Source organism: Rousettus aegyptiacus, unplaced genomic scaffold, assembly GCF_014176215.1.
Source record: "Rousettus aegyptiacus isolate mRouAeg1 unplaced genomic scaffold, mRouAeg1.p scaffold_m13_p_1, whole genome shotgun sequence".
Classification (NCBI taxonomy): Eukaryota; Metazoa; Chordata; class Mammalia; order Chiroptera; family Pteropodidae; genus Rousettus; species Rousettus aegyptiacus.
In genome coordinates this window covers 93,071,568-93,355,109 of record NW_023416284.1, presented here as the reverse complement: position 1 = coordinate 93,355,109, position 283,542 = coordinate 93,071,568, and the positions used below count along the sequence as shown (strand labels likewise).

At 46.5% G+C, this 283,542-nt stretch overlaps 9 protein-coding genes, 1 long non-coding RNA gene, 1 other non-coding gene and 2 pseudogenes across 32 annotated transcripts; 5 read left to right on the top strand and 8 right to left on the bottom strand.

The window, feature by feature from the left end:
- Positions 1–21,797: 21,797 nt before the first annotated feature.
- LOC107497873 lies at positions 21,798–24,351 on the top strand (annotated as a pseudogene).
- Positions 24,352–38,360: 14,009 nt separating this feature from the next.
- Positions 38,361–50,445, top strand: TULP1 (TUB like protein 1). Of its 4 annotated transcripts, XM_016120223.2 has the most exons (15): positions 38,361–38,523; positions 38,632–38,683; positions 39,084–39,213; positions 39,494–39,652; positions 40,317–40,469; positions 41,500–41,601; positions 41,678–41,797; positions 42,090–42,208; positions 44,815–44,820; positions 44,924–45,094; positions 45,286–45,398; positions 46,282–46,396; positions 46,484–46,582; positions 48,576–48,747; positions 50,288–50,445. In XM_016120223.2, the coding sequence occupies exons 1-15, from the start codon at positions 38,456–38,458 to the stop codon at positions 50,419–50,421; spliced, it is 1,713 nt and encodes a 570-aa protein (XP_015975709.2). In that variant the 5' UTR covers positions 38,361–38,455; the 3' UTR covers positions 50,422–50,445. The 4 variants fall into 4 exon arrangements, with proteins under 4 accessions (XP_015975709.2, XP_015975707.2, XP_015975711.2 ...); XM_016120221.2 differs by having other exon boundaries at positions 38,361–38,683; XM_016120225.2 differs by lacking the exon at positions 39,494–39,652 and having other exon boundaries at positions 38,361–38,683.
- Positions 43,688–51,536, bottom strand: LOC118615048. The gene is made up of 2 exons (XR_004956316.1): positions 51,008–51,536; positions 43,688–43,803 (listed from the first exon to the last, which is right to left on the bottom strand). It is a non-coding gene; the product is annotated as an uncharacterized LOC118615048 (long non-coding RNA).
- A 553-nt stretch (positions 51,537–52,089) lies between these two features.
- Positions 52,090–72,715, top strand: TEAD3 (TEA domain transcription factor 3). Its single transcript, XM_036239206.1, has 14 exons — positions 52,090–53,503; positions 60,608–60,859; positions 62,858–62,922; positions 66,608–66,670; positions 66,870–66,932; positions 67,774–67,785; positions 68,385–68,522; positions 68,636–68,685; positions 69,265–69,326; positions 69,887–70,020; positions 70,187–70,360; positions 70,563–70,703; positions 70,800–70,952; positions 71,143–72,715. The coding sequence occupies exons 1-14, from the start codon at positions 53,365–53,367 to the stop codon at positions 71,254–71,256; spliced, it is 1,560 nt and encodes a 519-aa protein (XP_036095099.1). The 5' UTR covers positions 52,090–53,364; the 3' UTR covers positions 71,257–72,715.
- Positions 72,716–76,740: 4,025 nt separating this feature from the next.
- RPL10A (ribosomal protein L10a) lies at positions 76,741–79,188 on the bottom strand. The gene is made up of 6 exons (XM_036239202.1): positions 79,112–79,188; positions 78,715–78,789; positions 78,550–78,630; positions 78,046–78,194; positions 77,178–77,350; positions 76,741–76,944 (listed from the first exon to the last, which is right to left on the bottom strand). Exons 1-6 carry the CDS (start codon positions 79,114–79,116, stop codon positions 76,774–76,776), a joined length of 654 nt encoding a protein of 217 aa, XP_036095095.1. The 5' UTR covers positions 79,117–79,188; the 3' UTR covers positions 76,741–76,773.
- A 986-nt stretch (positions 79,189–80,174) lies between these two features.
- On the bottom strand, positions 80,175–90,234 carry FANCE (FA complementation group E). Of its 5 annotated transcripts, XM_036239181.1 has the most exons (10): positions 89,768–90,231; positions 87,127–87,748; positions 86,504–86,548; positions 86,127–86,195; positions 85,687–85,830; positions 85,167–85,290; positions 84,906–84,984; positions 83,515–83,581; positions 82,312–82,437; positions 80,175–80,783 (listed from the first exon to the last, which is right to left on the bottom strand). In XM_036239181.1, the coding sequence occupies exons 1-10, from the start codon at positions 90,013–90,015 to the stop codon at positions 80,682–80,684; spliced, it is 1,626 nt and encodes a 541-aa protein (XP_036095074.1). In that variant the 5' UTR covers positions 90,016–90,231; the 3' UTR covers positions 80,175–80,681. The 5 variants fall into 5 exon arrangements, 4 of the variants coding, with proteins under 4 accessions (XP_036095074.1, XP_036095076.1, XP_036095088.1 ...); XM_036239183.1 differs by lacking the exon at positions 86,504–86,548; XR_004956311.1 differs by lacking the exon at positions 80,175–80,783 and having other exon boundaries at positions 82,347–82,437; positions 82,861–83,581; positions 89,768–90,233.
- A 2,791-nt stretch (positions 90,235–93,025) lies between these two features.
- Positions 93,026–103,095, bottom strand: LOC107511930 (probable E3 ubiquitin-protein ligase makorin-1). Its single transcript, XM_016146894.2, has 8 exons — positions 103,025–103,095; positions 98,309–98,428; positions 97,886–98,130; positions 96,292–96,395; positions 95,967–96,139; positions 95,750–95,860; positions 93,394–93,538; positions 93,026–93,163 (listed from the first exon to the last, which is right to left on the bottom strand). The coding sequence occupies exons 1-8, from the start codon at positions 103,093–103,095 to the stop codon at positions 93,026–93,028; spliced, it is 1,107 nt and encodes a 368-aa protein (XP_016002380.2).
- Positions 103,096–106,442: 3,347 nt separating this feature from the next.
- Positions 106,443–179,035, bottom strand: PPARD (peroxisome proliferator activated receptor delta). 6 transcript variants are annotated; one of them, XM_036239138.1, is made up of 9 exons: positions 178,890–179,035; positions 175,059–175,142; positions 153,947–154,182; positions 121,119–121,349; positions 112,750–112,904; positions 111,916–112,054; positions 110,372–110,574; positions 109,743–110,193; positions 106,453–109,002 (listed from the first exon to the last, which is right to left on the bottom strand). In XM_036239138.1, the coding sequence occupies exons 4-9, from the start codon at positions 121,246–121,248 to the stop codon at positions 108,755–108,757; spliced, it is 1,326 nt and encodes a 441-aa protein (XP_036095031.1). In that variant the 5' UTR covers positions 121,249–121,349; positions 153,947–154,182; positions 175,059–175,142; positions 178,890–179,035; the 3' UTR covers positions 106,453–108,754. The 6 variants fall into 6 exon arrangements, with proteins under 6 accessions (XP_036095056.1, XP_036095031.1, XP_016002386.1 ...); XM_016146900.2 differs by lacking the exon at positions 153,947–154,182; XM_016146904.2 differs by lacking the exon at positions 153,947–154,182 and having other exon boundaries at positions 178,914–179,035.
- On the top strand, positions 122,279–125,548 carry LOC107511932 (annotated as a pseudogene).
- A 4,809-nt stretch (positions 179,036–183,844) lies between the features above and the next one.
- DEF6 (DEF6 guanine nucleotide exchange factor) lies at positions 183,845–202,958 on the bottom strand. Of its 2 annotated transcripts, XM_016146908.2 has the most exons (11): positions 202,718–202,958; positions 192,784–192,924; positions 191,909–192,094; positions 189,808–190,044; positions 189,577–189,723; positions 187,612–187,720; positions 187,110–187,408; positions 185,942–186,108; positions 185,632–185,830; positions 184,639–184,729; positions 183,845–184,431 (listed from the first exon to the last, which is right to left on the bottom strand). In XM_016146908.2, exons 1-11 carry the CDS (start codon positions 202,835–202,837, stop codon positions 184,208–184,210), a joined length of 1,920 nt encoding a protein of 639 aa, XP_016002394.1. In that variant the 5' UTR covers positions 202,838–202,958; the 3' UTR covers positions 183,845–184,207. The 2 variants fall into 2 exon arrangements, with proteins under 2 accessions (XP_016002394.1, XP_016002395.1); XM_016146909.2 differs by lacking the exon at positions 191,909–192,094.
- LOC118606597 lies at positions 190,433–190,551 on the top strand. The gene has a single exon (XR_004952545.1). It is a non-coding gene; the product is annotated as a 5S ribosomal RNA (ribosomal RNA).
- A 1,572-nt stretch (positions 202,959–204,530) lies between the features above and the next one.
- ZNF76 (zinc finger protein 76) lies at positions 204,531–236,530 on the bottom strand. 5 transcript variants are annotated; one of them, XM_016146913.2, is made up of 15 exons: positions 236,190–236,287; positions 232,018–232,084; positions 218,386–218,554; positions 214,398–214,478; positions 214,206–214,283; positions 212,797–212,993; positions 210,205–210,321; positions 209,790–209,865; positions 209,050–209,175; positions 208,758–208,937; positions 207,693–207,926; positions 207,437–207,600; positions 206,562–206,729; positions 205,933–206,046; positions 204,531–205,391 (listed from the first exon to the last, which is right to left on the bottom strand). In XM_016146913.2, exons 3-15 carry the CDS (start codon positions 218,456–218,458, stop codon positions 205,287–205,289), a joined length of 1,713 nt encoding a protein of 570 aa, XP_016002399.2. In that variant the 5' UTR covers positions 218,459–218,554; positions 232,018–232,084; positions 236,190–236,287; the 3' UTR covers positions 204,531–205,286. The 5 variants fall into 5 exon arrangements, with proteins under 5 accessions (XP_016002399.2, XP_016002397.2, XP_016002396.2 ...); XM_016146911.2 differs by lacking the exons at positions 232,018–232,084; positions 236,190–236,287 and adding an exon at positions 236,304–236,530; XM_016146910.2 differs by lacking the exon at positions 232,018–232,084 and having other exon boundaries at positions 236,190–236,311.
- Positions 236,531–241,199: 4,669 nt separating this feature from the next.
- On the bottom strand, positions 241,200–278,367 carry SCUBE3 (signal peptide, CUB domain and EGF like domain containing 3). 5 transcript variants are annotated; one of them, XM_016146917.2, is made up of 23 exons: positions 277,760–278,367; positions 264,876–264,998; positions 263,750–263,875; positions 260,925–261,059; positions 259,823–259,945; positions 259,509–259,625; positions 257,352–257,399; positions 254,982–255,098; positions 253,188–253,310; positions 252,590–252,706; positions 252,003–252,128; positions 251,577–251,693; positions 251,335–251,439; positions 250,928–251,044; positions 250,434–250,592; positions 249,987–250,202; positions 249,478–249,639; positions 249,109–249,276; positions 248,438–248,599; positions 247,817–248,014; positions 247,218–247,370; positions 247,013–247,092; positions 241,200–245,431 (listed from the first exon to the last, which is right to left on the bottom strand). In XM_016146917.2, exons 1-23 carry the CDS (start codon positions 277,842–277,844, stop codon positions 245,282–245,284), a joined length of 3,027 nt encoding a protein of 1,008 aa, XP_016002403.1. In that variant the 5' UTR covers positions 277,845–278,367; the 3' UTR covers positions 241,200–245,281. The 5 variants fall into 5 exon arrangements, with proteins under 5 accessions (XP_016002403.1, XP_016002402.1, XP_016002404.1 ...); XM_016146916.2 differs by having other exon boundaries at positions 259,823–259,948; positions 277,760–278,366; XM_016146918.2 differs by lacking the exon at positions 257,352–257,399 and having other exon boundaries at positions 259,823–259,948.
- Positions 278,368–283,542: the final 5,175 nt, after the last annotated feature.

Genomic DNA, 283,542 nt, shown 5'->3' with positions numbered 1-283,542 from the left:
CTGCTCTTACGGGCTTGGGAAAAGCAAAGGCTATAACAATCCCAGTCCATTGGGAAAATTCTTGCTGGCCTGGAAAAGGTTCCCAGCTCTTATTCCACCTGAAAAGCTCACCTCTGTCAAAGACGAGTAATCGAAAAGGAACGAATGGAGGACCTATGCAGAGATACTAGAAGGAAAAAGGAGGAAAGAAGCAGGATAAACATGAAAGCTGAGGAACACTTGCTAGAAAATCATTACCAGTGAGCAAGTGAAAAATTCAATCAGATATTTCACCTTTAAAAATAACAAACTTTTCTGGGAAACCAAGGACAAGACTAAAAAGATATATGGAATGGCAAGGCCATAAAAGGAGCTGGCAAAACCCAGGAAAAAAGTGAAAGAAAAAAAATTAAAGCAGCGTAGAAGAGAAGATGAAGTTGAAAGTATCCCAGGGAACACATGCTGGGAAACACAGAAGGGGGTTGGAGACTGGAATGTGAAGCGTGAGCAAAATGAAATGGCTTAAAAGGAAATGACGTAATGACAAATGGATGGGCAAGAGAGCCCATACATATGTGATTGGCATCCCTAAGAAGCAGATCTAAAAATGGACTTAAAGACACAATCCTGAAATTGCTTCTGGCAATAATACATGATTAGACATCTTGAATGGTCATGTCCCAGTAAAAGTGGTTATAAACGATTGAGGTTTCCAAATGCTAGTAAAGTTACTGAACTTCAAAATAAAGAACGAATCATTTGAACTGACAAACAGGTCAAATCACATATAAGAATGCGGCTGGGCTGAGATGTCCCTATGCCTGTATTCAATGTTGGGGAGCAGAGCCAGCAAGGCCTCAAAATCCTGTAAGAAGCAAATGTACAGCAAGATATTTATACCCATCCCAAACATTTCTGAACACGAAAAACTCAAGGAATATTTTTCTCATGAGACCCTCGTGAGAAAAATACTCAAAGGTGATACTTAGCCATCCAAGAGGAAAAGTCGAAACAGAAGGTCTAGTGTAGATCTCCTAGAATGACCAAACTGAGGACTCCTGCATTTGTTCTCAATGACTTACTTGTTCATCTGATGTCCCAGATCAGTCGTTTTAACATCTCCTTCTCTCTAGACATAATTATCATCAATAATAATCACGTTCTAATCAGTAATAAGCATTTTCGTGATTCATTCTCCAGTTTTAAAACAATTAACAATCGAGTAAAGTAGTTCACGTATGAATTAGAATTTTCACTATCCCTCCACCCCAAAAAATTGCATTGTGGTTTACATTTTATTTTGCTGTTTTAAATTTACAAAATAGAAGCTTTAAGTGATCGTATATACTGACAAAATTGAAATGATTCCAATTGTTTCATCGTTTTTACAACTACTTACCATCATTCTTTATTTCATATTCACTAACTAAATGCGGGAATATGTAATGTAGTAAAGCCGGGACTGGAGACACAAAATACACCCAAAGTGAGCTTGAAGGATTCCAAACCTTCAGGGAGCTACTTTCCAAATGAATCATGTTTCTGCGTTTGCGTGTGTGATGGGATGGGGGAGGTTTCCCACTGTTTAAATTGGGATTTTTCCAAATTAGCTTCCATGCAGACTATAAAAGCCAAACAATAAAAATTGCTAGTGTGGAGCACAGAGTAGTTTTTTTCATTGAAATTCATCAATGACCAAAGCAATTGTAATAAGATGCAGGTGCATTTTACCACTGCCATTGTTTAGGATTGTCGATGCAAGCTTTGATAATAGAAATCAGACAAGATAATTAATTTTATTATTATTTTTAAATTCTCTACATCTGTGTCAATTTTACATTTTGCAACCTTGCGATGATCTAGAAAGAATTCACAGATAGAAGAGGTCATTAAACAGGGACAACTATATATTATATATTCAAGCTAGACAGCCTAAATCAACATAAGGTAAAATTACAACAACAAATCTGCACAGACAGTGCACCCAGTTATTGCCAGCACCTAAGGCTGACGTGCCCAGTCCCAGTCTAGCACTGAAATCTCCCCAGTCCTCCAGACCCTGAAACTCACCTGCTCCAGATCCACAGCCCTGAGGCAGAGAGGTGAGGTGGGAGACTACTCAGCCTGGAGGCAGGTACAGACTTGCAAAATTCTTAATCTTTTTAGTAAACCTAGTTAAGTCTTTTCTTTCTTCCTTTCTTTGGAGAAAGACCCTTTCCCTTAAATTTAGATAATTACCTTGAAACTGGTGACTCAGGTCTTTTGGCTATTGATAAGGATCACTGAAACTCAACATTCTCCTTGGGCTATATTATAAGGCAGGAATGGCTTCAGGCCTAAACAGGGCCCTTGGAGTCCAAGAAAGGAGGGAACATTTTACTCAAGTTTTTTTTTCTTTCTTTTACAAAATATATATTAATCAAGTCTGATTTCCTTTATTTACTTGATAGGCAATTAATGATAGAAATGTAATTAGATATATGATTCAAGTAACAAGTTTGTATCTTTTTCTTTATCTAGGGACTGAGGTGGCACTTCGGCAGGAAACCACCCTAACTGAGGCAGAGAGGGAAAGAGCTCCATGAAACCCCAATGCCCGATAGGCAGGGACTACAACCCTCCTTAACTGGAAGCAGGTACAAAAGAGACCTCCCATCCCTTATCATCCAATAAGGGGGTTCATGGCTCTCAGAAAAGGAATCAGCAGGAAAGTTAAACAAGGGGTTTCGGGGCTGCCTGCAAAGACACTAAGGTCATCCTATTCTAGAAAGGGTCCGCCCACAATTCAGCAAGCCAGAAGGCATTTGGGGGCTAAAATTAACTCATACAAGGAAACAAGTGAGCAAAAAATTGGGTACTAGTTTCAGCCAGTCACTCACACCTGCACAATAAAGACTCCCAATGAATGACCTTCAACTCACCTAGCCTCATTATATCATCATTATACGTGACGTATATGCCCTGAAGTTCATTAATATCATTATAACAGACTGAATTCCAGGAACAGAACATGTGCAGAAAGCAAATGATGAGTGCCTGAGTCTTGTCAGTCTTAGTTGTCAATCAAGAAAGCCCACTCCTCTGTGAAAAGTAACCACCCACAGCAAATGGGAAGAAAAGCCCCCAAAGACTTTTGTTATTGTGCCCGTGAGACTTTTGAGCCACTCTTCTCTTACTCAGGCTGCTTCCACTTCTGGAAGTGCGCTGCTGCTTTACTTTCCCTCCTAATAAAGCTTTTCTTTTCTGCTGTACTTTGGTGTCTTGCTCAATTCTTTGTTCGAGACATCGAGAACCTGGACAACGTGTCGAGAAGGGAAACCCACCCTCCGGTAACACATACTTGCAGTGGAGAAAAGTGTTCCACTGGCCACCCCTGAGATCCATGTAGGGGTAATGTAGGGAGGAGGCAAGAGATCTAAAATGTTAAATCAAGCTACATTCAGAGACAGCAATATGCTGATCAGCCCCGCAGCCAGGCCAGGAGGACATCTTCAGAACAAAGGAAGATTTCTGCTGGGGTTGCTAACACATTCTCCACACCAGTGGAAGGGGAAACAGGAATAACAGTCTTTAAGATGAACCTACACTAATAAAATTGTTCATTCCCTATGGCTAAAACTGGGAAACCTATGGATTAAAGGTGGGGAGCTGCCAGCTGGACTTTCACTCTATATATTTTTATCTTTTCAGGGTGCATACTCTCCCCCTTCAGTACAGTATGTCCATATCAAAGGAAATGAGAACTAAAAAATGATACATAAACAGAATTCCCAGAACACTCAGGGTCCCTCTCTGCTTCTGAGTGTAAACCCCTTTTCTAATAAACTTTCCTTTTGACTAACTTTGGTGTGTCAAAATTCTTTCTACACTCTCTGCCAAAGGACCTTTCTCCGTTCAGGGCTTGGTCTCTCCCCCTACTCCGGGAAATTTGCCCTGTCCTGCATGAGCAAGCAACAAAACCCAGAAAACCCTGGAACTGAAGAGAACGGTGAATGAGGACGTGAGGGTCATGGACCAGCAGAGAGTAGAAAACACTGCTAGAGAAGGTAGAACAAGACCTTGAAAATGGATGAGACTGGTGAAGAGGCCTATAGTTTAATTACTCACAAGCTGAAAGAGAAGAATGCTGCAGAATTTGGCCAAGAAATATAGAAGATCTAGTCAGCCTGACACTCAGGACAGTGCAGTTGTTTGAGATGCAGAACCCCTGTTTTTCATGGAGCACCCTATGAGCATGTAATTAGGTCTCACTGGGTGCATCTGCCCTTTTCTTCCAGGAAACTTTCTTTCCATAAAGAGACAAAGATATCAAGTGACTGTACAACAGACTGCAGAGATATTTTATTTTTTTAAAGTTTATTGGGGTAACATTGGTTAATACAATTATATAATTTTCAGGTGTACATTATCATTTGACATCTGTATATTCTATTGTGTGATTACCATCCAGAGTCATTTCCTTTAGCTACCATATATTTGATCCCTTTACCCACTTCACTCTTCCCCTTACCCCCCTATATTTGACCCCCTTACCCCATCTACCTCCCCACTCCTCCTCCACCACTAGTAACCACTAGTGCATTGTCCATGTTCCTAAGGTTTATATCCCACATATAAGTGACATCATGTAATTTTCAACTTTCTGTCTGGCTTATTTCGCTTAGCACGATTATCTCAAAGTCCATCCAGGTCCGTAAATGGCAATATTTCATCTCTTCTTACAGCTGAGTAATATTCCATTATATTACTCAGCTTCTTTAGCCAATCATCTTTCATAGGATACTTCAGTTGCTTCCATGTCCTGGCCACTGTGAATAATACTGCTATGAACATCAGTCTGCGAATATCTTTTCGGATATGGGTTTTCAAGTCTTTGGGGTAAATACCCAGTAGAGAGATTGCTGGATCATATGGTAGATCAATTCTTAGTTTTTTGAGGAATCTGCATACTGTTTTCCATAGTGGCTGTAACAATTCGCAGTCCCACCAGCAGTGTATGAGGGCTCCTTTTTCTCTACATCCTCTCCAACATTTGTTATTACTTGTTCTGTTGATTATAGCTATTCTAACAGGTGTGAGATGGTATCTCATTCTGGTTTTAATTTGCATTTCCCTAATAGCTAGGTATGTTGAGCATCTTTTCATATATTTGTTGGCCATTTGTATGTCCTCTAGGACAAGTGTCTGTTCAGGTCCTCTGCCCATTTTTTAATTGGATCATTTGTTTTTTTGTTGTTATTGAGTCGTATGAGTTCTTTATATTTTACATATTAGGCTCTTATCAGAGGCGTTGCTTGCAAATATATTTTCCCATTCAGATGGTTGTCTCTTTACCTTGTTGACGATCAGAAATATTTATTTATTTTTTTAAATAATAAGTTATTTAAAAGATGTCAAAGTGTGAACAGAAGAGCGAAGCAGCTGTGATATATTTGGAGGAAACCAATGAACAGAAGAAGAACTTACCTGAAAAGGTACCTGGGCTTTCAAATGCAATCTACTTGAAGGCCCGAGGATCTGGATCAAATACAAAGGGAAAGTCTCTGTGTTTTCGGGAAACCAAGGGAGAAAAGAATGTAAAAAGGACTATGGAAGGCTTGTAACAAGGAATTTAGCAAAAAACTTTAGCAGGGAAAAGAAAAGCCCTTAATGAACCAAACCAAGTAGGGGGAAGATGAAATCTGAGTGTCATTAAATTGAAGAAGGAAAATACCAGACTTAAGAAAAGCATGAAGCTGTTACTACAGGAAGCAAATGATGAGCGAGCAACATTCCAAGCATTCCAACACCTCCAGAAAATTTTGTGAGAGCACCTAGGGAACTTTAAAACCACTGAGGCTGGGCCCCACTTCTAGAGAGCCACATTTAATTGGCCTCAGGTCTGGCCTGATTGTTGGGAATTTTAAAAGCTCCCCCAGGTGATTCTAATGGGCAGCCAGGATTGACAACCAGAAGCTCTCCAAAAAAGAAAGAAATCCAAGTTTGAATAATTGCATTATGCAGCTGACAATGACCAGATGACAACAATTTTTAAAGCTGGAAAAGGTCATGAACAATACTCTGGTTAAAAAATATTGTGCTTGAACTGGAAAACTCAAATGTCTGTCAATAGAATGGATAACCAAACTGTGGTGTATCCACACGCAGGATGATCTGATACAGGAACCAAGGATAAATCTCCAAAAGGTCAGACATAAAAGAGTACATTCTAATTATGTGAAATTCAAGAACAGGCAAATTTAGCGGTCACAGAAATCAGAACAGTGGTTGTCTCTGGGGAGTAGTGGTGGGCACTGACTAGAAAAAGCCAGAAATTGAATGTGCTCTACCTTGTTTCAAGAGGTGGTTACACAGGTGTATAAAATTGTCAAAATTCATCAAACTGAACTCTTACTACCAGAGTATTTTACTGTGTGTAAATTACACTCAATTTTTAAAAGGAATACTCTATTTAAAAAAACCCATTTCTAATCCAAACTGAGTGATGAGATGTAAGCTCATCAAGAGCTTACAAAACAAGAGCGGTCATGTTTTCTGCTATGGTGATGGTGGAAAACAAATGCAGAACCTGCTGCCGAAAGCAGACCCTTATCTCCTGCATCAGCAGAAAAGCAACCTGGAGCCTGCGGATGATGACTCCAGAGAGAGGGAATGAAAGGAGGGCAGAGATCTTTTAGCTTCGGGGAAGCAAAAAACTTCTGAGCAGAGAATTCAAGAACAAGAAGGCAATTATAGGGAGGAGAGAGAGAGAGATCGGTCTAACAAAACCTAAGTCACTCTTCATGATTAGAAAGTCAACGTGCTCTGCTGCTGCTGTCAAAAGAGGTTACTGGAGTAAGACACATGCTGCCAGCCCGTTGACAGAAATTAATATAAGTAAAATCAAAGAACGATTCTTCAAATGCCAGTGACTGTAAAACCAATTCTAGAAAGACAGGATCATAAAATCCTACTATAGAGAGGTTCTCCAAGCTAGGGGCTCAACAAACTTTTTCTATAATGGGCCACATAGTAAATATTTTAGGCTGTGCAGGCTATAGGATCTCTGATGCAAATACTCAACACTACCATTATAGCATGAAAAAAGCCATCGACAATACATAAATGAAAACTATATCCCAGTAACAAATGGCAGATCTTCACAAGACAGGCCAAGACAGCTGACTCCATTCTAGTCAAAAGGAGTGGGAAATGGAGAAGGGGTCAGCACACATCATTCATTCATATTCAGTGGTTCCAATTTAATCCTTTGGCCATGTTGAGCTGCAAGGGAGGCTGAAAGTGTGGCCTATACTATGAGCAACCATGTGATCATCAAAAGTCAGCCATCTACCAAAACAAACAAACAAACAAACAAACAACCTAGTAATAAGTTCGGCAAAGTTTCAAATATGAAAATCAGTTGTATTTTTCTACACTTAGCAATGAACAATCCAAAAATAAGAATAAAATTAATAAAATAATTTTATTCACAAAGGCATCAAAAAGGATAGAATACTTAGGAGTAAATTTAACAAAAGAAGTGTAAGACTTGTACACTGAAAACTACAAAACATCATTAGGCGTTTTGGGTTTTATGGAAATTACATTATATAGGCATGATTGATGAAATTATTGGTCATTGGTGATTGAACTCAATTTCCAGGCTCTCTCTCATCCCTGGAAGGCTGATGAGGCTGAAAGTTCCAACCCTCTAATCAAGGTTTGTTCCCGTGGCAACTGGTACCGCCCCCTATCCCCCATCTTTAGGAGCTTTCTAGAAGACACATTAACATAAAGTCAGGTGTGATCGAAAGGGTTTGATATGAATAGCAAGGCATGCCTTTTTCCTTCATGGCTCTGGAGTTTTTAGGATCCAAGGACAAAAGACCAAATATTATAACAAAAAAATGCTCCCGCATGCTCTTATCAAGCTTAGGAAATTCTAAGGGTTTTAGGAGCTCTGTGCCAGAAACGAGGATGACCAAATACATATTTCATAAAAGTCCCAATATTACAGTCTCTTTGGCTCTCCACTGAAACTGGCAGAGCATTCTACCCCCAATAAATGGCAAAACCTATTGCCCTAGAATGTTGTATTAATTATGACAGCTGCGACAAATAATAGCCCCCAAAATATGAAAGGTTCACACACAATAAAAATCTCTTTGTGTGCTATGTAACCATAGTGAGCAGATGAGCAGCCTTCTTCCGCGCAGCCATTCAGGCACCCAAGCTGCTGGAGAAATCTGAGGCTCAGTAGCAAGGCAAGCAGCAGGGTAGGGGCTAGACCACAGGCAGCCCGGTGTTTGGCCTAGAACCCAGTTTCTTAACCATGCTGAACCCAAATACCAAGTGCGTGTGGACAAAACAGGGGCCACAAACTAAACCTGACCTGCCAGCAATGGCAGGCCCTATAAACTTAGAGACTGAAAGTTACCATATAGGATGATGGTCTGAACACAAAATTCCTAACTAAAAGTGGGTCGTAGCAGGTAGTCACATCCTGGGCCAGTGACTTTCTTGACAAAGGTCAATTTTTACCTTAAACGAGCCTGTCTATAGTCTTTTTGAATCTAAGATAACATACCCTTGGAATGTCAGAATAATACCTTTTTCTCCAGACCCCTCAGGGCACAACCGCCATACCAGAGCAGGAAACTACAGAACCCTCCACTGTTATCTTGTTTCCTGCATACCATCTCCATGTGCTATAAATGTTCATTATTACTGTCCTGTACTCACCAATGTGAATGAAGCATGTGTCTCTCCATTTTATTTTTTGTCCAATCCCAGAGATTTCTGTGCTTTGCTTTGTCCTACCCCCTAATCTACCAATTTCGGGAGGAGACAAAAGAACTACATGTTAAATCAAGCTATATGCAGAGACTGCAATGTGCTGATCAGCCCTACGGCCAGACCACCAGGAAACATATAGAGCAAAGGAAAATTTCTGCTGAGATTGCGAACAAACCATTCCCCCATACACCGGACAGAAAACAGGAAAACCGAGTCTTTAAGTCGCCACTACACAAAAGAAACACAATCATTCATTCCCTATGTCTAAAACCGTGGGGAACCTGTGGATCAAAGTCTGGGAACTGCCGGCGGGCCTTTCCCGCCACACACTCTTACCTTGCACACTGTGTACTGACACTATCAAAGGAAAATGGGTAAACAAAGTCTTTAAACTGTAATTCATAGAAACCAAGAATGATATATAAACTGAATTCCTCGAACACTTGCGTACCTCTCATCGTCTTTTCTCTTGGCTCTCTCTCTCTGTCTCTGAGGGAAGATTACGTGCTGTCTACGGGAGCGTTACCCCTTCTCTAATAAACTGTCTTTTTGACTCATTCAAATTCTTTCCTGCATGAAGTCAAGATCTCTCTCTCCCCTCTGGCCGCAGGGCTCGAGCTCCCCCATTCGGGGGAATTCGCCCTGTCCTGCATCATTACCACCAACAAATTTCATGTAATCTGCCTTACATCTCCTCCTCTGATTTTAAAGTATAAAATAGGCTGCAAAACTGCCATTCTCCGGAGCAATTTTTAATCTGTTGAGATTTTGCTTTCCAGCAATTGTCATCAGTTTGGCTCAAATAAACTCATTAAAATTCTCTGCAGGTTTGGACTTTTCTTATGCTGACAGTGCTTAAGTCCATTCTAGTTTCATAATTTTTTTATGTCTTGACCCTATGTCACGAGGATCATCGTTATCGAATCAAACCCTGTGCTAGCTATGTTATTCTGGTGTGTAGAAGATTTAAAATGAGTGTAAGATTGAACAAATGAATGAGCGAATGAATGATGACTACTATAATGTGACTTCAATTCTTTCTTTCTCATTGGAGAGGAGGGGAAAATTTCCCCCTTCCCTCCTCTGGTTCTTTTGGCTGGTTAAATAATCAAACCGACACAAGACAGAACGGGAGAAAATCTAAGAGTGCACAGGAGCCCACATGCATGAGAGAGTCAGAGACAGGAAGGTAGAATTCGGTGTATATGACATCCTGAGCTAGGGACTGAGGTAGGGTGCCAAGGGCTTTAGAAGGGAAGAGGGTCATTCGCAGATCCATAAAAGCAGATGTTCAGTAACCAGATGTTTGCCCTGCCAGACAAATCGGTCAAAAAAAGCTTATCTCTTGTAATAGTTCTTTTTTATGGGCAAGGCCCCTAATTTAAATTCTAGGTAGTTAGGAGGGAAAACAGAAGTTTCTCTTGAACCTGCAATGTCTCCAGTACCTTTAGCTCAAAATAATCTGCATACCATACATGCACATCTTAGAGTGACTCGCTCTGAACCCCTCATTTTGCATTTGCTTGGAGCTATCTTTTACTGGAAACCACCTCAAATCCTTTTAAGTAGTAGTGGGTTATAATATGAAATATTATTCCGGAGGTTTGGAAATGAGGGGCCCCAGTGGAACCAAAACAGACAAGACACTACCCTGTCTGGTTAAGCCACTGGGATGTGACACCAGAGGAACTATTTTCCACACAAAAGTCACCTCCCATGCCATTGTGTGGTTCTGAGTTTTGCTCTCTTCCTTCTTGCTTTAAAATCTTTGGCTATGGCTTTTTGTACTCTGTGCTCCCAAGAACAATTTGATCCAATCCAATACTCATCAATTAGTTTCTTATGGTTGCTATAACAAATTACCATAACTTAATGGCTTGAAACAACAGAAACTTACCCTCTTACAGTTCTGGAGGCTTCAGAGGAGAATCTGTTCCATGCCTCTTCCAGCTTCCGGTGGCTGAGAGCAGTCCTTAGCTTATGGATGCATCACTTCCATCTTCCAGGCCAGCATCTTAAAATCTCCCTTTGTTCCATCTTCACATCACTTTTTCTTCTCTCTATCAAATCTTCCTTTGCATCCCTCTTTTAAGGAAGGATACATACATTTGCATTTAGAGCCCACCGGACAATCTTGGGTTATCTCCCAGGCTCAGAATCCTTAACTTAATCATATCTGCAAAGGCTTTTTTTTCTATACAAGAAAGCATTCAAAAGTTTCATGGATTAGGACATGGATATCTTTTTTGGGCACATTGATTCATTCAGTAGTCACTACTCAACCACTTACTGAATATTGGTGTGGGTCCTCATTCAGTCTTGTGGGTACGTGAAAATTTATAAAATGAAGTCCTTGGCTTCTGATTTTAATACAATAAAGTTGATATTCCACATACACGCACACCTTTGTCTAGAAATTATCTGTATCGGTCAGGATCTGGTCAAGAAAACTGATACCACACTAATTATTTTAAGAGAATATGAAATAAGACATTGGCTAACCAGGGACTAGAGGACGAAAAAAGCAAAAATGGAACTCCGGTCGCACAGAGACATGTGCTACTAAGGAAGCAACTGCCTCCGAAAGGGGCTGGGCAACAAAAGGAAGATCCTAAAAGCTACCTCTGAGGAAGGTTGGTATCCAGTTGCTGCTACTGTCCCAGCAGCTCAGGGGAGGGACCTCCCAAAACCGGGTCTCAGACCTCCATGCAGAGGAGATATTGTATTACTGGCGGGAGTATCTCAAGGTGCTCTGGGAACCTGGATCTGGGACTCCCAGAACAAACTGGAGGCTGAAGCCAGCTGTTGCTATCTGAGGCGAAGTGTCCCTTGCTGATGCAATGCTGATAAGGGCCCACAAATGCACAGGACGCATCCCGGCTCTGGTCTTCCAGTCTCCCTCTAGTGGCCCCTGCTGGCAGAAGCTCAGAGGAAGCCAACCGACACAGGAGAAATGCAGCGATGCTCCAGCTCCAACAAGTCAGAGCAGAATATAGAAGAACAGATTAAAAGCTGAAAGACAATGACAATCCACACAATCGACCTCTTTGGCTACTCAGCATCCATATCCACCCATCTACCCATTTGAACTTCTGTATAACAGCAAAACAACTTTATGCTTCTGCCTAACAGGGTAAAGGCAACTATCCTTCAAACAAATGAAGACACTCTCACCTTTCCTCCTAAAAGAGATACACAAAGTCCCTACAGCCATCTTTAAATGATGTTAATTATTTCTAGATTCAATCACGGTTCTAGCTGAATATTCTGTATCTAGAGACTAAATCGTAATATTAATCACCAATAACAATCCTTATATTAAAAAAAAAAAAAAAGCAGCCGAAGACAGAAAAATGCAGACGTCCCTCAGCATCCATGGGGGATCAGTTCCAGGAATCCCTCAGATATCAAAATCCATGGATACTTGAGTCCCTTATATATAAAATGGTATATTTGCATACAACCTACACACATCCTCTCATGTACTTTAAATCATCTTGACAGTACTTACAATACCCAGCACAATGTAAGTGCTATGTAAATAGTTGTTTACAGAATAGTGACAAGAAAAAAAAAATCTGTACATATTCAGTACATACACAACCACTGCTGACCTAAGTACACAGTACACATCAACAACATAATTTTTTTTTTCAAATATAGTCATGAGTGCCTTAGCCACAGGGATATCTCTGAGAAATGAGCTGATAGGTGATTTCATCATTGTGCAAATATGATAGAGCATTGTTGACAAAAGAACATCTAAACCTGTAGAAAATTCTTATAAAAACTTATTAAAGTTTATTTGAGCCAAACAGAAGACACAGCAAGATCTCAACAGACAGAGAAACAATGCTTCCCAGAATTATACTTCGCAGGTTTTTTTATACATTTGGAATTAAGGAAGGAACAGTAAATGTCGAAATAAGAAATGGCCAAAGCTGTAGAGAATTTTGATGAGTTTATTTGAACCCAGATTGATACTTACAAGGAAGCAAGATCTCAAATGCTCCAGAGATTTACAGTTTTTTGGGTTTTTTTTTTTAATGCATTTGAAATTAAGGAACATAAGGAAGATTACTTGAGGTATTGGATTACATACAGGATAAACAATATTATGTATTTTCTTGAGGGTGGTTATGCTTATTCCAAAAGTATGTTAATGTAGATACACAAAAACAGTGGACAGAACTTGCTAAAGGCAAAGATAAAATTTTTACTAAAGAAATTATACGCTCGAGGCATGACTACTCACCATGACCTGCCCAGTTAGGAATTTATGATCAGATCACCCTGTGAGGTTACTTTCAGGTAGATTTATTATAACACCTCTTTTCTGTCCACAGTGTACTTACACAAACCAAGATGGTATAACCTACTACACACCTAGGCTGTATGGTATAGGCTATTGCTTTATAGGATAGGAAAAATAAGTTTTCCTTTACCCTTCTAGGTTCTTGGCTGAGGCATCCCTGTAATAAAAGCCAGATTAATGGGAGAAAACCAAACAAAAGTTTAGTAACACATATACCTTCTATATACATGGGAGAGACCTAAGAAAGCTCCGTAACTCACCAAAATGACTAAAGGAACCACCTTAAATACCATCTTCAGTTGAAGACAAAAGACATTGGGGCTGAGGGGAATCAGTTCTGGAAGGTTACCAGAAAAAGCACAGTAAATGAGGATAAGGTTGTTATTTATGCAGCTTTAATTTTCTGTCTTCTACATCGATAAGAATTTCTAGAGATAAGGTCATCTCCCTCTTCCCAGTATAGGGAGACACCCTTACAAATGGAGATCTCCCTTACAAATGTAAATATCTTTTACAAAGGGTGCCTTCTACTTGGTTTTCAGAGCCAGGTCTGCTGTTCCTTAAAATTAACCAGCCTGAAATAATCCTATGGCATGTTAGATGGAGAAAATTGAGTTATTTCCTTAGAGGTAAATGTAACTTGTGACAAATTCTGTTACCCTACCATTCCTAGGCTAAGAACCTGTACAGCGTGTTATTATATTGACTACTATAGGTAAGTATTTGGGTAACACCTTGTTCTACGACTTTACTATGGCTACATCACTAGGTGATAAGAATTTTTCAGGTCCATTGTAATCCCCTGGGACCACCCTTGTATATGTGGGCCATCGTTAACCAAAACATTATGCAATACATGTTTATATTTTCATTTGGTGGTTGGTTGAATCGTGGGCCAACTGTATATATATATTTCTGTGTGTGTGTGTGTGTGTGTGTGTGTGTGTGTGTGTGTGTGTTATGGGTGGAGTCATGTCACCAAAAAGATAGGTTAAAATTCTAACTCCCGATACCTTAGAATGTGACCTCATTTAGAAATAGGGTCTTTGCAAATGTAATCAAATTTAAGATGACGTCATTGTGATGTGCCCTAGTCTAATATGACTGGTGTTCTTATAAGAAGAAAAAAATGTCATGTGAAGTCACAGACAGAGGGAGAGCACCATATTCTGGTGAAAATAGGGTTGGAGTAATGTGTCTACAAGCCAAGGACCACCAAGGGTGGCTGGGAATCACCAATTGCTGAAAGAGGCAAGAAAGGACTTTTCACTAGACCCACACATTGATTTCAGATTTCCACCTCCTGAACGTTGAGAGAACAAATTTCTCATGCTTTTTAAGCCACCCATCTTGTGGCTTAGTTACTAGGAAACTGATGATATGCATATAACAAGCAAGAAGGAAAATGTACCTAGCTAGTACGTGCTCGTGTTTGTAACTCACTACCAGACCATAGATGATGTTTTTACTTGTTTCTTCCATTCCCATCCTCTGTTCCCTTCACCTTCAGCTAGCACCTCAATCGAATTCTTTACTTGATGGAAGTAACCTTTTATTTAATTCCCAAAGGATATGAATTCTCAGTGGTCCTGTCTTTCGTTGGTTGCTATTTTTTTTATTAGCTTTTACTTTGAAACATGAAAGTACTAGGAGGTGCCCCAGAGAACATAGTCCTGACTTCATTGTGTAATAGCAACCCTATTTTTCCTTAGTTATTAAGTTCAATGATTTCAGCAAGTAGAGTAACCCCTTCCTTCGAGGAGCCCCACACGTTCAGGTGGCAGTCTCAGCTTCCAGGTCAATGAAATCGGTGTTGTGTCCCACGGTGGAAGCATTCTTCTGTTGGGAATCATGACCTTTAAACCAGCAGAGCTCAGATTTGCAGGAATAGGAAGCAAAAATTTTATAAATAGGTTATTAGATGTGATTGTGAGAGGAGCTACTTACACTTCCACCTTTTGACTTCTAGATCCGTATACTCAGGGTGCTTCTTCAAAGCAGTTTATCATCCTATAAGATGAGCCTCCATTTTTCAAGATGTTGTCTCACTTATGACTTGGTGGTTCAGATGGGCACCTCAGGTCACAGGGCCCCTTGATGTCCCATGGTCAAACATTCAGTCTCTGCCAGAGCCTAGTAGCAAGTAGTATTGGACCTGCTGGGTCGGAATGCCCAAGTGGTGGAGCCGTTTGCCCTGTAGCTGGAGCCTGAGCCTGCTGCATAACCAGGCCCTCCACGGCCTCCACTCAAAATCCAGTAAATGGATCAGAGTTGCATGCTCACGTGTGATGTTTATGCCTTCTGCATTCACTTCATAGGGCTGCTATAACAAATTACCACCTACAAAGCATTGGGCTTCATTTTCAGTCATAGGTACTAGAAAGTACAACATTCACTTTTTAGGAAATAACTCAGTTTGCTCCATTCAAACCACTGGACCCCATAAATTTTTTGAGATGGCAAGTTCTTACATTTTTATGGGCTGTCTCCCACCCCCTGTCTTGCTTGGACCTTACTAAGAAATCTGAAGTCCTTACTATGACCTCCTTATTAGGTCTAGTCAGAACAATTCCATCAGCAAAGTGATGGTCTATGAGACAGCAGAATGAGGTTATGAGAGAACGGGGGATTGGCCTTAAGGCAGCACAGCGAAGGTCTATACTGTCAGGCAGAAGACAAACAGGTGAGATAAATGGGGGTGTGACAGGTAGCCTGCAGGTTCCTCACACATGCAGCATCGCTTTTAGTTACCACCTGGGTAGGGAGGGCAAGTTCTGGGACCCTTCCTTGTGGTTCTTTACTCCATAACAGCCCTTATTCAGTGGTTCTAAAAGGCAATGTGAGGATTCAGCCACTAGCCAAGAATTCATTCAAGAGCTTGGGAAATAACCACAGGTTGGGTCTATGATCAAACTTGGCTCACTGTGATTTATAATCCATTTATCATTCAACCATAAGCCCCTACTGGCTTTTTTGATTCCCAAGAATCAACAATTCAAGGCAGAGTCTAGTAATCTCTAAAAAGTCTGAGAACGCTTCTTTCTTCAGGACATAGTTACCTCAGGAAATGAGTTCAGGGCCCTCTGAGAAAGACTTGGAGAGATTTATATTGCATGTTTATGGGATTTTGCAAGATCTTGTGTCAAGGGGACCCTGGCATCAATTTAGGCTTCCTATCTATTTTATTCCTAAGGACACCACAGTCAATTAAGCACCCTCAAAACCTGTGTGGGTCAAAACATTCCAATCCCCATTCACTGCTGCCCATTATACCTTTGGTGACTAAATGTGGACACTTGGTCTCCCCTATTCCAGGACTCCAGCTTTCCTATTGAAATATGAGAGCCCATCTCAGGGGTGTGTCTCCCCAACTACTCCTGGTCTGTGGGAAACAGCCAGCACAGAGTTTGTCAAGGACACTGGTACTTCCCTTGCAATTCTATTTCTTTTTTTTTTTTTTTATCTTTTTTTTCCCCCCGCAACTGTGTTTCTAATGCCCTCATGTTGGCTTTGTCTCCTGGGACTTCTCAGGGGATGCAGTGAGGAAGGGATACCTGCGCAGGTCACATGTGACAAATCCACTTCACATTTCTCCCTTCATATTCTTTTCGATTCCTTCTACATTATTCCAGCACCTCAACTTCACTAAATGAAGGCCATCATTAAGTCCAAGTTTCAGTCAGCCAAGCAAACTGCTGCCTCCTACTAATCAAACTGGTATCCTTTCTCCCAGCTCCACAAACTAAAATGCTGTGGCAGATTGCAAAACAAAATGGCCACAAATCCCTCCCCTCTACCCTTTCACACTGTGACTTTATTGCAACTTCCATCAAGAGGTGGGATCTATTTCTCCACTCCTTTATATCTGAGGACATGCTTGTGACATGCTGTGGCCAACAGAATATGGCAGACATGATTTTGTGGTCCCCAGAGGCCTTGTAGCTTTCACTGTCTCTTCCTGCCCAGACAGTCAGGCAAAGCAGCCTCGACTGACCTCCTGGACGAGAGGCCATGTGGAGAGACCATCCCAACTAATGGCCAGCACCAAAGGATAATTATCTTGGGTAATTCATCCAGTCCCAGCCAAGCCACCAGATGACTGCCACCACATGAACGACCCCAGATGAGACCAGCAAATAAATGCCCAACTGAACTGAGCTAAATCACTAACCCACAGAATCATAAGGAAATAAAGTGGTTGTTTTTTTATGCCACTGAGCTATATAGCAGTAGATATCCAGAGTTTCTGGTAAATGATCTCATATTGATGAATCCATTACTGTAACAGAAAGGCCCTCTCTGACGAAGCCTAGCATCAGCTAAAACTGCAACTACAAAATGGGCAAAGAGGATGCCCAAAGCAATGAAGATGAAGAAATGGCAAGGGAGTTAAGGGGAGAGGGTTCACCTGCAGCTCAGAGCTCAGGGGTACCCAGCAAAGAGAGGTCCCAAGGCGAGAGGCCTGTCATTGGGAAGAACAAAGCTTTGGGTGTAACCAAGGGGAGGATGCCAAGGCCAGGTGAAGGGCGAGTTCATAGGTGGAGAGAAGCCAGGGGACTGAAAGGCCAGAGTGGTATTAGAGAGACAGGCAGTGTGTCAGGTGCTACACTCTTCAAGGAATGAGGAGTGACCAGGGGTCAGTAGATGTCTGCAACAGTAGTATTGTTAAATAGCATGAGATTTAAAGCTGGGAGTTGTAGGGGAAGAGGGAAGGGTCATATTCTGGAAGTGGAGCAAGGAAGTCACCAAGCCTACCTCCTGGCCCAGCGGCAGGAGGAGTGAGGGAGAGAACATATCCACCCTTGGAGCTAGGAGTAGAGGAAGCAGTGTCTTCAGGGAGAGCCAGTTTTCCAGAAGAGCTGAGTTCAAGGAGGCTCGGTGGAGAGTTTCAGTAGTTGGCCTGGGGTGGGGGAGAGGGGTAGGGGATGAGATGAGCGAAGGGGAAGAAAGACCAGATGGGGATTAGATTCAGGCAGAAGGCTGACTGGGACATAAATGGATAAAGGTGTAATGAGATTATTCCTGCAGCAGGGCAGTGGTGAGGCTGAGTGGCGGGCAAGGCTGTCAGGGAGAAAAGCAGGGTGCAGAGAAGCGTATATAAACATACAATGGGGAAACAATCCCATATATGCGGGATGGGGGGTGGGCAGTCTTGCCAGCAGTAACCTAGGCCAAGGACGTGAGGATGATGGACTTTTCTAGAACTCTCTCCCATCAACACCTTTCCAAGAATGGTCAAGAAAATGATTTTTTAAAAGTCAGGGAAACAGAAGAGAACACAAGAAAAAATCCCAATATAGATTTGATGTAATATATATCCATGGTGGAATTTCTACTGGATGAGAAAAGAGTGGTAGTTTATTTAATAAGTGATGCTAATGCAACTGGCTATCTCACCAGGAAGAAAATGAGGTAGAGCCCCTACCTCTTACCATAGCCAAATAAAAATAAATTTCAGACGTTTTAAATAGATAAATGTAAATAATATTCAGAATACATAAAACATAGATTCTGAAAGACCTTTAAAACCAGACCAGAAAACCAAAAACTATAAGAGAAAAGATAGCACATTTAATTACATAAAGATTATAAATTATTTATGGTAAAAGATACCTGAGCCAAAGTCAAAAGGAGATTAATAAAATAAGAAATCATTTTAAAATCTATGTGAGATACAAGTTAATATCTATATTATACAGAAAAAATTCCTATGAACTGATGAGAAAGGCAAATAATTTGTTGGAAAAAAGGAAAAGGATAGAAAAAGTTCACAGAAGAGCAAATCCAAGTGTCTGATAAGCATATGAAAAGATGTTTAGCCTTACTAGTCGTCAGGGAAACGTAAATTAAAGTAACAGTGGGCTGCCCTTTAAGACCCACAGATCAACAAAAAATAAAAACACAAATGGCACCTATTGTCTGTGGGGACATGGGGAAATGGCTCTATTCTCATTCATTGCTGGTAAAAATGTGTTTCATTATAACCTTTTTGGAAAACAATCTGGGAATATCTATTAAAATTGAAATATACACCCAGCAATTCACACCTGAGACTCAACCCCCTTAAAAATAAAAGCAAGAGCACACAAGGATTGTATGTACAAGAATATGTATTGTAGCATTAGTCACAGTGGTGAAAACAAAACAAAACTGAGAAACAAAGAATGCTCTTTAACACGGCAACAAATAAATAACTAGTAGTGCATTCACATTGTGGAATATTATATAGCCATTAAAAAGGATAAGTTAGAGCTATGCCAACTGATATGAAGGGTTAAGTTAAATAAGCAAGAAGAAGAGATGTGTATATATGATACGTTACATTTTTATATAAAAACAGTGACAAAAATAATTCTACATATGTCCCAATGTAGCGAGATTCTTTCAACAAGCGGGAAGTCTGGAAGGCCACACACCAGAGTGTTATCATTGGTTTTCTGAGGGAAAAAAAAAAAAGTCAAAATGAATAAATAAGTAAAAATTTTAAAAGAAAAAAATAGCATCTATGATAATAACCATTTTTTACCAACTTTTTGTAAACCAGCGCATGTGGGTGTGTTTTAACGAATAGAGAGGCAAACGAAGGGACAAGCGCCAACATTATGATGGTAGATTTTCTCAGGGTAGGAGCATTTCGGGCGATTCTAATTTTCCTTCTCTTTCTTTTCAGTATGCTTAAATTCGTACAGTGATTAGCATTTTTTTCATCGTGGGGAAAAAAGTTATAACGGGGGTTATGGTCAACAGGTCTTGTGGAAGAGAAAGAAGATGGAGCCAAGGACACTGCTCTGGCAGCCTCTATCCCAGGTACCTCTCCCTGCCCGTTCCCTTCAATCACTCAACACAGTCAGAAAGTAGCTTGTTAGAGAGGCGGGGTGCCAGGAAAGTGTGATGTCATGGGCACCCAGGGAGACGGCCTGGAAAAGGAGGGACTGCCAAGAGCCTCAAATGCTACAGAGAAGACAAGTGGGACAAAGACTGGAACTGTCCCCACATTTTAGTGACACAGAAGTCTAAAGACCTTGAGTGGAGCAGCTGCATACAGCCATCAGAAGTCATCCTGCAGTGGGTAGAGGAGCATGAGGGGCCAAGAGGCGAGCCTGCCCGGTAGGCCAGAACAATACAGGGGTGGGAAGGGTGGTTTGAATTAGATACCAATTTAAAAATGAGTGAGGGGCTACATGGTCTTTCAAATGTATTTAAAGGAGTATGAAGCATAAAAAGTTGAAATCACAGCTGTAGACAACCCCTTCTGAAAAATGGCTGTGAATGAGAGAAAAAGGAGACGGCAGGGCCTAGACGGGATTAGGGAACTTACTCCAAGATAGAGAGTTGAGCACGTTCATAGGCTTATGTGGCTGGGCCAGTGGGAGGAGGAGGGGGTCCAATAGGCTTGACAAGAGATAATGAGTGGAGCCCCAGGGAGGCCCATGTTCCCAAGCCTGGCTGCACATCAGAATCACGCGGACGGCTTTCTCAAAATTCACATCTGGGCCCACCCCAGAACTACTCACTCAAACTTTCCAAAGGTTGAGCCAAAGAATCTGGACTTTAAATAAGTCCCTTGAATAGCATTAAAATATACAGCAATTATCTAGGACTAAAACTAACAAAAGATGTGCAGAAAGCATAGAGAAAAATGTTTAATTAACTGAATAAATGTGTGCGTATACACCTGAGTACACACACATACATACATTACACATACATATAGATCGTTTTCAAGGATGGAAGACAAACTTCCAGGGCACAAACTTCCAGTTATAAAATTAACAAGTTCTGGGGAACTAATGTACAACATGGTGATTATAGCTAATAATACTGTGTTATATACTTACATGTTGCTAAGACATAGATCTTAAATGTTCTGACCACACAAAAGAACTGGTAATTATGTGACAAGATGGAGATGTTAGCTAATGCTGTCATGGTAATTATTTTGCAATATATAAATGTATCAGATCAATGAGTTGTATACCTTAAACTTACACAAGGTTATATGTCAATTATACCTCAATAAAGCTGGAAAAAATAATTACTTTAGGTCCCCCTATCCTATACCTTCTCTTTTTAACATGTGCATCTTTTAAAAATAATAATAACAAAAGGATTAGAAGATTCCATGTTAAATAATTTATTGATTTATAGATTCAATGCAATCAAATTAAAATCCATTAAAAATGTTTTTTTTTTTCATGCTGGAGAGGGGGAAGAATGTGACAGCTTGATTCTAAAATACATATAGAAATGAAAGCACCAAAAATAGCTTCCTAAAAAAGAACAATATAGGAATATTGCTCTACTGGAGCAATAAGACTTTTAATAAAACTACAGTGATTTGGAGAGGGTAATATTTGTACAAGGAGAGACAGATTGAGGAAAAGGCTAAAAACTGACACTTGGGTTGTGATTCGTGTGTCACTAAAGAGCACAAGGAAAGATGAGCCTTTCAGTAAACAGATCAAGTGTTCATAAGGGGAAAAAGAGAAACCGGACCCTTACCTACACCATAAACAAATCCCAGGTGGGTTGTCATTATATGGAGGGCAGAACAATAAAGATTATTATAAAAGATAATAGAAAGTGAAAGAGAAGATTTAGGACAAAAACCTCAGAGTGGTAACAGATTTCTTTTCATGACACAAAAGCACCAATCTTAAGTGAAAAGACCGACAAATTTGGTTTCATTAAGATTAATAAATACTCTCCTCCCACTGGTTCAGCTATGGTGGCCATGAAGACCCCAAACGCCAAGGCCAAGGTGACCCGAGCCTATGCAGTGTTGGTGGTCATCATCAGTGAGGCCCAGGAGTTGCGGGACATGCTGAGAACCAAGTTGGGGCCTAAAGCCACCATGAAGATGCTTGTTTCTGGTGCCAGAGACATCGAACTTACCAAAGATGGCAACGTACTGCTTCAAGAGATGCAAATTCAACATCCGACATCTTCTTTAATAGCCAAAGTAGCAACGACCCAGAATGACATCCCTGGTGATGGTACCACTTCCAACGTCCTGACTATCAGAGAACTGCTGAAACAGGCAGCTCTCTGCACTTCCGAAGGTCCTCATCCTGGAATAATAACAGAAGGATTAGAAGCTGCAAAGGAAAAGGCACTTTAGCTTTTTGAATAAGTCAAAGTAAGCAAAGAGGTAGACAGGGCAACACTCATGGATGTGGCCGGAACATCTCTGTGCACTAAAGTTCATGCTGAACTTGCTGATGTCTTAACAGAGGCTGTAGCTGACTCCATTTTGCCATTAAAAAACAAGATGAACTTATTGACCTTTTCACAGTTAAGATTATGGAGATGAAACGTATATCTGAAACCAATATAAGCTTCGTCAGAAGTCTTATCTTGGACTGTGAGGCACCACATACTGATATAAAAAAACGAATGAAAGATGCATACATCCTTGTATGCAGTGTGTCATTAGCATATAAAAAAACAGAAGTGAATTCTGGTTATATGTAATATATACATATATGTATGTATGTATGTTTATATGTATATAAAACAGTGCAGAAGAGAGAGAAACTGGTAAAAATGAAAGGAAATTCACCGAAGATGAAATTTAAAAAATAATAGAACTGAAAAAGTCTGTGATGACTCAGATAAAGGATTTGTTGTTATTAATCAAAAGAGAATTGACACATTTTCCTTAGATTTTCTTGCAAAAGAAGGCATTGTAGTTCCGTGCAGAGCTAAAAGGAGAAATATGGAAAAGCCGACTATTGCTCGTGGTGTGATAGCTCTAAATACTTTTGATGGTCTAAATCCTGATTGTCGAGACATGCAGGACTTGTCTGTGAGTATACGTTGGGAGAAGAAAAGTTCACCTTTATTGAGAAATGTAACAATCCTCTGGTCAAAGGACGAGAAACATACACTCACTCAAATCAAAGACACAACAAGAGATGGCTTGAGGGCTGTTGAAAATGCTGTTGCTGATGGCTGTGTAGTTCCAGGTGCTGGTGCAGTGGACGTGGCCATGGCAGAAGCCCTGATAGAATATAAGCCCAGGGTAAAGGGCAGGGCCCAACTCGGAGCTGACTCATTGCTCATCATTCCCAAGGTTCTTGCTCAGAATTCTGGTTTTGACCTTCAGGAAACACTAGTTAAAGTTCAAGCAGAACATTCGAATTCAGGTCAACTTGTGGGTGTGGGCTTAAACACAGGCGAGCCAATGGTAGCAGCAGAAGTCGATATATGGGATAACTATATTATAAAGATTATTATAAAAGCTTCTTCGCTCCTGCCCTGTGATTGCCAACATTCTCTTGGTCGATGCAATCATACAAGCTGGAATGCCTCCTCTAAAAGGTGGATTGAAGCTTCCCTTATATCATCTAAATCATGAAGATTCTATAGAGTGATCCTAAGAATACAGCTATGGAATTTTTGTCCAAACTTCAAATAATTTTCAAAGGAATTTTCCTTTCCTTTATGAAAAAAAAAAGGAGATAACCCTGGCACCTATTCAAATCCCAAAGTCTGAAATTATAATTATGGTGTTTTTTTAATTGCAGTCAGTGTATACACATAAAGCAGGCCATTTTTACCCAATGAACAGGATGTTTTTGCTTTTGCTTCAGGGATAAAAATATATGTTAGAAAAGCATGTTATCTACCTTACTAAATATTATTCCTTAAAAAAGACAAAAAAAGGATTGATAAATAATTCCATGTATACAACATTCTAAAACAGGAAAACTACAGCAGTGTTTAGGGAAGTGTACTCAGGAGAAAAAGATCAAGGCACGTGATTGACACAGAAGTCAGGGAGGTGCTTCCCTGTGGAGGGGGTGGGGCTGACAACGTTCTATTTCTTGACCTTGGTGAGGTAACATGGGAGTTGGCTTTATAATAATCCATTAACTTGCACATTTATGTCGTATGCATTTTCCGTATCTATGTTGTCCTTCACATAAAGATTTTAAGAAAAAAATCTTCCAAGTCGTTCTGATCAGCATCGCACTCAGGAACCCCCTCACCTAGAGCCCGGCTGAAACGACACCTTTAATAGTCAGGTCCGTTTCAGGTCATAGACTCCAACCCTGACTCATGAATCTCGGATAGCAATTCACACATCTGAAAAACCCAGGGTACTTTCAGGAATGGCCAGATCCAGATACTCCAACAAGACTTTGCACAGCTTTTCTCACTATCCTATAGGCTTTCGACCCCAGAACAGCCCCCAGAAAGTCCAGGCTATGTCCTGCCAGCTGAACGACCTGAGCAAAAAGAAAATGTCCCCTTCTCTGGAGTCTCAGCAATAGTCCTGGGTTGGCTTTCCTTGGAATGACCATCTGACCATTGCTGTGGCCAGGGTTCTGTAATATGATTACCCAGATGTTCCTGCCCCTGGAGTGGGGGAGGGGAGGGTCAGCCTCAGCTGAACCATATGGGAGAAGAAAATGAATTTTCCTGCAAGGAAAAAGTGGGTGCCATTCATTACCAAGAGAAAAGGGGGAAAGATGCTTGGGCAGAAGAATTGGGATCCACAGGCTGGCAGTTCCCAATGGGGTCAAGGGAGAGGTGTGGCGGAGGAAAGTGGGTAAGTGGGAGAGGAGACTGTCATCAGAGTGGTACGTCTGAAATGTAATTTCAGAGGTGGAGCAGTTTCGGGTGATGACAGGGTCCAGGGTGTGGCTGTGGTGGTGGGTGGCAGGGCTGTCAAAGAGCCAAGACACCAGGGTGTTGGACGTTGGAGAGCCCATGCCCAAGTTCATTAATAAGGGTGAAACCCTAATAAAGCACAGTCGCATGTGATTTGGTCTCAGAATGGTAACTAATACAAGAAATACAATCCAACAGCGTAAAGTAATTAACATGCAATTTCATTCTTTAGCCACACTTCTCAAAGGACTTTGAAAGGAGTTGTATCCATAGTTCACACATAGTCGCACTAATTAAAATCCCCTTTTCCCTCCTCTCTCTTTCCTCATGTTCTGAAGCTGCTCCTCGCTGCTCATCTCAATCTCCATCTCCCACTAAATAAAATCAAAACAAACAAACAAACAAATGTCCCTCCTCCTCCTCCATACCCAGCTCAGTTTAGCCACTTTCCCACATGGAACCATCAGTCTTTCTTAGGAAGAGAAAAGAGATGGAAGAGAAATTGGACTGGCAATTACATGACTCTTTTTGGTGGACCGAGTGGGGAGGGAAAGTCTGGGTCCAGCCTCTCGTTGACCATTTTTGTCTTATTACCAAGAGAGTGACCTAGGAGTTACATAACGGCCCCTGGGAAGACCAGTGTGTGTGTTTGGGGGCGGGAGGTGGGGGCATAGCGAAATGAACAGTTTTTACATATGTGGTCCCCAACTCCATCCCTCTGCCTTGAGAGCCTCCAACTGAGGACCTAGAATTCATGCTGAATAAGCAGAAACAATCAAGGCAAAAACTCAAGCAGAAACCACTTTCTCCTCTCAAGAACAGACCTACTAGTTTTATTGATTTACTTTAACAATAAACATGGATTTGTTTTACTTAGTATAATAAATTGGCAGTTAACATTTTGGGGAAAATATTCCGAGGCTGTCAATGACATTGGTAAATTCTGGACCTTCCACTTCAGGACTAATAAATATTAATGTCAATTTAAATAATAGTGAAGTACCATCTCTCACCCATTAAATAGAAAAAAAGTGAAATAATAAAGCCCAAAGTTAGTGAAGTTATTGAAAAAAAAGTATATCCATACATTATTAGTACAATCCTTTTCAAACAGAGAAGTGGTTTGACAATACTCATTAAATTCCATATAACATTTATTCACAAAATCATTCAAAAAATAAGAATCATACATTCTCACTCCTCACCGCTATCATCCTCCAGGTTTGGCCACAGATTGTCTCATCTTCTCCCCCACCCTCATTTTTTTTTTTATTGTGGTAAAATACAAATAACATAAAATTAATCGTCTTAACCATTTTAAGTGCATAGTTAAGTGATGTTAAGTAATTCATATTATTGTACAATCATCACCACCATCCATCTCCAGAACACTTTTCATCTGAGAAAATTGAACCTCTGTACCAATTAAACAGTAACTCCTCATTCTCCCTTTCTCTCAGTCCCTGGCAACCACCATTTACTTTCTATCTCTATGAATTTGACCATTCTAGGGCCCTCATGTAAATGGAATCATACGGCATTTGTCTTTTTGTGATGAGCATATTTTACTTAGCAAAATGTCTTCGAGGTTCATCCATAGTGTAATATATGTCAAAATTCCCTTCCTTTTAAAGACAATAATATTCCATCGTGTGGTGTATGACACATTTTGTTCCATGCATCCTTTGATGGACACTTGGGCAGCTTCTACCTTTTGGCTATCGTAAATAATGCTGCTATGAACATGGGTGTTCAAATATCTCTTCAAGACCCTGCTTTCAATTATTTTGGATACATACCCAGAAGTGACATTGCTTGATCATATGGAATATTGTCTCATCTTTTTTGGGCGTGGTCTGGCTTCTGGATTAGAGGGTATTAGGAACTTGTAGGGTATTAGCTGTGTGACCTTAGGCGGGTCACTTTCCTTCTCTGAGAGCAGATCCTAGTTTTCAAACAGGCACTCCTGTTGACCACACAGGTTCCCAGGCCCCCTTTACTGGAAGATTCTAATTCAGTGCCTACAGACCAGGAATTTGGAATTTTTTTTAAAAAAAGGGCCTCAGGTGATTTTTGTCATCAAACAGGTTTAGGGATCACAGCATTTCCAAAGGCCTTTGCAGCTCTGACCTTCTGTGACCTCAGTGGTTAAGAGACTCATCTGTAGTCGATGGACTGGGTTCAATTTCTAGTTGCCAGTTACCAGTACCAGCTCAATTTCTTCACTCCCTAAAGGAGGGTGATGACACCAACCACAGGACTGTTGTACGAAGTAAAAGGAAATGAAAGAAAATAAGACTTTAGCATATACTACCTAGTACTCAAAAGAAAGAGAAAGGAAGGAAGGAAGGAAGGAAGGAAGGAAGGAAGGAAGGAAGGAAGGAAGGAAGGAGGGAGGGAGGGAGGGAGGAAGATAGGAAGGAGAAAGGAAGGAGGGAGGAAAGGAAGAAAAGAAGAAAAGAAGAAAGATGAAGTCCTCTAATACATTTGTGCTATTCCCTGCAGTCCAGCAGGGCTGGCTGGCTGGCTGTTGTCCTCCCCAAGTGATGGTTTCCTTTCGCCACCTGGTGGTAAGGCTGAGTTACTGCACTCACACGGTCATTTTCCTCTTCCTCCAACCCATCCTGCCCCAACTCCACACCACCACTTACCCACCCGGTCCCACCTCAAGTTCACCCCATTCAGAAGCCTCAAGCCCCTAGGTGAAGTGGTGGGAGGGCTGGGGGTCCAAGGGTCCCAGCAGCCTCATTCCAGTGATGGTGAGTTGTAGACAACACTCTGCCTCCCTGGATGGTCTGGCGAAGGCCTGACCCTACATGCCACCAGGGCCTGGTCTGTATTGCCCCCTCCTTAATAGTAATGATGGAATTGGATGCCAGCTCTATGCTTGGGACCTTACAGAGATTGTCTTATTCGGCCCTCACAAACCCTGTATAAGGTAGAGGGACTTATGCCTTCTCCGTAGATGAGGAAACTGAGGCTCAGAGAAGTTAAATGATGGGCACAGAGTCACACAGCTTGCAATGATGCGGCCACGTCTCAAACCTGGTGCATCTTAACCTTCGCCTGTTTCCAGCGGTTCCCAACCTTTTTGGCACCAGGAACCAGTGCTCCTATGAGAATCTAATGCCTGATGATCTGAGGTATGCTGAGGCTGCTATGCTAACGCCAAAGAGTAGCTGCAAATATAAAAGAAGCTTTGCTCCCTCGCCTGCCAGTCACCTCCTGCTGTGCAGCCGGTTTCCTAACAGGTCCTGGTGCTGGTCCATGGCCTGGGGGTTGGGGACCCCTGTCTAAGCCCCAAGGCCTCTAAGATAGTCGATGTGAAATTCACCCGGGGAGCCTTACAGTATGCCAATGTCTGGGTTAATTAGTCTGATGCCACTTGAACGCTGGGGCTTTGTAAAACTCAGGTAAGAATTTTAGTGGGCTGCTCTAAACTCACCCCTTCTGTTTTCTGTATCTTAGGGCTCTGCTTTCTTCTCTGGGGGTAAGAGCAAACTTGGGATAAGCACCCTTCACCCTTCATGGCCCCACCCGCAGGTCAGCCCCCAGCCTGCAGCAAGAGACCTGGTTCAACCACACCTAGGATGGTGGAGGGTGGGCTCTGGAGCACATCACCATCTGCCCTGGAGCGAAGCCTGGGAATGTGGAACCCCTAGTTCTGCTAAGTCCTGGCTGTGTGGCCTTGGGCACTTGACTGCGCCTCTCTTTGAAGTTTCCTCACGTGTAAAGCATATATGAAGGTAGCATCTGTTAAACGAGCTAGTACAAATAATAGTACAGTGCCTGGAACCTAGCAAGCTCTCAATAAATGTTATAACTACTGCTAGTATTATTATTCCTGACTCTGACAATAGCTCTCTACGTGGACGACTCTCCAATTAATCAGGGGCAGCAGAACCTTTCTTTTCATTTTATGAACTGCCATTCTCCCACAGGGTGGGGCTATCGATCACAGAGAGGCCCGCCTACAGGTGGGCACGTGATTCCAGCTGGACAATCTCTTGCACTAAACAGACTAATCTAGGTGTAAGCATGTGACTCAATGGAGGCAGTCAGGCCTTGCTTGGGGGTAACTGTCAAAGGTCACCTTTCCCTCCAGCTCCGAGCATGAGAGAGAGATTTGAGGACACCCTTTGAGCCCTGTGTACAGCCGTGCCTAAGGTGAGAATGCTTCTAGCTGGCCCAGCTATGGGGCCAATCAGTTCCTTTTTGAGCTTATGTTAGTTTACACTGGACTTCTGTCACCTGCCATCAGCAGAGTCCTGCCTGGCTTTGGGTAGGGTTCATAGTCTCTGCTCACCCCCAAGGGCCACTGAAATTCAACTGAGATGATGTCCAGTGATTGGCTTTTTATGTGGAGGTTGGGTCCTGAAAGCAATTCTCAAGTCACATTAATTACCCCTAAGTGAAAATTGCATATAGGAAAACTGCCTGGATGATCTCTCGTAGATTAAAAGAGACTAGAGAGATATAACAACCAATGCAAAGTATAGTCCTAGACCTAAAAAAGCCATTATTGGGGCAGGTAGCAAAATGTGAATAGGGTATTCCAGAGTTAGTTACACTATTATTGCAACCTATGTATAAATTTGAAATTGTTTCCAATGAAAAAACTCATAAATTGCCTGTCAGGTAGCGTCCCCACACTACATTCCTGCACCACATTGGACACATGTGGACTTTAAACAAATGGCCAGGGGTGGGGCTCCACCTGCGGTGGAGCGGTCTATATCGCTTCTCCTGAGCTGGCCATTTGGAGAGGCAGGCGTTTAAGGGCTCGTTTGTGCCAGAAATCTGTATCTGTAGACACTGCAAACACTAGGCTCACATTTGTTGGACTAAGAATAAAAGAAAGGCAGGGTCTCCACTCCCAGTTCATAGTACTTCTCTCTGTTTTTCTGTGTGTGTCTCTCTCTCCTCATTCAGTTTTTCAGCACGGGCTCTGGGCCAGGCCCTAGAGAGACAGTTGTGAATAGAATGGACGAAGTCCCTGGTCTCATGGAGCTCACCATCCACAGCCATCCACAGCTACTATGTCATGGCTCCGTTATTCAGAGAAATGTGGAGAATTACCAAAGGGTGAAATAGCATCAGTCTTTTCTTGAGGGCCTCCTCGAGACAGCATTGTACTGCAGTGGATCGCAAACTTGAGGGTGTGCTAAAATGCTGATTGCTGGGCCCGACCTCAAAACTACTGAGAATGTGCACTTCTAACACGGTCACAAGTGATGCTGCCCGTCCAGGGGCCCCACCATATTGCCTTACTAAGGGGAGTAACTTAAAAAGAGTTTTAGGCCCCACAGCAGGCTCTGATCACCCAAGGAGCCTTTAAAACTCCTACTGCTCAAACCCCACTCCATACTAATTAACTTAGAACTTCTGGGGAGTAAAACTAAGCATAGGCATTTTTTAAAGCCCCCTGAATGATTCTAATGCACAGCCACAGTTGGGCACCATGGCCCCAAACTAACCCAAATTCAGACTGAACTTTAGTTTTTGCCTTCATCTTGGCCCAGACTCTGAGGATATTCACTTCCCCCAGCTGCAGCCCCTTGGGCCAGTCCTATGCTGGGCCTTTAGCAAACTTCATTACCAGTCATCTCACAGTCCTGTAAGGTCTCTATCATTCTATTTTATAAATGGGGAAACCGAGAGCTTACATTTAACCCAGGGAAGAGAGCCACGGAACAGGAGTTCAGACCTAATCCTGCCCAGCTTCTCCCCCCACCCCCACCCCCCAGCTTTGCCTTAGTGTTTCCCAGGGGCGCATGGCATTTGGGGCAGGACTGCTGTGACTGTTTCCCATATTATAGGACATCTAGCACCTCTAGCTCCTCCCTCTAAATGTCACTGAGACAATTCCAAACACCCCACACATTCCCAAATGCCTTGCTTGAAAGCCACTGCATCAAACACTAATCCTTGCACCAGGCTCATCCCTTAAATGTCCCCTCCTAAGTCTGCCAGACACCTCTGTGACGCCTAACTCTGCCATTGCACTATTCCTATTTTTGACTGGAAATCCAACTCCAACATAAACTTCAGCCCCAAACCTCACCCTAACCTGACTCCGACCGTAATTAAGTTCTCGAATTGCTTGTCATCCTTATACCGACCTCACGATCTTCCTAAAACCTGACTTCCAGACCCAAACTTTCAGGTACCATCACTAATCCAAAGCATCAGCATTTACCCATTTACCCCCTAACTGCACATACTCACCTCAGCTCTCTCCTCCCTGTTTTTAATTTATTCTCCACAGCCTTTCTGACTGTACACTTCCCAGCAGATCACATCCTGTTCAACACCTTCCAAAGGCTTCTGAGCACGAAGAACTAACTACACCAATGCCCACTGGCATTAAATGTCCTCTTTGGCGTGACCCAAACATAACTTACCAATTGTAGCCATTAACATCAGGTTTGAATGCAAGTAACAGAAAATCTCCATGTCATGGCGACTTAAACAGAATGGGTTTTTTGTCTTTTTTTCCCCCTCTCTCTCAAATCGAGGCTCCTAGCTGGTTATTCCACAGTCACGGCTCACATTCCCAAGGCTACCTCATGGTCCAAGATGGTTGCTAGAACTCCAGCCATTAGATCCTCTTGCAAGGCAGTGGGAAGGAAAAAGTAATCAAGAAGGGAACACCCCACCTGTAACGGACACTTCCCAAAAGTGGCGCACACACTTCTATTTACATCCCAAAAGCTAGAATTTGGCCATCTGACCACATGGATGCAAGAAAGCTGGTAAGTATGTTTTTTGGGTGTCCATATGCTCAGCTACAATTCAGATGTTTTATTATTAAGGAAGAAGAAGACATATGGAAGGCCAAGCAGATGTTTCCAGACCATCATTCCTCCTTCCTGACTCCTAAGTAGGACCTCGTTTATAATCTCATATCATCGGACTATACCATTCTTTGAAGATTTTGGCTCCTGGCTCACTGATTCTCCAGCATGTCCCTGTCCTTGGTGATTTCCATATTCAAGTAAACCCTCCTACTGCCCAGCCTCTCTGTCCCTTGGCCTCCTTTCCTCTATGGTCTTGTCCTCCACCTTCCTTCTGCCACTAGATTTTATCATCTCTTCGTCACACTGACTCTCCCCAGAATTTTTATTTCATCCCTCCCACTCTCTAACACACATTCCCTCTTGCTCCCCAACCCCCACCACCTTTCGACCTCACCAGAAACTACATCTACGGAATGATCAGTCGCCTTTTCCCTGTCCCTTTAGCTTACAAATATGTTTTCTCCCACCTTAAAAACAAAAACAAAAACGTCCCTCTCGAATCTATTTCCCCCTCTGGTGACCTCCCCATCCCTCCTCTCCTCCTGATCCTCTGCATTTCCCCTCCTCCCGTTCTCTCCCATGCTCTGCAGGCTTTCGCTGCCACCACCCCACTCCTCCAAAACCACCCTCGTCTATGCCACCAGCAACAGCCATGGTACAAAGACTAGTGACCAGTTTCCTTGCTCACCTACCTTGGCCCATCCCATCAGGTGTCCATACACACTGGCTGATTGGGACAGCGCTGATTTTTGTCTGTTGCTCTGGTGTGATTATGAACATTGCCCCTTTCACTTTCACAGGTGTCTGAGCTCAGACAATCAATTACTCTGTCACCGTCTCTCTGAGCAGCGCCTAACACCGCTCATTGCTCACTCGCTCTCCCACCCTGGGGTTCTCCTCCATGGCTGCTCCCTCTCAAGCTCCTTTGCTGGTCCCTCCTCTACCCTATCTTCACTTGCTCCCTCGGCCATCTCAGCCAGGTGTTTACTTTAACTACTATATATGAACTGATGACTCCTAACTTTATATCTCTAGCCCAGATGTACATCCAGCTGCCCATGTGATGTCACACATGGATGCCCAGTTGGCACTTTAAATGTAAGTGTCCAACACTAGACTCCTGACCTCCCACACCTAACTCTCCTTGATCCTCCTTATCCCATTTAACAGAATCTCTGTCCCTCCAGTTCCTCAGGCCAATGCCGGGTGTCACCCTGACCCCTCATGCCCCAAACCCAATGTGGCAGGGTAGCCTGTCGTGTCCACCACCTTCTCCCTGGCACACTGCATAGAAGACTGCAACAGCCTCCTCGCTGGCTTCTTTGCCCTCCTAAATCTGCTCTCCACACGAAAGCCCAAGTGGTCTTTGTTAAAACTTACTCAAAACCCTTCAATGTCCCTCAGTTCTCACCAAGCAGAACCCAACATTACCTTAACCTCCTTGATCCCCAGCCCCCATCACGCTCTAGTACCTTTCTGACCTTGTCTAACACTCTCCCCCTCACTCATTCTGTTCTAGCCTTGCTATTCTGCAAATGTGGCCAAGCATGCTCGTAGCTCAGGGCTTGTGCACTTGCTGTTCCATCTGCCTGAATGCTCTTCCCCCAGGTATTGATGTGGCTCGCCCCTGACCGTTTCAGACCTTTACTCAAATGTCACTTTCTCTGTGAGACTTTCCCTGATCATTTTTAACTTACAACCCTATCTCCTCTTATACTTTTACTCTTTTCCCTCTTATCCTGCCTTTGTTTTCTGCGCAATATAACACAATGCATGAAGTTTAGAGTGTCAGCCTTACAAGGGTAGGGTCTTTAGTCCATTCTGTTCACCGCCATCCAGTGAGTGCCTAGAACAGTGCCTGGCACACAGCAGGTTTCAATGAATAGGTATTGAACGAGCCCTCATTCCAGGCCATAACAGCCCCGCCACTCATCCCTCTGGCTCCAGCCCTCATCCATCTCTCGTGTCAGTCATCCCCTTTTCTCTGAAGGGTCTCCTGCTCCTGGTGCATGTGGCTGACTGGGCAGAAACAGATCTGGTCTCCTGTTCCTGTGCAGCATGGTAGCTTAAGAAGGCAGCGAGCAGCCTGCACCTGAAGGAGTGTAAGCAGAGGCTGGGGGCTGTGTGTACGAGGGGATTCCTGACTCTGCTGGAGGCCACACGGCAGGACCTGTAGGGCCCTTCCAACTCACACTGATTCTGTGAAAAGCCATGAAGTCCCACAATATCATCGATTACCACATTCTACTTTTTAGAGGCTATGTCAGTCCCCTTGTCTCATTCTCTGTACCCTCTGCAGCCAACCCTTATCTCCCAGGCCCTGAGCTCCAGAAAGGCAAAAACTGGGTTCGAATATCATCTTCAGCTGCTTCAGCCAGCACCCAGCAGCCACCAGGGCTTCATTCAACGAGCAGTCGAGAAGTTCCTCCATGGGCCACTGTGGTGCTGCTCCAGGACTCTGGGCTCAGACAGCTGGCCTGAATCCTGCTCACTCACTGCCCACCAGTGAGACCCTGAACAGTGACTCAACCTTTCTGAGCTTCCTTTTCCTTTGCTTTGAAGCAAGGACAAGACCAGGACACCGGCACTGCAAGTCTAGGGTTCCCTGGGAAAAACTTCCTTTTAGGACAGTCTACTGGGTCTATCAAACACCGACAGAACTGTGATGGATGAAAGAAGCCCAAACAACCTCGACAAAATAAAGCCGACAGAAACCAGCCATTTCCAAGCTCAGGCCTATTTCTATTTTGCAAGAGCCTGAACATGCCTTCAGGCTGCAGAGTTCCCAGGTTTCTGATAAGCCCACCTGAATGGATCTTTTTGCAATGCAAATTTATTATTTTGCCAGATCAAGAAATTGAAGTTCAGAGCAAGGCACTCTGTGCAGCAAGGGGGAAACCTTGCCTAATGTCACCCAGCTGGGACAAGGTGAAGCAGGACACTTGGGTCTGTTTCTGGGCAAAATCTTTAGCTCTCAGCCACTGCTTCAGACTTTGGAGAAAGTCCCTTCTTTTCACCTTTGCACCACATAGGCTGAGCCAGGGAGAGCTGGTTTTGAATTGTTTAGGGACTTGGGCCTCAGTTGCCTTATCTGTGAAATGAAGGTAAAGGGACATGCGGCTAACATTGATAGGACACTTGTTTTGTGCCAGGTACCATGCTAAGCACTGCACATGTGTCCAACCATTTCATTCTCACAATAACTTCCATAAAGTCAGGTGCAATTATTGTCACCACTTTACCAGCTAGAAAATGGAGGCAGAGAGAGGTGAAGTAATGTGCCCACCTGCCTTTCGAAGTTGTGAGAGGGACTGGAGATAACACAGGGAAATACCAGGTACATATAGGTATTTGGTCAATAGCATGGCTCCACCAAGCACCAGCTGTGTGACCTTGGGCAAGTTACTTAATTTTGAGCTGCAGACATGCAAGTATGCGGTGAGGATGAATTGAATGCACTGCACACAGTGCCTGGTACATGGTAAGTACCATTATTTATCAGCAGCATCACCCTTGGTGGTAAGTAGCAAATCTTTGTCTTCTGAAGTGAATTTATTTTAGAAAAAAAGCTAAAATTCATATGGAATTGAGTCTGGTGACTAATGCCAGCAATAAGCTGAAAAATGTCATTTTTAGACCAAAATAAGGTATAATTATAGAGCCTCAAGACTGGTTTTCTTTGGAGGAAGGCCTGGTGCACTGGTGGCAGAGCAGAGGTGCTAGAGGTTATGTGTGTCCCTGCCTGACTCTTACCCTAAACTGACCCTCATTTTAACCAGAATCTTGATGCCCCATCTTAAATGCACCCCATCCGAACCTGATCATTTACACTGCCCCTAAGCTCCCCACACATGCTTACCACTCTAGCCCCACCAAAACTCAAAAGTTTCTTTTTATTCTTTTCTGAGTTCTGCTTAGCTACTTTCTGTTCCTGCCATGATCTGGATTCATTCTAATTCTCAAAAGATTTTTTTAAAATGTAATTGCATTCAAGGCATAAAAAAATTGAATACATTCTTGAAAGTAACAAGTAAATGTTAAGAGATTATTTTTAGTTAAAATTATTTTTCACATATTTTCAAAAGTGACTTTTTTCTAATACATTCCAAATTATACATTAACATTAAAAGTAAATATAGTTTATAACAAATGAACATCAAAAATTTAATCAAATTTAAACGATTTTGGAAATTCTAATTCCATCCTATTATATTTTTAGAACTATTCCCAAATTGGCATCCAACGTCCCACCAGTTGTCAATATGAAGAACTACTACCATGCTTCACATCTCCAGGCCTACATATATAGAAATTTAACAGTCACATGAATTGTTTAATATGATAAAATGTTCCTCAGCTGCCAAGTGCAACTGTTATGAATATCATGCTAATTTCATGAGGACCTTAGAATGTGAAAAGAAGCAAGAAAATAGAGATGGGGATTGAATGAAAGGGTCAGGCATTTGTTATGCAAGTATCTCTCACATCCATGCAACCTGGAAAAAAGATCTGAGAGATGAATTCATCTTGCCTTTCACTTAAGAGCTTCTGCAGTTCAAATCCTCCCCACACAACAAAGCCATGGCCACCTCTGACGTTGGCCACGCTCAGCCACACATCTCAGGCAGTCCAGGATAGACACACCTTTGGTTTGGAGGATAGTGGGCAAGAGATGTGGAGAAGTGCTCCCTGGGGCCTGAGAGAGTTTACAGTCTGTAGGATCAGAGCTGAGGCCCAAGTTCTTAGTTATGTACTCAGTTGAAGTTTCAGATCTCAGGACCCCTCTGAAGTGAGGGTCTTAGGCAGGAACACTCTTGTCCTGGTCAGGGGGTGGTACTGCTCTATTATGCCAAGTTCTTTGCTGCCTGGCACATTTCTCATAAGTGGCACCTTATACTTGGAACATTCTCTTTCCCTATCTTTGAAATCGTTCAGGCCTCACTTTAAAAATTCCCCTCTCAGACAGCCTTGTCTGTCTTCTAAATCCAGACTGGATCTCACCTACTATTTTCATGGAATCCAGTTCTTTTCCTTCTTGGCATTTATTACAATTAATAATAATGAGATCATTATAACTAATTGTGTATTTATGTCTTTAACATTTTTCTCACAAGAATGTAAGCTCCTTTCATCTATCACTGAATGATCAGTGCTTGGCACACAGTTGGTGCCCAGGAAGTATTCATTGACCACATTTCGGCCGTGATTTTCCTTACTTTTAATATCAGGGTGTTGATGTCTGTCTCATAAATATTATTGTGAGTGTAGAGAGAGAATGGGAGCAAGGTGTCTGACATACAGTAGGTGGTCCAGAAGTGCTATTATTATTATACATTCAGAAGCAAACGAGAACTAAGGAATCTTGGAGGCAGGGACTTGAGAGCTATTTAGAATTGGATAGGTTTTGTGGATAGTGAAGGCATTCCAAGAAGAACAGCTTGAGCAAAGGCATGGAGGAGAGAAAGTATAAAGGCAGTAAGGAAACCTATATGACTGAAGAGTAGGTTTCAGACATCCTTGTAGTTAGAATGGCAGACTGGGGCCAGATCAGGGAGAGCCTTGAATGCCAAACCAGCACATTTAAACTTAAACCTTGGGCATTATGGAACCAATGAATGTTTTTGAGCAAATGTGTCAACTGGAGAAGTAGCATTTTGGAAAAATTAATTATGGCAAATCTGAATCAGGCGGACAAGGCGGTGAAGTAAGAGAAAAAGCCTGACCATTTCATTCAATCCCCATCTTTATTCCTTGTGACTGTATAAAATATGCAAGGGTTAGGGGCAAAAGCTCTGACAGTAGAGAGATCTGGATTCAAGTCCTGGCTTGGCGACGTTGTGATCTTGCTGACACCTCCCCGAGCCTCAGTTTCTCTACCAATAAAATGGAAACAATCAGTACCCTGCCTATCTCACTGGACTCTTGTGAGAATCAAATGAAATGAAGAATGTACTCATTATTTCAGTCACTCAAAAAAATGAACTCCAATCATGTGTCAAGTTATGATGTAAATGTTGGGGAGACAGAGATTACGTAGAAGTGCTCTGAAAAGGGGCGCGTAATTACTAAGTACTGAGTGCTCACTGTACACAGTTTTCCTCCTATCATCTCACTTAATCTGCACAATACCCCTAACGATTGATACTATTATCAAACCCATTTTGTAAATGAGGAAACAGAAGCCTAGAGATGCTAAGTCACCTGGGAATTTTCGGCCCTTAAATGGCAGCATTCAGGGCTTGGGCTCTGGGATGACCATGCCTGAGATGATCTTTGAACACATCTGGCCGTTTCCAACCTCGAGGCCTTTATCTCTCTTTTCCCTTTCCAGGTAGCCCTTTTTTTTTCTTGCCTGTGGAATGCCTACTCATCTTCCAAGCTTTAGATCAGGCTTCAGGAAGCCTCTGGGCAGTTCTTTGGGCTTCCTCAGCACTTAAACCAATCCACACTGACACTATATCCCTGGTCTCTAAACTTTTAAAAAAGCATGTTTCCAATCAGTAAAAATTATTTAAGTCTACATCCACAATACAGGCATATTTCTTTAAAAAATATAAACACATCACTTCTGTCAATTTATATATATTAAATATTAGTAAATTCTAGTTTATTTTTTTTTAATGAAAAATAAAGATACAGGATCTGATCTTACATTTTCTTTCCACTTTCCACAGCCCTTTGACCACTGTCAAATTACAAATCGGTGCTAACTCAAAGCTGGGGAGGGGTGGGGAGACTGATACGTGATGCCATCCTTCAGGCTGCTGGGGGTCTAAGAAAAACTTGTGGGCTCAGCCTCTTCCCTCATAGACTGGACCTAGTGGGGGTGGGAGTCGCAGGCTGGAGCACCCTCAGCGCTGCCAGGCCCCCGCCTTCTTGAGCAAGCCGGAGGTGGGGGCGAGGTTGAGCCCGGATTAGCTGGGGTAGTGAGGCTCCTGGAGCTGCGGGGTGGCCACAGAAGCAGATGTGGGTAGGCGAATGCGACATGCCGCTGCAAGACGACACTCTTCTGGAAGTGTGGGCCTCGGACAGGTCCGGAAGGCCCCTGGCTTCCTATCTGAACCCTGGGGACCCAGATGGAGGGGTTGGGAGGAACAGGAACAGAGGAGGGAGACGGATTAATGCCTTTGCTTCCATTAGCGGGCATGAGGAAGAAGGTGGGAGTCCGGAGGTCCAGCGACGCCCCAAGCAGGTATGTCACCCCACACTTAGAAATGGGGCAGAAAGGTCTCCCTGCTGTAAGCCGACACAAGGTAGGGGATCTGGGAGGGAGTGGGCCCCCCTCAGCAGTGATGGGGGTGGGGGTAGGGAGGGGGTTCCCTGGAGGTTTTGTTTTTGTTTTTGTTTTTGAGGAAAGAGGTATTTGCAGGCATGGGATGTCCAGGGGAGGAATTTGGGCTTTGAGGCTTTGGGGCATTGGATGTGGACGTGATGCGTGGGAGGGGTCATCCTTCCTCACCCGGAGAAGGAGGCTGCAGTTCCCTTCCCGATAATCCGCGGTTATTTCTGGCAGCTCAAGGGATTAGAGGGTGACAGGTAGCGCTCCGAGCCCCCCTTTCCTTCCTCTCCTTCCTCTCGACTCCTCCCCTCAGCAGCGACCTGCTCGGGGACAGAAGTTGAAGAAGAAAAGCACTGAGGCCCCTGAGTCCCTCTGCCCTGCGGGATCCAAGCCCAAGAGACCCGGAGGCTCGCGGGGGACCGAGCCCGGGGGCGCCTCCCAGGGTGAGGGACGAGGGTGGGAGGGAGCCGAGCAGGGGCGAGGGTAGTGCTGAGTCCTGGAGCCCTATCGGGGGTGGGGGACGAGGGCGACGGGAGTGGGCGGCCGGCCAGGGACAGATGTGGGGTGCGGGGTGTGGAGGGATGAATGAAACCTGGGGGAGCGGTGTCGACGATAAAAACAGAGCCGGAAGGAGACCCCCAGGGTGGGGAGTCCGAGAGGGGAGCGTCCAAGGCCTGGAGCGCCGTCCGAGGAGGGATTCGTGACCCTCGCTTCTCCGCTCAGCCGGGCGGAGGGCGAGGCCGCGAGAGGAGCCCGTCCCGGAGCCGAGTGAGGCCCGGGCACCACAGACGGTCTACTCCAGGTTCCTCAGGGACCCCGAGGCCAGGAAGCGCGACCCCCGGGACACCTTTCTGGTAGCCCGTGCCCGGGGCGCCGGGGACGGTGAGAGAGCGCCGGAGGCGAGGGCGGGCACGGCGCGGGGCGGGGAGGAGGGAAGGGGCCGGACTGGAAAAGCAGACGCGGGGGAAGAAAACCAAGAAAAAACATCCTCCACTTCTCTGGCTTTGTCTTCGAACCAGAAAAACCTTATTCTCTTGTTATTTGCCCCATTTTCCAGATGGGAAAACTAAAGCACAGAGCGATTAAGAGTTTCACGTTAAACCACACAGCTAGGGCCCAGAGGTAGCCCAGATGAGTCTGGCTCAAAAACAGCCTGACGGGCAGCAGCAACAGCACAGGTGCGAGGAGAGCTGCAGACAAGGGGGAACTGGGAGACCAGCAGCAGAATGTGTGAGGAGGTGAGGGTACCAGAGAGAGAGAGCAGAGACCCGACGAGAAGGGCCTTTTCTCAGAACAGAACTGCCAACCCCGTAGCATCGCCCTAACTTCAGGTCACTCTCCGGACTTGTAGACCTCCCAAGACTTTGGGGTCACCTCCTTCTTTGAGGAAGGTGCTGGAACTCCTTTCCTCCACCTGTTCCTGTTCCAGAAGGGAAGCCTCCCACCCCCGGCGTTCACCCACCTCCACTCAGCAACCCGGAGGGGCTGGGCTCCCCAGATAATGGGGCCCTCCCCAGCCCCCGTTATGAGGAGTTTCTGCCTACAGAGGATGAGGACGAGGAAGAAGGGGACCATGAAGGTGAAGAGGAAGAGGAGGAGGAGGAGGAAAAGAAAGTGAAAATCTCCCCTAAGAAGCTCCCTAAAGAGAAGGCTTCTGCCGACGTCAAGGAGAGGAGGGCCAAGGCCCAGGGTCCAAAGGGTGGGTGTTGAGAGTACAGAGAGAGCACACAGACAGGTAAAACTAGCCCCGCCCTTGATGGGATTGGGGTCTCATCGATACTCAAGAGTCGAGACATCAAAGTGACCCAGTGCCTGGACCTGAGAATTTCTTCCTCTGGTGGTTGGTTTTCTCCAGTGGCCCTTAAAGACATAGATTAATATGTGGTCCCCCGACCATCCTCCTGGCCCCCTGCCTAGGGTGCCCTGTGAGGCAAGGAGGGCAGAAAATTTGAATTTTCTTGGTGATTTTTATTTGGTATTTTTTTAACTCAATATGAATTATTGTTATAATTTTAATAAAAATAACAGAGCGATTATAGTAAAAGTCAATGGCCAGATGGGAGGTGTTGGGGTAGTGAAAAAAGTGAAGGAATTAAGAAGAATGAATTGGTAGTTACGAAATAGTCATAGGGATGTAAAGTACAGCATAGGGAATATGGGCAATAATATTATAATAACTATATATAGTGCCGGGTGGAGTACTAGACTAATTGAGGGGATAACTTTGTAAATTATATAAATGTGTAACCACTGTGCCATACACCTGAAACTAATGTAAAAAAATATTGAATGTCAACTCTAATCGAAGAATTACGATTAAAAAAATCAGTTGATGAATAAATGCTATGGTGACTCCCTGACCTGAGCATGTCACCCTACAGGTACCACAGTCTGGTCTAATTGTGGACAGGCAGCTAGGACCTGGGGCCTCTGCAGGAGCAAGAGAGTACTGTCTATAGTACTGGCCAGAGGAGGCTTTCTGTGGGAGATGGGTGGGAGCTGGGGTTCACGGACTCAGTTAATTCATTTGGTAGCTGCTTATTAAGCTACTGGTGTTTGTCCAGCCCCTTTTATGCTCAGGGTTAGAAAAGAGCCAGGCAGAAGGGAGACTCTGGGCCGAGGTCGGGCCTTCTGCTTCACTGGGGCCTGAAGGAACAAAGAGTGGGTTGGAAAATGGTCTTCAGCCTCAATAGGCTTTTCTTTGGCTAACCCCCACCCTCCATTTCTAGGGGACCTGGGAAGCCCTGTTCCTCCACTGAAACCTCTTCGAGTTAAGAAGAAGGAGGCACCAGCAGGGGAAGGGACCAAGATGAAAAAGACAAAGAAGAAAGGTGAGATTGGTCTCTGGAGAAACAAAGGACTCTGGGTGTGGTGGGAGTTGTAATCTCTTCAAAACCACACACACAGGGTCTGGGGAGGCTGACAAGGACCCCTCAGTGAGCCCGGCCAGAGTCCGGAAGAAGATCCCAGCAGCCATGTTTCTGGTTGGGGAAGATGGCCCAGCTGAGAAAGCTCTGAAGAAGAAAGGTGAGTGGCCTTTGGTGCCATGACATTGAGAGGCAGTCCTGGGGGTAGAGCTCCGGGGCACAGTGTAAGGTTCTAGAGTCAGAAAACTTGGGGTATCTTGACTGCCATTTTAATAGTTCTGTGACCTTGGGTAACTTAGCCTTTCTGAGGCTCTGGTAATAGTAATATGGGGTTACTCTCTTGTGATTGTGGGAAAGGTCCAAGTGAGACATGGGTGTCAGAAGCACTTCAAAAACCATGAAGTACTTCGCGGGGAAAGGGGCTAACTGGCCTGTTCCTGCTCCAATCCCAGGTGTTCCCAAAGGCTCAGAAGAGGAAAGGAAGGAGGATGAGGATGAAGAGAAAGAGGAGGCAGCTGTGGTGACCAAGAACAGCAATCAGAAGGGCAAAGCAAAAGGAAAAGGCAAAAAGGTTGGGTCTCAGAAAGGAAGGGGGCTGAGGTCTTTTGGGGGAACAGTGGCAGGGGCCTGGGTTTGGGGAACTAGTGTGGGACCTCATGGGTTGGGACCATGAAGTCGCCTGGGATTGGAATCTCGGCTCCCCCTCTAGTGACAGAATATGAGGACAAAGGGAGACTTGTAAGAACAGAAGGGATCGTTGTGGGGTCACCAGGTTGAGACTGGCCACCCAGGGGCCTTATATCGTCTGATCTCTAAGCCCTCCCCAGTGCAACCTAACCATCAGACGTAGCCAGAGATGCACCCCATGAAGAAATGCACATTTTCTGTACCAGGGAGGTGACACACACAGGCCAACAGACACATATGTACAACACCCTTGAGCATACCAACTGACTGATAGCTAGCTGTATGAGTTGTTAAAATATTTCCACCCTGCTGCTCTGAGCTCCCCAAGTGTTTTCTGCTACCTTACCCAGGACCTCCCAACCTTCCAGCAACCAGAGGGTTAACACTGGCTGTCAGGGGCCTCCAGGACACTCCTCCAGGCCTACCAGTGTCCATTCTGACTGGGCATTCCATGGGCAGAGCAGGTTGATAAATGTTTTGACTATTGCTCTTACTCACAAACTTAGGCACCAACATGCACAAACTCAAGTAAGCAGGAGAGAGAGATCCAACTGGATAGAGAAAGTGATGAAAGTCTTTGAGGAACTGTTTTCCACAAGTGGAGAGATCGCCATGAGGGCAGGGCCAGAGTCTTAGCTATGTGGGTTTGTTAGTTCATTCAGGAGTTGTCAGGTCTTGGGAGACCAATTCGCATTAGCCAAGATCATCAGATACTGATATATAAGCTAAAAGTCCAGTTTATTATCTCCCAAGAGAAATAAATATGATTGCAGTACAGCCTTTAATACAGTAGGTTCTTGAAATTCAAGCTGTTGAAATGTTTGAATAAGTTCTGGCTTTCTCCAAATCACATTCCAAACATAGTCTGGTGTTGCACAAGTTTCTTCTGGAGAAGCCTAGAGTGGAGAAGAAATGCTCACTGCCCGCAGGCTAAGGACTCCCTCCCCAACACTAGCCTCACCTAATACACAACGCAAACCTGCCCTCAGCAAAAATGGCCAACCGCAGCACATCAGGGCTTCTCAGTGGCTCACAGATAGATAGCATTTTATCCTCAAATGCACACACCCAGACTGGTAGTCTCTTTTGTCCCTGTCGGGAAAGTTGGGGTTAGAATCTTAGCTCCTCCTCTTGTGAGGTATAGAACATGAAAGCAAAGTGCATGCAGTTTGTGAGACTAGAAGGAACACTGTGGATCACCAGGCCAGGCCACCCTAGGACATAATACAACCACATTGTTATTAGTTTCTCCATGAGCAAAATTAGCTTATTCATTCATTTTATATATATATATATATATATATATATATACACACACATATATATATATCTACGTATTATCATATAATAAACCAACATGTAGTATCTTAAAGCAACAAACATTTATTTTCTTAATTTCCATGAGTCAGAAATGTAGGAGAGGTTTAGCTGGGTAGCACAGGCTCAGGATCTCTCATGAGGTTTCAGTCAAGATGTCATCTAGAAAAAAAAAAAAAGGATGTCATCTGGGTCTGCAGTCATTCTGAAAACTTGACTAGAAAGGAAAGACCCACTTTTCAAATGGTTCACTGTCACGGTTGTTGATTGGCGGTCTCTCCATAGCACTGCTCGAGTGTTCTTATGACTTGGCAGCCAACTTCCCCCAGAGCCCAGGAATGGTCGCCCACGAGAAAGAGCAAAGAGAAGCCAAAGTAACTTTTGTGACTTAGCCTTAGAAGTGACAACCCCCATCACTTCTGCCATCTTCTGTTGGGCACAAAGGCCAGCCCTGATACAGTGTGTGGGGGGGACTATATATGGGTGTTAAGACCAGGAGGCAGGGACCATCGTGGGCCATCTTGGAGGTTGGCTACGACATTGAGTAGTTACTATATGTTTATAATAATAGTAATAGCTAACACTGTGCTATGTGCTTAGAACACGGCAGTTGATACCTTCAGCCTCACCTCAGTTCACCCCATGAGATTGTATCTACATGAACAAAGGTCTTTCTAAAGGCTCTGAATCTAACAGGAGACTGGACAGCATTAAATCCCAGCTCCACCTCTTACTAGCTATGTGAATTTGGGAAGTTTCTTAACCTCTCTGAGCCTCAGCTTCTTCATCTGTAAAATGGGACAGTTATTTCAGTGAATATTGATAAGAAAATTAAATGGGTTAATATTTAGAAAGTGCTTAGAACTACCTGCACGTTGGTAGACTTTATATGAGTGTTTGTTAAATGTATAAATTAGGTAAGTTCTGTCCCAGGGATTCATCTACTTCTCAGATGGAAAATGAGTCAGGTCACAAAATGACAGACAGTGGTGGAATCACGATCTGAACTCAGGCCGTCTGGCTCCAGAGCCCGGGCTCTTAACTGCAAGCTAAATGAAATAATAATTAAATTCAAGGCTTCTCAGAGCCTCCTAACATCGCCTGCTGAGCTGCTGGGGAAGTATTCAAGGCCAGCGACACTCTAATTGGCCTCTCTGTTCTCTCCCCACACAGAAAGTGGTGAGTTGACCTGCCTGCCCTGCCTATGTCCCAGCACTGGGGACCTGCTGAGGGCAGGGGAGCTAGGCCTCTGAGGTTGAGACACCCTCTGCCCCCCACCCAGAAGGAGGAGAGGGCTCCATCCCCACCTGTGGAAGTGGGTGAACCTCGGGAGTTCGTGCTTCGGCCTGCCCCCCAGGGCCGGACGGTGCGCTGTCGGCTGACCCGGGACAAGAAGGGTATGGATCGTGGCCTGTATCCCTCCTACTTCCTGCACTTGGACACCGAGAAAAAGGTGGGTAGGGGAGAGATGGAGGGAGAGGGAGGAGGAGAGAGAGTGGAAGTGCCACAACAGGGCTGAGGGAGGTCTAGGGCCAAGATGTGGGGAGGGGCTACAAGGCAAATAGGCTTTTTCAACTTCATCCACTTCCTTTTGCCACCTGGTCTTCTCTTCCCAGCCTCTCACTTGTTGCCACCTCTCCCCAGGTGTTCCTCTTGGCTGGCAGGAAACGGAAACGGAGCAAGACAGCCAACTACCTCATCTCCAGCGACCCTACCAACCTGTCCCGAGGAGGAGAGAATTTCATTGGGAAGCTGAGGTGGGGCTAGGAGGCTCAGAGCATCAAGAGGGCCATGGCCAGCCTTCTCTGTCTCCTTGTGCCTGCAGAGTGCTCACCACATTAAACACTCTGGCCCAGGGCTTCTCATACTTTGTATAGATCACTTGGGAGATCTTGTTAGAATGGTTCAGCGGATCTGGAGGGGATGGGAGGAGATTTTATATTTCTAACAATCACCCAGCTGGTGCCCGCACTGCTCATCCATGAACCTTACTTGGAGTAGGGCATAAGCTCCATGAGGGCAGGGCCTGTCTTGTTCATGGTTGAATTCCTAGCACCTGGCACATAGTAGCTGCTCAATAGATATTTATTAGGTGAATGAAAAAACAAATATTTGGCACCTATCCTGTGCTGTGTCTCCCCATGTATCTCATCTAATCCTCACCACAAATCTGAGAGGTATGGGGGAGGTAGACCACTGAGTCAAGCTTTATTTCTTTTATTTATGTATTTAACACTTATTTAAGGCCTACCTGCGTGTCAGGCATACTTCTAAGTAACTTCCAAATATTAACACATTTAATCTTCTTCTTAACTAAATGATGTAAATACTGCTCTTATGCCCATTTTGCAGATGGGGAAGACGGGGCTCAGACCAGTTAAGTAATTTACCTAAGGTCATAAAGCCAGTAAGAGATGGAGCTGAGATTTGAACTCTGCTTGGTCTCCTAGATTCATCTTTTTAAAAGACCTAATGGGGGAAGTCTGGGGCAGGGGATACGGAGGATTTCTCGTACTAAGATCCCTTCCCAGTCAATGACCAAGGAGCTCTCAAAACTGCTTGGCAGGGGGCGATGAGGGTGGTCTTGAAGTAGGGCGTGGAATCTCCTCAGCACCGCCCCTAGCTCCGCCCCGCTTGCAGGTCCAATCTCCTGGGGAACCGCTTCACAGTGTTTGACAATGGGCAGAACCCGCACCGTGGAGGAGGCAACGCTGACCTGGGAAGCCTTCGGCAGGAGCTGGCAGCTGTCATCTATGTGAGACACCACCTGTCCCCCGTGTCAGGCCCAACCCCTTGCAGGGCCTTTGCACTCATTCTTCCCTAATGCACATCTCACTCCCAGGAAACCAATGTGCTGGGCTTCCGAGGTCCTCGGCGCATGACAGTCATCATTCCTGGCATGAATGCGGACAACGAGAGGGTCCCTATCCGGCCCCGAAATGTGAGCCCTGCACGTCCCTGACTCCTCTCCCTGAGGGTCCTGCTTCCTACATGACCCACTCTAGGGGAGCTGGGGGTGGTGGGCTTAGCTTGCCCAACACCCAACCTCTTGAGCACTCCATCCTCCAGTGCAAATGCATTCTAGCAACTTGTGTAATTGCATTCACTGAAACAAGCACAATAGGTTCTGGTTTTGTTTTGTTTTTAAGTTTACATCAAATTATTCATTTATATATTCATTCAATGGACACATTGAGGGCCAAGTATTATTATTCAGGACATCAGTGGACAAAAGGAAGATCTGCCCTCATGGCATTCTAGGGGAGCAATACAGTAGACCATAATTGTGTGAAATAAGTAAATTAGTATGTTAGAAGATGATGAGTGTTATGGGGAAAAAAGTTGAGTAGGGGAAGAGAGATGAGAAGTGCGTGTGTGCGTGCGCGCGTGCGTGTCTTTCGATATTAAATACAGTGGTCAGGGTGGGCCTGATTGAGAAGGTGAAATTTGAGCAAAGTCTTGAAGGAGGTGAGGGGGCAAGCTTGCAGATATCTTGGGAAAGATCATCCAGGCAGAGGGAAGAATGAGTGCAAAGGCCCTGAGGCAAGAGGGTGCCTGGTGGGTCTGAGGAACAGCAGGTGGCCAGTGTGGCTGCAGGGAAATGAGGTAAGAGGGGTGAGAGTTAGGGGCAGATAGAGCCAGTATAACTGGTTTTTACTCTGAGAGAAACAGGAAGCCAGAGTAGGGTTTTGAGCAAAAGAGTGACATGATTTGACTTATATTAAAAAGCAAAGATTGTTTCCTTTATGTTTGTTTATAGGTATAAGGTAAGATGAAGAGATGTCCTACAAATGTGGCCTCCTTCAGAGTCAGTCCTGTACCTGCTCCTTAGCACTGTGGGTCAGTTGAGCCTAGGATTTCAGAGACCGGATGACTGACATGCTCCATATAGTGATGTCACTTTACTCATTTACAATGAAAAATAATACCCCGTCAGCTGATCACACATCCTCCTCTGCCGGAAAGTCACACCATAATCAGAGGCCCAGTGCACAGGTGGGGCACCAGCCATGGATGGCTCTGGTCTTGAGGAGCCTGTGGTCCCACACTTGTTCTTTCCATGCCTGGAGTAAACACAAATATTCTCCAGTAGCAGTGCCTTCTGTGCATTTGGGCTCAGTAAGAACTAATGAACGACCCAGTGGTGTTCCGGATCTCTTCATCATCTTTGTTCATTCATTCTCCAATCATTTATTAAAGCCAAGCACTGGTAGAACCAAAATCCATCGAAACAATATCTGATATTTATGGAGCATTTATTCTGTGCCAAGAACTGATCTAAACAACACTTCATGCACTATTAACTTATTTAATCCTCACAACACCCTGTTGTGAGGGAAACTGAGGTACAGATAAATCACTAAAATACTGTACCTGCCCTTAGAGTATCTAATTCTGTCCTATTACAATGCAGTGGTAGAAATGGTAACAACAAGGTATTATGGAAGCTCAGATCTAAGACATGTAAATCAGACATTGGGTCAGGAAGGCTTCATGGAGGATATGATCTTGAGTGGACTCACTCTAAGCCATGAATGTGAAGAGGTGGCAAGGAAAGTCAGGAAAGAACTATCTAAAAAGTACACTCATACAGCCAACACTTCTTCCTTCCAGAAACTCTCTTCCAGGACATTTTCTTTTAACCACTGTTTACCTGTTTATCTCCCTAAGGACAACTGTGAGCTCCTTGTAGTTCCTAGAATGTCTGGTTCATCCCTGTAATCAAGTGCCAGCGTGTGACTGCTCCAAAGACCTCTTGGGTATCAATGGCACAGAGCACCTACTATGTGATGGATGCTACTTTCCATTTTCCAACCCTCCACTTTGGCATCCCACAGCTAAGCCCCATTCTCACGGATGCACACCTTGCCCCCAATGACACCACAAAGACCACCCCTAACTGTCCTCTTCCTAAAACTCTCCCAAAACCCAAGGCCAGTGATGGACTACTAGTGCGCTGGCAGAACAAGACACTGGAGAGCCTCATCGAGCTGCACAACAAGCCACCTGTCTGGAATGAAGACAGTGGCTCCTACACCCTCAATTTCCAAGGCCGAGTTACTCAGGCTTCAGTCAAGAACTTCCAGATTGTCCATGCTGATGACCGTGAGTATCTAATGGCCCCAGACCAGGCTGTTTCTACCACCTCCACCTCCAGGACCCTGACCCTCACTCAGGCCTTTCCCTATCACCACACCACACACACACACACACACACACAGAGGCCTGGAGCTATACTTTTATCCCTGGAGCCAGAATATCTAGGAAAGTCACTCTCTCCTCTGGGGGCATTGACACTGTGCTCTCTGGGGCCTTAAATATTCCAAGCAGGTGTCTTGGGGCTCAGTATTCCAGCCCCTCATTCTATGATTGACTAGAGCCCTGGGGTAGATACTGGGTAAAACTGTGTTGAAGGGAGAGTTAAGCTGCTGAAGTTTGAAAACCACTGATAGCCCAACCCCTTCGCAGTTAAAGAGAGTGCTGAGGCTCAAGGCAGTACCTTACCCAAAATCTCTCAGCTCCTCCAGGCAGTTACACTGGCCCTCAATATTTACTTCACAGACACACAGTATTTTCTCTGTGCCAGGCACTGTTCTCAGGACTTTACAGATACTGAATCGTTAGATCTTTTCAACAGCTCTGTGAGGAAGGTATTGTCTATTTGACAGATGAGAAAACTGAGGCACGGAGAGGTTATGAAACAAACCCAAGGTCATACAGTAAGATAGAGCTGGAATTAGAACCCAGGTAGTCTGGCTCCAGTGTCTGGGCTCCTAACCCTTTCAAGATAGCTACGTAGGGAATATTAATCAAGCATTTTTGAGTGCCTACTCTATTGTCTTCTCTCAAGTGAGGTCAAAGGCCTGCCCTTGAGGAGGGAAACAAGATGTACCCAGAACATAATTAAGTAAAAATGTCCCTGTTACAAGCCTGGGGAGAGGTCTGCATTAGGGGTAAGAAAGTTTGGGAATGGAAAGGTCTCTCCCAAGGGACTCCAGGTTCCCAGGGTCAGCTAACATTGAGTGAGTTCCCCACCCCCCACTCCATCCTAGGGATGTGCCCCAGTGTCACCTGTCCCCAGGCTTTGGATAACTGCTCTTCAGATCACATTTCTGGTGGAGCCTGGTCTGCTGAGGTTGGGGGTATTTTTAGTAACTTCCTGCCCCTATGGATGTTGGGGGAAATGTTAGGATAGGTCTGAATGGGGCACAGGATGAGGAAGGGAACCAGGGTGCTACTTAAGGGATTGAGCCTGGTGGTCTAAGATGGAACTTGGGGTGAGCTGGGGAGGGGGATGGAATGGGGTCAGAAGACAATAGACGCGTTGGAAAGGGAGGAATCCAGGCTTGGAGAAGTTTGATGGGGAAGTTTGACAGGTTCCTATAGTTAAGTGGCCATTACATGAATAGCCCTGGTGGCAGAAGATAAGGCAGGGTCTCTGTCCTCAGGGGCTTCCAGGAAAGTTGCAGGTGGGGCAAATTGGATGAGGTAATAAGAGAGGATGGTTTGAGGGTGAATACCTAGGTAGCTGAGTATTGGGTCCCAATGCAAGGGAGGAAGACAACCCGCAATGCTGAGGGCACCGATTGCCAGGATGATGACCCAGGAGGTCTCCCACCGCCCCCACCCTTGTCTATATCCACAGCGGACTACATCGTGCTGCAGTTTGGCCGCGTGGCGGAGGATGCCTTCACTCTAGACTACCGGTACCCGCTGTGTGCCCTGCAGGCCTTTGCCATCGCCCTCTCCAGTTTTGACGGGAAGCTGGCCTGCGAGTGACCCCAGCAGCCCCCAACACCCCCAGAGCCCACCAAGGTCTGGGAAAGGATTCAATGGAGGCTTGCAGGATCACTTTACCAAAGCCCCCACGGAAGACTCCTCCCTTGTCAGGGAGTGACCCTCACTGTCTCCAGGTGACCCCCATCCACTCCCCAGCCTGGTACAGGCCAAGGCAGGGGAGGAGCTAAGACCGCGAGTCTGACGGAGATGAAGAACATCTGGAGTTGGAGCCGCACATCTGGTCGCGGAGCCACACACACACACACACACACACACACACACCAGTCACTTCCCGTCCAGGAGCAGTAGTCAGTATTGTTTTAACCCCCTCGGGGACCGTGCTAGGGCTCTGAGGAGTTGGGGCTGGCTCGGAGGAGGGGGTCGGTGATGGAGGACGTGGGCCGGGTACCCACATCCCCAATAAAGCCGCGTCCTAGGCCAAGAGGAGCAGTAGTTCTTCAGCGCGTGCGGAGGACGAGGCGGCGGGAGGCGACCGGAGGGCGGGCTGGAGGCCTCCCTTCCCCGCTCCCGCCCAGGCCCGGGGCGCTCCCTCGTCCCCTCCCCCGCGCCCGCAGCTTGTCCCTACCGAAACTCGGCGGGCTCGCGGTGTCAAGACGCCCCCCGTGGGGGCCCTGGGGAGCCGGCCGAGAGGGAGGGCCCCGGAGGTCCAGGAAGAGAGGGAAAAGGAGAAATTCGAGAAACAAGCCTCTCGGGGAGAACCAGACAAACCGGGTCCGGGCAGGGCGGGCGCAGCCGCCAGGGCGGGGCCGGGTCTGGGCCCCGGGAGTGGGGGGCGGGCTCTTGCGAGGGAGAGGGCGCTCCGCCTCGGCGGCTCGAGACGGCGGGGGGTGGGGGTGAGCCCCGAGGCCCGTGCACTCTGGCTCCGCCGGGCTCATGACGTGACACCCGAGCCCCGACACCGACGGGAGTCCGGTACCCGAGGCAGGAGCTCCGCCCTCGGCCTCGCCGAGGCAGGATCCCCAAATTCCAGTGGGGTACTGGGGAGGTGGGCTAAGGCCCAGTGTGCAGGGGGAGGTTGGGAGTGTCGCCACTGCGGGCGAGGAGCAGGGCGCCCGGGTGCAGGAAGGCCGGGAGCGACCGCGGGTCGCGAAGCCGTGGGGTGGGCAGCCAGAGCGCCGGGCGAGGGCGGCCCCGCCCCTCCCAACCGGTGCCCGCCCCCTGCGCGCCCCGCCCCCTCCTTCCCCGCAGCCCCCACCCCCCGCCGGGCTCCTCAACACAAACTTTCCGTCCCGCTCACTCCCTCCTCCGCGCCCGGCGCCTCCCGCTCCTGCCCAGCTCATTCCGCACATTCCGGCCAGCCCCCTCCCCACGACCCCCCTTCCCCGGCCCCCCTCTCAGCTCCCTCGGGCCCCGCGGAGCGGCCCGGTCGGAGCGCCCCCGCGAGCTCGGACCAGGTAAGCCCGGCGGACGCTGGGAGGAGGCCAGGCTGGGAGAGGTGGTTTGGTTGGCTGGTTGGTTATGGATTGGGGGGGGACGCACTTGACTGGGGCTGGGTCCCCGAGCTATTGTCCAGCCTCAGCCGGAGCCCCGGATTTGGGTGCCGGGAAGTTTAGAGGGAAAGAGGGGGGGAGAGCTCTCCGGGAAGCCCCGCCCACCCCTCCCACCGCCCCCCCTCCCGCGACCGGTATGAGTTGGTCACAGGAGGTAGGGGAGCCGGGAGATTGTCCCCGGTGCCATCGCCTGTCCCAACGTCCGCGTTTGGGATGTCAAACCAGCGGTCTGGGGGCCGCTCGACTTGGGGAGGCCTGCCACAGGGGAGCTCATTACCCGGGGCGCCCAGTCCCGGGCCCTGCCGCCCTTTGGACTCCCGGCTGGCTCTCTCCCGGAGCCCGCCTGGCCCCAGCTCCACGCAGGCCTCGGGCCGGGCCTCTCGGCGCCCAGGCCGGCTCCTGCGCGCGGTGCCCACGGCTTCGCTGGGTTGTGGAGGCTGTCCGGGAGCAAAGCTGCGTGCCCAGGGCGTGTGCCCCCTGAGAGGCAGGGGCTTAAGTTTTATCCAGTTATGCTGCCTGTGTCGGGGTGGAGGTTCGGCGTTCCAGCCCTGACGCTATGAGCCCAACTCCAAAGGGGGCTGGATTTGGGGCCTTCTCTTTGCCACACTTTCTCAGAGCCCTTGTTTAAACTTTAGAAGGTTTGAAGGCAGCTTGTACCCACCACCACCTCCACCACCACCATTGTCTGTCATGCCCTTTACTCCTGCCTGGGGAAGGACGGCTAGAGTGCCTGTCTGCATTTGGTTTCCAGCCTAGCCAGGCTCCGTCATTGAGACCCCACTCTGTCACTTTTCTGGGAGATGGGCTCTGATCCAGATCTGAGAGATTCTTTCTGGACAAGGGGGAATGAGCCCTGGGGGAGGGCTTCTCAGGGGGCACCTCCCTCTGTGTCTTTCCTCTCTCTAGGTAGAGGCAGAACCAGGTCAGGCCTGGACTTGTAGCCCAGGAGATCAGGGGATGGGGGTGGGGGCTGGACACAGCCCAGAGGGGCTGGTGCCGGTGGCAGCTATGTGTCCCATCTCCTTTGGCCTGGTCTGTGTACACGTTCCACCCCAGTGCAGACACCTCCTTGACTGGAATGCTAAGGGTAGCCTGGGGAAAGGAGAGAAATTCAAAATACCCAAAAGTTGGAGATTTGGGGAAATTATGTCCTCTTCCCTTCCAGATTTTCGTAGCTCTTTTTCCAAGGGTACCGCCCCAAGACATGTTTCTGGATCCTTGTGGTCTTCTGGATTCCTGCTGACCCTGTGGGCAGGGGATGGACAGATGTATCATCTAGAAAATAGGACATCTGGTGAAGGTGACTTCATGGACCCCAGTTGCCCCCTCCTCCATAGGAATCTCAACTGCTTGGGCATTCCCCCAGTCCCATAGGGAAGGAACAGTAATTAATGTTAATTAGTGCATCTGGGCTTTGGAATGACTGAGTAGGATGGTCAGTGATTGGCAGGACAGAGCCGTGTGTATGTGTCTTGAGCCCTGCTCCCACCCTTACCCTCAGGTTTGTAAACCCTGGTACATCCTTCCAGTTGAGGAAATATTAAAACCAGAAGGAAACAGCAAAAGAAGAGGTAAAGAAATTAGAGATCTGTTCCCAGCTGGACCTTTAATCAGCTGTGTCATCTCGGTGGGCCTCTTTCTTTGGGCCTCAGTTTCCCTGCTTGGAATAAATGACTTCTCAGGTCTCTTTTGTCTGAGCTTCTCCCAGAGTCTCTGTCTCCTAGACAGTTGGCCTTCCTTCTCCTGTCTTTATGGAACCTGAACCTGATGGGGTGTGGAGAAGTGAGTGGGTGATCCAGTGGTCTAAGGAAGAAAGTGAGAACAGACTAGGGGGTGGCTGAGGAGTAACGAAACCAGGTGAGTGTGGCTGAAAAAGTTGCAGGCAGCAGGCGTCGAGGGACGGGGAGGCCAGGTGGAGTTGGGGAATTTGCCCTCTGAAGTGATGGTAGATCCGGCAAAGCTAGATGAGATGAATGGTGTTCAGAGGCCACTTGGATGGCGGGCCCCCCTGCCTGACTCCCAGACCCCTCTCGGGGCTGAGTGCTAAGCTGGAAGTGTACCAAAGCTGCCAGCCCTGCCCACCTTCTCAGGAAGGAGAGAGGAGCAGAGGGCTCTACTCACAGTGAGGAGAGCAGGAAAAAAGCTAGTGGTGCTAGGCCACAGGGAGCTGGGGAGCCATGATGGCTCTATATGCTGCAGCTTTCTGTGGAGGTGGTTCAGAGATCACACTCCTTTCTTCCCACGTGGGAGCTGCAGAAGCTGTTGGGTCCCAGGGGTGGCCTTGAGGACTCAGGTCTCCGTGGACCTCAGGGGCAGCCCTGGGGCCATGGCAGGAACTTCTCTGGTCAGAGCTGGAGCAGAGGTCAACTGATCACACTTGGCTCTATCCCCATGGCCTTGCCTTGCCCTCCCCTCCCTCCTGGTGTACAAACCTAGAGGTGTCTGCAAGAGAGGTGCCGCCCCTCCAGGAAGGACACTGGATGGGAGAGGGCTCTGCCTGTTCTCTCGGGGTCCCGAAGGAGGCTGTAGGCATGGGCCAGAGAATCCTATCACTCTGCGGATCCCAAAAGCTTCAGCCTTTGAGGTTTCCTAGAGTGCTGATTGTTTCCTGTACTCCCTGCCAGGCCTGAAAGGACAGGAAGTGATAGAGGGAAATGAGAGTGCAACTGTGTGTGACGCTGGATGTGTGTGAGAGGAACCGAGTGGGACATTCCGTGTGGGTGAAACTGTGTGTGGGATGGATATGTGTGTGAGAGACAACCAGGGAAAACCAGTTTGTGTGTGTGACTGCATGTGAGGCTGGACAGACACACGAGAGAAACTGTATGTGACATTGTGACTTTTTAACATTTATGCGTGTGAAAGAAAGTGACAGTCTCTGTGTATGACTGATACAGCACATGCGTGAGAAAAACTGAATGATGTTCTTAGTGTGCAACTGTGTGAATGGCCGTCACACAGTTTGTGTGATATGTGTTTATGAAAGACATATCAGTGTGAGCCTATCAAACCATCAGTATGAGCCTGTGTCTGATACCGGTTGGGATTTTGACGCTCTGCATGTGTGAGGGACACTGCAGTTGTATGATGCTGTGTGTGTCAGAAGTGGAAAGAATGACATTCTCCGTGACATATGATGCTGCGGCGTGACTACTCATGATGCTGCATGTGTGTGAACAGCATATGAGATGACCTCAGGTTTATCGAAACTCTGGGGATCTGTGTGTGTGACCGTATATGACACTATGTTTGAGAAAAGCTATGACAATACGGCGTGTGTGTGCGTGCATGTGTGTAAGGGAGAAACCACTGTGACATGGTAGACTATATCCAATACACTATAAGTGTGCTGAGAAGCTGTTGTGATAAGCTGAGTGTGAAATAAGGTGTGTGGGGTGAAACTGAGCACAGGAAAGAAACTGCATGTGTGCGCTGCGTGTAAGAGAAACTGTGGGGTGTGACTGAGACTGCCTCTGTGGGTGGTCACTAGCTGAGATTGTTTGGGACTGTAGGGCAGTGTGGGCGACATCCTTCAGGCTGCGCCAGATACAGAGTGGGATACTGTGTGTGACTAATTTGGGGGCCTTGTGACCCTGATGCATGTGGTGTCTGTATGGGGGACCATGAAAAGCAACTGTTAAAAACAACAAGGAATGTACTTAATGCCACTTAAAACTGGCTAAAATAATAGATTTAATGTTATGTGTATTTCCTCACAATAAAATTAAAAAAAAAAAAAACAGAGGAGAGATACGTGTAATAGTGAATGTGCAAGACAGTGTCTGTGAAGAGGATTGTGTGTGTAAGAGAGAGAGAAGGAGCCCAGAGAAAGCCTGTGTGTTTATAGATGACATCGTGACTCGTGATGGAGGGATTCATTGAGTGACTGTGACAGAGTACAAGGGGCTTGAGTTGAGGCAGGCTGGTGGGAGTGGAGGCGCCGACATGTTAATAGAGAACTGTGGAACCCTGTTTCCCAAGTTGCCCATTAACTGCATTTCTGTCCCCACCAACTCAGATACCTGGCCTTCACTGGTCTGAGATAAGATGAGGAGACAGGACAGAATCTCATGGTGTAGGGGTGAAGGGAGGTCTGGGAACCCGGCCTTTTCTTTCTGCAAGAGGTTTGAGGGCTCTGAGTCTTTACCCTCCCACCCTCCTACAACTGCTTGGGGTGGGGTGCATGCTGACAGTGAGGAGGAGCTTTGAAGAAAGAAGTCTGGGGGGCTGGCCAGCCCCTCTACTCCCTGAGAAGCCTGTGCCCTGAGTATGGGGGCGTGCGGCACAGTCTTGATTCCCAAATTGGAAGCACATTAATGAGCGGGGGAGACAGGAGGAGGCCCCCACCTCCCTCCTAGTGGGCTCTGCAAATTGTTTCCGCCTGTAAAAATCCCGACCCTACTCCAGGGAAGAGGGTATGGTTCCCTCCCCAGCCTGGCAGGGTGTGGCCACCAGGCAGGGTCCCTCAGGGGTCCTTGGACGGGAGGTGGGGGAGGATCCCGTTGTTCTTCTCTCTGGTCCCAACAAAAGCAGGGCCACTTCTAGGGTGGGAGCCTCTGGCAGCTGGAGAACAGCTGGCCCTGCTGTGGGGGCTGGTGGGGAGGAGAGGGAGAAAGGCAGAGGGGGTGGGGAGGCTCCCTTAGCCGGCATCAGCTACCCTCCCCATCATCAACCCCCTGGCTGGCCAGCCCAGCCCAGGTTTGGGGGCGGTATTCTGGACAGAACTACTGATTTCACTAATCTTCCCACATTTTTGAGTCATCACTCAAAGTGAGAGTACTTTGGGGGCTGGGGTCGCTGCAAGAGTGGACAGCTGCTGTCTGCTAGACCCAGTAGAGTCACCAGGCTGTTTGTCCTCCCAGTGGGGCTTTACAGTGGTAGGGATAAGAGTGTGTTTTGGGGGGCACCTGCCTGGACTTGCCTTGTCTGCATTCCCCACCAGGGCAGAGACTTTGGGGGAGCCCAAGTTTCAGGCCTGTCCTCCAACCTTGAAAGGGAGAGTGGTCTGGAGGCTGAGGAGGGGCTTATGGGGGTGGGGGGCTAGGGCTTCTGAACCCGCCCAAATCTGGCCTCTATCCTTGGAGCTGTCCAACCAGTTATTTCAGCAGGCCTGGCCCCAGGGTGAGGAGTGGGCAGCAAGGTGTCGCTTTCCTCCCTGAGGGCCCCAAAGCCTGCTCACCCGGCCTCCTAGCTCCCATCTCTGCCATCACCCAGAGGCACCTTCTGACCGCTGAAGGCCCTGGGAGAGGGGAAGCAGGTGTGGCTGATCAGACTGCGTGTAAAGGCAGATGAGACCATATAATATAGGAGGTCCACCGCCTGTCGCCTGTGGGCTTCTGCAGAGGGAGATGAGAGGTCATCTGTGAGGAGGTGGGAGAGCAGATGGGACAGGAATGGGCATGCCCCTGTTGTGGCTGACCCGAGATCCCTACAACGGCTTTCCTTCTTTCTGGGTCTGCCCTGGTCTCTGGGTCTTTCTGTCATTTGCACATGCTCTCTCTGGCTCTTTCTTACATGCATTCTCTCTCTCTCTTCCTCCCTTCCCCCTCACCCTTCTCTCCCTCCAACCCCTCCCTCCTTGCCTGACTGTATCTGAATTTACTGATCTTTCCTCTTACTGCTCCTTTTAACCGCTCCTTTATTTAGCCTACCCCCAACTCTCCCGCACACCATCTCCCTCTTGCCCTCCTCCTGTTTGTCTGAAGCTCTACTCCCCTGCCCCTCACTTGGGTCTTTCTTCCTCTCTCCCACCCCTCAGCAAGACAGAGGTTTTACACACCTGGGCAAGCAAGTCACTAGGGAGCTGGGGGCGGGGTTGGGGGGAACTCGCCACCCCTCCCGACCCCTCTCTGTACAGGGCAGATGAGATCCTATCCTGGGCTGAGGCTGCCGCCCCAGGGGGCGTGCCCTCTCACCCCAGGCAGCTCCCTAGTGTCCTCCTCCTCCACCAAGGCTGAGTCTCACGTTTGCCTCAGTTCAGCCCTGCAGCTGTCTGAGGAGCCCATGGCTTCCTCCTTCATCCCAGGCTGGATCCCAGTGTTTGGGGGTCTAAGGAGAGGCAGGTGGGCACACACTAGTTTCTGCCCTGATCCCACAGCAGTAACTCTGGGAAGACCAGAGCTGCCAGACCAGTCTCTCACCGACTTCCTCTAGAGTGTATAGGACAGAGACCCCAGTTCAGTCCTAGCCTGGTGCAGCTGTGGGCCCACCATTGCCAATGTGGGTGTCACCTGGTCACCCACACAGCATACCTGCACACATGTGCTCCTGTGCATGGCTGTGTGGGGCAGGGGTCACCTGTGTGCTCCTGTATTGGTGGCTCTGCCCACACTAGAGTTCCTAGAAAGTGAGTCTTGCATGAGCCCCTGAGCCAGCGGAAGGGATGGGGGTCCCACTTTTCTCTCTGACTGTCCTTGTAGCTGCCCCCTGGCTCCCCTCCCCCTCACCAGCTGCCAGCAGTCCAAGCCAGGGGCTGCCCCGCCCCCCCAGTCTGTCCCAGCTCCCAAGCACTGCTGTGTTCGCCATATTTGGCCACAGTGCTCCTGCGGGGGGCGGGGCAGGACTGACATCACCCCAAGAAGGGGGGCCACTGCCTAGATGAGGGGAGGCAAGCAGAGACTTGGGGGAGGCAGCAAAGTTGCTTTCAAAAGTCAGGCTGCCAGGATCCCCCCATGCTCTGGGCTCCCTCTGAGGGAGGCCACAGGAAAGGGTTTAGGGGAAATGGGTTGAGGACTCTGTTGGGAGGGGTCTTAGCTCACTGTCCTCCCTCTTCTGCCTCTCCTCTGACAGCTTGTGGTGTGTCAGACCTGGGGGCAAGCCCTGTATCCCAACTTCCTCAATATAAGAGTCACTGGGTCCCGCAGAGTCCCTGCTCTCTCACATTTTTATTCCAAAAGCTTGGCCTTGGGATTGAAAAGAGGATAGAGATGGATATACAGCTCCCTGGGGTAGAGACAAGCAGGAGTAGATGAGTCAATCTGCCTGACCTGTCAAGAGCATGGCTTCCTCTCTCCCTAGAGGCCCTTTGGTGTGGGAGCTATTCCTAGTGGTCTTAGAGGGCTCACCAAAAGGTCTACCACAGTGCTGGGGTCCTTGAAGTTGCTCCAGCCACTTGGGCTAAGGAGGGCCCCTTTGTCTGGACCCCACTGGGCAGATCAGGGTGGTTGCTGTGACAGCTGGACCGCCTTTCTCACCTTTCTCACTATAGGTGATGGAGCTTCTCAGCCCCATCCCCTTGGTTAAGAGACTGAAGCCAGATTGCCTGGGTTCGGAACCTAGCTCTAGCACTTAACTAGCTGTGTGTCCTTGAGCAATTTGCTTAGCTTCTCTGTTCCTTGGTTTCCTCATCTGTAAAGTGGGAATAATAATAGTATATACCCCATAGGTTACTCTGAGGATTAAATGAGTCAGCGTGTGTAAAATCCCAGCACAGTGCCTGTCATATGGCAGGTGCTGTCAATAGTAGTAATGTTAAGTCTAAAACAATATACCCAGCTGATATTGAGGCTCTCCAGGCCCTCCCCATCCCATGTCACTCCCCATCCCCTTCAAGCCTCCCTAAGCAAACAAGTGGCCCCCCAGGGAGAACCCCCACCCATTCTACAGGAGATGGGATTCCTGATTAAGGGGAAAGACCTGCCCCTACTTTCCCTGAAGCCCAGAGCAAAGTCCCAGAATCTAACCCTCTTGGCCTCTGAGGCTTCCAGGACTCTGGTATACATTGGGCATGCAGATTCTTAGGCTAAAGCGGGGGACTTGGAGCTGAGTGTGTTGGGGGACCTGCTGGGTGTGGTCTAAATAAACTAGCCTTGCGTGTGGAGGGAACTCAGAGTTTTCAGAGCCCTGGCCCATCCGTGATGTGGGCCAGGGCAGGGGCCGGCATGTGGGTGGTTTATGGGCTGCTGTAGGGCCAAGAGGTACGGGAACAGGAAGTGGGATGGAGGAGCGGGTGGGGTTGAGCAAGGCTGTTGGCCAGGCAGGCACCTTCTCAGCTGCTCCCTTGCCAGCCAGTGTCTCTTGCAATTCCTGGGGCACTTCCTGCCTTACGTTTAGATTCCTTGGCAGGGTTCTCTAGAGTTATCTTTTGGATTCCACAGCAGGTCCTCAGCAGGGTTGCATTTGCGCTGCAGGGAGAATGAGGGGTCGAGTGTCCCTCGTTGGGGATCCAGATGACAGGAAGGAGGAGCTAGCAGAGTAAGAGCCAAGGAGCCCCTCTGAGAGCTACAGAAGTGCCAGGCCTTGCCCCTTGTGTTCCTCTTCTCTTTGTTCATCATATGCCTTTGACAGCTGGCTGACCTAGTGTGCCTCAGTTGTCCTCGTCTGAATAATGGGCATTACTCTTTACCCTCCCTGCCTTAGATTTGGGGATTGAATGACTATGAAAGTCCTTTTCCCTCAAAGAAGTGCTGCGTGGATATAAGGCATTGTTGTTATTGATCGCAACCAGTGCTATAGTGAGCGCCGTGAGCAAGGCATTGTGGTTGGCGCTTTGTTATGATCTCATTCAATTTTAATCCTCACAACCTCAAGGAGACCCTTTCCTCTTTTTACGGGACTAGGGGTTGAAGAGCTGAAGTAATTCATCCAAGGTCGCACAGCACTGAATAAGCTTAACTTCTGGTTACCTCTATCCCACCCAGAGCACCTGCCTTTACTCCTCTGTATCTGCCCCCCAGGCTCAGGCTGCCCCGTGGGCTCAGGCCCAGAGCCCAGAGTAACCAGCACAATAGCGTCCAACAGCTGGAACGCCAGCAGCAGCCCCGGGGAGGCCCGGGAGGATGGGCCCGAGGGCCTGGACAAGGGGCTGGACAACGATGCGGAGGGAGTGTGGAGCCCGGACATCGAGCAGAGCTTCCAGGAGGCCCTGGCCATCTACCCACCCTGCGGCCGCCGCAAGATCATCCTGTCAGACGAGGGCAAGATGTATGGTGCGTGTGGGAAGGCACAGGGACACTGGACAGGACTGGGGGAGGCAGCCTGGCCTCCCCAGGCCCCTCCCCCTGCTCTCTGCCCCCTCACCCAACCGGTTTGGCCAAGTCTTGAGGCCGCCAGCCCGCCATGGGCGAGTCTGGGCGTGCAAGCCTGTGTGTCTGGATCCTCCTCATAAACAGGCTTGCCCCCTCCACCAGCGAGAGCTCTCGAGAGCTCAGCCCTTGACACCCCCATCTGCTTCTCCTCTCCTCCCCCCTGCTGGCCTGGAGGTTTCACAGCGACTCAGTGGGCCTGGGAAACTGGGTCAGTCCAGTGTGCTCCAGGCTAGGCCTGAGAGAGGGTCCTTCCCCTGGGAGGATGTCGGGGAGCCCGAGGAGTGAGACCTGGGGCGGGAGTCCCAGCACAGAGCAGGGTTTCCCACTGGTGAGTTCTTTCCATTGCTTGGGGGAGGAGAGGGCTGCAAGGTAAGCCACAGTGTGACAAGGGCCTGTATTGGGAAGGAAGCTAGAGAGACTCGTTCATTCCTCAGACCCCCTCCCAAATCTCTCTTGTTTCTCTGGCCCCTCTCTTTGCCACCTTGCCCACCTCCTGCCTCCAGAAGGGAGTGTCGCCTCTTGTCCAGCCCTGAGAGGGCTCTCCCAGAGCTGCATTTTTGGGATAACTCAGCCCTTCTGGGCCTGGCTCTTTGCCAGCTCCCTCCAACCCTCGCTGACAGCCTGTGGTTGACTGAGGCAGGCCCTCAGCTTGTCCTATCTCAGCATCCAGTACCATGGTGGGTGTAGGAAGGAGACAGCTGGGCCGAGTGGTAAGGGGTGCCCCATGTCCTCTGCCCCCATCCTCTTTTCACACCTACCCCTAGCACCAGAGCACCACTCATGGGGCAGGCAGATGTTCCAGGATGCCTTCCATAGGGCGGGGGCTGCCTGCCCCAACTGCCACCTCCCAGATGGCTGGGGCAGCCCCACAGGGTATTTTTAGATAGGGCGGAGGGAGTGGGGTGGAGAGGGGCAGGCAGGAAGGGAGGAGCAGTGGGGCTGGTTCTGTCATTGAAGAGGAATTTGGAGAATGTGGGGAGGCTGTGAGGTTAGGGGGCAGGGGGCCTGGATTTGGGGGTAAGAGGTATCCACCCGGAGGATGCCGAGATATGCTTAGCTACGGGTCCCAAGCACCCCTCTCCCGGGGACAAGCCCCCTGGACACTGGCCAGCTTCTGGGCCCTCAGAGGGTCCATGGTGCTGAGCAGAGCCCCCCACCCCAAGACAAGCAGCCGAGCTCTCTCATAGGGCGGGAGAGATACTTGTAACTGCTGACATGGGGGTGACAGGCTCAAGGGCACAGTGACATGCTCGGTGACACATCTTAACACAAGCTATCAGCGTAGGAGGTGTGCTGGAGACCATCTGGTCCTTCCTGCCTATTTCACCAGAGAAGGGAAGGGACTTGTCCAGGGTCCTTCCTCATGTCAAGGACAGCTAGGACAGGAACCATTCTAGAGCTCTCAGACACACATGGCAATATTAACAGAAACGTCTGCTGCCTGGGACAGGTCTCACACACGAACACACGCACTCAGAGATTTGGAGCTGGTGGCAAGCCCTGGAAGAAGGAAGCACTGCTAGGGGCTGGGAGTGAGGGACCCAGCTGCCCTGCTGCCCCTGGGCCACACCTGCCCCTGTCTGTCTGCAGGGAAACCTGACATTGTTCCACCTTCCTCCTCCTACTCTGCTGCCCCCACTCACCCCTCCCCCAATGAGCAGACCGCACCCCCACCTCTGGAGGCAGTAGGGGGAGCACTTGGGACTTCCTCACCACCCTTGTTGCCCTTGTCGCCCTGCTTGTGTCCCTGAGGGTGGGGTCAGAGTAAAGAGTGTGGGGAGGGAACAGAGGAGCAGTGTTTGGGGGAGGTGCCTTGTGTGGTTCCCAGCTGGTGCGGTGGTCTCCATCCACCGGCCCCCCACTTTGCCCACTCCTCACTTTTTCTCTCACCCAATCTAGGTCGGAATGAGTTGATCGCACGCTATATTAAATTGAGAACAGGGAAGACTCGGACAAGAAAACAGGTAAAGAGACTATTTACATTGTGGCCCCTCTGCACACACACATTCTCTCAGCTGCCTCCTGCAACCCCTTTCTGTCCAGAGCTATCCCACTGCCCTGCCCACCTCCTCAGAGCTGCCCCTTCACCCAGCCTGCTCCCCTGCCCCCGCCTAGTGATGTCACAGCCCCTCAAGCTGCTCCATCACTCTTCCCACTGTCCTCTCTGACCACCCACCACCCCACCCAAGGCCTTTGCTTCAGTGATCACAGGAAAGTCCCACAGGGCAGCTGTGGCAGCTGCATGCTCACTGCCCTGAGAGGCCCACTGACCAGTCAGGGAGACAGATGGTTGGATGGAAGAGGGCAGAGCCGGGTGGCATGGCTGAGATGGGGTGTGTGCCGTCTAACAAGCATCTAACCCTGACCAGGCAGGGGGCCAGGGGGAGGGAAGAGGGAGAGCGAGGAAGGCTTCCTAGAGAAGGTGACACTCAGGATGCATTTTTAAGAAGGAATAAGATTTAGCCAAGCAGAAAAAAAGGGAGGGGATTCTTCCAGGCTGAAGATATATAAATAATTATTGTGAATTCAAAGCTAACTTGATATTAATTTATTTGATCCTCACAGCAACCTTACAAGATAGATACAGTAATTATGTCCATTTTACAGATGAGGAAACTGAGGCATAGGGAATTTAAGTAACTTCCCCGAGGTCCCTTGGCTGGTAGGTAGTGGATCCAAGATCCAAGCCAATAGGCAAGAAAGAACCTTCAGTCAGCCACTTGGGCTGGGTGGGGTGGGGTGGGGTGGTGGAGGGAGGGAGGGTGGGATGAAGTGCCGAGGGCCTTTGGTGGGAGATTTGGCTGGAGGCCTGAGGGACAGGTTTTCCCTGGGGGCAGCTGGGGGCCATGAAGGGATAATAGAGCAGGGAGTGGCTGGTAGCAGCTCTCGAGGAATGTTGGCCCAGGCCTGGAGCAGTAAAGCAATGGATTAGGGACCTAGATCAACAGCACTGGTGGCCTGGGTAGTGGCAGTAGAAAGGGTAATAGTGGTGGGGATAGGGAAAATTTGTTGACTTGAGAGATGATTGGGTGGCTTACAGTCCAAAGAGGGTAGCAGTGTGGTGACAGGCAGGCAGTTGGGGTGGGTTGCACATGGGGTGTCTAGGAGAGAGGTAGGCTGGAGGCAGGTACCTGGAAGAATGGAGGGTGCCTCTGACCCTCAGTCTTCCCAACCTCCCTGGGATCTGGATGGAATTTGTACCTTGCATCCACCTCCCCGGATCCCCATGCATGCATATCACAAGGCTGACCTGTCCCATACCACTGTCTCAAAGGAAGATTCTGAGTCCACCCACCAGCTGTGGGAGCAGAAACGCTCCCTCATTTGTTCAGGCATTTATTACCCACTCTCCCTAGCCAGCTCATGTTACACAGTATTTATTCATTTAGTACATTACTGAGCTACTACTATGTTCTAGTAGGGAACCAGATGGTCAAGGGCCCTGTTCGCTGGCCTGGGACTGCAGGAGGAACACTTACTGATCAGATCTCTGGGTTCAAATATGTGCTCTACTACCTGCGGGGAGGAGGCACTTCACCTCCCAGCCTCTGTTCCTCATCCATTAGATTAGCTAATATGTGAAGACTTTTAGACCAGAGTAAGCACTGTACAAGGACTTGCCGCTGCCATTACTCTTATTATTACTGTCATTATAAACAGAAAGCCATCCCAGGTACAAGAGAAGGCACTGTATCAGTGTGTCTTGCTTCACCCAAAAGATGTTTATAGGAACCTTTTTCAGAGTGAGAAGGGGCTGAGGGATCTTTACACTCCAATGCTTTGACCAGGGAGGGTAGCAGAGCCTCTTCATTTTGGGCCTGGCATTATACCTGCTCTTGGCCAGGTTTCCCATGCAGGGTATCTGGTCAACGAGGTTTTATTTTAACTATAAAATTATAAAAAAAAATGAAACCAGCTGTCAGCAAGCTCAGAATTTAAAAAACCATTGGCCCTTGTCATTTCGTGTGGGTGGTAGTCCTCTGTTTTTTCTAAGAACTCTGATATCTAATATCTCCTTAAAAGAGGACCCATCCAATGATGGTGAGGACAAACCATGACTTTATGGGTCACAAAGAACAAGTAGCCAAGAGGCAAAGTTGTTTCGGTAGTTTTTATTTTACTCTTGGTTTTAGAAATGCTGTTTTAGGTTCTTTTTGTGTTTTGTTTTGTTTTGTTTTGTTTACAGATATTTACAGCAATTAGTAGCAAGTACAATGCCTCCATATTGAAAAAAACAGCTAAATATGACATTAAGATTAAATCCTATATGACTTTCAACTGTCACAAGAGTTGGCTACTTGAAGGTGGCACTCTGCTAAGGGTCTACAAGAGTCCTGGTAGCATAGCTCGGTGGTAGAGCAAGTGGACTCTTCAGTCATGCCACCTGGGTTCAAATCCCAGCTCTAACCTCCAGCTGTGTGACCTTAGATAAGCTGCTTAACCTCTCTGTGCTTTGATTTCATCATCTGTAAATCTGAAATATTAGTATCAACTTCTTAGTGTTGCTATAAAGATCAGATGAGTTGGTATGAGTAAAGCGTTGAGAACAATAGATGCGCTCAGTAAATGTCAGTTACTGTCATGACGTGATCAGTAATCTTGCTGGATGTATGTATGATTCCTGTGCAGTATGAAGCAGTATGAGGAGCATTGGCCTGGGTCCTAACCAAGTAGTATCCCCCCACACACACACCTCCGAGCATCACATACATTGTAACTTTCAGTCTCTGATTGAAAAGAAAAGGAAATTGTTTCTTTGTGGGGATAAAAAACAACTTGCAAAGAAAGCCAATAGCAATTACTGATGAGGAAAGTGTGAAGCAGCCTAGAGGAGCCACGGGTTCCCTTGTGTTGCATGGGGGAAACAGTGACCTTTATGTTCTCTGGGGCTCAAGGGTCTGTTTGGTAAGCCCCGTAGTATAGACATCCAGACCGTGATTAGCTCTTGTTTGCCAGGAGAGGGACGCTTCAGGGAGGAGGTACTAGAGAAGAAATGCAATTAAGAGCATCTACTGTGTGTGTATACTGCCATTTACTAGTCCAAGAAGAAGGAAGGTGTGTTGGGGAAAGAAGCTGCATGAATGAAGCAGGAGTAGGACCAGGCCTAGTTTTATAGGCTGGCAAGCTGTTGGGGTTCACAGGAGGACTTAGACAATAGTACAGGAGAGCTCTTTCGTAGAAGATATGGCCAAATGTATAATCCGTTGGCCAGCAGGAATATCATGGCCATCGCTAGCCTCTGTGGTGCCAATTAGAAGAATGTATCTCCTTTAAGGATACCAGGGAGAAAAAGGTCACCCCTTTCGGGGAAAATGAAAAGATATCCTTTCTCTAGGTTAGATACAGCCCTACATCAGGGCACATAGCTTGGCCAGCAGAGCTTGAACTGGATTTTAGCCCTCACTGGGCCAGGTACTTTTGTTCAGTAACTGTACGTGGTGATCCTAGAAGCCACTATAGGCCTTGATAAAGACAGGGCCAAGAGGAGAGCAGACTGGCAGGGCCGAGGAGTGTCTGCCCACAGGATCCCCACAGTTTCCCTCACTTACGTTTGTTCCCAGAGATGAAGGCTGTGCCTGTGGCCACCCCATGCTGTGCCTCCTCACTGTCTGTGTTTTCCTCTCTGGCTGGGCGCGGGGCGGCCCCTAGGTGTCCAGCCACATACAGGTTCTAGCTCGGAAGAAGGTGCGGGAGTACCAGGTTGGCATCAAGGTACGTTGGGCGCTGACTGGGGCCTCCAGCCCCTCCTCGGCCGCTTACCCATGGCGCCTCCACTGCTATCTCTGCACGGCTCAGGCCTCTGCATCGGCCAGCTCTCTGGCCCCACTGTGCCTCTTTTCTGGCTGAAGCTCTCTTCTTGCCTCTTCTTCCACTCTTTCTGCTCTTTTTCTTTCTCTCTCTCTCTCTACAGGTCTCTAGCCACTTGCAGGTTCTAGCCAGGCGGAAATCTCGGGAGATTCAGTCCAAGCTGAAGGTATGGGGTCCCTTGCCACTTGGCCTGGCCCTACCCAGCCTTGTTGATGTTCTCTGACCCCAGCCTGGGGTAGGGAGGGGGCTGAGGATCTATTGGGGGTACAGGGGTCTCAGAAACACAAGCAGCAGCAAGAAGACCAAAGGCTGCTTCAGGCGACACAGGGCCACAGCCCTTGGAAACTGAGCCCAAGGGGACAGCCAGCCCTACAGTGAGGGAGAGGAAGATTATATAGGGGCCACTAAGGCCCAATTCTCTTCTCCATTTTCCTTTTTCTCCTTCCTCTTAATTGCGCCTTACTAATTGCATGGGGACTTCAGGTGGGGAGGGAGGAAACGTTGGAGGGTATTGGCTGGCAGAGCTATTGTGGTGGGCATGGCTGTTCCTTGCATTGGACACTCAATCCTGGCTGTTCTGTGGCCGAGGTTCTCAGAGCCTGCGGTTCATGGCTCAGGCCTTTGTCAGGGGCCCCGCAGGCTACATTTTCTTCTCCCTGCCCATAGCTGCCCAGCAAACTGGGCATCCCATCCCAGCCTTCCATGTCTATAACACAGCTCTGGAGGACATGGACAGACCCAAGAGGTACCAGCTTGCTTCACCATTTAGGTCTCCAGCCTGTTGTCTGTCATCCTACCCTATCCAGGGCACCCCCCAGTTGGGAAGCACTCCCTTTGGGTGGTAGTGGGGCAGGGAGAAGGTCCACAGCTACTGCTGATGTTCCCTGGCTCCTTGGAAGCTGAGAGCCAAGTAGGCATTGAGTGGAGGGAGGTGAAAAGACATGTCCTCACAACCCACATGTCCTTCATTTGTGCCTCATCTAATCCATTCTCCCTCTCCTTCACAGGCCATGAACCTGGTAAGTAGCACTGACCCTCTCCTGGTGGAAGTTGTGGGAAGAACACCTGATATAGGATTTTCAAATTATGGATTGTAAATCAATTTAGTAGGTTTGCAAACAATTTTTTTTTTTTAATGAAGTATCATGGTTCTTAAACTTTGGTATGTATCAGAATCACCTGGAGGGCCTGTGAAGACAGATTTCTGGACCTCATCCTCAGAGTTTCTGATTCAGTAGGTCTGAGCTGGGGCTTGAGAATTTGCATTTCTAACAGGCTTCCAGGTGATGCTGGTATTATTGGTCCATGGACCATACTCTGAGAACCACTAATGGAATATAATAGAAAATCTGACAGTACATGATACGTAAGGCAAAATATCTTGGTACATACAAAGTTATGGAATAAAAATTATTTCTTACTGTGGATTGCGGTCAGGGGGGTGGTGTACACTTAAGAAATAGGCCCAGATTGGGGCTGAGACCCTCCTTAGCCCACACAGCACAGCTGGGGCTGTAATCCAGACTTGGACTCCTCAGAGCCCTGAGAGCCTTGGAGGGGGTCCCTGAGGCAAGCCCATGTCCTGTCTCTGGCCTCACATGATCCCTCTCCTCTCCAGGACCAGGTCTCCAAGGACAAAGCCCTCCAGAGCATGGCATCCATGTCCTCTGCCCAGATTGTCTCCGCCAGCGTCCTACAGAACAAATTTAGCCCTCCCTCCCCTCTGCCCCAGGCCGTCTTCTCCACTTCCTCACGGGTACAGTGGGTCCTGGGAGGTGGTCCTGGGAGGTGAGGGAGTGCCTTCAGGGCCAGGCTATAGTGAGCGGCGAGGATACTGAGGGAGCCCTGTGCTTTGTCCCATCTCTGCAGTTCTGGAGTAGTCCCCCTCTCCTGGGACAGCAGCCTGGACCCTCTCAGGAGTGAGTATTGTGGTACATCCTACCCACACCCTCTTCTTTCCCTTGGCAGCCACATTAGACTTCCCCTCCCCTCTGGGCCCCAGCAACAGCTGAGCAAAGTTTTAATTAAAAACCAGAGGGATGGAGAGCTCTAGTAAGAAATCTAATGCATCTGTCTGTTCATTCATGTATTTGTTCATTCATCAACCCACTCATCCACTTGTCATCCATCTTTCAATTATTTTTCACTCAGTTAATCTCCAAATCCACCTCTCAGTCAATGAGTCAGGTTGTTGAGTATACTTGGTTCTTTTAATTCTCAGATGACTTTCATCCTGAGATACACCCTCAGCTCTTCAGGGTGAGGTTGAAATGCTACATTAAATGCACACATCAATTGTGAGATGCAGCAGGGTTTCACAAAAGTTAAAATGTGAAGAAAACAAAAAGCTTGTGAGTTAGTCAGCATGCATTTTTAGGCCTCCACAGAAAGGCTGGGTGGCTCCCTTTTCGGATCCCAAATAAGACGCCAAGTGATTGGGCCAGGTGGAACATGGGGAGGAGGGTGACCCTCTAACCAGGCTGTGCTCCTGTCTGCAGCATCAAGCCCTTTGCACAGCCAGCATACCCTATCCAGCCACCCCTGCCGCCGACGCTCAGCAGTAAGTTTCCCATGAGACTGCCACCACCACCAGTCCCACCTCTGGCACCTGCACCTCTGCTTGGAAGAGCTGGGACTCAACTGTGTGTGTGTGTGTGTGTGTGTGTGTGTGTGTGTGTGTGTGTGTGTGTGTGTTTGCACTGGGAGGGAGGAGTGGGTGGCATCTATGGGGAATTGGGACAGCCAGAAATAGCCCCCTTACCTTTTACAATGTAGCTTCCTGAACTCTGCTACAAGTACCACTGAGAGCATTAAACTTCCTTGTAAGGAAATATACCAAAATCTTAACAGTTTCACTCTAGGTTTTGGGATTCTGGGTAATTTTTATTTTTCTCTTTCAACTTCTCTATGTTTTTAGTTCGAACACACATTAATAGTGACAAAGAAAAAATTCACCAATGTATACTACTAGGGCCACCACACACTGTGCAAGGACACCTGGCAGGGGAGTCAAAATCCAGCCTGTGTTCTGACTCAAAAGGCACGTCGTTTTCTAGTCTGCACAAAGGCTCTGTGCAGGCGTGGGGCCACATGCAGATGAGAGTCCGCCTTGTTCTCCAGGTTACGAGCCCTTGGCCCCGCTCCCCCCAGCTGCTGCCTCTGTGCCTGTGTGGCAGGACCGCACCATCGCCTCCTCCCGGCTGCGGCTCCTTGAGTATTCCGCCTTCATGGAGGTGCAGCGAGACCCTGACACGGTAATGTGTTTGGGTGCGATCGTGGGGAGACTCTGGCATGGTGGTCCAGGGCCACAGCTCAAGGTCGTGGGATTTGGAAGCCATAGGGAAGTTCTGTCCTTGTGCAGCTCCCCTGGGCCTGCACACTTGAGTGCTCCCCTGACCCGGTACTGGGCCCTCCCCACAGTACAGCAAACACCTGTTTGTGCACATCGGCCAGACGAACCCCGCCTTCTCGGACCCACCCCTGGAGGCGGTCGATGTGCGTCAAATCTATGACAAGTTCCCGGAGAAAAAGGGTGGACTGAAGGAGCTCTATGAGAAGGGGCCGCCTAATGCCTTCTTCCTCGTCAAGTTCTGGGTGAGCTACCCTCATCCCTCTCTGCTCCCAACCACCCCGGATGTGCAGTACACCTGGACCCGCCCTGTTGACCACCTCTCTCCCTGTGGCCTGTGAGCAGAGTGCCAGAGATGGGTCCTTGGTTAGGATCCTGATGTGGCATGGCAGGAAGCCTCCCTCAGGCCTCTCTAGCACCTAATGCCACCCCCACCTCTCCTTCCAGGCCGACCTCAACAGCACCATCCAGGAGGGCCCGGGAGCCTTCTATGGGGTCAGCTCCCAGTACAGCTCAGCCGATAGCATGACCATCAGTGTCTCCACCAAGGTCTGCTCCTTTGGCAAGCAGGTGGTAGAGAAGGTGGAGGTGAGTGGGGGCCCTGGGGGATGAGGTGGGGATGGGAGGAGTGGTGGAGCCAGGAGTAGGTGGGCTGAGTGATGCCTTCCCCACGGCTCTCCACAGACAGAGTACGCCAGGCTGGAGAACGGGCGCTTCGTGTACCGCATCCACCGCTCGCCCATGTGCGAGTACATGATCAACTTCATCCACAAGCTGAAGCACCTGCCCGAGAAGTACATGATGAATAGTGTCCTGGAGAACTTCACCATCCTGCAGGTGTGAGAGGCAGCAGGAGTTTTGGGGGGTCCTGGGAGGGTGCCAGGCACAGGGGTCTCAAAGTGGGGGTGGCCAGACCCATTGTTCAGAGACAGAGACTGAGCCCCAGAAAGGAGCAGGGTCTGCTCAGCCTGCACACCCCTTGGCCCTGTTCCACCTGACCTTCTGAAACTTCCTGCCCTGCCCCCAGGTGGTCACAAGCCGTGACTCCCAGGAGACCCTCCTCGTCATTGCTTTTGTCTTTGAAGTCTCCACCAGTGAACACGGGGCCCAGCACCATGTCTACAAGCTTGTCAAAGACTAGAATGCTCTCTGCCCCTACCACCAGGATCCAGGACAAACATCTTTTCCACACATCTGCCTGGCACCCCCAGGGGTCCAGGATTGAGGATCCATCTGCCTGCCAGGCCTCAGACCCAGGACCCAGGAGGCCTCCCTACTTACCCCCAGCACACACACTCCCTGCCACTGTTCTGCGCTTTAATTGTGGGAGAAGAGAGGGGGGCTCAGCGGTGGGGCAGCCTGGCTGGGATGCTGAGCCACCATCACCCAGTTCTGCCCAGCCTTGAGTGAATGGGAGGACAGCTTTGGGTTCAGTCAGGTGTGTGTGGCCACTGGCCCCTCAGGGGAGTGTGCCAGCTGGTGGAAGTGGAATGGAGGGGAGGCGGAATGCAGAGGCCACAAGGGGGAGTGTCGAGTTGGGGTTGGGTTAAGAAGAAGAGAGAGGGCCCACACGTTCTTTGAATCTGCCATGTGCCAGGCTCCCTCTGTGCCTTATGCCATCCTCAGGCAAGCGTGAGTCCTGGTGTCTCAGATGAGGTTCTGAGACTCTGAGTAGTTAAGGAACTTGTGGGGGTTGTGGGCAGAATTGGAGTGCTCACCCAAGGTTGCCTGTCCCCAGAGCCCAGGTTTACACTACCTCCCTGCAGTGGGACCAGTCCCAGGGCACAGGGGAGGGGCTAGGGCCAGCTGGGTTGGGGGCCCCTGACACAGGGGAGCAACTGCTTTTGACCAGGCAAGAAAGGGGAGCAGCAGATATTCAGCACTTGTTGGGTGCCCTCTATTAGCCCGCAATCCAGCCAGAGGCTTCAGGAGCCTCTTGCGCCCACCTCCCGCAAGCTGCCCTGGCCCAGATCTTTTGCCAAGACCCCTCAGCAGCCTTCTGATGGGGGAAGGCCCCTGGGAGCAGTTGCAGGCTCAAAACTTGGCTGGAGGGTCAGGTAGGAAGATGGAGTCCCAGCCTCTGGACAGACCCGTGGCCCTGGGACAAGGGGCAGCAAAAGGCTTTGATAGTTTCTCTTGCCCAAGACTTGGGTTTGGTGAACCCTTGAGGGGCACCACTCTTATGTTCTTCCTCTCCTCAGTCTCCCTGCCTGGAGCAGCTCCTAAGATCCAGTTCTGGGACTGAAGGTTAACCCTTCCCCTGCCGTCCCTTCCCAACACCTAGGCCCTTCGGCTGCCTCGGCCTATCCACCAGCAACCTCTTGGTATTTATGAGTTTCATATGAAGTACTGTGCCCCTTCCCTTCTTTACCCTGCCCCACCCCTGAGCTTCCTGAAGGTCCTCACAGTTTGCATATCGCTCAGGCCACCTCCAAACCCAACCTAGGTTTTATAATGTATATTATATATTTTTTGTGTATTTTTTAAATACAGCTGTGATGGGTTATATCATAAATGTGGCGTGGGGCTGTGGCAGGTGCCATCAAAGCCCAGCTCCTGCTCAAAAAAAAAAAAAATTAAAGTTATTTGTTTGTGGGTTAGTTGTGTGACCAGTTGTGTGCCAGACCTCTGGGCTGAAATAGCTTCAGGTGGTCGCTCCTAGGTTAGGTCCTGGTGTGTCACCTCACTCCACCCCGCCCTGTCTGCTGGGGGTACACAAGCCCTACCCACACTCAAAATAGTTATGATTCAAGGGTCCCATGTAAGCTTGTCAATTCCAGCCTTTCTCCAAGCCTTTCCTGCCAGGAGTTAAGCACTGAGTTGTGCCCAGCATTGGCCCTGAGCTCTTTCTGCTACTTTGTCTCTAAGTGAAGTAACTTACTCAAGGTTACACGATTACTGAGATGCCCCGCCCCCACCCCCGGCTGAATCCCCAGGGTCTTCAGTGATTTCTCCTGTTCTCACTGACCTGTCCTCACTTTACTTGTGAGGAAAGAGCCTCAGGGATGGTGAGTGCTCTTCCAAGTGGAGAGCTGCTAGCAGGGGAAGCCAGATTTTATCCTGCTTTGTCCAATTGGGGAAGCCTTTTGTGCTCACACAGCAGGGACCATGGGGTAAAGGGAGAAGGCAGTATCCTCAATCATCTGAACTTATCTACTTGATAATCTAGTCTTCTAGATCAGCGGTCCCTAACGTTTTTAGCACCAGGGACTGGTACTCCTATGGAAATTTAATGCCTGATGATCTAAAGTGGAGCTGAGGTGTTGATGCTAGCGCTGAAGAGTGGCCGCAAATACAGATAAAGCTTTACCTGCTAGCCCGCCACTCACCTCCTGCTGTGCAGCCCAGTTCCTAGCAGGCCACTGACATATATATTGGTCCATGCCTCTGTTCTAGATCATTCTGGTCCAACCTCCAATTTTGCAGATTGGGAAACGGACTGAGGTTAATGCTCTCCCTACTGAGTCAGTCAATGGCAACACCAAGATTTGAACCTGATCTGCCTGACTCCAAGTCCATACACCTGGTATACTACTTAAATATTCAGGTGGCCTTTATCTTGGTCCATTTTATTGGAGGGACTCCAGATTGTCACTTGTAGGATGGGGAGAGTACCTTGAGCTCCAGTAAGCTGAGAGGGGGTCCTGGAAGCAGAATTGATTTATGAAGGACCCATGTGCCAGGCCTAGGACTGGATGCAAAATCCAATCTCTGCACTAATAGATAAATACATCAATTGGGTGCTTGAAGCATCATCATGTGGATTGTTGCCTTTTTAAAAAATAATACAGGTCTCATGCAGAAAACTCAAGGAGTGAAATATGGCCAGCTTGTTTTTTCTCTCTCCCCTTACCCCCAACCACAAATGTAACAGATCCAGAAATGGGTGCTAATTAGTTTCGAGGTTCCAATGTAGGGAAGGAACCAGGATGAGAAGGTGGGTCTTGCGAGCCCAAAGCCCAGCGCTCTCCTGGAAGTTGCTCTCCTCTGCTCAGGGTTCAATGGGAAGCTGTACAGAAGCACCAAGAAAGCTGGAGCTCAAAGAAGAAGCCCATAGTTCTGTCCTTCCTGACCCTCTGTTTCCCTGTTCTGATGTTCCCTGGGGGAGAGGGAGGAGTGCCATATTTTTGTCGATTCCACAGTCAAGGCCAGAGTATTGTCCTGAGGGGTCATGAGGGCTCTTTATTTCCTTGCAGCACAACTCCTAGAGAACTTGGGCTCCCCAGGTATGTGAACCCTGAATTCTAACTCAGGTGCACACTAAATTTTGGACTAATCATCTTAGAGGCTGGGATTTGATAAAATAGCTCAATAGAATCAGTCTATCCCCAAGTATGTTCTGTTTCCTTTCCTGTTCTACTGCCCACTCTTTCCTTTTTGTTGAGGTGTTGTGGGCCTTTTAAGGGCAGGCACCATCGCTGGAAACAGATTCCCCAAGAGACCAGCAGAAAGTGCTGAGTCATTGTTTAAGAGTTGCTTTTTAAGGGCTCCTACCCTAATACATAAGGCTCGATAGATTTATAAATTGAAGTAGGTTTGATTTAAATTCAGGTGCTTCAAATCAGTAATGCAGGAAGATTCACCAAGTTCCCAAGTATTTCTAAAACGTACCCATTTACCTTGCCTTAAAGTTTCTAAGACAATTTTTAAGGATTTTTATCCTTTGCTCATTTCAGACAGGAGGGTGTGACTGACTTTGAAGGCACCCTGTTCTCTTCATTCATTAGCACCACTGAGGTGTTCCTCAGGATTGCCTCCACTCAGTCTGTCCTAAACCCAACTGATTTTTGTGTACCAGGCCCAGTAAATACAGTATACATGTAATTACCATTTTCTTATTGTTATTTGAGTACTAAGTACATGGAACTGTGCAAAATGTTTTTAAGTTGGTATTTTAGGTAGGTATCATCATCAGCACAACAGGCTCACGTGGCTTCTGAGTGGCAGAGCTGGAATTCAAATTTAGGCAGTCGGGGGACACTCAGCCCACAGGCAATCACATGGTTGATCTTGTACCCAACAAAGTTTGAAGTGTGCATCTGAGGTCATGAGACTATCTCTGAAACCCTTGACCCCACTATGACAATGCTCATAACAGCACCCCTACAGGTGCAAACAGAAATCTTTCTGGTCTTAGGCTCCTAGAGATGGTTTGCAGCCGTATGCCTATCAAGACCCTTGGGAGTAGGTGCCACAGGAACAGCCGGGGCCCATCTTAGCGCATGGGACTTGTTTTATGCCTTTGCCTCATTGCTCTTGTCTTATATTTTCTCTTAACTGTGCCTGGTGCTTTATAAGCAGATTTTTTGCAGAGATAAGGCATAAGATATATTTACTTGCAAATCTTTTTGTATTACATTTCTTGCCATATCTCAAGTATTGCTTTTCCCGATTACATAAAGTTCAGAAAATCCTAAAAATCACTTAGACATGGTCAAATTTATGTCAGCTCCCAATTATAAACATTTCAATAAAATTAGGCCCTAATTTTATAGCCAGCTTTTGTCCCTCCTTAGATAAAGGAACTTTGTTCAACAAGCTTATTACTAATAATTCAAGGAAGGAACAAGCTAGGCCTGCCTCAAAAAACAAAATTCACTGTTCCTAAGATTACACTGTAGTAATTTTACCTGCAGTTAAAAGCTAAAAGTTGCAATAACAAAAAAATGTTTAAGGTCTTTGGTGAGAACCTTGTACTTTTCATGATTCAAGGACAGATAATGCTTCTTTTAAAAGGTACAGCATTTCCATGTTTCAGATCAGCCTTTCAGCTCTATTAAAAAAAATTGGAGGGATGAACTGATCCCTTTATTCACCAAAGTTAAATGAAGCTAATTATTTTCCACTATACCAAAACCCACTTTTCTACTGCCTAGCATCAGAGGCAAGAACTTCCTCAGAGGGTCAGAGAAGGGGAGACTGCCTGGAGTTGGGGGATGCACAATGGGCTAGGGGGTTTCCAGCCTGATGCCACCCATTTGCTTCCTTAGATCAACAGGTCCCAATAAAATATTGCACGGGCTTTACATTTTCCTAAACATCTTGAGCAGTTAATAATTACCTTTAATATATGGTATTCAACTTGGGGTCAGACAAGTGAATAGTAGACCAATTTCTCAAGAGTTTATGGACCACTCCCATCATGACCATCTAGGTATTCAATCTCTATTTTTAATACTTTATGATCTACAGGACCAACTCCAAATTCATGGTTTAGAGGGCTTTAAAAGAAAAAGCTTCAACAAAAAGCCTACATTAAGAACCAATTTGACATACATGGAGGTTAACTTTAAGTCACACTAAGCATGTTGTCAAAGGCTGAAGTCAATATCCTCAAGGTGAAGAAGCACCTAACCCTTTCCACTCCACAAGCAGCAGAAACACATAGCCTAGCCCTGATCTGTCCCTCCCCCTCAGGGTTATTTGAAAAGCTTTAAGTCCAGGTTAGCAGCCCTACTATCACATTATAAATATCCAATAGACTAGAGTAAGATTGTAGAATTCTGAAGGCAACAAGAATGCCTTTCCTTGCAGTTTGGGTAAAATGACTGTTCTTCACTGTGCTGTGGCATGCAATGTCAGCTGCCAAAATACCTCCCTCCCCCCTCAGTCACAGGCAGACAGGTAATGGTAGCAGTATGGTTTATTAAACTGTGCCTTAGTACAGGCGCTGGGGCTTGCCCATGGTGCTCTTGATGTATAAAGCCCGGACGTTCTGCCAGTTCTTTTTGAGCAATGACACCAAGAAGTTGACAGCTAAGTGGATGTTATATACAAGCTCATCATCTGTCATCTTCACATGGCCAACGGCCACTGCTAGACATAGCACCTGTAAGAAAAGGTCGAATCAGGTTGGCAGCTAGATGCAAGAGAACGTGGAAAGAGTGGGCACAACTACAAGGCAGATGGCCCATCCCTCCCTTCTACTGACCTACCGAGCAGTGAGTGCTCTGGCCCCAGGCCAGGAAGATTGGAGCTATCTGAAAAGCTTCAACCCTGCTCAGGGACTATCACATATCCAAAGCACCCATAGAAATACAAAACAGGACTCCAACTCCTTACCTTCTTCATCTGAAACTTGATTGTGGATTTCACTTCATCAACTTTGGCCACCATGTTCTCATTGTGAGTCAGCAAGGAAGGAAACTTGCCTGCCTTATTCAGGCCTGGGCCCAGGATTCGTGGGATCTGCTTGATCAGAGACTCTGAAGCCAAAAAGGCATCATACTTCTTGGCTGGTAAAAAGAGTAAGCCATTGGATGCTTAGGACCCTGAAAGGCAGATCTCTAAACATGGATCTGTGAACCAACCACAAATGTGGCCACTAACCAGCACTTGACCCTTCTTTAGGTTACAAAGTCTTTTAACACCTCTCTTGATTCATTTGATTTTCTACATCCTCTGGACTTTTTACTGATCCAACATTCATACGAAATGTAGTCCTAGGCTGACCCACACTTCATGTTGCAACAGAAAATGCACTCTGGTTAAAACTGCCTGGGTTCAAATTCTACCTTCCTATTTTCCAGCTACATCACAACTGTTGCACCTGTTTACTATCTGTAAAATGCTTAGATTATATATTAAAAGGAAATTAAAACTGATGCATGCAGAAATCAGAACACACCAGGAACAGATTTATCAGCTTAACAGATTCACCAGGAACAGACTTATCAGCTTAACAGATTGCCATCTGTTTAGAAAGAACTACCACCTAGCCTCCCTTCCCTATAAAATTCAATTCTCAAACATAAATATGAAAAGACCCTTAAGGATAACAAACACCACTCGAATTAACCAACCACAGCAGATCCTATAAACTCCCTTCATTTTATAATGCAAATGGTAGAAATACCACTTTTTTACCACCCCCATAAGAACTATCTGCCCCTACACCCCATCCCAACACAAAATCACACCAGCCACTCACCCAGCTTCTTAACTAGTTTTTTATTCTTGTTGAGTTTTTTCAATGCCTCGATATCCATGTGGGGAATATCCACAGCCTTGGCTTCATCACAGTGCTGCTGGTCCCCCAGAACACAAACGGAGAACTTTGGGCGGGGAGTGGACTTAAGCCTGCATTTTGGGGACAGAACAGGTCATAGCCAGCCCTGGGTCCAAAGGGCAGGTGAATGGTTCTGGGACCGCTGCAGCCACTGAGCCTTACCCAGAGTGTCCACATTCACCAACAGCTAGTCTGGCTTCTCAAACTAGCCGGCGGGCTCGGCCAAGGCCTCCCCACGCCTCCCCTCTTGTTTTAAGACCCAGGGTGGGGGTCCGTCCAGCCGCACCTGCCCAAAGCAGAGGGTCTGAACTACCCGGGCACTTTAGTGCAGCACGTGCCTGCCCATCAGGGGCTCAATAGGAGCCTTAAGGGAGTAGCAGGGCACGGGGAGCACTGAGCGCTGGGTGGGGTCAGAACGGTGCCAACCTGACGGTGCCCGAGAAACGTTTGTCCTTCTGAGGATCATAGTTCTTCAAGCTGATCTGCAGCTCCACCGTCTCCAAAAACCTTAAGACAAAGTAACAAGTTAAACAGCCACCCGCGGCTTCCCAAATCCCCCTCAGCTCATTCTCCCTGGGGACTCGTGCTTACTTCCGGCGCTTGCGCTGGTTCCCGTGCAGGACTTCCCGCACAGCCTCATAGAGGGTGTCGCGAGAGACTTTGCTGCTGTGAAAACGAAGCAAGACGAGCACTCAAGATCCGGACGCTGATGTGATCTGAAGCCTCAGGCTTTGACACTGGGGGATTCTGGACACCGGGTCGGGAGATTTGGGTCCGAGAACCAGGCGCAGGCCCGGGAAAGAGACCCTACTGGCGGCCGGGCTCACCGCGCGAAGTCAATCGTGGGGCCCGCAGGCCGACGTCAGGCAAGAAATGCGTCGCAGCGAAGCAAGGGCAAGGACTCCCGATTCCATTCGCATGGTCTCCCTCCCCACGGGGACGCCCGGAGGTGCGGATGAGAACGGATAACACCCTGAATAGTACTCACCTCATGATGCCTCCCGCCACGAAAACCGGAAAAGAGAGTAACTCAACTCGCGCATGCGCTCAAATAGGAACCTTGTTCTCGCGAGAGATGCGTTATTCCTGTGGCTTCCCTCCTGAGCGATGTCGGGCGCGTACCCCGGGGGAGCGCTGTCTACGACCGCTGGAGGGCGACGCCGCGCGTGGCACCGCTAGACCAGCGCGAGGACGACCTGAAGCGCTGCAGTCCAGGACGTCCCACGACATCCTGAAAATATCCCCTTTTGTGCCAGCAGCTGCCAGACCCTTAGGGAAGAGGCTAAATCCTGGGCTTGAGCTTCAGAAGTCACACGTACTGGGGACTGCATGGTGATGGCCTCTGAGAGCGTACAATTCCTTCATGCTTGTTCTTTGGCTTAGACCAACTCTGCCTAGTTCCTCCTGCCCTCTGCACCTGCCTCTTCTCAAAAGCACGCTTTAACTCCTGATCTCCCTCATCCTCTTGTTCTAATGGGGGCTCACGCCTTCGGAGGAAGTTGTGGGAAGAGAAATAAATAGTTGTTCCTGGCCCCTCAAAGCTTGCAATGGAGAAGAGATGGGAAGGTACTGTAATGAACTTTCACCTAACAGTTGATTCAATAACATGTATCTACTGTTTACTATGAACAAGGCGTCTAGCTAGGTGCTATGGGAATAAAAGACATAAAACAGGCATGTCTTCAGTATTACATACCCTTTCGGCTGTTTCCTCTGTCCAACAAGCCCCATTCTTTTTTCTGCCCACAGTAACCCTACCAGTGCTGATTCCTAATCAAGTCTTCTGCCCAAAAGCCTTCCCCACCTCCAGACTGAGTCACTCCCTTCTTCAGCCACCCTCCCCTAGTGGTTGCTGACCACCTCACCTACTCAACAGACAGCTAATAGGGCTGGGGTGGGTGGTATATTTTCTGGCCCATAAAATGTGAATGAACGAACCTCAGAACTCTACCACCTTCCCTTCACAGAACATTTGCCCAGAAAAAAAGATGCCCCTTGTCGCTGAGCAGGGTGGAATGATGATGAGTTGGTTTTCAACAAATAACCCAGAGTCAATAGGAAGGCAGGCACTGCTTTTATTACATTATTGAACTTCCTGCTTTTTATTAAATATCACTGATAAATTATTCAAGTCAGAAACAGGTACACAGAGGATAATATACACTTGAGCACAAGAGATTTCTGTTAAGCACCCAGGTCTCCCAGGGCTCCTGAACATCATTCATCTACTCTGGATCAGCTGTGACTCTACAGAGGCCTATAGGAAAGTTTGTGTGTCTGTAGCCTGAGGTAGAAGTAACAAAGAGGGAGCCAGGAAGGGTCAACAGCCCTTGGAGATCCAGCTCATCCAGCCTCCTTAGCCTGGGATCCTCCCTGCTGGCTAGGGGACCAAGATGGGCTCTCTGCAGCCTGGAACAGGGAGGGAGGCAGCTGATCCCTGGGATGATCAGGCTCAGCCTTTACTCCCAGGCAAGGGGCCAGGGTGAGGTGCTGAGGGCAGAAGTGTTGTTCAGGAAGCTGATGAGGGAGCTCTAGGAGGATGGTCCCTTGGTGGACGGTTATGAGGCCATATGTCTCAGGGTGGCCTGCAGGGACTTCCTCAGGAAAGTGGTGTTCACTGCTAGGACTGTGGCCAGGCCCAGCCTCTGGGTCTCGGTTATCTGGGGAGAAGGAAGAATAATGTCAGGATTCCAGCAGCCTCTCTCCCCCCTCACTCCTCTGCCCCTGGGCTCTGTTCATAAAGGAGAGTGGAATCAGGATGCAAGGACAATGAAAGGAGGAGATGACTTCCTGAGCAACTGAACCTCATTATTTCCTGATGGTGAAGCAAGGTCTTTGGATTCGGGTCGACCTGAGGTCAAATACTAATTGCACGACTTACTAAGTCAGCAACATCAATAACAGTTGACAATTATATAGACTGCTTACTATGTGGCGGCACTTTATGTGTATTACTTCATATAATCCTTACAACTCTTCCATTTACAGATGAAGAAACTAAGCTTCAGAAACACTCCACTGTGGCTGCCGCCTTCCTTCTGGGTCACACTTTTTCTGCCCTGACCTGTTGCTACAACTTCCTGAGAAGTTTCTGCCTTGTATCTTCATTCTCCAATCCCCACTCCTTTTATAGAGGACAGAGGCTTCTTTATAAAATGCAAATCTAACCAAGTCACTCTAGCTGCAGGGTCTAGGATGACTCCTGAGGCCTCATACTAGAAGTCCTTCTTCTAGGCTCTACTGAGTCTCCAGAGGATCCAGGAGTCTCCTGATGTGTTCACATATTCATTTTTCTCGGAGAAGCAATAGCTTTCATCAAATCATCAAATGGGCCTGTGACTCTCAAGAAAAAAGTAGAGTCAACAGCTAAGAACACCTGGCCTTCAAAGTCCAACCTCCTCACCATAACCTAAAGGGCTTTCCATAAGATGCTACCATAGCCTGGCAATGGGACCTTGGGTAAGTTACTTTAATATGAGTCTCAATTTCTTCATCTATAAAATAGAATAACAGTATCTTCTCATTGGGCTAATACGTGAATAAACTAGCAAGTTAACATATGTAAAAAACTTAGAACAGTGTCTGAGATGTAGCAGGGGATATGTAAGTACTGGTTCTTGGTACTTTAGCTCTCTAACCTCCTCCCCTACCACCATCCACTCTCATGTTTTCAGGCCCTAGCTACAACGAACTGCCTCTAGATCCCCTTGGACATTAACTGTTTATGCTATTTCTTTCGCCTGGAATGCCCTTTCCTCCATTTTGGCCCTCGACTACCACTCATCCTTTAAGTCAGGAAGCCTGTCCCAATTCCCAACCACAAAGTTTACTTGCCCCTCTTCCTCTGCCACCAAAAGCCCTGTGCACATCCCTTACCAGGCTCCTACCAGATATTACAATGACTTATCTCTCTCCCTTCACATTAACCCAGCATTAGGAGTGGGTCAGGTCAAGGACAGGGACTGCGTTATGGTCGCTGTTGATTACTCAATGCCCCAACTAGCATTTGGCCCACAGAGGTGTTGCCTGGATGGACAAACTCCTAAGTAGTTTCATTCTTTAGTCCTGAGCTTAAACTTGTGGTTCCCCAGGCAACATTCAGGGTTTTTCTCCCTGGTAAGCATCTGTATGCCCTCTTGGCAGGTCCAGAACATCAGGACCACCCCCTGTGGCCCTATCAACACTCACATTGGCCTGATATTTGGTCATCACTGTCAGCATGAGCTTCGCATAGGCCATGGATGTGGTGGCTGTCAACCCCTCTTTACAGAGCTTCTCCATTAACACATTGAACTTCTCGGAAGTCATCTCCACCTGTATACATTAGGAGATGGGATAGTAGCACAAGAAAGGGCCCTGCATTAAATTCTCAGTTCTACTACCTCCTAACTAAGTGACTGTGTGTAGATGGATCACTTAACCACATTAAACTTCAGTTTCCACATCTCTAAAGTGGGGCTCATAATATCTAACTCTGAAGACTGTGAAAAAGATTAAATGAGACAATGCACACAAAGCCTGGCACAAAAGTCTCAGAAAAGGGTTCAGATTAGGACCAAAGGAGGCTAAGGATCCCTAGCTTGGCTTAGCGATTGAAGATATACAGGAGTAAGAGGTTCCCAAGGGGTAATGCTAACATAATAACAATAGCTCTTCATAAAAATAACTTAATAAACATTATTATGCATAAGATGCCATTCTGAGCACTTTACACCAATTATTCCATTTAAACCTCACCCTAGTCTTATGAGGTAGATGCTGTCATCATCATTCCCCTCTTGTAGATGAGGAAACTGAGACATAAAGAGGTTAGGTCAATACTTAAGTTATAAACAAGTAAGGCAGAATTTTAGGTACAATTATGAAAAAATTGCCAAAATATATTATGAAAAAAGCAAAATACAGAGCGTTGGGCTTGATGTTAACATCTATGTAAAAAGCTAAGAAAGAGTAAACTTAAATATATGTTCTTATAGCTACAAAGCATCCCTAGGAGAGTTCTCTTGAAATTAGTAACGTTGTTTAGCCCTGGGGAGGGGAATCTGGATGGCTGGGGGAATATTTTTCACTATATCTTTTTGAGCTTCCAAAATTGTAAACATATGAATTATTACTTATTCAAAAATAAAAGTTATACACACACACCAGAAAGTCCCTCCCAAAGGCCACACAGCCAGTAAGAGGTGGAGATGGAATTTATCATGTAGTCAGCTCTCTCTTACCAGCCTTTCAAGCACCAGGACTCTGCCACTGTCACAGGGCACCCTGCTATAGGGCAGCTGTCTTATTTGCCTCTCCATCATCAAAGGAATCATAAACCCAGGAGCCCCACACCTGTCCACAGCAAGGCAACATTTCTTTGTCCACTCTTCCCCAAGGTAGCCTGTTTACCTGCCGCTCCAGGAGTGCCTGCAAGACCAAGAAGGTCTCCTCCTTCCAGGATAGCTCCAAGATCTGTCTGCAAAGCACAAGCCCTGGTAAGTAAAGCCTCACCTCCCCCCACAAGCCTGGGTATCTACTGCTCCTAGCCCAAGTGACGGCAAGGTCCTGGAGACAGCCAAGATTCCCAGCCTACAGATAAAGGAGTTAGAGCCCTGCCTGGTGCTGGGGGCCGCCTAGTAGCCACTGCTACAGAGGCCTCACTCAGTGCTAAGAAGGCCACAACCCAAGATCCCTAGGAGCGAATGATGAAGGATATGGCAGTGAGATGTACAAAGGTCCCCTGAAAAATAACCAGGAGTCGAGTACATCCTGAGTACAAAAGGTGAGGGAAGAAGATGATGACAGATGAAATGACACACATGAGGCTTCCTGGAGAAGGCAAGCCTTCCCTGCAAAGCCCAGCTCATGGTGAGTTCCACTCCATGCTTCCTGTTTAACAGTACAGTCCTCAGCTTGTTTGGAAAGGCAGCATGTCACATGGATGTAGCGTAGCTTCTTGGGTGCGCGCACTTGGGTTTGATCCTAGGCTTAATCACATGTTGTATAAGCCACATCCCTTAACCTCTCTGAGTTTCAGTTTCCCCACCTTTCAGGCAGCAGCAGCACCCACCTCACAGATCTCATAAAGACTGAGATAACAAATCTAAAGCACAGAGAAGTGCTCAATAAATGGTGACCAATATTATTTTTGAGACTGGCCCCTTCTCATATTATATTTAGCATTTTATGTTTCACGTTGGTGCCCAATGGGGTCTTACTTACTCATTATTAAAATGTCTGCATCTTGACTCTCCAATTTTAATACCCAAATTTAACACCAATTTAATAATTTTTGAGCATTTACCAGGTGTCAAATACTATGCTCAGGTCTTTATATGTATTATCACATTTAACATCTATAAAAATCCTACAGAGTGAATATTATCCCCATTTTTCATATGAGGAAGCAGAGGCTCAGAGCCTGTTTGAATTACCCATTTAAATAAAGGACAAAGTTGAGATCTGAAACCATGTCTGTATAACCCAAGAGCCAGTGCTCTTAACCACTGTGCCACGTTTCAAGAGCCAGGACCACCAGCCTCTTCTCTGCATTCCCCAAGGCACCTGGCACAGAAGACTGAAAAAAAAACCTGGACTTGGGAAGGTGCATGGGATGGCAACTTGCACAGGCCCAGGTATGAAGGCACAAGCCTCGTTCAGGCAACTGTGAGAGGGGGCAACTTTTTTTTTTTTTTTTTGAGTACAGGGCCTGGTGCCCATCTGGCTCCAGAATGCTAGGAGCAGGCTTGGCCATGGGGAGAAGGTGGGAGTGGGGGCAACATGGAGGCCTGTACACTCACCCCAGTATTAAAACCTGCATGTCTGGCTCCAGGGCCTCGTCCTTCATAAGGCAACACAGTAACTCTGTTTGAGCTGGACCTGGGTAGGGGACAACAGAGGGGCAAAGTCTGGGGGGAATGGGAGGAGACGAAGGGGCTAGCAGAGAACAGAATGCTGAATTCATTATCGGAGTCATCATCAGGGAAATAAATAGGTTTTACTCGTTGAATACCCAACTCCTACCAGGGCCACCCTGGGGTGAAAGCTGTTTCCAGAATTACCTGTTTCTGGGGCCCAGAGCACCGGGCCAAGGAGGGCTCTGCAGACAGGGTAGGTATACTTGGCACAGAAGGAAGTCAGGGCAGTTGTGAGTAGGCGAGAGGCTGAGGAAGTCAGGGAGAGAATCTATAGCCAATGGGGAGAAAAATATTTCATTTCTTCTTCCCTTCAATAAGTGTTTATCAGACACATATTTCAGGTGGTGATGGATGTTACACAGAGGAAATAAAATGTTATTCTACCTAGGGCTCATATGGACTCATCCATTAGAAAAGACACATAGCTCCCTTCCCCAGCTCCCAAATCTCAAATCCCTTCAGCTTCTGGAATGGTCTGAGGCCCAAGAAAGAGAAATTAGATGCCATGTGGGTAGATGGCCCAGGGGCCCATGCCCTTCTCTTTGCCTGGACAAGCCAGATGCCTACAAGGCTGGGAACCCCCTCTTCCTAAGCACCATCCTTCTGAGGGCTCAGACTCTCCCCCATTGTGCCTGGCAGTCTGAGTGCATCCCAGTGCACCTACCCGTCTAAGAAAGAGGCTCCTGGCCAGCACAGTGGCATTGCTGAGGCTAAGATCCGGTGAAAGGGACAGGAGCCAGGTGCAGAGCTGCAGGAGACCTGTGTCCGAGAGCTGGGGGAGCTGCAGCTGGGCACAAAGCAGATCCATCTGCCAAGTAGGAAGGAAGACACAGGGACACTCAGTCTGTCTCTGCTAGTCTGTCTCAAGCCAACTGGGCAGCGCAAGTGGTAGGGCAAGGGTAAGGTAAGGCTAGGAATACCGCCCCATGGGGCCGAGTTAAGGACTAAAAGAAACTACTCAGGGTGAACCCTCCACAAGACACCACAAAAACCCAACAAAATGCCCCCTCAAATTCCCATGAGGCAAGGAAACACAAAGTTAAATGGAAAAATGCTGGGGAGAGGGTATGTATCCTCACAGCCAGCCAGTCTTTCTGGACTCACCTGGCTGGGGCTACATTCATGGAGAAGCTGCAGCTCAACTGGGGGTGCGTCTTCCAACCCATCCAACCTCTAGGAAGACAAATCCCATGTTATGGCTGGCAGAGCACTTGGTGACACATCACTAAGGCCACCCCTTTGACTACAGTAGGTGGCTGAGGTCCCTGAAGGTGCTACCAGAGAGGAACTTGTCTGGGGTTAGATGACAATATCTGTACTCAGGCCAAGAAAAGCCCTGCAGTGATTGTCCTCAGACCTTCACCCCACCTTCCCCTCACTTAAATATCCTGTGCCTCACTGCACTGGGGCTTCCCTGAGCAAGACTGAAGTCTAAGCAGAGGTGGAAAAAGAGCTATGGTGAGCAGGGTAGGGCCAGTCACCTTTCCGAAGGTCCTGAGCAGCTGCTGCAGCCTTGGAACCTGGTCCTGCAGAGGAGAGCCCAGTCACAGCCAAGTCCCTACCTGCACAGTACAGCACCAAGCCCAGTCCTAGCTCCCTCTCTTGAGAAGGCCCCAGGTCAGTGGGAGCTGGTTGACAAAGATGATTCAAGAACATGAAGCCTAAACTTTGAAAAGTATTTAAGAATGCAAACTAGACACAGGCCATACAAATTCAACTATCTAGAATTGTTTTCTCTGCATCCACTCTAACCGAGGTAGACCCAGGCCTTCGACTGGAAGGGCAGGATGGATGCTGGCGCGATTCTTCTCACCCCCATAGAATAAGGTGGCAGGGGTGGCTCTGGAGCCTCTCCTCTTGCCTGGCACCCTTTACCTTCACATTATAGATCATTAGGCCAAGGGTTTCCTACCTCTAACAACTCCCTTCACCACTCCTTCTCCAGAAACTGTAAAGCAGAGAATGTACTCCCTCAAACCCACCCTCCTTCCCCTTGCTCCATGGACTAGTCATCCCAATTCAGAAAGAGTGTCCTAACCATTTTTAGTCCTAGAATAACCACTCCTGAAGGATCACTCTAAACCCAGCATCTTCACCCTAGTACCTGGATAGCTTTGGGCAACTCCAAACTCTCAGCTGAGCCCTTAGCATCCTCGAGACTCTGACCAGCCTCACTGGGCTCAGCCCCCATGACGGGCTGGTTCTTAATGAGTGATGCACCTCCTTCATCTGCCAGGGATTCCAAAGATTCAGATTCAGCTCTGTCCTTCTCATGACTTTCCTCTTCTTCTCTTTCCAAACAACGAAATCTTTTGGGCGCCCTCTCCCCCTCAAGACTAGCAGACTCTTCCTCTGGCTCCTTTCTACGTTTTCCGGGCCGCTGGGAGTCTTTGTTCTTTTCCTCTTCTTCCTCTTTGGGATTTCTAGACTGGAACAACTTCACTCCCCGGCCCCCTGGGCCCAGCCGTCTACACAGGTCTCGGAGCTGTCTCTGGCACCCTTTAGACAGTGGGGATGCTCCCTCAATGGAGATCCCAACGTCCAAATCTCTTCGCAGCAACTCCCCCAGGGCCTGGAGCCAAGCATCGGGGTCAGAGCTTGGGTCCTCCCTTGCAATCTGAAGCACAGGTAGGAGCCTGCTTTCAGGCAATGATGGCCTAAGAGCCATCAATAGGGACATAAGGTTCCTCTGGCATAACCCGGGCAATCGCAACAGCAGCGGTTTCCTGGGTAGCAGAGGAAGAACAAGAAGTTAGAGAGCCTTGCTGAAAGGAACACAGGGCAGATGGGTTGAGCTAGAGGCTAAATGGCAATGGACAGACAGAGGGACTGGGGAGTGGTATCTGTGAATCAGTATGGATGGAGAGGGGAACAACATGAGAGTCATTTGACAAGTGTTTACTGTGCATCTATTCTATGCTAGGCCCTATGTGACATTGATTTCAACTTGAAAATTCACACTGGAACCTATGCTCATTTTACATAAAAAAGAAGTCTTTTCCCAAACTCTATGTAAAAGTACTTCAAGATACTGTGTAATGTTGTCTGTGGCCCTGTGCTCCCCTTGACATTCCCCTGGAACTGACAAGGTGACATGTCATTTGCTTTCACCAAAAAATGAGTAACTGAGAGGTAGAGACAGTGTTTTCTTCCTGTGTAACAGTACCCAGCATAGCACCAGCCCAAGCAGGCATCTGGTATGCATTTATCAAATGAATTAACTCTGAGAATAAGTGTCCAGATATCAGCAAGGGCTGCTGTGGACAGAGCAATGCAGCCATCTGTAATGTTGAGAAGGCACAAATCCAGATGCTGCGACCTGAGGCTTGCTGAGGCGACAAGTCATGGGTATGCGCATCTAGCCCACCACCCAACAAGCCTCTGCTCCACTCCATACAGAGCTGTTGGTCATCATCACGCAAAGGCAGAGAAAACTCAACTTTTCTCTGTGGAAAACAAACACTAAGTGAGATAGAAAACTAGAGTAAAAGTTTAAAAAATGGTCAATTTGTGGTAGAGAATATTTGGGAGAAATGGAGAAGACCCTATTTCAAGGGCTTTTAGCTTTTATGTGTGTATGGATCCTTATCAGAAAAAGGGTTAAATGCATAAAATAAAATACATAGAATTTAAAAAGAAACCAATGATACTGAAAGACAGTTCTATCCAGGGACCCTAAGTTAAGTACCCCTCTACCCTTACTCTGTCGAGGAAAAAGCCAGACAGCTGAAAACATTTCTATAGCCTCCAATGTGGGGTTCTGAAAGTTCTCTTGACCCATTCCTTGAAAGAAATTCAAAGTGGTGTGGAAATATTAGTACTTCTATTTCTACTTATCTAAAACACAATAAATTATTACAAATTTTTAGTATATAGATTTTAATATACTTTAGTCTCCAGCCTAATTCTGAGGTAGGGGTATCCAAGAGTGGAAGGCCTGCTCTTCATAGCTCTAGAGGCTGAATGAAGGTAGCACCTCGCTCACTTTTTTTTTACTGTGTATTTTAGTTAACTGTGATAGTTAAGTGCATTTATGGATAAAGTATTACCTTTAACAAAATGAAACCCTCACAAAATGAACATAGCTTATAAGTACGCATAAAAAGAAACTGAATACCAATAATGGAAGCACAACCAAATAACAATAAAATTTCAGAGCTGACACTTCTCCGAGTAGGAATTCTTTGTCAGCCACACAAATAGGAAAAGTTCGAAGTCACCCAAAAGACTAGAAATGACCAAGAACACTATCCTTAAGGAAAGTGATTTTGCCTTAAAACGTGTATTACGCTTTGAAAAACCTATAATACAAAGCCTCTACAACCAGATGTTTATTGTCATTTATCTCATTTTAAATTTCAATTTGTGTATACTTTATAATGTATTTTAACTCATGTGTACATTTTAAACCTAAGTATGCTTATACTGGGGATACGAGTTCGATCTTTTTAGAGGTGGAATATGCATTCAAAATCGATTCGAGTACCCGTCCGTTCACACCCAAACGAAGGTGTGTCTTACGTCTATGTACACGGCACTAGCAGGCACACTGTAAGTACTCAGCGATGGTCTGTTAGATGTCCCTCCGCACAGGGTACGAGGCAGGGAGCCCTGGCTGTGGGGGAATTAATTTCTCCACGTCTTGGTCTCCTAGTCTAGAAAAAGGCAGTAGCGCCAGCCTCTCCCTTACACGAAGGTGGAGAATGAAATGCGGCGCTACACCAGAGGCGAGGCGGACGACTTACAGCTGCAGGCGACAGTCCTGGCCTTCCACGACGGGCTCCTCCCAGCACAGCGCCTCAAGGAGGCGGTCCCAGCCAAAGGGCTCCCCGCTGCGGCTACCCAGTGTCCGCAGCACCCCTAGGCCGCGCCGCGCCCCGTCCGGCCCCGCCTGCAGCGCCTGCAGCAGGAGCCGGGCGGGGGCCTCCAGGTGCGCCCAGGGCGCGCGTTCCGCGCTCTCAGTCTGAGCGGGTACAGCCTCCGGGGATGCCATGCCCCGGACGCGCGTTTCGGGCCTCAGCTCCCAGGCCTGAGGAAAGGAAGGAGGACACCAACTCTCGCCCCGACACGGCAGTGGGCAACCTCCCGCGCCCGCCACATTCCCGCCTCACCCTCGCAGCCAGCAAAACGCGCGCAAAACCGCAAAGGGAAGGAAGAATGCGGCCCCAGCAGGGGAGAGGCGGGACGTAACGACACGCTCAGTAGCGGACCGGAAGGGGCGGGGCCAGAAGTGGTTCTGGCCAGAGAGTATGAGGAACTGAGTGTGGACCGGGGAAATGCTGAGCTGTGTCTCTGGAAGGGGCGGGGCCACAACGAACGCGGTTTGTTTGTGGGCGGGGCCAGACCAGAGACGGTGCGGGTGGGGCAGGGCTTTATGGCTGTCCCTACGTTCCCTCACTGCTCTCTGAAGTAGTTTGGGGCGGTGGGGGCCGGGGTGGGGGGCGGCGGAGAGGGAGGGGGGGGAATGCAGAGTGGATGTCAGGAATCCTGTTGTGCTTCAGGATCCAAACATCATTTAATTTTAGCTAACGCCCATGTTACTGTAGATCATAAGCTTTGTAATAGGATTTGATGACAATTTACCACTCCACAGTAACGTCTCCTCTTTCACAGGCATGAACTGCCATCATTAAGGTTTCAGTCCTCTTCAGAAGTATTTGATGTACAAATATCCCTGAGAATGGGGTCGCATTAAAACCTAACACCATGTATATGGCCAAAGGCCTTGTTGTGAACTTCCCAAGGACCAAGAAGCAGCCTTGTTCTAGTTGTTTTTAAGGGGCCAGAGTGGCTCCACCTCCCAGGGTTTCAGTTAAAATAAGCTGGAGGAGGCAGACTTCCAGCGAAGAAAGATGAGATATAATACCGTGATTTATAATAAATATATGTATATATGTTTGGTTATTCATATGACCTAAATATACTTGTCAGACACATTTGGTCTTCATCAACATTCCTGGCTTATAGCTCCCAAACTCAAAATTTCCTAAGTGATAAGAGCAACATGGTGTCTCTTACCATGTTAATAAGGTGACTTCTGAACCCCACCTAGGGGAGGGGATTGAGGTTGAATCAATCACCAATGGCTGATGACTTAGTCAATCATGATTGCCTACTGAAGCTTCCCTAAAACCCCAAAAAAGGCTCCTCAGCCTTTTTCAGAGAGCTCCCACTAGAACACTTCTACCTTGCTAAGCCCCAAAAGACAGAAGCTTCTTTTTTCGGGACTTTATATATCTACCTGGCTGTTGATTCATTTTTTTTTAATATCCTTGGTAATAAATTGGTAATCTAGTAAGTATATGGGTTTTCTTGAGTTCTGTGAGCCATTCTAGCAAACTAATCGAAACTGAGGACGGGGCCGTGGGGCCTTCTGATGTAAAACTAATGAGTCAGAAGCACTGGGCTTGCTGGACTGTCCTCTGAAGTGGAGGGCGGTCTTGTGGGACTGAGCCCTTTACCTGTGGACTCTGGTTCTCTCTCTGGGTAGATAGTATCAGAATGGAGTTGACTTCTCAGACACCCTGCTGTCATCTGAGAATTGCTTGTTGGTGTGGGAAACCTCCACACATACACGTTAGAATTGGGTCCCAGAAACCCTTCCAGAAGGGATCACTGCAAAGAATAGGACTAAAGGGAGAGGAAGGAAGAGATCCACAGGACCTCTTAAAACCCTACTTTTGAGTGTCAGGTTGTATTTCTCATCCTCCTAGCTTCTGCTGCCACATATACATCCATTCATTCAATAAATCTTTACTGAGCACCAGAGGCTGAGGATACAGGGAACAAAACAAAGACCCTTGTCTTCATTGTTACTGACACTCATGTGAGGAGAGACAGACAACTAAATAAGTAAACAATAGAATGATTATGATAGTGCTTTCAAGAATATAGCAGGGAAGAGAGGGGTAATTTTAAATAGGTGGTCAGGTAGGGGTCTGTGGGGAGACTATTTCAGGCAGAGGGAACAGCAAATGCAAAGGCCTCGGGGCAGAAAGAAATGTGGCTGGAGCAGATTGTACTTACTGAGGAATAATAGAAGATGAAGTCAGAGAAGTAACCTGATCTTTTGAGGTCTTGAAGTCATAGAGAAGATCTTGGCTTTCACTCTGAATAGTATGGGAAGCCATAGGAATATTTTAAGCTGGATCTGATTTCCACTGGAGCCAAAATTTTTAGTTTTTCCCAAATGACTTTAAGAAAGCTGTTGGAAAATACTAAGGAGTATTTCTTAGAGATAATGCCTGCTTAACAAAGGCCAAAGTAGCAGGAAAGAAGGCACCTCTATCTCAGGTTAGCAATTTTAACTTTGTAGGAGATGTTTTGGTCTTCATATGACCAATTGTTGCATGGGCAGGCCCTGACAAGTAGTGAGCAGAGCCAAGAAATCTGTACAGCCTTCAATGCCCTGCCCATCCTCAACTTCAAGCTTTACTCTGGTGACGCTAGTTCATGCCCACCAAGGTCTACATTTTAGCCAATGGGAAGGAAAGCAGGGAGGAAAGTTCTCAGCATAATTCAAGAAACCTGGGGGATCCTCAACACACTTTAATGGGATCTGTGATGTCATTACTATTTTCATAATACTAAGATGTTATCTGCCCTCACTGCATGTTCTATTATGAGCATTAAGTGAAATTTTCCAGAGGCTAAGTGATGGATGATGGTGTAACAGACTGTAGAATCAACCTTTGGTTGGGGTGGGGGTGGGGCACCCGAGCTGTGAGCAGAGAGCAGATAGATACTCTTCAGACACCAGCAGTGATGGCTTAGGTGCATTTTATTGGTTTTATTTCAGAATCCTTCTACAAAAGAGCAAAGTTAAAATCTAAGTCCCTAACAAGAAGGTGAGAACCCCTTCCCTTTCCCCCAGAGCCCTCCAACACTCCCCATGTTCATGCAGGTAGAGGGCGGCTACTTTCATCCCCCTCCAACCCCCAAAAGGGAAAAGACCTAGCAAATCCTGCCCCTCAGTCCCACCCCCCCACACACGTTGTTCCTGGTTACAGGAGGCAGTGATAAGAACTGTTGGGATCCAGCAGGAGTTCTAAGCCACCCCAGAAGGCCATGCCCAGGACACAGTCCATGAACACTTTGTCCTCCAGCGCTGCGCCCCCTAGCAACACTGTTGGGCCCAGCACCTGGGATTAGAGAAAAAAATCAATGAAAAACTATCCACTTCAACCCTAGTTGCTCCAGGAAAAAGGGAATCGGGGCTGACACATAAAGTTGGGCAGGTTGTACACTGCGCAAAGGTGCCACAGTTAAGCAGGCACCATTAACATCATAGCTGTCATAGACATTTATCACAGATGTTTGTTATAAACCATAATCAGCAGCCTCCCCTGCTCCACATCCCTGCTGTTACCACCTCACTCCCAGAGGCCAGCTGCATACTCTCAGGGCAGGGAGGGTCAGAGGCAGGGGCCTTATCCGGGAGCTGATGCAGGTAAATACAGTCAGACTTGAAGGGGCAGCGGCCATTCCTCCGCATGAAGAACCGGCATCGGATCTGGCTATGAGAGAGTGGGAGAGAAGACCATCACCTTCAAGCCCTGTTGCCCCAGGAACAAGGGGCATTGAAGGCTGACACATAAGATTGGGTAGGCTGTACAAAGCACAAAGGCACCACATCTATGTGGGCACAATTAACCATCGTAGTGTCAATTTTACATTTAATACAACTATTTTCCAGCAGATGGCAGTAAAGTCTCAAGGGATGCCTTTTTCTAAATCCCACAGTCTTGCTTTGGGCTAGCCTTGACCCTGGGAATCTCCTTTCCTCCTTTCAACTAAATTTCAAAAACAGCACCAAAAGTGGGAGGATAGCAGATATTAGGATTATCTCTGTAACCAAGTTAGAACGATGCCTTGTTCTAACGGGTTTTCTTATGATTTGGTAATTGCTAGTTAATGAAATTGATTAAGAAGTTTCCCACTTCTGAGATTTCAAGTACAGGTGAAAGGTCAGATACAGGAGAGGTTTGTGGGCCACTTGTGATCCACTTAAGTAGGATTAGCTTTCTTCTTGCTAGGAAAGACAGATGGGAGGGCGAAAAGGATAGAGTGAATGTCTGCAGCCTTTTTCCTGCATTATCACTCTGCTTGATTCTAACACAGTTGAATTCTTCCAACTCTCTGTAGTCCCAGTGTGTGGGCAGAACCCTACTGATCACTTAAGCTGGAAGCCTGAGAATCCCTCTGAACAAACATCCCTTCCTCTTCTTCCTCCTATCATTTGACCAAACCTAGTGTCAGGCCTGCTGCATTTGGATAGCTTACAAAAACCCCACATCCAATTTATTCAAGGTCCCCATCAGCTTCTCTCACCCAGCCCCCACGTCAGCAGCGGTCTTACAGCCACCTATGCCGGAAACATTAATTATCTTAAATTTTCCTTTCAACCTCATGGTCAGTTGCCCACTCAGTTCTGACCTTTCTTCCTCTCAAGTCAGTATCTTCCTCAACCTTTCTTCTAATATGCACTGTGAGTTGGAATGCTAGGTTCAAACCCCATTTCCTCATGTAAGTCACGTAGACTAGGGGACCCCAACCCCCGGGCTGTGGACCAATATCCATCTGTGGCCTGTTAGGAACCAGGCCTCACAGCAGGAGGAGAGCAGTGGGCAAGTGAGCGAAGTTTCATCTGCATTTGTAGCTGCTCCCCAGGGCTAGCATCAACGCATCAGCTCCACCTCAGATTATCGGGCATTAGATTCTCCTAGGAGCACCGGTTCCTGGTGCCTAAAAGATTGGGGACCACCGACAACAGACCATGCCTCAGTTTCTTCTTCTGCACTGTGAGGATAGTAAGAATCTCTACTACACGGAGTTTATGATGTGAAAATTCTGTCATACATAATAAGCCCTCCATCTACATTGTTTCCTAGGCCTGGGTGCCCTGCTCTGGCCTAGATGACTCTGAAGACCCTCAAAAAGTATCCCAGCTGCCAGTTATTTCCCCACTTCAACCTCTCTCTTCCTGGAGTGCTCTCATTTTTCTCCTGAGGAGCCCCCACTCCTCTTCCAATACCAGCTCAAATACTTCCTCCTCTGATAACCATCTAAGTTTTTTTTTCTCAGTACCTGTTGATGCAGATATTACAGTTCTCAGGCAAAACCCAACAAGATTAAATGTCTCACAGGTAGAGTCAAGACCTTCATTATCCCACACTTCATCCAAATGTACTTTGCATATTGCAAGTGTAATAAACCCTTTGGGAAGGAGGAATTAAGAACCTGGAATTGTAGCTAATTCAGATTTTGGATAAATGCCGACCCTCTCCAAGAGATTCAAACCTACCCAAATTTTCCCTGTCTCCAAGAGCTGCCTTTCAGTCTCCTCAGAAATCTCATGTTTTCAAAGATCATCTAAGCAAACAACATATATTTATTTACACCAATTTACTTTGCTGCTTAAAAAAATAAGATATTAAACGCAAGCGGGGCTTCTAATTGCACAGAGAACCAGAGCTGGCCTACAACGATTCTGAGCCAAGGCTAGAAGAGAAACTTGGCCTTACTCTTCTGCTGCTGTCTCAATCACTCGCCATTATTTACTGGGCTTTCTGAAATAGTAGAAATAGCTCACACCCTCACCTGCCATCTCCATCAAATTCCCAGGATTTGGGGGGTCCCAGGTGGGAAACTGTGGCCAAGCTGGAATGGATCAAAAGCTGTCTTTCTCTCTTCCCTAACCCCAGTCACATTTCCCCTTCCAGCCTCACCTGGTCCAAGCCTTGAAGTTCCTGATAAGTTGCTCTTTCTCAGCCCCTTTGCTCACCCAGAACTTATGGGGGATGATGTAGCTGGAATGGACACGGCACTGGGGACAGGCCCTGTGAGGTAGGGTGAGATGGGAAATGAGAGTATAGTCAAAGTCCACAAGCCAGCCTCCAAGCCCACACGCCTATCCCTCCCTGCTGGCCTCTCCATGACACTGACTTGATGACATCCAGTGGGAACTCCTGTCGGCTCTTCCGCCAGGTGCGCAGGCAGCCCAGGCAGTGGGCATGAGTGCAGTTGGGCAGGATGCCGAAGATCCGCTGGGCCTCCGGCTTGTCCCATACCTTGTCCATGCAGATGCCGCACACAACGTCCTGACTGTCCTGTTCCCTCTACAGCCATGGGAAGGGTCAGAGAACATCTCCACACACATGCGTACTGCCACCCCAAGTACAGCGGGGGGACCACAGAGCCCTCCTCCAGCCAGTCTGGGTGTCCCAGAGGTCCAGCGTGCCATCCTCTGCCACACCCCCTCTCCCATTACCTGCTGCACCTCAAGATCCATGCTCTGAAGTGGGGCCATGAGCTTCCGGCCAGGGTTTGACTTAGGCTGAGACTTCTGGGAGTAGCTGTGATCTCCATCAGCAGCTGTTGGGAAAACTGGATCCATTCATTCACTTATTCATGTAGCGACTACTGAGTGACTGCCGCACACAACTGTGTGTGCAAGAACTCCTGTCCCCAACTAGCTCAGCGTCCAGGCAGAATTACTAGTCTCTGATGCAACTATTTAGATCTCTGCTGTCCGGCAGGCACTAACCACATGTGGCTGCTGGGCACCTGAAATGGAGCTAGTCCAAACTTAAAAGTACTGTGAGTGCAATGTGCAGACGAGATTTTGAACCTTAGTACCAAAAAAGACTAAAATATTTCATGGAGAATTTTTCATATTGATCACATGTTGAAATAATAGAATTGATAATGTTATATATATAACTTTTGCTATATTGGATTAAATAAAACATTAAAATTAATTTCACTTGTTGCTTTTTACTTTTTTAAATGTGGCAACTAGAAATTTTTAAGTTATATCTGTGAAATGTAAAATAGTGTGACCACTCTGAAAAAGTTTTTAGGTCCTCAAAATATTAAACATGGAGTTACCACATGATCCAGCAGTTGCACTCCTGGGTATATACCCAAAAGAAATAAAAACATATGTCCACACACAAACTTATACACAAATGCTCATAGCAACGTTATTCATAATAGCCAAAAAGCCAAAAACAACCCAAATGTTCATCAACTGATGAATGACTAAAACAAAAGCAGTAAAGGAATGAAATACTGATACATGCTACAACATGGGTGAACCTAGAAAATGTTATGCTAAGTAAAAGAAGCCGGACACAAAAAGCCACACACTATATTATTCCATTTACATGAAATATCCAGAGTAGGTAAGTCTATAGAGACAGAAAGTAGATGAGTAGTTGCCAGTGGCTGGGGTTGGGAGCGGGGGCGCATGGACAGTAATAGGTTTCCCTTGGGGGGGATGAAAATCTACTAAAATTAGTTAGTGGTAATGTTCGTATTACTCTGAATATACTTATGCTGTATTACATTGAATTACATACTTTAAATTGGTGAATATTTTGGTTTGTGAATTATATCACAAAAAGTTACATTGACTTATATTTCCGTTAGTGCTGAATTAGAGCAATAATTTAAAAAATAACCACTAATATTTAGTGTTGGCTCTGTGCCAGGTATGATCCTAAGCACATCACACATATGAACTCATCACACCCTCACACGACCCTGTGAGGTAGGTACTATTATCAATGCCCTTTTGTAGATGAAGAAACAGAGAGGTTAAGTGACTTGTCCACAATTACACAACTACTAAGTGGAGGAACCGGCATTTCTAACTATGTGGTTGGACTCCAGAAGCACCAGGGTATTCTGCTTCTAGAAGACAGAGCGCAAACCAGAGAGGGAGGAAAATTTCCCTCTAGCTGAGAATCTTTAGGAAGAAGAGGGGTGGAAGGAAATATAAACCTTGCTCAGAGAGACAGAGCAGGAACCCTGGTCTCAGATCCCACTTGTGCCCACCTGCAGTGCCCCTGAAGACTCACATGATGGGAACAGGCACTTCCAGGAACTGCCACCGAGCTCCTCATTCTTGCTGGCCATCCTCTCCAGGCCAGGCTCCGTGCCCCAGCCAGTCTCGCCCCAGCCCCAACCCACAGCCTCAGACGGCAGGTAGGTGGGCTCAGAGCCTCTTCGGGTCAGCCCCAGCAGGGGTCCTGGCAGGGTGACGAGTGGCTCCGAATGGCGGCGGCCCCATTCCAGGTGACCAGGAGGCTGTGGGTGCTGAAAGCTATGGCGGGAAGAGAAGGGTGAGGAGACAGGGATAGCCTCTCCAGGGCTCCGAGCTCGCTCAGCCTGGAACGTGATGCTGCGAGGGGAGAAGATGCTCTGGAGGATGCGTGGTGCATGAAGGGACGATGCCTCCTGCACCTTCCACCCACTCCCATTCAAGGAGAAGAGGTGCTTACCTGCATCGGTCTCCGTGGAAGCAGAAGCCTCGCTGGAAGTATCTGCAGACCTGGGGCACAGTCCAGTCTTGAGCAAAACAGCAGCTCGATCCCCAGTGACAGGCGCTTTGGGCAAAGTTCCTAAAAGATAGAGTGATGCCCAGCCCCATTGTAGAGAGAGTCTGTGTGATATAAGAACATAGGCTCTAGAGAGGGTCCTGTGTTCAAATCCTAGTCCTGCTGGGTAACCCTGGGTTTGCTAAAGATTGGTTTTCTCATCCTTAAACATGAGGGTAAACAATGCCACAGGGTTGTTTAGAGGGTTTTTGAAGATTTTGCACAATGCATACAGCAGGTGCTCAGTAAATCACAGTGGTTACTATTACTTCTTCCAAAGGCAGACTTGTGAGTCTTAGGGTCAGAATTCTGGGTTCAGATTCTGGTACCATAACTGGCTTCACGGGCATGAACCTGTGCAGTCGCTTGCTTTAATGCTTCGCTGTTGCCATCTTGAGATTTTTAAATGTTTGAACAAGGGGTCCTGATTTTCATTTTGCACTGGGTCCCGCAAATCATATAGCCAGTTCTGCCTTGTACTTCTTGGTTGTATAAGCTTGGACAAGACATTTAACTTTTCCATGCCTCAGTTACTTGATTTATAAAATGAAGATAATATTAGTACCTACTTCATGAGGTGATGTCAGACTTAAATGAGTTAATGTATATAAAATACCTGGCACACAGCAAGCCCTCAGTAAACATTAGGTGTTATCACTCTACTGTTATCATCATCATCATCATCATCATCATCACCATTACAGGGGTTTTTGAGGGTCAGGCGTGAGGTGGAAAAGGGTGGGAGGAGGCGGAGTTGGACAGATGTTTATTGAGTATCTATTACATGTTCAGGCCTGAGCCAGGGCTCTGGGACAGGTACAGGTAGAGAGGACCTCTGCTCTTATTATATGCTTCCTTGCCTGGAGGGGCAGCAGTGATAGGACAGAAGCCAGATTCTAGTCCCAAGAGAACACAGACTGCCAGCCCAAGCCAAGGGTCTGCTGTAGACTGGCCCACACCATTCCCCAGAGAGTGTCCAAGAATGCCATGGCAGATAGCAGGCAGAGGGAGGGAAAGATGGGCAACAGGCACTCGGTCTTGTCAGCAAAGGTGCCAGACCGTGGCCATGTGGTTTTTCATTTACCACAACACGTGTGCAGCCCCTGGGCAGGGAATCTGCCTTGGAGTTCCCACTGAGGTGACAGAGTAGAGAATCAAGAAACCAGGGCTAGGACTGAGGAAGTCTAGCGAGGCACTCACCTCAGACACAAACCTTCAGGGGATGCCCAAAAAAACTCAGTGATAAAAATAAATTATATTGTAGAGCAATTTTTAAAAAAAGATCATAATTAATGCAAAAAAAAATCCATGATGAGCAAAATATCAAAATTTTCAACAAAGACAAGATTCGACCCTACACAACTTACCTGACTTGCCTCCCTCAGTCCAGGCTCTGCAGCGAGGGCACAAAGAACCAAGATGAACACAGACAGTGAAAGGGGCTCCCGTAGAAATAAATGGCTGGCAGGGTGGGGACCTGCTTTAGACAGGTGGCCAGGCAAGGCCTTGGAGGAGGTACTTGTTACTATAACAATTACTATTACATTATTACATAATAATATATTTGTAATAATAGTAGTTGTTATTTTCATGGAAGCTGTTGTGAGGGCGAGAGATGTAAATGAGACCTTCAAATAATAATTTTTAATGATAGACCACTGCATAGTTTTTGGTATTTAATTCAGAGGAAATTCAAAGAATTGAGTGCCCCTCCTGTAATGAATCACTTTTCATTTCTACCCACTTATTTATGTGAACAAGATTTCTCAGTGCTTCTATTTGTAATAATTAAACATTAAAATTGATGTTGAACTCTGTCTTATTCTAGCAATAAGTAATATTTATCTATGGATATGTGAAGTTTTGGGGAAAACAAAAACAATGATCCATCTATATCAGAAGAAATTTTTCTAAAGAAAATGTTTTTATTACTTAGTAATTACCTGCTAAAATGTGTAATACACTTAAGTTGTTTTGATCAATTGAGTGCTAATACCTGACTCTAGAAAAAAATTTAAATTTCTGTTTTGCAAATTTATTTTGGCAAGAACATGATCAATAAAAGACTTCTGAGAATAAAAATATTCATATTAGGATAAAATTCTGTGGGGGAAGTAGAATAGGCATTCAAGGAAAAAAAGGAATTATGTAAAAGTCTGAGTCTGTTTATATATTTTTAAATGGATGACATTATATGTTAAATCTCTCTGGTGTTTAGATGCTACTGGATACCTAATAATAATGTATATATTCAAATCCACCCTGTTCGCCTGCCATTCCTGGTCAGTTGGCCACACAGCACATACACTGGCAGGACCCGAAGAAAGCAGCCTGAAATAGCTGGGCTGAGATTCTACACAGAGCTACAGCCTGTCCTGCCCCATGGAGCCCGTGATCATTCTCACTGCCTGGCTTGAGAAAACTGAGAAACCCCTGCAGGAAGACTGGAGGTGAGTTCTTATGGGCTGACTGCTTTGAACATGTCCCTCAGAATTTTGCCTGAAGCACCAGTCTGGGAGAAGAAAGATTTAGAAATGGTGAAAAGCATTTGATTTAGTGATGTAACTTCTCTTTAGAAACATCTTTTAAAAATCTTTTGGAATTAAAAAAGTGATATGATTGTTTTATTTTAAAATGGGGAGAATTTATAATATATTAGAAATTATAACATTTGCAACAATTTACTTTATGATGAAAAACATTAGATATCTTAGAGTGTGGAGGGGGATGCATGTTTTTCAAATTTCTTTTAGGAGGTTTATGGAAGATGCCGGGACTGGTATATTTTCAATTACAATGTGGAGGAGATAGGAAGAGGCTGGGATAGGGACCAGATCAGTGTGTGACAGTCAAAGTTAGAGAGGGGGCAGGGTAGGATGAGGGGTGAGGTGGAAATGGGAGTCACATGGAAGGGGTGGGTGAACCTACAAGAGGAGGAGCCAGAGACTCCCAGAGGAAGGACTCACAGACCTCTTATCTACAGTCCACCAATGGGTAGCCACGGGGAGGGAAGTTGTGCTGGAAAAGCTTTGCTTTTCTCTAAAGCCCATCATCAATGAGGCTGACCTCCAGGACTGCCTAGAGAGGCCACTGCACTGGCTCTCCCAGTGGCAGAGCTCTCCCAGCATGTCCAGAAAGGCTCCAGCCCATTAGTTGAGCTACAAGAAAAGGAGCTAAGGGTTTTGTGACAAATCGACTTGAGAAACTCTTCTTTCTGTAGTTTCTTAGAGCCATGCTGCATGTTGCTTATTGTATATGAACATATTAAAGGCTCTGATAAGTTCTGCACAAAAAAACCTTTGATTTAAACCTTTGATTGCTTGAACTTGTTTTTGTTGTTGCTCGTTTATGCCCTCCACCCACACACCCTTAACATGCTAATAAAACACGTTTTGTTTGGAGAAATGTCAAATTAGCTCACTTAATTCTCAAAACCAGCCTTAAAAGTCAGGAGTCATTTTCTGCTTTCAAAATGAAGCTCAAAGAGGTAAAGTAATAAGCCTGGGACTCGGGAATGAGAGGTAGGACTATGACCCAGGTGTCCTCACTTAGCTCAATTGACTTGTAAGGAGTGAGCACTGCTGGATTTGGGGCATTTCTCAAGCCAAGTTCTGAGGCCAAGGGGTACGGACAGAGCAGCCAGAGGTCGCAGGTAATCCAGGACTGGGGAAGCAGCAGAAGGGGCTTGGTGGCTGGGGGGCTGGAGCAGCAGACCCCTGGGCAAGGAGCCTGGAGAATTAGAACTGGGCTGTTGGCGGGGGCAGGCAGAGGAGAAGGGTAGGGACTGTGAAGGGTAGGGATGGGAACAGTAAAAGGGGAGGTGGAGCCTACCGAATGAGCCCCCTGACCAGGGCTTTTAAAACTCAAGGGCCTGAAATTAGTCTAGGTTGCCACCCTCCTGGCCCTGTGCAAAGCTCAGGAACCATTGAAAATCTCCTTCTGTGAAAGTCCACTTTTTTTTTTTTTTTCTGGTCTTCCTCTAGTTAGCTGGCTGCCTTTCTTACACTAAAAGCGAGTGGGAAAACCACTTCACACTAAGACCCTAAGATCTACAATTCTCCCTCCTTTACCCAAACTTCAGTTTTCTCTGGGGAACTGATCTCCTCTGTTGGCAAAATGAATTTGTGCTAAGGTATAAAACTCTGATAGAAGGACTTGTGAGCTAACATGCCCAAAGAATGACTCTCTAATAGTGTAATGTTCAACCTAAAGTGTTTCCATTCAATATTTATGAATATCTGTCACTGTGCTAAGTGCTGGGGCTACAAAGGTGACCAGGAAAACACATCCCACCCGGAGGGAGATATTTGGTGTTTCTGGGCAGAGAAAGAAAGCAGGTGGGAAATCTCTGCCCTAAATGGTCAAACCCTGAGGCTAACCCTGACCCAGGTGTGCAGCCTTAGTGTACCTTTTATTCCTTCTGGTCTCAGTTTCCTCCTCTGGACTGTGAGAGGGTGGGAGATGATCTCTAGAAATTTCCAATGTTGGGCAAAGAAGTCCCTTCTCCCCTAAACGCACCCCTAAATTCTTAGATGCTGGACTTTCAATGGCCAGGCTGAGCGCCACCCCTCCCAAATTTTCTCCCCCCTTCCTTATGTTCCCTGAGACCCAGATTCCTACCTGAATGGCCGTTGGGAGTGGGGGCTGTTCTCCCCACCAAGGCTTCCGTCATCCAGCCCTGCAGGGTCCATCCCAGCTGCAGGCCCTAGTGAGAATCCCGCAGGGCTCCTCTGATGCTCCTTTATCCCTCCCTATCTGGGCAGGGCAAACAGGAGGAGGAGCTCTGTGGCCAGGCCCACCCCTTCCCTTCCCCAGAGCCAGGCTTGTAGACAGGAGAGATAGAGAGCCAAGGCAGGACAGCTAGGAGGCTGGGGGCCAAGGGCGTGAGTGAGGTGGGCATGAAGGCCTTCCCCTGATGTTGTAATGGTTCCCGGAGGAAACAGGAGGTTGGTTTAAGCACTTTAAGGGTTCAGGAAGGCAGGGTGACTTGAGAGGGGCCCATGAAGACCTGAAACCCAGGACCAAGGATGCGGGAGGTTTGGAGTCTTCTGGCTAGTGTCTGAGGGGGAATTTGTAACCGAGGAGGCCAGAGGGGACCCTCCCCCCACCTCAGGGCTGTGAACCCCACAAGTAGAGCTGAGGTTGGTGGAGAAATCAGATGATGTGCTGGGAGCCTTTGGAACCTCCAGGAGATGGTGTGAGCCAGGTGAGGGCTACAGGGAGGCCTGTTCCAGACTGGTCATGTACTGGACAGACCCAAAAGTCTCTGGAGGCCTGGCTTCAGGCCCAAGATGTTCTTTCTACGAAAAGTCACTGTGGCCTGGTCTGTTTGTCATTGAAGCAGGCTTGCTATCCTGATCACAAGAAATTAGAATAGTGTCAATGACTCAGCAGAGGCTACCATGAAAGGTGTCCAGGAGGGCGCCTGCCTGAGACTCTCTCCAAAGAGGACTTTCCACATTGGATGGTAGCAAATGAGCCAGTCAGAGCTGCTCTCCTGGGCATTATTAATGTCTGGTAGAATCATACCTTGGGCTCATCGAAGATGAGGAAGTAGAAGGAAGACCATGAGCTCCCAGAGCCCTTTCAGCTCTATTTTCTAAGACCCCCCTCAATTCCCATCTTACTACTCCAAAGCCGATGATCCTCTCCAGTAGACTTCACTGCCCCATAAGGGAGGTAAGTTGGGAAAGTTTAAAAAAAGCAGATAAGAGGAATTCACTTTTTAAATTAAAGGAGAGATTTTTAAATTGAATTTAAACAATTTACTGTGTATTAGTAAATTGAGACACTAGATTGGGAAACCAACAAAGTTGGATATCTAGTTACTTCTTTTACTTTTGCTGGATCAAAATTATTTTTAAAAAAATTTTTATAAGTGCTGCAAGTTTGCTCTCTATGGAGGCTGTGCCAGTTCATACTCCTGCCCACAGTATGAGAGCGGCCATTTCTGCACAGCCTTGCCAACACAGTGTTATCAGACTTTTTAGTATTTGTTAATTGGTAAGTAAAAAAACCATATCTCCTTGTAGTTTTAACATATATTTCTCATACTATGAGTGAGTTTAGGCATCTTTTTATGCTTAATCATTTCTTTTTCTGTTTATATCCTTTGCCTATTTTTTAAAATTGGGTTGTTAACCTGTTGTTCATTGAATTGGAGGTATTCTTTATATATTAAGGAAATGAATTCTTTGTCTGATTACGTGTTTTTTTACATGATTGATTTAGAATTTTTAATTTTTTTCCCCAGGAAGAAATTTTAAAAACGTGTATATGGTTTTTCATTTTTTTAAATTTTATATAGTTTCATATATATTGCATAAAACTTAGAAACTTTTGTATATACAGTAGACTTTTGAAAGATCTACTTCAAGATTATATAAATTTTCCCCCATGTGTTTCTTCTTGTTCTTTTTTTTTTTAATTGTATAAATATATCAAATTTATCTATTTTTCCTGTTGAACATTTTGGTCATTTCCAAGTTTTTGCTATTGCTCTGATGAACATTTATGTGAGGTGTAATCTGGTGGGCTTCGCTCTAGGGTATTCTTGGGTTGGTTTCTCCGGGAAACAGATTTGGAGGTTGACTTGAAAGACACACACTGGGAAGTGCTCCTTGGAACAACACCTGTAAGGAATCGAAGGAAGCAGGATTGGGTAGAGAGAGAAACTGAACTGCAAAGTAGTTAGAGCAGAGGCCTCAGCTCTGGAGCTGGGATGTTCCTTCAAGTTGTCCCAAATTGGGGCAAGGAGGCTTGGCTTCGTACCCCCGTGTTGGCTAAGGCTGCCCCTGAGGAGGGGTCGTGCTTATCCTTGGCAAGGCAGCTCCTTTCAGTAAGGGCAATTTCCTGAGAGGAACTCAGCTAAGGAAATTAGTGCCAAGGACATTAGTGCCTGGGTCCTAAGGGGTGGAACCTGGGGGGTGTCCCACAGCATCCACACACATTTTAACTGACTAGCTTTTGCTAAATTGTTTTCAAATTTGTTTGTAGCAACTTCTGCTCCCTTATTCACTATATGAGACTTTGTATTGCTATTCTTCCATTCCATATTTTCTGTCTTGGTTTTCCTGTACTATTTTCTGGATAATTTCTAGTTTTGATGTGCAAAATAATCTTTGGCTGCTTCTGTTTTTTAAACGTATTGAATTTTCTTCTTTTTTCTGGACATCCAGGTATTTCTTTAAAAACATTTGTCTTTTTAATCAGGGAAACTACTTCATAAATTATATAAATGTCTAAGCATTGTTTTGTATACCTGAAACTAATATAAAATAGAAATGTAGCAGAAATGAATATGATGCGGAAAAAATATTTTTTCTTAAAAAGCAAATTGTTCCTTTCTTATGGTTTTGAGTCCTATGTTTTAATAATATAAAACATCTATATTATAATCAAGTTATATTGTTGAAGCCCTAGGGCTCTAATTTCACTGGTTGTTATGTCTTTTTATTTTCATGTCTTGTTTGTTCCCATTTATAATTTTTGTGGGGGTTCTGTACTGCCTGTGTGTGTGCATCCTCCAGAAAGGCTTTGCATCTACATCTTCTTCTTCCAGGCTCCCCGGGAATATCACCAGCCAGGGGTCCAATCCTCCCTCCTCTCCTCCCTTCCTCCCTCGATTTCCCTTTTGATCTTTCAGTCCTTTCAATACTTTTGTAACAATACCTTGGAGTAAACGCCCCACTTTGAAATATTTAGCTGTGGTTGTTTCCTGGCTAGACAAGCACTGAAACACACCGTGAATTTGCCTCACGCTGCAGGCGAGCCCACTGACTGAAGTCTGGGTTCCCTGGAGCCTCTGTGAAGATGGCACCACAGGAAGTAAAGGAGAACACTGGAGTGTCAGCTAAGGAGAAGAAAGCCCTGATCACTTGTGGAGGTAATAAAAAACTGACGGTGAATGACAGGCTTTGGCTTTGCAAGTCCCATATACCACTCAAGGCCCAGGGGGAGTTAGTTACCTCCTCCAGGGCCCTTCGGAGACCCTCCCAGCCCCTCTCACCCAACCTGGTTTCCACACATCTTTTGAGAGTGTTATCCTTTCCCCGCTCACACCTCAAATTCTTGTTGTAGGGTAGGGATGTTATCTTCTCAGTCCTCCCCAACCTTTGCTGAGTAGTGAGCAGAGCAGCCGAGGGGGGAAAGATGGGGAGTTCCAAGCCAGAATTGGCCAGCACCCCAAATTCTCATTTGGCCAACTAAGTTTAGTCCTCTGTGGAGAAGAGGAAGGAGTCTGATCAGCTCTCAGAAAAAAAAAGCAAGGAACTGAGTCAGTCTAAGTCAGCTCTTAAATATTTAATTCTCATTTATTTAAAGTTCTGTCTGTGCACACTATTTATATTAAAAACACAGGAAGCTGGGGCTCCTAGCAAAAATATACATTTCAATTTTGGAGACACTGAGAAGAGCTGTATTCTCAGCACCAGAACTGGGCGGGGGATGGAGATGAGGCAGGTGGTGGGGAAGGGGGAGGTCAGGCACAGCTTCTCTCCCTTCACAGTGCTGGCCCAAAGGAAGCACCCCTAACCCAAATCCCTGGTCACCAAGGGTGGGAAGACAGGGGGAAGAATCTTGACAGCAGAGTGATCCTTGGGCATGGGGGCCCACAGTGCTGGCCGGCGCAGACACTGGGATTGTCCTTTCTCTAGGGCATTTCTTCCCAGAGCTGCAGTCAGTCAGAAAGGCCCCTTTCGAAGGAGGGCCACAGAGGACCCAGGAATCCTGGGCTCTCACCCTAGGTTTTCAACCACCTTTCTCAGAGATCCTAGCCAGTCCCTCACCCCTCCAGCCAGTTTCTTCCCCAGAAAAGCAGCCAAGGGGGGCTCTCTGCCCTCCTGCTCAGAAACAGCACTACCCGCTGTGCTTTAGCCCCTCCTCTGGGGCACTGAGTGTACCTGGGGAGGTGGAGAGGAGGGGCAGGGGCCAGAGGAATGCGACTAGCCCAGCAAGGTCCCTGTGACCAGAGGCTGTGCAAAGTTCTAGGAGTCCAGCTGGCTGAATATAGGGAAAGGGGAGGGTAGCAGAGCGGTTGGGACAAATAGATGTCACAATAAACAGAATTGGTTCATCCCTGGGAACAGGGGTGCATAGCTCTCTGCCTATCCGCCTGTAGGCTCCTCTCAGCATGCACCTGCCTTACAGAGGGAAGGGTGAGGGGTGTGGAACCTGCAGATAAAGTGAATTCAGTGCTTGTGGTATGTGCTAGAGTGGCAGCTCCAGGGAGTGTGTGTCGGGGGGCCTGAGCTTCCGCTGAGCTCGAGCCAGTGCTAGCATCTCCTGGCTAAAGGAACGTGGTCATGTATGAGGCAAGGCCTTGGCCCTGGGAGAGAGATGAGATCTGTGGTGCTGACAAAACAAAGGCAGGACTTAGAGGCCGCTGCAGACTGCTGGCAGAGTGTGGGGCGCTGATGGAGGGCGGACCCTGATGCCTGGGGTCAGAGTTAAGTTCACTGTTGTCTGCTTTCCTTACCAACCTCTGCTTCCTTGAGGCTCACTCCTCTTCAGTAGGGATGTGGGAGCCCCCACCAGGAGGAAATCTCACCTCCTTCCAGGCTGTGTGGGGGCGGGGCGGGGGGGGGGACCCACCAGCGGCCAGCGCAGGGGGCCATTAGTGACACTGGCCTGGAAGACCAGTGAAAAGAACAAAAAGGATGTTGGGTATTCGTGGGGCGGGAACGTGCTGCTGGAGCAGGGTTGGTTGGGTCAGGGGGTGCCAGCCTCCGCCTCGGGGAGGTATCCTGACCCTCAGGATAGGGACCCAGTGACTAGGGGCCACTGCTGCAGTCAGCCTACACCATGCTCAGCTTCCCCAGGAAGTTAAGCCCAGAGAGCTTAGTGTTTCTTTGGATGGCTCAAGTCCCTTGCTGTGAAGACAGGAACAGAATGAGGCGGCCACCCTTGCAGGTGACTTCATGCAGAGGGCAGACCCCATTCCCTTCTGCTCCAGGGGATGGGGGCAAAAGCGGAGGTCTTGTTCTATGCTGCTGGTGAAATAACACAAACTGTCTCACAGAGAAAGAGGGACAGACAAAGGGATGGGAGAAAAACAGGGAGAGCAAGGGAGGAAGGAAGAGAGGAACCTGTAGAAAAGAAGAGAGAGGGTAAAGACAGTAGAGAAGAGGAACTGAGAAAGGAGACTAAGGGAGAAGGAAGAAGGGAATATGGAGAACGAGAGACCATGGGCCTGAGCGCACAAGTACATGTGATCCCACTGCTCCTGCGGCATGCTGAGTTTGCAGGGCTGGCCAACAGGAAAGTCCCGTGAGTGGCACCTGTCCCAGCACTGTCCGCCTGCCCCTTATTCTCAGCCCCCAGAGGCCTGCTGGGAGGCCCTGTGTGTGCACTTCAGTACATGTCCTTGTAGATCTCCTGGAGCAAGGGGTGCAGCGAGGTCTCTGTCTCAGTCTTCTTGATCCGCTGCATCATCTGGGCATGCTCTGTGACCAGCTGCCGAAGGTCGGCCATCTTCTGCAGCAGCTTGGGGAAGAGGTACTGGGCGTCGGGGTGGTTGGCCTGCAGGTGGAACTCGAGGGCACGCAGGATGGTGTCCTGGATGGCCTCCACCTGTGACACGTTCATGAGGCCTGGCCGGTCTGTGGAGACACAAGGCAGAGGTGTGGGAGGGAACAGGCATGCATGGGGTCTCGGAAGGCCAAAGGAGTTCCCCTAGCCCCAGGGGATAGCAGGCCTTGCTGTGATAGACCCAAGCCCTGTCCTGTCACTGACCGCCCCACTGAAAGTTCTAGTCTTCCCACCCCTGGCCCACTTTTTTTTTTTTTCCCCTGATTAAGCAGTACAGTATCATGGTTAAGAGACTCATTGCCTGGATTCAAATCCCGTCTCTACCACAGACTAGCGGTGAGGCTATGGGCAGGCCGCTCAGCCTCTCTGGGCTTGTTTCTTCATCTGTAAACTGGGGATAACAAAAGTACCTCCTGCACAGTGTTGTGAGAATCAAATGAGTTAAAATCTAGGAAAAGGAACTAGAACAGTGCCTGGCATGAAGTAAGCTCCATGTCACTGTTAACATGATTATTATTAACTACAATCATTGTGTTGGAATTGAAAATGTAGATAAACTACAGAAAATTTCTCCACCATCACAACAGGTTGGTATGTGTCCTTTCAGTCTTTTTTCTCTCATCTCCATTTATATAAGATGGAGCTGGTCCAGCATGTACAGCTGGTGCCTTGCACATTCCATTACCATCATCACAGGGACACTTCCCTGTGCTGTCTGAGCTCAGGCCTGGCGCCCTGCAGGGAGGTCCTGACCCTCAGGAGGGCTGGCTGTGTGGAGTAGAGGCAGCCCACTCGCCCCGCCCTGACTTACCTCCGCACAGAATGATGGCTGCAATGAAGAGAGCCAGGTCACTGTCATCAAGTTCCAGGGCATTGAACTTGACAGCAAATTCGAACTTGGGTTCGATGATGTCACTGAAAGGCTTGCGGATGCTGCGCAGGAACTCACGGGTGACAAAACCAGTGCCGTTGGCCACCAGCAACCCGTCCTTGTTGACAATGGAGGCCAGCATGGCGAAGATGGCCTCGTGCACGCCATACTTCAAAAGAGTCACCTGGTCGTTGAGGAAGAGGTTCCCAAAGCTGGGGATGCTCTTGGCGAACTCGGTGAGCTCACGCACGGTCTCTACTGTGGTGCACTGGCAGCGATAGAAGACGTGTACGCTGATCTCCTTGTAGGGTGGCAGGCCATTCACCAGCTGCTTCCACACCAAGCCCTTCTCTGCCTGCCACAATGTCTCGATGTCGTGGATCACAAAGGGCTGAAAACCAGGCCTAGTTAGAGGGCAGGCCTTGGGGACCCCCACCCATGTGCTCCCCAGACTCCCTTCCTATACTGTGAAATTAGGGAATGGAGGAGGCCTGGTCCTGTAAGGAGCCAGGTAGGTGGCAGCAGGGTACAGAGCCAGGGACGCTACCTAGATGACCAGTGACACTCACCGCCGTGTGGCTGGTCTTGCCCGTGAGGATGCCGCGGGCCTTCTTTTTGGTCATGTTGAAGTTTTTCAGGTAGGCATTGTAGATGTGTTTGGAGAAGGCCTTCAGATCAGCCACTTGTGGGTTGTGCTGACTTCCCTCGCTTGCCGTCAGCCCTGCCACCAACTTCCTCTTCTCGGCTTCTGGCATCCGGCCAAAGCGGATGGCTGCACGGGGATGGGGGTACAGTCATCAAGGAGTCCATGCAGGGGCCAGAACCTCCTTATCCCTCTACAGGTGCATGGGCCAAGGACGGAGACATATGTTTTTGGCTCGGGGCCCTCAGAAGCTCTAGAGGCAGCAAGTTGGATCGTTAGGGAACCCCTCCATAATGTAAGCTCCAGGGGGACAGGGATTCTGTGCCTTGCTCACCGTTCCCAGCACACACAGGCCCTAACTCACAGAGTGACTAAGCCACTCTGGCTCCGAGGTGGTGTAGCACGGCTGGGAGGAGGACAGTCTTTGGTGTTAAAGGCCTGCGTCTGAGTTCCAGCTCGGCAGCTTGAAAGTTGTGTGACCTGGGCAGGCTACTTCACCTTTTTCATAAGAAAAAGTGGGGCTAACACATGAATGTCACTGCATTGTCCGAACAATTATAATAGAGTATTCACATAGCAAGCACTCAAAAACTGTAGTCATTAGTAATGGAACAGGATACAAACCTGACTTCTCTCAGAGAAAAATGGAGATGAATTGTCAGTCCTGAGATCTAGGAAATCCCCTCACCTCAGCTGAGTAATGGGGCCTGGGCAGATACAAATTGAGGGGAGGGATCAAATCTCAGACTTGCTGGACCCCATCACTTAAAAAGAGCTGTAGAGGGCTCAGATCCTGCCACTCTCTAAGATGCAAGGCAGTTAGGATGCCCATGGGTGAAGATATTTAAACAAGAGGCTCTCCCTGTCCTCTGGGGGTCTGACCCAGAGGGATAAAGAGGGGGCAGGTGGGCTTTGTAAAATCCTACTCTATGGGGTCTAAAGACAAGACCCCACAGGAGCCCTGGAGCCCAGGGCAGGTTCTATCTCCTAGGAGTGGCTGCCCTCTAGGAAACTCCCACCTGGCTCCTGGCGGCTGACATGTGGTCACACATACTGGCTCTCACCTGCCCTCAAAAACCAAGTAGGACTGAGGAGATTCCAGGCCTTGGCAGTGGCTTTCCATACTGTCAGGTCATCCAAGAGACGCTTGAGGTTCCGGGAGTGGTGTTTCGGACACCACTGGAGCTGGGATCAATTCCCACTTGCCTTCTGGGCCAAAGAGCTGGTGACTGTCCCTGGCCTAAGGTCCATGGTGGATATTGGGCAGTCTGAGAAAGGCAGAGATCTTAGGCCAGACTTGTGCTGGCTCCAAGACTCAGGGTCCAGATCAGTGAGGTCGACAGCTGACACTTAGCAGTTCTTACTGTGTGCCAGGTACTGCTCCAAGGGTGCCCCCTTTCTGGGCTCCCTGGAACCTCGTTTCAGGGAGGACGGCAGCAGCCCTTGTGCCTTACCCAGGCTAGCTCTTACCATTATGCGACATGCCCAGTGCCAGGCATTTCTGGAAGCGGCAGTACTGGCACTTGTTGCGATTCTTCTTCTGGATCTTGCAGCTCCGCTCACACTTCTCATATTCCAGCTTCATTCGGATTGTCCTACGGAAGAAGCCCTGAGGGACAGTGCACAAGTGAGAAAAATCTATAAGGAAAGGAGGGAGGTTGGAAATCCTGCTGCCCACTGGGTTGCACCAGAGGGCCCAATTATTCATGAAGTAATGGGCGGAAATTTTTTGGGAAGGGAGAGGGAGAAGGAAGCTAAACAACCCTAAAACTGTATCATGACTAACTTGATTTATTCATAAACACATCTGATTCTGCATATTTTGTGGGTAGTGGTTTAATAAAATAATATGTGAAAGTTTGATGGGTGTGTAATTGGGAGGAAGAACCTAAAAGCACCACTGGAAAAAGAAATGTAACATTCTTTTTTTCTCAAAGAGCCCCCTTTACGCTTTGAGGTGCAGGAAGCCTTGATTTCAGGAAGATGGCTCAGCCTGACTCCCATTCTGTCCTGCCTGTCTTCTCAAGCCACGTCCCCAGGGGGCGCAAGTAGCCCAGAGCCCAGGTTAAGTGACTGGGTCAGTGCTGCAGGTGCCCAGCTCGGCAAGTGTGACAAGGTAACCCCTCCTCTCCAGCAGGTTCCAGAGGTGAGCCCTGGAATGGCCCAAGGGCTTGGCTACCGACAGGAATTCTGCAGTGGGTATTGTCAGGGCCCTGCCTCGCCTCAGGGAAAGCCTTTCTGGCAGGTTAATTCACCATGTGACCACAGCCCTGATGACCAGTCAGCACCTCCCACGGCCCATACCTTGCACCCCTCGCACGCATGAACACCATAGTGGAAGCCTGATGCTTTGTCTCCGCACACACGGCACTCCATGTTGAGGCTGCCACATGAGGCCCCGTCACAGCCCATCTGCAGCTGGTCCAGCAGTGATGGTGGCGAGGAGCTCCGGGAGAGGTCTGCAGACATACAACAGGGGTGGCTTCACATTCTGCTAGGCTGGGAGCCAGGGGAGGTGTCCAGGGCCCACAGGGCAGTGCAGGTGGCAGAAAGAGCCTATGTTTCTCATTCACACGGCCCTTGGCTCAGCAACTTAAGAGCTGCACGGCCACAGGAGTCAACCTTTCTGAGGATCAGTTTCTTCATCTAGAATGTGAGGTTAATGACAGTTTCTCTGGGAGGATGGCAGTTTCCAAAGCATTTCCCCCAGATCTGACATACAGGAGATGTTCTGGAAATGGTGGCTATTGTAAGAGCCTTCCTGGGCTAAACTCACTGTTGGGGAGGAGAGGGCATGGGGGGTGATGATTGTGTTTTGGGAGGAAGAGAGCAAGGGAGAGGAAGCAGAATGAATCTCTTTAGGCTGTCTTTAGGAAGTGGCCCACGTGGGCTTGTATGAAATGTGTTTAGTGAAAACTTCAGCAGTGCAGACCTTTGCAGAGCACCTTCCTCCACCTGAGAAATTAAATTCTTGCATGGACTCCATAGATGCTGTAAATGATATATAAGAAGCTCAAATTCATTCTCATGAAACTTCTTGCTTGAGTAGAAAGAGCATGGGAAGCACCATGAATTTCCGCAAGTGTTTCTATTAAATGTACAGATGTTTAAACCAGGTGTTGAGTGTCAGCAAGGAAAGCTATTGGCCATGGCGACAACTTCAGGGTATAAACACTGTCAGATGACTCAGTAAGAATGGCTGGGAGTGTCTTTTGAATCTCTCCCTTTGAACATTCAGAAATGGGCCCTTCCTTTAAAAAGGGGCACCGCACTGGGCCCCGGTCCCGACTCCCAGTCAGTGCTGCATGACCCACGTGTTGACTGTTCTGCATCTGCCTGCTGGCCTGCCAATCTGCTATTCTCTGCTCTCTTCCCTGATGATGGAGCAGTCTCCTCAGGAGATGGACCAAATCCCAAATCAGAAAATCAGTGACTCAGAGTGAGATGACACCTTAGGAAGACCCAAAGCCACGGCAAAAAGCCCAGACTTAACATTTTCCACTCTGCAAAAAGTTTTACTTTTCTCCAACACAGAGTGACCTCCCAAAGTATATGCTCCTTCTCCCACACCTTCTTCTCACTCTCCCATCTCCCCCTTGGGTCCTAGGAGTGACAGCAGGAAAGCCTCCACCTGGTCCCCATCCTAGACACAGAAAGGGGAGCACGAGCACCACAGCAGAGAGGACCTGACAGCATGCTCCCCTCCCAGGCTGATGAGGGAAGGGGTGACGTCAGTCCCTGTTCCTAAAATGGCTTGTCCTGTCCTTAGCTCCCAGTCTTCAGTCATTCCAAGGAGTATACCTGCCCCCCTAGCCCACAGACGGGGAGAGCGGGCTCCTTCCATGTCCTGGGTGCTGTGGGGTAGACTGCAGCCTAGTGGGGCAAAGCCGCTCTGTTCTTCTCATTCTTAGTAGCCTTTGTTGCCGTCTGACAGTCTGTGTTCTTAGTGTTGGGAGTCCCCCACTGGCATGTAAGGGCCACAGGGCAGGCACTCAGTGACTCTGTGGAATAAGTGGTCCCCAAGTTGCCTGGGCATCCCAGCCTCAGCGCCAATTGGCTCGACAGGCTGGGAAGCATCTGTCAGTCCTGGAGGTATTACAATAGGGACAGTAGAACTCACACTCCCAGGTGTTGGGAGAAGATGAGATAATGTGTAAAACCCTTTGTCGAGCGCTTTGTAGATGCTGGGTTTCTGGCACTTCCTCCTCCTATCTGTGTGTCTGTGTGCATGTCTGCTCTGTGGCACTTCTTATAAGCAGCATTGTTTCTATGGCCTGCACATCTGCCTCCTCTGTCAGACTCGGAGCATCTCGAATCGCATTCCCCCTGGATCTCCAAGCCCCCTCCACTGCCAAGTCCTATCCACAGGGACCAGTCACCTCAGAGTGTTCTCACCTCTTGGTGGTGCTTCCTCATTCTCCCTCATGGCTCTGGAGGCTCAGCAGGTGTCTGGTCATTTGGTTACTATTGGTGCTGACCATAGCAATGCTACCCTCTGTTCATTCAACAGACCTTTGATGAGCACATGCTATGTGCAGTGCAGGACCCAGACCCTGCCCAACGAGCTGAGGTAAGAAAAAAGTAAGCAAATGAAAACACAATGCAGAGAGTGGCAACACCAGCCGGGGGGCAGGCAGAATGGTGCAGGACCACGAAAGAGCCATCACCTGGGCATGAGATGCTCAGGGAAGGTGACTACTCTCCTCTCTGGACTCAAAAGTGAGTGCTTTGGATGACCTCCGAGTCAGCTTTCAAGTGCTCAGAAGCAGCAGGGATTAGGGGTAAGAATGCAGCCCAGGAGCCATGTAGTCCAAGTTCAAATCAGTGACCTCGGCTCAAATCCCAGCTCTGTCCTCTGGCCTCAGTTTCCTCCTCTGTAAAAGGGAGATGATGACAGTATCTTTCAGAGAGTCACGGTGAGGAGCATAGGAGTTAATATAGAGAAAGTTCTTGGAACTTAGAAGTACTGTGTAAACATTAGTTTAAATTAGGGTAATGTTGACTGGAAAGCTGCAATCCTGCAGTTTCTAAGCTCTGTCCCCCACACAGGCAGGGACCCTGCCTCTCTATTCCTTCTTATTTGTCCCTCTTCCCCACAGCATCATAGAAACCCAAGGTGTGTATATGCATGGGGTGTCTCTCTGCTTATGAGGCCTGGAAAGCCCCTAAACAAGATCTAGCTTCCTCTCCCATCTCCTGACCTGCCACTGGCTCCTGACTTGGGGGTGTCAGGACTACCTGGAACCCTAGAAGAAGCCAAGATGGCCCAAGCCCTACTGGCCACCGAGTCAGCCAGAGCTCTGGATTGTGAGGAGAGACCCAGGACAGAAGTCCACAAGGACCCCAGTCAGGAAGAGTTTCAAACTGGACTGGGGAGAAGTCCAGGCAGTGTGAAGGCCCTGGGAGATGTCCTGCCCCAGGTGGTGAACAGGCGTAGGCTGCCGGCTTGAGTAGTCAGGGAGGCCTGGAAGTCCCAGGGTAATAGGACGAGGTCACCCCCTGCCTATCTGAGGGGAATCAGAGAACACAAACAACTGCTGCACAAGGCAAAGAGAGGCAGGGGAGATGAGGGGCTGGGGTGGGCAGAAGTGTACACATCCTACAGGGATAGCTTTTATTGTGGGGTGCATGTGTAATGGATACTGAAGTGCTGGCAGTTTGGGTTTTCCAAAGGTAAAGGTTCTGTTCTTCCTGGCTGACCACCTGGCTAAAGGGTTTACCCTCAAATCACCACCACATCCTACCTAAAAATAATGATCGCAGGCTGCCTTCCAATCTAGGGACCAGCTTCTGAAGGTCCCATAGCCTCCCCCATGACCTTCTGGTGGGAGACAGGTTCTGAGGGGCCCTCCCTTCCACTGAGAGTCCCTGCCTTGACGGTCCTCAGGTGTGCTGGGTGGAAAAGACCCTGGGCTTGCTGTTTGAGGGCCATCTGCCTGTACAGCCATTCTCCCCAGTCAGCCCAAGCCAGTCTTCTTACCCAGCCCCTCCTCTGCTCTCACAAAATGCACTCGCTTATCCGATGGCCATCATCTGGGCTCTAAGCCCTGCCTATGAACTTCCACTCTTGCCACTCCCTGCCTGACCTCCCAAGTATTTCCTACTTTTACTACCTTCAGGAGGGGAAAGACAAAGAATCAGTGGTTATCAGGCCCCCACTAGATGCCAAGCATGTTAGTGTCTTTATGCCTGTTTGTATCATTTCATATCACCTAGGAAGATAGTAACTGCCACCATTTAAAGATAAGGAAACTGAGGCTCAGTGAGGTTAAGGGATCTGCCCAAGGTCACTTGCCTAATATAAGGTGGGACTGGACCTTGAACCTAAACCTGACTTCTCTGCAAAGGCTGTGTGTTTGCACCAATCATACCTTTTTTTTAGTGTATGCCTGCTTCGTGCTAGGCACTCAACTGGCCGCTTTCTATCATTAATCTTGTGAACCTCAGAACAACCCCTCCAGCAGGTCTTCTTATCCCCCTTTTATAGGAGAGGAAACAGAGGCTCAGAAGGTTAAGTAACATACTGACAGTGGCTCTGATGGTTAATTTTATGTGTCAACTTGGCCAGGCCATGGTACCCAGTTTTGGGTCAAGCACCAGACCAAATGTTGGTGTGAAGGTATTTTTTTAGATAAGATTAACATTTAAATCATTACTCTCCATAATGTGAATAGGCCTCCTAAAGGAAGAAGGAATTCTGTCTCCAAACTGCAATTAGACTTGAGCTGTACTATCAACTTCCCTGGACTCCAGCCTGCTGGCCTGTCCTACAGAATTTTGACTCATTAGACCTTAAAACTGTTTGAGCCAATTCCTTAAAATAAAGCTCCCAATCTCCCAATATCTATCTATATCTCTGTCTCTGTCTCTCCGTATCTATCTATCCATTCACTTACACACACACCCTATTGGTTCTGTTTCTCTACAAAATCCTGACTAATGTGGTAGAGTGAGATTTATAACCAAGAACTATCCAACCCCTGGGGCTGACCTCTCACCCAGTGCACTCTACAACTTTCCAAATATATAAACACATGTTCATTACTACTGATCAATACTGTGTGAGTATGTTAAATAATGAGACATGTCACTGTGCCATTATTCAAATGTTTGGATTCAGCATAAACTCTAGTCCCATCACCCAGAGAGTGAAGTATCAGTTGCACCATCTTTGATTACAAGTTCAGCAAATAGACACTATTGACCTTATTCACGTAATTTACGTGTGTTTGAGAGTGCTCCTGCGTATCTAGTCTCCATCGCTAGAGGTATGCGTGTTGTCATAGCTCTGGGGGTGGTCAGGAGGGGCTAGCTCTGGCTATTTACTCTGGTGGCAGAGCCCCAAAGGCAAACAGCTTTTGAAGTCAGGGCCAATTCTTGGGACTCTGGGGCTAGGTTACCAAGCGGCCTCCTTACTTCTGTTGTCCTTTTAGGCTGGACTGTGGGCTCCTCAGGACAAGCACCTAGACTCATCCTCCGCTGAACGGCTGCCTGGACACCCACCAAGCACTTGCTGACTGAGAGGAGGTGCCAAGGCCAAGAAAAAGGACATTTTATCTTCCTTAGTTTCACACTGAGACCACTGACCTGTTTCTCAGTGTGACTGGATGTTCATCACTGAAGCAAGAGGGGAAGAGGACAGGAGTGGGGTTTGAATATCAGTTCCAGCTGCCCCTACCCAGCTGGGGGGCCCTAGGTATATAAGTTTCTTGTTGCTGAGTGCTAAGGATAAGTGCTGTCCTGCCTGTTTTCCTGCGGGTAAGAAGGAGGTACTTGGCAGTGCTGAGCTTGGTACAGAGATGCGTGGTCAGGAGGGTCAGAAGAGAAGCAAACTGTGCAGCCTTCCTACTGTTTCAGGCTCAAGGCTGCACCCCATCCTCATGGGTCCCTGAGGGGACCCTGGAAGTCAAGGTCATAGACTCAGGGGGTGGGGCAGGGAACCAGCAGGTGCTGAGAGACCTGTGGTGTGTCAAACAGCACCATTTACTCCTTACCTGGCTGGACATCTGGTAGACAGGATGGAACCATTAAAGGTGAAGAAACTGTGGTGGTACCTGCGAGGGCCACAGCTCATAGTGGCCGACCCAGGACTCTTGTTCTGGTTTGTGTGATCCCCAATTCTGACAGGATGAGGCTCTGTCTCCAGGGCCCCTAACCTGTGGCCTTTTCCCCCCCTAACCTTTTAAAGGAAAACAATGTAATTGCTTTTTAAAGTACGAGAGTATTTCAGGCTTGTTGGGAAAAATACACAAGGGTGTGTAGCATCTTATGACAGATCCTCTCCACCCATGTTTCTACTCCTGAGTTAGCCCCACTGGTCCTTTGTGTATACTCTTCTACTGCCTTCTCTGATACATGAGGATTTTTAAACAATGGAATCCTCAATTTGTCAGAAACTTCCTTCCCTGTCAATATATACAGACCTACCTTATCCTTTTTAATGGAAGAGTATTTCACAGTATGGCTCTACCGCAGTTTATATAACCAACTCCCCATGGATGAGCACTTTCCAATTTTTTACTTTTATGAACAGTGCTGAAATAAAGAAGTACAGAAATCTCTTTGCGAGGGACACATTCCTAGGTGGGGAACTGAAAGGCCGAAGGAATGCACACTAAAAGGTGTTGGCCTGCACTGCCACACTGCCTTTCTATCCTCAGTGGTTGGAGGGCCATGTCCTTACCCCCTGGCCAACATGGTCATCTCTGCCAAAGTGACAGGCTAAATGGCATCTCATCTGAAGATACCTTCTTTGATTGGTGAATAGACTCTAACATGTTTCATGTTTTCTAGCCATTTGTATTTGTCCTATGGTGAACTGCCGGTTTCTACTTTTCTGCTGGATGGCTTATCTTGTAGACTTTGGGAACTTTTTATGTACATATAGTGATTATGTTAAACAACCTCTTCCTGTTCAATTACTGAATAAGTAAGTCTTTCTACCTCCACTTCATTCATTTATTGATAAACAGAATCTATTAAACACATCATACATGGCACTGCAAGGGTAGCTGGGCAAATTCTTCCCAGACATCTCCCCATGTGCCCTAAATCCCACTGATAAAACTCCCTGAGGTGCCATCACCACGCCCACCTTACCCTGCCTGTGCACCCAGGCACTATACTCCTGTCTACATATGAACAGCAGTATCGCTTGGAAATGTGATCCCCATAAGGGTATGTAGGAAAACCCAGGACAGGATATTAGTCTGAAGGCAACTTCTATGTGCCTGGACCCACATGAGGGGTGGGATGGGCCAGTGCAGGCAGTGAGATCACAACCCCGTTGCGCTCTCTTCCCTTTCACCCTCTCGGTGTCCTCAGTGATATTCCTTGCTCATCCTTAGCCCCAAGTGTCTTCCCTTTGCTTCCTAACCCTCCTCACCTGTCTTAAGTTCAGAATAGTATGTTACTAGTGCTATATGACTGATCATTCCTGGTTAGCCATTCTTCTCTTCTAAGAAAGAGTCTCCAAAGCCATCCCAGTCACCAGCCGGCCAGGGAGGAGGTTACCCTGGGGGTTGGGGGATACCTTCTTTGGGCCCTGAAATCACATCATTCCTGGGTATCTGGGTGGGATCAAAGGGCCTGGATGATGGCTTTCCCCTCACCCTACCCCACCATGTGCCCTGAAGAGGAAGAATCTGCAAAATCCCAGGACCTGCTTTGCAGGTTCAAAGCAATGTGGCTCAAAGATTCAGGCCTGAACTCTGACACCATCTACCTCCTCCTCATGCAAAGACAGGGTCCGGGGCCCACTTTTGTGGGGCGGGCCTGCTCCTGTGCCCCGAATCACTGCTTATGGCCAGGACCTCCTTCAGCTGAAACAAGCAGCAAGATCAGGATGTCCCCTCCTGGCACTATATCCTCTCATGGCCCTGAGTGCCCCCTGAGGGAAGGGAGAAAGGATCAGCAGGATGTGATGACACTCGGGCAGAGGGAGGAGAGAAGCTGGGAGTTGGTGCAGGGAGCAGAGAAAGGGTGGCATCAGCAGTGGGGAAAGCCAGGGACAGACAGAAGTGGATTCTGGATGTCCTTGAAGGTGGACATGATTTCATGATGATGATGAAGATAGTGACAGAACAATACAAGGTACCAGAGAACAACATCTACACTGCTGCTGACAGTGGATAAATAAAGGGGAACCAACAAGCAAGACCAGAGAAGGTAAAAACTGGCTGAACAAAAGTAATATTAATTCTAGTCATTCATACTTACTGCTTAGCATTTATGCCTAATTAGTGCAGCTCGATGTGTATGATTAGCATCAGATCAATTGAGTTGTGTGTTTTCACTGATCTTAACAATCATAAGTACAGCTGATCTTTCTAGTGTGTTACTGCAGATTGGTCCTGGATCCCTTGTGGTAGCAGCGGTGGAATAAATGATGACAATGTGCACTACAAATGCTAAATCATGTATTCTCACAGAAGCCCATGTCTATATTCCTATGATCCCCGCCTATTTTACAGAAAGAAGTGATGCAGCTTGCCCAAGGTCCTGTAGCTGACGAGCAACAGAGCAGAGATATGAACCTGTCTGGATCCAGTGCTTAACCGCTCTGCTACTCCACACTTCCATGATGCTTTTTGCAGAGGGCCAGGTTCCCTGTTCCACCCAGCTGTGTCCCCTCTGACCCTTCTGCCCATGTCCCCTGCCCACTGCCTCCTCACCTGTATAGCTGCTGGAAGGAAGTGAGTGCTCTGGTCCTCCATTGAGCTCTGGGGCTTCTTGTGTCTCTGCCACTTCCTCTTTCTCCTCCTCTTCCCGAACCTCAGGGGCTTCCTCCGGTGGCTGCTCCATGGCTGATTTCCCCTCGGCGCCACGCCTGCAGGCCCGGTCATAGCTCTGGCATCATCTGGGTCTGAACTCAGATGGACCTCTACAGGGTAGTTCCTGTCAGCCTGGGCAAAGGAGAAGATAGGAAGAGGTTGGGAGAGGCGGGGCATGATTGAGGGCTACCATCTGGGGGGGGACAGTATGGAGGTTTCCCCTGTTTTTGCTCCTTCAGAGCAGGAATACCTCATCCCTGAAGTACTATTCCACAGTCTACACTACTTGCATCACAAGTCACTTATCCTCCTGCCCTTTGCCCACTTGGCTTTTACAGCGGGTTTGTAGGGGTTCAGAGTAGTCTCTTTTAATCAGATAGGGTGACATACCACTATGCCACCTTTCCCTGCCTCCTCTGCTACATCCTGCTCTTTGAGTTCCTGAGTATACGGGAGGCACATAAGAATGACTTGAGGGGCTTTTTTGAACTCTCCAGTCCCCCTAGAGATCCTGATATCCATCACACCTCCCAACCCCCATCTTGTCCTCACCAGTACTCAGGTCCAAAAATCATTGCTTTTCTAAGCCAACATTCTTGAAGGGAGTGGGTCCTATCCTTCCTGTGTTAGGATGTGGATAAAAGACATGAGCCCCGCCATGCTAGGCTTGCAGTTGACAGAAAATCTGCAACTAGACCCTCAGTGGCAGAGCCATTAGACAAGGGGAGATATATTCCGTCCTGTAATCTTTCCTAAGGTGGTGACCCCCATGTCTACATCATCCAGGAGGAGACAGCTCCAAACCTCCACAACTAAGACGTCATCCACAAATGTTACAGTCAGAGATGGTAAGATTGAGGTAATTTGGGAGAGTCCTCCTAGCAGGGAACAGGAGGGAGATAGGTGTCTTGACAATAGGGTAGATTTTGACCAGAGGAGATGGCATGGAACTCCTCTTGGGGATATAGCATGAGAAAAGACTCAGAAGCAGCACAGTATGGAATGGTGAGGAGTCCTATTGGCTGGGGAGTGGGGTGCTACAGGAGAGAGGATTTGGAGGGATGGCCGGGAAGGTGGGTTGTATCCAGACATGTGTGCTTCAATTGCCGTGGCACTGGGAGTGTGACTGAATTCTGCCCCATGCCAGTGACGGCCTAGAAGGATTAGGAGCAGAGAATGCCTGCTTTAGGGAGATTCAAGCATTTGTGGGACCCCTTATCTTGAATGTCCCACAGGCAGCTCAAACTCAATCTATCTCAGCAGAACCCACCATCTTCTCCAAAACCTGTCATTCCTCTGTATTCCCTACCTTACTGACCCACATGCCCATCTACCCACTTATCAAAACAAGAAGACAAGAATCACCCGAGACTCGTCCCTCTCACCCTGCTCTAGACTTGCCAACTTGGTTAAACTGAACTCACTGGGGAGTTTAAAAAAATATGGATGTCTAGATCCATCCTCAGAGATTCTCATTTGGTTGGTTTGGGGAGCAAGTTGGACATCAGGATTTTTATTTTTAATTCCTTTGGTGATGATTATAATCATTCCTTTCTATCAGGCTTTCCCCATTCCACCTCCCCCTGCCTGGACATATAAAATACTCTTAATTGGTCTTCCTAAGGCAGTTTAGAAGTTTAGCCCTAGAGTCTAAGAGCTGGGGAGCTGGGAATCTATAGCTTTGGGGGTATCCTTGTTGATGTGACAACCATAGGAAGGGATTCAGTTCACCAAAGGAGAGAGTGACATGTCAAGGAAGGACAGAGGAAGAGGCACCAGAGCAGACAATGGGGCAGTGGCCAGAGGCAGGAGAGACACAGGACAGCCTGGCATCTCAAAGCCAAGGGTAGGGCGGTCTTTCAGGGTGAAGCAGGCAACCTGGTCAAATACTGCAGAGTCCTAAGGGTGATAAACTGATACCACTGGATTCAGTGACTGTGAGGTCATTGATGATCTTGTGAAACAAGCTGCGGCCAAGTGGCTGGAATGGAAATCTGGGCTCTGAAGAATCGGTGGTAGCAAGGAAGCTGCCACAGTAAATGGAGACTAATTTTTTGGTGAATATATCAGGAAAAGAAAAGTATAAGAGGACATTAGATTGAGAAAGTAGCAAAGCCAGGAAGAAGTTTTTTGGAATAGAGGAAACTCAAATAAGCTGTAGATAGAGGAGAGATCTGCAGAGAAAGACAGGAAGATTCAAGGGGAAGCCATGGCAGGATGATTGATGAGAGTGGAATAATTCAAGGGCACAGGATGAAGAAAATAAAAGGAAATACAGCAGTGTGTGTGTGTTGGGAGGGAGGGGTTAAAATTCATATGGAATGGCTTCTTCGTAGTCAATTAAGTAGGAGGGATTATTGTTTACTGAGAGTAAAAGAAGGGACTTGAAGAAAGCAAAGAAGTTGGGTGGAGGCACTTTGGCAAATATGACAGGGAATTAGCTGGAAAAGAATGAAAAGAATTATAAGAAAGCTATGATAATTTAAACAGTGTGGTACTGGCACATGAATAGACAATGAAAGTGAATACAAAAAGTGAATAAATAAATGAAAACACATATGGAACTTTAATAAAAGACAGCACTTCAAATAAGAGGGAAAAGGTGGCTCTTTCAATAAATGGAAATCACTGGAACAAGTGAGTAGCCATCTGGAGAAATTAAGCTGGATTCCTACTTTACACCTTATACCAAGACAAGGCCCAAATAAATCAAAGATTTTAAAGTTAAAACAAAAACACCTGAACTATACAAATAGTCTTGAGGTGGGGGAAGAGTTAAGAATGACAGTAAACACATAAAACTTTATGGGTTAAAAGATTATGAGTAAAGATTAATAAATTTCCCCCCCTCTTTTAATCCCCCCCCCCCAACCTACAGATGTTGCTGTCTCTCCTTAAGAACTGGATCTCTGAAGGTGGGCGTCTCCTCCCAGGTGCTCGCAGTGCACCCCTGGGGCCTGGCGTCCCCGGGGTATGGTCCTTGGCTCCACCTGGGGCGCGAACCCAGAACCCAGGACTTTCCACGAGTAAAGTAGACATGCTAACCATTATGGAGCCACCCCCAAGGTTAATAAATTTGAATATAAAAAATATAAACTTTCTACATAGTAGAACCATCAGAAGAAAAAGCCATAATAAATTGAGAAAAATATCTGCGACTCTTAACAAAGCTAATTTCCCTAAAATAGTTCCTACAAATTAATAAGTAAAAGACCAGCAATCCAGTAGCTGAAGATATGAAAATGTATACAAAAAAAGTACACTTTTGGCTCTTGAACATATGAAAAGATGCTCGACATTTATAGAATGAGAAATGCAAATTAAAACACTGAAATACCCTTTTTACAATCAGATTAAAACAAATGCTTACACGTTGCTAAGCATGTGGGGAAACAATCTCACACATCCCTGGTGGAAAGGTAAATTGGTACAACCTCTACATAGGTGAATTTGGCTAAATTTATCTAAATTATAGGTGCACGTTCCTTTTGACCAAGAAATACCACTTCTAGGTTGTAGCCTAAGCTATACTTCCACTTCAGCAAAATGACATAACATACTATGCATTACAGTATTTTTGACTAGTAAGAGGTGGGGAACAAACTAAATGCCACGAGGTCATAGCTAGACGGTAAACCAGCAAGTGGACCGCACCAGACACTGAGGCTACCATCCATCATCTTGATCTTGGAATTCCCAGCCTCCAGAACTGTACCAGGGGGATGGGGGTGGGGAGGGGGTAGGTTAAGCGACCCTGCAAAGGGCAGGAGAAAAAGACCACCGCAAGGCTAAGGTGGGGTGACCAGCTGCTGTTCCTTGGCATCATGGTCCTCAAGGTTGTGGTCATCTCCCTGCTGTTCTACCTTCTCCTCTGGAAGGCCGGGAACTTCACTGATTTGCCCAGCCTGAAGATCAACTTCTACAACTTCTGTCTGTGGAATTAGGGCACTGGCTCCCTACAGTGCCACCAGTTCCCTGAACTTGAGACCCTTGGGGTGCATTGGTTTGGCCTGGCCCTGGCCAGGCTTGGCATGTACAGGGCCCTGGTTCTCACTCTTTGTTCCCCTGCCTCTCCTCCTGGCTCCGTGTAACAGTACAAGGGAGAGTGGCAGCTGGCAGTGGGCTTCCTGGTGACAGCCAGCCTCCATGCTGCTGGCTGGAGGCCTGGGCTTCTTCCTCAACTATGCCTGGAAGTGGATCAGGTTCTCCCTCCCGGGGTCTGGGATTTTAGCTTCAGGCATGCCCAGGCCTTACTCATCCTCTTGTTTACGGCCACAGTTGTATTCCCTCAGAGGGCAGAGAAGGACAAGAACAAGCTTGATTGCTGCTAGTCTTGTCTAAAGGCTCACATGATTGCAAAGATTCAGTCTGAATGACGCTCAGAGAAGATGCCAGAGAAGTCATGGGTTGGTATGTCTTGTCAGCCGTCCTGTTTCATAGCCAATGGTGAGACAGGCCCCACCGCTGAGGGGGTGGGGCACCTGGAATCAAGGAGGCCAAGAAGCAGCAAGGGTGGCTGGGGCACCTGCGGCTTCTTAGTGTAGGGCTATCTGTCCTTTAGGGCTTCCGAGGTTCTTAAGGACACCCTAAAACCACGTAGTTCATTGTCACAATTACTACTTTAATTAACTGATTCGAGCAAGCCATTCCTACTTCATTCTCAGTATGGTGGGGAGATACAGATTCCTGTCATGGGGCCAGGATGATCTGCCAAATTCCAAGCTAAAACCTAATGAAGGCTTCTGGCAACAAATGAGAAACAATGGCAGAGAGGGCACCTCAGTATCTTCGAGGCCCTTGGTTAGCAATCTTCCCCCTCCTCCTCTGTCCCTGGCAGGTGGGAGGTGATAAGCCCTTCCCCTGTGACACCACTCCCAAAAGCCCAGGAGAGATCTCCAAGGGAGTCACTGAAGACAGAACACATGGGCTTTGGGCTTTGCAGGTACCCTGAATAAGGTTCCTGGATGTGAAGCCAGACAGCATAGAAGAGTCGGCTGTGGGACCTGGGAATATGGGGGCAGAACACACCAAGTCCTGGGCAGGAAGGAAGGTGAACAAGACACTGTATGGTTCCACATGCACACACGCACTGCATCCCTTCACTGCTTAACCCAGAATTAGAAAGGATACAAGTACAACAACTCGTGCATTAGGAATTTTGTGTATTTTTCAGCACCTGTATATTGGAAAACCTGTACAGCAAAAGGCAGCCTTATTCTATCTATGCCTGTCAAGAGCCACAGTAAATACAGACGCAAAAAATATGAAAATAAATAAATAAATAATGATATGGAAACATGAACTCTAGGCAGCCACAAAAAAAGTGATAAAGTTTATAGACTGGTAATGGAAGTCAAATATACAGGGGAAAATTTCAGAGGTAACCGCTAAGATACCATAAATAGAATGCATAATTTCCAAATTATTATAGTAGAATGGGAAAACTTAGGAGAAGTCATATAGAACTCTAGTTTTCTGAGAAAAGTCTCACAGGCAGGAGAATATGGAGACATAACAACTAAATTCTACATAGGACAGTGGACTGGATTCTGGAATAGAAAGAGGGCAGTGATGGAAAGACTGCTAAGTTCAAATAAATTCTGCTTAGCTGAGTTAATGGTATTATACCAGTGTTCATTTCTTGGTTTCCGTAAATTTACGATGTTTACACAAGATGCTAACATTAGGGGAAGCTGGATGACTTCAGAAGGAGCCCGGTCACTATGCATAGCAGAGCTGCAGAACTAGCCCTGGAATGCCCACATCCAGACTACTTGTTAGGTGAAAAAATTAAAATACCTGTTTTACAAGGCATTGTTTGCCAGATTTCAGGTGCATGCAGCTCAACACAATCCTAAGTGAAACAGCAGGATATAAGAACACTTAGCTAAGGAGGAGAGTGGGACTGGGGGGAAGGGGGTGGTGACAACACTGTAAAAGGATCTTGGCGATCACCAAGAGCCGTTTGTGACTGTTGTGGTATGTATTAAACTCTCTTTAAAAATCAGCTGTTATCCAAATAACAAGGACTAAAGACACTGATTCTTCATGCTTTGCAGGACTGAAAAGTCTTGAGGTGGAGGAGGCGGGGCCAGCTCAGAGAAGAGAGACCCTCCACAAGGCCTATCTATGGCTGAAGGGCTACAGGAGGCTTCCGAGGAGCAGCAGCAGAAGGATGAGCAGCATGGGGACAGAAGGATCAGACAGTGTGACTTCTAAGAACCACGAGCACAGACGGATGAGAATGATTAGAACAAACTATTTTTGGATCCGTGTAGCTTGGTGTCAGTAGACACAAGGGGAAATGCACACCAGGCTGTGGCGATGAGAGCCAGGGAGAGGGTGACATGAAGATTTGGGGGTTCCCTCTCAGCAGGTAGAAAAAGAGAAAACTACAACACTGTCTTGTATAGACACTTAACAAATATTTTCTCACACATTCCCTCATACCCTCTGAGTGACGCTAGGGAGATGGGACAGAGTTCCCTGTCAGGACTGAATCCTGGAGGGAGAGGAAAGAGCTGACTGAGCTCCCACTGCACATCGGGCACCCACACTAGGCTCTGTTCAATCCTCACAAGGATTTAAGCCTTGTGAGAGGCAAGCCCTGTGAGCCCCCATGGACAGATGAGGAAAGTGACAAAAATCCCAGGCCTATGGAGCCTGACAGGGTGTCTTCTCAAATACACCAAAGGATGAAGTTAAAGACCACAAGATTTCAGATACAATGGAGTCAAGCCAGGCCAGACTTCGATGACCTGTGGTGCTGGGTACCCCTGACATCCCTGAGCCTCAGTTTCTGCTTCCACATACTAGCTGGTAGGTTATTTCACTATGACCAGGGTTACTATTCTTAGTTTCTGGGGAGGTACATGGTTGCCTCTTGGGATCAGATGTGGTTCAGGGCTCTGGTGAGAGTTTTGGATTTGGGACCATGGTCCCTGGATTCCAGGTAGTGTTCCTCTCCAATCTGGAGTTCTCTCTTGTGGCTGTGACCTCTTAAGGACACCAGCTGAAGGGAGAGGGGGAATTACAGTCTGGTTGTTCTAAAACCCACACACATCCCTTGGGCTGTTTCATATTTACATGTAACCACGGTACTGCACCCATCCCTGCATTTTGCCAGAAGCCATCCATTTTCATACAGCCCTGATTGTTCCATCTACAGCTGAGGTCTGCCCATCTGCCCAAAGCCAAGGCTGCCCCATCCCTACCACTGTGCTCAGCTTGTCCGGCCAGAAGCCACTTTGACACCCACCACGGCCCTCCCCCACATCTCTAGGCCCATAGGATTTTCACAGGTAGCTGCCACCCCACCCACCACTATCCCTGCAATGAATTCTATTCTCTTCTTCTTCTTCTTTTTTTTTTTTTTTAGGTCTGGTACTAAAAATAGCACACCCTGGAACTAGGTTTAACTTTTATGTGGCTGAGAAATTTTGGTTTTCACTATTGCCCCCCACCCCAGCACTATGCCAGAGGCAGAAACCCTCTGATCATGTAATAGCTTCACCCCACTTAAGAGGTTGGTACTGTCTTCAGACAGGGCAAGGGTCCTGCAGCCGGAATAAGTGGGGACTGCTCTGTTGACACTAGGATAGAAAGTGGAGTCTCTAGCAAAAGAATTTCTTACCAAACAAATGCCTGGACTACTCCCATTCTGGCGTGCACATATACACGCACGCACAAACCTGCAGTGCACATGTGGCCCCAGTGCTCCCATTCTAATACTCATTTCCTTGCCCCAAGAAGGAACACAGGACTTTAGGGAGCTGAGGTAGGGGGAGGGGCATAACTCCATTCACTTCCCATTGCGCAGGTCAATTTCATGGGCAGAGTGAGTGAGGAGTTTAACTCAAACAACTCAGAGCTCTAGAGAGGCTTGATCTGGGGCCCGAGCAACCAAGCCACCCGTGGCCTTAATGCTTCCCATTAGGTCTAATCGTCCTCAGGAATTGGAGCTTCTTTGATGGCCACAAGCAGGCTGTATGCTGAGTGGGGTCAGTCACTGTGCCAGGACCCCATTTACCATGTGGCGCAGACTGATAGGCCTCTCCCTGTACCAGAGTCCAAGGCTGGTCACAGCTCCAGAGCCTCGGGCTGACCACCTCCATCACAATAGTATCAACTTCCATTCTCCCAAGTTTATTACATACCAGCCTCTATGTATACTGATACATCTCATCCTTACAAAGACCCTAAGAGGCACCATTATTATCCTCATTTAACTGATGAGAAAACTGTGACAGAGAAGAAAAGTAACTGGCTCCCTGTCACACATTAACTAGATGAGCAGAATCTGAGTCCAAGCAGACTAGCTCAAGTCCTAATCACTATGCTGTGTATGGAACGTGTGGTGCTGGGTAAGACTGGACCAGAAGCTGGTATGTCCCTGCCCAGCTGGGGCCCCAGAGGTCTGGAAGCTGCTCTTAGCCTCAGTCTGGAGCCACCACTGCTGAATCTTCTGTCTAGCTGCCAGTTCCTAAGTGTTTCTGTCAAGAACATCCTGGTCAAAGCCCTCTAGATACTCTCTGCCAGAAGATAACCCATTATATGCTAAAGGCGACAATGGGCTCTGGCCCCCCACTTTTTCGACAGCCCCATCCTCCTCGCTTCATGTTCCAGCATCACTCCCTGAACGTAGAGCCTTATAGTGGCATCAGCCGGGAATGCTGCCCGCTTTACGAGCCAAGGCCTACTCTCTTTCACATTCACCTGCACTTACTCTTTTAGAAAGCTCTCCTTGGCCAGTCACGTTCTTTTCCTTCTGCTGCAACCCTGACCCCAGTCCTCCAGATATGCAATCATTGTGCCAAACTGCAATGCCTGTTAACCGGTCTGGCCTCAGCATCTTATCAGTCTCCCAGGCAATGTCCTATCTTGCTGAGGTAGGTCGCCAGTGCCTGACACAGTACTTAGCATTTAGTGGGTGCTCAACATACACTTACTTAGTGAATAAACAAAATAAAAACATTAACCTTTGTTATACTGTTATTAGTCATAGCATTTGGCACTGTATCAAGTCTCATGTATTACTGTCCTTGAAATGTAATATTCTATACAAGTTAATTCCACCAACTTCTGTGTCGGGCCTGGGTTCAAACCCTGCCTCTGCCCCTCCCTCTCTGTGATTAGGGGAAGACACCAACCCCTCAGAGTTTCTCAGCCTTAAAATTGTGATACTACCACCTAATCTGACTGGCTGTTGTGAACATTAAATAGCCACACAGCAACTTCTTAATGGTGCTGGGTATATAGTTAAGTGTCCAACAAAGAGGGAGTGTGGCTGCTGTTATTATCGTCACTGTTGGATCACTTTAGGGGATTATATGGACCAAGTGATATTCCAGGTGTAGAAATGTGATAGCCTACTGAAATTCTAGGGACCCAAACAAACAGAATTTCCCAATTCCTTGCCTTACAATCAACTGTGGGAATAGAGAACTGCCAGAAAGCTGCCTACTCCAGCCCCTGCTTCTCTGTCAGAGAGCTTCCGAGAGGGCCCAAACACTCTCTTTCACGTCTTTCCCACCCCCCACCCCTGCCCTGCAGTTGACTCTGTTGCTGCCATTTCCTCCTTCTCCTCCACTGCAGGGGGACGAAGGTTGGCAGCCTCCAGATAAAGGGCAGAGGTTGCCCATGTCTCTGGCAAGCATTTTCAAGATCAGCAGTGAGGGAGGCCATGCAAGAATGGGCCTAATAGAGTCTCTCCCAAGCTTTCCAATCAACAATTAATCTGGATACTGTCCCAGTGCCCTGGTTTTCAAGACCAGCAACTCCACAGTGTTCTTTGCTCACCATTTGCCAATCCAAGTCACCCCACTCACTTCAAGGCACACAAGAAGCCTGTGTGGCTGGAGTGGATTCACTCTAGCAGATAATCTGAAGCCAGTCCCTAGAAGTGGCTTGGGGGTTGGTCTTGTTCAGAGTGCTAAAACCAGAGTGGTCACCTTTGTCCCTCACATTCTACAATCCTTCCAGTTTCATCAAGAGTCAGCTCTATGCAGTGGAGTTAAACTAAATCAAAGGAAAAGCTGGCCTCGCCTCAGGGAGCTAATGAGAATATGCTCGGAGAAGAGATCTGAGTGAAAAAGAAGGCTTTTCACCAGGGATCGGTAAAGAGCCCTGACTGTGCCCCCCACCTATAGAAGGGGAGAGCACCAGCCAGCAATTCTCCTGGCCCCAGCTGCCTCTGAGGACTGAAGACTGAGGAGATACTAAAAATCTACCATTTCCACAATAGAATCTCAACAATGTCGAGACATGTACATAACTCACAGAACTAAAAGGAGAAAGACATGGTCCAAAATGTTAATGGTTCTTTTTTTCTCAGGGGTGGAGTTATAGGTGATTCTAATTTTCTTAATTATATTTTTCTGTGTTCTCCAAATCCATCCTTCCATCCTTCCTTCCCTCCTTCCTTCCTTCCTTTTCTTCCTTCCTTTTCTTCCTTCTTTTCTTCCTTCCCTCCTTCTTTCCTTCCCCCTTCCCTTCCCTTCCCTTCCCTTCCCTCCCCTCCCCTCCCTCCCCTCCCTCCCTTCCCTCCCTCCTTCCTTCCTTCCTTCTTTTATATAAGGCAACTCTTGGTTGACCTCACAGATTGCAAGGACCTTGTCAGCTTACAATCTTTTATTTCTTATTTTTTACGCCTACAGCACCTGGTCTTCCTAGGTGGTCTCCCATCCAAGTACTAACCAGGCCCAACCCTGCTTAGCTTCCGAGATCAGGCGGGATGGGAACTCCAAATTCCTTATAATGAGCATGAGATACTTTTATTATTGGAAGAAAAGGGGGAAATGTTTCAAACTGTGTTTTGAATGAAGAAAATGGAACAATATGCTGAGAGATACTGAGGAGTCCTGCCCAGGTTCCAGAAGAGACCTAGATCTCTCCTTCTGGAAGATACAAGGGAGCTGAGGATCCCTCAGTGCTAAGAAGGCTTCCGAGGAAAGGGCAGTCATGCCAGTGAGCAGAGGGCTGCACCAGGGGACTCTTCTAGATACCTTATCCCAAGACCTCAGGTGCTATGGTTGCTGATGCCAGCAATGCCCCTCCACCCTTCCTCTGGTCCCTGCCAGCTGTTTTCATTTACTTGTTCAACAAATATTTGTTAAGCACCTACCATCCTATGCCAGGGTACTTTAGTCAATAAACTAACACAAATACATACATAAATATGTAAGATGACTGGGGCTCTGAAGGAAAAATGCTGAGAGCAGGAGGGGCACACACAGAGCATGCTAGCCCAGTGGGGGTGATCAGGAGGGGTATTCCTGAGGATGTGGCTTTTGACTGAGAGGAAGGCTAGTAGGGTTACAGGGCAATGGGGGAATAAAGATGTGAAAAGGCCCCATAGAGGGAGGATGGCATGGACTTTCTGAGGGATGGAAAAAAGGTCTATGTGGCTGGTATGCAAGGAGGGCAGGGAGGCTGGTTTAGCCTCAAAGGGCATTTAAGGGTGTGGGTATTTATCCAAAGAGCAGCAAAGAGCCTAGGGGGGTTAATGAAGAGGATGCGTAGTATTGGAGCTGCATTTACAAAAGAATTCCTCTGTACGGATTGGAGATGATAGCTGGACTCTAAGAGCCAGGGTTATAGCAGACCAAACTGGGGTGTCAGTGGGCAGGAGAAGGCAACCTCCTGGAGCCCTGGAAAGCTGGGTCTGGGAAGCAGCTGCCTATTCCATTCCTGGGAAGGTCCAGACCGAGGAGCCACGGCATGAGGGTCTCATGCACTGAAGTGCTTCTCCTGCGTCCAACTTGTGCCCTCACTGAGTAAAACACCAGGATAGGATTAGAAGGTCTCCATGGCCTTTTCATGCTCTGACCTCCCCTGGCTCCAACCTCCCAGCACTGTTCTGGTCTTAGTGAGTCCCAGCTGTGACACACACATATCTGGGAGCAGAAGTGGTATCTGGCACCGGATGGCAGGAGGCCAAGTGACTAAATGGCCATATTGCTAGGCCTGACAACTCAATCCAAGCCCTCACACTTCTGATATACAGCTCTTGTGACCAGGATACCAATCTATGGATCAGTAACTCTGCTCTAGGAGCTGTATGGTTACAAGGCACAGACTAGACACCACTATTCACACACTTTTCTTTTTAAACAACTGCCCATCTCAGTAAATGGCAACTCCAAAATGTTGAAGTCAGCAAACCCTGTTGGCTCTGCCTTTAATAAATACCCCAAATCTAATCACTTCTCACCATCTCCAACTGCTATGACCCTTGTCCAAGCCAACATCATCTCTTGCCTGGATTATTTCAACAGCCTCCTAACTGGCTTCTCTGCTTCCAGCTTCACCCCAACTACTCTCCATACAGCAGTCAGATTGATCCTTTTAAGTCATATTTTGTTCCTCCTGTGATCGAATCCCTCCAGGAGCTTCTTGCCCTTCTTTATACTGGCCTGTGACACTTTCGGAACTGCCCCTACCTTCTACTTCCTTCCTGGCAGTTGCCTCCTTGACGGTCTTCAACACAGCAGGCATATTTGCCTCAGGGTCTTTGTGGCTGTTCCCTCCAGCTAAAAATGTCCTTTCCCCAGCTATCTATTTTATGGCTCACTGCCTTACCTCCTCAGGGCTTTGCTTAAATATGGCAGTCGACCTGATCATGGTATTTAAAATCACTCCAGCCCACCCTCCGCTACTTCTGTTTCCCTTCTCTGCTTCGACTACTCTATAGTTCTTACCCCTATCTGGAACAGTATGTTGTACATACATACGTATATGTGTGTGTCTGAGTGCATATGCACATACACACATTCAGAGATGTATATAAACATATATACATGTATTTTTAAAAACTCATTTGTTGGACGTGGTTCCATAGTGTAGTAGCACATCTGCTTTACATGCAGAAGGTCCTGGGTTCACACCACAGTGGAGCCATGGTCCATGGACTATGGCTATGCCACCTTGAATAAGCTCGATGTCTGATCTTGGAAGCTAAGCAGGGTTAGGCCTGGTTAGTACTTGGATGGGAGACCACCTAGGAAGCCCAGGTGCTGCAGGCATTCATTAAAAAGAAGCAAAACTCATTTGTTTACTGTTTGTGTCTCCCCAAAAGAATATAAACCTTGCAAGGCAGAGATTTTTGTATGTTAGATTCATACTGATCCTCAGGTCTTAGAGGAGGTGACTGGCAGACAGTAACTGCTTAATAAATATTTACTGAGTAAATGAATAACTTTTTTAATTGGAAAAAAAGATTTCCATTCATGGCTCAGCCTGAAGCAGCCTCATAGGGATCATCCGTCCTCGGCCTTCAGTTTTCTAGGGCAGCCAAGCCTGCACTCTAGACCATTCCAGTTGAAAGAGGTACTCCTCAGCATTACAATAAAGTGGTAGGAACACACAGTCCAGGGACACATGGAGCTCGGAAGGAGCCTAGCTGTGGTTGGGTTGGCTCTTTTGCTAATCTTCCAAGTGACTTTGGGGAGGTGGTTCATTTGTCTTGGCTTCATCTTCCCCATGGGGAAAGAGTATTGGGTGCTTCTATCCTTCTTTGACTCTAAAATCCTCTCACTGAGCAAACCCCAGAGTAGTACTAGGAGTACTATGAGTACTAGTACTAGGAGGCCGAGGTTACCTGCAAGCCTCAGTTCTTCTCAAGGCAGTGAGTCAGGTGGTGGTGACAAATCCTCGGGTGCCTTTAAAGTGTTTACGCTTCAGTCAGGGAGGAAGATAAGACCAGTACTTGGAACTACCACGGAAGAGGCTATACACAATCTGGGAAGGGGAGGAGGAAACAGCCTCTGCTGGATGCCTCAAGAAAGAGGCTGAGGAGAGCTGGGTCATCCAAAAATGATCTTAAAAATAAAATATGCTCATTAGAGAAAAAGGACTTTGGAGATGAAAATAAAATCAAAGAGAGGGTACATTACTTTTTTATATGACTGAGAGAGGTAGGGTATTCTGGGTAGGGGAAATGCAGGATCCTAGGCCCAGGAGAGAGAGGTAGAGAGAGAAAAGCAGACAAGGGTGGCAGAAACCAGAAAAGGCCAGGGAAACAGGTCATAGCCAAATGCATGCACAAAACCACCTACAACTTTGACATGGAGTCTGCTCAAATTCTGATTGACTCAAACAGTATTGTTTCTATGTGCCAGGCATTATTGTTAATAAGCTCCTTATGTACAGCGATTCACTTTGGCATCACAAGAGAAAACTATAAGGCAGGTGCTATTATCATCTCCATTTACAGAGGAGAAAGCCAGAGCGAGGAAGAGTGAAGTAATTTCCACAACCAGAGTCAGGATGCAGAGCCAGGAGCCAGTCTGCCTTCAGGGTGGGAGCTTTCAACCACTATACTGTCCTCTTACTTCCACTCCTGCACCCCCATATCCTGGTGAGTGGACCCTTCCTCCAACTAATTTCCATTCCTACTTCTGTCCTGTGTGACCTCTGGTCACCATCTCAGCCTGCACCATCTTCCTCCCCAAAGCTATCATCTTCAGGTGAAACCTCTCAGTTACTGCAGCATCTGTCATTTGACACCTTCCTGACCACCCCTACTTCCTTAGTTTATCACTTTCTCTTAATGTATGGCTCCTAAAATCATCAATAACTAAGATGGAGCTAGAGTTAAAATGGCAATACTTTAAACCTGAGAACTGTATCTTCTATCTTTTCTCCGAAGGCAGTGAAAGGTCAAAGTGTCCTGAGGTGTTTTTCTCTAAGCTCCATCTGTTTATTAACCCTTGGATAAGACAATTCAACAAATTACAGAGACTGCCCAGGCCCTCCTAAAACCCAGACAGCAGGCAGCCCTCCTCTCTGTCTGGAGGTGAGAAGAGAGTGGGACACAGCGGAGAGAGCATTAGTGCTGACTGTATGACAGTATACTCCCAGCTCTGTCATTACTGGGCTGTGTATCTCTGAACAACTTTCTAAACTCTCTGTGGCTCAGTGTTCCCATTTCTAAGATATGGTACTAATATCAACATGCCTTTCCTAATGGAGGCAGTAAGGTTCGGATGAGATATTAAATATGAAAAACATTTGTATTATACAATTTATACACCAAAATGTTAATGATGGATATCTCTCAGGGGTAATTTCTATTTCTTCTCATTGCTTATCTGATTTTTCTAAATTTTCTATAATGAACGTGTGCTGTGTTCAGTAAGCAAAAAAAAAAAAAAAAAAAAAGTTTTAAAAACATGACACAAACATGAGACATCATTATTTTAGAAAGTAGCAGATGAAGTAGGAAAAAAGAAGTCTATCTCAAGATGCACCATTCTGGGACATCCGTGTCATGGAATTCTCTGCTGACCTTCAAGAGTAGCAGGTGGCTCAGATGTGGTGCCATGGCAGGGTGGCCGTGACACACAGCGCATGGCCGAACTGCGCATCTGCTTCATGCCCATTTTAAGCCAACACAGAGTTAACATACACTTGCCTAACAATGTAAAAAGCTGCGAAGGGAAAACAGTCTAGAATGGGAGGGGGGGGGGAGGAGTGCGATGTGGGGAGGTTACCAGTCTTTACATGTTTGTAGTTGTAATTTCTAGTTCGTGGTGGTCTTTCGTGATAAAGCTGGGTGACGAAGGAGAGCCATGAGCCTCCTTCAGAAACTTCTCGTTTTCTCCTTCACAAAAGCTATTGCTCTCACTTGAGTGAAATCAACTCAGGAACTAAAGGCAAATATTAACACCAGGGGAAGCAGATCTCAAAGACATTTTCAGCATTTGCTTTCTGTTCTCCCTTTCCTTTTCAAGTGCACACCTATCTGGTTGCTCATTAAGATTCCTGATAAGGGCCAAGTTAACAAATATTTGAAAAGCATGAAGCCCCCCCAAAGAAGGAAGGGGAGAATTGGGGCGAGGGAATGAAAGGACAAATAAAACAAGCATATTCAAATCTCAGGGAGCCCATAACAGACATTTTAAAAATCAAAGCACTTTGGAAAGTCAGAAAATTGGCCCATGCCCTCACCTTCCAATTCTCATATCACCCTGAAAGCAGCTTCTGGATTTTATGCCTGCATGACAGTCTCCAGGAGTTCTCAGTGAGAAAGCTGGTCAAAAAACTGCACACCACTCCCCAGGCCTCAGAGCCAGTCAGGAGGGGTGTGCGGGGTGAAATGGGGAAATGTTGAGACTGGCGTGACTTGGTGATGACACTTAAGGAATTCATTCAGAAAGCGGAAGGCCTTACATGTCAGATCACGTCAGGTTCCCAGTATGGACATTAGCCCCATCAGGCAGGAAGAAGGGGCTGCCTTAAAAGAATCAAGTAAAGCACTGCCACTGCACGTTACAACCAGTGATGATAGTTGTGACTGTCTGTACACACTGCTTTTTCTGAGGTTCTGTCTCTCCAGGGGTCCCCTCCACCCCTGCCTCCCTGGCTGTCAATGCCTTGAGGGGTCTCTCCAAGATGCACTATAGGAGAAGGCCGTGAACTGGGGGTAGACGAACTCCCCAGAATTCCCCTCAACACAGTCTGCTCCTTGTCAGGCCACTCTAGCCCTGGCCCTGAATTTGGCCTCATTCCCTGGAGGCCCGGGAGGATAAACAATGCAGGGAGAAGCAGCTAGAACTTGGGAAGACTGACCCTCCAGGCTTTTTAGCTCTTCAGCAACAGGACAACATGGCCTTGACAGACCATACCCTGACTGAGCCAGAGCCACTGTTTTTCTCAAAACAACTGCTCTGGGGAAGGACACCATGATACTACTCACCAAGTGCTCAGGTGCTACTTACCTTGGGGAGAGCTGCTAACTGGAAAGATGATAGGTTGGTGAGCTGTTGGGCCGCCAAAAGCAGTCCTGGAGTACTTAGTGTTGCTGCCACAGCCCTTCTTTGTGGCTGCCTCCTTGAGAACCTCCACCCAAGTTCTGGGGCGTCCAGAGCGCAAAGGCGGTAATTCCCCACCCACAGTGACCTGCTTGGCAAGGCTCTGTACACCTTTCCCCCATTAATGCTTCCTATCTCCCTCCCTCTACCCGGGAACCCAGGCAGGCTGAGGCAGTACCTTCTTCCATCCACCTGGACTACCTTTGGGATCCTGGGCACTGGCCCTAACATAGACAAAGGCCAGGCACGGGAGGCCTGCACCTCCCTGTTTGGGCAGACAGGGCTGGAACAGCACCAGGAGCTCACTTTTTTAATACCTGCACAAAAACATTTATTCCAAAAGTGACTGAACAGCATCTGATAGCCCATCTACCAGCTTGCCTGAGGTTCCCCAGGCCATCCTAGGGAAAAGCCTGCCACATGCAGGAGAGGAACCCCGCCAAGAGTCACCTCTCTCTTCCCTTTCACTTCAGATCCTACATTGTTGATGTTCTGATGGGTTCTGAACACTAGTATACCTAGTGCCTGGTGCCTGGTGCCACCATAATGATCCAAGGGCAAGACTGGCTTAAACAACTGGGTTTGAATCCTAGCTTTGCTACTTACTAGCTGAGTTGCCTTGGGCAAATTGCTTCACCTCTCTAAGCGTCCATTTCCTTATATGTACAATGGCTCATCCCAGAGAGAAGACATAACTTGTCTACACTCATGGGGAGAGATGGTTGTAGAGCTTGATCCCAAATCCCATTTCCTGACTCCCAGGGCTTTTTTGACTACATCAAAATGTTTCTCAATAGCAGGTAAAACCAAGAGAGAAACAGTCTCTTTTCTAAAATGGCCATCGGCTAGTCCCAAAAGTCAGTGAAAAGTTCCTTCCAAAGTTCTCTGCCTTAAAACATACACACACACACCACCTCCACCCCCACTCCCACAACAACAAAACCCCAAAGTTTTCTGCCTTAAAACAAACGTAGCCTTCACAGACATAGACTTAACAAGATGATTAAAGTTAGCATCACCTTTACTGAGGCTAACTGGCACCGTCATGTCTCCTGATGTGAAACAGCAGGAAGTAGTCATCACCTACGTGGGCTCCCACCAAAAATGTTAACCCAAATCTAATCACAAGAAACAATCTAACAAATATAGAATGTGGACAATCTAACACAGTGTCAAGCAAATGTAACAAATTGTTAGCAATGAATCTTCCTGAAGGAAATAGAGAAGCACATTGTAGTATTCTTTCAACTTTTCTGTAGCTCTGACCTTTTGATTAAATAAAAGACAGAGAGTAAAAAGCTGTTCTGCCCTCACCTCGCCCTATGGCTCAGAGCCAACAAAGACTCAGTTGGATCTTGTTTGATTCTCTCTCTCCCCAGTGTCCAAAATCTAAAAATCTAAGCTTTTCTGCTTGTGGTTCAAGGCTTGGCACAACAGGGTTCTCTAAACTCATCTGCCACAAAACTCTGCAACCTGAACCATCTTCATCAGCCAAAGTTGTTTACACACTGCTTCCAAAAAGCCAATCATTGGAAAACCATTTGTTTGGCCAGCAATTTTCATGGAGCACCCTCCATGGGTCAGACTCCAAGCTGGTCCCAGAGAGATTGTGATGAACAAGACACAGTGGCTGCCCTGTGGATCTTACCTTACAGGATACCCTACAACACATGGCTTTTGTCAAGTCCTGACTTGTGACATATCTTGACTAGTAGTTCCATACAAGACTTCCTTCCCAACATTTCTTGGGAAATGTATCTATTTTACTGAATCCCAAAGTCTGAGAAACATCAGCTGAGAAATTGGGAAAATGGGAAAAAGTATTATAATTCTCTGATGAGAATTAAAGCTTAACAATCAACCTAGAGATGTTACTGGTTTGAAGGAATCCACTGTCTTCAAGTCTAAACAAGAGCAAAAAAACTAACATGCAGAACTGAAAGTTAAGGCTGACATATCTGGGAACCAGAACAGGAGTGGTAGGAGAAAAGTGGCCACAATTTAAACAAGTCTCGCTTGTAGCCATTGCCATGGTGTGTTTGTTCATGGCCCTATCTGCTGCTAATGATGAGTCATTCTTGCAAATACATATTAATATATTTATATTTAGAGTATACACAAATCCTACAAGTGGTATTATAAAAAATAAGTTTAGAAACAAATAAGTCTTTAAATTGACTATTTGACACATGATTCTGTGTAGTACTATTATCTCTGTTAGGAGATACACTTGTTAGGTTATTCAAATGCTACCCAATAATGTTCACTGACATCTTCTAGCATCTGACTATTTGCTACAGGAGAACTAAAATAAAAAAATTAATTAATTAATTAATTTAAAAAGATGAGTACTGTGAAATTCTTTTAGATAAGAAATTAATCTAAAATCTGAATTACTAAAAGCAGTATTGATTAGTAAAAGCAACAGCTAAACCAAAATTGGGCAAAGTGTTTTCATCACTAAAAAAAGAGATGAGCTTATACAAAGTAATGTATATCTCAATGTCCAACTTCAAAATACTTCTGGATGCACATTTTATTCAACCATCATCAATTCAAAAAGATGGAAATTTCCTTACATCATGAAACAAGTATCACGATTATCAGAAAGGCAATTAATGTTTTGCATATTTAAAATTTTCATTTTAGACCCATACAAATATGGCCAATTCATCTTTTACAAAAGTAAATGGCAATTCAATAAAGAGATCAGTTATAAACAACTGAAACAACTCAAATGCAAAACCTTGATCTATGCTGTACATCTTTTATAAAATTAACCAAAAATGGATAAATCTAAATGTAAAAAATAAAAGTGATAAACTTTTAAAAGAAAACACAATGGAAAATCTTTGTGACTTTCGGTTAGGTAAATGTTCTTAAGGCTAGTATCAAAAAAAAGGATTCGTTTTTTTTTTTAATTTGTAAATTTAATTTCATCAAAATTATGGACTTTGGCTCTTTGAAAGACAACGTTAAGAGAATGAAAAGACAAGCCTTTAACTGGGAGAAAATATCTGCCAATCACATATCTGACAACAGACTTGTATCCAAAATATATAAAGAACTTCCCAAACTCAACAATAAGAAAACAAACACCCCATTTAAGAAATAGGCAAAAGATCTGAACGGATACTTCAACAAAGAAGATATTCAGATGAAAAATACAAGAAAACAATGTTCAAAGTGCCAAGAAGAGAAAAGCAAATTAAAATGAGATACAATCACATACCTATTAGAATAGCCAAAACAAAACAAAAACTGACAACACCAAATGCTAACAAGGTTATGGAGAAACTGGAATTCTCGTACACTGCTGGTAGGGGATGTAATGGCACAGTTGCTTTGGAAAACAGTTTGTCATTTAAACATATTCTTACCATATCCAGCAATCCCACTACTAGGTATTTACCTAAACGAAATGAAAACCTATGTTTAAACCAGTACATTGAATATTTACTCAAAATTGCCAAAAACCAGAAACAATCTGTGGCACATCCTTAGAATGGAATACTATTCAACAATAAAAGCACCAACAATGGATAAATTTCAATACAGTGTGCTAAACAAAAGACTCAAAAAGCTATATACTTTATGATTCCATTTATATAACATTCTGGAAGAGGCAAAGCTATAGGAACAGAGAATAGATCAGGGCTTACCAAGATGGTGAGATTTGACTACAAAAAATTAGCACAAGCGAATGTCATTGTTTTTAGAGGTGATGGCACAATTCTTTATCTGGATTATGGCAGTGGTTAATGACTATGAATTTGCCAAAAAACTCAGAAATACACAACAGAGTAAATTTTAATGTGAGAAAATTTAAAAATAAGTATTTTAAATGTCACTTTAATAACATTTAAATATTAAATATCTGAGGCTTTATCCTTAAAACAGTAAATAATTTTTATTTGCCATTCATTTTGTGTTAATGCTCTCTTCCTTTAACATTTTCTACTATCAATTATCTATATACCAGGTGGAGAGCATTTTTACATGTTAATTACATAATCCTGTCACAATGTATTAGTCCTAATAATAATAAACCATGCAAAAAAATCTTTTACTGTAAAACCTTTTTTCTTTTACAGAAAAATACTCTGAAACTTATTATAGAAAAATAATTTGCAGTTTATTTTGGCCTCTCATTCTTCTTTAAAAGATCATAAATACAGTGAAAGATATAGCATAACTTACGATTTTGCAAATTCCCAGGAAATTCTATTCCTTTTTCCCAAATCCTGAAAGTTAATAATTGTCGGGAATTTGGAAGCTCCAGTCTTCATACTTTCCCAAGCAGTTACCCCCATGGCAATCTTCCACCAACCTCCAGCGAGAACAACATTCGATTAAGAAATCATTTATGGGATTGATTTGGGAACTATGTGTATCAGCACTGACCTAGACTGCAACAGGGGGGATGCCAAAAAAGAATAAGGCAAAGACTTCTCCTGAAGCGGATGAGCATACAAACAAGCTGTGTGATAGGAGACCATGTAAAAAGTGGACACTTCAGAGGAAGAAATATTTCAAACTCAGGAGAAGCAGGGATGATTTTGGAATAGGTGTTATAGCTTTACTTTCAGCTGGGCCAGAAGGTTAGGAAAGGAACTCCCAGGGAAGGTCAAGGTGACCCAGGCAATGCAGCTGAGATGCAGAGCACATCCGGGAATGGCAAGCTGTATCTCTGGTGGAGCATCCAGTTCTCTGAAGAACAGATAAATGGCCTGGACATGGCCTTGACTTCCTAGTTACTTAAGGGTGGACCTAATTCTGAGGAAAGGGGGTGGGTAGAACCAGAGAGGTGTTTTGCTCCAATGCCTGTAAGAGTAGAGAGAGGCAGCAAGATTCACGAGGGGGCTTCCGAAACAACAGTGAGAGAAGCTGAGGGTCTGAAATCTCATCTCTCATCTCTTCAAAACTCCACATTGTTTACTCTCAACTTTCTAGCACACCAGGCTTTCTCCCTCTGGGCCTTGGCATAGTCTATTCCTTCCACCTGAAACACCTCTCCCATTTTTAACCTAACACTTCCACGTCCTTCAAATCTCAGCTTATGTATCATTTCTGCAGATAAGCCTCCTGCAGTGTGGTCCTAAAAGCCCCTGGATTTCCCCCAAGCATACACCTTCTCACACTTTCTTGCTATTGCATTTTATTTATTTATTTGTTCATTCATTCATTTGTTCTTTCGTTCGTTCGTTCGTTCATTCATTCATTCATTCATTCATTCAGAAATGGGCTATTTATTTGCTTGTTTGATAACAGGGATATAACATACTCATGGTTAGACTGAGCAGTCTGCATTAACTTAAGTAGGGGCATGTAGTGTCACGAAGTCACATTATACACTACCACGAAATCATCACCCAGCTCAAGATAACAAATATTTCCAGCACCCCAGAAGGTTCTTTATGCCTTTTCCCAACAATACCCCCAATAAGAGGTTACCAATATTCTGACTCTATCACTATTAATTTGTTTTGCCTGTTGTGCATCCGACATCTCCTGGCTAGAGTTTGAGAGACCATAGAGGGCAGGCATGGACAGAGTTGTCTCTGCTGCTCTCTGGACCCCAAAAGTGCTGGGTATAGAGCAGGCATTTAAACACTGCTGACTGAATGATTACAGCATCTGGTGGTGGAAGGAAAAGTGTCGAGAGGCCCCGAACCTCTGCCGTGTTTGCATCTCCCTGACTCTGCCCATGCTGCTGTCTGCCTGAAATGTCCTCCCTTTATTTATCATTCATCTCATTCCTAGCCCCTCTATTTTAAGACGGGTCAAGTTTCATCCCCTTTGAGGAAGCTCACCCCCCAGGCATCTACCACCCACCATACTCACTCCATGGATACTGCCTTACATTTTCTTTCTAGGTAGATGTGTGTATACCTCTAGATCCTGTTCCCCAATCTGAGTCTCTCAAACAAGAAACCCAGTTTTACGCTTTGTTAAATGCACACTAACCTTTCTCATCTCCTCATTGTTCACAAAGTATCCTAAGCTGCAAAAAATTTCTTCTGGTCTGTTTTCCTCAGAGGGCTATGAGGATCACAGAACAAAACAGCTGTGAAGATGTTTTATAAGTCATAGTTCACTTCATAGATCCAAAACATTTTAATATCTAGTTAACATGAATGTTTGCTAGAAAATTTAAAAAATTTAACTGCAGCCTTTACTGAGTATATTAAAGAATATACACCTTAAAAAAAGAATGCAGTAGATGTGTACGTGCTGATGTGGAAAAATTCCCCATATATACTTAAGTGAAAAGAGCTAGGTGTCAAAACAATTTAGTGTGCTCCCCACTACTAGAGGGAATACGAGTAGGAGTAGGAAGAACATTTCATATACAAGACTATATGCATGGAAAAATTTTGGAAGAATACACAGGAAACTGTTCGCCATCACCTTCACTCCTTCCTGAGGAGTGGGGCTCCATATCCAATGTCTAGTCAGTCCCTTTTGGTCATATAACTTTCTCAACTATGCGTTACTTTGTATTAATAAACATTTTAACATAAAAATAAACTAAAAATAGGAGCTGAGCTTGTACCACCACCATGGTCCTCCCCAACTTCCTACAATTCATCCTGATGGTAAACTAAAGGTAGCCTGTTTAAACCTGGGCTCAGGCCCCAGAAGCCAAGCAGACACTGCAACAGGACCCATAGCAGAATTTCAGCACAAGTCGAAGAGGAAGGGATGAAAACAACCTGTGAGCTTACCCAGAGGAACCTCTGGGGCCTTGTAAGGAACAACAACTGATGCAATTCCACCTTTTGTTTGGAGGTATAAAGCTGGGAGATGACAACATAGGGTCAAAGAGAGAACAAAGGGTCAGGGCCACTGGCAGGTCAATGCTGGCCACCCTGTCCCTGGCTCAAATTGATTTGGGCCTGGGAGAGGCCTAGCTTTCCCACCTCCTCACAAATATAAGAACCCAAGTTTGAGAGAAGCAACCCCAGGGAGAAAGTAGAAGGCCTCTAGGGGGCTGCTAGTCTTACCAGCTCTAAGAGTTCCACAGAGCACATGACAGGGCTTCCTCGGGCCAGAAATAATCACATGCACATACTTCTTTCTTTTGCCAACTCCACCTGCTCCTCTACCAACTCTCCCAGTCAATGGGACACCATCCCCTAGTCACACAGGCTGAAATGCCATTGGGTTGTCTCTCACTAGTGACTTTTCAATGATCCACTGTCCACTCTCCCTGACTGCCGCTGCCCTGACTCAGGCCCTGCCCACCCCTCACCTGGACCTGCTTCTAGAGATTTCCTTGCCCCAGTCCAGCCTCCCTACTCCTGTTCGTGACAGTGCCAAACTGAGATATAATCTGTCACACCCTTGCCTACAAATCCCCTGCAGCTCTCTGTGCCCAAAGACTAAAATGCAACTCCTTAATGTGGTATCCAAGGCCTCCCACACTCTGGCCTCAACCTATTAGTTCAGCCTCAGTGGCAAAGAGCAGTAATAATAACTGAATGTGCCGAATACTTCCCACGCACCTCTTAATCTCTGTAACGACCAAGATTACAATTTGACAGGTAAGAAAACTGAGCAAAGGAGAGTTAAGTAACTTGCCCAGTGTCATAGTCTAAGCTCATAAGAAGTATGTATATTGGGTCAGAACTAACAACCTTTTAACCTTTCCATCTTCCCTGAAAGATTAAACCCTTAAGGAATATGCCTTTAAAAAAAATCTTTGCAGCAAGCTTCCCATTGCTTCCCTGAGTTCCCAAAGGGACTGAGCGAGGGGTTGAGGAGGAGATAGAGTAACGGGTGTTCCTAAGACGAGAATCAAAGACACCGCAGGTCACAAAATTTATTCCTAAAATTCCCTTTGAGTTCCAAGAAGGAATATCAATGTTTAATTTTATAGAAAGTAGAAGCTATACTTTTAAAAAAATATATGATTAACTATAGAATCCTGAGACTCCTGATTAATCAATGCAGATAAAACATTATACCTATTTTATGGGACCTGGAGAAAGATTATACCACTATAAAGTTTTCATTTAAGGACAAGCTGCTAGGGACAGCACAGTGTAGCTGGTCAGGTGCCTGGTCAGGTACACCCCCTCCTGATACGGACCCCATTCCTGGAGCAATCAATGTCTCCTGGCAGTGCCATGGCATATCCAGGAACAGGATGCACTGCTGTTACTAGCCTCTGATTGCCTGTGGGCCTTGGACTTGGCTCTTCAAACATGTGGCTCCCATCCCAGAGGCCCCCACTAAGCTGCCAACTGTTCCCACTTCCTCGGGTTCTAAGAGCTATTGCTGGGGTCAAAAACAACCCAGCAACAACAGTGGCAATGACATTGATAATAAAAGGGAGAGAGCAGAGGAAAAGGCACAGAGGAACAAAATGCAGAGCATGATAAACTTTGGAGGCTACTCTGACAGCCTCCTGGCAGGTGTGTGAGGCACACTTCCTCATGCCTTCCTCCACTCTATGCCTCTTCCTCTACCATCCTCATTCTATACTGTACTTGTTTACTTTTCTGTGTTTCCCCTCTGGAATAGGCACTCCTTGACTGGTCTTAAGAACTAGCAGATAGTAGGTGCTAAATTAATGCTGAATGAATGGTGGAAGACCTTGCAAATTATTTACGTAATATCTACTTTCCCCTTTTTCTCTTAGAATCCCAATTTTATTTCAGATGGCAATCTGTCTGGCTAAAAGACTTCTCAGCCTCTCTTGCAGCTATGGGAAGCCAATGAAGGAAAGAGAAAACTACTGGGTGGGACTTACATGAAAGGTCCTTGAGAAGGAGACAAACAGCCAGCATATGTCCTTTGGTCTCTCTCCTCTTATTCGCAGAAACCTGACATGATAGCTGGACCACGACGCAACCCTGGGTTTGGAAGCCATGCACTAAGGATGGCAGAGCAGAGAGACCAGCTCTAGACTGTCTCCACTAGATTTCTTTTAAAAACCTACAGAGAATAAACTACTGATTTAAGCCACCGCTATTTCTGATCTCTGCTTATTAACTGCCAAATATGATTTCTAACTGACTCATGAATAAACCAATTAAACTTGGTTTTCTCAAATCACTCACTGCTGAATTACAGTTCAAAGGCCAGTCACAACTTCTAAACTCTGGTCCTTGTAATATAATGATACTTTGCCATTAATTAAGGACATCAAGAAGACAGAGACACAGAAACAATAAAAGGAAAAGATAGTACGAGGTGGAGAAGTAAAAGATAAAGATGATGATGAGGGATAGAAGCAGGAGAACTAGGGGCAGAGAAGAGAGGAGATGCGGGGGAAAGGTGGGGTAGGAACAGAGGGCAAAATGTGCCAAAAAAGAGGGGGGCAGGATAGAGACCATGGAGAGATGGAATAGGGGGAAGAAGGGAAAGGGAACGGTGTCAAGGTGTGCTGCTGCAGCAGGTACCAGAGAGCATGCATGTACTGTGGACTGAGCGTTGTGCCAGGCAATCCATATGTGTTCTCTCTAATCCTCATCCTCCTGAGGTAAGTCTTATCATGCCCATATGATAAATGAGGTAACTATGGCTCTGAGATATTGAATAGCTTTCCATCACAAACAGTGGTAGAGACATTAGACTTGCTTGAAGTATCCTTAAAAGGGAGGGAGGGGGCCCATCAACCTTTCTTCTTTTTCTATTCTATGGCCTGGAATGAGGATGTGATAGCTGGGATCCATGGAAGCCATTTTGAACAAAAAGAACAATAGCCATACCCTAAGAATGATGGAGCAGGGAACTGGAAGGAACTTGGGTCTTTTATGACCTAGTGGAGCTTCCACAACTGCCTGAGACTATAGACTACCTAACTCTCTTGGAGTCCCCATCCCTAAATCTATCCATAACTGCTTCAGATCTCTACTTGCTCCATTTTCCTCCAATCCTCAGTAACAGACTCCAAGGCCCACTCCCAGGAATCCTGATTCAGCAATCACTTTGAGATGTACTCATCTAGAAAAATGAGGTCAGACTAGAAAAGGCAAATAAATAATCTGAGAGTCTATAGGAAAAACCTTAATGCCTCAGAAGTAGCAATGGCTGGTGTCCTACTCCCAGGAGACCTTGGGAGATCAGCAAGTGACACTGTAAAATTAACCTGTCATTATTTAGAGAAATGGAAGAAAGGAGAAATTCATAAAGACACATTTAGGGCCATTTCTTAGAAACATAAAAGGTGGTCCTAGTAATCTCAGATCAGTCTGTAATGGTGCTAATAAAGTCAACCAAGAAAAAAAAATAAACTGATGGTCCGAACTTCAGAAAGAGAATCCCTCTTCTTGAGCAAAAGCACCATCTGTTGAAGGGGCAGATGTGCATAGAACAGAATCACACAGTATTACAGCCTTGCACAGTTGGCTGCAGCTTCCATGTGCTAGGAATTCTCTCCAACTAGACTACCGGGTCTCCTCTCTGAGGAGAGAGACTGTGTCATTATTACTTCAGTATGTTCAGCAATAGCACCCAGCATGTAGTGAACACGTAGATGCTAAACTCATGACTACAGACTGAAGGTCTTCAGGAAAGAACTAATGATGTGTGTGTTGGCGGGAGCTGTCCTCCAAACCCTAGCCTTGTGCCTACCTCTGAGTTGAAGCTGATTCCTGAAACCCCAGCCCAGGGGCCTGTGAGTCAAAGCTGTCATGTTCACCATTCCCACCAGACAACTGTCTGCCGGACGCTTACAGGGATCTTCAAAGATCAAGTTCCCCCCTCTTCTGAAAATATTCTTGTGATAGATTACCAAGAGGTCAGAGAATTCAGGCAAAACTGAACAGGGGGAGATCGCACAGGCCCTGTTTAGCTCTCTACGGGGCCTAGTCAATCCATTCCTTATAGCTGTTGAAATATCAGAGGGGCAGAAACCTTAACTGGGCTGGAAACGACGGGCAGTTATGGGCAACACTTAGCTCTAACATCAGGCTACTGAGCTTTCACACTCTGGTCTCCTTGGAGAACCCCGGCATGTAGAATCGTCTACTCCTAAAGCAACTATCGCTTTAGAAGTGCAGCCTTATTCTAAAATTAAAGGTTCTTAGGGCCCACTAGGGATTATAATTAGTTTGTATTCCTCTGCCTGGTACTCAGAGAAGCTGAGTTTGAGGAAGGAATGTGGGGCATGAATTCTTAAGGCCAGAAACCACTTCAGTTTGCAGGATGTCATGGCTTTTTCTGGCAACTGGATGGCCGGCTGTAAGTCTCTGGCATCCTCGGCTGGACTGAGAATCACTGCCTTGTGTCCCAACCATACTTCCATGAACTCTGCACAAAACTTACCAAAAACAAACAAACAAACAAACAAACAAAAAACCAAACTTTATTGCTCTCTTCTTGCATCGGTGTCTCATAGTATTCCCAGCCCTTGCCTCTACTTGACCAGAGAAATTCAACACAACTCGACAGGCAATACCAAGTGACAGAATTCTAGGAGTTTCAAGGCACTTCCTGGGAGAAACAAGCATGTGCAAAGGTGCAGAAGCCTGAGTATGCCCTAGTGAAGACAGCAACCACAGGGGAACTAACAGGGATTAGGTTTGCTATATGCCAGTAGTTGCCATTTCACAGATGAGAAAACTGAGGCATGGAGAAGATAAGCAATTTGTCCAAAATTATATGTTAAAAAGGATGGAGGTTCCAAACCAAACAGACACCAAAACCTGAGCTTTTAAGCATTACAGTACATGAAGAAGTATAAAATTTAAGAGTTAAGTTTATACAGGAGAGGCAGGGGCTAGATCATGAAGGGCTTCTTATGCTAAGAATCTGGATTTGAACTTTCAGCAATATGAATGTGAAAGCACATCCCCTTCCCACTATAGTCATATAGAAAGAAATACTAGATAAAACAAATGATATCCTTAAACATACACCCAAACTTAAAAGAAAGAGAAATACTCCATGTGCCAAAAATGAAAAACTGAAACATGAAAGTAAGTGGAACTAACACCGAAATGACCTGTGGACTTTTAAATCCACATACGAAGTAGTTTTAATGCCTGGTTGTGGGTTTGAGTCCTGATATCAAGATGAGAGGCTTAAAGGGCTGCCTAATATAGGAAAGCAACAAGAAGCTAGTCATTTTTCCAAGGTTGTGTGGAAGAGTAGGGGGTCACCTATAAGAAACCAAACTACTAAGCTAACTCCAACCATGGATATGAATCTGACTTTACACTAACAGAGTGGTGACTGGGTGCCAAACTGAGAAATGAACATTAAAACTGAGCAGGACTACTGAAACACCTATGGCCCCACAAGAAGCAAACTGCTTTGAGGGATATTTACACAACCCAGGGCACAAAACTTGTCCATAAAATAGTCCCTTCTGAAGATGAACTCACACTCCAAAATTACAAACCACACAAGGAAATAAGCCATCAAGAAGGACAAGCATTAGACATAGATTTAAGTAGCAGCACAAGAATCAGAAGTAATAAAATAATCTGAAAGAGACTACAAAATGAAAAAATTTGGATGTTTAAAGAGATAAAGCAAGACAGAAAAAACAGATACAGAGAGTTGGATGGTAGAATGGTCACCATATGTCTAATGAATTCCAAAAGGCCAGAAAAGGAAAAACTGAGAAGAACCAAAGAGATAATGACTGAGAATTTCCCAGAATTAAAAAGAAATTAAATGTAAAATGTTAGCATTAGGGGAAGCTCGGTGAAGGGATACAGAAACTCTCTAAATCTACCTAAACTTCTTCTGAAATAAGTTTGTTTTTTTTTTTAAGTGAGAGTGAGTCTTCAGATAGAACTAGCACATCAATCCTGAGCAAGAAAATGAAAAAAAATCCACACGTACTTTAAAATGGTTCTAAACCAAAGTATACAGAGAAATGCATTAACTGAATTAAAAGAACAGATGTTCACTACACTATTTTCATGTTTTTTCAAAGTAAAAGATAGGAGAAAAGAACAGAAAATGTAGGAGTAAGAAAAGAAGTTGTACAACTTTCAAATCAGTAAAGGAAGTAAACTCAATCAAACAGAAGGCAGAAAAGGAGATAAACAGACAAAAAAGGAAGGTATCTGGAAAATACTCAAAACTATAAAGAAATTAAACTCATTTAAGACTGATTTGTCAGATTTGGTTTAAAATTTTAAATTCAGCTACATTCTGTTTATGAAAGAAACTCCTAAAATGTGATGAGACAGTTTGAAAATATGAGGCAAATAACCACAAGCTGAGACAGCACTAGTATCAGTAGACTTTAAGGCATAAAGCAGGAGAGATACTGAGGAATCAACAAGACTTGGTGACTGATTAAAAGGCACTGGGGAGAGGAGAGAAATAGAGGACAACCATCAGGTGGCCAGGGGCATAGGGACGCTCCCATTAAGGTGGGGACTGTGGGAAAAGCAGGTCTGGCAAAAAAAAAAGATAAGGGGTCATTTTGGGGCATGTTGAGTTTCTGGAGCTCTGGAGACATCCCTAGTGAAGATATCCTATAAGCAGTTACAGATACACTTTATAAGGTCAGTGAGTTAGACCAGAATTTTCCAGAGAAGATTCTTAACAACTCTCAGTATTAAGAATGTACATTAATTCTTGGTTATTTAAAACAAAACAAAACAAAACAAAACAAAACAAAACAAAACAAAACACTCAAAGCAACTAAACCTGAAGCTCCAGCCCCAGGACTTATCATGGCCATGGCAGTAAACCCATGTTTCCCACTGATACCTGGCCCATCCAAGCTCTGCTCCTGCTAGGTTAGTGAGGTGGTGAGAGACTATAGAGTGAGAGTGCCTCAGGCTTCCAGAGCCACTTTGCATTCCATCTATACATCTACAGAGTGGAAAAGCTCCTTGGCAGGAGGAACCCTGTATCTGTGCAGCCACAAAAGAAACAGACTCCCCAGAGGTGGGAGTCAGAAGCAGGAGGGTCCCTATGGTTTACAACTAGTGGATTGACCACTCCCACTGCTGAATCCTAAGTTTCAGTTCAAGCAGTCAAATAGTTACCCAGTGCCCATCTTGCTCTCGGGGAACATACTGTGGAGTAAAGGATAACCACAATATACGAAAGACTATGACAGGCCCCGTCAGAGCTCTGGAATTCAAAGAACGGCTAGCTCCTCAGTGTAGTTCAAGTACAGTTCACTCATGCAGAATCATGAGTTCATGAAGGAGACAACACTGGCAATGTTCTTTCTCCATGTCCACTGGTTACACAACTCCAGGGGAACCACCGCCCCCACACTTCTGCCACCCAATGGCTTGGGGCAGTTATCACTCTCCACAGTGGAAGCTGGTCATTTCTAATATTTATTAAGTGCTACCAAAGAATCAGGCATGTGCTAAATGTTTTATGAGTATTCTTTCACTGAATTCTCCCAATTACCCCAGGAAGTGTGTACCACTGTCATCCCCACTTTACAGATGAGAAAACTGAGGCTCAGAAAGGTAAAGAAAACTTTCCCAAGGCCACTAAAGTGGGGTCACAGAACCTGATTTTGAACACAGGTCTAACTCCAGACCTATCTCCGACCACACTTGTATCTGTGTACACATGGCCTTTGCACATCTGACCTGGGAGTTTGCGAGAAGAAGGCAGTGAACTCTGCCTTCCGACCTGGAAAGTAATGAGCATGTAATCACTGGAAACAGGAAACACTGTCTCTATTTTAGACCAAGGGACTGACAAGCCCAAAGAGGAGGCCAACAAGCATAGATTTGTACAGCTGCAGCATGGGAAAGATTCCTACAAAGCCTTTTCCCAAATAAGGTCACATTCACAGCTTTCCAGGAATTAGAACATGGACATATCTTTTGGAGAGCCACTATCCAACCCACTACAGGCAGTGAAATCAGAACACTGGAAACAAACACTGAGACTGGGAGGGACACCTGTGGATGGCAGAGAGAGGGGTTCAAGCTGTCATAAGGCTCCCAGGAACTGAGAGAAAGGCATTTTATGAACAGAAATGGAGATGTGGAAAGAAGGGAGACAAAGGGGAGTTCTACCTTGAAAATTGAGGGCTCCAGCAAGAAGGTGGACATGTGGGTCTGGCATTCAGCAGAGAAGGATTTGGGGCAAGAAGTTCACTATTTGTATCTATACAAGGAAAAGGTCATAGCCCCAGGAAGGGCCAAGCACCCTGAGAGGGAGAGAGAAGCAGAAAAGAGCGGAAGCCCTCAGGATGCTCACACTTAGGCGGGCGAGAGAGGAACCAGGGCAGCAAAGGCAGTCAGAGGAAGGGAAATAAGGCCAAGGGAAAAGAGAGATGCACTGCCTCCTACAGGACAGGGCACATCTCTTTCTGCTGCATATTTCCGGAGTGTAATAAGGGGTACTAGGCACAACTGCTGAAGTAATAATAAAACAATGAACAATTATGTGAGACTAAACAAATGAGAGATTTCCGAGATGTACAGAAAAGTTAAGGCGTCTGTAACACTGGTGATCTCTGCAGTTACAAGAGGCAGCACCTTATGAGAGGGATGGGGGTCAGTGGAGGAAGGCTTGGAGCAAACTCCAAGTGGAATGTGATATGAAAACCATGAGAGATGAATAAAAAGATAACCAGTCAGCTATAGTTGGGGCCTATGAACTTTCAGGACCTTAACTGACCCCCATCCCCCACAGGGAACATAAGCTCTATACTACACACAAGTGCTACCCACTCTGGCTATCCAGCTCATCCCTTAAATCCCAAGTGTATACTCCACCTACTTATCCAAAAACAAGCAGACGCTACAATTCATTTTTGAAGAAAAGAACTACTGTGAATCCATAAGGAAGAGTCTGCTGCCATGACGTGGGGAGACCTGCCCTGAATTGCTGGCAATGTTCCTCCTCCTCATCATGGGCACCAGGTAGCAGGCTTTCTCAAACAGGAACTATGTGAAGAGGAGCAGGGACTAGCTAGGGGGTGACTCAGCCAGCGTTTACTAGCCTGTGGGTACCCACTACCTTCAGAGGGCGTAGCCTCCGCTGACTGCGTCAGACTTCCTGGAAACATTTCTTCATTTCTGTTGTTGAAGGCACACAACTTGCAGAGTGACATCTCTCCTCATGACTTCAAAAGGCATTTCAATCAGCAACTGGAACCAACATCTTCTTACACACACTTGACCAACCCAACTTTGCTCGCTCCCCGACATGTCTGCATGCAACAGGGGAAGCGGCTAAAGAACTCCATGCAGCCTCTGTAAGGGCAATAGAAAATGTTGCAATACCACAGGGCCACAATGAGGACCCAGGGTCGGAGCTCCCAGACACAACCATCTTACCCAACACGCAGGACTTCTGTGGCCTATGGAGAGGGGCATGTGACCACTGATCCTAAACTAACTGGTTCATGGGTCAAAGAGTGTTGTATTTTAAAAGACCACAGGATGTTCTTTATAAATTAACTCACATACAGTAAGTCAGGCACTCTCATATACTGCAGAGAAAGGGTAAATTCAAATAACTCTCTGGAATTTGGCAATTTAGCAAACTTTATCAATATCCTTAGATTGTGATTAATTCAAAATCACACACACACACACACACACACACACACACACGTAAAAGGGAACAACCACAAAGTGCAGGACTCTGTCAGGTCCTGGGGAGATAATGCTGACAAGATAGACAAGGTGGCTGCCCTCAGAGGGCTTCTGTTCCAGTCAGGGATTCAGACAATTAACCAATAAATTAACAAACAAGATGATTTCTGAATATAGGAAACATTAGCTATAAACAGCAAAAGTTAAGAAATAACCTAAACATCCATCAGCAGGAAGGTTAAATGTGCTCAGATACACTCATAAAATGGAATACTGCTCTACTGTTAAAAATGCATTCTTGAAAACTATATTCAAATTGTTAGTGATATAAATGTTTAAAGCAAGTTTCAAAACAGTATTACAATCAGGTTTAATTAAAGAATCCAATCACAAAAGACCACATATTGTATAACCCCATTTAAATGAAATAACCAGAATAGGCAAATTTGTGGCATCAGAAGGCAAGGGGAAGAATGGGGAGTGAATGTTAATGAATATAAGATTTCACTTTGGGATGGTGAAAAGGTGAAAATTTTATTTTGGTAATGGTTACACAACTTTGCAAATATAATACAAACCAAATTATAATTTTGTTTACTGATCCTGTCTTATTATTAAAAATTTTTTAACATTATTTTTATAAAATTTATTGGAGTAACTGGTTAACAACATTATATAAATTTCAGGTGTACAACATTATAATACGACATCTGCATACTCAATTGTGTGCTCACAACGACAATCTAGTTTCCTTTAGTTACCATGTATTTGACCCTCTTTACCTTCTTTGTCCTCCCCGCCACCGCCTTTCCCTCTGGTAAACTACCACTCTATTGTCTGTATCTATGAGTTTGTTTTTTGCTTTTTTTTGCTTATTATCTCACATGAGTAAAATCATACAGTTCTTGTCCATTTCTGTCTGACTTATTTTACTTAGCACAATACTCTCAAGATCCAAGCATGTTTTTATGGCTGAGCCCTATTCCATTGTACATACATGCCACATCTTTATCCAATTATCCATCAAAGGACACTTAGTTGACCCATATTCTCACTACTGTGAATAATGCTATAATGAACACAGGAGTACATATATCTCTTTACAAGTAAGTGTTTTCAAGTTTTTCAGGAAGGTACCCAGAAGAGGAATTGCTGGGTCATATGATAGTACTATTCTTAATTTTTTGAGGAACTTCCATACCATTTTCTATAGTGGGTGCACCAATTTGTACATTTAAAATGGGTAAACTGAATTATGTCTCAATAAAGCTGCTAAATTACAGTATCACAATATGACTTCAACATGGTTTTCAAAAAGAGGGTGTGTGAAGGTGTGTTTGTAGGAGGGAGGCAGGGAGAGATAGAGGGAGAGGAGTGAGGGGCAGGGAGAGGGAAAGAGAGAGCGCACGAGTGTGTGCACGTGAGCAAGTGCACAAGACTAGCCATCAATCTTAACTGTAGTGGTTCTGAGAGGAAGGTTCTTGGTAACTTTTTTTCTTCTTTACAGTATTTCTATATTTTCCAAATATTCTAAAATGTAGATGTTAGTTTAACTGAGAAAAGAAATCAACCGGGATTTTTAAATACACAGTATATAGGTGGACCTTAAATAGGCCCAAGGCACAGAACTAGAAAGGTCCAATTATGCTAACTTAGATATATCTAGAGTTGTCATGTTCTTTGCATCAAAGATAACTGACAGTTAAGCAAAGGAATTTTGTATTCCAGGTAAATTAGACCAAGCAAGTCCTTGGTTAAAAAGGATTTGAAGTTGACCACTACAAAGCTTGCTCTGCTCTGCAAACACTTTCAAAGAAAACCAGGAGTCTCCATGAACCTCAGATATTATCAAAGAATGCAAAAGAATATCAAATATTTGAACAGATACAGTAGGAAACCACTGGACGCTTTTAGGAGTCACTTCAAGATTGTGAAGTGTAAAACCCTCAGTCAGGACAATCACTAGCAGTACCCACGTGACCTCTAATCAGTGACTTTAGTCTAATCAGTGACCTCTCTGAGAAGTCAGTGGTTCCCTAACCAGGCTTCCCGCTCAAGTCATAGGGGGCTTTAAAATCCCAGGACTTCATTACTGGAAATTCTAATTTAAGAGGTACAAGGCAAGGCCTAGGAAATCTACACTTTTTCCAAAACTCCCTGGTGAATCTGCTAGCTGAGCCATGTCTGGGAATCACTGGACTAGACACCATCTGGGACAACTAGCAGAAGGGCCAGCCTGCACATCTGGCTGCAATGCCCCAAGGATCCCCCAGGGCCAGAGCTATGGATCAAAAGGCTACTAAGTGCAGAGAAGGAAACTCCAAGGAGAAATGCCATGCCTGTTAGACAATCAGTGCTGAACCTTAAGGAGCAGCTAGAGAATCCCTAGGACAAACCTATTTGGAAGGTTCTCTCAGGCCTAGTGATCTTGGATGTTAACCTGTGAAAAAGGAATGACTAATACAACTTTCTCTCTGGCATGACAAAATAAAAATCAGTTTCCTCTAACAACGCACATGAGCCTGCAAGCGTTGCAACCCCCAAGGAGTCAGAAGCAGAAAGGGACATAATGTGGTGTGGCAGAAAGAGCCCTGGGTCTGAGTCACACAGATCAAAGCTCAAAATCTCTGCTCTCCATTATTTATTTGCTGTCTGTGGATTAAATAAGGCTACAATCCCTTTGCTACTCCTCCCATCAAGATGTGAAGTCTAGTTCCCTTCCTTGAACTTGGGCTGCCCCAGTAACTGCTTTCACCAGTAGAATGTGGCAGAGGTCCAGCCCCATGGTGTACAGGCTGCTGAGAGAATATGTAAACCCAGTGTTTGCTTGAACAAACAACCACCCCACAGTATCTTTTCACCAATAAGCTCCCACTTTTAGAACACTTTTTTGCCCAAGGGTACATATTCATATACAAAGTAGAGGAATGATTTAAGCACCCCCCTATAACTGGGAAGGACCCAATCAACAAGTGCCCAACGTTCCAGGATGACTCACCTTCCCCCACCACACCAGTGTCCCTACTGGGCTTCTCTTCTTCCTGGTACAGTGTCATCTTTGTCCCAGCCACCTAGGTTCAAAAAGTCAACCTCTCAGACTCCTCCGCCTTCCTTCAGCATCCAAAGGGCCAAGACCTCACTTTCTCAGTAACCTCCACATTTCTACTCCCACTGCTACCAAAAGGCACAGTCTTCTTCAAGGCCAGGCAGACCTGATTGCTCCTCTGCAACTTACTAGTTATGGACCATACACAAGTTTAACTTCTCTGAGGCTTAGTTTCCTCAGCTGCAAACTGAATATAAATCGGTAATATCTTTTGTGTGTGTGTGTGGTCATTCTGAAGATAAGAGAAAATACAGCCAAAGTACATAGTATAGAGGTGCCTGAAACAGCAAACTGTTACTGCAGACCGGAAACTTTTCATAGACATTTCCTACTCTATGTCTCTACGTGTATATCCCTCTCCATTTGACCCCTCTAGGATAATGCTAGCAGATTAATTTCCCTAGATGACAGCTACCACATTTATTCTCCTGTGCAAAGGTCTTTCTGTGACTTCAACTGTTCTGTTCTCAGATCAATCCCAACTTCTCAGTCAAGCATGTAAAATAATGTAGAATAATGGCTCCATCCTGTCACCTTGGCCTGCTCAGCCAATCCATCCTCACTGCAACCTGCTATTGGAAGCAGCTTTCTAAAACGGCATGCAGTAACAGTTGCCTCCTAGTATTCATGCCCCTGTGCAATTGAGCCCACAGAAATGGCGAGATCATAAATGTTGTTTTAAGCCACTAACTTTGGGGTAATTTGTTATGAAGCAATAGACAACTAATATTTTTAATTTCTCCAATCTCATCTGAGCTTCTTTACTCTAAATGCTCTTCCCATGACATCTCCGCCAGGAGCAATTCTGCCCTGCAAGGCCCACCTCACATGCCAGTGCTTACCCTGAGCCTTTCTTAAGGCTCCATCAACCACCCTCCTCTGGAAGCCTTTGGCTCCTCTTCACAGTATTCCCATACATATTTCCATCACTGCATCTGCCACACTATATCATTATTAATCTGCTTGTGTGTGAAATGACACACATCTAGGTTATTCATTACAGCCAAAGACTGGAAATCATCTGCTCATCCATCAATAAATAAGGGAATGGCGCATCTATATAACAGACGTGGGGGCAGTGTAAAAGCAGCTCCATGTGTGCTGGTATGCAAAGATGGACAAGAAACAACACATAAAACAAGGGGCAGACCAGTGAGTATAGCAGATAGCCACCTGCTTGGAAAAGTAATAATGTAATAACTGATATGGGTATAAATGAAGGTGGCTATGAGGGCTGCCTCCATGAGCGGGGACTGGGCAGCTGAGATAAGGGAGAAAAAGAGGGACTACCTTCTGAATTTTGTAGCATGTCAAGAATTATCTATTCGAAATAAATAAATCTGAAAGACTGAAAGCTTTCCCCCTAAGGTCAGGAACAAGACAAGGATGTCTACTCTCACCACTTCTTCTCATGCTGTACTAGAGATTCTAGCCAGGGCAATTAGGTGAGAAACAGAAATAAAATTATCAGGATTGGATATAAAAAGTAAAACTATTTCTATTAACAGATGACATGACCTTATAACAAATCATAAGTCCACTAAAAAAACTATTAGAATAAATAAATTTAGCAAGGTTGAAAGATACAAAATCAATACTTTATAAAATCGATCATATTTCTACACACTAGCAATTAATTAAGAAGTCCAGAAGCAGAGGATAGTAACATTCAAGGAAAACAAACAGTAAAATATTTCCTGGAGATCCCAAAAGACTGTCTTCAGCAATTGAGGGCCCCGAAGGAATTAAGGAAAGAAGACAAAGAGCTATATATATCCTTGTGATATGCCTGAACTCCAAGAACAAAAAAAAATATCTTACATCCTTAGAGAGGAAAAAACAGACTACTTACAAAGGACCTAGAATCCAACTGAGTTCATAATTCATATTGAAACATAGAGCAGTGATCTCAAAATTATAAGGATTCTATACTGAAACTATTAATCAAGAGTGTGAGGGCATGGGAACTCTTGTACACTGCTGGTGGGATGTAACATGGTGTGGCCGCTACGGAAAACAGGATGGTGGTTCCTTAAAAAATTAAAAATAGAATTACCATATGACCTAGTAACTTTACTTCTGGGTATATGACAAAAAGAAGTGAAAGAAGGGGCACGAGCAGATATTTGTACATCCATGTTCATAGCAGCACATTCGCAACTGCCAAAAGGTGAAAGCAAGAGACGAATGGATAAAGAAAGTATGGTATATACATGCAATGGAATATTATTCAGCTTTAAAAAAAAACTCTGACATATGTTACAACATGGATGAACCTTTAAGACATTGTGTTGAGTAACATAAACCAGTCACAAAGGAACGAATACTGCTTAACTGCACTCCATAGGACCGTACTTAGAGTTGTCAAACTCATAGCAACAAAGTAGAATGATGGCTGTTGCCAGGGGCTTGGGGGAGTTGCTGTTTTATGGAAACAGAGTTTCATGTTTGCAAGATAAAAAATAGTTCTGGAGATGAGTGGTGGTGATAGTTACACAACAATGTAATGTATTTAGGGCCAACGAACTATGTGTACACTTATAATATGGTTAAAATGGTAAATTTTATGTTATTCATATTTTACAATTAAAATAATAGCCAATAAATATAACAAACAAACAAATAGTTAAATAAATAAATGAGTGCATGAGTGAAAACACGGCATAGCCATTTTGGAAAACAGTTTGGTAGTTCCTCAAAATGTTAAACACAGTTATCATATGACCCAGCAATTCTACTCCTAGTTATATTCCCAAAAGAACTTAAACTTATGTCCACACAAAAGGCTGTAAATGAATGTTCACAGCAGGCAAAAAATGAAAATAACCCAAATGTCCATCAACTGATAAATGGATAAACAAAAGGTGGTATTACCATACAATGGAATATTATTCAGCAGCCATAAAAAAGAATGAAGTACCATTACATACTACAACATAGGTGAAAGAAACCAGGCACAAAAGGTCACATATTATATGATTCCGTTTATATGAAATGTCCAATAGGAAAATCCATACAGAAGTCTAGTAGGTTGCCAGGGAACGAATGAAGGAAGGGTGGTTTTAGGTCTAACTATTAAAGAGGTACAGGGTTTGTTTTGGGGGTGATGGAAATGTTCCAGAATTAGATAGTGGCAATGGTTTTACAACACAATAAATATACTAATAATCACTGAAGTATATACTTTTAAATTGTGAATTTTATGTTATGTGAAGTATATCTCAATTCTAAAATGCTACAGAAATATATAGACTAGAAAACAAAATAAACTGATCACATTCAGCCTTATGGCTCAGTGATTCAGAAGTTTGTCCCTGTCCAGGCCCTACCACCCTGCAAGGCTGCCTGTCTGTCTCCTCCCCCTTTGTGTCCCCTGGCACTCTAGGCTGCTTGCCAGCCCTCTATGTCCCCTAAGACTTCCCACTTTCTGACTCTTGAGCAAGTCCTGTGTGCTTCACTGCACCCACCCCTCTTCTGGCAGATCCCCACCACCTACTCCAACCTACCCAAGACCATCTGGAGGCTGATGAGACACCAGCCCCAGGAGTCACCCCAGCTGAGCTGCCCAATGATCAGAACTGTGGTTACAAGCGTGTGTCAGCTGAGGGATATTGTTTCACATAGGAACTTAATTATAGCTCTGGAGTGGAGGAAGGGAGAAAGGGAGAGGAGCAGTACAGGCTTTGAGCCACACAGGAAGTTACCCTGCTCTGCAGCGCTAAGGTTATCTGTCAGGTCTGGCAAGGACCAGGATCCACAGGAAAACAAAATTGATCCTGTCAGGTGCACAGGAACACACATCTTACGGAAATCATCCCTGGCCCCATCGTGCAACACCAGCCTGTGTGCAGACCAGACAAAGATACCAAGTCTTAAATTATCCTCAGGGCTCAGATAGGCCTTTTTCTCACTACTGCAAGAGCCTCCCTTTATTCTGCAAGAAGTAAAGGGGAGGCATAGCTTGTTCCTCCCAGAATGCCTATCTTCAATTTTCTCCCTGGCTCTGAGTTGTTTTTCTAGAATGGAATCTTAACTGTGAATACTGAGGATGCTGGGAACATCTTCCTCATGCCTGACTACTATGCTCAGATCCCCACCTAGTATCCATGGGAATGTCAGAGAGCAGCTGCTGGCATACAGGTGTCGGTAAGGCATGATGACTGGGTATACCAGACTTGTCAAACCACCTGGCCTGGGCACTGCCAGGTGAAGAAAGAATAGGGTCTCATGGAGGAGTATGTCTCACCAAGACATTTCCTTCTCCCCCTTTTCTGGCCCACATCTGGGCCCCTTATTCTCCAGGCTTCTTCCTGGCCAGCTTGCTTGCCATCTCAGCAAGAAATCCCCACAGCCACCTGCCCTGACCCCCCAACCTATCATCCAGTTTCTTCTCACTGCTTCAAGACAGAGCCAAGGATCCAGGCCCTGCTCTCTGTCATTCATTCCAAGATCCCATCCCCAGCCTAGGAGTGAGGCCCTTCTTATCTCCTCTCTGTGCACCCTTTTTCTGAGCTCCTGAGAAGTTTCTCTCTCAAAGCTATGAAAAGAAACCTTCATACTGTAGGTGGTATCACTTTTCCAAGTTTGTATGGAAGGGAAAAAAATGACAGAGGGTGGGTAGGGAGACTAGATTTGGGGAAATAGGGAGGGGAGAGGGAGAAAAATGGCTGAAGAGAGGCAGACAGACTCCATGTACCTCTCTGTCCTCCACTCTTTAAGTGATTACAGCAATGAACAACCAGCGGGTGCTTCTCAAATGCCTCCCTTAGGGTAAAATGCTTGTCTTTGCTCACTCATAAATAGCAGGGAAGGTCAAAGCTCAAACAGAGACAAAAAGAAATCATCTGAAAAATAGGAAAGGGAAGTCACAAAACAATGTTAAGCGATATTCCATTTTTGAAAGGAAAAATAGGTACATACAATCATGGTAAAATCTGAAAGAACATAGACCAAAAGCGTTCACTTATGGATGGCATGATTATGTATGACTTTTAATTTCTTCTTGGTGCTTATCTATATTTTCTAATTGTCTATATAAAATAAGTTTTATTTGTGTAATTAAAACATTTTTAAAATAAATTAAAAGGTAGCCCAAGTGCCACCTCCACATCCTAGAAAAGAGTTTTCTAAATTCCCACAATCCTGGACATTGGTGGCATCTGATTAATTTCTACGCCCCCAAATACAAGTTTCCGAAGGTGTCTTTCACTGTTACTAGCTAGATAAATAGCTTGCCAGAGGCAAGCCCTTCTTCGAAAACCTCAGGCCCAACCACCCAGAACCACCTGACAGTATTTATAACCATGGGACAGGCTCTGACCCTTCCAGAGCTCATATCCAAAAGCCAGAGCCTCAGAAAGGTGAAAAAGCAAAAGGAAGGTCTAGGGGCTACTGACATTCTGAGGTTGGAAAATTCCTCACCTGACCTAGCTGCCTCCCCCAGGGCTCAGGTAGGGACTCGCAGGGGTGGATTGCAGGCAGCTACCATGGGAATTACACTGTGAGCTTCTTTAGGCAATCACTGACTAAAGTCAACACCTGCTCCAGCCAACTTTCAGATACAAAGAGGAAGACAACTAATCTTGAAGTTCTGTTCAGTCTCACCAACATTTACTGGCATCTATCTATGGTGCTGGGTGCCAGGGGTTCAGAGATATGCTAATAATAAATCAACACTCAAAGAGCACCTTCTCTGTGCCTTTATGTGTATGAGCTCTTTTAATCTTCAAGTTATCTCTGAGAGGTAAGATCTATAGCTATCTCTCTCCCCTCACAGATGAGGAAGCTGTCAAGGGATAAAGCTACTTGTCCAAGGCCACTAGCAGAGTCAGAACTTAGTCCCACACAGACTGATTCTTAAAAACTATTCCATATTCCCTCAAAGTCCTTATCCTCAGAAATAGCCAGGGAGCTAGAAATGCAAAGATTGCTACCTGCTACTTCCTATTCTGCTCCAGGGTAAAGCTAATTCCCTTCTGAAAAGCCAAAGAAATGGACTGTGACATCCTTCTGTCCAGGATCCTCTGGGCCTACAGCTGGCCTGAGGATGGGCCATCAAGACAGGCAGGTAAGCACAGTCCTCAGAATTTGGCCACGGCCACCACTGAGATGCCACCTATACCTACCTCTTCTGATTCCCAATATCTTCGCTCACCCCATCACCTGCCTCCAGCCAGGAAGTGGGAGCAGAAATAAATACACCTCTCTAAAAATAAACCAGGGATGGTAAGGTGCAAGAAAGGAAAAAAAAGAGAAACTGCTGGTTTGAGCCCAGTAAATCCTGCTGGTTTAGGTAGGGCCTGTATTGCTAAGCAGGACAGTTACCAAGAACCCTTTGGCCTCTGCTCACAGCCTGTGGGTGCATACTTGCACACATTTGCACTTGACTGGAAAGCACAGGCTAAGATGACATGAGCAAGAACAGCAGGGTTACTGAACTGAGAACAGGGACTCCAAAGGGCTCAAACCCCAGCTCTGTTACTCAGTTGCGTGACTTGGGCAAATTGCTGAATCTCTGTAATCCTACTCCTCCTCACCTGCTAAGCGAGTAGACCAATACCCACTTTGCATGCTGGTGTAAGGGTGAGTGAGCTAATCCATGGGGTGAAGTGTGGCTCAAGGGAGAATTTGAAAAAGGCAAATTCCCTTCCTTCCTTCTCTCCATATGTGCACATCTGGACCATCTTCTCTTTCTTTTCTTCTTTCATCAGACTGAAACAGACTGATTAACCACTTGAAGCATAGATTGTTTCTTTTCTCCTATGAGTCCCTCCTACCTTACATGCCTGGCCCACCAATTTGCTGTTTATGCTTTATGGTTCTAGAAGGCTGCTTGCTGCTTTGGAACAGATCCAGGGAGCTGCTAAGCACTGCCATTTTCAGGGGCTCCTCTGCCCATTGACCTGGAATGAGACTCTGCAGGGGGCCCAAAGCCTGCCAACATTTTGCTTCTGCTCGGTGAGCAAGAAGAGACTCTGCTGTGCTCAAAAGCAGGGAGTGTTCCCTGAAGCCAACTCCAGTCTGGCCGGTCATGCAGGTACTTTCTAAACTGGAAAAATTAAATTCAGCCAGCTATAGCTCTGTGGAGAGTCCCTGCTTTGTAGTGATCAAAGACACAGGCTTTAATCACTTGGGTTCAAATCTCTGTTGTACTATTAATTAGCTGTGCATCTTTAGGTAACTTTCCTAACCACTCTGAGCCTCGGCATCCTTATCTATAAAAGGGATACAATGATTTCTACTTCTCAGGGTTGTGTGGATTAAACAAGGCAACACATGTAAAATGAATAGCACAGTGTATTCGACACATAAGAGCCATATTCTACTTAGTATCTACTGGCTTCTGCTGGGAATGGAAAGCAGATTAGACACAGGTGAGCCCAGCTCTTGATAAACTCACAGTCCAATAACAGAGCCTAGAATGCAGGCAATAATTTCACCATAATGTACCATGGTAAGTGCCAAGCCAGAGTGAGAAAGGAGCCTCCCAGACCAGACCTGAAGTGGAGGAAGTGGGGAGAAGGAGGCAATGGGGAAAGACTCTGCCAAAATCAAAAATCTCAGTTGTCTCCACTGAGCTTCAACTAAGGGAGGGGCAACAACTGGGAAAAGGGTCCTAGAGTGAACATGCCAGCTTAAGTTTCCTTCTATGAATGTCTGAATGTTGCCCCATGAAATGACTTCCCAGACAGGGCTCTGGTATAGGCTAATGTCAGGGCCATTCTGTGGGAAGAAACCCACTTGGGCTGCCCATCCAGTCACCCTTCCACCCAACAAATGCTTGGCGAACATCTCTGTACAAGGCACTTGCCCATTAAGGAGTCAATTTCTAGGGAGATAATCTCTGATCTATCTCACCCATCAGGACTGAGGACGTGACCGTGCACTGTAAGCTGCTTCCTTGAGACACAACAAGGTCTCTGACTCATAGAGAACATCAGATGGACAAACCAGTTCTTCCTCATAGAAGTAGAAAGCAGAAAGGAGGGCAAGGTTCAGGCTACAGTTCACTGAGAGAAAGCAGTGTATGGGCAGAAGTTCTGGGAGTGCTAGAACCAAGATCACGAGAGGTTATATACAAGTTGCCCAGAGTGGGGGTACAAAAGTGAAACACATACAGATGGTCCTGCTAGTGCGGGAAAAGACAAGTCTACCCCAGGCTTGCAGGGGACAGAGGCAGGCCTTGGCCTGAGTACGGATGTGCTTACTGGGTCAGGGAATGGGCTAGAAAAGAGACTAAATATTTTTTTAAAAGGTGACACACTATAAAGATACAAAAGGCAAATTCTGAGGAAATGTTGTAAATATACTGGGGTATTAAAATGCCATAAAGAAAGTCATAAGAATCAGACACTGTAACAGAATATAAATAAGGCTGGATTGACGCCATTTTTATAGGAAGCATTCTGCAATTTGAGAATAACCTGGTGATCTTCATTTGGGAGATATAAATTACTTTAGGTCAATTTGCTTATTCCTAAAGATATTTTAGTTTTTAATAATATATTTATTACCGATGATTTTTTATTTTTTCAATGACACTCTATCTGGTGCCATTATTAAAAGTAGGTTCTGGGCAGTCTCGTAGGACTATAAAATCGGGGTCACAGGCATGGCGAACTTAATCCACAGAGACAATTTGTGCTGGCTCCCAGATGACGACGAAGCTTACCATGGACTACTGACACACTGTCATTCTGGAAAGTTGCCATAGCTCCAGAACTGTCACAGGATCACTATCCAGGGAGAGAGTGACTTTTCAAGCTGAGTTTACTTGACCTTTTGGGATCTGAGTCTCAGGAACTCAAGCAACACTGTGAGGACCTACAGGAGGCAGAGTCCTGAAGTTGGACATGGCCACTCCAATGGAATGGGAGAATGAGTGCTCAGGGACGTGGGGGGTGGGGATGGAGTGAGTGCTGAGGACCCAGGTAACAACCATAACTGTGTAGTGGCACCAGCTTGTGTGCTTCGTTCTCTTCCTTTGGCAGCCCCCAGGCCCCTGGCTTGAGTAACAAGGAAGAAGACAGGCTGTGGTACCGCTCCTGGGAGGGAAGTACAGGTAGCTGAGGGAGCTGTTAAGAAAAGTATTTTAGGTTTAAGAGAGTATTTCAGGTGGGCCTCTACCTGAAGAACTCTTCTCACACGTGGCTCAGTCTCCTCTTTCAGCTCAACTATTACTGCAGGACCCACACTGGGTAGACCAGGAGGGGTGAAGTGGAAAGAGTGGCAGGCTTGGAGGCCCTCATGGGGCTAAAATGGGTGATGGAAGTGGGACCCTCCGAGAGCACCCCAGAACTGCCTGGTGAAAGCGGCCAACCTGCACTTCTAAGTACACAGCTCCCCACACCACCACTGACAGGGGAACTGTTTTTATTAGTCACAAAGAGGAGGATTTTTTCCCCCATTTTTAATATTCTAAGTTGACTATATTTACCTGCTGATATTATTCCCTAGTTATGATGTGACAAATATTCTATGGAAAGAACTGAGGAACACAGGCACAAAGACCAAGAGGTAGTATGGGAAGAGAGGAATGAAGAGAAAAAGGGCCACATGCAGTAAGAGATTTTATAGTATTTCAGGGTCACTTGTGAGCTGGCCCCCAGTCACATCTCTGATCTCATCTACTATTCTCCTCCTCCCCTGCTCTGCTCCACCCACACTGGCCTCCATTCCTCAAACACACCAGCCATGTTCCTGCCTCAGGGTATTTGTACTTGCTTACCTCTGCCTGAAGAACTCGTCCCACACATGGCCCAGTCTCCTCTTTCAGCTCAAATATATTCTCAGTGGGGCTGTCCCAAAGCCCTCTATTTAAAACTGCCACTACCTCTTTCCTGCTTTATTTTTTGACATAGCACTTATCACCATGTCATGCTATTTACTTAATTCTGGCTCCCTTCTGTGCCTCCCGCCACAACTATTGTGAGAACAGGAGATATCTATGTTGTTCACTCCATCCCCAGTGCCTAGAATAGTGCCTAGCACATAGAAAGTACCTGATAAATACCCACTGAATGAACTGAAAGAAGAAGAGTGGAGGGGAAGACGGAATTAGTTAAATTTAAACCAATACTGGATCCTTAACAGTCTGAAAGAAGTCCTTTATTATTGACCTAACTGAAGATGTAGGGTGAGTTCCAAAAGCAAGGCTCAGATACTATCTAAGGACTTCTCTTTGGCTCCCAAGAAGTCCCTAAAAGGTTACTCTGAGAGCATATTGTCTCAAATATCGTTCTGGAAAGAGGATGAACCTAGATCTCTAACTATCATGAAAGGGATGCTCTAATCGGCCATAAAATAAGAACAAGGATCAGCCAGTCACCACTCATGCCTAGAGGTGGATGAGCCCGGTAGTAGTTTCCTGCTGCCACTGTAACAAATTACCACAGACTTAGTGGCTTAAACAAAATTTATGTATTCTCTTACAGTTCTGGAGGTCAAAAATCCAAAATTAGTTTCACTGGGCCAAAATCAAGGTATTGGCAGGGCCTTGCTTTCTCCAAAAGTTCTAGGGGAGCATTTGTTTCCTTGCCTTTTCCAGCTTCTAGAGCTGCATTCCTTGCCTCCCTTTGGCTCCATCTTCGGAGCCAGCACTGTAGCATCTTGCTGTAGTCACACTGCCTTCTATAACAAATCGCCCTTTGAAAGGACACTTGTGATTGCACTTAGGGCCCACTCAGATAATCCAGGATAATCTCCCATCTCAAGATTCGTAATTTAATAGCATCTGCAAAGTCTATTTTGCCAGAGAAGGTAGCATCCACAGGCACCAGTGTTTACAGCCTGGTTATCCTTGGGGACTATTACCCAGTATACCACTACAGAAGAGACAAACTCCGAGAGCTGGAAAAAAACGTAGTTCAAACCTCTAGTCTACGTGAAAAAAAGAGTCAGATCGGGAGTCTTGGCAGCATCCCTGGCCAGGGTCTTCCTTTTGTTGCAATCGCTTGCTATTAGCTGGGGGGTAGAACATTAATTTAATGGAACTGTGCATTTTAGTTCTTGAAGGGCCTCCTTAGAAGAGAAGGGTAGAGAAAGACTGCTGTGATGACAGAGCTAGATCAGCTGGTAATGTCTGACACCAAGAACTGTCAGGTTAATGACAGTCCACATGCCACATGTTACCAGCTCTGCCCTACATGGCATCTCTGGGAGCTACAGGAAGGTGGCTTCTGCCCAGACACTAAAAGACTTGGAGAAATACAACCACTACAAGAGATGGCTTTACACCTCAGACACTGTTCCTCTGTTGTGTAGGCACCACATGGTTTCTTACTCAGCTGGAACATGCTTCTCATTGTGAACCATTTCACCCCACCCCCCAAACTCTCAAGGGCTCAGTGAGATGACTGATTTCCAATGTAAGAACTATATGTTTATCCTACTGTTTTTATTGATAAAATGTTCACCAGTGGACCCAGCTAGCTAGAAATATATAGTGGGAGAAATGATAGATCAGTGGTTCATATTCACCAGGGGTGATTCTGCCCACTAGGGGACCTGTGGCAATGTCTGCAGACATTCTTGGTTTTCACAGCTGTGGGAGTAGGGCTATCAGCATCTAGTGGGTAGAAACCAGGGATGACGTTAAATATCCTACAATACACAGAAAGCCCACACAACAGAGAATTACCCAGCCCAAAATGGCTGTAGTGCTGAGGCTGAGAAACCCTGCGCTAGAGAAAATGGAACTAGAGGCAAAGAAAGTAAAGTGAGAATTGCAAATAAGGAAATGCGTCAGGCAATTAAGGGAAATTAAGGAAAAGCACACCTTGTTTGCTTATTTGGAAAAGGCAATAGTGAACAGCACTCTAGGTTCTGGTAAATTCAAGGATGACCTGTTTGTGAGGAGAGAGTGGCCCTGCAGATCGTTGTGTATGCAGGGCAGCCTGCTTGGCCAATGCTGCCATTGGGAGAGCAAAGTTTGCTGGTACTTCCATCAGAGTGGTAGCCAAACAACTCTGTGCCTCTGAAGTTATAACTCTTGCATGAGGGAAGTGCCAAAAGCAGTAATAAGATAAGGAACAAGGAATTAGAGCAGATCACAAACAAAAGCAATGAAAATCTGTTTTAAAATATCTATTAGTATAATAATATAGAAATGAACTTAAGCATGAGGTGGTTTTCTTAAGATACCCTGGAGCATCCCCCTTCTGTATCCTCCTCATGAGAGAACACTTTCAAAGCTGTGTCACTATTAGCTGTGGAGAATTTGGTAATGGTCCCAGGAGAGCTGCTGCTGAGATGACGACAAGGCTGGGTAAAGTAAGGCTATGAAGATTGGGCTAAAAATAAAAAGAAGGGGTGCTGCAATGCACTGCCCAGAATGCCAACACTTTTCAACAGAAAATGAAGACTCCTCATTCTGAGGCTGGGCTCCTAGTACCGTAGCCTGTAAATTAGGGAAGAAACTGGTTCAGAAAGTCCTAACTCAGAACCTAGCTAAGCAGAAATGGAACAAACCAACACTTACGGAGGTTCATTTTCATCATGAAGTCTTAACTCCACGCACTAGAGCTAAGTGTCATATCCAGGTTTGCCCAACACCAAATCCACTCCAGCTCGTCCCACGGTCTCTTCACAGACAGAAAGAGCTATAGAGAGACAGGGCAAGGACAGGAGGTGCTAAAAACAGTGCCTAGCGCGTAGCAGGTACCCCAAAAATACCCACTGAATGAATGGAAGAAGAGTGGAGGGGAAGATGGAATTAGAATCAAATTTAAACCAATACTGGATCCAGGGCCCCAGGGAACCAGAGAAGAGCCAACTTTTTGTTAACACTGTAGTTCATGCAGAACCATCTCTTAGTCTCAAGCAGTTCCTCCAATGTCATCCTCCTTCAAATTCTTTATGCTCTTTTCACCTGACACCCTTCTTTCCCTCTTTATCTTTCTCCCTATCACCTTCTTTCTTTTTCTCACTTTCTAATGGTCTATGATATTGAACTTAAAGTGTATTTGAAACATTGTTAGTAGTATTACTGGAAACTCTATTATTTCCTTTTTAATAAATTGTGATTAACTTTTAAATGTGCCTTGACAATAAAACCTAAATTGAGTTGCCTTTTAATTTTTGTGAACCCTTTAATCTCTCCTGTATATCAGTATCCCTAAACAACAAGGGTTGGAGGTAGAGGTGCTACCCCGCCCCTGCTCTGAGTACCCAATCTGTGTGACAGATAGATCAAAATCACCTTACATTTAAATAACTGCAGAAATCTCCTACCTAACCTCTCTACCTCCATTCTTTCTCCATTCAATTTACCCTTTTACAATATTAAGGCAAACACTCCTTGCTTCAAACCCGTCAATGACCCAAAGAACATAAAGTGAAAATTCCTTCACCTAGCATTCAATAGCCTCTATCAACCTACTACAAATTTCTTAACAATGGTTTCCAGGAATAGAAATCATGAGAAGATGTACTTTTCTCCTAGAAGTATTCATATGCAGATCAGGTTATCTCACATAAGGGATGCTAAAAAGTAGTAGCTGGTCTCCAAGGAGGCCTCTCTCCCCCTCAATTAACCATGCCTCTTGGTATTCACACACTTTTGCGGTTTTCTCCCTCAACCTGAACAGGTCCTATGACCAAGAAAATATAGAGGAAGTGACACTTTGTGACTTCTAAAGCTAAGTCATGAGAAACCTTCCCATTTATGGCTGGATCTCTCAGTACACTCACTCTTGGGGTTTCTGCTCAGAATCCAAATGGCATGCTATAAGAAGCCCAAAGTACATGTAGAGGCCACATGCAGGCCCCCTAGTCAACAGCCAGCATCAAGTGCTAGCCATGCGAGTGAACTGGTATGGACATTCAGCCCAGCTGAATCTTCAGATGACTCCTATCCCAGCCTCCATTCGATTATAGCAACATGAGAGCCCCCTAAGCGAGGGCTGCCCAGCTGAGCTCAGTCAACCCACAGAACAATTAAAGATGACAAAGTGCCAATTTCACTTACGAATGTTCTAGATGAACCAATAAAAACTAACTTCATTAAATCTTGACCCTTGAGTACATGTCTTTTAAATATTCTGTGTAACAAAACAGGAGTTATACGATTGTCTCAAGAAAAAGGACTTTTCGCAATTGAGTTGCAAGCTAAAGCAGTCATTTTTTTCATGAAACAAATTTTACTTGAAAGAAAAGATGAACAAACGAACTATAATTATTTAGACTTGGGTATTTGATAAACTTTTTCTTAAAAATGAATGACATGAGACTGTCACTTCAAGAAAAAAACCTGACAGTATGGCACTCATGATAAAAATCAAGTTTTCAAGAGAAAAGTCAAATTATAGAAAACTTGTATGCGCCAGTGTGAATTTGACAGCTTCTCAACACTTGAAGACTTTTTTTGATGAGATCAGTGGTGTTATTAACGAATAATTAATTTACTAATGTTGTAAAATGAAATGTCAACATTTAGAAAATCCCTATAACTCACTGAACCAAAGATCAATTCGAAGTAAAAGATCCAATTCAAAGTCCAAGATGGACCAATGGATTTTAATGTCGTAAAGCATGAAAAGTTTGTTGACAAGGTGTTAAACCCACTTGTCAAGTTTTGGTATCATACCAAAAAACAATATCCGCATTATCTGAAAAACATCAAAATACTCCTCTCTCAACTATATATCTATGTGAAACCGGAATTTCTTCAGATCCTTCAAATAAAACATTTTAAAATATTGAACATAGAAGCAGTTATGAAAAATCAGCTGGCTTATTAAACCAGATATTAAAAGAGATAAGCAAAAAATGTAAAACAAGGGGGTGACTCCATAGTGTAGTGGTTAGCACATCTGCTTTACATGCAGAAGGCCCTGGGTTCGTGCCCCAGGTGGAGCCATGGACCATACCCCGGGTGCGTGGCCCTGGGTGTATCCACAAGTGTGCGGGGGAAGACGCCCCACCTTGAGAGATCCAGTTCTTAAAAGAAGGGAAACGGCAACATCCATAGGTCAGGGGTGGAAGCGGGGCCAGAATTAAAGAAAGGAAAAAAAATGTAAAACAATGTCACTCCTCACATCTTTTTTGTCTTGAAAAATAGCTATTTCTCATTTAAAATGTCACTTATGAGAAAAAATGTCACATGATAAATCTAATGAGTTTATTATAGCAAGTGAATTAATAAGTCAGTAAATTAAAAATTTCCTCATTTTTAATTTCTAATTTGATAAACAAAATTGCTTTATTTTTAAGAGTGTAAAGGGGTTTTGAGGCCAAAAAGTTTGACAATCACTGTTTTAAGGTGTTCTAAAGTTGGGACTGCAAATTGGTGTGGCTACTATGGAAAGTGGTATGGAGGTTCCTCAAAAAACTAAGAATTGACTGATCATATGATCCAGCAATCCCTCTACTGGGTATTTACCCCAAAGACTTAAAAACTCATATTTGAAAAGATATTTGCACACTGATGTTCATAGCAGCATTATTCACAGTGGCCACGCAACCAAAGTGACAGATGATTGGCTAAAGAAACAGTGGTACGTACATACAATGTAATTTTACTCAGCCATTAGAAGAGATGAAATACTGCCATTTGCAAAAACATGGATAGACCTCGAAATAATTATACTAAGCGAAATAAACCAGACAGAAAAGGTTGAAAATCACATGATATCACATATGTGGGCTATAAACCTAAAAGCAACAAATGAACAGGACAAACAAACAGAGACTCGTGGACATGGACAATGGACAATGGACTAGTGGTTACCTGAAGGGAGTGGCGGGGCGAGGGGGTGGGGGAATAAAGTGTTAAAAAAATTATGTATATATAGTATGAAAAAACAAATAAACTGGCATTTAAAAAAAAATTAAAAATAAAATGTTCTAAAGTTGCCTTCAAAATAAACAAACTTTCTTCACAACTCAATCCGAAATCTAGCTTCTTCAGGAGCAAAGCCATCCTGAATGATGACTTGTTCCCCGAAGTGAGTATCCTTATACAGTACCATGTTCTTAGTACTCACCAACTCTCCAATATTTTTAAGATCTTTTTGTGCATATGTCTTCTCTCCCCACTAGGCTGAACACACAGGGCATGAGGGCAGCCAAGGACCACACCTTGCCCACAAAAGTGCCTCAGTAGGAAAGACTAAAATGGCAACACCACAGTTTTTTTAGGTTAACACTGAAAATCTGATAAAGCTCTAACTTCACCTTTGCCAAGGGAAACTAAGAAAGAAAACTGGCTGGAACTGGGAGCCCAGCTCAGAGATGAATTGAACAACTGACCCCTGGACATGCACAACTGCTCCACTACGGCTAGCTGCTGCTAAACGTACGACAAAGCGAATCAACTCAACTCAGTAGCTCTATCTGCTCAGGGGAAAATTCTACCCCATCTCCTCTCGGGGAACCTCAGAAGCCTCCCCAACCCCCCTTCTTCCTCCTTCACTTACCCTTCAGAGGAAAGGACTTGGTATGGGTTTGAGAACAGAAGGGGCCCCTGCCTGAGGCCTTCCTGCAAGATCCACAAACAACCTAACCCCTACAGACAGACAGACACATGGGCTCAGCACCCTGTTTGGCAACAGGAAAACTCGCAGGGTGTTAAAGGCAGAGAAAGGGAAGTGAAGCCCATAAATAGCTATGGAATTACCGAACTTCAGAGATTAAAACAAATCATAAAGGAGTCCCATGTTTCCTCTGGCCCCCAGCGGGAACCCCACCACAGGCCAGCCTCCCAAACAGTTGGGACAATGAACATCAAATCCTCTGGAGCTCCCCTTCTGAGAGTTATAAAACCTGCCTGGCATCCTGAGAACAGGGAAACAGCAATGGGAAGCCCAGAGCATTGTTCAAACTCTGGTGAGGACCCACTACCCCAGTAGAGACAGAAGAAATAATTCTGTATATTATGCCCAGCTTCCATACTTGTCAGCAAACTATAGTCCCATGAGACAGGTACAGATTTTTTTTTTTACGATTGTCATTTCCCAAATGCCAGTACTGTGCCCAGTATATAGAAGGTACTCAAAAATGTTTGTTGCATAAATGAAAGAGAATGATGGTCACCATCTTTGTGGTCTGGAACTCATATGGGCAGAGAAGAAAGTGTATACATTCATTCATTCATTCAACAAATATTTATTTAGCCATCTTCTCTGTGCCAGGCACTGTCCTAGACACAATAGGGAACAAAATAAATCCCTGTCCTTGTGGAGTTTATATTTTAGTGAGTATAAAGGTAAAAAGCTCAATACTCCCTCAAAACTAAGTAAGCCACAGATATTCAATAATATTTAGTAAGTGCCTGCTATGTTCAAGTGATGAGTCCAAATGATATGACAGGCACCTGACATCTGGGACTCAGCCCTAGTGAAATAACTTCATCTTCTAGGCCAGGACCCTAAATCTGGGATGTGTGTGTTTGTTGTTGGAGGCACTTGGGGGAAGGAAATGTGATTACCTCTTTGATGCATCTGTCCTCATCTGTTGGTGAGCAGAAGCCACTGCGTGAGTACCACGTACATGCCCAAAACACCACAAAACACTGCAGGACAGAAAGAAAGCCAACGTCTTTAGCTGAGAGGTGCCAGGGCGCAGAAAAGTAACTCTAATGTGTTATAATTAAATAAAGGCTCAAAGGGTGCTCGCAAGGAAAACTGGCTCTTCCTTTGTTCCTCACACACACACTGAGATGTTATTTTGAGCCCGAGTCAGCAAATATTTCCCAATTTTGGAAGTAGTCTCCTCATTTCCAAGTAAGAAGACACTGTCTTTGTTGATTGTACCAGGGTGGGGCAGAAGGTGCTGGCAAGGTAAAGAAGGAGCTGGAGGTCAACAGTCCCAATGGGTGGCAGCTCATAAATGGAGATGCCCTGAGTCATACTTGTTCCTTGAGCAAAGCCCCATGGAGACTATATAGTCACACCCCAGTCACCAGCCTCTGAGTTATAAAGGCCAGGAACTATCTTCCAAGCAAGAAGACCCACATGTCTGAAACCTGATGCAAGAGGCTGTTTCCTCCCTGCCAGACTCAAGCAAGTGCCCAGCTCTCCTCTGACACTGTGGAACCCAGCTGCACAAGTAGCTCCTCCCCCTGGATCCAGAGGTATGAAAAAATGCTCAGGGACATCAAACCATCGACAAAAAGCAGCCACTGGGGTAATCTGGGACAACATGGAATAGACAAGGCCATCAGGCACAGAACTTCTGACATGACACAAGCAAGAGACTGACAAAGTCCATGCAAATGCTACATAGGAAGAAGAGTGTTCCCAGCATGGATAGTGCTGGGCAGTGGGGGGGCTTCTGGTAGTTCTACAGGAGCCCCACAATTTAGCCTCCCATCTGGCAGGGATCACCCCAGGAGGGGGGCCTTGGTGACAGGATACAGCTGAAGACTTTAGAAACAACATATCCAACCTTTCCTGAGAGAGAGGAGCTACACAGTCCCAGGATATGCCAGCACCTGTAGGCCCTGAAGACAGTTTGCAGAGCAGCCAAGACAGCCACAGTCTATCCAAAGTAGAGGCCTACTATCTTCCCAGGCCAGCACCCAACACTGGGTGTCCTCTCACCAGGTCCTGGGGGAAAGGGTCTGAGGGACCACACGTAGAGCTGGCAGGCTGAAGAAGGGCAATTCTTCCTGAGTGGGCTGGGGCATACATCAACAAAGGAAGAAAGTAGTGGTGGAGAGGCAGGGAGAAAGCCAGCCAAACAAGAGTGGTTTAGTAAACTTAGCTCATTTATGGGCTACACCATCTACAGAATAATGTCAGAGGTATGTCTGCTCACACCATTGAAAAAAGACAGCAGGCTGACCCAAGCCCTATAAAAATATCACTGGATGGGAACTTGGTAATTGACAATTATGACTACTCACTCAGAGAAAGGCAGAGTGGATAAACTGTAAGAAACTATCTGGCCAGGGTTGCTGGTGCCCAAGCTGCTCCACAAGGACTGGGCTTGACCTCTTCTCAAGCCCTCACCTACTGCCTCAGTGGAGACTATAGGTGGGCAAAGACAGAAGAGTAGCAAACTGCTCAAGGGCCAGAGATTGGACTAAATTACCATCAAACATAACCTCAACTTCATTAGAATGACCCATTACAACCCTGGAAGGATGTCTTTCACAGAAACAAGGGACTCCTTTTGTTCCATTTTGCCCAAATTCCCCCAAGTGCTGCTTATGAGGGACTCAAGGGTCGGTGGAGAGGAGACTAGCTCAGGCATCCACAATCCTATTCTCTTCATAGAAGATGGTTAGTGCACAAGAGGATTCCAAAACTTTAAAGTCTGGTCTAGCTGGTTCAGTTGGCTCCCCACCAAAGCTTCTGAATGTTGCCAATTCTGTGTCCAATTCTGACTCAAAGTCAGAGGGCACCATCCTCAAAAGAGAAGACCTAAAAACCTAAAGTCAGGTAAAACAACAGACCTTCATTTCCAAACGTGAGAATGTGTCACATTTTCTGACTCCTCCAAGACCAGATTGGGCAGAAACAGAAGATATGTTATTTCCTCACAATCTTTCTAGGGGACCAACACCAAATTAAGGAGCTCAAATTGAAGGCATCTGAAAAGAACTTTCTGCCCAGAAATGTTAAATACCCAAATACATCACAAAGGTGGTGGGCCCTCTAGCCCCAGAGAGAATGATCTTGGAACTGGAGGCAACTCAAATTCCTGAAACAGTCTAACTAATGCAGCCACACAGACTGCCCAGGCAGATATCAACCTAAAATCCCAGTGTTATGCCTGGGCAAAGAGAACAGAACTTCAGTGTCAGCCTCCCGCCTGGATCCACAGGAAATTAAGCTCCCAAGGAAAATGGAGATAGAACCTTCAAGGGAACCTGCTCAGTGATCAGAGGCCCTGACACATTCAGTGGGTCAGAGATGAACAAGGGAAAATCAGCAGCTTTAATAAAAATCAGCAGCAATAATAAAAGGGACAGAAGCCTTCCAGCTCTAGGGCTATGGAGCTGACAATCTATTTAAAACTCAAACAGGAAAAAAATGTCCTGGAGTCAGTATGGAGTAAAAAGGCTGAGGGCCACAGGCATTCCTTGAGACATGTCTTTTGGAGACTTCTCTTATCTCTTTGGAATGGGGCATAGGATAAAGGGTGGGAGAGAGGGCAGAGACAGACTGAGGTACGATGATTTAAATGTGTTTGATATGTCCAGAGTGGAAAGACACAGAGCTGTTTCCTGGAAGGGGAAAGAGTTGGATAAGGCCTCCAGCTATGCCTGGCACACACCCAAATCAGCCGCCAGTCTCTTCCCAAGGGTTCCTGGAAGTCATCGGACCCATAAAGGGGATGTATTAAAGCTGAGATTAGAAGAATGGTCTACGAATTGGACATCATCCTGATGCAATGCCTCAATAAGTTCTCCAACACAGGCATACCTGCTATTTACCTCAGACATTTAGCTTCTTACTTCAATTAAGGGCTGAACACCCTCATCCTACGGCTATCTCAATGCAGGTCAAGGGAAAGCACAGTAGTGTGTGGAACTAATTCTTCTCCCTGAAGCAGGGGCAAAGAAGGGGAGGTGGATGACAGGAATGCAGGGGGCAGGGCTGATATAAAAAGGAAATCAGAGGGGCAAAAACTGGGCCTCTGAGGGAAGCCAGGATAGGAGGGGCTTAGGTAAACAGGGATTGCAGACACGGGATAAAAAGCCTAGTAACACCTCGAATAAGATGACGGGGAGCCCTTATACTGAGAGAGCCAGGAAACGGGGAAAGGAGGGGACAGGGATGGGAAAGGAGAGCAAAGACTAAGAGGGCAAGGAAGGACGAAGACACACGACAAGGATAAAGAGGGGAAGAGAGAAGATCCCCAAGGAGACCCTGAGTAGAGGGCAATGGATCTGGGGACACCAAAGAAGACATGAAGGGAAGAGGTGAGAGGCAAGGCTAAGAAGTGGGAAAGAACCTCGAGCCTGAGAGCTGGCTCTCCGAACACAGAAGTGAGAGGAGACGGAGCCACGAGGCCCAAATGGGGTCACAGAGTCGGGTGGGCAGGCCTGAGGTTCGAGCTCAAAGAGCGATGAAGGTTCAAAGGGCTGGGGGGCACAGGGGGCAACGGGGCCAGACTCCAGGAGAGCAGCGGACCACTGCAGACCGGCCGGGGTCCGAGCGTCTGGAAGCGACAGCTGCTCGGTCCGCGGACCCCTGCTGCTCCCCCTGCCCCACTCCCCTCTGGGCCTTGCGCCCCGGCCCCATGGGCCGTCTCAGCGCAGTCTCGCTTCCCTCTGCTGCCCCGCCGCTTCCCCCTGCTGCTTGCCTACCCGTTTTCCCTGACCGGGGCAGACCTGTCCTGGCCGCCTCTCGCGCCACCACCGCCGTCCCGCAGGCTCCACAGGATCCTCCGGCTCCTGCCAAAACTTTTCCCATTAATCCCCAGCTCCGCAGCAGCCGCGGCGTCACACGCTCCGCGGCCCGCCCCGCCCCCACCAGCGTGACGTCACCGCGCAATTCGGCTTTACCCCGCCCTAGATCCCGGCCCCCTTCAGCCCCTGCTGCGGCCAATCACCGCGCCTCCTGGAGACGCCTCTGATTCTGCCTCTCCGCCCACCGCACGCTGCCCTAGGCCTGCCTGCGGCGCCCTCTGGTGCAGGATCCCGGCGCGGCAGCTGAGGGGAGGAGCTAGGAGGGAACACTAGGGCCAGTAAAGCAAGTCTGGCAAGGATCACAAAAGGGAATTTAAAGCTGGAAGGGAAATAGTAGTACATCTAGTACAGTCTCCTCATCCTCCATTGAAGAGGAGATACATGTCTTGCTGTTAGAAGCAATAGAACCCTAGTTTTCAGACTCCAGATTCCACCGAAGGGAGACTGTGCTGCTTATAATTTTAATAAATCACAAGGACTTTCCTCACTCGAGAGGCTTCTGCAACTAGATATTTATGGTTCTGGACTTCTTACCTATCTTCCCGTGTACTTATGTAATAAATTTGCCCACCTAAGAATGGGGAGCATCCTCTCTGTTGTAGGAAATTCTGTTCTTGCTTTCTTAAGCCAGTTCTTTAGGACCTGGAAGAAATCTGTTGTCCCAACCTGTCCTTTCAGATATATCATAAAAAGGTACCTAGCATCTGGGAGGCAGTCTGGTGGAAGAAGCTGGGTTTGGCATCTGGCAATGAGCAAAATTTGACTCACTGGATCAGTGGGTAACTTCCTCCTCTCCACCATCTTTAAAGATTACTCCTCTCCTCTCACATACATTTGTCAGGTCACACCCTCAGATATTAAAAATGAATATGCATTACTTTCGTAATTCAAAAATAAAAGGTCAAAGCCTTCCCTAAGATTTCTGCAAATTTCTGGGGATTAATATCTCTTAAATCTCTCTACTTTTGTGCTCCTGCTTCTTCAGGGCTGTTGTAGGATCATAGTTCAGAAATGTAGAGATGAAACCTTGCCCTTCCTGAGGACTGCCCACACCTTTTCCTACACAAAACATTTAGGGGTATAGAAGTTACTATGATGCTCTGGGCCCTGGGGCAGAGTCAAGTATGCATTACAAAGAGTTTAAACTCACACTGTAGACATTCTTTAAAGTCCCTTTCCTATTCCCAGTTGAGGTTTTCTAACTGGCCCTTTACCCCTGAGAGCCTGGCCTTTTTCCAAATCATTTACCTCTCTTCCCTGACTCACTGTTCTCTTCTCTATCTCACCCTCTTTGAAGAAAAAACAAATTCCTCTGGCTTTCCAGACAGAAACATCTTAGCCGTATCTCTTCATTCCTAGATTTCCTGTCAATACTCATGCCCTGAAGATCTCACTTTCTACCCCTAAGAGGCTTATTCCCCTAATAAAGAGCTCTGTCCCTAAAATAAATTCTGAGAGCACTATTAAGATACTATATTTTTACCTAATTTCATTTTTACATTTAAAAGGATAGATATAATATTTAATATAATATAGTTAATAAATATATATTGTTTAGACCAACAATTCCATTGTTAACTGCAATATTGTTTAAAACAATAAGAAAAGAATTGGAGATAACCTAATTGTCCAACAACAGAGAAGTGTTCAGATAAATTCTGCTGTATGTTCCTGATGGAATATTATGCAGCTATTAAAAATGATGCCTACAAAGATTTGGTAAAAAAGTGGAAAATGTTATGATTTGATATTTGGAATGCAATGATGTGTATAGCATATACAGATATGTATACTGTTTAGAAAACAAAAATTAGCATAGGAAAAACTGGAAGGAAACAGAGCAGTTGTGTTTGGGTTGTGGTTCTATGAATTTTTATTTTTTCATATTTTTATTCTGAGCATAGCAGGCTTTTTTTTTTTCATAATGGAAACATGATTTAAGAACAAAAAAAGTCTTCCTATGTTGAACAAAATATCTATCCTGTTGTTGCTCCTACCGAATAGTCTTAGTTCTAGCCCTTGGAGGTAAACTAAGTCAAATTGTTTTCTATATAACAGCCTATCTGAAGTGTGACCCATTCTTCTACATTTTTTCTTCTTCAGGCTACAACATCCCTCATTACTCATATAAAATGATTCTGGTGCCTTTTGCCACCCAGATTGATGGCCTCAAAATGTGCCGTTTTATGGATTTCCTTGGTTTTGGCCACTTAACTTCTGCATCACATTCCCATATGGGGAATCTCTCACTTTAGACTCTTCTTCCACTGTAGAAGCTGAAAATTGACAGCTTCCAGCCTCCTTTGCAGCTCAAGCTTAGTCACAGGACCATTTAGATGCACTGGAAGCTGGGAAGATGAAGAACTGGGCAGCACACATAATCCATTCAGGTCAGTGGCAGAGCAGCAGAGCCACATAATTTCCAGTTGTAAAAAGCAGTAGTTGTAAGAGCAGCAACAAGCACTGGTGTTATTCACCATGGAAGCAGCAGCATCCATAACCAGAGGTAGCAGCTGGGGTGTGTTCGTAAGAACTGTTGTGTGCCATGATTTGAGGTATTGTTCCTCACTATACAGTCTCCAAACTGGCTCTTTCATTCCCCCAATTATTTATGGAGTTTCTCTATACTCTATTAATAAATTCCATTTTTACTTAAATCAGTTTCTATTACTTGAATTACAAATCCAGACCACTACGGCTTTCCTGAATCCTCAGTTTGCTTGGATTTGCCACAGGCACAGCCCAAAGTGGGAAAAGTTGGTCCCTACCAAGCCTCTGAAACACTTTCCAGACCCGCCAGAGATCTCAGCTATGAAAACCTGCTCTGATGCCCAATTACTGAATATAACTGAATGATATCTTACAATGTGGAGTAAGAAGGCTCGATTCTGACCCCCTCTACAGCTATTTCAGGCTCTAACCAGTAGGTGGAGGCTTCCTTAACCTTAGCCTTGGCATTCCCCCAACCCCTCTTACCTATGGCAGGGGCCAGAGAGACAACTTTCAGCTGGCACCTCTTCGGGCTGGGCAGACATTATGCTTAAGGAGGAGGCTCTTTGCATATCCTGGTAAAAGTCTGAACCAAGCCTCTTGCTCTCCAGCCAGTCACCCCTCCTCATATACAAGCCACAGAGGGATGACCTGGAACCACAATGGCTGGGCTTTCCAGGTGGCTTCAAGTTTATGGGTATCTCTGAGGACATCAGAGATTGTCTATACTCTGCTTTGTCCAGGATGTTGGAAAGGACAGAGGAATTATTTTCTAACCCTGAAATTAAAAAACTGAGTAATATCTTCTCCTGCCTCCTAGTACTGCTCCCAAGATTGACAGTCCCAGTGTGTATTGCATTCAGACATCAGGGTGATCTTTATTTCACTATCATACACTTCGAAATCTATGCCTCCCTGTGTCCCATCATAGAATATTCAAAAGCCTGGAATGGAGGAGGAAACTGAGGCTTAGAGTTTGGCTTGCCACCTTAACCCTAAACTCTACGTAGCTTCCAAGGATGTCTATAGTCAGGGGTCATTCTGCCTTTCTAGTTACAGGTCTTTTATAGTAGTATCTTCAAAAATTTTTGCCCCTTTATTCCCAAAAGAATATATGAGAACTATGTAGTTCCTTCATTTTTTAAAGGTGAAATCTAATATTTCCCATCATTAGTTTAAAACAGTAGCTGCAAAGGATGGATATAACTTCTACTATTTAATAAATATTGACATTTTAATATAAAACTGCTATATTATCCTTTTAAATGTATTGACTCAGATCCCACAGTGATCTGATGCTCACCATTATCCATTTTAAAAATATATGAACAAACCCTTCTTTAGCAATAAAAAAGTTTACATTGTCTCTTTTTCTCCTTGTACTGGTATTTCTATTCTACTTTCTCCTCAACAATCTAATTTTAATATAACATATTTTTATGTTTGAAAGTCTTTTATTGATCACCATATTATATATCTCTGCAACCAAAATCTGTATATAAATCGAAATTAAAAAATTTTAAGGTTTCATGTAACTATAAAGCTCTAAGAGAGAAATTTTCTTCTGGTTCGAGTAACCATTACAAATATTAGCAATACCTAATTAAGCAAAACAACATGAATATTATGATTTTTATAAATGTTAAACATATACAAAAATACATTTCAAATATATTTCTTAATGAAATCCATAGGCTAATTTGTTCATATGTTCATAGTAGAATATTACTTATTGTTAGAATGAGACTTCATTAATTCTAGTCCTATTTTTTCACTTTTAAGCTGAGAAACATTGTTCACATGATAAGTAGATAAGAATTTAGGGCTTTGATATAGCAATGGCATCTAATTCTCAGTCATTTGCCAAAAAAAAAAAAAAACCCACAGAGATCTATTTTTAAATATTGTTAATGATTTTTTAGCTGACAATGCAATTAAGTCCTTCCAGATTTTGAAAGCAAAAATTGGAAAACCTCCTGGCTTGAAAACAAAAAGAATTTGTTGTCTAGTTTTTGAGCCATTTATTTTCTCAGCATCCACAGTCCTATACTAACATTTCAAACTGTTGCTTTGTTTAGTGTTCCAGGAATTTTACCCTTTTGGGTAGTCCACTATTGAACTAGTTAATCCTCATATGACACAAAAAGTTATGTACTACTATTATCCCTATTTTACTAACATGGAAACTGAAGCACAGATGGTTACAGAAATTTGGCAAAAATCACCCAGTTAGTAAGTGGCAGAGTGTATTTTCTTAGCCACTGCACTATATACCTTATTCCTTCTGGGACTGATAACTGGACTTGAGGGAAGGACGAAGAGAAGAAATGGCAGGAGAGATGGACAGCAGACCTGATCAATAATTCACTCCAAGAGTAGTTTTTATTTAGAAATGTGCCTCCATAATTTAGTGGCAGTTTGGGGGCATATGGCCCCTGGCTTGCTTGTTTACTCTGTTCCAACCCAGGGAATAGAGTCCTTGGGGTTAAGGCACGGGGTCAAGTTCTTAAGGACCAATATCCCAGGCAGCTTCAGTGGTCTGGGGCCTTGGGCTGATGCAAAAAAATGAACTAGGTTCCATTCTGGACTGTTTCATGGTTGGAGAGCCTTTGCTCCTGGCACCAGGACCTCAGCTCCCTCTTTTGCAGGAGCCAGTGTCACCCACAGGCCAGCTGTGGCCAGGTCCTGGTGGGCTTGAGGTTGGTGGGAGAAGCGACTAGCAGATGCTAATTTTCTGGTTCTGGGTCCAGTTTATCTTCCTGAGAGCTGGAAGCCGAGATGGGAGCCTCATCCCCACCATTGAGGGACTTCTGCTGTTCACTGGTGCTGGGTGAGGGGGTGCTGTTGCCCTGGGATCCCCAGCAGGTCAGACGCTTTAGGGAGGAGTCACGGCGGGCAAGTAGAGGGGGCTGGAAGCCTGTGAAGGAGCTGCTGGTGGTGGGACGCTTGTCTGGCAGAGAAAAGGCAGGCAGGTATGAGTTAGGAGAAAGGTGCATGCAAAGGGCAGAGGTTGCAGGGCCTTGCCTCAGCCCTTGGGAAAGGGGAGAACCTCCTGACCTTCAGTCCTATGCTGGCTCTGTAGATCTGAAGGTATACTTTTTGCCCTCCCTTTTCCCTCCTCACTCCAGGGGAAACTCCAGGGTCTACCCCTTCTCACCTCCAGGCTCAATTGGATGCATGAGCCGGTTCATCTGGACATTCCAGTGTTTCACGTTGGTGCTGGCCTGGCGCAACTTCCGTCGGGCAGCCTGTTGGGGCAGAGTCAGTGGGGAGGGGGCCAGAGACACTAAGACAGGATGTCTTGATCTTTTTAGGTTCACAGGCCCCTTAAAATCTGAAAAGGCTATCGATCATCTCCTCATATATGTTCACAAAGAGTTATGTAAATATAGAGTTGGTATCCAATTTCAGGGCACTCACAGGCCCCCCCATAAGGGTCAAAAAATAATCATAATTATAGTTTCCATTTATTAAGCAGCTAAGATGTACTAAGTATATCGTCTTATTTAACCTCCAGAACAGAAGTTAACAACAAATAAGTGCAAAAGAGGTTAAGTGACTAGCCCAAGGGCACATATTGACCTCTAAACCACTGTTCCACAACACCTCTCAAGGAATTAATGCAAAAACCTCTGCTCCAATGTTTACCCACCTGTTAGCAATGGGGTGGTGGGTTCATAGGGGAATTTTACCTTTCTATGTTGTATATTTCTGTGTTTGAACTTTTTACAATGACCGTGTAAGCCAACAAAGCAAATCAAAATAACACAATATTAGTAAAAACAAAACATAAAAAGAAAAACCCTCTCCTGTGGAGATTTGGGCTCCAAGGAGTGGATGCAAAATACAGGCTTGGAAGAACAGGAGGAAAAATTTTGCCCAGATTAATAATGATTAAAAATAGTAGCTAATGTTTCTTCAGCCCTTATAACATCCTAAAGATAATGTATTATCTTATTTAATCTTCATTGCAACGCTATTACCAGTCCCCTTTCCCAGAGGAGGGACTTGAAACTCAGAGAGGTGGGGCAATTCACTGGAGGTCACACAGCCAGGGGAGGATAGAGCCAGGGTTTGAGGAAAGGCCACGGAACTTCATGTTAATGCACTCACTCCGCCAGCCTCCATCCTATCCCACCCTGGGTCTCACCTCCACATCCTCATCAGCTCTCTGCCGGTTCAGCCGCACCTCCTCCAGCTGCTGCTGGGCCTGCTGCAGGGAGCGGCTCTGCAGTGCCATCTCCTGCTGCAGCTCTTGCTTCTCCTGCTGTGCTCGCTCGATGTAGCGTTCCTGCTCCTCCTTCAGCTGCAGCAACTGCTTCAGCTTCTCCTCTTCCTCCTCCAGCAGTCTGCGGGTGTGCACTGTCATCTCTACAGCCAAGGCACCTAGCAGGTGCTCGGCCAGTGGGACGGGGCGGGGAATCGGGAAGGAAAACCAGAAGGGTTTCCCTCAGTTCTACCTGGTCTGGGCTAGGCGCACGGCCTCCTCGTCCTGTCGAGCTTTCACCTCCAGTTGCAGAGCCTCCTGAAGCCTCTCCTGCATCTCTTCCAACTCCTTGATGCGCTGTCGCTGACGGGCAGCCTCCTCCTTTTTCAGCTCCATCTCAGCCTGCATGGAGGCCCGGGCCTGCACAGGGAGGAAGAGCCAGCTCAATGGGAGCATAGGGGAGGGAGGCGGCAGGTATGCTGCCCTTTCCCTAGGGTTTTGCTAGGCCAGCCCAACGGGCTGTCTCCAGGTGAGAATCTCAGGAGTTCCTTCATGTCATAGTTTCTTGATCTCACCCTTTTCTGAGAGCCTGGCTGGGTCAGATAATGATCAGTGAACAGATGCTACATGGGAGAAAGGGGCTCAACTCACCCCCTTTGTAGCACCAGCCTTAATAATTATTATTATACATTATAATACAATGTGTTATAATTATAGTTAAGGCTAGTGCTAGGAAAGGAGTGACCATAATGATAATTTTTGTAGCACTGTTTCCTCATTTGATCCTCACCATATTTCTATGAGCAGAGTTCTATTAGCATCAACGTATCACTGATAGGCAGGTAATTGAGGCACAGAGGCTAAGTAACTTGCCTGAGATCCCAGGGCTCCTGAGAAGTAGAACTGGGAACGAATCCACGTGTCTCTGACTCCAGTTCTAGATCTCTTAAATCCTAAATCTAATTGCCTCTATATGCTTAGTTCTCCTTCACATTCTTCCCGCCTTCCTCCCATTCTGCATTCCCAAAAGTGGTTTCAAGTCTAGCCTAACCTATTTCAACCTTGATCCAAACTCATCCCTCAACACGTGGTCTTTAACAGCTCCTCAGTCCAAGCCCCGCCACCAACCAAAGGCTTGGAACCAGTCCTCAATCTACACCTAACACTCGGCCCCGCCCCACACTCTCTCTCTCTCTTCAAGCCATCCCTCAGCCAGGGTCCAGGACTCTCCACCCTTATCCCACAGGCTCTGCCCCATACCCATCTTTCAAGCCCCAAGCCTCGGTCCCTACGGTCCCTCATTCCAAGCCCAGCCTTTTCCCTCAGTCCACAGGCTCCGCCCTCGGCCCAGGCTCCGCCCCATTCCCCGCCCCCAGCCCTCCGCTCTCTTGCCAGGCTTCCGAAGCCCCTGCGGGTCGCACCTGCTCCGCCTCGCGCAATTGGCTCTCGAGCGCTTGTTGCAGCTCGCGGTGCTGGCTGCGGCGCCGCTCCTCCTCCTCCTGCAGCAGACGCTCGGCCTGCCGCTGCGCCTCCTGCAGCAGCTCCAGCTCCTGTAGCTTCCGCTCCTTCTCCTCCTGCAACTGCTGCAGCCGCAGCAGCTCCTCCTCCTTGGCTGCTCGGCGCCGCTCCCGCTGCTCCCGCTGCTCGCGCCGCTTCTGCTTCAGGTCCTTGTGCAGCGATGTCTTCCCTTCAGCCTGCAGCCGGATCGCTGTCTGGATGGCTGCGGAGGGTGCGGGAGGGGGTCAACAGGGAGCTAGCCCCGGGCAGCGCGGGGTTGGGGGTGCCTCGAGGTAACCCCACCGCTGGAAAGGGGCCTTAGGAGTCACTCGAGTCCAGTCTCCAGACTCCCGCTGGACAAAATGTCACCACCCCCTTTTTCCAAATGAGGCTCAGTCAGACCCAAGCCACCAAGTGAGCACTCACCAGCCGTCCACTCCTGGCGCTGGCGAGTGTCTGAGGCGCTCATCTCGTACGTGCGAGAGGCCGTCTTAACACAGAACATGCAGCGCTTCCCCTCACGGTCGGGCAGCACCTGGGAGAGAGAGAGCAAGGGCCCCCAGACAGGTTGGCTTCACTGGGGTCAGGGCCATAACCGCTCCGCCTCAGGGGTACTCCAGCTCCAGCCCCCCTACACGTCCCGGCTGACCATCTTCCCTGAGTATTCCTTCCATTCTACCAGAAGCCTATGCAGCTGGCTTAAAGGTTATGGGGGTACTTATGTCCCCACAACTCTTGTAGCCTTTGCTCTTTGGAAGTGGAGTTGGGTCGTTTTCATCTTGGTATCTCTCCACAGGGCATAGCATCTAGTGACCATTCAGTGTTCATGCCGATCATGCTTGAACACCTGCAGTGACAAGGTCCTCACCATCCAGACCATTCATTTGCATGTTCATTTCACAGATCTTTTGTAATTTCTGAGTGCCACTCATTGTTTTAGGCATTTGGGCCACTGAGGCGTTTCTACCAGACCAAATCTCTGCCTTCCCTAAGCTACATTCTCATGGAAAATAATCGCTACCACATATTGAGCTTCTTGTGTATTCACTCCTCCCACACAACCTTGCCAGGCAGACATTATTAGCTCCACTTTACAGAGAAAGAAACTGAGGCTCTAAGAGATCCAGGAACTTGCCCAATTCACACTGCCTGTTAGTGGTGGAGCTGAGATTTTTGCCTAGATCTATGCTCTTTCCACAGTGACACCTGTTTTCTCATTTGACAAAAATGTACAGAACCTAGGGTGGCTATGATAATTTTTTTTTTAATGTAAAATAAACGTTGGTGAGGATGTGGAAAAATTAGGACCTTTATACATGGTCAGTGAGAATATGTAAAAATCAGTTTGACTGTTCTTTAAGTTAAACAGAATTACCATATGATCCAGCAATTCTACTCCTAGGTATATACCCAGAGAATTGAAAACATTTGTCCACCCAGCATCTTGTTAATGGATATCCAGAACAGCATTTTTCCACAAAAGCAAAAAGATGGAAACAGCTCAATATCCATCAATAAATAAATATATAAACAAAATTGTGGTGTACCTACAAAATGGAATATTATTTAGCCTTAAAAAGGAATAAAGTCCTGATCCCTGCCACAACACGAATGAACCTTGAAAACATGCTAATGGAAATAAGCCAGGCACAAAAGCCCACACGAAAGCCCACATTGTATAATTCTACTTACATGAGGTACCTAGAATAGACAAATTCATAGAGACAGAAAGTGGCAGGGGTGGGGGATAGTGGGAATGAGTTATTGCTTAATAGATACAGAGTTTCTGTTTGAGGTGATGAAAAAGTTTTGAAAATAGATAATGGTGATTATACAACATTGAGAATGTACTTAATGCTACGGAATTGTACACTTAAAATGGTTAAAATGGCAATTTTCATACTATACATACATTTTTCTACAATTTTAAAAATTATTGTTTTAAGCCTCTAAAATAATGGACAGAGCCTAGGAAGGAAAAGAGAGGAGAAGGAGGAAAGGAGAGAGGTGTGGAGCAAGAACAAGGAGGTATAGAGTTGCCAAAGGGAATGGAATTTTGGTGAAGGAGAGAGACCTTTAAAGAGGATGTTGAGAAAATTTTGCTGTGTAGTGTGAGACCTAAGCCATCTCTTTGGAAACCTTCAGCAAAATCTACATTATTTACCAATGACTTTAGTATATGATTTGCAGTTTGGCTTTTTGAAAAAGTCCTGACATGGATAAGAATGGCCTTGAGGTACCCAGGTATATTTGGGTTATAGTTATCCAGGCAGAAACTTGTCACTGTGGCTTTTCTCCATCTGCTCTATTCCTTACCCCCTTGTCCTCCCACCCCACTGGAGACCTTCTGGGCCTTGAGGTATGTTCTACCCCTTCACCTGTCCCCCTCACCTCCACACAGCATTGTGCATCCAATGGGATAGTACCCCTTTTCTCCTTGCATTCTTCACTCCCGAAATAGCAGAGGCAGCTGGGCTGCAGCTGGAACCAGCGTTCTGTCCAGTTCCTTCTCAGGTGCCCTCGCTTCCACAGGTATCCCTGCCAGCCAGAGCAAAGTCAGCCTTCACTGCTTCCCTATCCCCCCTCCTTGGGGTCCTCCCTTAGTTCCCAGCTTGGCCTGACCTGCTTCAGGACATCTTGGATGAGCTCCTGGTAGACCTCGTGGATGGCCATGCTGAGGGTGTCCCGCCCTACGCCTCGCAGACAGCGGCCAGAGTTGAAGAGCTCCAGGAACTGCCACACACTGAGACCCCCAGTGGTCTGGGCTGCCTGGGCCTCCTGGGCCAGCAGCTCCTCCAGCTCACCCAAGCTCAGCTCCAAGCTCATGCTGCTGAGCACTTTCTTCAGCAGGTATTCCACCTGGAGGGAGAGAAGAAAGGCCTGGTGATTGTAGCAGGCAGTGTTTTGAGTACCAGCACCAGGGGGCGCTCCTATCTGGCTCCCAGAGCCTGGGAAGAAGTGATCATCAGAAGCAGGGGGTTGTGGGTGGTGGCAGAGGACTAAATGCTGGTGGACACTAGGGTAGAGATTTGGGAGGGGATCCTGGAGCCTTATCCCCATTTTGGGTATCCTCTCTCCTTCCCCGGCTTCCACTCCCATTCCTTCCTTCTTTAAATTAAGGGCAGGGTAAAGGTGGGAGCTGAGGACCGGAGGCCAGGCAGAGGCAGCAAATCAGAAAATATCAGAAGGGGTGCAAGGGCCCTCTCATTTGATACCCTTACTTTGCCAATGACAAAACTGAGGCCCAGTCTATGGCCATGCCACCCTGAACTAGTCTGATCCCGTCTGATCTCAGAAGCTAAGCAGGGTTGGGCCTGGTTAGTACTTGGATGGGAGACCACCTAGGAAGACCAGGTGCCGTAGGAATTTAAAAATAAAAATAAGGCATTGTAAGCTGACAAGGTCCTTGCAATCTGTGAAGTCAACCAAGGGGTGCCTTGAATAAAAACAAAACAAAACAACAACAAAAATAAACCAAACCGAGGCCCAAAAAGGGAAATGATGAAATCACACAGCAAGTTTGTGGCAGCCAGAACTCGATTCAGATCTCCTCAATCCCATTTGAGTGAGTCCTTATTCTAAGTCCCAACCCTGGAGATCATCCCTTATGGGAGGGCAAGGGAATGGGGGTGGGGGTAAGCAGGGCAGGGACAGGAAATCTGTTACAGAGGAACAGGAAGTGGTGGTTGGGGTACATCCTGCTGCAGAGTGTTCACACTGCATGTTGATCACAGCAGCAAGCAGCCTTCTGAGAGGCCACCTTGCCCTGACTCGCAGCAATCTGACAAGAGTGCCCACCCAGGTGTCCATATAGATGGACACATGTCCCTTTCCTGCCCCAGCAGAAAACTCTTCAGGACTTTCACTCTGGCGGCTACTGGGTCTCAGATGGGAATGAGGTGGCTCCCCTCAGGGCTCAGGTGGCTCCCCTCACCCTTCCCACAAACAGAAGCAAGGATACAAATCTGAATGCAATTAGACCTGCCAGTACTTCTGGTAAACACAGAGGATCCACACCTGTAGATCCTAATCAAAAGACCTAAATTCACCCTGACATCTTCACAGAGAGGATTAATGGGTCAAGAGAAGGATGAATGGAGGGAGAGGTGGAGAACAGAGGGAGGGTGAAAGTTGACTGGAAAAGGGGCTACCTGCTCTGGCTTCACCAATGAATTGAGGAGGGAGGGGTAGAATACCAGGCCTCTACTCCCAGGATTCCCTCTCTGGGGGGCCCTGAGCTGAGTCTCCCATATATTGTAGAAGATAGGAAGGGAAAATCTGGAACCAAGACCAGACTTGGTTGCTCACCTTGGAGTAATTAGAGATGTCCTAGAAAGGTCTTCCTTCCCCTTATATAGCACCCTTCTCAGATTGCCACAGTGCTTAAAATCCTACCATTTGATCTTTAATGTTTTTGTTTTTAAATGCCCAGTAATCTATCAGGCATTTACGCCTTTGTGTAAATAGAATTTGTAGATCATTTTCCTACTGTGAGGGTCAGTAGAGCTCTGAAGGAAGTATAGTTTTGATTCTCCTGGGAGAAGGCACAATTGATATGGGCAATTTAGGCACCTAGAGACAGCTGGGTGTGGACAGGTACCCACGTGGGAAGACAAAGAAGGAAAAGAATATGGGAAAGTCCAAAGGCAATTTGGCCTCCTTCATGTTTTTACTGAGGCCTGGCCCCAAATGATTCAGTCCCTGGGGCTGCTATTACCCTCACCTCATCAGGAACCATGATCAGAGGGTACTTGTCTTCAGACAGGAAGTTGAAGAGGCACCAGAGGCGGAAGGCATCCTGATTGGAGAGCATGCTGTTTCCGTTGTTATCCACCCGGTAGTTCTTCTTGGCCGTCAGGGTCCAGCACAGCTCATCAAAGTGTTCCTTAACAAAAGCCCCCTCCTCCACCTGCCACCAGGCCTGCAAGTCAGCCAAGAAGACTGCCCCATCCCAGCTCTACCCCCAAACTAGGCTCTAGCTTGTTTCTTGGGGTCATCTATTCCCCTGCTCCCCACCCTGCCAAGTCCAGGCTCTATCTTGAGGAATCTTTAAGTTGATAATCAGGTTAACTAGCTGGCTCCAACCACCGTGCGCCCTACTCCTACCCCTCCATCCCCCACACATATCCACATCTACCCAGTCCCCTGCCAACAGAAACTCTAGTCCCTCAGCCCAGGGAGAATGAAGGAGAAGCCCAGGGGGCTGGCTGGGAGTGGGCACTCAAGAAGAACCCGAGAAGACAGTGACAGCTGGAAGGAGCAGTGTGTGGTAGGGACAGCACTGGGGGGAAGATGGAGAGCCCTTTGTAGAGGTTATAGCTAGAGAATGGAGGTGGGCCTAGGCAGGGATGGGTGGAAAGTTATGGGAACATAACTTTCATAAGATAGAGATGAGGGAGACTGAAGATGAGTTAGGTGGGGCAAGGAGAGGGGAAGTGACTATGATGTGAAGGATGGAGATGGGAGAGCAGGGAGGTACAGAGGGACCAGAAGTGGGAGTTTATAGTGGGGAGCAGTTGTAATAACAATGTATTCGGGTGTCGGCCAGGCTAGGAAGTGGGGAGAGGTTAGAGGTGCCTCCCTGACATTGGGTCCTACCTTGTCCAGGATGTACTTGTTGAGGTAGGGCATGTATCCCTGGCTGGAAACAGGGCCATCATCATCATCTCGGAAGTGCTCCTCCAGAGCCACGGGGTCATGGGGGATGTGCAGGACTGTGTACAGGTTATGGGACAGCACCTGAGATAGAGCAGCAGTTAACCTTCCTGCAGCCCAGCCAAAACTGAGCCAAAGGACTGCTCCCACCATTCTGTTTGACCCCATCCCCATCTTCCCTAAATCCTCTCTATACATTATTCAATTCAATCAGAACTAAAACTTATGTATATATACAATGGAATATTATTCACCCATAAAAAACGACCTTTCCATTTACAACAACATGGATGGATTTTGAGGGCATTATGCTAAATGAAATAAGTCAGACAGAAACGAATATGTATAATCTCACTATGTATGCACTATTTAAAAAATAAAATGAAACAAAACAAAACCCTCATAGTTTCAGAGAACAGGTTGGTGGTTACCGGAGGCAGGGGTTGGGGGAAGTGGGTGAAGGGGGTCAAAAAGTACAAACTTCCAGTTATAAAATAAGTCATGAGGATATGTTGCACAGCATGATGATTATAGTTAATAATACTATATTTCATATTTGAAAGTTGCTAAGAGAGTAGATCTTAAAAGTTCTCATCACAAGAAAAAAACTTTTTTTATAACTGTGTATAGTGACAGATTTTAACTAGATTTATGCGGCAATCATTTTGCAATAAAATTTACCCTTGAACAAGGAAGTTAGGGGTGCAACCCCTGCATAGTCAAAAACCTGTGTATAACTTTTGACTTCTCAAAAAAACTACCATAGTCCTTCGGTATCTATTGGGGACCGGTTCCAGGACCCCCTAGGACACCGAAATTTGCAGATGCTAAAGTACCTTACATAAAGTGGCATAGAACAATATATAGTCAGTCCTCCACATTTGCAGATCCCCAACCATTGATCTATTTTCGATCTGCTGTTGGTTGAATCTGTAGATGTAAAACCTACAGATAGGGAAGGCCAACTGCATATTGTTGAAAAAAAAATCCATGTGTGAATGGACCCATGCAGTTCAAATCCATTCTGTTTAAGAGTCTACTGTATATACAAATGTTGGATCATTCTGTTGCACATCTGAAACTAATATATGTCAATTATACTTCAATAAAAAAAAAAAGCTAAAACTTATATACTTATTATGCACCAAGAACTGAGCTAAGCACTTTACATATAATTCACTTAACCCCCATCATAACCGTTAGCAACCTTATTTTAGAGATACACACCCTGCTAGGCCTTGAGAAATTAAGTAACTCACCCAAGGTCAAGGAGCTGGCAGAACTGGGATTCGAACCCAGGCAGCCACGCTCCTAGACATTTTATTAGGTAGGAGTGTCCTTTTTCTGCTGACAATGACACTGAGGCTCAAAGGATTCAGTAACTTGTCCGAGGACCCACTGTTAGCAAAAGCCTGGGATTCAAATACAACTCCGCAGATCTTAAAGCCCAAGTACTTCTTACAATGCTAGGCTGTCTGCAGGGAGACAGCCCATCATCCCAGGGAAGAAGCCCCAGATTTATCATCGCTTCCATCAAAGACTCAGTGTTCAGGCTGCGGTGTGCCTGCCACCCAGGTGTGTCTGTTCTGGGAAGGCTGTGTGCTGTTCCAATCACTGCCCTTCTAAAGGTGGAAGGGAGCTGGAGAGGGCTCAAAGGGTCATTAAAAACGGTCCATTGAATGTGGAAGACAAACCTTAGAAGGGATGGCAGCCATGACAATGTGGAGAGAAAACATAGGATGGTTAACAAACCCATAATATTAGAATAAAGAGGTCAAAATTTGAACAAGGAAATGAGGAAGAAATACAATTGCCTTCGGGTAATTCTGTTATAGCACTATGCGAATGATTGATTAGTCACAACTGCACAAATACTATGAGCCAGCCACTGTATGAGGTGCTTTCTATACCGCATATCTAATCTCCACAACTGTGATACACAGACATTAGTATTCCTGTTTTTCAGATGAAGATAGTAAGAATTGGAGAGATTAAGACTAAATGGCAGACCTGAGGTTGGAACTAGATGTGCCTGGTTCTGAAGGCTGCCTCCCTATTAGAATATCGACCCTGAGCATTTTTCCCAACCAGACTTTGAATTCTGGAGACAAGGTCTCTGTTCATCTTTATGTCCCAGAGCACCTCTGGGACACAAAAGACAGTCAATAAATGCTGTATTTAAGGTATGATTCCACCACCAGCAGTTAACCTTGGAATCAGTTCCTCTGAGGCAGATCTTCTCAGAGGTGACAAGTGTGCCGAGTTGTAATTTCTTTATTCTCTTTTGTGAATGGAGAGTGAGAAAGGATTGCGATTTCTCCCCAGTGTTCTCCTGGGCCTCACGTTCAACTTGGCAAAGTAGGAAGTTGGGAGGTTCAGCAGGGGAGTGCTTTTTTTCCCTAGCTTTCCCCTTGGCAGCCATCCCTGATCCCCACTGCAACCCCCTTTCCCACACTCTCCAAATTATCTCATATGACATCTTTGGTTTTGCCTTCTCTTGTTCTAGAGGACATCTGAATTTCTTCCTGATGACCTCTGCCCTTCTCCCTTATTTTGGTAAAGACTTGATTTTCCTTTGAGAAGTACTTCTACCCCATTCTCAATATCGGTGGTATTAACTAACCATTTGAACCCCTACACACCTGTCTGCAAGGGTGGGCACATCATAATCACAGTGATTGGTTCAGGGATGGGCACATGACAAAATCTAGGCTAATGAGAATCAGCTCTAGGATTTTTGCTTCCTCTAGTGCAGGGGAACTGGGCTGCATAGCAGGAGGTGAGCATGGGCCAGTGAGTGAAGCTTCATCTGTCTATATTTGCAGCAGCTCCCCAGCACTAGCATTATTGCCTCAGCTCCACCTCAGATCATCAGGCATTAGATTCTCATAGCAGCATGGGTCCCTGGTGCCAAAAAGGTTGGGGGACTGCTGCTCCAGTGGTAAAAAGGTATACTCTTTCCATGAGATGGTTAAGTTATTAAAAGACAGATGCATCTGACATCTTTGTCCCTGTATGGGAAATGCCTGCCTAAAAAAGTGTCATCAGTGAAAAAAGTGGAGTCAAGGGATAAAGGGTGTCGTCATTTGAGAATCTGGATCCAGCCATGTCTGAGGCCAATGCTATGCTTGGAGTTTTGGTTATGTGAACCAATAAAAAGATCTCTCTTAAGTTATTTTGTGTTTGGTTTCTATCAGTTATATCCAGAAAAGACCTAATACATCTGTGATCATAAGATACCAATCCCCACTGGCTCAATGCCTAGCACTTATAATCCAAGGTGAAATATTCACTTTCGAAGTGATAGGTGTTGTTCTAAGAGTTTTACGTACTTCCTCCACCTGTTGCCTCTCAGCCTCTTTTCAAACTACCCATGTCCCTATCTTCCTTCAAGACTCTTAAAGCACCTCTTTGAGGAAGCTTCCTGGATAGCCCAATCAAAGGGCTACTACACTCTAGTGGGGGTGGGTTGAGGGAAGATCAGGGACCTTTATTTTCTAGTTGTGGGGGCCTTGGATAAACTCCTTCACCCTCTGAGCCTCAGTTTTGTTGTCAGTAAAAGGGGATAATACCTGCCATGCAGAGGGGCTGTGAAGATGGAATGAGATGATATATATGGAGTGCCAGACTTGGGTCTGCACAGAGAAAATGTTAGTTTCCTTCCTATATAGAAAGTACATTTTTTTTTACCCAATAATTTGACATAGTTGCAAAAGACTGGTAATATCAAGTCCTAAGGAGGTCGTGGAGAAATGGGGACTTGAATGCCTTACTGGTGAGGCATGAATTGGTAGTCGTTCTGGAGGGCAAGAATCTATCAGACTTAAAATTGAGCATAAGCCCAGCATTTCTAATCATCCAACTTACAGATGCTCAAGAGACAGAGCAACAGTACAAGAATGTTCACTGAAGATTATTTATGACATGAAGGGCTGGAGAAAGCCTGAGGCTCCTTCGATGGGGGACACATACAGTGTGTCATAGACCTGTGTGTGGTTGAAAAGATTTTACTTATGCCGCACGTGTACTCATGGGCAAGTAATTTAACTTCTTCAAGACCTTAGTCTCCTCTGTGAGGATAATGAGGGGCTTCCTCCATAGAGATTTTTAGAATGAAGAGCTTAGCACAGCACATGGTGCACGGTGCATTGCTTAAGAAAAGTTGTGAACTATTTTTATTATATTTGTATAAATAGACATGAAAGAGATGCATAATAGACTGGCAGATGAATAAAGCAAGATGTAGGATGAAATGATTGTAGAACAAACGTGTGCAAAGATTAGGTTGAACCATGTCGAACTGCTATTTTATTGGTGAACACAATCAAATGTCAGCAATTTCATATCGTTCAACCTAATATGTTTATTTGTATGTAGAAAAAATCAGCAAACTGTTATCAGTTATCGCCTCATCACCCCTCCTCGGAAAGGGAACTTTTCATCTTCTTTAACATTAGTCTTTGAATTTTATTAACCAGTAACATGTTTTACTTTTATAATGAATTTCATCTTTTGAAAAATTATATACTTCTGTATTAATTTTTTAAACTAGGAGCATATATAGTTTTTATGACAAAAATTTAAAACCATAGATAAAAGACAAAGGGTGTTATTAACCAGTTATTCATATGCCTTGTCATTAAATTGCTCTGTAATAACAATCATTTGCTGTTCCCTGTTTGCATGAGCACTGCCGGGTGTTCTACTTTCCTGAGGGCAGCAAGGACTCTAATTGCAACCTTCACTCCAAGCTCAGTACAAGTCTGCCACATACTGAATGTTTTTGACCGACTCAAGTCTCACCGAAACGGTCCAATGGTTTCTCATTGTTCTCTGAGATTTTCTCGAGTTCTTTCAGAGCCCCCAGGCCTCCTGTGACCTGGCCTGCTGCACCTTCTCTGACTCCATCCCTCTGGCTCACTTCTCTCCATCTCTCTGGCCTCCTTGACATTCCTCGGACAGGCCAGGCACACTCTTGTCTCAGGGACTTTGTACTTACTATTCCTTCAGCCTAGAACATTCTTCTCTCAGGTCATGGCATGGCTCACCCCTCCTCCCCCTTCCAGTCTTTACCTAGATGTCACCTTCTCAGATGTCACCTTCTACAACCCCATTCTCTCTAACCCTCTCTCTTCATACCACTTCTGCTTTATTTTCCTCCATGTCATGTATCATCTTCCATCACATGAGATATTTTTACTTATTTCATTTATCATCTGTGTTCCCTGACTGCAATGTTAGTACCACAAGGGTGGGGATTTTTGTGTTTTATTCACTGCTGTTATCCCTGGGCTGGGCACATAATGAACATTTAATAAATCTGTTGAATGAACTTAAACACTTCATGGGGAGAAGTAGGAAAGATACAAAAGTCATGGATTGAAGCTCTCTGAGCAAATTAATCTCACTGGGGCTATTTTTGAAAAATAATATACAAATGTCTTCCCACCCCAGGATATAATCTGCCACACAGCAGCACACAGTTATTTGAGCTATTTCTCTCCTTGGTTTATTTGCCTACACTGTCCTCTAAGACCTACCTTCCTCACCTGTACCTTTTGCCAGTGGATCTGGGGAGCCCAAGGCAGAGGCTCTGACGCCTGTGAGCCTTTGTGAGCTGTCAGGTGTCAGGATGAGGAGGAATTAAAGGCTCTAGACACTCAGGGCCCAGGGACTCTCCCCTAAGAAATTAGCAGACATCAGACTGCCAGGCTTCCTGTGCCTGGGTTTGGGTGGAGGCTGGGGCGGGGAGTTGGTGTGACCAGAGGAGGGTCAAGCTGGAAAGGAAATGGTAGGGGTGGAGGCTAGCATGTGTGGGTAGGACCACACCTGCTGATTTCAATCAATCCTCAGCCCTGGAGGCAGGGACTCTCATTATCTTCATTTTACACATGAGGAAATCAAGGCACAGAGAAGTGAAGTCTTGCTTAAGGACTCTAAAGACCTGCTCTAAAGCTCTATGCTACATTGGTTTTGGCTGAGCATCGGAATCACCTGGGAAGCTGGTGAAACTGCAATATGCTGGGGCCCGCCCAGATCTAATGACTCAGAGTTTCCAGGGGTGGGGTCCAGGTGTCTAGTTTTCACAAGCTGCCAATTGGCCTTCCTCTGAGAGAACTCCCACAGGCTCCCCCACCCACCCAGGCAGCCCCTGACCTCTGGGTTGGCAGCCATTGACCTTTAAGAAGCTTCATTTATTTTGTTGTTTCTACCTCTGGAGGCATGTGGGTGAATGGTTCTCCTTCAGAGGTCTGGAGTTCTCTAAAAGCTCCAGTGCAAGAGAAAGGAGCTGGTGCCATGCACACGGTTCTGTAGTTTCCAGCCTTCGGGAGTAGATACAGATACAGGGGGTTTGAGACTCTGTAAAAGCTCCAAGCAATGACTGCAGAAAGAATCAATGATCTCTCTCTACTACATGGCCTGTAGTCTTTAAACATATCTAGGTGCTAAATGATTCTTTAAAAATATACAGATCCTTTTAAGAGTTACTAGATGTATTTTTCTCAACCAGTGGGTATTAAAGCTTAACTACCTGGAATTTTAAAAGGTGGGACTCTCTGCCGTATGCCTGCTGAGAGCAAGAAAGGCTGAAGGGGTTTGGTGTGAGCATCGAAGGAAATACAGAGGCTCAGAACGTGAAAAGGGAGCCTGCATCAAGGCTCAATTTCACCTTCTTGAGGTACTCTATTAAAATTTATTTTCATAGGTTAGCTGGATAACTGAGTGATGCCCAGCTTAACCCTCGGGCTTTACAGATGAGAAACTGGAGGTTTAGAGATGGGTGGTAGCTTGCCCGAGGTCACCCAGCTGGGGAGCTATATAGATCTAAACCTATGTGGCTTTGAGTCAAGTGCTCTGCACGTTATTAAATCATCCTCCCCCTCTTCCTCATCCTAGCCCAAGGAGACCAGCCAGCATATGTTCTTAATTTCCCCTCTACCAAAGTGATTGTTGTGCCTCTCCAGAGGATGTAGAATTTGAAGCTCATTAGAGCTTCCTGGTAAGCCGGTGGCCCTCCCTGGGCCCTAGGACTGCCCTGAGTGCCTACTGGAGGCTCAGGTAGGCCTGAGGGACATGACAGAGCCAAGGAGGGAAGGTCCCAATCTGCCCTCTCTGCCTTCCCCAGCCCCTGTCAGTCAAGGGGAAGTGGTAGGCCTGCTACCTCCTAAAATTCTCATCCAGCTGGAGACACATTGCTCTACACACATTCCCAATCCCAGGCCCCTCGCCCCAGGCCTGGTATTTGGGAAAGGAGGCCAAATTCTAAGCTGACCCCCTAAAACCAAAGCTGCTCTCCTAAGGAAGAGGGTAGGGCCATTTGGAAACCCAGCATTTCCAAGGCTTCCCTTCCTGCAGCCTTCTGTCAGAACCACTTGCTCCTAAAGTTCTTCAGAGAAGTAGGTTCTGGGAACCCTGCAAAAACTCAGTCCTTAACTCCTGAGAAATTTTATGTTCAACATAAATTCGGTCTGGGCAGAAGTGTCATTTTAGTGTCTCAGCCCACGTAGACAAAGGTCATTGCACTTTCTACAAGAATTCAAAGAGAAGAAAACTCATCTGATCTTTTCCCGCAGACTTCTCTTCTCCAGAGAAAATACCCTTGACTCCTTGGGCTTCTCAGAGGACTTGCTGTTCTCCCTTCCCCCTCTGGCCTCCTCATGGCTTTACCCAGGTCAGCCAGTGGCAGCCCTTCCACCAACACGTCAGGGGAGAAGCGGTGACTGTCATAAACATAGCTTGCTCTGGCTAATGCAGGTCTCCTGTCTGGTTCCAACCAAGGACCCCAAGGCCAGGGACAGCTTTAGTAAGGAAAGACTAACCCCAGCATCTTTCCCCCTTTCCGTCTTTTCAGGGGAGCAGGTGGGACCCGCTAGTACATCTCTTTCGCCTGCTTCTTCCTCTGCCTTCTGACCACTTCTCTATTGCTACTCTGCTTTTCTGGCATCCCCACCCCTGACACTATCACTACTTCCTCCCATTCCTGGTTCTACCATCATGGGCTTGGGGTTGAATTGCCTTCCCTACACTTCCCTCTGATGACACTGACCCTACTACTTCCCACCCACCACCCCCGACACTCTCACTGCTAGCTTAGATCCCCAGAGTGAACTAGTTTTCTGTCGAGTGGAGGGAGAAATCCTGTGTGACCAAAGAGGCTGCTGGCTGTGGGCTGTTTGAGCTGCGATGTGGTGCAGGCAGTAAACAGTTAAAGTATGCAAGCTCCCCAAAGAATCTTCCCTGCAAATACTCAACCTGTGAGGGCGTGGAGCAGGGATCAGCCCAGTTAGAAGCTCAAGCTAGGAAACCTTACTGGCTGATGGCACCGGAAAAAGAGGAACAACCTGAGGCTGGCTGTACCCTCAATATGTGAGGGGCATACAGAGCTTGGAGAGGTCACAGGAGCCACAGGTAATAAAGTAGAAAATGGTACCTTGGAGACAGTAAGTTAGGGGGATTGGGATGGCTCCTGTGAGATAGTAAAGGGTCAGAGTAGGTGGTGAATGTAGGGCATGGAGTTTCTGCAGGGATGGATTTTGGACCACCTGCTTTTCTTCTGTCTATTCTGAAGACCCCACTAGATGACATGATCTGCAATAAAAGGATTTAAGTAGAATATAAGAAGAATCTGCCTGTTGGGACGTTTTCCCAGATGATCAAGGATGGTAATGGACTCTTCTGCCTGGGGAAGTCAAAAATCATAGCTCATAAGTCTGGCTAAAGTATCGATTATGGGATAGGGCCATTTTGGAACACTCAATTTCACTGCCTCCAAGTTCAGCAAAGCATGGCATTGTAATGGGGGTGGGGGATAACATCTATCCTATTCCATTCATCTCTCTCAGGTTTTCAAGCATTTCCTACTTTGGTCATTAAGAATGGAGGTTTCCTTAAGACTGTACCCCTCCTTTGGGGGTGCCCTGGTCGAGACACCAGGAATCTAGGGCCTTAGCCTTGAGTCAGTTATGTAGTTGGTGCTTAATAAATATTTGTGGAGCAAATGAATAAACCCCTAAGGCAAGTCCTGGAGAGCTGAGGTCTACCTTGCTCCTGTCTTCCAGTGCTCCCTGGTTCCAATGGCCTAGGGCCTTGCTTCTTCTCCCACTAACTAGGGTGGAGAAGGCAGCACTAACCAGGACTAGAGAAAGGAAGGAAAGAAACTTTTTGGCTTGCCAAGAATTCTCTAGGGTCAAGTAACGAACTTTAGGCAATCACTGATGGGGGTTCTTCCTGGGCTCAGATTCTAGCCCTCCCTACCTGAGGTCTCAAGGCCTAAGATAACAATTTCCCAACCTGGTTATATGGGGAGAACGGAAGGGAAAGCTGGGCAGCAGTATAAAGGGGTCTTTACTCCTTGCCCCTTCCCAGCTCTGTCCCATTTGGGAGATGGATTTCAGAGGTGCTGTTCTGCCAAGAGTGACCAAGCCAGCCTGGTGTGGACTGGGAGAGGCTCTTTAAGCCTCTCTCAGCTCTAGGAGGAAGTGACTGACAAATACTAGCTGTCTCTCTTCAAAGCCAGAAGAGGCAGGAAGGAGCAAGGTACGTGCCCGAGCTTGACTCTGGGGAGATGTGTGCTCATCACATGGAGTCTGGGATGTTGCCTGGCCCATGTCCCTCAGAACCCCATGATGCCACCTCCACCCTCCCGACAGTTGAAGAGCAGGGTTCTGGGTAATGTCTCGCACATACCTCCCTGGTCTCTGGACAGTGGGCAGCAGCCTCCACTAGGCCACGTTGCCTCAGTACCAGCCCCCACCCCAGGCCCGGGCCTCTGAATGGCTCGGTGCCTCAGGAGCAGCAGTTTCATGTCTGGCTCCCAGGCGGTAGGGGCTGATGAAATGTGTCTGCCAGCCTCCCCTGGGCCCCGGGTGCCCCTCACCTTGAGCTGGGACTTGGAGACCTTGCCGCTCTTCTCCACGTCCAGTGCGGTGAAAGCATACCAGATGGACTTAAGCAGCTCCTTGCGCAGGGCCATGGCTGAGGCGCCCGCCCGGCCCATGGGCGGCTGACACCCAGATCCGGTTTCAGGAAATGCAAACGGCTACAGACCGCAGAGGAGCCGAGGCGCGGAGCAAGAGCTCCACCTGCCTGCTCCTGAGGGCTGCCCGTGCTGGCGGGAACTGGCCTGTTGCTCTTGCAGGGCTCAGTGGCCCTTCTCCCAGCAAGGCAGCTGGGGAACCAAGCCCCAGAAAGCTAGAGCCCCAGTTGTGTTCTGTCTGGCTTCCTGGGCTGCCAGAGGCAGCATGCTGAGGGAAAAAGCGAGCCACCCTAACTTGGGAGTTAGATGGGGGTGGGAGAAGGTTACTGTCTCAATTTCACGCTTATCAGGGGGGAGGCCTTAGGTAAGTTACTCAACCTCCTTGGGCAGTTTTCTCACTGGTAAAGTGGGAAAAATACCCACCTCAGAGTTGTAAGGTCTGAGAATGGATGTAAAGTGCAGAGTAGGCACTGGACAAAGTATTTCTTTCAGTGCCATCTAACATTACTGTGGTGGTGGGGCTCCTCCCAAGCAGAAAACAAAGGCAGCAACACAAAGCTGGAGGAGGAACTGGGCCAGGGCACCTCTCCAGGTCAGGCGGACTTAGCATGTGATCTGCTGCCTCTCCACCCTCTGGGCTTTGGCTCTAAAAGGCCCTCAGAGCATCACCCACTCTGGCCTTGAAGACCCAGAGACTGTTTGTGAAGCACGCAGGGGTGAGCCTTGTGGTGGGGCAGCAGGAAGCTTGGGATTCAGGGCCTTTCACATTGTTGCTTCCATTTCTTTAGGTCAAATGCCCATCAGCGCTGGGATGCACCCCCGCCCAGGAACAGGGGTCATGGATATTACAGGTAGGCTACTGAGACACCCCCTGACCTGGGGCATGCCCCAGCCCCCTCTGCTTCCAAGGAGCTGGTGGTAAGAGTAAACCACAGCTTGCTAGGGCTCCCAGGAGAGGATGCCTTGGCCATGGGAGAGGGTTCCATTCGTGGGTGGCAAGAAGGGGCTTAGGGCACATCCACCACAGTGGAGAGGAAAAGAGTCCCGTCAATCCCTGCAATGTTCCCAGGAAGGAGGGGTCAAACCCAAAGATCCTTTCCATCAAGTCCCTCTCCCCACATCCCTTCCCTTCCTCTGGGGTTGGTCTAGTCCTACCATGTACTTTTCAGTAGGGTCTGACTGTGGCTTTGGAATTCCATAGCATGGCTCCAGACACCGAGGTGGGCACCCCTAGAGATGGGTACTAGAGCCAGTACTTCAGCACTGGAGCAAGAGAGCCACCAGAGACCCTGGGTAACCTGGGAAAAGGTACAACCTGCCCTACTCTGACGTGGGACTTTGCCCACTTGGAGTAATTGTGTGCAGGGTGTATGCAGGGACTGGCTGGGTCTGAAGGAACTTTAACTATGTAACAAGATACAAAAAGAATTCCTTCAGCCTAACCATCCTGACGCTGGAGATCTAACCAGAGCCTGGAAGCAGTGGTCATGCTGGTCCTGTTTGGAGCCCACCCGCTTAGCTCTGGGCAGGACAGGAAGCCACTAGCTGTTCCTCAAAGCTTACCTTATACCTGGGCTTCCTCTCACCTGTCTCCCTGGGAGGGCAGTCTCACCAGCCCAGCACTGAGGCTCAGTGGATACAGAGCTAAGAGCCTGGTTTGACCAGCTCTGCCACCAGGGCCCAAAATGAAAGGATGAGGGGAGGGACCCAGGTGGAAACTTGGAACTTTTATTAAATACTCATTCACCCGTTTTCCACCACTGCCCAGAGCAGGAAAAAAATTATCAAAATGCAATTAAAAAAACAAACAAACACCCAATCCCCAGTATGTACAAGGCTGCTCCCTGCCTCTCTGCCGGAGGAGTTGGGGGCAGCTAGGGGTGGGGGCGTGGGGTGGGGCTGGGCACCTTTTCTCCAGCCACAGTGCCCTGAGCAATTCTGGTGGCAGGAAATCCCTGCTGCCAAGTGGCCATGCATCTCAGCTGGCCTTTGGGGAGATGGTTATTGCTGGGAGGGGCATAGCTGGGTCTGCTCTGCCCCTACTGGGCTGAAGACCTGTCTGTCTTCTCCCCACCTGGTGGGCAGTGGCCAGAGTGGAGGACCAGTCCCCATAGAACCTCAATTACCACCTGAGAAGGGGAATGGACTGAGGGCAGGAAGGGTATTGTCTGCAGGGAGGAGAGTGAGGGCCTTGCTGATTTTGAGGGGAGGACGCCCAAGTGGAACCTGGTGATCAAGCTCATTCTCCTTAGCATCTGAGGTTGACACACTCCCAATTCCAGCTGTCTAGCCCTCCTCTTGAGCAGGGCCCCAGTCCTCTTCGGTTAGGCCATTTTCTGGCTGTCTTCTTGCCCTGGAGACCTATATGGCCACCTTCCACATGTCAGCTACAGCTCGGGCCCCTGATGGCAAGGATGACTGTGCAGCATGGCACCTCCTCCAACATGTATGGGATCCAGGCCTCCCGGGCTCAGCAGTGGCTCTCTGACTCTGTGGTCTCCAAGGTCACAGCCCCTTGCTGCATGGCAGCAGTGGCCACATTGATGGCTTCCTCCAAAGTCTGCTGCTCCTCCAGCTGTGAAGAAGAGGATGGAGAAAGAAGAATGAAACCCCTTCTCCTTGATTCTGGGGGTAGTAGTTTGTAGCCTGATTTTTGAATTCCCTCTATTCACCCAGAGCCACACATTGAGCCACACACTGGGCCCCAATAAATAGAAAGTTCCCTAATAGAGTCCTATTAGGCTAGGTATGGGAGCCACATATGATTCAGGGTCAGAGAAAGGAATGACTTCACAGAAGGGAATGACTGGTTGGAGAGGACATTAGTAATCATTTACTTTAGTCTCCTTATTTTCCTGATGAAGAAATGGAGATATGATGAGATGGAAGGCTTAGATTGCCATCAAAATTATTTTGAAGGCTAGAAGGGGCATCACCACTTTGCCTCAGTCAAGAAAGAACCTGAGACAAGTATGTGGATTTAGAGAATTGGATTTGTCCTCTGAAATGAGCTCTTTTTGAACCAGATGCTCTTCTTTTCAAGATCTCTACTTAATTTCCCTCCCCTCCTGGTTCTTTTCTCTGGCCCTAGGAACTTCCCAGACCTCTCTACCCACCTGCACAGCAATGTGCGTTCCGTTGGCTGTGGCCAACAGTGCCACCTGTTGATGATGAAGGGATGCTACACTTGAATCGTCAGCCACCACAGCCCCAGAAGTAATAATTGTGACCTGAAGTAGACACAATGAGGTTTTCCAACTCACCAACATTATTTCCCCTCCCCCTGAATCCAAACAAAAATCTCTCCAAGCAAGGAGGTTAGAAACAGCCCAGAAGGGAATGGATAAAAATATTATGGGTCAGATTAATTAGCTTGAAGCTCAGAGGTAAGTGAGGTTGTGTTTTTCTTATAGCCAACACAATTTAAGGATTTTCAATTACAGGATAGAGCTGTAAAAGGCCCCTTCATTTGAAAATGGACTGAAGTCCATGAAAAGTGACTTGCCCGCGGTAGCAAAGCAAGTAAGGGGTACATCGAGATTTAGAAATTGTCTCTTGACCCTCAGCGAAATGTCTTTCAACAGGAGAGTGGCTGATGGCCCAGAGGAGCTGAAAAGAAGACCTTTTTTTGTAGGGGAATCTTGGTCCTCATAAGAAGCTTGACTAATTTGGCCTGAACTTTAACGTCTACCCCTCGAGAAAGGACAAGAAAATAAGCAACCCCAAGCCGACTGCCTGATCATACGGGCTGCGTCTGGGTGCCATCGGCGCTGACCATGGTGACTGTATGTGTGCCAGACGTGGCAAGGTCATCATCATGACTGGGGATGGTGAGGGTGGTGTTGCCATGCTGGGTCACCATACTGATGGCACTCCCCAGGGCCTGCAGGTCTTCCGGGGACAGGCTGACCTGCTGACAGGAAGGAAGAAGGTGAGCTGAGAATGAAATGGAAGGTTGTCTTAAAGCCCTAGGTGGCTATATCTGCTCTCCCAGACAGGTTAGCTTATTGGTAAGCTGGAGGATTGGCTCATGTCACAGGGATGGAAGGGGTGATCAGGAACAAGCAAGTAAAACAGGTCTTAGGTTGCAAAGAGAGGCTGCTTTAGAAAAATTCTGCTCACCACTTTTATTTACCACCACTTTGCCTCAGGGCTCTGTTCCATGCAATTCAGGGTCCCCACCTAACCACATCCTCGTGTCAACTTCAAAAGACATAGGTACACTTGACAGTGAGGATGCTAACAAGGGTCAGGTTATACTGCTGGCTAGAAACCCCGAGCTTTCAGAGCCTATACCATGCTCTGGCACCCATATCAATATGTTTTTCTGGAGGACATTCAAGTGTCTCATTCAAATGATCAGGACCTGTCCCCCTTAAGTAAAGAGGGAAACTACTAACTGTGCTCCAGAAGCCCGAGACTGAGTTGGAAGCAAGAGGAGAAGGAGGGGCTGTATTACAAGATTTAGTACCCTCAGCCTCAGCTCTCTGAGATCTGTAAGGCCAAAAAGAGAATCTTGGGTGGAGGTGGAGCTGTCAGAACTTTGGGGCTCCCAAGAGAGTGGGAGAGTGGCCCAGTAGCCAGAGTAGCCCACCCCATCCCAACCACCAGAGTCTGTACCTGCTGGGCACCATCCTGAGTGATCAGAGCCACCTGGGGCGCCCCGTCTTCCTCAGTCACCATGGCCACTTGGGCTGGGATGTCATCACCCTCTTCTTTCACGTCCGAAAGGTAAGCAATCCGGGGTTGTTTGGGTGGTGGGCTCTCCTCAGCTGCAGAGGCGGCTGGGAGAGGAGAGCCCAGGCTGACACCTGCCACTGGACGGCCATGGGGCGGCCTGGCTTGTCCCCTCTCACCTCCTGCCCACGCCCCTCACCCTCGAGCTGCTGTTGCTCATAAAGGGCCTGCTCGCTCTCCTCGGTGGCCTCCAGCTCGCCGTGGGCGCTGCGCTTGTGCATGGCCAGGGTGGAGGTCTGCCGGTAGGTCTTGCCGCAGGTACTGCAGGTGTAGGGCTTGCAGTGTGTGTGCACCACATGGTGCTTATACAGGCTTGAGTACTCGGTGAAGCGCTTTCCACAGCCTGGCACCGTGCAAACGTATGGCTTCTCCCCTGGGGACACTGGGCTGTGAGGGGGGTAGGAACTGGGGCTGGCAAGGGGGAAACTAAGGGGACAGGGGTGGAGGGCACAGCTGGTGAAGGGAGAGTAGGGGGAGGGAAAGGGACTAAGATCTGGAACTCTGAATGGACAGAGTTGGGGAAGATGGCAATGAAACACAGGGGATGTGAGTTTGGGCCCACTGAGCCCAGAAACAAAGTAGAGAGAAAATGGGGGGACAGGGCAAAGCTGGAGCTAGTGAAGGGGCTCGTGGGCAGTGCTGGGGGCTTGTAAGTTTCAAGGGTCTTGAACAGAATAGGCAGGAGATAGAGAGGGATGAATGACATGTTAGACGCCATGGGAGAGTGAGGGGACACACGCGGCTGAGAGATGACACAGAAGGCTGGACGAGGAACCTAAAACTCGGGAGGGTGAGGCTACCCAGAAGTCATCCAGACAGGATAATGGATGAAGTGAAGAGCCAAAGGTGATATTCACTCTGCTTTTTTTCCCATCATGTCTGACCCTGGCCTCTTCCTGGGAGCTCAGCTGAAGAAGAATTCAGAGTGGGCGCAGAGAGGTGGCAGGGACCTAAGACAGCTGACAGTATCTGTCAGACAGAAGCTAACTGAAAATGGAGGAGCTGGGCATTGCAAGTGAAACAATGGTTCTGAGGATATGGCTGTAACCACAGAAGCCCCCTCGCCCTGCCTATGGACCAGCCTGGAACAGTCAGCAGAGAAGAGCTCTGGGCAAGGAGTAGAGAACGTGTCTCGGGTCAGAAGCCTACAGTAGAGGGAGCTGGGGCCTCAGAGGGGGTGGTCGTTGCATGCCAGCTGGCCCACCTGTGTGGATGCGGACGTGATTCTTGTAGTTGGTGGCGCTGGTGAAGCCACGGCCACAGTGGGGCTCAGGGCAGGTGTAGGGCCGCTCGCCTGTGTGGGTGCGCACATGTACCTTGCGAATATTAGACGTGGTGAAGGAGCGGCCACAGCCCTCAAAAGGGCACCGGAATGGACGTTCACCTGTGGAGATGGGATGTGGCTCAGGAAGCAGGGTCATGCGGAGCAAGAAGCAGGGACAGCAAGGCTCCAGATTCAAGTCTGAACAGGGCAGGGAGGGCAGGGCCCAACCAACCAGTGTGAGTTCGGACATGTTTCTGCAGGTCTCCTGAGGTCTTGAAGGCCTTGCTGCACAGTTCCTCTGGGCACTTGTATGGCTTCTCACCAGTGTGGGTACGCACATGACTCTTCAGCCCATATCCTGTACATATGTGAGAGGGCAGCACTCAGTGGGGCCTCATCCTCCACCAGATCTCATCTTCCTAATTCAGAGGCTCTCCATCTTAAGGTGTGTTCTGTGAGGCTCGATCTCCTTTGGCACAAGAAGCCTGTATTTGCCTCTATCCCATCCCTACGTGGCCAGATGAGAGGGGATGAAAAGCCTATTATTCTGCCCTCCTTCCCTCTCCAGGAGCAGCTGGTGCCATTCTGGAACAAGAGTGTGAGAGGGAACCTAGGTCTTCGATTCAGAGAGAAAGTGAAGCCCAGAGGTGCAATGGCCTATCCAACACCCCATAGCTGTTTGGTGTCAGAGCTGACATAAAAGGGAGGGTCTCTCTGCCAACCCTTCTCCACCGCCCCCATCCCCCTGCCCCACCCCTGGCTCCTTCTGCTGGCCTGGACCATGCTGCCATTTGCCTCTGCAACAGGGCTTCCTCCAGAGGCAACGCCCTGAAAGTCAGAGCAGTCTGACAGTAGTTTCTCCAGGAGGGAAGCCCGGTGTTGGGTTCCCTAGAGGGAGTTCTCAAGGCTAATCTAGAACCTCTGCCATCAACTGGAAGCATTTCACCTTCATTCTCCATCCAGGTAGATTACCTGTGGCAAATGCTTTTCCACAGCTGGAGAAATCACACCTGTATGGACGGTCACCCGTATGAGCTCTTTCATGTACCTGTGAGGACAAGCAATTATGTAATTCAGAGGAATAAGGACATGAATGGGCTCTTCAATTTTGTTTAGGGCCCAGAGTATCAGTATTGGCCACCTCCTTCATTTTGCTTCCTTTTCAGCTGAGACGCCACCTTCTCCAGGGAGCCTTCCCTGGCTCTCTCCCTTTCTGCACTCTTCATGTGTGTCACAGCCCCCTGTGCTGATATTTCTGCATACTCATCTCTTCCTCCAGCAGGCAATGAGCAACTTGAGGGGCGGGACCCCCAGTGAAAGTGGGCAGATACAATCACAGGCTGGTGGGGAAGATGGAAAGGCTGAAAGCTGTCTGTGGCAATCTTACCTTTAAGTGATGAGCAGTGGTATATAGACGCCCACAGCCCTTGTAGCCGCAGCGGAATGCTCTGTCCCCAACCTGCTGCCCTTTGCCATTATGGGAAGCCTGGCTGTCATGCAGAACCTGAGGAAAAAATCTTGGGGTCCTTATGTGTATTCTCCCCAGTGAAGGGAGAGAAGAGGTGGGAACACAGGGCCCACCTGGGACAGCTTCAGACCCAATGAACATGGTTAAACTGCTAGGAGGAGAAGGGCAACCTGGGGTGACAGATCCAGACACAGGGAACAGAAAATGGGGGACACTGCAGAAAGAAATAGGGCTGGCATGTGAAGTTACCACCCATCTCTAATGGATAGAGGGAGGACTAAATGTCATGAGTTGTGACAGCTATGGAAGAAAGGGCATCTCCTAAGCAGCTAGGGGAGGGGTTGGTCTAAATGGCCACACCTGAGCTAGGCTTGGAGCCAGCAACCCCGCTTATGATCACACACTCCTAGGAAGCCGCAACTCTGGACACCTCTCTCCTCTGATGGGAGTGGATCTCGGACTCTCTGTGGGAAACCTGTGTTCAGAAGGGGCATTGACAAGGGGGCTTGATGTAGGGATGAGCTCACCTAGAGCTCACCAGACTGAGGTGGCCACAACCAGCAAACTGCAAAAGCACTCAGGGCAGGGGCCTGCAAGTCCCCACCAGAAGTCTCAGCTCTAATTACAGTGCCCAGCCAACTGACAAGTCTTTCCCTTTCATCTCTCCTGGGAACACTGCTAGAGCCACCCATTTCGCACCAGCTTCTGGCTTCAGGGAGCCCTTATTGTTCTTCTTCTTTCCTGAGATTGTGCTGAAACTGTCCCTTAGTCTTTGTTTCTGGAACATTTTGGTCTTCCTAGAAGCTCCTGAAACAGAACTCTGGAAGTCACAGTGGGTAAGGGACCAAGGTGTGAAGCCAAATTCATGGAAAGTTCTGCCTAGTCAGTTCCAGGTCAGGGGTCAAGCAGCTTGACAAAGTTTCATGGACACTTAAATAGCTGGTGGCTGGCGGGGGAGGGTCACAGGTGGCTAGGCCTGCTCAGCGAGCTAACCTATTCAGGAGTTTGGATTTCATTCTCATGTCTCAGGAGCACTAGAACTTCCAGGCTGGAAGTTACCCTCTGAGATCATCAGGTCCTATCTCACTGATGCCTGGGAGAGGAATGGCACCCCAGGTTAGACTAGATAGAGGCAGAGCCAGCACAGATCTCAGGACTCATGATTTATAACCCAGTTGTCTTTTCCAATAGCATCAAGTCTCAAATTTGCCTTTTAAAATATACCTCAGGGAATGGGAATGGGCATAGCCCATAGTGACCTGTGGTAAAGTTTTGTGCTTCATTTTGAAAAGACAAGGATTTCCTCTTCTTATCTATGACATGGCCACACTAATTTTATTAGAAAAGCAACTCCTCTAGAGGGTATTGTTCTGAGTGGAGTAAGTCAGACAGAGAAAGACAAATACCATATGATTGCACTTACATGTACAATCTAAAGAACAAAATAAATAAAATAAAATAGAAACAAACTCATAGATACAAAGAACAATTTGATGGCTGCCAGATGAAAGGGGGGTTGGGGGCGATGAAAAAGGGGAAGGGATTAAGAAGTACAAATTAGTAGTTACAAAACTGTCATGGAAATGTAAAATATAGCATATGGAATATAGTCAATAATACTGTAATAACTATGTATGGTGTCAGATGGGTACTAGCTTTATCAGGGTGATCACTTCCTAAGTTATATAAATGTCTAATCACCATATTGTACACCTGAAACTAATATATTACACACTAATTATAATTTTAAAAATTATTAATAAGAAAAAAGAAATGCAAGTATGAAATTCAATAGGCAAAAATGTTCAATCTCAAAAAATAAATAAAAACAACTCCTCCCAATCTTTAGGTAGAACTGAGACTCTAGTTCATCCTGAGAGGGAACACGCCAGTTTGGAAAGCTCACAGATCTCCACAACCGTTTCCCCTGTGGCTAAGACCAAGGCTCCAGCAGAGAGAGAATGTGGACTGACTGACATTTGGAGAACTGGGATCCTTTTCCTTTGCAGCTGAGTACTGTGCAGGCCCTGTGTTCCAGGAATCCCAGCTGCTCTGTTGCCATCTGCCCTCATCACTGCCTACTGAGGTTATTTCCCCCAAATGATTAAATGAGTTGCAGAGAAGAAAAAAGTACAAAAATATCTGACCTTAGTGAACTGGAAAACTAATAAAAGTCACTGGCAAGGGCTTTCTCAGTACAGAGGATTATTACAACAGCCAAAGTGAAGCTAGGCCTAAATTTCCAAAATCTCACTGTACGAATGTCAGTTTCTTACAGCTGCCTTCCCCTTGCAGAGACAGCATAAACAAGGGTGAGTGTAAAGAGCTGTCAGCGCCCCGGCTAGGCTACAATGCATGCCCTGGATGATGATGATTGGGAAGCCAGGGTATATGGGCAAAGGAAGTAGCTCAGGCCATGCCCAAGCGCAGGCTAGTCTTGTCCTCTACAGAGGTGGCAGTTTGGGCAGGGCCAAGACAGCTGATGGGCACCGTTAGGCTCTGTGAGCTCACCTTGCTGGCATACTGTTCCAGGGCCACCACTGTGTCTGCGCTGAAGCCCTCATCTTCTGTGGCTAGGTCCTCCAAGCCCACCTCTGTCTGCACAGCCAGAATGGTGCTGTCTGATGGCACAGCCACGGGGTGATGAATGTAAGCAGTGGAGCCATCTTCCAGCTGGACAGCTTCCAGGGCGCTGGGGTCATAGCCCTCTGTAGGATGACGCAGTTAGCCCAAATGTGACACAAGGGCAAGAGATAGGGTTAGACCCTGGCTTTAAAGTAGGAAGAGGTACATACACTGAGGGTTTCAGCATCGGGTTTCTCCTGGTCCCTCACCTTGGTGATTCACTCTGGCTAGAATTCCTTCTAGGGCTGCCTCTCCAAAGGATAAGGTCTCCTATGAAGCACTGACTGGGAACTCAAAAGCTCCTTGAGGATATGAGTGAACCATCATTACCTTGGCTTAGATGAGCACAAGAACCTCCTAACTGGTGTTTCCTTACCCCTTCTACCATCCTCCAGGCAGCAAAAGATCCAGAGGGATCTCTGCAGGACACAAATGTGATCTCATGTTACCTGAGGACCAAAATAGTTCAACTGCTTCCCATTGGTCTCGGAATAAAGACCTAACATTCACACCCCAAGCACTCTGGCCCCTGCCTCTATCTGGCTTTATCTTACCTATTCTGCCCTCACTCCCAGTACTCTAGCCCCTAGCAGTTTCCAGAACTTGCCATCCTTTCTCTCCTGTCTCTGGGCACACACATGCTGTTCCTTCTGTCTGTGGTACTGAATGCTCCCTGCCACCCCTCTTCTTCTAGCTAAGTCCACTTCATTCTTCAGCTCTCAGCTCATGTGTCACTTCCTCAGAGATGCCCTCCCTGAGCTTCATCCCTGTTTGTAATGGTCAGTTCATCAGTGATGATTTGCTTCACTTGTATTTCTTTCTCTAGATACTAAGAGAGCAAAGATTGTGCCTGATTTTGTTCTCTTGTAGATGCCACGCCGAGCATGATGCCTGGCACACACAAGTAGTTGCTTAAGAAACTACTTGTTAAAGGAACAGTTATTCTTTGGTACCTGAGGTGCTCTGTTCTTAAGTGTTAGTACATTTTTTACTCCTCATCTTGGATGACATCCTCAGAGCCTATTTACAGCCCTAAGACTTTGTGGTTGTGCTGGTGCCAAAGCTGCAATCAAGGCCCATGCTATTGACTCCCAAGGCCCAGCCTCCTGGGGGCACAAATAGCTGCTCCAGTGGTACGTATCAGGGAAGGTAGGCGAGACTGCTAACCTAGGTGAGGTTGGGGACCACAGCTCCCACGTCTACACCTCAACTCCAAGGGTACACTATTCTGTGCCCCAACCTCTGCCTGTTCTTTTTCCCTTTCTTCTTGCCAGTTATGATGACTATGACCCCACCTTTGGGTGTGCGATGTATGTAGGCCATGCTGCCATCTTCCAGCTGCACAGGCTGTCCATCCTCAAAGGAAAGTGGTTCTGTAATGAGAGCAATGCCTGCCTTTCTCTGGAGCTTGGTGCCAGGGAGGGGTCCCTCAGTGGGGAATGCCTGGCCTCCCTCCATGAAGCAGGGGTGTCTTGCAGTGCTCTCACCTTTCTGCACTGTCACTTGGTGAATGTATGCAGTGGTCCCATCCTCAAGCTGGATTACTTGACCTTCAAGCAACTTCTCTCCTGTGGAGGTGAAAATAAAGGAAAGTGGGCCAGGCCCATAAAGGGCCAAAAACACCTACCTGTTTTTAGCAGAGGCCCATCTGAGACACAGGTATCATGTCTGCATGCTTAAAAACAGGTGGCATTCTCCATGTTACCTCACTCCCTGCCTCCTGAGGCCTAGGCTTCAGAGGTACAGGGGGTAAAGACATCCTGTCATGAGGAACCCTACAGCTCCCAATAGATTCCCTTCCTGTTACTTACAGGAGGAGCAACTTCATTTATTATTCTACCTATGCCCAACCTAATATTAAGTTGCTGAGACTGAACTAAATGGAGAACAAAGGATGCCCTGAAACCTGAAAAGGCCCTAATGGGTCAAAATTTGAAAATCAAAATACGTTCCCTTATCTCCGACTTGGCAGTATGTTAAGACTTAGACCCTCTGATGAGGCACTAAAGCTTAGTGGATAGAAGCTCTGGAACCAGTCCAGGCCCCTCGGTTTGAATTTCAGCTCTACCTCTCACTAGCTATGTGATATTGGACAGCTTATTTAACCTCTCCATGCCTTAGCTTCCTCTTCTTAAAATGAGGATTAAAAATTGTGTCTTCACATCTGATCTCGGAAGATAAGCAGGGTTGGGCTTGGACAGACCACCTAGGAAGACCAGTACTGCAGGTATAAAAAATAAAAAATTATGTCTTCTTCAGTGGGTTGCTATAGGGGTTAAATGAGTTAATGAATATAAAACATTCAAAACAGTGCCCGGTATATGATCAGCTCTCAATGAACTTTAGCTTTTCTCATAAGCCTAAATTGCATATTAGAAGAAACAGAAAGTAAAGCAATAGGGAACAAGGTGAATGTGACCACTATGGTATTATGTGTCCATTTGGGTCTTGTTCCACTGCTACTGATGAGTAATGTTTCCTCCACTGTTCACTGACATTTTCATTTCAGTTTTCCAATAAAAAACTGACTCACCTAAGGCAACAAAACAAGCACTATAAAAATTAACAAGACTCCAGACTTAAGATACTATCCTTCTTTTATCTCAGATCCTTACTGGAAAGCCCTTCTAAGAGCAAAAGGCTCTTAAATTTAGACTTAGAATTAGATAGGCCCCTCCCTGTGTCCTGTGAGTTTGAGAAGGGTGAATGCGGAAAGAAAGTGAGAAAGGGAAGAAGGAAAGGGAGATTGAAGTTAACGACAAGTATTTTGTTCATTCCTTTCAAGTTTCAGGTTTAGGAATTTGAGCTCTTATGATTTAGGTAAAGGACCATGCAGTTACTTCGGGCCCAACTCTTTGTTGATGTCTCTTCCTCAGAGGAATTCCCAAACTTGTCCCAAACTGGGTCTTCTTGGGTCAGTAATTGACAGTTCTACAACCCAGTTGAAGGGAGGTAAGATGGAGACAAAAATAAGAAGTAGAAGAGAAAAGCAGTTGAAATGAGGGGAAAGAGATCCCTCTTTTCCTTCCTACCCAGTGAGCAGCAGGCAACTCTGCATTTTAACACCTTATCTGTCCTGACAGGGGCACCAGTACTTGGGGGTTCTGAAAGCATCAGGAAAGCCTCTGTTAGCAGAGTAGATGTTGCTTTAAGGCAGAAAACCAAATGCTGAGAAGAGTTATTTGAGAAAAAATTTTTTTTTAGTGTAGAGCCATCATGAACTTTTATTCACACCTCTGTATTTCCAATACTATCCTTAATCTTACAGTAAATCCATATTAAACACACTACATATATTTTACAAATATACATTTAACCTATGTAATTTACATGTTAATTTAAAATATATTTTGAAATGTGTAATATTGGCTAAGGAAAAATTTTGGACTAGAATTTCCTCTAACAATCGGAGACTACGAAGGTGGGGCGGGGGCGGGGCGGTGTGGCAGGGGAGAAGAGCTGACCGACATGTCCCTCATATCGCATTACAGAGAGGCGACCATACATTCCTGTTTGGAATGATCCCAGTGCATTTACTCAAAGCACACTCTTCCACTCTCAAAAGTGTCAGGTTTGAATGGCATGTTTTATACTCACTCTTTTATAGACAAATCTCATAAAATTTTAGGGCTTCTTGCTGGCTCAGCTGGGCCCAGACAGAGCTGCCTGCTGACAGAGATGAAATGCTCAGAGAAGCACATCAGAGAGAAAGCCCCTAGGGACAGTGCAGTTCTGTATCAGCTCTACCCTCAGTTGTGTGACATCTGCAGCACCGTGGAAAGGGCAGAGAATGGAGCCAGGAAGAGTGATGAAAGTAAGATATAAACAATGAAGTGGGGGAGGCAAAGAGACCCAGACATAAGAAAAGAATGTGGCTTTCTCAGGCCAAGTGTGGCCACCTGCCTTTTACTTACTCATTCAACGATTAATTCATAGCAGAATACTAAAGCATGCAAAATAACTGGGTCCATAGAATAAACACAACCATATCTATATAGTTCCTAAATTCTTACATCCCACTGAGACTGTAGCAGAGAGGCAAGGCCTGCGATAGGAAGTGTGCAAACAGAGGGTTTGGGGCTTCCAAAGTATTCTAGAGAAGTTCCATTAAAAAAAACTAAGCCAGCCAGACCCATACAACATAGCTTTTGACAAGAAACCTTTCCAGACAGCAACCCCCACCCTATGGAAAGAGCTTACTGATGAGATTTAGGGGCCTCTTTGTCATCATCAGGAAACAGACAATTTAATGAAATTAACAAACAAATTATCTGTAAACTTGGGAATTGAAATACATTTTGACAATGTGTTGAAATGAGAGAGGGCAATATTGCAATGGCAATGCAGTCATGAGGAGTGCTCACAGAGTCCAGAAAAGGCAAAATAAGTAGGAATGAGGCAGTGTTTACCCAGTGCTGTACAAGGAAGATACACATGTCATCTGGCATTCCTGAGAATGCTGGAGAGAAAGGAGCCGGTGGTGAAGGTTAAGTGTTCCTGACTCAAAGGCCTTGCCCTTCAACAACATTCTATTCTAATGCCATACCCACTTTAGTTTTAAGTTCCTTGAGAATCAAATTTCAGGTAAATATGAATTTCAGATATACAGTGTATTTTTTTAGTACTTAGTGTTATTATTTCAGTATTTTTAGCATTTAATCTCATGTTTATACATGTCTATCCCATGAAGTATTTGGGACATACTTCTACTACAAAATTATTCATTGTTTATCTGCAATTCAAATTTAACTGTGTGCCATGTATTTTTTATTTCTGGCAAACTTAGTGAGGCCTAAGGCATGAGATCTATGCTTGGGTGTCCCTTTCTGAACCTAGAAGAGTATCTTGTACATGGTTGATGCTTAGTAGATAGTTTGAGTGATTAAACTTGCTTGAATTAAGAAACTGGACTGGGAGTATGTGAAAAGTAGGAAATCATAGCTAGCACTGCATTCATCTATTCCAAAAATATTTATAAACTACTCAGTATGTAAGGAATTCCTCACATGTAAGAAATTCTGCCTCTCAGAGATCTTGGCTCCTAAAGCTGGGCTAGTTTGATTTTCTAGTCTGCCTAGATGGCATTTTATTTTATTTTATTATTATTATTTTTTTTTTAGGTGAGGCAACCCTTGGTTGACCTCACAGATTGCAAGGACCTTGTCATCTTATAATCCCTTACTTTTTATTTATAAACGATCTTCCTAGGTGGTCTCCCATCCAAGTACTAACCAGGCCTGACCCTGCTTAGCTTCCGAGATCAGATGGCATCAGGCTTGTTCAAGGTGGCAAGGCCATAGGGCATTTTATTTTAAAGAGTTCCTTTTTCATCAATTACCTCAAGAGATTCTCTTGCAGAGTAAGTAGTGGCGAGTGTGTGGGAGGGCAGGGTGGGGGTGATATTCATGAAAGGGGACACTCCTCTTCAGAGTCTGGGGGACAGAGAAGGATTTAGAGGTCCCTGTAAATACTCGCCTTTGACAGCTTGCTGGACATAGGCCATCGTCCCATCACTGAGGGTCACCGTCTGCAGCCCCAAGCTCTCCATGGCAAACTGCTGCTTGCGCACTCAGACATGAAGTTGGCTTCTGGCCAGCACCAAGAGCCCCAGCGGAGGTCAGAGATTTCTGTCCTGGTCACAAATCTGAGAAAATGAACAGTTTCGCATTTTGAGTTGCATAGCTTCTTCTCGCTGCAAGGACACATAAGTAAAGAGTGAATGGGGTAGACAAGAAAAAGGGACAAATTCTTCAACAAAGAGAACTATGGTGGTCTTTATGAAGAGAGTTCAAAATATACACATTTAAGAATTCTAAAACTGGGGTGTAAAAGAGAAGCATGCTAGCTAAACTGGTTGAAAATTAAGATCTCATTGGTCAAAATCCACTTTTAAACTCGCTTCCCTTGGAAGGGAGCCCACTTGAAGGCAGGCAGCCAACACCACTGCTGCTGGTTCTGACTATTCAAACATCTCTCCTGTGTTCAGATCCACTCATCCACTGGCCTTACTGGCCATTCTCAGTGAACATCACACAGATGGAACAAGTTCCCAACCAAATCCCCCAAACCCAGAACTGTTCTACTACTTCCAGGATTCTCTATCCTGGGGATGACACCTCCAGCCACCCAGAATCACCGAGGTCTTCCTTAATTCTTTCTTTTTCTTCAAAAGTCTAGGTATATTACTATCTTATACCATACACAAAAATCGACTCAAAATGGATTAAAGACTTGAATGTAAGACCTGAAACCATTAAACTCCTAAAACAGAGGCTGTATGATCCTTGACATCAGTTTTGGCAATGATTTTTTGAATTTGACACCAAAAACAAAGGTAACGAAAACAAAAATAAACAAGTGAGATTACATTATACTAAAAAGCTTCTGCATAGTAAAGGAAACCATCAACAAAATGAAAAGGCAACCTACTGAATGGGGGGAAAAATCCGCGAATCATTTATCTGATAAGGGCTTAATATCTAAAATATATAAAGAACTCATACAATTCAACAGCAAAAAAATTAAACATGATTAAAAATGGGAAGATCTGAATAGACATTTTTCCAAAAAAGACATATTGATAGCCTACAGACACATGAAAAGATCTCAGAATCCCTAATCATCAGAGAAATTCAAATCAAAACCACAAAGATATATCCCTTCATACCTGTTAGAATGGTTATTATCAAAAACACAAGACATAACAAGTGTTGGCGAGGATGTGGAGAAAGAGAACTCTTGTGCACTGTTGGCAGGAATGTGAATTGGTGTAGCTATTATGGAAAATAGTATGAAGGTCCCTCAAAAATCAATATGACCTAGCAATTCCACTTCTTGGTATTTATCCAAAGACAATGAAAATACTAACTCAAAACAGTATGTGCACTCACAAGTTCATTGCAGCATAATTTACAATGGCCAAGATATGGAAACAACCGAAGTGTCTATGGAAGGATGAATGAATAAAGAAAGTGTGGTATATATATTACAAGGGAACATTATTCAGCCATAGAAAAGAAATAAAATCTTGCCATTTGTGACAATATGGAGGGACCTTGAGGGCATTATACCAAGTGAAATAAGTCAGACAGAGACAAATACTGTATAATTTCATATGTGGAATCTAAAAAAAAAAAACCCCAAAACAATAAACCAAATTCAAGCTCATAGATACAGAGAACAGATTGGTGATTGCTAGAAGATAGAGACTGGATATGGGCAAAATGGGTAAAGGGAGTCAAAAGGTACAATCTCCAGTTATAAAATAAATAAGTTTTGGGAACATAATGTACAGCATGGCGACAACAGTTAATAATACTATGTTGCACATTTGAAAGTTGCTAAATCCCAAAAGTTCTCACTAGAAAAAAAAATTGTAATTATGTGTGGTGAGGGATGTTAACTAGATTTATTGTGATCATTTTGCAATGTATATGAATGTCAAATCATTATTGTTGTATACCTGAAACTAATGTAGTATTGTATGTAAATCGTACTTCAATAAAAAAAAGTCTAGGTACCTCTCATCTCTTGACTACTGTAAGAGTCTCCTAATGCATGTCCTCAAACTCTTGCCTGTTTCCTATTAATTTTGTAATATTGTGTCAGGGTGACTTAAAAAAAAAGAACAAACCTAAATTTACCACTTCCTTGATTAAAACTCTTCAATGGCTTCCTATTGTCCTTAGAATCCACTTTGCAGGCAAGGCTGGGTCCCCTTTTATGTCCCTGCAGCCCTGGGCACTACCTCTTCCTAGCACTCACACTTCTGGAGTCACTTACTTTAGATCTTATCACTATCTTCAACATTTGTTGCCTACACAGGACTTCTGGCGGCAGCCTGGTTTCTGGTTCACTGTGGGCTCTCCATGAATCCTGGCAGAGTGACTCACAGGGTCCTCGTATGTGAAGAAGGAAACACTGAAGCATCCTGCTGGCAGGACTTCCTCTGCATGTCATAGCATGGCACCTACTGGAGCTGGAGAGCCCACACTTGCGAAACCACTGCTCCAGGTTCAGCAGTTGATTCTCTTTGCCACCCATCCAAAGAATTCTCCTGTACTTGAAATTTGGACTGGCTATTTGATCCTCACTACCTGCTAACTGCCAAAACTTTTTCACATCAGGGCACACAGAAAGAGGGATATTTGTATGTCACACTGGATGTTGCTGCTTGAAGCCAGAAGCAACACCAGCTGGAGCTTTGGCAGCCCCAAGGGCTGAGTGGATCAATATCTTAACTATAGCCCATGTGCGACACACTGGTTGGGATGCTCTACTCTAGACCTGACATCTCCACTACAATTCTTATTTATTCATTCTGTCCATAAACATTTACTGAACAGGTTAAGCTCCAGGGATCACAAAACTACTACCACTAATAGTGAATACCACTACAGGGCTAACCTACAACGTACTAAGCAATGTACTACACATAGTTACTCATTTAATCCTCACAAGAATTCTATAACTAAACACTATTATCTTCATTTTACAGTTGAGGAAATTGAAGCCCAAGACATGAAGTAACTTGCTTAGCTAAACATTAAGGTTGCACAGCTAATAAGTGGGAGAGGAGGATTTGAACTCAGGCCATCTGGCTCCAAAATATGCTCTTCAGTACTTTACTACACTGCCTAATATAGAGGTTTTTACTGGGAGTTTACGAACCCTGAAGCCACCTGAAAATAGTATGCGTGCTTGAGCATTTTTCTGAAGAGGAGGGAGTCCCAGATTGTCATCAGAGACTTATAGAGATAAAAGGTAAAGAACCACTGGTCTAGGTGGGAATTCTAACATCTGACCCATCTTTTTCAGTCTACTATGACCCTGGCAGTGTTCTCAACCTGGCTCAGAGCCCTGATCACTCCCAATCTCATAAAAGCTCTGGTCATGGCCTCTCTTAGTCTGCTCCATGACCCTGGACATTCATTCTCTTTATCGGGGAGAGAAACTCTTTTTTTTTTTTTTTTTTTTATCAGGGATAGAAATCCTTTTGGTAACCTGTTTTTATGTTATAGCATTGGGTCAGAAATAAGGAAACATATGAAGGACCTAAATCTGAAAAAAAAGCAGACTATAGGTTAGAAGGGATTATGAATTCACCTCAAATCTTTATGGCTGGGCCCTATAACTGCTGCAGCAATGGATGCCTTAATTTAGCTCATCTATACTCTATTGGGACTTTCTGAGGAATATCTATGGCTCTGGAGTCAGACAGCCTGGGTTCTAGCATAGGCTCTACCTCTTCAAAGCTGTGTACTCTTGGGCAAGTAACTGAATCTCTTTGAGCCTCAGATGCCACTTCTCAAAAATGGGGATAATAGTGACACCTCCTTCACAGATTGCTGCAAGGATTAAATGAGGTCTCACATACGTTAGCATTTACACAGTGCAGGTATACAGGTACTCTGGAAATATTGGCTCTGAGGAAGAGGGGATGGAAGAGGAGCCTAAATGAAAATGCTTTTGAAGCAAAGGGTATTTCTAAAACATAGCCAAGAGTAGTGGCAACAGCCTTGGACCAGAAGTCTACAGAAATGTCTTCTTGATTCTACTTCCTGTGACAGCCAACCAATCTGTAAAATGAAGTATTGTCCTGATCACCCTAAAATCCTTTCCATTGCTTATGCTAATCATATTTATCACATATATAGCCCTTAATATGTACCAGCTGCTGTTCAAAGAACTTTACCTGCATTAAGTCTTTTAATCTTAAAAATAATTCTATGAGGAAATAGGTACATTATCCCCATTTTACAGATGACATGACTGAGGCTTAGAGGTGAAGTAATTTATCTCCCAAATTCCCCTAGCTAGTAAGTGCTAAAGCAAGGATTCAAAGCCAGGAAGGCTGGCCCCATACCTCTCAATATCTAGTTATTTCTTCCTTCTGCTAATCCACTGTGACACAACATCAGCGTTCAGAACACTTGAATATTGGTTGTTTAACTTTCATCTTGCCCACTGCAACTTACACACAGTCCTTTCTGACCGGACCACAATGGAAAGAGAAATAGCTGGTAGACACATTTCCCAAAATCATACTTCCTAGACTCAAAGAAAACAAATTTCCATTCCTTTACACGTCCTTTACATGTCCAGGCAAAATATTCAATTTTCCTCCTTATGTCACAATATAAGCCTTTTAAACAGTCCATTCTTCTTGCTTTCTAACCTTTTCTGATCTCTGAAGCTGCCTTCCAACAAGCCTGGATGCAGGTGATAAGAAGGTACTTTGTGGTTGCCAAGCATGTACAAGTATCTGATTGCCATTTTTCTCCCTTTCATCAAATGATGGTTTTCTCTGAATCCTATGCTAGTACTAAACTGACAACAGAGAAACTGGCAAAGCCAAAAAAAAGAGGCCTCAGGATTGCTGTGTCTTAGCAGTTTCTGCCTACACTTGACATTTTAGATTTATAACTCCTGTGGCCCTCTAGAAAGGGCAGAGAAGGAGTGGGGCCAGGTATAAGGTTTAACTGCTCCCCAACGACCTGAGCTGGGTATAGGGGTAAGATAGACTGGGGAGAGGTGGGAAAAAGAGCCATGACAAAAGGTAGGGTCAAAAAGGGAGCACTCCTGACTCTCCCAGAACTAGCAAGTCCAGTTCGTTGTATTTTTAAATGAAATTAACCTATTGTTTGCTCTGATGCAGGAAATAGCCCTATGGCTTCATAATATATAAATGTGTTTCCAATGTAAAAACATAAATTATAATTACTGGGGAAAGATCACATTTAGAAAAACTTTTTAGATACTTGGATCTATGAAATAAGATGTGCTAAAATTACCTCCTCAAGCAGAAATATTAGAGAGATAAAATACAGGAAACTTAAGAGTAGCCATATATTTGTGTTTCTCCACTTTGTCATGGTTTAGATCTAATCTGTTTCACACCGAAGCAGGGCTTCTCCTTGACTACAGGCACCTGCTCACTATTCCATCATTTTCCGCCAAACAGAACTCCCTGGATATTTGGAACAAGGCTTTTTATATTCTATCTCAGCCAGCCTGGAGGGGAACTATAATTTAGATGAAAAAAAAAAAATCGTTTGGAAAGAGAAGACTGTTTAACTTTGGGAGGAAAAATGACATAATTTTCACTCAGAGAATTCCTCATTTGGAAACAAAGAAAACTGAGAGAGGACAAAGTGACACAAGGTTGGGAAGGATTAAGACTGAGAGAATCGAGCAGCAAATTAGAACCAGATTTGGAAAAGCTGTAGTAAATTTATTCAGTATTTGTTATTATAGAAAATATACTTCAATGCACACATAAAACCTCTAGTGAAATAGGCTTGGTTCTATGGGTTTCCAAACACTAAAGAGAAAACAGGAAATTAATAACAGAAACTTGCATTAACCTAACAAATATTAAAAACATCAGCTAAGCATCTCCTGCCAAAAGGCACACTGATATTAAAAGCCCAAATCGCTTTTTAGTATGGTTCCTATTTGGCTACTATAATTTTATAGATTTGAATTAGTCACAGAAAAAGGAGTAATTAGGCAAAGTGAATTATTTTCAATTTCAAAAGGGCAGTGAAAATGCAGACCCCTTTACTACAACAAGAATTCATTTAAACTAAAACAGATAACTTAAAAATTGAATTATCAACCAATCATGGCTGAGTTTCAAACCCTCCTTTTGTCCATGAAAAGAAAAGTCCAGAATAAAGGCATTTTGGAAGGATTATCCTATGGATTTGCTTTACACCAAAAAGCAATTTAGTACAGATATGATGAAGTTACATCTGAATTGTTTCTGGAATTCAGCTTGAGGTCACCACTAGCTTAAGAAGGGCTATTTGAAAATAAAATATTCCATCAGCATCAGGAGAGACCGGATCATCATAGTTGTTTAGAAACATTACCCTGGGACAAAAATGTTGAATTTATTTCATTACTTCATCAAAATGGAACAATATCCACATCTCAGCCTGGAAGAGAAGGCTCTTGAAGCAAAAGAAAATCAAGTTAAAAGAAGAGTTGGTTTGAAAAAAAAAAACAGTACTGGGGAAAATATTAAAGAAAATAAGATATAATATTAAGAACACAGACAACTGAATTGTATACTTCAAAATGGTTAAGATGGTAAATTTTATGTTACTTGCATTTTGCCACATATTTAAAAAATTTGGTAAAAATATACATGCAGACATATACAAACTTCTAAGAACAATATTAAATTCCCACTGGACAAATAAGGCAAAAACATAAATTCAAAAGCAAAAAAACACAAATAGTACATAAATAATACAAAAGAAGTTTCATTTTCATGAATAATTTTAAAAAAAGAATAATCATAACATTATACTTGTCAAATTACCAAAAATTAAAGTAAAAGTATTAATATCCAATAGGCTATGAGATACCCCTACACACCTATTGAATGCCCAAAATTCAAAACACTGACACCACCAAATGCTGGCGAGGATGTGGAGCAACAGGAACTCTCTCCTTCATTGCTGGTGGGAATGCAAAATGGTACAGCAAAATGATACTTTGGAAGACAGTCTGGCAGTTTCTTACAAAGCTAAATATACTCTTACCACTTAATCCAATAATCTTACTCCTAGGTGTTTACTCAAATGAGCTGAAAATTTACATTTACTGCAGCTTTAGTCATAATTACCCAAAATGGCAAGCAACAAAAATGTCCTTCAGTAAACAAACTTTGACACATGTATAAAATGGAATATTATTCAGCAATAAAAAGAAATGAGCTATTAACTCACAAAAAGACATGGAAGAACCTTAAATACATTTTGCTAAGTGAAAGAAGCCAATCTGAAAAGGCTACATATTTTATGAGTTCAAGTATATGACATTCTGGAAAAGGTAAAACTATAGAGATAGTAAAAATATCAGTAGTTGCCAAGGGTGCAGGGGGAGGGAAAAAGGAATGAACAGGTGGAGCACAGGGCATTTTTAGGGCAGTGAAACTATTCTGCATGATACATAAGGGTGTGTACCTGACATAAGGCATTTGTCAAAATCCAAACTACACAACATAAAGAGTGAACCATAATGTAAACTTTAGTTAATAATGCATCGATATTGTTTCATTAACTGTAGCAAATACACAACACAAATGCAAGATGTTAATACAAGTATATCTTGTTTTATTATGCTTTGCAGATTTTGCATTTTTCTTTTAGTCTACAAATTAATGCTTTGTGGCAACTTACTGAATGAACGGTTAACGTGAGTTTGGAAGACGCTGATTCCTACCCTCATGAATGACTTTGAGGAGTTCAAGACTTGACTGCAGTGGAAGTGAGTGCGGATGTGGTGATAATAACAAGAGAACTAGAATTAGAAATGGAGTCTGAAGATGTGACTGAATTGTTGCAATCTCAGAATAGAACTTTAACGAATGATGAATTGCTTCTTATAGATGAACAAAGCAAGTGGTTTCTTAAAATGGACTCTACTCCTGGTGAAGATTGTTAAAATGACAACAAAAACTTTAGAATATTATATAAACTTAGTTGATAAAGCAGCAGCAGGATTTGAGAAGGCTGACTCCAGTTTTGAAAGTCTGATGGGCAAAATGCTATCAAACAGCATTGCATGCTACAGAGAAATCATTCGTGAAAGGAATAGTCAATCAATGCTGCAAACTTAATTGTCTTATTTTAGGGAATTGCCACAGTTACCCCAACATTCTGCAAACACCACCCTAATCAGTCAACAGCCATCAACATAGAGTCAAGACCCCTACCAGCAAAAAGATTACGACCTGCTGAAGGCTCAGATGGTTAGTATTTTTTAGTAATAAAAGTTATGCACACTGTTTTTTTAGACTAGACTACTGCATACTTAATAGACTACAGTATAGTGCAAATATAACTTTATACGCACTGGGAAACCAATAACTTTGTGTGACTCACTTTATTGCGATATTGCTTTATTGTGGTGGTCTGTAACTGAACCTGGAATATTTCCAAGGTGTGCCTGTAATATGGGGACTGGAAACAGCATGTGGAGGAAAGTATATAGGAACACTCTGTACTTTAATTTTTCTGTAAACCTAAAACAGCTCTAAGAAATAAAGTCCATTAATAATAATAATTTAAAAAATCCAACCATCGATGTTGGCAAAACCAGGAGGCAGGCACAAGAGTACATTGTTTTTTAATGGTTGAATAATATTCCATTGTATATGTGAACCACAACTTCTTTATCCAATCGTCTGTTGATGGGCATTTAGGTTGCTTCCATATCTTGGCTATTGTAAACTGTGCTGCCATGAATATTGGGGTGCACAGATCTTTACAAATTATTGTTTTGGTGAAATCCTAACATTTGCAATGACATGGATGGACCTACAGGTTACAATGCTGAGTGAAATTAAGTCAGACAGCAAAAGATAAATACTATATGATTTCATTTATGAGCAGAATCTAAGGAACAAAAGAACAAACTAATCAAAAACAGACTCACAAATATAGAGGACAATTTGGTGATGAATAGAGGGGAGGGAGGTGGGAGTGCTGGGAGAAAGCGGGGAAGGGTTAAAGAAGTACAAATTAGTAGTTGATAGAGGGTCACGGGGATAAGGAGCACAGCATGGCGAATGCAGTCAGCAGTAATGTAATGGCTATGTGTCAAGCCAGAGGGAAGATAAGAGTAATCGGGGGTGGGGGGGATCGTTTCATAAACTATATAAATATCTAACCAATGTACTGTATACTTGAAACTAAAAAAAAAAAAAAAAAGAGTACATTGTTGACAATACTAGAGATAGCTCTGGGCTCTCCAAAGAACAATCTGTCCATGCTTAACCCCACTGGGAAAGACTCAGGATCTGAAATCTAATCACCTCATCTTCATAATTCATCTCACAAAAAGAATACACAGAAAACAAGAGCTATTTGCACAAGGATGCTTGTTTAAATGTTTTAGACAAGAATCATGAAGACCATCTGCATTAATGGAGGAGGGTTAACAAATTAATGCTAAGTGAAACAATCGTAAGGTTGAACATTTACCCAGTTCCAGCTCATAGAAACCTTCACTCTAAGTGAGATGAGGGCAAAAGAGGCCAAAAAGAAATGTACAGTTGTGCTAAATCTTTTAAAAAATAAAGTGCTGAAATGAAAAGATCCCAGCATCTAGCTCCAGTGGACACTAATTTGCTTAGTTGCCAACTCCTCCATCTCAGGGTTTCCTTTATTCTCCCCACAGCTTCCCTATTGCTACATGCACCTCATTCCTCCTAGGTCCTGCAAAGAAAGGCATTATTCCTCTTGTAATTTATGCCAATCTTAAGTACTGAGGTAGGAAACTCCTTCTTCTAAGATTTTTCTTCCTTTCTTCTCTTGTACTACTGGAGGTCTAGTTACCTCCTTTGAAATATTTTTCAAACTGGGCTGTTGTGCTTTGTGTGTCTTGTGAATAGTGTTACTTGGGGCCCCATGATTCAGTATCCTACCTTGATCTCTAGGTAATCTGCATTTCTTAACTCAAAGCAATGTCCATTGTGCTGTAGGGAAACAGGAACAGTGTTACACTGTCCGTGAGAGTACACATTGGGAAAAGCCCAAGTTGGGTAATTTGGAAGTATCAATCAAAATTACCAATGTACATACTGTCTGACCCAGCATTTTCATGTCTAGTCTACAGGCAGACATACATATGTGAAACATGGCACATGTCCAAGGTTATTTCATGGCATCCCTGTAATAACAGCAAACAATTAGAAATAGAAAAAATGCCTATCAATACAGAACTTCTCTATTATGTAGACATAAATAAATGAGGAAGCTCCTTACATATTATATGTTGTCATGGACATTAAAAAAAATCTATGGAAATATAGTTAAATTACTAACTAGGGTTGCCTGGGGAAAGAGAACTGAGACTAGGACAAAGAGAGGACAGGGTGACTTTTCACTGTTTATCTTTTATACTTAAGAAAAACCCTTAGCCTCATGAATGCATTACCCGTGTAAAATAAAAAAAAAAAAAAAATGAATCAAAAAAAAAAAAACAGTCTAAAATATGCTCTGCACTCCTTTTGTTGGCTACAGGAAAATCTGATTCTCTACTCGTGAAACATAGCTATTCCAGTGCTCATAGGATAGATTCCATGATGTCACAGGTTTGTAGCAAAATCATATCTGGAAACTTAGCTTCACAATTTATGGATGCCATTCTGAAGTATCATATGGAAAGCTGATCAAGCTGAGTATGAGGCAACAGCAAATCTATATGAAAACTTGAGGACATGCTGGCTTCAACATGTGTGTCCCCAACCCAGGTCAGGAGGGTGGGTCCAGCTGGAGTGGTAGCTAAGCAGGGGCTGCCTTTCCACCTGTTTCTATGGGCTTGGGACAGTACTTCCTAGGTTAAGAGTATGAGAAGAGCTCTTGTTTCAGGTACCCCTGCCAGACAGTCCATATCTGAGTCTCAGGTCAGTTTTACAATCTCAAGGAGCCCCCAGTTCCTTGGTTCTTATTTTAACTGCATGGGTCTCATGCTTTATCAACTATCCTAAAGCAGCAAGGATTTCCAACACATGAAGAGCTACACAGTGAGAAACAGTACCAAGCTAAAAAGTTATATCTGGGCTTCACAGAGATGAATCATTTACTGAGGGAAAGCTTGAGGGGAGTGTTAACCCGAAGGCACTAGAAAAAGCATCCTAATTTGTGAGTCTTTGAATATTGCATCCAACATTGTGGATCTTTCTAATTCTGAACTATAAGTGAGGTGCCTGAGTATGCCCTGCACTTCCACCAGCCGAACGAAGGAGCACAGTATTTGTGAGATCCTCACACGGACACTCACATTTTTATATCTTTAATGATAGAGGCCAGGGCAAGAGGCATCTGAGGTTTTGTCAACAGCTTAAGATCACCTGTTAAAGACAATGGCTTCGGCTGCACTTGGATTTGTATGTAACTCTTGTTTAGCTAGTCAGAGTCTCCTTACAGTATAAACACTGACATCTCAATGACACAAGGACAAACATGGCGGAGTGATTGTGCTTTCAGATGCAGTGAGAGGATCACTCTGCCACAATAAATGTTCTCCTTAAACTTGACTCTTTTGGGGGGAAAATAACACACTCTACTTTCTGTTATACTGTTTATAGTTTAAGTTCCTGGACAGCATGCATTTCAGCTTAATTATCACCTAACGAAGAATGCCCACAGATACTAAATGAATAATACTATTAGGTCGCATAGCTAAATGAGTTCTTTAACTCAAATTTGAATCCTAAACCAGCTCCATTTATTGTGAACTAAATCTACTGAAACTCATGACACTGGATTTGAAACCTTTCATCAACTATAGAACTATGAGTTCCTTAAGAGAAGTTCCTGGCAGAGGGAGAAAAAAAAAGAGGACTAAATGTTAGTGAAAGAATGAAGAAGGGAAGGAACTGAGTCCCACCACCCAACTCTTCCTCCAGCCCCAGCTAGGATGACTACTTTTGCCTTACCTGGAATATCACCTTACCTCATCTCTGACATCTACGTTAACTGTTTTCTCCCAGACCCAGGCCAAGAACAAGGTTTCCCTTGTTAAAGTCACATCAGACCAAAACATTGTTCCCTCTATACTTAGCAGTAAAGCTACACCAGGTGCCTTGTCGGTAGTATTCCACAAAGGTACTGATGCATCTTGTCTCTGTCACTGAATCCTGTACGTCCAGCCTAGTGCCCAGTACATGGCAGGCACTCACTGTGTAATACTTTAGCAAAGGAAAGAAGGAAGGAATCTTACCACCAATGCCACTACTTCATATATAGCTCAGCTGTTTCCAAAATGCTCTCAGATATACAGATATATTATCTTCTTTAGCATTAATTCGTCAACTCTCACAATAGGAGGGGCTGAGAAGACAGCTCATTTCTAAAGCAGTCATTTTGTAGATAAAGATCAGAGGCCAGAGCTGCCAGAGAAGTCTCAAAGGATCACAGAGCTACGTGGTAGCAGAGCCAGGCCTCACACCTGAACTGCCACTGCTTTGTCCACTATAGTCCTTTGTCTTTTGCCCAGTAATAGTTACAGTGTTCTTTCAGTTCCCAGAACAGAAATTTACTGATGTCTAACAGACCTGTAAATCCAGCTGCTTACTCAATATAGCCATGTCCAAAAAGTATCTCAAACTTTACATATTCGAAAGTAAATTTCTTATCTCCCCTTCTCACAACCTGACCCTCTTCTAGGTTCCCTGATTTTAGTAAACAGGAACTCTATCACTTAGTTGCTCAGGCCAAAAATGAGAGAACCATCCTTGACTTCTCTATTTTTCTCACATGCCACATCCAATCCATCAGCAAATCCTGTTGGCTTCTCTTTCAAAATAGACCCAGAATCCAATCACTTCTCACTCTTCCACTAATTTACTTTGAGTCCAAGCCACCAATTTCTTTTGCCCGGACTATTATAGTAGCCTCTTAATCAGTTTCCCCTTCTTCTACTCTTGGCCATTATAGCTCATCCTCAACATAATAGCCAGAATGATCCTTTATGTCAGCTCATGTTATTTATTTGCCTAGAACCTTCCAATAGCCCTCCTCTCATAACAAAATCCAGGCCCAACACGATCTGCCACTAATCCATTCCCATTCTCACATCTCTTGCTGTGTTTCCCCTCTCTCACCCTGCTCCAGCCATACTGGCTTGCATCCTCATGTTTCTCATGCTCCTGCCTTAGAACCTTTGCACTTGCTGTTCCTGCTGTTTGGAATACACGTCCACCACATATGTATTCAGCTCACCCCTTTATTCAGGTCTTTGCTCAAATGTTATCTTTTCAGTGAGAGCTTCCTTGACCACTCTACTTAAAATTTAATACCCTGACTCCTAGTACTCTCTATTTCCCCTCTCTGCTTAATTTTCTCAATATCTATTTCCTTGTTTATTAGTTTATTGTATGCCTCTTAAATCCTGGAACTTTGTTTTGTTCATCGCTCTACCTTTAGGTATGAGAAAAATCCTGGCCTTTACCAGATATTCACCAGACATCTGTGGAATGCATGAGTGAATGAATGAAGATCCATACCTTTAGGACCGCCCAGGAATCTATATAGGCTTTAGGCCAGAAGAGAGAAGACCTTAGTAGAATTCTGGTCTCTTCCTTACCTCTACCACTGCCTCGCCTTCTTCTCAGGTCCAGTGCAGCCCTTTACCACCAGAAACCACAGCTGGGCTGGGAAGAAGGGAAGGACAGAACCATAGGTGCTTATTGCCAGGACCCTACAATTCCTAGGCCACCAGGCACAGAATTCTGCAGGGTGCTAATTTTTGTATTTAGCATCCTGTTATCTCACAAACAAAAGAGGTCAAAGATAGGTTAGGACTAAATATACCACTAACCTAGATAATAGTACTGAATTAGTAATAGTAGCTCATTTACTCTGAGATGTTTTCCAAGGAACTATGCTAAACTCTCATTTGTCCATCTAGCTGTCCTTAAAAACAAAACAAAAAAAACTTTGATTATGGATTTCAAATATACACAAAAGTAGAAAGAATAGTATAACAAACCCCATGAACCCATTACCCAACTTCAACAATTACCATTTTGCCAATCTGGCTTCCCCTATTTTGTCTGGGCAACTCCCACTAAATATTACATCTAGTTGTTTTCTTGAGAACTGGTATATACATGACAGACTCTGGCCTTGTAACCATGGTATTTTAGCAACTATGTCGACCAAACTCTCTAGTCTTACTAGAAATACAGTAAAAACAAGCATTTACATCATTTCCTCACTAGAGCAATGACTAAAAAAAGAAGTGTCTAAATTCCAGATTGTTAAAATCAAGGGACTTGCCTATGGTCACATTTGGAGGGATTTGGGGAAGGGGACAGTTGTGGCTACAAAACAAATGTGGATGTGAGCTGTTTTCACTTGTCTGTACTGATGCAAAATTTCTTAATGAGTTCATTCAATCCAGTATTTACTACTTGCTAAATATGAAGGACAAGATTAAGATGACAGAAGGCAAAGAAAACCCAGCCTCTGTTCTCAAGGAAATCATGGTGGGGGTGGGTGAGAAGAGTACACAAATAACTAAGATACAAAGCTGAATATGTTCTGTGCCCTAAGATTAAACAAGCCTAAGGGAAAAGCAGCTTTTAAAAAATTAACCCGCAGAAATTGTAGACCCCAGGACTTACCCCTTGCTTAACTCTAGTTTTGCCCTCTGCTGTATTTATTGCTGTAGAGTCAATGAGTACATTATTATAGGAGACTTGGGAATTTGGTGACCCACAGAATAGACTTTTCGATGTGAATCTTTAATGTCACATTTTGCTACTCATCATCCAATCTTCTGGTGGGCGTGGATAGGAAAGTCCTCCCAGGGCTTGGAAAACAATGGGGCTAATTCAATGCAGGCACAAGCTGACACTCAAAGCATTCTACCCAGAGGGCATATACAGAAAGCAGTTTCATAAACAGGATAGGATCCTAGGAGTGAGTCAAGGAGACAAAGCTAGATTGATTCAGAAGAATTTCCAAGGTCTCTCTCCTTGCTACCTAAAGGAGTACATTCTTGGTGATTATCAGAAGTTCCCAGAGAAAAATGTAGGTCTGTGGACAAACCAAAGAGGCCAATGAGGTTTGGCTGTGTGTGAAGAAAGGAGAGCTGAGTGGCAGGGTTGTTCGTGTGGCTCTGGAGTTAGATGCACAGAACAGTGGAAGAAGGGCAGAGTTAGATGGGAGGGAGGTTTACATTATATTCAATGTTATCAAGATTAGTAAGGTGAGGACTGTTGGGAGAAAAATAAGAGGAAGCAAAATGGTATTATGAGAAGGGACAGGGACTCATGGAGAGGGAAAAGGTGAAAGACGATTCTGGTTTGAAAAGGACATAACTGATGAAAATGAGGAAAATGCTGTGAGATCCAGGAATCTTAGAGGCAGGATCTCACAGGATATCGGGTAGGGTGCAAATAAGAGGCTGTTAGAATGGAAGGGTATATAGGTTATGATGCATAGGTTCATGCTGGGAAAGAAGGGGCTCATTTTACTGAAGATGGGTGAATGAGGTCACTAGACGAAGGGCTAATTAAATGAAGATTTCAGGTAAAAGGATGTGGCTGAGGATGGTAGAAGGGGGGCAGCTAGAACACTGAGAAGGGATTGAAAATAGGAAGAGATCATATAAGGAAAGACTACAGTGCTAGAGGGTTTTAGAGTTTATGAATTCCTGGGGGTAAGGGACTTAACAGGATGAGAGGGGTAAAGTGCCAGTGTGATGGGTGTCGCTTTAGGGTGAGATAATGGAGTGAGAGCTGGGAGCTCCAAGGACTCATAACATGAGATGATATCTAGACAAAAGATGAAGAAAGGTATTAAGGTATCAGGGAATGTGGGGTCAAAAGTCATGAACAATGGGTTGAGGAAGTCACCAAACCATGGGGCAAAGGGTAACTGAAACCTTCGGGGTTGTGGAATGAGTTGGTGTTGGGCTCAGGAATTATTAGAAAATAAGAAACAAGGGGCTGTTAACTGGAAAACTAGGTAGGTATGGGGGCAAGAGAAGCAATGATACAAGTGGGTTTTGAAGACTGGGTTGAAATCCCAGGTATGCTACTTATCTGTGTGAGTTTTAGGTTCTTCATTTATTTGAAACCAAACCAAACAAAGCTAAAACAAACTAAAATGGGAAATAGTGGTGGATATAATAATAACCATCTCTTGAGGTTGTTGAAAGATAAACTTAATTTATACTTACAAAGCTTGGCACACAGTAGGTGCTCAGCAGTGAAGTGCCAATCATTATTAATGAGATATAAGGGTAAAGAACCAGAGAAGTGAGGAGACCACATCAGAGACAAGAAGATGGGGATCCTAAGCTGAGTGGAAGAGAGAATACAAGGCATAGGTCCTGTGTTCATTGTCTGTTGAATCCTCAGCACCTAACACAAAGTTAAGACACATAGGAACATCTCAGTTTATACCTAAGGGCTTGGCAAATTGCCAAGTCTTTGCACACATTATCTCAGGCACTACTATTAGTAGAGGTGGAGACAGAAGGTTCAGAAAAGCTAACGGTATGCCTCCTGAGGTGGCAGAGCTGAATGAAAAGTGAGCTACACTAGAACCCAGGTCTCTTATCATGTCAATGACTAAAGTGGAAGCACTCGGCTATCCTGCTTGGCAAATATGTTAACGGATTTGGTCCGATAAAAAAAAAAAAATGGGCCTGGGATATCAAGAGTGCAAGGGGGGCATGGGGAGTAAGGAAATAAGGTTCATGAAACAAGTAGATCCTGGAGTGAGGTTACAAGAGGGGCACAAAAATGATTGCAAATATATTCTTGACTGAGAACTGCAGAATTTCAGAGCTGGAAGTAAAATTTGAGATCCTTTAATCAATCTTATAACCAAACAGATGAGAAACAGGTCCAGAGTGAGGGAGGGCCTTCTCCCAGGTTCCCAAAGCACAAAGATGGGAGAGCTGGGGACTTGAGTCTGGGACCACACACTCAATCCAGAATTCTTTGATGCCTCCAACTAATACTACTTTATAGGCACCAGCATGGTGCTAGGGCACTTTTAAGTCATGTGCTGTTTGACATTGGGAGACTGGGGGTGCAGAGAAGGATGTCAGTGGGGGTGACCTGAAGATGAAAGGGGTACGTGGAATGAGAATCATGAGGTTACGAGGCAAAGAAAAGACTCGGATATCGAGGGTTATGTAGAAGATGACTGGGTGGAACACTATTGGAGTAGGGCTTAGGAGTTACCAGGAAAGGTTTGAGGAGAGTCGTCAAGTTTGTGGGGGAATACAGGGTGGAACTGGAGGGGTTACCGGACCAGTGGGGTCACTGAAAAGGTTTGGGGGTCAGCAAGGAGGGGTATGGGGGTCATCAAGGAGGGGTATGGGGATCTCAGGTCGTGAATCAGTGAATTAGAACTGAGGGAGCCACTGGGTAGGTGGGTCCCTGGGCAGTGTTGGGGAAGTTCCTGAGTTGTCAAGAGTCAATGATTAAGAATTGAGGGTTACCTGGTGAGGTCTTAGGGTCAGTTCGTGGGGTGTGGGGTTACAGGGACGGAGGCGGGCGCAGTCACGGGGTGGGGTTTGGGAGTCATGGGGGAGGAGTCGCAGGGAATGAAGGGGAGGGATGGGGGCCGGGACGGGAGTGGGGGAGGGGTCAGGCCGCCGTCGAGGCGTCCGGTCGCCGGGCTAGGACCAGAGGAGGGTGGTGGGCACGCCGGGCTCGGGACCTTCCCGGGGCCCTGCGCCCGCCCGGCCTCCCACCTGGGCACGGTGGACCCACTATTCCCGCAGCCACCAACCTGACAGCCCCCGAGGGCGACTCCGCCGACAGACCGCCATGCACCGGGCCTTGCCACCAGCGCCGGCCCCGCAACCCGCCTGCGCCATAGCCCTCCCGCCCGCGCGCAGCTTGCCTCGCGCGATATCCAGGTTCCAGGGCTGCCGCACTGTCCTCTCTTCTCGGCGCGCGTCTACTGGGCCCCGGAACCCGTATAGAAAATACAGGGCACGCTCCACCCCGCACTCCCCCAGTCGCCGCGGCTCCGATCCTATTTATCCTGGTTCCCGGGCTCCTGGAGCCCTGGCGGCCAGGCTCTGAACGGTGCCCTTCGCAGCCCCGCCCCCTGGCCGGGGTGACGCACGGCCCGCGAGGCCGAGCGCCCGGGGAGGGCGTGATGACGTCACTACGCCCCGGCCAGGACCTGGGCCGCCTCGGCAGTTCAGTAGCCTCCCTAGCAATGAGGAGCTGCCACCTGTCTCGCAGAGGGGCTTAGTCTACCTGAGGTAGTAGCAGGAAGAAGCCCAAGGCCCTGAGGGCTCCGTGCCGCCCCGTTGGCGGCCTGCGGGCTAGGAGATGCGCTTCAGGAGCCGAGGAGGGCAGGAAGGGCAGGCTGTGAGGGAAGCCAGCCGTTCCCTTGGGTCCCATTGGTCGCACGGGGATTACAGACCCTCACCTCAGAGCCCCAGGCTTCCACCTGCGCCTTACGGTCCCGAAGCGCTTTACTATACGCAGTTCGCAGGCACAGCCTACGACCTTCGAGCCAACCCCCTGAAGGAAGCAATTGCAGGTATTATTAGCTCCTTATTGTAAAGGATAGCATTGAGGAGCCATGAGACACTTGCCTCTTTAGTAGGGCGCCTTGATGGTCCTTTTGGGTTCTCACTCTCATTCCCCTGTCAGACCCACCCCTAGCCTTAAAACCAGCTACTCCCCTTGTAGGCTAGCTTGGGGTGAATAAAACCAAGCCCTTTTACTATTTCCTCTTTCCCAGGAGGGAGAGGCTGCGATTGGGGTATTCTCAGAAACCTAAGGAAAAATTAAAAAGGAATGAGCTTTTGGTATAAATTAAGAATAAGTAAATAAGGAGAGGTGTTAGGTAAGGAATTGGTAACGGTTGCCTCTTAGATGAGGAATTGGGTGCCTGGAGGAATGAGGTGAGAAACCTCCTTCTCTAACCTTTTAGACTAACTTGTTGCTTTTGTTCCCTTTTCTACGGTAGTCAAACATGCTTCTGGGCGCCCTGACATCCTGTTACTCTTATCTGAAGAACTTGACCAGAAAGCTGCCCCCTTCCATTTTAGACATGCCCTCTTCCCAATCTTTGGGTACAACATTTCCACAGGCAGCACAGAGGCCAGAGTTCTCATCAGGTTCTCAGTTTCAGTGGGCAGTGACTGACAATTGATGGCCCATTCTTGTGGTTAATAATTAATTCTTTATATATTTCTTGTAGAAATAAACGGCCCGACCACGATGGTGCCCTCTTTCTGTTCCATTTTGGCAGGAATTTGACAAGTTATTTTACATAGAGTGAGAATAAGTAGTTTGTCCTGTATTATCAAATGGTTAGAAATGGAGCAAGGAATAGAATTCAGATTGTTCTAGTTTGTCCCCCTACCTCTTTATTCCATAATAAAAAATACATCTGTCCCTTTCTCACTTTCCTCGCAGATCCCAATCTGATTGGCTGATCACCTCTTCCATTGCACAGTTAACTCAGTTATGTCTGAATTTGAAGTAATAAGATTCTGATGGTGGGTAATTTAAGGTACTTCGAACTGGTGAGGAAAATACTCTGGAGTGGAGGATTGAAGATCATTTTTAGCAGCTTCTGTTCTGTCTTTGAACTCCACTCCTGCAAAAATACCATATAGGCTAGTGGTTGTGAGGCTTTTTAAAAAATGGACGCCATAAAATAATTTTAAAGAACGGATTACCCCCTTGTTCATTTTTACGTTGATATCTAAATTTTCCATAAATTTAAAATACTAGTAGAAGATATAACTTCTGACTTATATAAATTTTGACATTTTAAACTAAGACTATTACACCATTTTTAAATGTATCCAGTATCCAAATACTCCAAATATTCTATGCCCACCATCATCCATTTAAAAATATATAAACAAACTCTTCTTTAACAGAAATTTTATAGAGTTCCCTTTCTTCTTGAACTCCAATTCCATTCAATTCCCCTACAGAACTTTATCATGATTAGTATATTTGTATGCTTTTAAAGTCTTTTATTGATCACTGTCACACTTTACAACAAAAATGAGTGTAAGTTTAAGTTTATTGCCTGTGACCATAGGCTTTAATTGTTAATGATTCTTATGAATTCAATTGTTATTAGTTATTACCAGTATGCAATTTATTAACATAAATGTATTATACATTTTTATAATTTGTGAGACCTAAAAATAAAATTTTTATTGGATATATCTCTTAACGAGAAATATGTTTCTCCTCAATTAGTTCAGTTATTCATGGATGAGTATTACCTAATGGCAGAAGGAGATAAGGTGCAACATCAATTCTCTCCCTGTTTTTTATTTTTATAGACATAAGTGCTGAGAAACCTTATTCACATAGGAATTGGAAAAGGAAGAGATTAATTACAATATTCCTCAAGTCTTTGAACTACTTATAAATTATATGCCAGCAATCACAAAGTATCCTATTACCAAATACTATTATCAAGTGTTATAAAATAAAGGCCTCCTTTGATCTTATTAAATGCAGAGGATTGGAAACCACTGGACTTGCAAAAGATTTATTACCTGTTCATTAGAGTCTCAGTTATAGTCCTATAAGAATGATCGTTTGCTACCTTTTCACTCATTACCTTGTTAAACCAGATACTGATTTTTATACTCTTTTGCCAACACTATTTTTCGATGGAATTCTTTTTATCATATCATTATATGTTTTCAGGACATTTTTGTTGAAATAATGACGTGCAGATATACTTCAATATGGAAAACACCTGACATTTGTGGAATTAGCAAAGCCAGTCTTCATTTCAAACCACTAGCCTATATGGTAATCAGACTTATTTGTTGCGAAAAATTTTGATTTTATTCAATTCAAGTAAATATATTAATATTCATTTTAAATATTATGATTTAAAAATCACTGGGAAATAATTAACTAGCTTATAAAATAAATTACTAAACATCAGTCACATTCAAAATTATATAGATTTAATATTAATATAAAAATTATAAAAACAAGATAGTACTGTTTCTCATATAACTTGGAATTATGCCATATAATATACAGCTAAATCCATTAGTTAATTTATTATTAAGTGATAAGTAGGATAGAAGGCAGATGTGGGTATGTGCTTGTGTGGAACTATGATGTCTGCCTTTTGGGAACAATGAAATAACAATCATGTATAAAAATCAGAAATAACTAATTGTTAGACTTTATGATCGAACTTTATTTAATAAAAATTAAAGGTATATTTGCTAGGAGATAATGAGTTGAGCAGCTAACAAAGAATTTCATTTTTTGCTAGAAGGAGTTAGAAGATAGTAAACATTTTATGAGATGAAATACATAAGAGGACTCATTATAATGGGAATATTCTGATATGAAGGGGAAAAAAAACTCCTTCCTCCTACTCCCCAAGTTTTTACACCCTGGCAATGCTTTAAGATTCTGTGTAGGTCCAGGACTATGGTGAAAGAGAAGGTAGAATGGAGAGTGTGCATGAATATGAGAGCTGGCTCTCCAACAGATTAGTTTTAGGGAAGATTTCTTATGGAAGTTGAGGATCCAAAGATTTATTCCCTTAAAATTCTCCTCAGATTGATATCCTTTCCTAGGTACCCCTTGAAAAGCCTCAACGTACCCTGGAAAATAATTCCTTGGAAAGTTTTTATGTACCCCATTTTAAAGACCACTTGATATAGTCAGACTCATACTACACTGGCTCTGACTATACATTATTCTGGGACATCATTGCAAGTATCTTAGGAAGAAGGAGGAAGACTTAGGGTTTTTGGAATATAGGAAAGGTAAGAAAGATCAGAGGATAGCCCCAAGTTGGTGTAATCAAAATGGTCCTTGATGTGGGCCTCAGCTTTGTAGTTCTAGAAATGTGATTTTTGTTAGTCCACACAAAGGTGTTCATGTTTTGTCTCACTAAATCAAACTCACAGGAAGGTAATGTATAAAATGCCAGTGAATTAATTTATACTCATAGCCACCACGTAGACTGTATTCTCTCTCCTTTAGGGAAATCTATGTGGAAAGATCAGTTGTAATTAGAATCGTATATGGATCATGAGCATGGCTATTGTTATCAAGCTGTGATAGCCTGATGCACCATGACTGGCATGTAGCAAGAGCTCAGTAATTGTGGAATGAATGCACATATTAAAGGGGGAAGTTCAGGATTCTGGTAGGCCAGCCTACCGTATTTTTGATCAGGTGGATCAAAAATGGCTATGTTCTTTTTAAATGGCTATGTCATGTAGATATAAAATCCAATAATATTTCATGTCAGATAATTATATAATTGCAACGAGATTTATCTATCATCTCTGAGCCTAGAAATTGGGACCGTTCATTTATAAGAGATTGGGAATTATGTTCCCGTGCTCTGTAATAGTGATGGTGGTAGTGGTTGAATGATTTGTATTTCAGAATTCTGTTTGATGGCTAAGAATGTACTGCATAAAAAGAACAACCTTGTTTGGGTCTAGTACTTTGCTAGACTAGGGAGGTTTCTGATCCACTTGTGGCCTGGCTAGATTTTGGGAACTGTACTGTGGTAAGAAAGAACAATATCCTAAATTTCCCCTACCCCTTAGTTCCCCCTCAGGGTTTAATTCTTGATACTGATTTTAAAAATAGACAAAAGAAACAATCCTTTTCAAATTCTATAACCATTAGGAATAAGATGGATAAATGAAAATTTTGGGTTAAGTCCTGTGTAGAAGCCAGAAGACACTTGGTCTCCTCAAAACTTTTTCTAGCTCTGGGATAAGCTGTTGAGACAGAGGAAAAAATGCCAGGCTGAGGTGTTTCATTAGTATTTTAATAATAATAACAATAACAATAATAATAATAAGACAATACAAAACCCAAACATTTCTTTTTACAAGTTCAGATACATTTTTCCCCGAAGTGCAAAATATTCTATGAACCGCATCATTTACTGTTTATTATCGATTGTGTAAGAGATGCTTACTATATTGGCAGCAGTGGAAGGCAGATATAAATACAATATTTTGAGATGTCTTCTTCATGAAAAAGCAAGCTTCCCACATAATAATGATTATTCTCTGAAACTTCAGTTCAACTCATAAAGAAGAATTAAGTTTTCTTTTTGTCCATATTGCTATAGTCTGTGTGGCTAGATAAGCTGATAACAGAACTGGGATTATATTCCCTCTAATCATATAATTTCCTAAAGGGTTCCTAGTCCAAATAATAGCCCAAAGACAGGGTGTGCTACTACTGAGGTCAAATTTAAAGATATCCTTGTGTTATTTGCTTCCGCTTTTTTCTTACTATGCTTAAGAAACAAGCCAAGCAGGATAACATTATTTTCTGCTTATGGTCAGTTATGCTTTGTCTCCCTCCCTCTAGTTTGACCCTCTTACATTGAGGTTAAGCAGCAAGTACAAAAGTTTGAATGCTCTAGAATGTTTTCTGACATTTTGAGATAGGACCTCCTTATCTACTCCAGAGTCACCTCAAAGATGCATACGGAGAGCACTTCTTGGGTATAAATAGTTTCATTAGGGCCAAAGACCAGGACTGTATTACTGAACTTTCAGCAAAAATTTGAACCTCCACCATCTCAAACTAACTTGATCCTGGGGAAGTCAGAACAGTCACAGCTCAATGTCAAACCTCTTGGGATTTATAGGCCCGGGGCAGGGCAACTCAAGTCCAAACTCTGGTCAGTTTTCTCCTGACTCTGAGAGTTCCTTCAGGTCAGAAAATGGGCCTGGCCTAATAATACAGAAAGAGGGAGACAGAGAAGTAAAAGTGATTGCATGTTGCTAAGGATATAAGTGCCTTTCTGATATGCATCACTTGGTGCTCAGAGCCCTTGCAGAAATGGCTTCCCATTCCCAGACTCAGATCAGGGCAGGTTTTATATTAAAGTAAATGAAGCCTTACAGTTCTGTGGTCCTGTAAACACCCATCTTGCAGAGAGGCCTCCGGGCTGATTTTATGAAGGGTTCCCATTATACCATCTTTCTGCTTCTCCACACTGGTATAAAATCCTGTTTTTCTGTCTGAACTGTAAAGGCCTAGAGAGTCCCTGAGTGTTAACTCCTTCTCCAGTCCTCCTAATCCCTAGTTTGATTTCTCCAGAGTCAGTTTCCTCCATAGGTTCAGCAGCAGCTTCGCCTGGGTTCTTAACCCCCCTCTTGGACAACCTAAATTGAACTTGGTGGACATTAGCAGGTCTTCACCAGCTCACCAAGATCTGTCTTGACGTCAGTAAAGAAGCCTAGTGGTCTATACTTTCCATACTCTGGAAATAATTTGCAGGTCCCAGAAAATGGAACACATGATTGGAGGAAATGTGTTTATGTGTATGCATGGGGTGACAGGAAAGGAAGATAGCAAGGAGAAGCCAGACCCTGAAGGCATAAATTGAGGAGCACTCTGACTAGCTTTCTAAGAAATGCAAAATGGTAGAGAGGAATCAGAAAGTTATCCTAGCTTCTGGTGGAGAATCAGGATGGTCAAAGTTGATTAAAGCAGTTTTCCTGGCATTTCCTGGGAAGTATGAATGTTTCTATTAAATGACTACTTCCCTGCTAGAAAGCAGCCATTTTGGATCTTTATAGAAGTGCCCTCTTTGACCCAGAGAGACAAAGGCTGCCAAATATTCCACACCTAAGGGCCATGGTGTTGGCTAATGGATATCAGGGGATCTAGCTGCAACATTGGCTCCCTACTATCTAAGGCTGTTTTGGCTGGTGAATGCTACTCACTGGGGGGATGTCAGACTACTTTATTTAGAGTTAAGGCTCTTTGGGGAACAATAACCTGGAACAGTTACTTAGAAATAAACACTAGGAGTCAGTTGGTAGCCTTTGATTACAAAAGACTGTAGCTTTAGGGGAACTAAAAGGAGCAAATAGAAAATAATTTTATAGGCAGCAGTAGTCTGAGGGTGCAGTATATGCAGGATCTGGGCTTGGGCATGGACTTGATTCTTCTTCCTTTTGAAAAACAGTACGTGAGGAAGCTAGGCTTGAAGTCAACTCCGAGAGGGAACAGCAAACAGGTAGGGGTAGGCAGAATGGCCAAGGTCAGGCAAACAACTTCAGGTCTAAGTAACTGTCTTATTCTTGGCTCCCTCAGCCTTCTCTCTGGCCTTAGGGCCTTGAGTCAGCCCATCCCCAAGGGGTTTGTTCTGGTCCTCTTCCATGTGTTTACCAGGGGAAAACAGGATGAAGACAGGGAAAAGATGGAGCTTTTCTCTACTTGGAGTGGAGAATCACTGACCAATTCCATTGGCCTCTACAATCATGAGGTCCATACCAAATCCATTGAGAGGCACAGGGATAGCAGGATTGGTTTATCAAACACAGGTCCCTCTCCTTCCTGCTTCATATAGTCCCCAGAATTATGGTCCTACACATCTGGTGCCTCTGAGCCACACTCCTGGGTTACCCAAGCTGAAGGCTATAGAGGTCTGGATGGCCACTGGTCGGAGAGTTGAGACAGATAGTAGAGATAAATCAGATGCTCCAGCACTCCAGGTTCATGAGATTTCAGAACCTTTTTTTCTTCCATTCCAAACATATACTCTTCTCTCTTGGGCAACTATAAATAGGGTTGTTCTAATAGAGAAAAACAACAACAAAATAACAAAACCAGAAAACAAAAACCCTTCCCTCTAGACAACATAGAAAGACTCAAAACGATTGCACTTATTAGCTGTGGACAGGGTGGGCAGAAGTCTTGCCAAGTGCACACATATTCCTCTTGCTGCCCACAGCCTGGGACCAGAGGTAGGCGGCTCTGGGCTGGCTACAGAGCAGAGTCCTCTTTGGTGGAGCCCACAAGCCATCTGTGGCTACAAGGGAAAGAATTCTGGGGCAAGGCCCAGGTTGGCTTCCACTCAGCAGCCAAGATTCTTTAAGGACAACACTTAGTAAGGGGAATGGGCTCCCCCAGGGAGCACTCAAGTAGGGGTGAGGGGATGGCTGGGCCAGGGAAGACAAGTAAGAAAAGGGATTAGTGTTTGAGGCTGGCTTCCAATTCTGTACTCTAGTTGTTTAGATGATACATTTTTCCCCCCCCATTTTCTTGGTGATGCTTTAAAACCTGGTTTCTGTCCTGCAGAGAGATATTCTTTCTCTGGGAGCAACAATGGCGCATTCAACATGGCAATCCCTGCTGCTCTTCCTCATTCACTGGTGTCCACTAGCCCAGTGGTGTGAGCCTTTTGTAAGCCCTCATGGACTGGACCCCAGGCACATACATATGTGGGGGAAGGAAAGGAGCTGTATAGACAAGGAAGCTATCTCTGTGGGCAGTTCAAGGCTCCAACCACGTGTCCCAGAGGACCAGTGCTGGTATTAAGCCTCCAAGTCAAAGGCTTCTTTGGCAGAACCCTGGGCTTTTAGAATCACCTGGTGGGGGGACAGCTAGGGAACATTTGGGCTCCCGACTAGCAAGGCACAACCCTATAATGGGAGAAGCCCTCTTCTCCCTCCTCATTCCCCACTAGACCCACTTCTTTCGGTAGGTCTCTGGCACCCTTCCAAGCTGATGGGTTAAGGGATGTGGGCTGGTAAAATGGAAAGTGTGGTTGGGGAGGGGATGGAGGTACTGTTCCTTCACCCCTTGGGGGAATAGAGCCAGCACTGAATGGCTTTTCCAGGGAGCATGTAGGAAAAGGGAAAACAGGAGAGAAGGAAAGAGAGTGAGAGAGAAAGGCAGAGAGATACAAAGAAAGGAAGCTAGAGAGACAGAAAAGAAGAGTTTGTGGTCTGTACAGGAAATTTTTTTTTTTCTCCAAAGAGAGGAGATAATTCCTTGTCTGAGGGTAAGGGCTGCCGGCTCTGAGGGCTAAGGAGTCTGGGGTCTTCAAAACCTGGGTCTTGGGCCTAGAGGTACTATTTATTTGTAGGGCCTCAGGAAACTGGACACTTTGGAGCGAAGCAGCTTGATGAAGGATTTTGGCAGCATCTCTTTGTGCTTCTCTGTGTACTTGAAGTAGTTCTGGGGATGGGCCAGTACCTCAAAGAAGGCCTTGATGAGCTTCTTGTCCTGCAGAGGATGGCAGGTGGCAATGTCAGCCTCAGCATCAAGGGTGGGAAAGAGGAACCCAGCTTCAACTCAGCATCAGTCCCTCTTGATGTTTAATAGATATACCCAGAGGTGAACTCTGGATTCCCACCCTACCATCTGTTCCTCCTTTAGAATTCTATAACTCAGTCAAAGGCAGCCCCCTCCTGCCATTGCTTAGGTCCCAGTCCTTGAAATCATCTTTAACTCCTCTCTTTTACTCACAACCACAGCAAATCCTTTGATTCTACCTTTAAAATAAATTCAGGGTCTGACCATTTCTCAGTGTCTCCCTAGCTACAACCCTGTCCAAGCCACCATCATCTCTCACTTGGACTATTGCAATAGCCTCCTAATTGGTCTCCATGCTTCTACTTACCTTCTGCTTCTACCCACAACAGCCAGAATGACTTTTTTGGTTTTTAATTAGATCATGTCTTTTTCCATTGAAAACACTTCTCTGGTTCTTTTCACTGAGTAAAGGTGAGTGCCTTGCATAGCCCATAAGTGGAACATGATCTGTCACCTCTGTATCCTCATCCCCCTCGACTCTTCCTTACTCTGCTGAGCCACAATGGCCTTCTCAAGGTGAATATGCCACACTGCTCCCATGCTGCTTAGCTTGCTACACTCCGCTCTTGATTGTCTAATGCATGGTCCTTTACCTCATTCAGGTCTCTTCTGCTCAGAGGCCTTTCTGATCACCCTCCTGAAATAGCAACATGATATGTGGAGAACCTACTAGGTCATCCATCGTACATCAGACCTTCTGGCTTCTAGGCTAGTGTTCTTTCCATTGCATCAGCGGATTTTTAAAATAAGAGGTGGGGCTTCCAGCCTTTCATCCCCACTTTAATCAAAACAGTTCCACGGCACATTTATAATAAGAGTTTGGGTGCTTTAAAAAATGTTTGAAAAGCATGGCTGAAATTATATTCTTTGCAGTCTGCAAGTTCAGGGAGATTTTTGTCATCGTGTCTCTTATTTTGATGATAATATAAAAATCATTAATCAGATTTAAAAAATTTTGCATTAATAATTTATAAAGGATAATACTAGGCCTAGGACCATGGTTTCTTCAGTAAGATTTCCTCAGACTAAGATTCATAGACCCAGGTGTCTATCCATTCTTTAATATTGGGAACATTTCCTTTCCTTTAAAAGAGGGCTATACTGAATTAACTGAGAAATGCTGTGCTAATATGCTTTTCTGTGGGACCTGAGGAGGGAGTAAGAGGAGGAGACTTCTGCAAAAAACACCTTTCTATACCTCATTTGCCCTATGTTTTTTGATGGAAGAGGTAGGAGACATTTCATCTCATCTTTCTTTTCCCCCAAGGAGTGGGTGATACTACAATCAGATGAGCTTAGGCTCAAATCCCAGTTTTACCACTGGGCAAGTTCTGTAATTCTCTGTGCCTCAGGTTTCTCATCTGTATACTGAGAATGAGGAAAGTAGCTACTTCATAGAGCTGTTGTGTGTATCAAATGAGAATATTCATGTAAACACTTAGCATATTCCCTGCATGATGTTACACATTCATACTGTTTATATTCACTTGCCTTTAAAATCTCCTGGTGGTTTTCAGATGCATAGAGCCGGCCATCTCGTACAATGTCTTCTACCAGCTGCTCATAGTCCTCTGCAGAGTCAACCAAGGAGAGGGGTTTGGGGGGTGGGAATTCTTCCTGCTCCCCTTGCTGCCTCTCAAAGCCCATGAGCCTGCCCTTTCTCACCCACCTCCCTGGCTCTCCTGCCAATGCTTACCATCATAAGTAACATAAGGGATCTGGAAGCCACGGGCACTGTTGGCCTCGCTTGTCTTGAAGTTGATCCAGAGCTTCCTGGAGCGGGCTGTGAAGGCGATGGGGCGCTCATAGGTCTGGCAGGTCTCATATGTGGTAATGGAGGACGGGGAGGCTGGGAAGGCAAGCAGCAGGTCAGGAGCACAGCAGAGCTTGGGGAAAGGAACCATGCTAACAGAGGCTCTCCCCTGTGCATGCACCTGCCTCACCCCACAGGATGTACATATTGTCTCCCACTGCCCTGGGCTTGTTCCACAAGTCCTCTTTGACATCCAGGCACTCACATAGTGTAAGAAATTTGCCATTTAAATGAATGGAATGGCAAACATGCTAGAATAGAAAAGTGACCCATGTAACACTACTGGAGTTCTAGTCCCAGTGCTGGCTTTCTTAACTCTGCTGTCCCTTGGACATGTAGCATTCACTGCTGTTTTCTTTTGTTAGCGTCTTTCCTCCCAGGCCCTCCCTGGTCACTGCCCAACTTCTTGTACCAGTCTTCTCTCTCTCCCTCCCAACCAGATTTGAACTACCCTTCCCCGGCCCAGCTCTGCAGCCACCCACAGTTCTTTCTCATGACGAGGACGTCCCCACACTCGTCCTCAGATGGCAGGAAGATCTCGGGTACCACGATAAGGATCTTGCGCTTGGGTGGGGGGTTGATGTTCCAGACGCATTCCACACCAGCTGGATAGTTGCCTGGGTAGTTGGGGGACTCAATATAGCCAGTGAACTCACCCAGCTCCCCACCACACTGACGATCTGTAGCCAAGCACCGGTGGACAGAGCAAGAAAGAGAAGGGAAGTCAGTGGGGAAATGGGTCGGGGAAATTGAAGAGTTCTGAAGTGGAAATCAGACACATGTAGGTAGCCACCTTCCTAGTTCATTATTCTCCAAGTTCTGGGTCTACTACCTTCCTTCCTGCTCTTTTGGTACCTTTTCATCTTACCTCACCTGTCTTCGCCTCTCCATTACCTGTCTCTAGGGAGGGGGTGCTATAGGGCCTCGCCCAGCAACTGGTCTTGAGGTTGAGTGTGTTGGGGAGAAATGGAGGGTAGGATTTTCCTGCCCATCCACTCCCCAGCCCTGTTCTCTGTCAGTTTACTCCTCCAATCCACTTCTTCCTAGACCCATTGCTCTCAGCCATCTCTAACCTCTTTTCCACAGCCTGGTCTGCCACTTACTCTTGCACTGGGCTACACTGGTAGAGCCATCGAAGTCAGTGCTTGTGTTTCCTGGACAGCGGGTGCAGAAGTTCTGACGGAAGTCAGGCTGATAGGATCCCATGGCACAGCGAATACAGCGATGGATACTGGTGTTGTAGTAGTGCCCCGGGGAGCACTGGACTGCAGGCAAGGGGGAAAGGAGTTTAAATGGTGGGCGAGTGGGAATTCTGGGGCATGGGATGGGCAGGACACATTCATTCTGCAGAATCAGGAGACTGAAGACACCAAAGTTACTTCCAGAGTTCCAACTTTTCCTAGTCAAGCCAAAATTTAAGCCCAGGGTAAAACTTGATAGAGTGGTTGGCAATCCTTTTCTTTCAGTGACTGAGCATAGTGCCAGACCTGTACAGAAACACTCATTTGCAGTATTGAGGGGAATGTGCCACTGGCTCGCCAAAGCAAAGTGGTAACTGGGACTGCTATTTGTTCCCCAATTCCTAGGCTTGTGGCTTACGGAGGGTCAGGATGGGTCCTATGGACAGGATGTGTGGTCGGTCAGGCAGCTGGACCTTTCCTGGTTAGGGGAAGATGGGGGGTAACAAACTTGGATCTACTTTGTGGATCTGGAGAGTTTTTGGGGAAGTAGTCTGGGTAGGGGAGTTCCCTAGTGGAGTGAGTAGCCCACTCACCTTTGGTGTCACAGTCTTGGAAGGAGATGGCCCCCTCATGTTTGGTGGTGAGGCCCCCACCACACGGGAAGCACAGAGTCCGTCCTGCTTCAGGTTGGTAGGTGCCACGTGGACATGGCTGGCAGGGCTTGAACCCATCTACAGAGTGTTGGCCAGGTGAGCACTGACCTGCAATGAACCAAGGGCCCAACTCTGATGGGGATGGTCCTGATCATCCCTTTGGGGTCACCCAGTCTCAGGGGACAGAGGCACAAACAGGATGTTGACTAGGCGAGTGGCCTGGAGCCTGGGCCTGCCCTTGGGAAATCCCATGCCCATGGGCGTCCCAGTGCCCACCCTACCCCACTCTATTATTTGTTCCCCTGGCACCTGCACATGTGGTGACGTTGGTGGCTCCAAGAGGCCCGTGGGCATCACTCCCAGGGCAAAGGTCGCAGGAGAGTTGCCCTTCTCTCTCCTGGAAGGTGCCCGCTGGGCATGGCACACACTGCTCCGTCTGGCCGTGGTAATACGTTCCCTGCGGGCAGCTGACTGAGGGAGAGTCGGCCGCGCTAGCCACCCACCCCCCACTATTTCCCACCACCCAGGCCTAGGACTTCCCACTCCCCCAGATTCAAGGAGATTCATTTTGTCTGGAAACAGGATCCTGCTTGAAAGAATCAGGGACCAAAGTCATGTGCAGGAGGGTTGGTGGTCCCACCTGTTGTCTTATATTTCAGTCTGGGACCAGGGAGGGGAGGATGATGGACAGGAGAGTCTTGGCTGCCTCACAATTTAAGAGATGCAACTGAAGCCGTCAAGTATCCTGCTCTATGTCAGGCCCAAGGTGGGCCTTCCCCACTCCCATGATCCCCTGTATCCCCCGCAAGCTCCCTTACCACACTTGGCCCCGGTGCGGTGCTGCCCAGGTCTACAGGCCTCCACCAGCTCGGCTCGCTCCCCAGCTACTGGGCCTGGTTTGTGGGCCAGCTCATAATCAAGGCCTGCCAGGCGCAGGAGGAAGCGGTCCTGGTTAATGGACTTTCTAAGCATCTTCAGGGACCCTTTCAGTCGCCGTTCCATCCGCTGTCGGAGACAGGGTAGCCCACAGCCAGCTGGTGGTGGATAGTGGTGTGGGTCATGGAAGGAAGAGAAAGAAAGTATGAACAGGAGGGCAAGGAGCAAAGATAGGAGCTAAGGTAAGAGGGACTGGCTCTTGGGTTTGGCATTAGGCAGGGGCTGCCCTTAGTACAGGCTCTACCCGTCCCTTTGCTATCGAGACCTGTTGTTTCCCTGCCTCTGCCCTCCCCTTTCCACCCTCCATCCAACAGTGCCCCCAGTCCCACCTGTGATTTCTTCGGCTCTGACCTCTGCCTCCAGTTCCAGGGTGAGCCGAGTGACTTCTTTGCCTGGAGGGGTCCGGGCCCGCCGGCCCTTGCCCTTCCGAGAGGAGTCACATTTGAGGTGGATGAAGGTGACCTGGCAGTCAGAGCAGGGGACACCACCTGGGGGAGAGGCCTTGTCAACTCCAAGGGCATCCCCTGGGGACAGGGAGAGTTCTCACTCCCAGCTCTCACTTTTCCACCCCAAGACAGACAGGCCTGACCAGATCTCTTGACTGCAACTATCTCGATTCTCTTCTAGTCTAGTATACTAATTAGTTGGTGTGAGGAATATCCTAGTACTTCCTTGGACCTATGCCTACAACTGCTTTTGCCCTTGCTCTTTACAGAGTTCAGGGTGCCAGTGGGTTTTTGGAGATCTTGCTAAGCAGAAGAGCTGAGAGATGGGAAGGGTTGGTGGCCAGAGAGCCCATTGGAGTGTGGTCCCCAGTCCAGACCTGGCCCCAGGATTCTGCTGGCCTCCTCCATTTTGCCTTTGTTTCGCAGGTGCAAACGGCATTTGGCGTCCTTGATCTTGAAGGAGGCCCGCTGTTTAATCGACAGCACTGCAGCCTCTAGAGGGATGGTAGAAACTCAGCACAGCCTGGGGGCCCCATGGGGGTAAGGTTGCTGTGGAGGGTGTTGAGAAGCTGGGTGATAAGCTGAGGGCTTGGCTGGAGGAGAGGGATTAGGAAAGCCAAGGAAATCAGATGTTAGGGGCAGAGGGAGCAAGGCAGCAGGGCTGGAGAATTACAGAGCAAAGAAAGGAATCCAGAAAAAAGGCCAAGGTAGTTAATGAAGAAGAGGAATAGGGGTCAATAAGCAAGAGAGTAGGGTGGGAACAGGCCTCTGGGCTGGTGCTCACCATGGCAGTGGTTGGAGTTTGTGCTGTTTCCAGTGTGACCAGCTCTGGCCAGAGTGCCTCTGGGGCTGGGGGTGCCACAGCTCACCGTGAAGCCATTTTCAGACTCTGAGAAAAAGAGGCTGTCACAGCTCTGACCTGACCCCACAACTCCCACTAGTTGAACGATTCTAAGGGGAGCAGAGGAGCTACCTGAGCAGCCAGCTTTCCTCCCCGCCAGCCCTCCAGCAACCTCTTCTCTGTACCTGGCAAAAACCGGGCCCGGGAGGGGCAGGTGAGGGAACAGGTGTCCTTCTTGCCAGACCGGTTGCAGCTGAGCATGGCTTTCGAGGCACCAGAACTGCCCTGACACTTTACGGGCTCTAGGAAGGGGAGAAAAGCCTGAGGAAGAGAGGGCCTTCCTCTCTCCCCCTCTTCCTCAACTGGGTAATTTGGAGGAAGAGAATTAGCTACATGCAGAATAATTGTACATGGAGTCTGACAAAGGGACAGGAACGAAGGGATTATTTACTGGAAGCTTCATATCTCTAATTCAAATGGCTAATTTCTCCACCCTTTACTACTCACACTTTCCTCAGCATGGAACTCCTTGCTAACCACGCTCCACTCTCCCCCTGCCCGCCCTCATTATACTGCAGTGCCATCTAAGGCCAGCAGAGGGTGCTGCCCACCTGTGCAATCCTTGCCATTCCAGTGCAGCCGGCCCTGGCCTGCTGGGCAGGTACACTGGTAGCTGCCAGGAGTGTTGATGCAGCCAAAGCGGCAACCTCCCCGGTTGATGCTGCACTCATCCACATCTAGAGGAAGGAGTTGGGAGACAGACAAACAGTGGGGGTTGGGGAAAAGTAACCAGGGGGTGGACAGTGAGGACCTTTGGTTTAAGATTACTGGCCTGAGAAGAGCTCAAACCTCAGACCCCCTTCACTTATCTCTGTCCACAGTCAAAAGGATGACTGAGAAGGGGCCACGCTGATGAGCTTTTTAAAGCCTTCCACTCCTACTTGTGAGTGGGGGTGTAAGTTGGGAGCTAAGGATGGGAGGCAAGGAACAGTGATGGGGATGGGAGATAAAAACTTTGGAGGCAGGATGCTGTTCCCTGATACCTGATTCCTAGTTGTCTTAATTCCTCCCATTTCATCACGAGGGATGCAGACATGGCACGTGTACCTGGGGATTGCCCGTAGCCACAGGGCTTGTTCAGTTGAAGGGCGAGGAGGTGAGAGGCTGGGTGGCTGAGGGGCCAAATTTGCTGGCTTACCCCCACAGTGAGTGACACCATACAGCAGGTAGCCATGATGGCAGAGGCACTGGAAGCTTCCCGGCGTGTTGACACATATGTGGTCACAGGTTCGATCAAAAGAACACTCATCTATATCTGGAAGAACAAAAATTTCAGCCACCGAATCTGTTTTTGGGGACTTGACCCTGGGACCCCTTGCTCGGGTGAAGGGCCCAAGTGAGGGGCCTTGGCTCTCCCCCTTAATTTGGAAGTCCTTACTCATGGCCCAGCCCTAGCATTCAGCAATGCCTACCCATCCCCTGTGCTCCCTCCACTTGGAGTCCTTGGAATCAAGAACTGCAAGATCTGATGCCTATGGATCAGGGCCACTTAGGCAGGTCAGACCCTGCCAAGGATATGAATTGGGGTAAAATCCAGCCCTCAATCCTTGCCAAGCTATGTGCCCCAGTCGTAATACTGGGCCGCCAAGGAGGCATACATTTGCTAACTCGCAGCATGGCACTGCTTATGGAAACTCTCCACAGCGTCTACTGAGTTTCTCAGATTCTGGCCTCCTTGAAGCTCTCCTACCCCAAGAACCTTTCCAAGGCTTTCCCCTTGGCTCCAGTCTGCTCACCCTGGCAATTCCTCTCATTGATGAGAAGCTTATAGCCCTTCTTGCAGCTGCATTCAAAGCTGCCCACTGTGTTGCGGCAAATGTGGTCACAACCCCCATTGTTCAAGCGGCACTCATCTATGTCTGGGGAAGCAGGACAAAGAGAAAATCAAAGGTAATACTGAAGGCTGAGGACAAATAAGGATACAAGATCCCTCCCTCACAGAGATGGAAAATCCAAGAGAGTCCTGAGCCTGCCCTTCTGATTTTCACTCTCTCATCTCTGTTTCCTCCCTATTCAGGGGCTCTGTGCCATTAAAACACCTTTCCTCAGACTGAGTCCTCTTAGAAGGGGGACTCGGGAACCAGAATGAGGCCCTCAGAGAGTTGCCTGGAGCATGAAGTGGTGGGCATTTGACCTACCGGGCTGGTCCATGCCCTTCATTCTGCTGCTTATGGCCCTTCTCCAAAAGGCTGGTGGATAGGGTTTATCCCTTTCTTGTCCATCTCTGCCTGTCACAGCCCAGGAGGGCGGATGAGGAGGCAGCACAGAGAGGTTGAGGTTCAAAGGGGCAGCCCTTCAGAGAGGAGAAGCTGGGAGATAGGCCAGGCAGGGAGGACCTCCAAAGAGCCAGTGAGGCTGGGTAGCTGATGGGGGAGGGGTATGGGCCAGGCAGGGGGCTGGACTGGGAGAGGTCTGGAGAAACTCAGGCCTGAGGCAGCTTTCAGCACTAGGAAGAGAAGGGGGGGTGGGGTGAGCAGCTTCCTTCCTGAGGTCAAGTTCTCCAAGCTGGTGGCAGACAGGACCCAGGCTACTCACCCCTACTTGGGGGAAGGGGCAGGGAGGGCAGCCTTACACTTCACTCTTAGCATACCTGTCAACAGTCCTTCCCAGCAGGAAACCTCTCAACTCTGGCTGTCTGACCTGCTGCCCCATCCCTCCCCCATCCTCTCTGCCAGCTGTTGGGCCAAAAGACACAAAGAATGAGTCCAGACCTCCTACCAGTCCCTACTCCTTTTGACCAGGGAACACAGACCTGATGAATCATTATTTTTGGTATAGCTACTCTCCTTCCCCACCCCACCCCCCACTGTCCCACCCACCTCACCTTTCCCCTAGACCTGGCTAATTAAAGGAGGGTAAATAGGTTGGACAATGTGAGAAATTATAATAATAGCTAACACAAAGTGTTCTATCATTTGTCTGATGCTGTTCTAAGTACTTTATGTATAACTCATTTAACCCTTACAGCATTTGACAAGTACAATTATTGTGAAACTGAGACACAGAGACTCTAAATAACTTGCCCTGTATCGCAGAGCTAATAAGGGGTGGAGCTGGGATCTAAACCTAAGTAGCCAGGCTTCATCATCAGTGCTCTCAACTGCTACCCTGTCTCCCTCTGGCCAGTATAGCCTTTTCACAGGGAAGGTGTTGGGAATGTGGGTTAAGAAGGTTATGGAACACACTTGTGACTCTGTGTACACGCAGGGCTCAAATATCCTTCTAGACCCAGGGACAAATGTAAATGGCACGTTCATTAACCAAGAGGATTGGGGACCCATAGAGGATAGGAATGAGAATAGAGAAAACAAGATAGTGCAGGGAACACTAAGGAACTGGCTAGATTTTTGTGCCCCTTGAACTGAGATGGGAAAGGTAGACAGGAGACAAGTCTTAGTTACGTCCACAGTTCTTTAAAATCAGGGCAGCCTCCAGGGGGTTGAGGAGGCGCGGTCCCATATTAGGTACCTTATCTCAGATCCCAGCCTCAGCCCCTTACCCTTACACCCCTGTCCTCTGAACGCCCTTACCTTTGCAGGTCTTCCTGTCTGGCTGCAGCATGAAGCCCACAGGGCAGCTGCAGTGGACACCCGTTGCTGCATCGTGGCACTTACTGTCACAGCCCCCGTTGTTGACAGCACAGGTCTCTGTTTAGGAGGGAGGCAGGAGATGGTAACCAGTTATGGGCCTGGAGGAGTCCCAAACTCTAAGATAATGGAGAGCACAGAGGCCCAAAGGGAAGGCCTCAGCCGCCTCCCTGTGCTTCAGAAGGAGCATCAAGCAGAGGCTCCCAGCCCCCATCCCCTCACAAGTGCAGCCAAGCAGTCCACTTCCCTGCCCCCCTACTTGATTGAAACAAGGTGGACAGCAGTGAGGCAGGTACAAGCCAGAGCTGTCAGGCAGGAATGTGCTGAGGGGGCGGAGGAGGTGGAGAGGGGAGGGCGCAAGGAGGGATGGGAGCTAATCGCTGCCAGGGAACAAGAAGGGACAGACAAGAGTTTCCTCTTCTGCCTACCAACTATCTATTTGGTGGGGGAGGTGGGGGAGTGGGTCATGGTGGGACATTCTTGGGAGGAGTGAGCCTGGTGATTCCTAAGACATTTGAGGGATGACCATCAATTCTTCCTCCCTGCCCAGCTGTCTTAAGAAAGACCCTAGTTCTGTTACTGACTGGTCATCCTCAGAGGAGACAGCACCTACTCAGTCATTTCCTAGCCCCTTCCAGGCTACCTCCAGCTCCTTCTGAGCCCTCCTTTTAGTACCAGATGGAGGTAAGCTGGCTGCTCTATTGTAACTTTCCTAATTTGAAGACTGGTTTAGGAGAGGCTAAAGGAGGGGGCAAAAGAAGAATCAGAGAAGGAAGGGTGTAAGACAGGTGAAAGAGAGAACCTCAGAGCTAAGGGTCTTCTGTTGCCTCCCTCCCCGTGACTGGTACATTTTCCTTCCACTGAGAGGTTAGAGTAGGGGAAGTATGGATAGGTCACTCTCCCTATTTTCTGCATTCAGAGTAGGAGAAAAACAGGTTTAAATTGCAGCCCAGGAGTGTCAGGTGAGCCCAGGGAAAAACCATCAGCTCAAAAAATGCAAGGCCCTAACACAGGGACTGTGAGGAGGTGAGGACCATCCTCTGGGAGACCTAGAATTCTCTCATTAGACAAAATCCCAAGACCTTGACCTCCACTAGGGAAGAGAGGTGAGTGGTCTTTAGAATCAGGAGAACTGAATGAGGAAGGCATCAGAGACTACTATCATCTTGGATCTTATTGATCCTGTCAGTCCCTGGTTATGACCCTCAAATACCCAGGTTTGGGAGCAGCCACAGTGTGATCTCCTATGTGCGACTCCCACTTTAGTCTCTCCTGAGGTTCCTCAAGATCATGGAAGGAACATGGGAGGGAACCTTGAGTTAGGGCTCTGAGCCCAGCCATCCCCTCTAAGAATGTCCTTAGCATAAGAATAGGTCCCCCAAGCCCTGGAGCAGGGAGAGGGGAACAGAGATCATGTGCCGAGTCCAGGTAGACTCTGAGGGATCTAGGATGGGAAGCAGCAGAGCTGGCACAATGTCCATCCCAGGTTGACAGAAAGCTGGGCATAGCTGCCCGCCCCCATAGGATAGTGTTCTCTAGGGCAGGGTTGGGGCAGCAGGATGGCATGGTTTCAACCTTTGCTTTTCAGGTCACAGTATTAACATTACAACTTACTCTGCACCAAGAGCTTACTAGATGCTCTATATGCACTATCTCAATCATCACAACAACCCTAAGGGAGGACTCATCCCCCCTGTTTTACAGAAGATAAAGAGAGGATCGGAGAGGAAAGTAGCTTGTTTGAAATCACACAGTTAGAAGGTGGCAGAGCCAGAATTCGGACTCAGGTCTGTCTGAATTCACATGTCATGCTCTACCCAATTATGATGGAAGAGGCTGGCGAGTGATGCTGGGACTGCGTGCGCTAATGTGGGTAAGAAGCCCCAAGGAGGGGATGACATCTAAATCCTAGCCTGCTCCTAGCTCAGGTGGCACAGTGGACATGATGAGTAAGTGGAGCTGGCTGGGTCTTCAGCTGTGTATAAGGCAGAGAAAGGGAGGGAGGCAGGTGGTTGTGGAGGGGTGAGGTGTTAGAAGGTGGGTGAGGGAGAAGGTGGAAGGAAGGAGCAGGAAAGGAGAGAAGGAGGGTGACAGGATCAAAGACAAAACCAACATGAAGGCTCCTGGGCCAGCTCTTGGGGACTCAGGAGACACTCAGTGGGTCCAGTACCCAGGCTGCCAGGGGAGCCCTGCTGGCAGGCTGGAGCCCAGACAGACTGGGTCCAGTGGGCATGCGGTTAGTGGGAGCCCCAGCGGGTTAGCCCTTCCCCTAGCAAGCCAGTGAGAGCAAGCCGAGAGAGCGGACATATTTACCATTAGAAACGGCCTGAGGGGGGATGTGCTGCTCTAGCCGCCTTTCCCCTGTTTGACATTGTAAAAAAGCTGTTTAGATGCTGGGCAGGAGCCACTGTGGCCCCAGGCCACCCCTCCCCACCCCAGCCCTGCAGGCCCAAACCACTAGTCCCATGCGATTAGCCCTGAGACTCCAAAACTTCACTCCCCAGCCTTGTCCTGTCTGGAATCCTCAAAGAAGCTGGGCTCCCACCAAACGACTGATGAGAAACTGAGACTCAGAAAAGGGCAGTCATGGGCCCAGTACCACACAGCATGCCAAAGGCAGAGCTGGACTCTAACCTCAAATCTTAGAAGCTGCCTACCCACCCTTTCTGCTAAACTATACTGCCCTCAGTCTCCCTACCAAATGTGAATGCCCCGATGGCCCCAAACAATGCAGTTTCCTCCTACCAGGGCTGGGGAGAAGAATGAGGTGCAGGGCAAGGTAAAATAAGTTCTCTTGGAGAAGAGGGAGAGGAAGTCGGAAAGAACATGGCTGTGAACCTTAGAACAGCCTCATTTGCTCTCTTCTATTTCACTTAGCTGAGGCCTAGAAGGCAGAATGGGTCTTGCATTAGGGAAGAGCTCAAGCCTAAGGGGTATTTTCAAAAGCAGCCGCGCCCAGGACCATCTGAACAGAAAGGAGCCTGAGAGGGACCTGCGCACAACTACGGCCAGGGCTCTGTCCTGATACATGCAGCTTTCCCTTGGGGACTGCATGCAGTTTCTTTTGGGAGACTCTGGGGATGTGTGAGTGTATTTAGGGGATGGAAGGAGGCTGGAAAGCAGAATTAGATTTATGATGGAAAAATGAAAGGAGCTGGAACGATCAGCTTAGAGAAGGCAACGTGAAGACCTAAAAATGTTCCAAGCTCTTTGAAGAGTTAGTTCAGAGGGAAACACGTAGCAGGTAAGGTTTCAATTAGAGAACTTAGAACTGTGTGCGCAAGTCTCTGGGGCAGGTACCTGAGGGAGAGCTTTAAGAGCATCATCTGCTCCCCTGTTCTTGTGTCTGGGGGAAAGACGGTGCTGTCTGCAGAGACAGAATAGGTCTCTGGAGTGAGATAGAGAAGAGTCTGCTTCTTAAGCTGAATGTCATGTCTCTGACAGATGCAGAGTAACTGCGTTCACACACTGCACCGCCCCCTCCAGCATGTTGTAGCCCATGAGATGAATGGCCATCCATAAGTACTGTGCCCACAGAACAAGCTCACCCGGTGCACGGCTCAAGGCACAGCCTTTCCCCCTGCCCAAACTCTTTTTTATTTCCCACTTCTCTAAGGAGACACCCGTCCCATCATCTTTTTCAGCACTCTGTGACCACACAGTAACTGGCCTTCACGAAAGACCTAAAGGCTTAGGGAATTAGGAATTACATTTAAGAAATTAAACACATCTATGCCACCTGACGATATGTGAGGTAAGGCTTAGGAAGTCGGGGAAAGGGATCCAGGTGTTAAGGCCGCACATCAGGACAAGAGGGATGGAAGGCTGGAGTTGGTGAGGGAGTGAGAGGGCCATAGGCAGGGCTGAGAGGCAGTACCTCTGGAAAGTGGAGGAGAGGTCAGGTGAGGGGAGTGGAAGAGGGGTTTGTAGGAGGAGAGTGAGGAGAGAAAGGATAAAGAGGAGAAAGATACCTGGAGTCAGGAAACCCCATTTGTCAGTTCAGGGCTGGCTGTTCCAGGAAAGAGCACTCTGTCCCACCCTCAGTTCCGGGTGGGGACAGCCCGCCATGACAGCTCCCATCTCACTGCACCGACCAGCCAGGGCCTCTGGTCAGGCTTAACCCTTGCACTGCCCCAGACCTCCTCCCCTTTGTCAGCCATAGCCTTGGTCAACCTCTGCTAATTATTCCCAGTTTGGCAGCACTGTGTCCTGGATAAAGAGGATGGCGAGGCTCCTGGCGGTGAGGCGGTGGAACCAACGGGTGGGAAAGGAGAAGAGGGTCAGGTGAGCATGTCAGTCCCTCTGAGTTGTCCTGCTCTAGACCTTGCATTGTTTGAATCTTTAACTCAGTCACCAGTCATGTTGTGCCCAGCACCTAGGCTCCACGTGCACCCCGCTGCCCTGGTTCCCAAGGGCCCCTGCCCCATCCCCCCTCACAGTTGGACCGAGATCTCCCCTGGCCTCACCCACCGATGCATGTCTTCCCGTCGGTATGGAGCACAAACTTGACATGGCAGCCGCACCGGGGGCCCTGCTCTGTGTCATCGCATGTGTGCTGGCAGCCACCGTTACCATAGTTGCACGTCACTGTGCAGAGAGGGCAGGAGGCCTGTCAGCTTGCTTCTCCCTGGGTACCACAGTTCTCCATAACAGTTACTGGCCCTTTTAGCTGGTTGCCTCTCCCATGCTCCCTTTTCCTCCCACCTCCTGCTGTTGAGGCCCCACACCCCTCCCTTTGCCTCCCTGTCTCCCCATGTCTCCCACTGCCATCCCAAGTATCTCACATTTACAATCCCGTTGGTTCTTGGTGAGCTCGAAGCCAGGGCGGCATTCACAGGCAATCCCCCCTTTGGGTGTCTCCCGGCAAATGTGAGCACAGCCATGGTTCTTGTTCATGCAGTTCATTCCTTCTAAAAGGGAAGAGAAAGGGGGTGACTGCTCCGTATTTCTGGACTCCTAGAGGAAGAGGAACTAGGGCAGGTATTTGGGGCCTAGGAAATCGGGAGAATTCCACTGAAGCTGCCATACAGAGAGACAGACTCTTCCCCTCACAGGCTCCCTGTCCTGCTCATAGAGCTGGGTGCTAATGAGCAGAGCTCAGAGCCGTTCCGAGTGATGTCTAGGTATCGATATCCTGTCCCACCAAAACTTGCATGATCACCCTCTCCCTCAAACAACCAAAAGCTAGTATCTAATAGATTGCCCAGCACTGTGCTAGGTACTGGATGGATTTAGGAAGGACACATACATGAGATAAAATATAAGACATGATCTCATTCCTCGAAGAGCTTACAGCCAAACTGGGAAGATAACATAATGTGAATGGGGAGTAATGAGTACAGATAATAACTATATGATTTTATTCAAAGAATATTTATTAAGCTCCCACTACATGCAGGGCAGTATATTAGGTTCTGGGGATACAAAGATGAATTGGACATAGCCCTTGTCCTCAGAAATGTCACAGTCTAGGGGGAGAGAGCCACAGAAACAGAGAACATATACTCCACTATTTTTGCCTGACCCTGCCAATCCAATCCAAGGAATAAGGCATCAGGGAGGTTCTCTCAGATAACAGCAGCTGAAAGCCCAGGCCTTTACAGTTAATTAATATGTCTATCTCAGATCTGGACACAGACGACACCCCAGAGGAGCCCCAATCCCACACTGACTCTAACCTCAAATGAATTTACCCAGGTTTGCTCTAAGACAAACTCTCTGTCCATGGAGCTCTTAGGGTGTGATTAGGCTGAGGGACAAGAGAAGGAGTTAGTGGGGCTGAGAACTGACAGTGAGACCTAGGGGGTATTGAGGGAAAAGCTTCTGAGCAGATGGAGGGAGGAGCCTGGGAGTGCAGGGCTGGGCCCTCCCAGGTCCTGCGCTGACCTTCTGGCCGCTGGATGCAGGTGTGCTGGTTGTCGCTAAGGAAGAAGCCTTCCCGGCAGTGGCACTCATAGCTGCCCATCATGTTGACACAGCTCTGCTGACAGCCACCGTTGCCCTCGGCACACTCGTCCACATCTGTGCAGGATAGTGGATGCTGAGGCTGGGGGGTGCGGGCCAGGGTCCAGGTTGTGCCCTGAGACTTCGGCACTGAGGGCTGGGAGCAATCTTAAGAATCTGTACACACACTTTCCCCGCCTCCCCAACCCAACACCCAGCCTTAGGCCAGGCAGTGCTCACCCACTGATCAGCTCCTGGTCCACTGCTATGAAGAGGCCACCCTAAGAGGGCAGAGCTGGGGAGCTAAGCAGTGGGGAGGGGCCGTTTGAACATGGCTCGCTTAGGTGAAGACTTGCCCCCCTTTCCCTAACCTGTTCACATTGGGTCTGAGGGCAGAGGTGATCAGGAAAGAAGACAGAGCAAGAAGAACACAGATGAAGATAAGGGCAGAGATCGGACTGGGAGAGGAACTGGGGGCAGCTGGTTGTGATGAGCAGCCAGGGTATCAAAGAACCTGGGAAATGGCTCCTTGTTCAGGGAGAGCGATGGCCATGGGTGCGGAGGTCAGAGGGACAAGGTGGACGAAGGCAGCAAGCCTCAACTCCTTGTGGGGCAGGGACCATTTCTGTGGGCAGGCCATGGCTCTGTCCTTCCTCCCCTCCCTCCATGCCTGGGCTCGCTGCCATATTCCTTAGCCTTTCTCCTATTTTGGTTTAACAAAACAAAGTCTGGTATCTTGGTGGGGAGGGGTGGGGGTGAGAGCTGCCAGGTCACACCCTCATTACCACCCAAAATCACCACCCCCAGGTCCCAGAGCCAAGCTCATCCTTGGGCTCCCACTTTAATGCCTTGACTCCATGTATATGCTATTTACTGCCCTCTCAAGTCCATAGCCCTTCTCAGTTTTCCTTGGCCCAGGAAGCATGAGGGAGATTGGTCCCCACATGGAACAGCTAGAATCTGGGTTCCTGAGGGCTTCATCTGCTCCCCTCTTCCCATCCTCTCTGCTGAGCTCCGAAACCCTGACCTTTCTCCTTCTGGCCAAGGGCCAAGGGGCCCGAATCCAGCAGGCTCCTGCCTGAGAGAGGCACCTGTTAGGAAAGCCACGGCGCTATACTTTCCTTTGCCTTGTTCTTGTCCTTACCTCTCTGTTGTTACACTCCTGACATCCCTGCATTCCCGCTCTTGCCCCATCCCACAGTCCACCCGTCTTTGTTCCCTTCTATTCCAACCTCATGACTTTCCTACTCTAGCTAAGTTCTTTCTTCCAATTCTTTCTTCCAGACCCACTGAAGACATAGATGACTGACTCAGGGTTCGCCTAAAAGCCAAAGACAGGGTTGAGATTTTGAATTCTAACCTTAGGGTTAGGGTTATATAGACCTTTGCAACCCCTGACCCCTTCCATACCTACTTGGTTTCTTATCCTTCAAGTTGGTTTTATAAGGAAACAAGACTTAATGAGAATTGAGGGCCTAGGGAGGTCAAAGGCGACCAAAGAAATCAGAAGCTGATGTTCACAGTCCTGTAGGCAACTCACTGTCCTGGTCCAAGTGTCGCAGTTTCTTTTTCTGAAGGAGTTCCCAAAGAGGCCCTCACAGGTGACTGGGCAGACAAGAAATGGGGTCCTTCTCTGGTAGCTACAGTGGTAAGTGAGGTGGCCGGGGCTGAGGGTAAGGGCCCAGCAGGGATCGGGGTTTAGAAGCCTGGGTTGGGGGTGGAAACCTATAAGCCAAGGATGGAATGTGACTAGATTTAGAGGCTGCTCTGTAGTAAGGAGGCTCTCCTAGGCCAAAGGGACCTCAGATAATTCATCTGTTTAGTCAGGTGGGACTGGGGAAGCAGCCTAGCCTGCTTTTCTGAGCATCATTTCTCTTGCTTCTATTCCTTTCCTGGTCTTCTATTCTTCTAGTATCCTATATTTGTTTTGGGACCAGAGAGAAAGAAGTTGGGGAATGATGCCCAGGGTTCACACCTCAAATCCTTTTCTGCTATGGTCTTCAGTTTTTCTACTTGGGGAAGAATCTGACATGGTCCCAATAATTTTCCAAATGATAGATACCAAAGTTGAGTTTAGTTCCCTAGAGATTCTTTTCTCTCTGATCTAGTTCCTGAGACCAAGGAGATCAGGTCGGATAAAGGCCTCAGAAGAGAGGAGAGGGTGAGCACCTGGAGACTGCAGAAAGAGCTGGGAGAAAACCAGCCTTTACAGTCAGAGGCTCCCTAAGGGACAAGGAAGCAGCAGCAGCAACAGCACCATCAAAGACATTCATCTTGGTTATTGAGCATCCACTATGTGCTAAGGATTATACAGAGCTCTTTACACATGTCCTTTCATGATAATTCACCCAGAAGCCCTTTGAATGTGATATTACCATGCCCATTTTAGAGATGAGGAGTTGAGATTCCCAGCGATTAGTCACTTCACCCAAGGCCCCACAGCTAGTAAGTGGCACAGCCAGGATCTGTCTGGAACCAAATCCCCTTCTCACCATGCTCCACCTGTATCTAACCCCACTACTGTCATCTCCTGGCCTTTGCCCTGGGAGCACTTTCTGGCAGCATCTTCTTAGATGTTTTTCATTCAGCAACAGGCTTATCTCGTCCTCAGTGCACAGTCTCAAAGAGAAGGCTGACCCCATTCTCTATTTTGTGGAAATGCAACTTTTTGGTCACTTTCCTCTCCTTGCCTGGGAAATGGGAAATGCTAAAAGCACCTTCTTCCCCGCGAGGCTGCCTCCCACCCACATCTCCTGTCCCTTGCTCACCCAGACAGTTGTGTCCATCATGTGCCAGGTGGAATCCATCATAGCAGGTGCATCGGTAATTGCCAGGGATGTTGACACAGTCGTGCACGCAACCTGCATTATCCTCTCGTTCACACTCATCCACATCTGTGGGCAAAGAGGAGCCGAAGCAGCTAGACCCACCTGTGTGCCCCTCACCATCGACCCCTGGGCTCAGCCTTGTGGTGGTTTTAAAAATATATATATATCACTGTGTGAGTGTGTTTGTGTGTGTGTTTACATAGTTACTTTCATAGCCTACAAACCATTTTGTATTTTATTCCTTTCATCTAAACTTAAGTCATAAACATTTTCATGTTTCCACCCAGTCTTTCTAATTACTACTATACGTGCTTGTAGAACATTCCATTGTGTTGCTATATCATAATTTGTTAATCCTTTTTCTCTATTGTTAGGTTCCTTCCATTTATTTCACTATCATAAATAATGCATCAAAGAATATTTTCTCCCCTATATATTGTTTCTTTGACTTTCCTTTGAATAAGTTTCTAAGAGTAAAATTCCTGGGTCAAAGGGTATAAATGCCTTTTAGGATTCCTGTTAGTATGACAAAATCACTTTTCGATTTATAATGTCGGCAGGAATTAACAAGTACTCTGTCCACTGAAATCTTATCAACACTGAAGGTCGTAAATTTAAAACAACATCTCAAGACTGCTTTAATTTGCATTGCTTTAATTATGAGAGGAAGGTGTGCTTGTTTACAATGTAAATTTTCCCTGGGATAAACTGTTCTCATCCTTTGTGGGCATGGTGTAGAGGTCTAAAGATGGAGATTCCAACATCAGGGAACTTCAGGCCTCAGTCTCGTGATTCTGATCTCCCACTCAGCCCAGTTTGTCTGGCCGTGGACTGTTCCAACCAGGGCTTCAGCCAGCCTATATGGTGCCTTTGTGCAAATTAGAGAATGGCTCCCTCTATGGAAAGACATAGTTCCACCCCACCCCCTTACCCGCCAACCTCTATCCCCATGCCCGTCGGGACTGCAGGCCTTCACGTAATGCACAGTGTGGCCAACGGCGGGCCGCAGCCCTGGTTTCCCCTTCTCAGGAGGGTCTGCCTCCTCCAGGTGCCCACCCGGCCTCACCTTTGCAGTGTTTACCATCCCCTGTGTAGCCAGACTTGCAGATGCACTTGTACGACCGTTGGGTGTTCTGGCAGATAGCATCGATGTGGCAGTTGTCGGTCCCCTCCACACACTCATCCACATCTGCCAGGGGCACAGAGAGTACATGAGACCCTCCGTGGTGCCTCCTGAAGAGTGTCTTGAAGGTGGTTCCCCAGGGGCAAAATCCCTTCTCCTCTAAAATAAAGACAGTGACCCCTCCAGAAGCAGGTGCTTTCCCACACCCCCGTGATTTCAGGTGGCTAGCCTCTGTAATTTCAGGAATTCGGAAAGAACCCTCACTTCCCTCAAAAATACTTAATCCACAATGACAGCTAACATTCCATCATTTGAAATACTCTTTGATTTAAAAACAAATAAAAACCCTTGGATTGGACAGCATACTTAAATTAACTTGATCAGAAATATTCAACCTAGTGTGAATTAGTCTACCTTCCTTAGGAGCAAGCTTAGAGGGAGAGGGAAGAGAAAAGGCATGGGGACAGTAGCTTCTCGGAAAGGGGCAGGGTCCAGCAGCCATTGGTGATTAGAAGAGGAAGGGAGACAGGGCATCTGAGAAATCATCTGCTTCGCAAATCTGCTTGAGACCAGGCCTGCTTTCACTTGCCCTCCATGGCGCCAAGAATCTTCAGAAGAAAGAAGCTCCATCCTGGAAGATTTCCTTGGCTCCTGAGCCGTCAACACCACAGGGTCCAGGAACTGGCGGGGGCCAGCACCAACAATCTGAAGTCCAATTAAGTGCAGCCCTTGTGGCTCTCCTGCTGACTAAGGCAGACTCATCCACCCCGCCACCAATGTCTGGTGCTCTGCTCTCTCTTGGCCCTCGCTCTGACTAGAGGCGCTACTCACAAAGCTATGCTGAAGGATGAGGCCACCCAAGATCTAGCAAAAAGAGGATGGTTCAGAAAGGACATAGTAAAGAGAATCATTTATTGCCTTTGGGCAAAAGGCTCTAATTTCTGAGGTAATGTTAATGGTGTCCCTAAAGCTGAACTGAAATAAAGAAAAACGTTTCATTCAGTTGCCAATGCTTTGTCAGATGTCTGTGAAAGGTACTATACTGAAGGCTGTGGATGCTCCGAGGCAACTGAGCCCACCCAAAAGGAGAGACAAATAAGTAACATGAAGCAGGACGTGGTTACGTGCCGTGAAGCATTAGAGATGAGGTGAGTGGGTGCTTGCTTAACCTTGGCTACACGTTAGAGAGCCACCCCCAGAGATTCAGGTCAAGTAGTCTGGGCTGGGGCCTGGCCATCAGTATTTTTCTAAAGCTCCTCAGGTGAATCTGATATGTATCCAGGCTTGAGAACCTCTGTTAAAATGACGATCAGAGGAAAAGAGACTATTTCTAGCTGCAAATCGGGAAACCCAAGATAGTGTATAAGTAGCAATCTGCAAGTAAAAAAAATCAAGACCTAACTTCGAAGTGTGACCTGTGGACCTTAGAATTGCCTGGCTTTGTTAAAATGCAGATTCTTAGGCCTTATCACTGACCTATTGAATCCAGATCCTTAAGGTGCCTATTTTTTACCGAATGAATGGATGAGTGGACCAGTAATCATTCCAATTTATAGACCCTCATAAGTCCTAGCTTGAAACAATGAACTGTCCTCTGTTTTCATATTTCAAGAAGTACTTTAGTGGGGTAGGATTGAGGAAGCTTCCTGGAGCTGAGAAGTGAAATTTGGAAGACTGCCCCCAAACACCCTGCCTCAAATCTTTTGGGGTTCTTTTCAGCTCTGCACTCTATACTTCAACCCTCTTGGACTCCTCTGCAGCAGTCCACAGTGGCCCCCTGATTCTAATTGCTATAATTCACAATTATTCTTCACCTCACTCAGGCCCTGCAGTCATGATGTCTGCCCGCTGGCCTTACACTGGGAAGTCATCCCAAAGTGAGAGAATAGAGAAGGAAAATGGAAGACTAGTTCAGAAGAGAGGGCAAGAGGATCTCTGTTGATAGTAAGAGGCTGAGTGGAGAATGAGTTTGTCCAGCCAATGAGGAGAAAATGGTACTAAGAAATGTACTATCTTAGAAAGATCCTAGGCTCTGGAACCAGTCAGGCCCAGATTCAAGTCTAGATCCACCGCTCCCTAGGGAGGTTTTTCTGATTCCATCATTTCTTCCTCCTTAGAATGGAGATGATAATACTTCCTCATGAGAATCTGTTAACAATTGATGAGATAATTTGTGTAAAGTGATAGAGTGTCTTGTAAGTAGTAGCTCCCCCATATATGGAAGCTTGAGATGCTAAGTATTAAATCACTGGTTCAAACAACAGATGCTTGAGGACTGTGCCATGTAAGACGGTGGACACTGGGCACATGTGGCTATTTACATTCAAATTAATTTAAAATTCAGTTCCTTGGTTACAGTAGCCACAGGCAAGTCCTCAACAGCCATGTGTGGCTAATGGCTATCATAGTGTTCAGCACAGATATGTAACATTTCCAACACCCAGGAAGTCCTATTGGATAGTGCTGCTCTAGGAGTTCTGAAAAAGAGATACGCCTGGGCCTGGGTGGACGCAAAAAACTTCCCTAGGAATGGGGTTCAAGTTGGGTTTCAGAGGCTGGACAAATGTAAGACAAAAGAGTAAAGAGGAAATATCTAGAGTGGTTAAATGTGTAAAGAAAGACAGGGCACCCAGAGTTAGTCCTTATTCTGTGTCCCCATATTTAAACATGCCCTCCACAGTGGGGAAAAATATTTTTAAACAACTAATTCCAAACTTGAAATGGCTTGAGGTTTAGTTTTATATGTTCTTGTTGGGTCCCTGGAGGAGAAAGGACTAGATAATCACCTCCTTCCCTGTGGTAACCCTTGGGAGTCTTTGAGGCAGGCATGAGGCATCAAACAGTGACTAATTATCATCCTGTTCATCCCGCTCGGAGCTCTCTTCTTCTGTGTTCCTCCATCCCTTCCCCAGCAACCAGCAAGGTGACCTGGAAACTCATCTGGAAACGTCTCCTCTAGGCCATCTCAGAGGTAGATGTCTGTCTCTGCAGAGGCTGGTGCTTGGCTAGGGTCTGCATCCGGCTCTCTGGGCCCCCCAGCTCTGGCTTTTGCCTCTAATTCAGTGCCCACCATTACTAGGGCAGATCCTGAGGTTAACTGCAACTAGCCCAAGCTTCCTGACAGAGGCTTTAGACCCTTCCAGCAACTGGGCTTTCTGTGCCATTTAACCTCTCTCCCTCATCTCTCTGCTCACAATGCTTATCCCTCTCCAGCAGGGTCTTTGTGCTCTGGAAGACTTTATCTCCTCCCTATTCCCTCTATGGCAACTAACCATTCTACCTCTTTTGACACATTCACACATATCTCATTCTTCACAGTTAAGATGCAGTCCTCTTTTCTCTTCTAGGCCACACTGAGCCCAGCTTCCCAAATCCGGTTCAAAACTGTCTTCCCCAAAGCTCTTCCTGGTAAAACCCTATTCTTCATGAGTCTCTGGTCCTAGGGGACTCAGTTTGCCTCAGCTCACTTAACAGCTATTGCCGAGTCGCTCTGCTAAGGCTTTAAAGCCATCCTGTGTGCTACGTTCCACTTTCCTCGCTGAGGAAGGGACCCTTCAACTATTTGGATGGAATCTTTCAAAGCAGAACAGGCCTAAAACAGAGCTCTGAAATAGGGCCCCAAACTATATCCAGCATCTCCTCCTTTTGCCAGTTCGTTCTCTCAGAGTCCCCTCCCACCACATCTGCCCACCCACAAATTGTCCATACAGGGATCCTGTCAACACCTATGGGCACAGTCTCATCTGAGCTCATTCTCTCAGGGTAAAGGTGTTTACCAGCCGGCATGACAAACCAGTTGATGCTGTTGGGCAAAGATTGCTTTAGACTAGGAGTTCTCAACACTGGCTGCACACTGAGATTCCCTGGGGACATTTTAAAAAGTGCAACTATTCAGGCACTCTCCTTGAGTAGCTGTGTCAGGATTTCCAAGGTGAGGCTGGCCTGCTGTTCTGTCTTCCTTTTCCCGACTCAGGTAATGTGAATAGATTCGTTGCTCAAGCTGGGAAGAGACTGGGGCAGCGACATGCCAGAGTGTTTGACAAAGGGGGTTCTGGAGTGATATAGTGTCAAGTTCAAATGCCACCTCTACCCATGGTTGTGTGGTCCTGGGCCAGCCTCTGAACTCACCTGCTTCCTCCTCCGTAAATGAGAATCCTAATAACAGTACCTCCTCAGGGGACTGCCATGAGCATCAAATGAGTTAATACTTATCAAGTACTTACTTAGCACAGCAGTGCAGGCATTTAGTAAGTGCTCAATAAAGGTCCACTATTTTTAGTTCTAACTTTCTACTCAGTATCCTTTCTGAATCCCTCTCTTCCCCACTTCCTCTTATCGAAGACCCATTTCAAGGCCTGGTGTGGGGAAATGCAGCACCAGGGGAGCATGTGATGGGTACAGGAACTCTGCGGGGAAACATCCTTAAAGATACATGCTCCATTGCCTACTCCACCCCATTGCTGGGAACTGTCCAAGGAGGAGGGTGAAGTGGGTCAGGAACCAAAAAAGTGCGCTCTATAATTCTCTGTGAAGACTTTTCTTTTGTGCCCCTACCTAACCCCTGGCATTAGGCTGGATCAAAAGCTGAATTGGGGAAGAGTGGTGGCTGCAGAGATACTACAGATGAGCCAAGACCTCCCTGCCTCGCCCTCTCCTGGCATGAATGCACAGGTTTGTAACTGTAGCAGCTTTTCCCTGCGCCATCCTACATTTCTTCTGGATTTGCTTCAGTGCTGAGCAGAATGCTCCAAAAACTCTGCTCAATGTAGGGAGGTAAGGTGGAATGGGCTGGGGGATATGAAAGTTAGAGGGCCGACCAGAAAGGGTGGATTATGATAACATAGGCAGTCCTAAGATTCCCGTCTGAGGATAGGGAAGCAGGAGGATCCCTAAGGAAACACTTGATCATTTCAAAATTTTTCCCAGGTTGGCTCAGGAATAACAACAAAGGGAAATGAGCAGGAATGCAGATTGCAGATAAGCAGATCCCCTAGGCAGAGTCTTCCACCTTTATATTACCACAGGCAGTTACCTAACCACCTACAGGGTTGGGAGTAGTTATGGGCAAATTTGCTGGGCCCAATGAGGTCTAAAGCAGCCTGCCTGCTGTCCTAATGCACCCACATGCCTGTGACGCCCTTTTTGCCCCAGCCAGGTTAGTCCAGGAAGTCTGGTGTGCCTACCTTACTCTCTTCTCGTTCAATGTCTTAAAATCTCACCCATCATTTGAGGACCCAATTCAGGTGCCACTGCTGAGAAGCTACCAATTGCTGTTCCAGTCTTCTCTGATGTACTATTTCTCTTAACTCCTAAGGCTTTTACTGTCAGGTTCTCTGATCACCTGACCAATTACTATCTTGTAATGCCTCTTACATGCTACCTTGTATCATTGTTTAGCTTTTAGCTTATGTGTATTATCTTCCTACTGAAACTGTAAGCTCCCTGAGGCCATGGCTTCTGAGTCTTTGAAACATACACAGCAGGTAGAAGAGTTAAGCATATTCATCCAACCATTCAACAAACAGTTACTGAGCATTTACAGCATGCCAAGCACTGTGCTAGGTGATGGGCACTCAGCAGTGAATAAGACTATTATATTGAAGGCATTTAGTATATATTTGTTGGATGGATAGATGGGTTGATGAGTGAATGGTTGAGGTCTATATTTGTGGCATTCTCTCTGCTCCGGGTTACCACAGAGAAAAAGTTTCCTTTTTTCCTGTGACCCTAGGAAAAAATAACTGTTCTAGGTAGAGGAAGTTTAGTCTTAAGAGTAGGGAGACAGGAAACTCTGAGAAGGGAGGATTCCTACTTAAAGGTACCCATTTGGTGATGCTGAGTCCAGAAGAGACTGGGACCAATAAATCTAGGACAGGATTCCTAGGGAATCCTATGGAATGCACAGGATCTCAGGGGCTTCAGATGTTACTTGCGGTTGTTCAGGGGCTTCTTCTGAGCATCCTTGTCAGATTGATGTTCCCCAGCTTCAGCGCTAACGCCTGATGACAGGACACCAGGGGCCACTTGAGACTAGTGTTCCTTTGCTGGTCCTATCGGTTCCCTTATCTTTTCCTCCACGTTGCCTCCCACATCTAAGTAACATCCAAGTAGAACCAGCCCAGGCTTTAGCCATGACACCTTAACCTGCAGTATGTGCACACGTACCTGCACATGTGCATATTTACTCTACCTCTTGATCAAAAGACCAACTAGGGAAACTGGCAGAGCCAGGCTTCCCAGCACCAATATATCTTCCCTACCTGGAACGGGGACTCTGTTACCTTTGCTGAAGCCTGGGCACATCCTCAGCCTGGATACAGACTAGGCAGGGGTGAAGGAGGCCTGGAAAGAGTCCCTGAAACCACGCGGATGACTCCATAGAGAGAAGACAGAGCACTTTCTTTTTTTTTTTTTTTTTTTTAAAAAGTACCCTTCCCTCTTATACAAGTTTGGCCTGCCTGACTGAAGAGCCAGGAAAAGCATTTGGTGGTTGGAGACTGGAAGGGAATGGGGCTGACCCTGAGAGCCTTGTCACCCATCGGGGGGCCCTGACTGAGTTTCCCTCTGAAGGCCCACCTGATCCCTAATCCAGCTCCTTGCTCACTTGAATGTACCATTAAATAGACATGAATTTTCTCCTTTTCAGTGTGGACTAAATCAACAACCGTGAGTCAGAGGCCTTTCGAGGATGAGTAGGGCAAGAGGTGGTGGAGGCGGGAAGGAAAGAACAGAACATCAGAGAGGGAGAAGCAGGGAGGCAGGTAGTGGGCAGGGGCAGGTTCCAGTTTCATCGTGATCATTCTTATCAATCTAAACTGGTGGAAAAATAACAACATAAAGAACGATGATGTCACATGATATATAATGCCATTAAGTGTGTAGTGATGTCACGTGATATATAATTCCATTAAGTGTGCAAAGTTCTTCCGCGTAGGTTATTTCATTTGGTTCTTGAATGGTCCTGCCTCTCATTATATAGATGAGGCACAAGCCCGGAGAGGGTATCTCGGGAAAGAGCAAACAGCTAGTGAGGACTCAGGACCAGTGCTCCCAGGCCAGTGCTCACTAACTACACACTGTCTTCTGTAAACACTGGAGGGAGGAATCCACACCTTAACTGTTGTGCCTCCTCCCCTCCAACTCAGCTCAGTTCAGCATGAAACAAACATCCAATACACAACCATGGAATTGCCCGGTAGGAAATCACAGTGGGCATGCAGATGTCCTGAGGCTCTGGGCCTGGGGCAGCGGGAGGAAGGCAGGGCTGCGTGACACACAGGGAAGGAAGGCGACACCAGGCACCACGGTGGGCACAGACAGCGTCGCAGTGAGGAAGGGGTGGGCAGCGCCGCAGTGGGCAGGTGTCTCCTGCCCTCGGATTCACTATGCTGGGCCAAGCAGCTGGTTAGAAACAAAAACAAACACCAGGGATACAGGTTCCTGCTGTTAACAGCTTCAAACCGCCAGAGGAAAACTCCAAATAAATATAATTAGAAACCTGTAAAAACGTCCTCTCTGTAAACCTGCTCCCCAGGGTCTACCTTTTAAGCGCCCCCCTCTTTTCCCACCCCACCCCCAATGCCCACATATCCTGACACTCCTCACCCAGGGATTCCTAAATCTGGTTCCTTGTTCTGGATCTTCCCTCCACCCCAGTAGCTTCTGCCCAGGTCTTTCCTCAGCTTGTCACCATCAGTGACCAGATGTCAACAGCTGCTGGCCTGGGGTTCTAAAATCCATCCCCACCCTCCCCCCAAGTTCTCTAGGGCTATGGTTGCAGCCACAGGGAAACTGTAGGTAAGGGAGCCACGGCGCCCTTTTAGGTCATCATTCTGCCTATGGGGCCAAATCCAAGCATCCAATGGCAACTACAAAACGGTTTGAAAAGAGGAGATGTCTAGGTTGGAGCAGAAGGCAGGGAGCCAGTCTTGGAGCTGAGAATATACAGTGTGGGAGCAAAAGCTGGGGCCCTGGGGCCTCACCCAGATAGTATTCCATTTCCAGAGCACAAACACTTAAGCTCCGTTTACCCACGCTGCTGGGTGTACGTACGTTCACACATCGACGCACTTGTTCTGCAGAGGCTCTTTCCAGGGGGCAATATCCCACTTAAGGACAGAGGAAGAACTATCAGGTACTTGGGGCCCCAGAAAGGAAGAGTAGCCAAGTGGTGCAGACTTGGACAGGGAGCAGTGGAGCAGGGTCTGGGGAGAAGAGGGCCTGAGACTCAGGTGAGAAGCCTGGGGAGGCCGGGGGCAGGACCCAGGCTCGCTATGGTGTCTTCTACCTTCAGCATGAAGGCTTTCGATGATGTGCAGAGCCTCAGCTGAGAGGGACACTGCTGATACTCTAGTCCATTTTACAAGTGAGGAAGAGAATTTCAATTATTTCCTCAGAAGTTCCAATCCTGAGGCTCTGCATTTACCTCAACCCACTGGCACTATACTCCCTTCCCCATGCCATTTGAGGCTTGCAATAGGTGGGCATGGGCAGAGGAGAATGGCCAGTCTGGTGACAGAGAGGCCATTAGGGGAGAGGTTGAGGGTCTATGTCCCCTCTTAGCCCAGGCGACTAGCTCCTTTACCCCTCAAACATCCCTGGATTGTCAGCTGTGTTTTCCCCCCAAAGACCAGCAAGTCCCTCTGCTTCCAGACTCCTGTCTTATAACTGAGCCTGAAGAAGCTGTCCCCAGGTCTGGGCCTCTTGTGGGCACTGCCAGCCTCAGAGCAGCTCTACAGTTTCCAGCCCTGACAGGGACTCTTTCTTATAAGCGGTCATGCGCTAGGGGTATAGGACATCAAAAGAGGCCCACACCCTAACACTAGGAGATCAGAGCAGGGGGCAGGGAATGGAGTGAGTTCAGGCAGCGAGATCTTCCACCTCCATCTTCTCAAGGGGGTCTACAGCCATCCGTTCCTTTCCTCTACCCCAGTTTAAGGCACTGGACCAAGTCAATCCACTTCTTTACTTCTCCAATGAAAACAAAATGCACATTGCCCAGCTTCCTTTTTCCTCTTATAGGAGTGTGCACACATGCATGCGAGCGCGCGTGCGCGCGCGCGCGCGCACACACACACACACACACCCCCTGACTCACACGTGTGCACGCTCACACATCCCAGTGAATGCACACCTCACATTCCCAAACTCACACCCAGGGCCCGCTCCTTTTACAACAGGTCTCAGCTGCGGACATCTCAAACCAGTTCCCATGCTCTCCGATTCCTGAAGGTTTCAGAAAATAATCTCATTTAGGGGTTCTTTCTCTGCCTGTAGTAATTCTGGCTTCCTGTGTCTCTTCTAGACCCCTCTCTCTTATTCCACCCTGCAGAGACTCAAGGAGATGAGGGGTAAGAAATGGAAAAGTTCTCCCTCCTCGGCTCTCCCCCCACCCCCCAGGGACATGTCACTGAGAGAAGAGAGGTCAAAGGGATTCCTGAGGAATTTCTAAGCAGTCCACCCCCTTTTCTACCCTCTGGAAAAGGTGGGGCGGGGGTGAGGGGCTTAGAAGGAATTGATTGGAGATCAGGCTCCACTAGTGAGGGGGACTGACTCTCTCCCCAGTGTGGCCTGGATGGGGCACAGGCAATACCCAGCTGCCCATGGGGCCACCCTCACCCGCTGACACGGTTATGGTTTTCATTTCATATTTTGGAGGGAGGGGCTAGGAGGAACAGTCCCCTCACTGTAAGAGCTGGCCACAGGAGCCCAGGGAAGCGGGGAGGAGAGGAAACTGCCACATTAAAGAGGAAGAGAGGGGTGGGGGAAAGAAAGAGAGAGACACACATACACCCAAACAGAGACCCGGAGAGACGCATGGAGACAGAGAGACACTGTTTGCCGTCAGATGAACGCTCTCGGTCCCAGGGATGGTGTTACTTGGAAACTCTAAATACGTGACTTTATCAAGATTCTATCCCTAACAGAGGAGAGAAAAACAACCAGGTAAACTAAACGGCCAGGCTGGCTCTCGCTGAGCCCCTCCTGGGGGACAAGTTTTCCCCGGAGGCCAAGAGACCTTTCATTCAGCTGTAACCTGAGCCCTACACCAGGATTAGGCTTTTTTAACCATCTGCACCACCACCCCCTGCCCCCCCCCAAAAAAAAAGCAAATTAATGCTTTTAAGTTAACAATTATCTTGGTTATCCAGTCCGTCTACTTTAAAATACACAGACAGGCACTTGAAAAACACTCAAAACCATGTAACCTCATGCTCACTCACTCCTAGTCACACAATCTTACCCACCCACTCATACACACAGTTCTCAAAGGCACTACAACATCCATATTCACACTTAACAACTAAGTCACAATAGACACAGGCACCTAGCTGTTTCACATGTGGGTGATCCTGGTGAACCTCACATACATACACACACACTCATTCACCTGTATACTCAGGGCTCCCTTCCTTATCTGTCCCCATTTCACAACACTTGGTTCTCCCTCTGGGGAATCTCTGGAGAAAAGGAACAGAGATCCAGAAATCCAGAGGAATAGTAACTGTGCAAGATACTTGCCAAGGGTATTTGTGTTTTAAAGAACTGCTAGAGCTTCATTTAAAAGCATGTGGCACTGAATGCACACTTTATGGTACTAGTGATACTTAGGAGATATGTTTGGGAGCAAGGGATGTCCACGGCACTCTGCCTATGGGTAAAGCTGCCCTGCTTGGTCAGGACTTGTCCTTTTTGGAGCACCGACCTATAGATTAGGGGCCAGAGACATCCCTCTCACTCAGTAAACCTGTTAGTTGGTGATCTCTGGCAGACCAGGTTGATAAGTTTCCTGAATACCAGGGTCAAAAGTAGCTAAAATAACAGGCAGGCTTCGATTCTATGCCCAGCTAGACTCAGGATTCAGTAGGAAGGAAGATGCAAAACTAATTGCTGCCCAGTCAGAGCAAGTGTGGCCTGAATATGAGATAAGCAGAAGACAAAACTATTAGTCTGTAAGTTTCTTGAGGGCAGAGGCCGCCACTCTGGCTTTATTCCCACCCTATCCCCACCCCACAGCACCCAGCAGGGTGTCCAATGAAAGAGGGAGCCCTAGAGTACCTTGGAGGGACTCAGTCCTTCTGTCTCTGAATGATGATGAACTGATCAACCAGGCCTGAAAGCCTCGGCTTGATGGCACCTGTCCCTTCCAGGAGCCTCCATCTGTCCTGGGAACCCCCTTGACTATACTGGTTTTCCTGTACACCACCAGCCCCCTAGTCTCACTGGGCCTCTACAGACACTGGCTCCAACTTGAAAGAGGTCCTTATCTTGTCTCTAGATTACTGCATGAAATCTGTTCCTTCCTTCAGACTAAACTCCCTAGCTAATTCCATGTTATGAGTAAGTCAGCACGCACTACAAAAGACAGCTTTGTTTATGAAGACACAAGCAAATCCACAGTGAGAGAAGGGCTGCTCCCAGGCTGGGGGTGGCAGTGGTAGTGGGCTGTCTGGAACCAGGACTGGAGAAGAAGCAGTCTGGGGTTGAAAGGCGTGGGGGTGGGGTCTGGTATTTGACAGCTGAGGGTCTCTAGTGTTTTGGTTCTGTTAAAGGAAATGCTAGAGGAAGAAGGGGGTAGTGGAAGAGGCAGTGTTTTGGGAGAAGAGGATGGCATTGATATACCACCTTCTTTTTAACAGAGTGGGAGCCCATATTGTACAAAGAACAGCTTAGAAGTCAAGTGCTCAGGCTCTGGGACACAGCGACCTGACTGCCAGAGACTCAGGCTTCCCCAACTCCCAAGTTCAACTTTCTCTTCTGGCCCAGCCACCTCCACACCCCAGCTTGGCTTCAAGAGCCCCTGGGGATAACAGGCAGGGTCATATCCTCCTGGGCAAAGACTTGCCATGAGGAATTTTCTTTTTGTCCATATAAATCTCCTCCTGGGTAAGGACACGATGAGGGAAGGGTGCAGCGAGAGGTCAAGGGGGAGGGGTGGCTGTCCCCAAGAGAACTGTAGTCCACCAGCCTGGTTTCTGCTAGCACTGCCTTGGGACTGGTCAAGCAATGAGCCTGGGGTCAGGGATGGGGGCGGGAGGGCCTCCCTCTCTCTCTCTTTAATTCCTAGAGGGATCTGTCAGAGCTCCACCGCCTGGAATTTTACTTTGTTATTTTAATGCAATTCTGACCTGGAATTAAATGGAATTGGAAACCCAAGGCCTTAATAAATAAATATTATGATAAGAAATGAAAGCCATGCAAGACGAAAGATTTCCCCCCAAAGAGGCAGAAATGCAACATTCTTGCAGAGAGCCAGAGTCACAGAAATTTTTTTCTCTTCTTCAGCCCCAAACCATGCAGTGAGAGACAAATTGTTTTTTCCATAAAAGATGCTATTTTTCGTTAACATTTTTTCTACCGATAAGACAACTTCGAAATTTCTGTCTAACTTTTCACAAGGGTTGAGGGTGAGGGAAAGAAATCTATGGCAGCTGAAAAGTTTTCATTCTCAGTCTCTCCAGGCCACAAGTTTCCGGCAATGTTTGAGAGAGTAGAAGATTCTCATACTTTTGTTGGAGGACAAGAAGTCTTTCGAAGATGCTGCGGTGGCAGTGAAATAGGCAGACTTCTGAGGTGCGTGGTCACTTCTGCCCAGGGCCCCCCAAACTTCTCACTCATTCGTGCCGCCCCTGGCTCTTCCAGTCTTTCACCCGGGGCGCAACGCCCAGAGGTCAGGTCCCCAGCCGAAGAGTGCGGGTGCACAGTGCCCGGTCCTGACAGCGAGCAGCACGCTTCCCAGCACCTGCCCTGCCCCTTGGAAATCGCACCCCAGCCCTCGGGCCCCGCAGCCCCGGCAGCCCCGCGGCCGCGCGCCCCTCCTTCCTTACCTTGCGCGGCTTTGCTGTGCTGGGCGGCACGGGCGTGGACCAGCAGGACGAGCAGGCAGAGCCCGGGCAGGCGCCCCGAGCCCATAGCTGGAGCTACCCGCGGCCGGGCGGCCGGGGCGGGTCTCGCAGCCCCAGGAGGGCGGAAGCGGGCCGGGCCCCCGAGCGCCGGAGGGGGGAGGGGAGGGAGCGCCCCTCCGGGGCCGGGCTGGGGGCTGCGGGCGCTGGGCGCAGACCGCGGCGCCCTGGGCGGGAGGCTCCCGATGCTGCCGGCTTCTCCCGGCCGGACGCCGGGGAGAGCGGAGCAGAGAGCGCGACGAGGCGGGGGGCGCCCGGCGCTGCTGACGGAGGGGAACCCCCGCCCTCTCCAAGCCGGGCTCTGCTAGGGGCGGCGGCGGGGCTGCTCGGTACAATCCCACCCAATTCCCCGCTTCGCCGGGAGAGAGCTGCAGCCGGAGAGCGCGCAGAACCCGAGCGAGGGACCTGAGAAAGGGGAGGGGAAACGCAGAGCCAGAAACACGCCCTTTCTGCCTCTCTTTCTTCCTCTCGCTCTTTCTCCGTCTCTCAGGCTCCGTCTCTTTTTCTTCGCCTTTCTCCTCCTCCTCCTTCTCTTTCTCCTCCTCTCCTCGCTCCTTTTCGTTTTCTTCCTCCTCCGCCCCCCTCCTCCTCCGCCACCTCCTTTTTCGTGCTTTTTTTTTTCTTTCAAATGAGGCCTCGGCGCGGCGGCCGCTCCCCCTGCGCGCCCGGGCGCGGCGGCCCCCTCCCCAGGCTGCCGGGCCGCTGCCTGCAGGAATTTACAATCCGGCGCTGGGGGAGCGGGCCCGGTCTCCATGGAGACGGCTTCCCCGGGAGCAGGGAGGTCAGGCGCAGACCGCGCACAATCAATGGATCAATGCAAGCCCCGCTCGGCTCCAGACCAAACAGCACCGGGCTCCGGCTCGTCCTCTCTGCCCGTGGAAAGAGTGGGGGTTTAGGGTGCGCCCCCGCGCTCGCACGCGATGAGGGCCGTGCGATGCAGGTTTGCACGCACACCTCCGCGAGACAAAGAGAGCGCGGGGTGTCGGGGAGGCTGGGGCGGACAAGATCGCACGGGCACTCAAGCGTGCCCGCCACACAGCCCGACACGCGGAACACAGCCACATAGGACCTCGAAAACCCGAGACGCTCGACAACGGGGAGTAACGCCCTCCTAACTCCAGCACACCCCTCACCCTCTGGACTCAGTCCCCATTCCTAGTGCTGAGTCCGCTTTGACGGAGGACCAAGAGGAAAGTAGCGTTCTCCCCAGATAAAACTGCTGGCTCCAGAACCGACTCCCTTGCAGTTGAGGCCTTGGAGGTAGCCCACTAAGCCACCCTACCCACATAAACCTGGACTCACTGATGCTCTCAGCACAGGGGCAAAAGCTAACCTGCAGAGATATGCCTATGCGTGTAAATACAAAGACACAAATGCACAACGCACTCCTCCAAAACTGCCCTTGAAACGTCAAGATGTGGTCCTGACCAGTCCATTAACCCTTCATCCCTTCAGCTGCAGGGGTAGCAGAGGAAAGGTAAACAAGATTTTTAAAATTAGGGGCAAAGCGAACGGAAGGAGTTGTATCCCTGAACCATGAACGTCACCTCCTGATGTGTTTACCATATTTGCATCTTTTCTTTTTACATCCTAGGGGTAAGAGGAAAGACCTTTTGAAAGGTGGCGGGGGCTTTCCTGAAGTATGGAACCTCAGTCTGACTGAGGCTGTGTCAGGCTTCAGAGCCAAATTTCTGCAGGGAAGAGACCACTGGGACTCCAACTAACCTCATAGAGCCCTCGGAGTACCCAACAGGAAGGTACGATGACCAGGATCTCTCTGAAAATAACTATTCTTAGACCCTCGACACAAAGCCAGTCACATCGGCTGGGGTGACAGGCAGCTTTGTCAGAGACCTCCTTAGCCCCCAGGGAGAATTGAGCCCTTCCTTCTCTAGAGATTGAGTGGAAAAGTAGGAGGATGCAAACGCTTGAACATTCAGGTTTCTTGTCTTGGCTCTAATCTGGGACAAAGATTACCTTTGGGCAAGTCATGTATCAATGGGACTCAGTGTTCTCATCTAGAAAACAAGATGGTGGATTAGCTCAGTGGTGGAAAGGAGATAGTGCCCTGAAGAAGCCTGGGGGAGGAGGCTTAAGAACCCCTGCGTAGCGTGAAAGATGGTGGTTGGGATGGAAGCACGTAGATCATGGGAATGGTGTGGATGCCATAGAAAGTTTAGGTTAGATTATCTCCAAGGTCCCTTCCAGACCTGTCATTCTAGGACTTCCCTCCTTCATTCCATTGGCAAACCCCTCCCCTTGCGGCAGCTTTGCTTGGTGCCACCAATTATGTGCAAGGCTGGAGGACAAGTGCAAACTTGCCATCCTCTCTGCCCCAAACAAGAGAGTGATTTGAAAGAAAGAAAGAAAGAAAGAAAGAAAGAAAGAAAGAAAGAAAGAAAGAAAGAAAGAAAGAAGAAAAAAAGGGGGAGGGACGGGGGGAGGAGAGAGAGAGAGAGCGAATTATAGGTTGCCAGATGGTTTCTGATCTACATGGGGGCACAGGGAGAGAGCTGCAGAGCCCCTCAAAGTAGAGAAGGGAGAGCACACTGTTTCGTGCTTTGTTTTTGCCTTGCCTGGGACACTGGGGTGAGCTCCTCTGTGTCTCTAGGGAGGAGGGCTCCAGCCCACCCTGTAAACCACAGGTAAGGTAGCCATGGAGTATTCCGTAGGGGCAGATCAATAGTTTATCTTAGACCTTCTTTCTCTCCATTTCAGTATGATTTCCTGGTCCTCTAAATGTGTACATTGCCCTTGCTTGGAAGAAGGGAGGCTTGGATGGGTCATCCAATCTTAGCCACTATGCCTCTGGGAAGCTCAGTGTCTTTTACTCTAGTTCCCCACCCCCCTTTATTTTGCCAGCTATTATTTTGTCTGTTTCCTCTGCTCCTCTAGGACCAGGTGAATTTCCTCCACATCTGGGCAGAAGAGGAAGTCCCTGCCCTGCTCCCCACCATCCAATCTGGTTCCAGCCCACCTCCAGCCCTTCAGAGGATTCTGTAGGAGGAGAAGCAGGGCTGATACCATGGAGGCACTGTGAATTGGGGTGCTGGTCGTATTGTCCTCTGTCCACGTCTACAGAGACTCACGACTGGAGAGTGACTCAGGAAGATGACAAGGAATAACGAGGTGGCTCTCACAAGTGGTACTACAAAAGCAACAGCATATGCCATACCTTCACTGGCAGAGGCAGAATGTCCCTGGGTCCTCTGAGGCTCCCATACTCAACTCTCAGGCTGCAGTTTGCTTTCAGGCTTCACTTTCTTTCAGGGATACTTCTGACATTCATTTCATTCCAGTTTTTCCTGCAAATATCTAGAGAAAGGACTGGACTGGGGGCACCAATAGCTGATATATCTTGGTTCCGATCCTGCTTAGGGATATATCTACCAGGACTCCATCATGTGCAGGGACTTCCCCTCCCCTGCCAAGTCTCCTTCCATGAAACTTTGCTTTTTCTCTCTGCTCCTCAGCGTCCCCATCAAGCCAAGTGACCCCCACCTTAACAGGCAGTACAGTCTAATGGAGAACATGTACATATTGGAACCAGACCACCCCAAGGTCAATGTCAGGCCTGACCATTTTCCAGCCATCTATCTATTCTTAGTGCATTATTTCACTCTCTGAGCCTCAGCTTCATCATCTAGAAAACGGGTATGTCAAACAACCTGGAAGATGAGGTGTACAGCACTATCTCACTGTATGGGCTCTTGAGTAAAGTAAACTTGCAGTTCAAATCTCAGCTCTGTTACTTTCTAGCTGTGTGTCTTCAGGTAACTTACTCAGTTTTCTCTTCTGACAATGGGAATGAAAATACCCACCTCATGGGGTTTTGGTGTTAATTAAATGAGATAATGAATGAAAAACTCCTGGTACACAGTAGGCATTCAATAGGTGCTGGCCATTGTTATTTCCACTTTTTCTCAGACGGAGCAAAGGCCACGGTGTTTGACAATAAAAGTTAAGTAGTGTCTTATCCCAGGCCAGACTTGACGTCATTGGTGTGAATGCAGTCATCCTGACCACCCCCAATATGTTCCTATCTGCCACACATTCCTACTGAGAAGGTTCCAAGAATACCATGCATTCCAGCACACTGCCCCTGTCTGCAGCAGCACTTCCAAGTTGGAGAGTTAGAAGGAAACTCACCTGTCAGGAAGGGTAGCTCCAGAATTCCTCTTTCCCTACTACCTTGTACCTCCTACTCTGCCTTATAAAGGTGCTCTGAGACACAAATTAGAGCTCATAGCTACCATTTACTCAGTACTTTCTATGTGCTGGGAAAACCATCGTAAGCCTATCCAGCAAGAACTGTGATCCCCATTTTGATGATAGGAAAACTGAGGCTCAGGTAGGTTGACCCACCCAGACGGACTGACTAAGAAGAGACAAAGCCAGGACTTGGGCCTAAGCCTGACTCTGAAGCTTGTATACTGCCTCCATTTTCTATCCTGTCTTCTCTAAATCCACAGAGACCTAACACATTCTTGCTACTGTTCCGGGTTAATCATTTGGGACAGGTTGGAATGTGTGGCAGACTAGCCCCTTCACACGAAAGAGGTAGTAGAAGAGTGCCTTTGCTCTGGAGGATAAATAGGAGTAGGACTTCAGAAGACTAACCATCACGTTTGTGTGATGATGTGAAGTTACACATTTTGCCCAAAGTCACACAACATATAATTTAAGAGGCAAAGCCAGAAGCTGAATTCATGTCTCCCATGACTTCTGTCTCCTGGATCAGTGAGTACTCCTTAGCCTGTACCCTCAGGGCTGCCAGTCCACCCCTTTCAGCTCTAGCTCTTCCTCTTCCTAATGATTTGATCAACCATGAGTTCTTCCATCAAGTGGCATAGGGTATTTATCTCATTCCCTCCCCTCAATATGCACTGACCCCCTAGGATGTACAAAAGACAGAGAAAATGTGATCTCTGCTCAAAAAGACGTATCAACACCAGCATATGATTCCAGACCCCTCTGCATCAGAAGGTGAATCCCCCAAATGCCAAGCTTTACCAGGAAGGCAAGATTTACATGTGTAAACCAGACTATCTGAATGTGGTATCAAGCAATTCATTCAGAAAGTGCCACAGAAAGTCAGAGGGAAAAGAAGTGATCATCTAGAAATGATCTATGAATGAGGAGGGATTTGAGGTAAGTTTTGATGACACTTAAACAGAAATAGACAAGATAGAAATATAAAGGAAAATCAGTGCTTAACAGATGGAGAGAGAAAAAAGAGAACAGAGCAATAACGACAACAACAACAAAAAATAGAAGAAAGGAGGGGGACGGGGAATCGTACTAGGTCAGTAGACAGGTAAATCCTGGTCGGTCCTGGTTTCCCCCATTTCCAGGATGAGTCAGGTTGAGTCAGGATAGGCAGAGGATTGAAAGCACACTCTCTTAAAGTCTGTTCTGGCCCTGGGATTCTGGGAGTAACTTGCTCCAAGGCCCTCAGTCTTCCTTTACAGAGAGGTCCATTGGCAGCCCTGCCAGGACTTGGGGAAGGGTAGCCTGGTTTGAGCTGCCCACACCCTTTCCAGCCTCTCCTTTAGCCACTTAGGTGACCTCCTTGGCCCCTCCTTGGACCGTCACATCAGTGTCCTCCCAGTCCTTCCTCCCTGCTCATCCCCACACCTGAGTCACTTTGCCACCTGCTTGCTCCCCACCTGTTCTCTGGCTGCTTCCACGAAGGAAACAACTATCTG

What these genes read in the sequence shown, in the direction of transcription:
- TULP1 (XM_016120221.2), top strand. Translation starts at nt 38,456, where the DNA reads ATGTGGGTAGGCGAATGCGACATGCCGCTGCAAGACGACACTCTTCTG. An exon ending in GAAAGCTCTGAAGAAGAAAG is followed by an intron (nt 41,798 to 42,089) that starts GTGAGTGGCCTT and finishes CTCCAATCCCAG; the next exon opens with GTGTTCCCAAAGGCTCAGAA. An exon ending in ACTTGGACACCGAGAAAAAG is followed by an intron (nt 45,095 to 45,285) that starts GTGGGTAGGGGA and finishes ACCTCTCCCCAG; the next exon opens with GTGTTCCTCTTGGCTGGCAG.
- TEAD3 (XM_036239206.1), top strand. Translation starts at nt 53,365, where the DNA reads ATGGTCAGTGATTGGCAGGACAGAGCCGTGTGTATGTGTCTTGAGCCC. An exon ending in CAGCCTGGACCCTCTCAGGA is followed by an intron (nt 68,686 to 69,264) that starts GTGAGTATTGTG and finishes TCCTGTCTGCAG; the next exon opens with CATCAAGCCCTTTGCACAGC. An exon ending in CCTGCCGCCGACGCTCAGCA is followed by an intron (nt 69,327 to 69,886) that starts GTAAGTTTCCCA and finishes CTTGTTCTCCAG; the next exon opens with GTTACGAGCCCTTGGCCCCG.
- RPL10A (XM_036239202.1), bottom strand. An exon ending in CGTTTCTCGGGCACCGTCAG is followed by an intron (nt 78,195 to 78,549) that starts GTTGGCACCGTT and finishes CCCAAAATGCAG; the next exon opens with GCTTAAGTCCACTCCCCGCC. An exon ending in TCAAGTTTCAGATGAAGAAG is followed by an intron (nt 76,945 to 77,177) that starts GTAAGGAGTTGG and finishes CTTTTCTTACAG; the next exon opens with GTGCTATGTCTAGCAGTGGC.
- FANCE (XM_036239181.1), bottom strand. Translation starts at nt 90,015, where the DNA reads ATGGCATCCCCGGAGGCTGTACCCGCTCAGACTGAGAGCGCGGAACGC. An exon ending in GCTCTGGGCCCCAGAAACAG is followed by an intron (nt 84,985 to 85,166) that starts GTAATTCTGGAA and finishes TCCCCTACCCAG; the next exon opens with GTCCAGCTCAAACAGAGTTA. An exon ending in TGACCAAATATCAGGCCAAT is followed by an intron (nt 80,784 to 82,311) that starts GTGAGTGTTGAT and finishes CCTTCTCCCCAG; the next exon opens with ATAACCGAGACCCAGAGGCT.
- LOC107511930 (XM_016146894.2), bottom strand. Translation starts at nt 103,095, where the DNA reads ATGGACCCTGCAGGGCTGGATGACGGAAGCCTTGGTGGGGAGAACAGC. An exon ending in CACTCCCAACGGCCATTCAG is followed by an intron (nt 98,429 to 103,024) that starts GTAGGAATCTGG and finishes TCTATCTTTTAG; the next exon opens with GAACTTTGCCCAAAGCGCCT. An exon ending in AACTTCAAGGCTTGGACCAG is followed by an intron (nt 93,539 to 95,749) that starts GTGAGGCTGGAA and finishes ACTCTCTCATAG; the next exon opens with CCAGATCCGATGCCGGTTCT.
- PPARD (XM_036239163.1), bottom strand. Translation starts at nt 121,289, where the DNA reads ATGACCGGGCCTGCAGGCGTGGCGCCGAGGGGAAATCAGCCATGGAGC. An exon ending in TCCTTCCAGCAGCTATACAG is followed by an intron (nt 112,905 to 121,118) that starts GTGAGGAGGCAG and finishes GTATGTCTGCAG; the next exon opens with ACCTCTCCCGGAGCTCCTCG. An exon ending in AGCCATCATTCTGTGCGGAG is followed by an intron (nt 109,003 to 109,742) that starts GTAAGTCAGGGC and finishes GTGTCTCCACAG; the next exon opens with ACCGGCCAGGCCTCATGAAC.
- DEF6 (XM_016146908.2), bottom strand. Translation starts at nt 202,837, where the DNA reads ATGGGCCGGGCGGGCGCCTCAGCCATGGCCCTGCGCAAGGAGCTGCTT. An exon ending in AATTGCGCGAGGCGGAGCAG is followed by an intron (nt 186,109 to 187,109) that starts GTGCGACCCGCA and finishes CTCCCTGTGCAG; the next exon opens with GCCCGGGCCTCCATGCAGGC. An exon ending in GCATCCAATTGAGCCTGGAG is followed by an intron (nt 184,432 to 184,638) that starts GTGAGAAGGGGT and finishes TTTCTCTGCCAG; the next exon opens with ACAAGCGTCCCACCACCAGC.
- ZNF76 (XM_016146911.2), bottom strand. Translation starts at nt 218,458, where the DNA reads ATGGAGAGCTTGGGGCTGCAGACGGTGACCCTCAGTGATGGGACGATG. An exon ending in CCACTGCTCATCACTTAAAG is followed by an intron (nt 209,866 to 210,204) that starts GTAAGATTGCCA and finishes TTGTCCTCACAG; the next exon opens with GTACATGAAAGAGCTCATAC. An exon ending in TCACGTCCGCATCCACACAG is followed by an intron (nt 207,927 to 208,757) that starts GTGGGCCAGCTG and finishes CAGTGTCCCCAG; the next exon opens with GGGAGAAGCCATACGTTTGC.
- SCUBE3 (XM_016146916.2), bottom strand. Translation starts at nt 277,844, where the DNA reads ATGGGCTCGGGGCGCCTGCCCGGGCTCTGCCTGCTCGTCCTGCTGGTC. An exon ending in CAATGAGAGGAATTGCCAGG is followed by an intron (nt 252,707 to 253,187) that starts GTGAGCAGACTG and finishes TTGTTCTTCCAG; the next exon opens with ATATAGATGAGTGTTCTTTT. An exon ending in CCTCGTCATGAGAAAGAACT is followed by an intron (nt 247,371 to 247,816) that starts GTGGGTGGCTGC and finishes TTGCCTTCCCAG; the next exon opens with CCTCCCCGTCCTCCATTACC.